Source organism: Lissotriton vulgaris, chromosome 5 (assembly GCF_964263255.1).
Source record: "Lissotriton vulgaris chromosome 5, aLisVul1.2, whole genome shotgun sequence".
Lineage (NCBI taxonomy): Eukaryota > Metazoa > Chordata > Amphibia > Caudata > Salamandridae > Lissotriton > Lissotriton vulgaris.
In genome coordinates this window covers 1428518748-1428807105 of record NC_141693.1, presented here as the reverse complement: position 1 = coordinate 1428807105, position 288358 = coordinate 1428518748, and positions in this window count along the sequence as shown.

Genomic DNA, 288358 nt, shown 5'->3' with positions numbered 1-288358 from the left:
AACCAGAGGGTGCCAGTGATGAACCAGAGGGTGGCAGTGGTGAACAAGAGGATCACAGTGATGAACCAGAGGGTGGCAGTGGTGAACCAGAGGGTGACAGTGATGAACCAGAGGGTGGCAGTGGTGAACGAGAGGGTGGCAGTGATGAACCAAAGTGTGGCAGTGATGAACCAGATGGTAGCAGGGGTGAACCAGAGCGTGGCAGAGATGAACCAGAGGGTGGCAGTGGTGAACCAGAGGGTGGCAGTGATGAACCAGAGGGTGACAGTGATGAACCAGAGGGTGGCAGTGTTGAACAAGAGGGTGGCAGTGGTGAACCAGAGGGAGCTGTGATGAACCAAAGGGTGGCAGTGATGAACCAGAGGCTGACAGTGGTGAACCAGAGGGTGGCAGTGGTGAACCAGAGGGTGGCAGTGATGAACCAGAGGGTGGCAGTGATGAACCAGAGGGTGGCAGTGGTGAACCAAAAGGTGGCAGTAATGAACTAGATGGTAGCAGGGGTGAACCAGAGGGTGACAGTGATGAACCAGAGGGTGGCAGTGGTGAACCAGAGGGTGGCAGTGATGAACCAGATGGTAGCAGGGGTGAACCAGAGGGTGGCAGTGATGAACCAGAGGGTGGCAGTGGTGAACCAGATGGTGGCAGTGATGAACCAGAGGGTGACAGTGATGAACCAGAGGGTGGCAGTGATGAACAAGAGGGTGACAGTGGTGAACCAGAGGGTGACAGTGATGAACCAGAGGGTGGCAGTGGTGAGCCAGAGAGTGATAGTGATGAACCAGAGGGTGGCAGTGGTGAACAAGAGGGTGGCAATGATGAACTAGAGGGTGGCAGTGATTAACCAGATGGTAGCAGGGGTGAACCAGAGGGTGGCAGTGATGACCAGAGAGTGACAGTGATGAACCAGTGGGTGGCATTGATGAACCAGAGGGTGGCAGTGGTGAACCAGAGGGAGCTGTAATGAACCAGAGGGTGGCAGTGATGAACCAGAGGGTGACAGTGGTGAACCAGAGGGTGGCAGTGGTGAACCAGAGGGTGGCAGTGATGAATCAGAGGGTGGCAGTGATGAACTAGAGGGTGTCAGGGGTGTACCAGAGGGTGGCAGGGGTGAGCCAGAGGGTGGCAGTGGTGAACCAGAGGGTGGCAGTGATGAACCAGAGGGTGACAGTGTTGAACCAGAGGGTGGCAGTGATGAACCAGAGGGTGGCAGTGGTATACCAGAGGGTGCTGTGATGAACCAGAGGGTGACAGCGGTGAACCAGAGGGTGGCAGTGGTGAACCCGAGGGTTGCAGTGAAGAACCAGAGGGTGGCAGTGATGAACCAGAGGGTGGCAGGGGTGAACCGGAGAGTGGCAGTGGTAAACCAGAGGGTGACAGTGGTAAATCAGAGGGTGCTGTGATGAACCAGAGAGTTGCAGTGACAAACCAGAGGTTGGCAGGGGTGAATCAGAGGGTGCTGTGATGAGCCAGAGGGTGACAGTGATGATCCAGAGGGTGGCAGTGGTGAACCAGAGGGTGGCAGTGATTAACCAGAGGGTGGCAGTGATGAACCAGAGGGTGGTAGTGATGAACCAGAGGGTGGCAGTGGTGAACCAGAGGGTGACAGTGGTAAATCAGAGGGTGCTGTGATGAACCAGAGAGTGGCAGTGATGAACCAGAGGGAGGCAGTGGTGAGCCAGAGAGTGATAGTGATGAACCAGAGGGTGGCAGTGGTGAACCAGAGGGTGGCAATGATGAACTAGAGGGTGGCAGTGATTAACCAGATGGTAGCAGGGGTGAACCAGAGGGTGGCAGTGATGACCAGAGAGTGACAGTGATGAACCAGTGGGTGGCATTGATGAACCAGAGGGTGGCAGTGGTGAACCAGAGGGAGCTGTAATGAACCAGAGGGTGGCAGTGATGAACCAGAGGGTGACAGTGGTGAACCAGAGGGTGGAAGTGGTGAACCAGAGGGTGGCAGTGATGAATCAGAGGGTGGCAGTGATGAACTAGAGGGTGTCAGGTGTGAACCAGAGGGTGGCAGGGGTGAGCCAGAGGGTGGCAGCGGTGAACCAGAGGGTGGCAGTGATGAACCAGAGGGTGACAGTGTTGAACCAGAGGGTGGCAGTGATGAACCAGAGGGTGGCAGTGGTATACCAGAGGGTGCTGTGATGAACCAGAGGGTGACAGCGGTGAACCAGAGGGTGGCAGTGGTGAACCCGAGGGTTGCAGTGAAGAACCAGAGGGTGGCAGTGATGAACCAGAGGGTGGCAGGGGTGAACCGGAGAGTGGCAGTGGTAAACCAGAGGGTGACAGCGGTAAATCAGAGGGTGCTGTGATGAACCAGAGAGTTGCAGTGACGAACCAGAGGTTGGCAGGGGTGAATCAGAGGGTGCTGTGATGAGCCAGAGGGTGACAGTGATGATCCAGAGGGTGGCAGTGGTGAACCAGAGGGTGGCAGTGATTAACCAGAGGGTGGCAGTGATGAACCAGAGGGTGGTAGTGATGAACCAGAGGGTGGCAGTGGTGAACCAGAGGGTGACAGTGGTAAATCAGAGGGTGCTGTGATGAACCAGAGAGTGGCAGTGATGAACCAGAGGTTGGCAGGGGTGAATCAGAGGGTGCTGTGATGAGCCAGAGGGTGACAGTGATGATCCAGAGGGTGGCAGTGGTGAACCAGAAGGTGGCAGTGATTAACCAGAGGGTGGCAGTGATGAACCAGAGGGTGGTAGTGATGAACCAGAGGGTGGCAGTGGTGAACCAGAGGGAGCAGTGATGAACCGGAGGGTGCTGTGATGAACCAGAGGGAGGCAGTGGTGAACCAGAGGGTGACAGTGATGAATCAGAGGGTGGCAGTGATGAACCAGAGGGTGGCAGTGATGAACCAAATGGTGGCAGGGGTGAACCGGAGAGTGGCAGTGGTGAACCAGAGTGTAGCAGTGATGTACCAGAGGGTGGCAGTGATTAACCAGAGGGTGGCAGTGGTGAACCAGAGGGTGGTAGTGATGAACCAGAGGGTGGCAGTGGTGAACCAGAGGGAGCTGTGATGAACTGGAGGGTGCTGTGATGAACCAGAGAGTGGCAGTGGTGAACCAGAGGGTGACAGTGATGAACCAGAGGTTGGCAGTGATAAACCAGAGGGTGGCAGTGATGAACCAGAGGTTGGCAGGGGTGAACCAGAGGGTGGTGTGATGAACCAGATGGTGGCAGGGGTGAACCAAAGGGTGGCAGTGGTGAACCAGAGGGTGGCAGTGGTGAACCAGAGGGTGCTGTGATGAACCAGAGGGTGGCAGTGGTGAACCAGAGGGTGGCAGTGGTGAACCAGAGGGTGGCAGTGATGAACCAGAGGGTGGCAGGGGTGAAACAGAGGGTGCTGTGATGAACCAGATAGTGGCAGTGATGAACCAGAGAGTGGCATTGGTGAACCAGAGGGTGGCAGTGATGAACCAGAGGGTGGCAGTGATAAACCAGAGAGTGGCAGTGGTGAACCAGAGGGTGACAGTGATGAACCAGAGGGAGACAGTGATGAACCAGAGGGTGGCAGTGATGAACCAGAGGGTGGCAGTGATGAACCAGAGGTTGGCAGGGGTGAACCAGAGGGTGGTGTGATGAACCAGATGGTGGCAGGGGTGAACCAAAGGGTGGCAGTGGTGAACCAGAGGGTGGCAGTGGTGAACCAGAGGGTGGCAGCGGTGAACCAGAGGGTGCTGTGATGAACCAGAGGGTGGCATTGGTGAACCAGAGGGTGCTGTGATGAACCTGCGGGTGGCAGTGGTGAACCAGAGGGTGGCAGTTGTAAACCTGAGGGTGGCAGTGGTGAACCAGAGGGTGGCAGTGATGAACCAGAGGATGGCATTGATGAACCAGAGGGTGGCAGGGGTGAACCAAAGGGTGCTGTGATGAACCAGAGGGTGGCAATGATAAACCAGATGGTGGCAGTAGTGAACCAGAGGGTGGCAGTGGTGAACCAGAGGGTGGCAGTGATGAACCAGAGGGTGGCAGTGATGAACCAGAGGTTGGCAGGGGTGAACCAGAGGGTGGTGTGATGAACCAGATGGTGGCAGGGGTGAACCAAAGGGTGACAGTGATGAACCAGAGGGTGGCAGTGGTGAACCAGAGGGTGCTGTGATGAACCAGAGGGTGGCAGTGGTGAACCAGAGGGTGGCAGTGGTGAACCAGAGGGTGGCAGTGATGAACCAGAGGGTGGCAGGGGTGAAACAGAGGGTGCTGTGATGAACCAGATAGTGGCAGTGATGAACCAGAGGGTGGCATTGGTGAACCAGAGGGTGGCAGTGATGAACCAGAGGGTGACAGTGATGATCCAGAGGGTGGCAGTGGTGAACCGGAGGGTGGCAGTGATTAACCAGAGGTTGGCAGCGATGTACCAGAGGGTGCAGTGTTGAAACAGAGGGTGGCACTGATGAACCAGAGGGTGGCAGTGGTGAACCAGAGGGAGCTATGATGAACCAGAGGGTGGCAGTGATGAACCAGATGGTGGCAGTGGTGAACCAGAGGGAGCTGTGATGAACCAGAGGGTGGCAGTGGTGAACCAGAGGGTGGCAATGATGAACCGGAGGGTGACAGTGATGAACCAGATGGTGGCAGTGATGAACCAGAGGGTGGCAGAGGTGAACCAGAGGGTGCTGTGATGAACCGGAGGGTCGCAGTGATGAACCAGATGGTGACAGTGATGAACCAGAGGGTGGCAGTGATGAACCAGAGGTTGGCAGGGGTGAACAAGAGGGTGGCAGTGATGAACCAGAGGGTGGCAATAAGGAACCAGAGGGTGGCAGTGTTGAACCAGAGGGTGACAGTGGTGAACCAGAGGGTGGCAGTGGTGAACCAGAGGGTGGCAGGGATGAACCAGAGGGTGGCAGGGATGAACCAGAGGGTGGCAGTGGCGAACCAGAGGGTGGCAGTGATGAACCAGAGGGAGACAGTGATGAACCAGAGGGTGGCAGTGATGAACCAGAGGGTGGCAGTGGTGAACCAGAGGGTGCTGTGATGAACCAGAGGGTGGCAGTATTGAGCCAGAGGGTGACAGTGATGAACCAGAGGGTGGCAGCGGTGAACCAGAGGGTGCTGTGATGAACCAGAGGGTGGCAGTGGTGAACCAGAGGGTGCTGTGATGAACCTGCAGGTGGCAGTGGTGAACCAGAGGGTGGCAGTTGTGAACCTGAGGGTGGCAGTGGTGAACCAGAGGGTGGCAGTGATGAACCAGAGGATGGCATTGATGAACCAGAGGGTGGCAGGGGTGAAACAGAGGGTGCTGTGATGAACCAGAGGGTGGCAATGATAAACCAGATGGTGGCAGTAGTGAACCAGAGGGTGGCAGTGGTGAACCAGAGGGTGGCAGTGATGAACCAGAGGGTGGCAGTGATGAACCAGAGGTTGGCAGGGGTGAACCAGAGGATGGTGTGATGAACCAGATGGTGGCAGGGGTGAACCAAAGGGTGGCAGTGATGAACCAGAGGGTGGCAGTGGTGAACCAGAGGGTGCTGTGATGAACCAGAGGGTGGCAGTGGTGAACAAGAGGGTGACAGTGATAAACCAGAGGGTGACAATGATGAACTAGAGGGTGGCAGTGTTGAACCAGAGGGTGTCAATGTTGAAGCAGAGGGTGGCAGTGGTGAACCAGCTGGTGTTAGTGGTGAACCAGAGGGTGGCAGTGATGAACCAGAGGGTGGCAGTGGTGAACCAGAGGGTGGCAGTGATGAACCAGAGGGTGCTGTGATGAACCAGAGGGTGGCAGTGGCTAACCAGAGGGTGACAGTGATGAGCCAGAGGGTGGCAGTGGTGAACCAGAGGGTGGCAGTGATGAACCAGAGGGTGATAGTGATGAACCAGAGGGTGGAAGTGGTGAACCAGAGGGTGGCAGTGATGATCCAGAGGGTGGCAGTGGTGAACAAGAGGGTCACAGTGATGAACCAGAGGGTGGCAGTGGTGAACCAGAGGGTGACAATGATGAACCAGAGGGTGGCAGTGGTGAACCAGAGGGTGGCAGTGATGAACCAAAGGGTGGCAGTGATGAACCAGATGGTAGCAGGGGTGAACCAGAGTGTGGCGGAGATGAACCAGAGCGTGGCAGTGGTGAACCAGAGGGTGGCAGTGATAAACCAGAGGGTGACAGTGATGAACCAGAGGGTGGCAGTGTTGAACAAGAGGGTGGCAGTGGTGAACCAGAGGGTGCTGTGATGAACCAAAGGGGGGCAGTGATGAACCAGAGGGTGGCAGTGATGAACCAGATGGTAGCAGGGGTGAACCAGAGTGTGGCGGAGATGAACCAGAGCGTGGCAGTGGTGAACCAGAGGGTGGCAGTGATAAACCAGAGGGTGACAGTGATGAACCAGAGGGTGGCAGTGTTGAACAAGAGGGTGGCAGTGGTGAACCAGAGGGTGCTGTGATGAACCAAAGGGGGGCAGTGATGAACCAGAGGGTGACAGTGGTGAACCAGAGGGGGGCAGTGGTGAACCAGAGGGTGGCATTGATGAACCAGAGGTTGGCAGTGATGAACCAGAGGGTGGCAGTGGTGAACCAGAGGGTGGCAGTTATGAACCAAAGGGTGGCAGTGATGAACCAGAGGGTGGCAGTGATGAACCAAAGGGTGGCAGTGATGAACCAGATGGTAGCAGGGGTGGACCAGAGGGTGACAGTGATGAACCAGAGGGTGGCAGTGGTGAACCAGAGGGTGGCAGTGATGAACCAAAGGGTGGCAGTGATGAACCAGATGGTAGCAGGGGTGAACCAGAGGGTGGCAGTGATGAACCAGAGGGTGGCAGTGGTGAACCAGAGGGTGGCAGTGATGAACCAGAGGGTGACAGTAATGAACAAGAGGGTGACAGTGGTGAACCAGAGGGTGACAGTGATGAACCAGAGGGTGGCAGTGGTGAACCAGAGAGTGATAGTGATGAACCAGAGGGTGGCAGTGGTGAACCAGAGGGTGGCAATGATGAAATAGATGGTGGCAGTGATGAACCAGATGGTAGCAGGGGTGAACCAGAGGGTGGCAGTGATGACCAGAGGGTGACAGTGATGAACCAGTGGGTGGCATTGATGAACCAGAGGGTGGCAGTGGTGAACCAGAGGGTGCTGTAATGAACCAGAGGGTGGCAGTGATGAACCAGAGGGTGACAGTGGTGAACCAGAGGGTGGCAGTGGTGAACCAGAGGGTGGCAGTGATGAATCAGAGGGTGGCAGTGATGAACTAGAGGGTGTCAGGGGTGAACCAGAGGGTGGCAGGGGTGAGCCAGAGGGTGGCAGTGGTGAACCAGAGGGTGGCAGTGGTGAACCAGAGGGTGGCAATAATGAACCAGAGGGTGACAGTGTTGAACCAGAGGGTGGCGGTCATGAACCAGAGGGTGGCAGTGGTGAACCGGAGGGTGCTGTGATGAACCAGAGGGTGACCGGTGTGAACCAGAGGGTGGCAGTGGTGAACAAGAGGGTGGCAGTGGTGAACCAGAGAGTGATAGTGATGAACCAGAGGGTGGCAGTGATGAACCAGAAGGTGGCAGTGGTGAACTAGAGGGTGACAGTGATGAACCAGATGTTGGCAGTGGTGAACCAGAGGGTGTCAGTGGTGAACCAGAGGGTGGCAGTGATGAACCGGAGGGTGCTGTGATGAACCAGAGGGTGGCAGTGGTGAACCAGAGGGTGCCAGTGATGAACCAGAGGGTGGCAGTGGTGAACAAGAGGATCACAGTGATGAACCAGAGGGTGGCAGTGGTGAACCAGAGGGTGACAGTGATGAACCAGAGGGTGGCAGTGGTGAACGAGAGGGTGGCAGTGATGAACCAAAGTGTGGCAGTGATGAACCAGATGGTAGCAGGGGTGAACCAGAGCGTGGCAGAGATGAACCAGAGGGTGGCAGTGGTGAACCAGAGGGTGGCAGTGATGAACCAGAGGGTGACAGTGATGAACCAGAGGGTGGCAGTGTTGAACAAGAGGGTGGCAGTGGTGAACCAGAGGGAGCTGTGATGAACCAAAGGGTGGCAGTGATGAACCAGAGGGTGACAGTGGTGAACCAGAGGGTGGCAGTGGTGAACCAGAGGGTGGCAGTGATGAACCAGAGGGTGGCAGTGATGAACCAGAGGGTGGCAGTGGTGAACCAAAAGGTGGCAGTAATGAACTAGATGGTAGCAGGGGTGAACCAGAGGGTGACAGTGATGAACCAGAGGGTGGCAGTGGTGAACCAGAGGGTGGCAGTGATGAACCAGATGGTAGCAGGGGTGAACCAGAGGGTGGCAGTGATGAACCAGAGGGTGGCAGTGGTGAACCAGATGGTGGCAGTGATGAACCAGAGGGTGACAGTGATGAACCAGAGGGTGGCAGTGATGAACAAGAGGGTGACAGTGGTGAACTAGAGGGTGACAGTGATGAACCAGAGGGTGGCAGTGGTGAGCCAGAGAGTGATAGTGATGAACCAGAGGGTGGCAGTGGTGAACAAGAGGGTGGCAATGATGAACTAGAGGGTGGCAGTGATTAACCAGATGGTAGCAGGGGTGAACCAGAGGGTGGCAGTGATGACCAGAGAGTGACAGTGATGAACCAGTGGGTGGCATTGATGAACCAGAGGGTGGCAGTGGTGAACCAGAGGGAGCTGTAATGAACCAGAGGGTGGCAGTGATGAACCAGAGGGTGACAGTGGTGAACCAGAGGGTGGCAGTGGTGAACCAGAGGGTGGCAGTGATGAATCAGAGGGTGGCAGTGATGAACTAGAGGGTGTCAGGGGTGAACCAGAGGGTGGCAGGGGTGAGCCAGAGGGTGGCAGTGGTGAACCAGAGGGTGGCAGTGATGAACCAGAGGGTGACAGTGTTGAACCAGAGGGTGGCAGTGATGAACCAGAGGGTGGCAGTGGTATACCAGAGGGTGCTGTGATGAACCAGAGGGTGACAGCGGTGAACCAGAGGGTGGCAGTGGTGAACCCGAGGGTTGCAGTGAAGAACCAGAGGGTGGCAGTGATGAACCAGAGGGTGGCAGGGGTGAACCGGAGAGTGGCAGTGGTAAACCAGAGGGTGACAGTGGTAAATCAGAGGGTGCTGTGATGAACCAGAGAGTTGCAGTGACAAACCAGAGGTTGGCAGGGGTGAATCAGAGGGTGGCAGTGATTAACCAGAGGGTGGCAGTGATGAACCAGAGGGTGGTAGTGATGAACCAGAGGGTGGCAGTGGTGAACCAGAGGGTGACAGTGGTAAATCAGAGGGTGCTGTGATGAACCAGAGAGTGGCAGTGATGAACCAGAGGGAGGCAGTGGTGAGCCAGAGAGTGATAGTGATGAACCAGAGGGTGGCAGTGGTGAACCAGAGGGTGGCAATGATGAACTAAAGGGTGGCAGTGATTAACCAGATGGTAGCAGGGGTGAACCAGAGGGTGGCAGTGATGACCAGAGAGTGACAGTGATGAACCAGTGGGTGGCATTGATGAACCAGAGGGTGACAGTGGTGAACCAGAGGGAGCTGTAATGAACCAGAGGGTGGCAGTGATGAACCAGAGGGTGACAGTGGTGAACCAGAGGGTGGCAGTGGTGAACCAGAGGGTGGCAGTGATGAATCAGAGGGTGGCAGTGATGAACTAGAGGGAGCTGTGATGAACTGGAGGGTGCTGTGATGAACCAGAGAGTGGCAGTGGTGAACCAGAGGGTGACAGTGATGAACCAGAGGTTGGCAGTGGTGAATCAGAGGGTGCTGTGATGAGCCAGAGGGTGACAGTGATGATCCAGAGGGTGGCAGTGGTGAACCAGAGGGTGGCAGTGATTAACCAGAGGGTGGCAGTGATGAACCAGAGGGTGGTAGTGATGAACCAGAGGGTGGCAGTGGTGAACCAGAGGGTGACAGTGGTAAATCAGAGGGTGCTGTGATGAACCAGAGAGTGGCAGTGATGAACCAGAGGTTGGCAGGGGTGAATCAGAGGGTGCTGTGATGAGCCAGAGGGTGACAGTGATGATCCAGAGGGTGGCAGTGGTGAACCAGAAGGTGGCAGTGATTAACCAGAGGGTGGCAGTGATGAACCAGAGGGTGGTAGTGATGAACCAGAGGGTGGCAGTGGTGAACCAGAGGGAGCAGTGATGAACCGGAGGGTGCTGTGATGAACCAGAGGGAGGCAGTGGTGAACCAGAGGGTGACAGTGATGAATCAGAGGGTGGCAGTGATGAACCAGAGGGTGGCAGTGATGAACCAAATGGTGGCAGGGGTGAACCGGAGAGTGGCAGTGGTGAACCAGAGTGTAGCAGTGATGTACCAGAGGGTGGCAGTGATTAACCAGAGGGTGGCAGTGGTGAACCAGAGGGTGGTAGTGATGAACCAGAGGGTGGCAGTGGTGAACCAGAGGGAGCTGTGATGAACTGGAGGGTGCTGTGATGAACCAGAGAGTGGCAGTGGTGAACCAGAGGGTGACAGTGATGAACCAGAGGTTGGCAGTGATAAACCAGAGGGTGGCAGTGATGAACCAGAGGTTGGCAGGGGTGAACCAGAGGGTGGTGTGATGAACCAGATGGTGGCAGGGGTGAACCAAAGGGTGGCAGTGGTGAACCAGAGGGTGGCAGTGGTGAACCAGAGGGTGCTGTGATGAACCAGAGGGTGGCAGTGGTGAACCAGAGTGTGCTGTGATGAACCAGAAGGTGCAGTTGTGAACCATAGAGTGCTGTGATGAACCAGAGGGTGGCAGTGTTGAACCAGAGGGTGGCAGTGGTGAACCAGAGGGTGACAGTGATAAACCAGAGGGTGACAATGATGAACTAGAGGGTGGCAGTGTTGAACCAGAGGGTGTCAATGTTGAAGCAGAGGGTGGCAGTGGTGAACCAGCTGGTGTTAGTGGTGAACCAGAGGGTGGCAGTGATGAACCAGAGGGTGGCAGTGGTGAACCAGAGGGTGGCAGTGATGAACCAGAGGGTGCTGTGATGAACCAGAGGGTGGCAGTGGCTAACCAGAGGGTGACAGTGATGAGCCAGAGGGTGGCAGTGGTGAACCAGAGGGTGGCAGTGATGAACCAGAGGGTGATAGTGATGAACCAGAGGGTGGAAGTGGTGAACCAGAGGGTGGCAGTGATGATCCAGAGGGTGGCAGTGGTGAACAAGAGGGTCACAGTGATGAACCAGAGGGTGGCAGTGGTGAACCAGAGAGTGACAATGATGAACCAGAGGGTGGCAGTGGTGAACCAGAGGGTGGCAGTGATGAACCAAAGGGTGGCAGTGATGAACCAGATGGTAGCAGGGGTGAACCAGAGTGTGGCGGAGATGAACCAGAGCGTGGCAGTGGTGAACCAGAGGGTGGCAGTGATAAACCAGAGGGTGACAGTGATGAACCAGAGGGTGGCAGTGTTGAACAAGAGGGTGGCAGTGGTGAACCAGAGGGTGATAGTGATGAACCAGAGGGTGGAAGTGGTGAACCAGAGGGTGGCAGTGATGATCCAGAGGGTGGCAGTGGTGAACAAGAGGGTCACAGTGATGAACCAGAGGGTGGCAGTGGTGAACCAGAGAGTGACAATGATGAACCAGAGGGTGGCAGTGGTGAACCAGAGGGTGGCAGTGATGAACCAAAGGGTGGCAGTGATGAACCAGATGGTAGCAGGGGTGAACCAGAGTGTGGCGGAGATGAACCAGAGCGTGGCAGTGGTGAACCAGAGGGTGGCAGTGATAAACCAGAGGGTGACAGTGATGAACCAGAGGGTGGCAGTGTTGAACCAGAGGGTGGCAGTGATGAACCAGATGGTAGCAGGGGTGAACCAGAGTGTGGCGGAGATGAACCAGAGCGTGGCAGTGGTGAACCAGAGGGTGGCAGTGATAAACCAGAGGGTGACAGTGATGAACCAGAGGGTGGCAGTGTTGAACAAGAGGGTGGCAGTGGTGAACCAGAGGGTGCTGTGATGAACCAAAGGGGGGCAGTGATGAACCAGAGGGTGACAGTGGTGAACCAGAGGGTGGCAGTGGTGAACCAGAGGGTGGCATTGATGAACCAGAGGTTGGCAGTGATGAACCAGAGGGTGGCAGTGGTGAACCAGAGGGTGGCAGTGATGAACCAAAGGGTGGCAGTGATGAACCAGAGGGTGGCAGTGATGAACCAAAGGGTGGCAGTGATGAACCAGATGGTAGCAGGGGTGGACCAGAGGGTGACAGTGATGAACCAGAGGGTGGCAGTGGTGAACCAGAGGGTGGCAGTGATGAACCAAAGGGTGGCAGTGATGAACCAGATGGTAGCAGGGGTGAACCAGAGGGTGGCAGTGATGAACCAGAGGGTGGCAGTGGTGAACCAGAGGGTGGCAGTGATGAACCAGAGGGTGACAGTGATGAACCAGAGGGTGGCAGTGATGAACAAGAGGGTGACAGTGGTGAACCAGAGGGTGACAGTGATGAACCAGAGGGTGGCAGTGGTGAACCAGAGAGTGATAGTGATGAACCAGAGGGTGGCAGTGGTGAACCAGAGGGTGGCAATGATGAAATAGATGGTGGCAGTGATGAACCAGATGGTAGCAGGGGTGAACCAGAGGGTGGCAGTGATGACCAGAGGGTGACAGTGATGAACCAGTGGGTGGCATTGATGAACCAGAGGGTGGCAGTGGTGAACCAGAGGGTGCTGTAATGAACCAGAGGGTGGCAGTGATGAACCAGAGGGTGACAGTGGTGAACCAGAGGGTGGCAGTGGTGAACCAGAGGGTGGCAGTGATGAATCAGAGGGTGGCAGTGATGAACTAGAGGGTGTCAGGGGTGAACCAGAGGGTGGCAGGGGTGAGCCAGAGGGTGGCAGTGGTGAACCAGAGGGTGGCAATAATGAACCAGAGGGTGACAGTGTTGAACCAGAGGGTGGCGGTCATGAACCAGAGGGTGGCAGTGGTGAACCGGAGGGTGCTGTGATGAACCAGAGGGTGACCGGTGTGAACCAGAGGGTGGCAGTGGTGAACAAGAGGGTGGCAGTGGTGAACCAGAGAGTGATAGTGATGAACCAGAGGGTGGCAGTGATGAACCAGAAGGTGGCAGTGGTGAACTAGAGGGTGACAGTGATGAACCAGATGTTGGCAGTGGTGAACCAGAGGGTGTCAGTGGTGAACCAGAGGGTGGCAGTGATGAACCGGAGGGTGCTGTGATGAACCAGAGGGTGGCAGTGGTGAACCAGAGGGTGCCAGTGATGAACCAGAGGGTGGCAGTGGTGAACAAGAGGATCACAGTGATGAACCAGAGGGTGGCAGTGGTGAACCAGAGGGTGACAGTGATGAACCAGAGGGTGGCAGTGGTGAACGAGAGGGTGGCAGTGATGAACCAAAGTGTGGCAGTGATGAACCAGATGGTAGCAGGGGTGAACCAGAGCGTGGCAGAGATGAACCAGAGGGTGGCAGTGGTGAACCAGAGGGTGGCAGTGATGAACCAGAGGGTGACAGTGATGAACCAGAGGGTGGCAGTGTTGAACAAGAGGGTGGCAGTGGTGAACCAGAGGGAGCTGTGATGAACCAAAGGGTGGCAGTGATGAACCAGAGGGTGACAGTGGTGAACCAGAGGGTGGCAGTGGTGAACCAGAGGGTGGCAGTGATGAACCAGAGGGTGGCAGTGATGAACCAGAGGGTGGCAGTGGTGAACCAAAAGGTGGCAGTAATGAACTAGATGGTAGCAGGGGTGAACCAGAGGGTGACAGTGATGAACCAGAGGGTGGCAGTGGTGAACCAGAGGGTGGCAGTGATGAACCAGATGGTAGCAGGGGTGAACCAGAGGGTGGCAGTGATGAACCAGAGGGTGGCAGTGGTGAACCAGATGGTGGCAGTGATGAACCAGAGGGTGACAGTGATGAACCAGAGGGTGGCAGTGATGAACAAGAGGGTGACAGTGGTGAACCAGAGGGTGACAGTGATGAACCAGAGGGTGGCAGTGGTGAGCCAGAGAGTGATAGTGATGAACCAGAGGGTGGCAGTGGTGAACAAGAGGGTGGCAATGATGAACTAGAGGGTGGCAGTGATTAACCAGATGGTAGCAGGGGTGAACCAGAGGGTGGCAGTGATGACCAGAGAGTGACAGTGATGAACCAGTGGGTGGCATTGATGAACCAGAGGGTGGCAGTGGTGAACCAGAGGGAGCTGTAATGAACCAGAGGGTGGCAGTGATGAACCAGAGGGTGACAGTGGTGAACCAGAGGGTGGCAGTGGTGAACCAGAGGGTGGCAGTGATGAATCAGAGGGTGGCAGTGATGAACTAGAGGGTGTCAGGGGTGAACCAGAGGGTGGCAGGGGTGAGCCAGAGGGTGGCAGTGGTGAACCAGAGGGTGGCAGTGATGAACCAGAGGGTGACAGTGTTGAACCAGAGGGTGGCAGTGATGAACCAGAGGGTGGCAGTGGTATACCAGAGGGTGCTGTGATGAACCAGAGGGTGACAGCGGTGAACCAGAGGGTGGCAGTGGTGAACCCGAGGGTTGCAGTGAAGAACCAGAGGGTGGCAGTGATGAACCAGAGGGTGGCAGGGGTGAACCGGAGAGTGGCAGTGGTAAACCAGAGGGTGACAGTGGTAAATCAGAGGGTGCTGTGATGAACCAGAGAGTTGCAGTGACAAACCAGAGGTTGGCAGGGGTGAATCAGAGGGTGCTGTGATGAGCCAGAGGGTGACAGTGATGATCCAGAGGGTGGCAGTGGTGAACCAGAGGGTGGCAGTGATTAACCAGAGGGTGGCAGTGATGAACCAGAGGGTGGTAGTGATGAACCAGAGGGTGGCAGTGGTGAACCAGAGGGTGACAGTGGTAAATCAGAGGGTGCTGTGATGAACCAGAGAGTGGCAGTGATGAACCAGAGGGAGGCAGTGGTGAGCCAGAGAGTGATAGTGATGAACCAGAGGGTGGCAGTGGTGAACCAGAGGGTGGCAATGATGAACTAGAGGGTGGCAGTGATTAACCAGATGGTAGCAGGGGTGAACCAGAGGGTGGCAGTGATGACCAGAGAGTGACAGTGATGAACCAGTGGGTGGCATTGATGAACCAGAGGGTGGCAGTGGTGAACCAGAGGGAGCTGTAATGAACCAGAGGGTGGCAGTGATGAACCAGAGGGTGACAGTGGTGAACCAGAGGGTGGCAGTGGTGAACCAGAGGGTGGCAGTGATGAATCAGAGGGTGGCAGTGATGAACTAGAGGGTGTCAGGTGTGAACCAGAGGGTGGCAGGGGTGAGCCAGAGGGTGGCAGCGGTGAACCAGAGGGTGGCAGTGATGAACCAGAGGGTGACAGTGTTGAACCAGAGGGTGGCAGTGATGAACCAGAGGGTGGCAGTGGTATACCAGAGGGTGCTGTGATGAACCAGAGGGTGACAGCGGTGAACCAGAGGGTGGCAGTGGTGAACCCGAGGGTTGCAGTGAAGAACCAGAGGGTGGCAGTGATGAACCAGAGGGTGGCAGGGGTGAACCGGAGAGTGGCAGTGGTAAACCAGAGGGTGACAGCGGTAAATCAGAGGGTGCTGTGATGAACCAGAGAGTTGCAGTGACGAACCAGAGGTTGGCAGGGGTGAATCAGAGGGTGCTGTGATGAGCCAGAGGGTGACAGTGATGATCCAGAGGGTGGCAGTGGTGAACCAGAGGGTGGCAGTGATTAACCAGAGGGTGGCAGTGATGAACCAGAGGGTGGTAGTGATGAACCAGAGGGTGGCAGTGGTGAACCAGAGGGTGACAGTGGTAAATCAGAGGGTGCTGTGATGAACCAGAGAGTGGCAGTGATGAACCAGAGGTTGGCAGGGGTGAATCAGAGGGTGCTGTGATGAGCCAGAGGGTGACAGTGATGATCCAGAGGGTGGCAGTGGTGAACCAGAAGGTGGCAGTGATTAACCAGAGGGTGGCAGTGATGAACCAGAGGGTGGTAGTGATGAACCAGAGGGTGGCAGTGGTGAACCAGAGGGAGCAGTGATGAACCGGAGGGTGCTGTGATGAACCAGAGGGAGGCAGTGGTGAACCAGAGGGTGACAGTGATGAATCAGAGGGTGGCAGTGATGAACCAGAGGGTGGCAGTGATGAACCAAATGGTGGCAGGGGTGAACCGGAGAGTGGCAGTGGTGAACCAGAGTGTAGCAGTGATGTACCAGAGGGTGGCAGTGATTAACCAGAGGGTGGCAGTGGTGAACCAGAGGGTGGTAGTGATGAACCAGAGGGTGGCAGTGGTGAACCAGAGGGAGCTGTGATGAACTGGAGGGTGCTGTGATGAACCAGAGAGTGGCAGTGGTGAACCAGAGGGTGACAGTGATGAACCAGAGGTTGGCAGTGATAAACCAGAGGGTGGCAGTGATGAACCATAGGTTGGCAGGGGTGAACCAGAGGGTGGTGTGATGAACCAGATGGTGGCAGGGGTGAACCAAAGGGTGGCAGTGGTGAACCAGAGGGTGGCAGTGGTGAACCAGAGGGTGCTGTGATGAACCAGAGGGTGGCAGTGGTGAACCAGAGGGTGGCAGTGGTGAACCAGAGGGTGGCAGTGATGAACCAGAGGGTGGCAGGGGTGAAACAGAGGGTGCTGTGATGAACCAGATAGTGGCAGTGATGAACCAGAGAGTGGCATTGGTGAACCAGAGGGTGGCAGTGATGAACCAGAGGGTGGCAGTGATAAACCAGAGAGTGGCAGTGGTGAACCAGAGGGTGACAGTGATGAACCAGAGGGAGACAGTGATGAACCAGAGGGTGGCAGTGATGAACCAGAGGGTGGCAGTGATGAACCAGAGGTTGGCAGGGGTGAACCAGAGGGTGGTGTGATGAACCAGATGGTGGCAGGGGTGAACCAAAGGGTGGCAGTGGTGAACCAGAGGGTGGCAGTGGTGAACCAGAGGGTGGCAGCGGTGAACCAGAGGGTGCTGTGATGAACCAGAGGGTGGCATTGGTGAACCAGAGGGTGCTGTGATGAACCTGCGGGTGGCAGTGGTGAACCAGAGGGTGGCAGTTGTGAACCTGAGGGTGGCAGTGGTGAACCAGAGGGTGGCAGTGATGAACCAGAGGATGGCATTGATGAACCAGAGGGTGGCAGGGGTGAACCAAAGGGTGCTGTGATGAACCAGAGGGTGGCAATGATAAACCAGATGGTGGCAGTAGTGAACCAGAGGGTGGCAGTGGTGAACCAGAGGGTGGCAGTGATGAACCAGAGGGTGGCAGTGATGAACCAGAGGTTGGCAGGGGTGAACCAGAGGGTGGTGTGATGAACCAGATGGTGGCAGGGGTGAACCAAAGGGTGACAGTGATGAACCAGAGGGTGGCAGTGGTGAACCAGAGGGTGCTGTGATGAACCAGAGGGTGGCAGTGGTGAACCAGAGGGTGGCAGTGGTGAACCAGAGGGTGGCAGTGATGAACCAGAGGGTGGCAGGGGTGAAACAGAGGGTGCTGTGATGAACCAGATAGTGGCAGTGATGAACCAGAGGGTGGCATTGGTGAACCAGAGGGTGGCAGTGATGAACCAGAGGGTGACAGTGATGATCCAGAGGGTGGCAGTGGTGAACCGGAGGGTGGCAGTGATTAACCAGAGGTTGGCAGCGATGTACCAGAGGGTGCAGTGTTGAAACAGAGGGTGGCACTGATGAACCAGAGGGTGGCAGTGGTGAACCAGAGGGAGCTATGATGAACCAGAGGGTGGCAGTGATGAACCAGATGGTGGCAGTGGTGAACCAGAGGGAGCTGTGATGAACCAGAGGGTGGCAGTGGTGAACCAGAGGGTGGCAATGATGAACCGGAGGGTGACAGTGATGAACCAGATGGTGGCAGTGATGAACCAGAGGGTGGCAGAGGTGAACCAGAGGGTGCTGTGATGAACCGGAGGGTCGCAGTGATGAACCAGATGGTGACAGTGATGAACCAGAGGGTGGCAGTGATGAACCAGAGGTTGGCAGGGGTGAACAAGAGGGTGGCAGTGATGAACCAGAGGGTGGCAATAAGGAACCAGAGGGTGGCAGTGTTGAACCAGAGGGTGACAGTGGTGAACCAGAGGGTGGCAGTGGTGAACCAGAGGGTGGCAGGGATGAACCAGAGGGTGGCAGGGATGAACCAGAGGGTGGCAGTGGTGAACCAGAGGGTGGCAGTGATGAACCAGAGGGAGACAGTGATGAACCAGAGGGTGGCAGTGATGAACCAGAGGGTGGCAGTGGTGAACCAGAGGGTGCTGTGATGAACCAGAGGGTGGCAGTATTGAGCCAGAGGGTGACAGTGATGAACCAGAGGGTGGCAGCGGTGAACCAGAGGGTGCTGTGATGAACCAGAGGGTGGCAGTGGTGAACCAGAGGGTGCTGTGATGAACCTGCGGGTGGCAGTGGTGAACCAGAGGGTGGCAGTTGTGAACCTGAGGGTGGCAGTGGTGAACCAGAGGGTGGCAGTGATGAACCAGAGGATGGCATTGATGAACCAGAGGGTGGCAGGGGTGAAACAGAGGGTGCTGTGATGAACCAGAGGGTGGCAATGATAAACCAGATGGTGGCAGTAGTGAACCAGAGGGTGGCAGTGGTGAACCAGAGGGTGGCAGTGATGAACCAGAGGGTGGCAGTGATGAACCAGAGGTTGGCAGGGGTGAACCAGAGGATGGTGTGATGAACCAGATGGTGGCAGGGGTGAACCAAAGGGTGGCAGTGATGAACCAGAGGGTGGCAGTGGTGAACCAGAGGGTGCTGTGATGAACCAGAGGGTGGCAGTGGTGAACAAGAGGGTGACAGTGATAAACCAGAGGGTGACAATGATGAACTAGAGGGTGGCAGTGTTGAACCAGAGGGTGTCAATGTTGAAGCAGAGGGTGGCAGTGGTGAACCAGCTGGTGTTAGTGGTGAACCAGAGGGTGGCAGTGATGAACCAGAGGGTGGCAGTGGTGAACCAGAGGGTGGCAGTGATGAACCAGAGGGTGCTGTGATGAACCAGAGGGTGGCAGTGGCTAACCAGAGGGTGACAGTGATGAGCCAGAGGGTGGCAGTGGTGAACCAGAGGGTGGCAGTGATGAACCAGAGGGTGATAGTGATGAACCAGAGGGTGGAAGTGGTGAACCAGAGGGTGGCAGTGATGATCCAGAGGGTGGCAGTGGTGAACAAGAGGGTCACAGTGATGAACCAGAGGGTGGCAGTGGTGAACCAGAGGGTGACAATGATGAACCAGAGGGTGGCAGTGGTGAACCAGAGGGTGGCAGTGATGAACCAAAGGGTGGCAGTGATGAACCAGATGGTAGCAGGGGTGAACCAGAGTGTGGCGGAGATGAACCAGAGCGTGGCAGTGGTGAACCAGAGGGTGGCAGTGATAAACCAGAGGGTGACAGTGATGAACCAGAGGGTGGCAGTGTTGAACAAGAGGGTGGCAGTGGTGAACCAGAGGGTGCTGTGATGAACCAAAGGGGGGCAGTGATGAACCAGAGGGTGGCAGTGATGAACCAGATGGTAGCAGGGGTGAACCAGAGTGTGGCGGAGATGAACCAGAGCGTGGCAGTGGTGAACCAGAGGGTGGCAGTGATAAACCAGAGGGTGACAGTGATGAACCAGAGGGTGGCAGTGTTGAACAAGAGGGTGGCAGTGGTGAACCAGAGGGTGCTGTGATGAACCAAAGGGGGGCAGTGATGAACCAGAGGGTGACAGTGGTGAACCAGAGGGTGGCAGTGGTGAACCAGAGGGTGGCATTGATGAACCAGAGGTTGGCAGTGATGAACCAGAGGGTGGCAGTGGTGAACCAGAGGGTGGCAGTGATGAACCAAAGGGTGGCAGTGATGAACCAGAGGGTGGCAGTGATGAACCAAAGGGTGGCAGTGATGAACCAGATGGTAGCAGGGGTGGACCAGAGGGTGACAGTGATGAACCAGAGGGTGGCAGTGGTGAACCAGAGGGTGGCAGTGATGAACCAAAGGGTGGCAGTGATGAACCAGATGGTAGCAGGGGTGAACCAGAGGGTGGCAGTGATGAACCAGAGGGTGGCAGTGGTGAACCAGAGGGTGGCAGTGATGAACCAGAGGGTGACAGTAATGAACAAGAGGGTGACAGTGGTGAACCAGAGGGTGACAGTGATGAACCAGAGGGTGGCAGTGGTGAACCAGAGAGTGATAGTGATGAACCAGAGGGTGGCAGTGATGAACCAGAGGGTGGCAGTGATGAACCAAAGGTGGCAGTAATGAACCAGATGGTAGCAGGGGTGAACCAGAGGGTGGCAGTGATGAACCAGAGGGTGGCAGTGGTGAACCAGAGGGTGGCAGTGATGAACCAGAGGGTGACAGTAATGAACAAGAGGGTGACAGTGGTGAACCAGAGGGTGACAGTGATGAACCAGAGGGTGGCAGTGGTGAACCAGAGAGTGATAGTGATGAACCAGAGGGTGGCAGTGGTGAACCAGAGGGTGGCAATGATGAAATAGATGGTGGCAGTGATGAACCAGATGGTAGCAGGGGTGAACCAGAGGGTGGCAGTGATGACCAGAGGGTGACAGTGATGAACCAGTGGGTGGCATTGATGAACCAGAGGGTGGCAGTGGTGAACCAGAGGGTGCTGTAATGAACCAGAGGGTGGCAGTGATGAACCAGAGGGTGACAGTGGTGAACCAGAGGGTGGCAGTGGTGAACCAGAGGGTGGCAGTGATGAATCAGAGGGTGGCAGTGATGAACTAGAGGGTGTCAGGGGTGAACCAGAGGGTGGCAGGGGTGAGCCAGAGGGTGGCAGTGGTGAACCAGAGGGTGGCAGTGGTGAACCAGAGGGTGGCAATAATGAACCAGAGGGTGACAGTGTTGAACCAGAGGGTGGCGGTCATGAACCAGAGGGTGGCAGTGGTGAACCGGAGGGTGCTGTGATGAACCAGAGGGTGACCGGTGTGAACCAGAGGGTGGCAGTGGTGAACAAGAGGGTGGCAGTGGTGAACCAGAGAGTGATAGTGATGAACCAGAGGGTGGCAGTGATGAACCAGAAGGTGGCAGTGGTGAACTAGAGGGTGACAGTGATGAACCAGATGTTGGCAGTGGTGAACCAGAGGGTGTCAGTGGTGAACCAGAGGGTGGCAGTGATGAACCGGAGGGTGCTGTGATGAACCAGAGGGTGGCAGTGGTGAACCAGAGGGTGCCAGTGATGAACCAGAGGGTGGCAGTGGTGAACAAGAGGATCACAGTGATGAACCAGAGGGTGGCAGTGGTGAACCAGAGGGTGACAGTGATGAACCAGAGGGTGGCAGTGGTGAACGAGAGGGTGGCAGTGATGAACCAAAGTGTGGCAGTGATGAACCAGATGGTAGCAGGGGTGAACCAGAGCGTGGCAGAGATGAACCAGAGGGTGGCAGTGGTGAACCAGAGGGTGGCAGTGATGAACCAGAGGGTGACAGTGATGAACCAGAGGGTGGCAGTGTTGAACAAGAGGGTGGCAGTGGTGAACCAGAGGGAGCTGTGATGAACCAAAGGGTGGCAGTGATGAACCAGAGGGTGACAGTGGTGAACCAGAGGGTGGCAGTGGTGAACCAGAGGGTGGCAGTGATGAACCAGAGGGTGGCAGTGATGAACCAGAGGGTGGCAGTGGTGAACCAAAAGGTGGCAGTAATGAACTAGATGGTAGCAGGGGTGAACCAGAGGGTGACAGTGATGAACCAGAGGGTGGCAGTGGTGAACCAGAGGGTGGCAGTGATGAACCAGATGGTAGCAGGGGTGAACCAGAGGGTGGCAGTGATGAACCAGAGGGTGGCAGTGGTGAACCAGATGGTGGCAGTGATGAACCAGAGGGTGACAGTGATGAACCAGAGGGTGGCAGTGATGAACAAGAGGGTGACAGTGGTGAACCAGAGGGTGACAGTGATGAACCAGAGGGTGGCAGTGGTGAGCCAGAGAGTGATAGTGATGAACCAGAGGGTGGCAGTGGTGAACAAGAGGGTGGCAATGATGAACTAGAGGGTGGCAGTGATTAACCAGATGGTAGCAGGGGTGAACCAGAGGGTGGCAGTGATGACCAGAGAGTGACAGTGATGAACCAGTGGGTGGCATTGATGAACCAGAGGGTGGCAGTGGTGAACCAGAGGGAGCTGTAATGAACCAGAGGGTGGCAGTGATGAACCAGAGGGTGACAGTGGTGAACCAGAGGGTGGCAGTGGTGAACCAGAGGGTGGCAGTGATGAATCAGAGGGTGGCAGTGATGAACTAGAGGGTGTCAGGGGTGAACCAGAGGGTGGCAGGGGTGAGCCAGAGGGTGGCAGTGGTGAACCAGAGGGTGGCAGTGATGAACCAGAGGGTGACAGTGTTGAACCAGAGGGTGGCAGTGATGAACCAGAGGGTGGCAGTGGTATACCAGAGGGTGCTGTGATGAACCAGAGGGTGACAGCGGTGAACCAGAGGGTGGCAGTGGTGAACCCGAGGGTTGCAGTGAAGAACCAGAGGGTGGCAGTGATGAACCAGAGGGTGGCAGGGATGAACCGGAGAGTGGCAGTGGTAAACCAGAGGGTGACAGTGGTAAATCAGAGGGTGCTGTGATGAACCAGAGAGTTGCAGTGACAAACCAGAGGTTGGCAGGGGTGAATCAGAGGGTGGCAGTGATTAACCAGAGGGTGGCAGTGATGAACCAGAGGGTGGTAGTGATGAACCAGAGGGTGGCAGTGGTGAACCAGAGGGTGACAGTGGTAAATCAGAGGGTGCTGTGATGAACCAGAGAGTGGCAGTGATGAACCAGAGGGAGGCAGTGGTGAGCCAGAGAGTGATAGTGATGAACCAGAGGGTGGCAGTGGTGAACCAGAGGGTGGCAATGATGAACTAGAGGGTGGCAGTGATTAACCAGATGGTAGCAGGGGTGAACCAGAGGGTGGCAGTGATGACCAGAGAGTGACAGTGATGAACCAGTGGGTGGCATTGATGAACCAGAGGGTGACAGTGGTGAACCAGAGGGAGCTGTAATGAACCAGAGGGTGGCAGTGATGAACCAGAGGGTGACAGTGGTGAACCAGAGGGTGGCAGTGGTGAACCAGAGGGTGGCAGTGATGAATCAGAGGGTGGCAGTGATGAACTAGAGGGTGTCAGGTGTGAACCAGAGGGTGGCAGGGGTGAGCCAGAGGGTGGCAGCAGTGAACCAGAGGGTGGCAGTGATGAACCAGAGGGTGACAGTGTTGAACCAGAGGGTGGCAGTGATGAACCAGAGGGTGGCAGTGGTATACCAGAGGGTGCTGTGATGAACCAGAGGGTGACAGCGGTGAACCAGAGGGTGGCAGTGGTGAACCCGAGGGTTGCAGTGAAGAACCAGAGGGTGGCAGTGATGAACCAGAGGGTGGCAGGGGTGAACCGGAGAGTGGCAGTGGTAAACCAGAGGGTGACAGCGGTAAATCAGAGGGTGCTGTGATGAACCAGAGAGTTGCAGTGACGAACCAGAGGTTGGCAGTGGTGAATCAGAGGGTGCTGTGATGAGCCAGAGGGTGACAGTGATGATCCAGAGGGTGGCAGTGGTGAACCAGAGGGTGGCAGTGATTAACCAGAGGGTGGCAGTGATGAACCAGAGGGTGGTAGTGATGAACCAGAGGGTGGCAGTGGTGAACCAGAGGGTGACAGTGGTAAATCAGAGGGTGCTGTGATGAACCAGAGAGTGGCAGTGATGAACCAGAGGTTGGCAGGGGTGAATCAGAGGGTGCTGTGATGAGCCAGAGGGTGACAGTGATGATCCAGAGGGTGGCAGTGGTGAACCAGAAGGTGGCAGTGATTAACCAGAGGGTGGCAGTGATGAACCAGAGGGTGGTAGTGATGAACCAGAGGGTGGCAGTGGTGAACCAGAGGGAGCAGTGATGAACCGGAGGGTGCTGTGATGAACCAGAGGGAGGCAGTGGTGAACCAGAGGGTGACAGTGATGAATCAGAGGGTGGCAGTGATGAACCAGAGGGTGGCAGTGATGAACCAAATGGTGGCAGGGGTGAACCGGAGAGTGGCAGTGGTGAACCAGAGTGTAGCAGTGATGTACCAGAGGGTGGCAGTGATTAACCAGAGGGTGGCAGTGGTGAACCAGAGGGTGGTAGTGATGAACCAGAGGGTGGCAGTGGTGAACCAGAGGGAGCTGTGATGAACTGGAGGGTGCTGTGATGAACCAGAGAGTGGCAGTGGTGAACCAGAGGGTGACAGTGATGAACCAGAGGTTGGCAGTGATAAACCAGAGGGTGGCAGTGATGAACCAGAGGTTGGCAGGGGTGAACCAGAGGGTGGTGTGATGAACCAGATGGTGGCAGGGGTGAACCAAAGGGTGGCAGTGGTGAACCAGAGGGTGGCAGTGGTGAACCAGAGGGTGCTGTGATGAACCAGAGGGTGGCAGTGGTGAACCAGAGGGTGGCAGTGGTGAACCAGAGGGTGGCAGTGATGAACCAGAGGGTGGCAGGGGTGAAACAGAGGGTGCTGTGATGAACCAGATAGTGGCAGTGATGAACCAGAGAGTGGCATTGGTGAACCAGAGGGTGGCAGTGATGAACCAGAGGGTGGCAGTGATAAACCAGAGTGTGGCAGTGGTGAACCAGAGGGTGACAGTGATGAACCAGAGGGAGACAGTGATGAACCAGAGGGTGGCAGTGATGAACCAGAGGGTGGCAGTGATGAACCAGAGGTTGGCAGGGGTGAACCAGAGGGTGGTGTGATGAACCAGATGGTGGCAGGGGTGAACCAAAGGGTGGCAGTGGTGAACCAGAGGGTGGCAGTGGTGAACCAGAGGGTGGCAGCGGTGAACCAGAGGGTGCTGTGATGAACCAGAGGGTGGCATTGGTGAACCAGAGGGTGCTGTGATGAACCTGCGGGTGGCAGTGGTGAACCAGAGGGTGGCAGTTGTGAACCTGAGGGTGGCAGTGGTGAACCAGAGGGTGGCAGTGATGAACCAGAGGATGGCATTGATGAACCAGAGGGTGGCAGGGGTGAACCAGAGGGTGCTGTGATGAACCAGAGGGTGGCAATGATAAACCAGATGGTGGCAGTAGTGAACCAGAGGGTGGCAGTGGTGAACCAGAGGGTGGCAGTGATGAACCAGAGGGTGGCAGTGATGAACCAGAGGTTGGCAGGGGTGAACCAGAGGGTGGTGTGATGAACCAGATGGTGGCAGGGGTGAACCAAAGGGTGACAGTGATGAACCAGAGGGTGGCAGTGGTGAACCAGAGGGTGCTGTGATGAACCAGAGGGTGGCAGTGGTGAACCAGAGGGTGGCAGTGGTGAACCAGAGGGTGGCAGTGATGAACCAGAGGGTGGCAGGGGTGAAACAGAGGGTGCTGTGATGAACCAGATAGTGGCAGTGATGAACCAGAGGGTGGCATTGGTGAACCAGAGGGTGGCAGTGATGAACCAGAGGGTGACAGTGATGATCCAGAGGGTGGCAGTGGTGAACCGGAGGGTGGCAGTGATTAACCAGAGGTTGGCAGCGATGTACCAGAGGGTGCAGTGTTGAAACAGAGGGTGGCACTGATGAACCAGAGGGTGGCAGTGGTGAACCAGAGGGAGCTATGATGAACCAGAGGGTGGCAGTGATGAACCAGATGGTGGCAGTGGTGAACCAGAGGGAGCTGTGATGAACCAGAGGGTGGCAGTGGTGAACCAGAGGGTGGCAATGATGAACCGGAGGGTGACAGTGATGAACCAGATGGTGGCAGTGATGAACCAGAGGGTGGCAGAGGTGAACCAGAGGGTGCTGTGATGAACCGGAGGGTCGCAGTGATGAACCAGATGGTGACAGTGATGAACCAGAGGGTGGCAGTGATGAACCAGAGGTTGGCAGGGGTGAACAAGAGGGTGGCAGTGATGAACCAGAGGGTGGCAATAAGGAACCAGAGGGTGGCAGTGTTGAACCAGAGGGTGACAGTGGTGAACCAGAGGGTGGCAGTGGTGAACCAGAGGGTGGCAGGGATGAACCAGAGGGTGGCAGGGATGAACCAGAGGGTGGCAGTGGTGAACCAGAGGGTGGCAGTGATGAACCAGAGGGAGACAGTGATGAACCAGAGGGTGGCAGTGATGAACCAGAGGGTGGCAGTGGTGAACCAGAGGGTGCTGTGATGAACCAGAGGGTGGCAGTATTGAGCCAGAGGGTGACAGTGATGAACCAGAGGGTGGCAGCGGTGAACCAGAGGGTGCTGTGATGAACCAGAGGGTGGCAGTGGTGAACCAGAGGGTGCTGTGATGAACCTGCGGGTGGCAGTGGTGAACCAGAGGGTGGCAGTTGTGAACCTGAGGGTGGCAGTGGTGAACCAGAGGGTGGCAGTGATGAACCAGAGGATGGCATTGATGAACCAGAGGGTGGCAGGGGTGAAACAGAGGGTGCTGTGATGAACCAGAGGGTGGCAATGATAAACCAGATGGTGGCAGTAGTGAACCAGAGGGTGGCAGTGGTGAACCAGAGGGTGGCAGTGATGAACCAGAGGGTGGCAGTGATGAACCAGAGGTTGGCAGGGGTGAACCAGAGGATGGTGTGATGAACCAGATGGTGGCAGGGGTGAACCAAAGGGTGGCAGTGATGAACCAGAGGGTGGCAGTGGTGAACCAGAGGGTGCTGTGATGAACCAGAGGGTGGCAGTGGTGAACAAGAGGGTGGCAGTGGTGAACCAGAGGGTGGCAGTGATGAACCAGAGGGTGGCAGGTGTGAAACAGAGGGTGCTGTGATGAACCAGATAGTGGCAGTGGTGAACAAGAGGGTGGCGGTGGTGAACCAGAGTGTGCTGTGATGAACCAGTAGGTGCAGTTGTGAACCATAAAGTGCTGTGATGAACCAGAGGGTGGCAGTGGTGAACCAGAGGGTGGCAGTGGTGAACCAGAGGGTGACAGTGATAAACCAGAGGGTGACAATGATGAACTAGAGGGTGGCAGTGTTGAACCAGAGGGTGTCAGTGTTGAAGCAGAGGGTGGCAGTGGTGAACCAGCAGGTGTTAGTGGTGAACCAGAGGGTGGCAGTGATGAACCAGAGGGTGGCAGTGGTGAACCAGAGGGTGGCAGTGATGAACCAGAGGGTGCTGTGATGAACCAGAGGGTGGCAGTGGCTAACCAGAGGGTGACAGTGATGAACCAGAGGGTGGCAGTGGTGAACTAGAGGGTGGCAGTGATGAACCAGAGGGTGATAGTGATGAACCAGAGGGTGGAAGTGGGGAACCAGAGGGTGGCAGTGATGATCCAGAGGGTGGCAGTGGTGAACAAGAGGGTCACAGTGATGAACCAGAGGGTGGCAGTGGTGAACCAGAGGGTGACAATGATGAACCAGAGGGTGGCAGTGGTGAACCAGAGGGTGGCAGTGATGAACCAAAGGGTGGCAGTGATGAACCAGATGGTAGCAGGGGTGAACCAGAGTGTGGCAGAGATGAACCAGAGCGTGGCAGTGGTGAACCAGAGGGTGGCAGTGATAAACCAGAGGGTGACAGTGATGAACCAGAGGGTGGCAGTGTTGAACAAGAGGGTGGCAGTGGTGAACCAGAGGGTGCTGTGATGAACCAAAGGGTGGCAGTGATGAACCAGAGGGTGACAGTGGTGAACCAGAGGGTGGCAGTGGTGAACCAGAGGGTGGCATTGATGAACCAGAGGTTGGCAGTGATGAACCAGAGGGTGGCAGTGGTGAACCAGAGGGTGGCAGTGATGAACCAAAGGGTGGCAGTGATGAACCAGAGGGTGGCAGTGATGAACCAAAGGGTGGCAGTGATGAACCAGATGGTAGCAGGGGTGGACCAGAGGGTGACAGTGATGAACCAGAGGGTGGCAGTGGTGAACCAGAGGGTGGCAGTGATGAACCAAAGGGTGGCAGTGATGAACCAGATGGTAGCAGGGGTGAACCAGAGGGTGGCAGTGATGAACCAGAGGGTGGCAGTGGTGAACCAGAGGGTGGCAGTGATGAACCAGAGGGTGACAGTGATGAACCAGAGGGTGGCAGTGATGAACAAGAGGGTGACAGTGGTGAACCAGAGGGTGACAGTGATGAACCAGAGGGTGGCAGTGGTGAACCAGAGAGTGATAGTGATGAACCAGAGGGTGGCAGTGGTGAACCAGAGGGTGGCAATGATGAAATAGATGGTGGCAGTGATGAACCAGATGGTAGCAGGGGTGAACCAGAGGGTGGCAGTGATGACCAGAGGGTGACAGTGATGAACCAGTGGGTGGCATTGATGAACCAGAGGGTGGCAGTGGTGAACCAGAGGGTGCTGTAATGAACCAGAGGGTGGCAGTGATGAACCAGAGGGTGACAGTGGTGAACCAGAGGGTGGCAGTGGTGAACCAGAGGGTGGCAGTGATGAATCAGAGGGTGGCAGTGATGAACTAGAGGGTGTCAGGGGTGAACCAGAGGGTGGCAGGGGTGAGCCAGAGGGTGGCAGTGGTGAACCAGAGGGTGGCAATAATGAACCAGAGGGTGGCAATGATAAACTAGATGGTGGCAGTAGTGAACCAGAGGGTGGCAGTGGTGAACCAGAGGGTGGCAGTGATGAACCAGAGGGTGGCAGTGATGAACCAGAGGTTGGCAGGGGTGAACCAGAGGATGGTGTGATGAACCAGATGGTGGCAGGGGTGAACCAAAGGGTGGCAGTGATGAACCAGAGGGTGGCAGTGGTGAACCAGAGGGTGCTGTGATGAACCAGAGGGTGGCAGTGGTGAACAAGAGGGTGGCAGTGGTGAACCAGAGGGTGGCAGTGATGAACCAGAGGGTGGCAGGGGTGAAACAGAGGGTGCTGTGATGAACCAGATAGTGGCAGTGGTGAACAAGAGGGTGGCAGTGGTGAACCAGAGTGTGCTGTGATGAACCAGAAGGTGCAGTTGTGAACCATAGAGTGCTGTGATGAACCAGAGGGTGGCAGTGGTGAACCAGAGGGTGGCAGTGGTGAACCAGAGGGTGACAGTGATAAACCAGAGGGTGACAATGATGAACTAGAGGGTGGCAGTGTTGAACCAGAGGGTGTCAGTGTTGAAGCAGAGGGTGGCAGTGGTGAACCAGCAGGTGTTAGTGGTGAACCAGAGGGTGGCAGTGATGAACCAGAGGGTGGCAGTGGTGAACCAGAGGGTGGCAGTGATGAACCAGAGGGTGCTGTGATGAACCAGAGGGTGGCAGTGGCTAACCAGAGGGTGACAGTGATGAACCAGAGGGTGGCAGTGGTGAACTAGAGGGTGGCAGTGATGAACCAGAGGGTGATAGTGATGAACCAGAGGGTGGAAGTGATGATCCAGAGGGTGGCAGTGGTGAACAAGAGGGTCACAGTGATGAACCAGAGGGTGGCAGTGGTGAACCAGAGGGTGACAATGATGAACCAGAGGGTGGCAGTGGTGAACCAGAGGGTGGCAGTGATGAACCAAAGGGTGGCAGTGATGAACCAGATGGTAGCAGGGGTGAACCAGAGTGTGGCAGAGATGAACCAGAGCGTGGCAGTGGTGAACCAGAGGGTGGCAGTGATAAACCAGAGGGTGACAGTGTTGAACAAGAGGGTGGCAGTGGTGAACCAGAGGGTGCTGTGATGAACCAAAGGGTGGCAGTGATGAACCAGAGGGTGACAGTGGTGAACCAGAGGGTGGCAGTGGTGAACCAGAGGGTGGCATTGATGAACCAGAGGTTGGCAGTGATGAACCAGAGGGTGGCAGTGGTGAACCAGAGGGTGGCAGTGATGAACCAAAGGGTGGCAGTGATGAACCAGAGGGTGCCAGTGATGAACCAAAGGGTGGCAGTGATGAACCAGATGGTAGCAGGGGTGGACCAGAGGGTGACAGTGATGAACCAGAGGGTGGCAGTGGTGAACCCGAGGGTGGCAGTGATGAACCAAAGGGTGGCAGTGATGAACCAGATGGTAGCAGGGGTGAACCAGAGGGTGGCAGTGATGAACCAGAGGGTGGCAGTGGTGAACCAGAGGGTGGCAGTGATGAACCAGAGGGTGACAGTGATGAACCAGAGGGTGGCAGTGATGAACAAGAGGGTGACAGTGGTGAACCAGAGGGTGACAGTGATGAACCAGAGGGTGGCAGTGGTGAACCAGAGAGTGATAGTGATGAACCAGAGGGTGGCAGTGGTTAACCAGAGGGTGGCAATGATGAAATAGATGGTGGCAGTGATGAACCAGATGGTAGCAGGGGTGAACCAGAGGGTGGCAGTGATGACCAGAGGGTGACAGTGATGAACCAGTGGGTGGCATTGATGAACCAGAGGGTGGCAGTGGTGAACCAGAGGGTGCTGTAATGAACCAGAGGGTGGCAGTGATGAACCAGAGGGTGACAGTGGTGAACCAGAGGGTGGCAGTGGTGAACCAGAGGGTGGCAGTGATGAATCAGAGGGTGGCAGTGATGAACTAGAGGGTGTCAGGGGTGAACCAGAGGGTGGCAGGGGTGAGCCAGAGGGTGGCAGTGGTGAACCAGAGGGTGGCAATAATGAACCAGAGGGTGACAGTGTTGAACCAGAGGGTGGCGGTCATGAACCAGAGGGTGGCAGTGGTGAACCGGAGGGTGCTGTGATGAACCAGAGGGTGACCGGTGTGAACCAGAGGGTGGCAGTGGTGAACAAGAGGGTGGCAGTGGTGAACCAGAGAGTGATAGTGATGAACCAGAGGGTGGCAGTGATGAACCAGAAGGTGGCACTGGTGATCTAGAGGGTGACAGTGATGAACCAGATGTTGGCAGTGGTGAACCAGAGGGTGTCAGTGGTGAACCAGAGGGTGGCAGTGATGAACCGGAGGGTGCTGTGATGAACCAGAGGGTGGCAGTGGTGAACCAGAGGGTGCCAGTGATGAACCAGAGGGTGGCAGTGGTGAACAAGAGGATCACAGTGATGAACCAGAGGGTGGCAGTGGTGAACCAGAGGGTGACAGTGATGAACCAGAGGGTGGCAGTGGTGAACCAGAGGGTGGCAGTGATGAACCAGAGGGTGACAGTGGTGAACCAGAGGGTGGCAGTGGTGAACCAGAGGGTGGCATTGATGAACCAGAGGTTGGCAGTGATGAACCAGAGGGTGGCAGTGGTGAACCAGAGGGTGGCAGTGATGAACCAAAGGGTGGCAGTGATGAACCAGAGGGTGGCAGTGATGAACCAAAGGGTGGCAGTGATGAACCAGATGGTAGCAGGGGTGGACCAGAGGGTGACAGTGATGAACCAGAGGGTGGCAGTGGTGAACCAGAGGGTGGCAGTGATGAACCAAAGGGTGGCAGTGATGAACCAGATGGTAGCAGGGGTGAACCAGAGGGTGGCAGTGATGAACCAGAGGGTGGCAGTGGTGAACCAGAGGGTGGCAGTGATGAACCAGAGGGTGACAGTGATGAACCAGAGGGTGGCAGTGATGAACAAGAGGGTGACAGTGGTGAACCAGAGGGTGACAGTGATGAACCAGAGGGTGGCAGTGGTGAACCAGAGAGTGATAGTGATGAACCAGAGGGTGGCAGTGGTGAACCAGAGGGTGGCAATGATGAAATAGATGGTGGCAGTGATGAACCAGATGGTAGCAGGGGTGAACCAGAGGGTGGCAGTGATGACCAGAGGGTGACAGTGATGAACCAGTGGGTGGCATTGATGAACCAGAGGGTGGCAGTGGTGAACCAGAGGGTGCTGTAATGAACCAGAGGGTGGCAGTGATGAACCAGAGGGTGACAGTGGTGAACCAGAGGGTGGCAGTGGTGAACCAGAGGGTGGCAGTGATGAATCAGAGGGTGGCAGTGATGAACTAGAGGGTGTCAGGGGTGAACCAGAGGGTGGCAGGGGTGAGCCAGAGGGTGGCAGTGGTGAACCAGAGGGTGGCAATAATGAACCAGAGGGTGGCAATGATAAACTAGATGGTGGCAGTAGTGAACCAGAGGGTGGCAGTGGTGAACCAGAGGGTGGCAGTGATGAACCAGAGGGTGGCAGTGATGAACCAGAGGTTGGCAGGGGTGAACCAGAGGATGGTGTGATGAACCAGATGGTGGCAGGGGTGAACCAAAGGGTGGCAGTGATGAACCAGAGGGTGGCAGTGGTGAACCAGAGGGTGCTGTGATGAACCAGAGGGTGGCAGTGGTGAACAAGAGGGTGGCAGTGGTGAACCAGAGGGTGGCAGTGATGAACCAGAGGGTGGCAGGGGTGAAACAGAGGGTGCTGTGATGAACCAGATAGTGGCAGTGGTGAACAAGAGGGTGGCAGTGGTGAACCAGAGTGTGCTGTGATGAACCAGAAGGTGCAGTTGTGAACCATAGAGTGCTGTGATGAACCAGAGGGTGGCAGTGGTGAACCAGAGGGTGGCAGTGGTGAACCAGAGGGTGACAGTGATAAACCAGAGGGTGACAATGATGAACTAGAGGGTGGCAGTGTTGAACCAGAGGGTGTCAGTGTTGAAGCAGAGGGTGGCAGTGGTGAACCAGCAGGTGTTAGTGGTGAACCAGAGGGTGGCAGTGATGAACCAGAGGGTGGCAGTGGTGAACCAGAGGGTGGCAGTGATGAACCAGAGGGTGCTGTGATGAACCAGAGGGTGGCAGTGGCTAACCAGAGGGTGACAGTGATGAACCAGAGGGTGGCAGTGGTGAACTAGAGGGTGGCAGTGATGAACCAGAGGGTGATAGTGATGAACCAGAGGGTGGAAGTGATGATCCAGAGGGTGGCAGTGGTGAACAAGAGGGTCACAGTGATGAACCAGAGGGTGGCAGTGGTGAACCAGAGGGTGACAATGATGAACCAGAGGGTGGCAGTGGTGAACCAGAGGGTGGCAGTGATGAACCAAAGGGTGGCAGTGATGAACCAGATGGTAGCAGGGGTGAACCAGAGTGTGGCAGAGATGAACCAGAGCGTGGCAGTGGTGAACCAGAGGGTGGCAGTGATAAACCAGAGGGTGACAGTGTTGAACAAGAGGGTGGCAGTGGTGAACCAGAGGGTGCTGTGATGAACCAAAGGGTGGCAGTGATGAACCAGAGGGTGACAGTGGTGAACCAGAGGGTGGCAGTGGTGAACCAGAGGGTGGCATTGATGAACCAGAGGTTGGCAGTGATGAACCAGAGGGTGGCAGTGGTGAACCAGAGGGTGGCAGTGATGAACCAAAGGGTGGCAGTGATGAACCAGAGGGTGCCAGTGATGAACCAAAGGGTGGCAGTGATGAACCAGATGGTAGCAGGGGTGGACCAGAGGGTGACAGTGATGAACCAGGGGGTGGCAGTGGTGAACCCGAGGGTGGCAGTGATGAACCAAAGGGTGGCAGTGATGAACCAGATGGTAGCAGGGGTGAACCAGAGGGTGGCAGTGATGAACCAGAGGGTGGCAGTGGTGAACCAGAGGGTGGCAGTGATGAACCAGAGGGTGACAGTGATGAACCAGAGGGTGGCAGTGATGAACAAGAGGGTGACAGTGGTGAACCAGAGGGTGACAGTGATGAACCAGAGGGTGGCAGTGGTGAACCAGAGAGTGATAGTGATGAACCAGAGGGTGGCAGTGGTGAACCAGAGGGTGGCAATGATGAAATAGATGGTGGCAGTGATGAACCAGATGGTAGCAGGGGTGAACCAGAGGGTGGCAGTGATGACCAGAGGGTGACAGTGATGAACCAGTGGGTGGCATTGATGAACCAGAGGGTGGCAGTGGTGAACCAGAGGGTGCTGTAATGAACCAGAGGGTGGCAGTGATGAACCAGAGGGTGACAGTGGTGAACCAGAGGGTGGCAGTGGTGAACCAGAGGGTGGCAGTGATGAATCAGAGGGTGGCAGTGATGAACTAGAGGGTGTCAGGGGTGAACCAGAGGGTGGCAGGGGTGAGCCAGAGGGTGGCAGTGGTGAACCAGAGGGTGGCAATAATGAACCAGAGGGTGACAGTGTTGAACCAGAGGGTGGCGGTCATGAACCAGAGGGTGGCAGTGGTGAACCGGAGGGTGCTGTGATGAACCAGAGGGTGACCGGTGTGAACCAGAGGGTGGCAGTGGTGAACAAGAGGGTGGCAGTGGTGAACCAGAGAGTGATAGTGATGAACAAGAGGGTGGCAGTGATGAACCAGAAGGTGGCAGTGGTGAACTAGAGGGTGACAGTGATGAACCAGATGTTGGCAGTGGTGAACCAGAGGGTGTCAGTGGTGAACCAGAGGGTGGCAGTGATGAACCGGAGGGTGCTGTGATGAACCAGAGGGTGGCAGTGGTGAACCAGAGGGTGCCAGTGATGAACCAGAGGGTGGCAGTGGTGAACAAGAGGATCACAGTGATGAACCAGAGGGTGGCAGTGGTGAACCAGAGGGTGACAGTGATGAACCAGAGGGTGGCAGTGGTGAACCAGAGGGTGGCAGTGATGAACCAGAGGGTGACAGTGATGAACCAGAGGGTGGCAGTGTTGAACAAGAGGGTGGCAGTGGTGAACCAGAGGGAGCTGTGATGAACCAAAGGGTGGCAGTGATGAACCAGAGGGTGACAGTGGTGAACCAGAGGGTGGCAGTGGTGAACCAGAGGGTGGCAGTGATGAACCAGAGGGTGGCATTGGTGAACCAGAGGGTGGCAGTGATGAACCAGAGGGTGACAGTGATGATCCAGAGGGTGGCAGTGGTGAACCGGAGGGTGGCAGTGATTAACCAGAGGTTGGCAGCGATGTACCAGAGGGTGCAGTGTTGAAACAGAGGGTGGCACTGATGAACCAGAGGGTGGCAGTGGTGAACCAGAGGGAGCTATGATGAACCAGAGGGTGGCAGTGATGAACCAGATGGTGGCAGTGGTGAACCAGAGGGAGCTGTGATGAACCAGAGGGTGGCAGTGGTGAACCAGAGGGTGGCAATGATGAACCGGAGGGTGACAGTGATGAACCAGATGGTGGCAGTGATGAACCAGAGGGTGGCAGAGGTGAACCAGAGGGTGCTGTGATGAACCGGAGGGTCGCAGTGATGAACCAGATGGTGACAGTGATGAACCAGAGGGTGGCAGGCATGAACCAGAGGTTGGCAGGGGTGAACAAGAGGGTGGCAGTGATGAACCAGAGGGTGGCAATAAGGAACCAGAGGGTGGCAGTGTTGAACCAGAGGGTGACAGTGGTGAACCAGAGGGTGGCAGTGGTGAACCAGAGGGTGGCAGGGATGAACCAGAGGGTGGCAGGGATGAACCAGAGGGTGGCAGTGGTGAACCAGAGGGTGGCAGTGATGAACCAGAGGGAGACAGTGATGAACCAGAGGGTGGCAGTGATGAACCAGAGGGTGGCAGTGGTGAACCAGAGGGTGCTGTGATGAACCAGAGGGTGGCAGTATTGAGCCAGAGGGTGACAGTGATGAACCAGAGGGTGGCAGCGGTGAACCAGAGGGTGCTGTGATGAACCAGAGGGTGGCAGTGGTGAACCAGAGGGTGCTGTGATGAACCTGCGGGTGGCAGTGGTGAACCAGAGGGTGGCAGTTGTGAACCTGAGGGTGGCAGTGGTGAACCAGAGGGTGGCAGTGATGAACCAGAGGATGGCATTGATGAACCAGAGGGTGGCAGGGGTGAAACAGAGGGTGCTGTGATGAACCAGAGGGTGGCAATGATAAACCAGATGGTGGCAGTAGTGAACCAGAGGGTGGCAGTGGTGAACCAGAGGGTGGCAGTGATGAACCAGAGGGTGGCAGTGATGAACCAGAGGTTGGCAGGGGTGAACCAGAGGATGGTGTGATGAACCAGATGGTGGCAGGGGTGAACCAAAGGGTGGCAGTGATGAACCAGAGGGTGGCAGTGGTGAACCAGAGGGTGCTGTGATGAACCAGAGGGTGGCAGTGGTGAACAAGAGGGTGGCAGTGGTGAACCAGAGGGTGGCAGTGATGAACCAGAGGGTGGCAGGTGTGAAACAGAGGGTGCTGTGATGAACCAGATAGTGGCAGTGGTGAACAAGAGGGTGGCGGTGGTGAACCAGAGTGTGCTGTGATGAACCAGTAGGTGCAGTTGTGAACCATAAAGTGCTGTGATGAACCAGAGGGTGGCAGTGGTGAACCAGAGGGTGGCAGTGGTGAACCAGAGGGTGACAGTGATAAACCAGAGGGTGACAATGATGAACTAGAGGGTGGCAGTGTTGAACCAGAGGGTGTCAGTGTTGAAGCAGAGGGTGGCAGTGGTGAACCAGCAGGTGTTAGTGGTGAACCAGAGGGTGGCAGTGATGAACCAGAGGGTGGCAGTGGTGAACCAGAGGGTGGCAGTGATGAACCAGAGGGTGCTGTGATGAACCAGAGGGTGGCAGTGGCTAACCAGAGGGTGACAGTGATGAACCAGAGGGTGGCAGTGGTGAACTAGAGGGTGGCAGTGATGAACCAGAGGGTGATAGTGATGAACCAGAGGGTGGAATTGGGGAACCAGAGGGTGGCAGTGATGATCCAGAGGGTGGCAGTGGTGAACAAGAGGGTCACAGTGATGAACCAGAGGGTGGCAGTGGTGAACCAGAGGGTGACAATGATGAACCAGAGGGTGGCAGTGGTGAACCAGAGGGTGGCAGTGATGAACCAAAGGGTGGCAGTGATGAACCAGATGGTAGCAGGGGTGAACCAGAGTGTGGCAGAGATGAACCAGAGCGTGGCAGTGGTGAACCAGAGGGTGGCAGTGATAAACCAGAGGGTGACAGTGATGAACCAGAGGGTGGCAGTGTTGAACAAGAGGGTGGCAGTGGTGAACCAGAGGGTGCTGTGATGAACCAAAGGGTGGCAGTGATGAACCAGAGGGTGACAGTGGTGAACCAGAGGGTGGCAGTGGTGAACCAGAGGGTGGCATTGATGAACCAGAGGTTGGCAGTGATGAACCAGAGGGTGGCAGTGGTGAACCAGAGGGTGGCAGTGATGAACCAAAGGGTGGCAGTGATGAACCAGAGGGTGGCAGTGATGAACCAAAGGGTGGCAGTGATGAACCAGATGGTAGCAGGGGTGGACCAGAGGGTGACAGTGATGAACCAGAGGGTGGCAGTGGTGAACCAGAGGGTGGCAGTGATGAACCAAAGGGTGGCAGTGATGAACCAGATGGTAGCAGGGGTGAACCAGAGGGTGGCAGTGATGAACCAGAGGGTGGCAGTGGTGAACCAGAGGGTGGCAGTGATGAACCAGAGGGTGACAGTGATGAACCAGAGGGTGGCAGTGATGAACAAGAGGGTGACAGTGGTGAACCAGAGGGTGACAGTGATGAACCAGAGGGTGGCAGTGGTGAACCAGAGAGTGATAGTGATGAACCAGAGGGTGGCAGTGGTGAACCAGAGGGTGGCAATGATGAAATAGATGGTGGCAGTGATGAACCAGATGGTAGCAGGGGTGAACCAGAGGGTGGCAGTGATGACCAGAGGGTGACAGTGATGAACCAGTGGGTGGCATTGATGAACCAGAGGGTGGCAGTGGTGAACCAGAGGGTGCTGTAATGAACCAGAGGGTGGCAGTGATGAACCAGAGGGTGACAGTGGTGAACCAGAGGGTGGCAGTGGTGAACCAGAGGGTGGCAGTGATGAATCAGAGGGTGGCAGTGATGAACTAGAGGGTGTCAGGGGTGAACCAGAGGGTGGCAGGGGTGAGCCAGAGGGTGGCAGTGGTGAACCAGAGGGTGGCAATAATGAACCAGAGGGTGGCAATGATAAACTAGATGGTGGCAGTAGTGAACCAGAGGGTGGCAGTGGTGAACCAGAGGGTGGCAGTGATGAACCAGAGGGTGGCAGTGATGAACCAGAGGTTGGCAGGGGTGAACCAGAGGATGGTGTGATGAACCAGATGGTGGCAGGGGTGAACCAAAGGGTGGCAGTGATGAACCAGAGGGTGGCAGTGGTGAACCAGAGGGTGCTGTGATGAACCAGAGGGTGGCAGTGGTGAACAAGAGGGTGGCAGTGGTGAACCAGAGGGTGGCAGTGATGAACCAGAGGGTGGCAGGGGTGAAACAGAGGGTGCTGTGATGAACCAGATAGTGGCAGTGGTGAACAAGAGGGTGGCAGTGGTGAACCAGAGTGTGCTGTGATGAACCAGAAGGTGCAGTTGTGAACCATAGAGTGCTGTGATGAACCAGAGGGTGGCAGTGGTGAACCAGAGGGTGGCAGTGGTGAACCAGAGGGTGACAGTGATAAACCAGAGGGTGACAATGATGAACTAGAGGGTGGCAGTGTTGAACCAGAGGGTGTCAGTGTTGAAGCAGAGGGTGGCAGTGGTGAACCAGCAGGTGTTAGTGGTGAACCAGAGGGTGGCAGTGATGAACCAGAGGGTGGCAGTGGTGAACCAGAGGGTGGCAGTGATGAACCAGAGGGTGCTGTGATGAACCAGAGGGTGGCAGTGGCTAACCAGAGGGTGACAGTGATGAACCAGAGGGTGGCAGTGGTGAACTAGAGGGTGGCAGTGATGAACCAGAGGGTGATAGTGATGAACCAGAGGGTGGAAGTGATGATCCAGAGGGTGGCAGTGGTGAACAAGAGGGTCACAGTGATGAACCAGAGGGTGGCAGTGGTGAACCAGAGGGTGACAATGATGAACCAGAGGGTGGCAGTGGTGAATCAGAGGGTGGCAGTGATGAACCAAAGGGTGGCAGTGATGAACCAGATGGTAGCAGGGGTGAACCAGAGTGTGGCAGAGATGAACCAGAGCGTGGCAGTGGTGAACCAGAGGGTGGCAGTGATAAACCAGAGGGTGACAGTGTTGAACAAGAGGGTGGCAGTGGTGAACCAGAGGGTGCTGTGATGAACCAAAGGGTGGCAGTGATGAACCAGAGGGTGACAGTGGTGAACCAGAGGGTGGCAGTGGTGAACCAGAGGGTGGCATTGATGAACCAGAGGTTGGCAGTGATGAACCAGAGGGTGGCAGTGGTGAACCAGAGGGTGGCAGTGATGAACCAAAGGGTGGCAGTGATGAACCAGAGGGTGCCAGTGATGAACCAAAGGGTGGCAGTGATGAACCAGATGGTAGCAGGGGTGGACCAGAGGGTGACAGTGATGAACCAGAGGGTGGCAGTGGTGAACCAGAGGGTGGCAGTGATGAACCAAAGGGTGGCAGTGATGAACCAGATGGTAGCAGGGGTGAACCAGAGGGTGGCAGTGATGAACCAGAGGGTGGCAGTGGTGAACCAGAGGGTGGCAGTGATGAACCAGAGGGTGACAGTGATGAACCAGAGGGTGGCAGTGATGAACAAGAGGGTGACAGTGGTGAACCAGAGGGTGACAGTGATGAACCAGAGGGTGGCAGTGGTGAACCAGAGAGTGATAGTGATGAACCAGAGGGTGGCAGTGGTGAACCAGAGGGTGGCAATGATGAAATAGATGGTGGCAGTGATGAACCAGATGGTAGCAGGGGTGAACCAGAGGGTGGCAGTGATGACCAGAGGGTGACAGTGATGAACCAGTGGGTGGCATTGATGAACCAGAGGGTGGCAGTGGTGAACCAGAGGGTGCTGTAATGAACCAGAGGGTGGCAGTGATGAACCAGAGGGTGACAGTGGTGAACCAGAGGGTGGCAGTGGTGAACCAGAGGGTGGCAGTGATGAATCAGAGGGTGGCAGTGATGAACTAGAGGGTGTCAGGGGTGAACCAGAGGGTGGCAGGGGTGAGCCAGAGGGTGGCAGTGGTGAACCAGAGGGTGGCAATAATGAACCAGAGGGTGACAGTGTTGAACCAGAGGGTGGCGGTCATGAACCAGAGGGTGGCAGTGGTGAACCGGAGGGTGCTGTGATGAACCAGAGGGTGACCGGTGTGAACCAGAGGGTGGCAGTGGTGAACAAGAGGGTGGCAGTGGTGAACCAGAGAGTGATAGTGATGAACCAGAGGGTGGCAGTGATGAACCAGAAGGTGGCAGTGGTGAACTAGAGGGTGACAGTGATGAACCAGATGTTGGCAGTGGTGAACCAGAGGGTGTCAGTGGTGAACCAGAGGGTGGCAGTGATGAACCGGAGGGTGCTGTGATGAACCAGAGGGTGGCAGTGGTGAACCAGAGGGTGCCAGTGATGAACCAGAGGGTGGCAGTGGTGAACAAGAGGATCACAGTGATGAACCAGAGGGTGGCAGTGGTGAACCAGAGGGTGACAGTGATGAACCAGAGGGTGGCAGTGGTGAACGAGAGGGTGGCAGTGATGAACCAAAGGGTGCCAGTGATAAACCAGATGGTAGCAGGGGTGAACCAGAGCGTGGCAGAGATGAACCAGAGGGTGGCAGTGGTGAACCAGAGGGTGGCAGTGATGAACCAGAGGGTGACAGTGATGAACCAGAGGGTGGCAGTGTTGAACAAGAGGGTGGCAGTGGTGAACCAGAGGGAGCTGTGATGAACCAAAGGGTGGCAGTGATGAACCAGAGGGTGACAGTGGTGAACCAGAGGGTGGCAGTGGTGAACCAGAGGGTGGCAGTGATGAACCAGAGGGTGGCAGTGATGAACCAGAGGGTGGCAGTGGTGAACCAAAAGGTGGCAGTAATGAACTAGATGGTAGCAGGGGTGAACCAGAGGGTGACAGTGATGAACCAGAGGGTGGCAGTGGTGAACCAGAGGGTGGCAGTGATGAACCAGATGGTAGCAGGGGTGAACCAGAGGGTGGCAGTGATGAACCAGAGGGTGGCAGTGGTGAACCAGATGGTGGCAGTGATGAACCAGAGGGTGACAGTGATGAACCAGAGGGTGGCAGTGATGAACAAGAGGGTGACAGTGGTGAACCAGAGGGTGACAGTGATGAACCAGAGGGTGGCAGTGGTGAGCCAGAGAGTGATAGTGATGAACCAGAGGGTGGCAGTGGTGAACCAGAGGGTGGCAATGATGAACTAGAGGGTGGCAGTGATTAACCAGATGGTAGCAGGGGTGAACCAGAGGGTGGCAGTGATAACCAGAGAGTGACAGTGATGAACCAGTGGGTGGCATTGATGAACCAGAGGGTGGCAGTGGTGAACCAGAGGGAGCTGTAATGAACCAGAGGGTGGCAGTGATGAACCAGAGGGTGACAGTGGTGAACCAGAGGGTGGCAGTGGTGAACCAGAGGGTGGCAGTGATGAATCAGAGGGTGGCAGTGATGAACTAGAGGGTGTCAGGGGTGAACCAGAGGGTGGCAGGGGTGAGCCAGAGGGTGGCAGTGGTGAACCAGAGGGTGGCAGTGATGAACCAGAGGGTGACAGTGTTGAACCAGAGGGTGGCAGTGATGAACCAGAGGGTGGCAGTGGTATACCAGAGGGTGCTGTGATGAACCAGAGGGTGACAGCGGTGAACCAGAGGGTGGCAGTGGTGAACCCGAGGGTTGCAGTGAAGAACCAGAGGGTGGCAGTGATGAACCAGAGGGTGACAGGGGTGAACCGGAGAGTGGCAGTGGTAAACCAGAGGGTGACAGTGGTAAATCAGAGGGTGCTGTGATGAACCAGAGAGTTGCAGTGACAAACCAGAGGTTGGCAGGGGTGAATCAGAGGGTGCTGTGATGAGCCAGAGGGTGACAGTGATGATCCAGAGGGTGGCAGTGGTGAACCAGAGGGTGGCAGTGATTAACCAGAGGGTGGCAGTGATGAACCAGAGGGTGGTAGTGATGAACCAGAGGGTGGCAGTGGTGAACCAGAGGGTGACAGTGGTAAATCAGAGGGTGCTGTGATGAACCAGAGAGTGGCAGTGATGAACCAGAGGTTGGCAGGGGTGAATCAGAGGGTGCTGTGATGAGCCAGAGGGTGACAGTGATGATCCAGAGGGTGGCAGTGGTGAACCAGAAGGTGGCAGTGATTAACCAGAGGGTGGCAGTGATGAACCAGAGGGTGGTAGTGATGAACCAGAGGGTGACAGTGGTGAAACAGAGGGAGCTGTGATGAACCGGAGGGTGCTGTGATGAACCAGAGGGTGGCAGTGGTGAACCAGAGGGTGACAGTGATGAATCAGAGGGTGGCAGTGATGAACCAGAGGGTGGCAGTGATGAACCAAATGGTGGCAGGGGTGAACCGGAGAGTGGCAGTGGTGAACCAGAGTGTAGCAGTGATGTACCAGAGGGTGGCAGTGATTAACCAGAGGGTGGCAGTGGTGAACCAGAGGGTGGTAGTGATGAACCAGAGGGTGGCAGTGGTGAACCAGAGGGAGCTGTGATGAACCGGAGGGTGCTGTGATGAACCAGAGAGTGGCAGTGGTGAACCAGAGGGTGACAGTGATGAACCAGAGGTTGGCAGTGATAAACCAGAGGGTGGCAGTGATGAACCAGAGGTTGGCAGGGGTGAACCAGAGGGTGGTGTGATGAACCAGATGGTGGCAGGGGTGAACCAAAGGGTGGCAGTGGTGAACCAGAGGGTGGCAGTGGTGAACCAGAGGGTGCTGTGATGAACCAGAGGGTGGCAGTGGTGAACCAGAGGGTGGCAGTGGTGAACCAGAGGGTGGCAGTGATGAACCAGAGGGTGGCAGGGGTGAAACAGAGGGTGCTGTGATGAACCAGATAGTGGCAGTGATGAACCAGAGAGTGGCATTGGTGAGCCAGAGGGTGGCAGTGATGAACCAGAGGGTGGCAGTGATGAACCAGAGGGAGACAGTGATGAACCAGAGGGTGGCAGTGATGAACCAGAGGGTGGCAGTGATGAACCAGAGGTTGGCAGGGGTGAACCAGAGGGTGGTGTGATGAACCAGATGGTGGCAGGGGTGAACCAAAGGGTGGCAGTGGTGAACCAGAGGGTGGCAGTGGTGAACCAGAGGGTGGCAGCGGTGAACCAGAGGGTGCTGTGATGAACCAGAGGGTGGCATTGGTGAACCAGAGGGTGCTGTGATGAACCTGCGGGTGGCAGTGGTGAACCAGAGGGTGGCAGTTGTGAACCTGAGGGTGGCAGTGGTGAACCAGAGGGTGGCAGTGATGAACCAGAGGATGGCATTGATGAACCAGAGGGTGGCAGGGGTGAACCAGAGGGTGCTGTGATGAACCAGAGGGTGGCAATGATAAACCAGATGGTGGCAGTAGTGAACCAGAGGGTGGCAGTGGTGAACCAGAGGGTGGCAGTGATGAACCAGAGGGTGGCAGTGATGAACCAGAGGTTGGCAGGGGTGAATCAGAGGGTGCTGTGATGAGCCAGAGGGTGACAGTGATGATCCAGAGGGTGGCAGTGGTGAACCAGAAGGTGGCAGTGATTAACCAGAGGGTGGCAGTGATGAACCAGAGGGTGGTAGTGATGAACCAGAGGGTGACAGTGGTGAACCAGAGGGAGCTGTGATGAACCGGAGGGTGCTGTGATGAACCAGAGGGTGGCAGTGGTGAACCAGAGGGTGACAGTGATGAATCAGAGGGTGGCAGTGATGAACCAGAGGGTGGCAGTGATGAACCAAATGGTGGCAGGGGTGAACCGGAGAGTGGCAGTGGTGAACCAGAGTGTAGCAGTGATGTACCAGAGGGTGGCAGTGATTAACCAGAGGGTGGCAGTGGTGAACCAGAGGGTGGTAGTGATGAACCAGAGGGTGGCAGTGGTGAACCAGAGGGAGCTGTGATGAACCAGAGGGTGCTGTGATGAACCAGAGAGTGGCAGTGGTGAACCAGAGGGTAACAGTGATGAACCAGAGGTTGGCAGTGATAAACCAGAGGGTGGCAGTGATGAACCAGAGGTTGGCAGGGGTGAACCAGAGGGTGGTGTGATGAACCAGATGGTGGCAGGGGTGAACCAAAGGGTGGCAGTGGTGAACCAGAGGGTGGCAGTGGTGAACCAGAGGGTGCTGTGATGAACCAGAGGGTGGCAGTGGTGAACCAGAGGGTGGCAGTGGTGAACCAGAGGGTGGCAGTGATGAACCAGAGGGTGGCAGGGGTGAAACAGAGGGTGCTGTGATGAACCAGATAGTGGCAGTGATGAACCAGAGAGTGGCATTGGTGAACCAGAGGGTGGCAGTGATGAACCAGAGGGTGGCAGTGATGAACCAGAGGGAGACAGTGATGAACCAGAGGGTGGCAGTGATGAACCAGAGGGTGGCAGTGATGAACCAGAGGTTGGCAGGGGTGAACCAGAGGGTGGTGTGATGAACCAGATGGTGGCAGGGGTGAACCAAAGGGTGGCAGTGGTGAACCAGAGGGTGGCAGTGGTGAACCAGAGGGTGGCAGCGGTGAACCAGAAGGTGCTGTGATGAACCAGAGGGTGGCATTGGTGAACCAGAGGGTGCTGTGATGAACCTGCGGGTGGCAGTGGTGAACCAGAGGGTGGCAGTTGTGAACCTGAGGGTGGCAGTGGTGAACCAGAGGGTGGCAGTGATGAACCAGAGGATGGCATTGATGAACCAGAGGGTGGCAGGGGTGAACCAGAGGGTGCTGTGATGAACCAGAGGGTGGCAATGATAAACCAGATGGTGGCAGTAGTGAACCAGAGGGTGGCAGTGGTGAACCAGAGGGTGGCAGTGATGAACCAGAGGGTGGCAGTGATGAACCAGAGGTTGGAAGGGGTGAACCAGAGGGTGGTGTGATGAACCAGATGGTGGCAGGGGTGAACCAAAGGGTGGCAGTGATGAACCAGAGGGTGGCAGTGGTGAACCAGAGGGTGCTGTGATGAACCAGAGGGTGGCAGTGGTGAACCAGAGGGTGGCAGTGGTGAACCAGAGGGTGGCAGTGATGAACCAGAGGGTGGCAGGGGTGAAACAGAGGGTGCTGTGATGAACCAGATAGTGGCAGTGATGAACCAGAGGGTGGCATTGGTGAACCAGAGGGTGGCAGTGATGAACCAGAGGGTGACAGTGATGATCCAGAGGGTGGCAGTGGTGAACCGGAGGGTGGCAGTGATTAACCAGAGGTTGGCAGTGATGTACCAGAGGGTGCAGTGTTGAAACAGAGGGTGGCAGTGATGAACCAGAGGGTGGCAGTGGTGAACCAGAGGGAGCTATGATGAACCAGAGGGTGGCAGTGATGAACCAGATGGTGGCAGTGGTGAACCAGAGGGAGCTGTGATGAACCAGAGGGTGGTAGTGGTGAACCAGAGGGTGGCAATCATGAACCGGAGGGTGACAGTGATGAACCAGATGGTGGCAGTGATGAACCAGAGGGTGGCAGAGGTGAACCAGAGGGTGCTGTGATGAACCAGAGGGTCGCAGTGATGAACCAGATGGTGACAGTGATGAACCAGAGGGTGGCAGTGATGAACCAGAGGTTGGCAGGGGTGAACAAGAGGGTGGCAGTTATGAACCAGAGGGTGGCAATAAGGAACCAGAGGGTGGCAGTGTTGAACCAGAGGGTGACAGTGGTGAACCAGAGGGTGCTGTAATGAACCAGGTGGTCGCAGTGATGAACCAGAGGGTGACAGTGAGGAACCAGAGGGTGACAGTGATGAACTAGAGGGTGGCAGTGGTGAACCAGAGGGTGGCAGTGGTGAACCAGAGGGTGGCAGTGATGAACCAGAGTGTGGCAGTGGTGAACCAGAGGGTGGCAGTGATGAACCAAAGGGTGGCAGTGATGAACCAGATGGTAGCAGGGGTGGACCAGAGGGTGGCAGTGATGAACCAGAGGGTGGCAGTGGTGAACCAGAGGGTGGCAGTGATGAACCAAAGGGTGGCAGTGATGAACCAGATGGTAGCAGGGGTGAACCAGAGGGTTGGCAGTGATGAACCAGAGGGTGGCAGTGGTGAACCAGAGGGTGGCAGTGATGAACCAGAGGGTGACAGTGATGAACCAGAGGGTGGCAATGATGAACAAGAGGGTGACAGTGGTGAACCAGAGGGTGACAGTGATGAACCAGAGGGTGGCAGTGGTGAACCAGAGAGTGATAGTGATAAACCAGAGGGTGGCAGTGGTGAACCAGAGGGTGGCAATGATGCAATAGAGGGTGGCAGTGATGAACCAGATAGTAGCAGGGGTGAACCACAGGGTGGCAGTGATGAACCAGAGGGTGGCAGTGATGAACCAGAGGGTGGCAGTGATGAACCAGAGGTTGGCAGGGGTGAACCAGAGGGTGGTGTGATGAACCAGATGGTGGCAGGGGTGAACCAAAGGGTGGCAGTGGTGAACCAGAGGGTGGCAGTGGTGAACCAGAGGTTGGCAGCGGTGAACCAGAGGGTGCTGTGATGAACCAGAGGGTGGCATTGGTGAACCAGAGGGTGCTGTGATGAACCTGCGGGTGGCAGTGGTGAACCAGAGGGTGGCAGTTGTGAACCTGAGGGTGGCAGTGGTGAACCAGAGGGTGGCAGTGATGAACCAGAGGGTGGCAGTGGTGAACAAGAGGATCACAGTGATGAACCAGAGGGTGGCAGTGGTGAACCAGAGGGTGACAGTGATGAACCAGAGGGTGGCAGTGGTGAACGAGTAGGTGGCAGTGATGAACCAAAGGGTGGCAGTGATGAACCAGATGGTAGCAGGGGTGAACCAGAGCGTGGCAGAGATGAACCAGAGGGTGGCAGTGGTGAACCAGAGGGTGGCAGTGATGAACCAGAGGGTGACAGTGATGAACCAGAGGGTGGCAGTGTTGAACAAGAGGGTGGCAGTGGTGAACCAGAGGGAGCTGTGATGAACCAAAGGGTGGCAGTGATGAACCAGAGGGTGACAGTGGTGAACCAGAGGGTGGCAGTGGTGAACCAGAGGGTGGCAGTGATGAACCAGAGGGTGGCAGTGATGAACCAGAGGGTGGCAGTGGTGAACCAAAAGGTGGCAGTAATGAACTAGATGGTAGCAGGGGTGAACCAGAGGGTGACAGTGATGAACCAGAGGGTGGCAGTGGTGAACCAGAGGGTGGCAGTGATGAACCAAAGGGTGGCAGTTATGAACCAGATGGTAGCAGGGGTGAACCAGAGGGTGGCAGTGATGAACCAGAGGGTGGCAGTGGTGAACCAGATGGTGGCAGTGATGAACCAGAGGGTGACAGTGATGAACCAGAGGGTGGCAGTGATGAACAAGAGGGTGACAGTGGTGAACCAGAGGGTGACAGTGATGAACCAGAGGGTGGCAGTGGTGAGCCAGAGAGTGATAGTGATGAACCAGAGGGTGGCAGTGGTGAACCAGAGGGTGGCAATGATGAACTAGAGGGTGGCAGTGATTAACCAGATGGTAGCAGGGGTGAACCAGAGGGTGGCAGTGATGACCAGAGAGTGACAGTGATGAACCAGTGGGTGGCATTGATGAACCAGAGGGTGGCAGTGGTGAACCAGAGGGAGCTGTAATGAACCAGAGGGTGGCAGTGATGAACCAGAGGGTGACAGTGGTGAACCAGAGGGTGGCAGTGGTGAACCAGAGGGTGGCAGTGATGAATCAGAGGGTGGCAGTGATGAACTAGAGGGTGTCAGGGGTGAACCAGAGGGTGGCAGGGGTGAGCCAGAGGGTGGCAGTGGTGAACCAGAGGGTGGCAGTGATGAACCAGAGGGTGACAGTGTTGAACCAGAGGGTGGCAGTGATGAACCAGAGGGTGGCAGTGGTATACCAGAGGGTGCTGTGATGAACCAGAGGGTGACAGCGGTGAACCAGAGGGTGGCAGTGGTGAACCCGAGGGTTGCAGTGAAGAACCAGAGGGTGGCAGTGATGAACCAGAGGGTGGCAGGGGTGAACCGGAGAGTGGCAGTGGTAAACCAGAGGGTGACAGTGGTAAATCAGAGGGTGCTGTGATGAACCAGAGAGTTGCAGTGACAAACCAGAGGTTGGCAGGGGTGAATCAGAGGGTGCTGTGATGAGCCAGAGGGTGACAGTGATGATCCAGAGGGTGGCAGTGGTGAACCAGAGGGTGGCAGTGATTAACCAGAGGGTGGCAGTGATGAACCAGAGGGTGGTAGTGATGAACCAGAGGGTGGCAGTGGTGAACCAGAGGGTGACAGTGGTAAATCAGAGGGTGCTGTGATGAACCAGAGAGTGGCAGTGATGAACCAGAGGTTGGCAGGGGTGAATCAGAGGGTGCTGTGATGAGCCAGAGGGTGACAGTGATGATCCAGAGGGTGGCAGTGGTGAACCAGAAGGTGGCAGTGATTAACCAGAGGGTGGCAGTGATGAACCAGAGGGTGGTAGTGATGAACCAGAGGGTGACAGTGGTGAACCAGAGGGTGCTGTGATGAACCAGAGGGTGGCAGTGGTGAACCAGAGGGTGACAGTGATGAATCAGAGGGTGGCAGTGATGAACCAGAGGGTGGCAGTGATGAACCAAATGGTGGCAGGGGTGAACCGGAGAGTGGCAGTGGTGAACCAGAGTGTAGCAGTGATGTACCAGAGGGTGGCAGTGATTAACCAGAGGGTGGCAGTGGTGAACCAGAGGGTGGTAGTGATGAACCAGAGGGTGGCAGTGTTGAACCAGAGGGAGCTGTGATGAACCGGAGGGTGCTGTGATGAACCAGAGAGTGGCAGTGGTGAACCAGAGGGTGACAGTGATGAACCAGAGGTTGGCAGTGATAAACCAGAGGGTGGCAGTGATGAACCAGAGGTTGGCAGGGGTGAACCAGAGGGTGGTGTGATGAACCAGATGGTGGCAGGGGTGAACCAAAGGGTGGCAGTGGTGAACCAGAGGGTGGCAGTGGTGAACCAGAGGGTGCTGTGATGAACCAGAGGGTGGCAGTGGTGAACCAGAGGGTGGCAGTGGTGAACCAGAGGGTGGCAGTGATGAACCAGAGGGTGGCAGGGGTGAAACAGAGGGTGCTGTGATGAACCAGATAGTGGCAGTGATGAACCAGAGAGTGGCATTGGTGAACCAGAGGGTGGCAGTGATGAACCAGAGGGTGGCAGTGATGAACCAGAGGGAGACAGTGATGAACCAGAGGGTGGCAGTGATGAACCAGAGGGTGGCAGTGATGAACCAGAGGTTGGCAGGGGTGAACCAGAGGGTGGTGTGATGAACCAGATGGTGGCAGGGGTGAACCAAAGGGTGGCAGTGGTGAACCAGAGGGTGGCAGTGGTGAACCAGAGGGTGGCAGCGGTGAACCAGAGGGTGCTGTGATGAACCAGAGGGTGGCATTGGTGAACCAGAGGGTGCTGTGATGAACCTGCGGGTGGCAGTGGTGAACCAGAGGGTGGCAGTTGTGAACCTGAGGGTGGCAGTGGTGAACCAGAGGGTGGCAGTGATGAACCAGAGGATGGCATTGATGAACCAGAGGGTGGCAGGGTTGAACCAGAGGGTGCTGTGATGAACCAGAGGGTGGCAATGATAAACCAGATGGTGGCAGTAGTGAACCAGAGGGTGGCAGTGGTGAACCAGAGGGTGGCAGTGATGAACCAGAGGGTGGCAGTGATGAACCAGAGGTTGGCAGGGGTGAATCAGAGGGTGCTGTGATGAGCCAGAGGGTGACAGTGATGATCCAGAGGGTGGCAGTGGTGAACCAGAAGGTGGCAGTGATTAACCAGAGGGTGGCAGTGATGAACCAGAGGGTGACAGTGGTGAACCAGAGGGAGCTGTGATGAACTGGAGGGTGCTGTGATGAACCAGAGGGTGGCAGTGGTGAACCAGAGGGTGACAGTGATGAATCAGAGGGTGGCAGTGATGAACCAGAGGGTGGCAGTGATGAACCAAATGGTGGCAGGGGTGAACCGGAGAGTGGCAGTGGTGAACCAGAGTGTAGCAGTGATGTACCAGAGGGTGGCAGTGATTAACCAGAGGGTGGCAGTGGTGAACCAGAGGGTGGTAGTGATGAACCAGAGGGTGGCAGTGGTGAACCAGAGGGAGCTGTGATGAACCAGAGGGTGCTGTGATGAACCAGAGAGTGGCAGTGGTGAACCAGAGGGTGACAGTGATGAACCAGAGGTTGGCAGTGATAAACCAGAGGGTGGCAGTGATGAACCAGAGGTTGGCAGGGGTGAACCAGAGGGTGGTGTGATGAACCAGATGGTGGCAGGGGTGAACCAAAGGGTGGCAGTGGTGAACCAGAGGGTGGCAGTGGTGAACCAGAGGGTGCTGTGATGAACCAGAGGGTGGCAGTGGTGAACCAGAGGGTGGCAGTGGTGAACCAGAGGGTGGCAGTGATGAACCAGAGGGTGGCAGGGGTGAAACAGAGGGTGCTGTGATGAACCAGATAGTGGCAGTGATGAACCAGAGAGTGGCATTGGTGAACCAGAGGGTGGCAGTGATGAACCAGAGGGTGGCAGTGATGAACCAGAGGGAGACAGTGATGAACCAGAGGGTGGCAGTGATGAACCAGAGGGTGGCAGTGATGAACCAGAGGTTGGCAGGGGTGAACCAGAGGGTGGTGTGATGAACCAGATGGTGGCAGGGGTGAACCAAAGGGTGGCAGTGGTGAACCAGAGGGTGGCAGTGGTGAACCAGAGGGTGGCAGCGGTGAACCAGAAGGTGCTGTGATGAACCAGAGGGTGGCATTGGTGAACCAGAGGGTGCTGTGATGAACCTGCGGGTGGCAGTGGTGAACCAGAGGGTGGCAGTTGTGAACCTGAGGGTGGCAGTGGTGAACCAGAGGGTGGCAGTGATGAACCAGAGGATGGCATTGATGAACCAGAGGGTGGCAGGGGTGAACCAGAGGGTGCTGTGATGAACCAGAGGGTGGCAATGATAAACCAGATGGTGGCAGTAGTGAACCAGAGGGTGGCAGTGGTGAACCAGAGGGTGGCAGTGATGAACCAGAGGGTGGCAGTGATGAACCAGAGGTTGGAAGGGGTGAACCAGAGGGTGGTGTGATGAACCAGATGGTGGCAGGGGTGAACCAAAGGGTGGCAGTGATGAACCAGAGGGTGGCAGTGGTGAACCAGAGGGTGCTGTGATGAACCAGAGGGTGGCAGTGGTGAACCAGAGGGTGGCAGTGGTGAACCAGAGGGTGGCAGTGATGAACCAGAGGGTGGCAGGGGTGAAACAGAGGGTGCTGTGATGAACCAGATAGTGGCAGTGATGAACCAGAGGGTGGCATTGGTGAACCAGAGGGTGGCAGTGATGAACCAGAGGGTGACAGTGATGATCCAGAGGGTGGCAGTGGTGAACCGGAGGGTGGCAGTGATTAACCAGAGGTTGGCAGTGATGTACCAGAGGGTGCAGTGTTGAAACAGAGGGTGGCAGTGATGAACCAGAGGGTGGCAGTGGTGAACCAGAGGGAGCTATGATGAACCAGAGGGTGGCAGTGATGAACCAGATGGTGGCAGTGGTGAACCAGAGGGAGCTGTGATGAACCAGAGGGTGGTAGTGGTGAACCAGAGGGTGGCAATCATGAACCGGAGGGTGACAGTGATGAACCAGATGGTGGCAGTGATGAACCAGAGGGTGGCAGAGGTGAACCAGAGGGTGCTGTGATGAACCAGAGGGTCGCAGTGATGCACCAGATGGTGACAGTGATGAACCAGATGGTGGCAGTGATGAACCAGAGGTTGGCAGGGGTGAACAAGAGGGTGGCAGTTATGAACCAGAGGGTGGCAATAAGGAACCAGAGGGTGGCAGTGTTGAACCAGAGGGTGACAGTGGTGAACCAGAGGGTGCTGTAATGAACCAGGTGGTGGCAGTGATGAACCAGAGGGTGACAGTGAGGAACCAGAGGGTGACAGTGATGAACTAGAGGGTGGCAGTGGTGAACCAGAGGGTGGCAGTGGTGAACCAGAGGGTGGCAGTGATGAACCAGAGTGTGGCAGTGGTGAACCAGAGGGTGGCAGTGATGAACCAAAGGGTGGCAGTGATGAACCAGATGGTAGCAGGGGTGGACCAGAGGGTGACAGTGATGAACCAGAGGGTGGCAGTGGTGAACCAGAGGGTGGCAGTGATGAACCAAAGGGTGGCAGTGATGAACCAGATGGTAGCAGGGGTGAACCAGAGGGTTGGCAGTGATGAACCAGAGGGTGGCAGTGGTGAACCAGAGGGTGGCAGTGATGAACCAGAGGGTGACAGTGATGAACCAGAGGGTGGCAATGATGAACAAGAGGGTGACAGTGGTGAACCAGAGGGTGACAGTGATGAACCAGAGGGTGGCAGTGGTGAACCAGAGAGTGATAGTGATAAACCAGAGGGTGGCAGTGGTGAACCAGAGGGTGGCAATGATGCAATAGAGGGTGGCAGTGATGAACCAGATAGTAGCAGGGGTGAACCAGAGGGTGGCAGTGATGAACCAGAGGGTGGCAGTGATGAACCAGAGGGTGGCAGTGATGAACCAGAGGTTGGCAGGGGTGAACCAGAGGGTGGTGTGATGAACCAGATGGTGGCGGGGTGAACCAAAGGGTGGCAGTGGTGAACCAGAGGGTGGCAGTGGTGAACCAGAGGGTGGCAGCGGTGAACCAGAGGGTGCTGTGATGAACCAGAGGGTGGCATTGGTGAACCAGAGGGTGCTGTGATGAACCTGCGGGTGGCAGTGGTGAACCAGAGGGTGGCAGTTGTGAACCTGAGGGTGGCAGTGGTGAACCAGAGGGTGGCAGTGATGAACCAGAGGATGGCATTGATGAACCAGAGGGTGGCAGGGGTGAACCAGAGGGTGCTGTGATGAACCAGAGGGTGGCAATGATAAACCAGATGGTGGCAGTAGTGAACCAGAGGGTGGCAGTGGTGAACCAGAGGGTGGCAGTGATGAACCAGAGGGTGGCAGTGATGAACCAGAGGTTGGCAGGGGTGAACCAGAGGGTGGTGTGATGAACCAGATGGTGGCAGGGGTGAACCAAAGGGTGGCAGTGATGAACCAGAGGGTGGCAGTGGTGAACCAGAGGGTGCTGTGATGAACCAGAGGGTGGCAGTGGTGAACCAGAGGGTGGCAGTGGTGAACCAGAGGGTGGCAGTGATGAACCAGAGGGTGGCAGGGGTGAAACAGAGGGTGCTGTGATGAACCAGATAGTGGCAGTGATGAACCAGAGGGTGGCATTGGTGAACCAGAGGGTGGCAGTGATGAACCAGAGGGTGACAGTGATGATCCAGAGGGTGGCAGTGGTGAACCGGAGGGTGAAAGTGATTAACCAGAGGTTGGCAGTGATGTACCAGAGGGTGCAGTGTTGAAACAGAGGGTGGCAGTGATGAACCAGAGGGTGGCAGTGGTGAACCAGAGGGAGCTATGATGAACCAGAGGGTGGCAGTGATGAACCAGATGGTGGCAGTGGTGAACCAGAGGGAGCTGTGATGAACCAGAGGGTGGCAGTGGTGAACCAGAGGGTGGCAATCATGAACCGGAGGGTGACAGTGATGAACCAGATGGTGGCAGTGAGGAACCAGAGGGTGGCAGAGGTGAACCAGAGGGTGCTGTGATGAACCAGAGGGTCGCAGTGATGAACCAGATGGTGACAGTGATGAACCAGAGGGTGGCAGTGATGAACCAGAGGTTGGCAGGGGTGAACAAGAGGGTGGCAGTGATGAACCAGAGGGTGGCAATAAGGAACCAGAGGGTGGCAGTGTTGAACCAGAGGGTGACAGTGGTGAACCAGAGGGTGCTGTGATGAACCAGGTGGTCGCAGTGATGAACCAGAGGGTGACAGTGAGGAACCAGAGGGTGACAGTGATGAACTAGAGGGTGGCAGTGGTGAACCAGAGGGTGGCAGTAGTGAACCAGAGGGTGGCAGTGATGAACCAGAGTGTGGCAGTGGTGAACCAGAGGGTGGCAGTGATGAACCAAAGGGTGGCAGTGATGAACCAGATGGTAGCAGGGGTGGACCAGAGGGTGACAGTGATGAACCAGAGGGTGGCATTGGTGAACCAGAGGGTGGCAGTGATGAACCAAAGGGTGGCAGTGATGAACCAGATGGTAGCAGGGGTGAACCAGAGGGTTGGCAGTGATGAACCAGAGGGTGGCAGTGGTGAACCAGAGGGTGGCAGTGATGAACCAGAGGGTGACAGTGATGAACCAGAGGGTGGCAATGATGAACAAGAGGGTGACAGTGGTGAACCAGAGGGTGACAGAGATGAACCAGAGGGTGGCAGTGGTGAACCAGAGAGTGATAGTGATAAACCAGAGGGTGGCAGTGGTGAACCAGAGGGTGGCAATGATGCAATAGAGGGTGGCAGTGATGAACCAGATAGTAGCAGGGGTGAACCAGAGGGTGGCAGTGATGACCAGAGGGTGACAGTGATGAACCAGTGGGTGGCATTGATGAACCAGAGGGTGGCAGTGGTGAACCAGAGGGTGCTGTAATGAACCAGAGGGTGGCAGTGATGAACCAGAGGGTGACAGTGGTGAACCAAAGGGTGGCAGTGGTGAACCAGAGGGTGGCAGTGATGAATCAGAGGGTGGCAGTGATGAACCAGAGGGTGTCAGGGGTGAACCAGAGGGTGGCAGAGGTGAGCCAGAGCGTGGCAGTGGTGAACCAGAGGGTGGCAGTGATGAACCAGAGGGTGACAGTGTTGAACCAGAGGGTGGCGGTGATGAACCAGAGGGTGGCAGTGGTGAACCAGAGGGTGCTGTGATGAACCAGAGGGTGACAGTGGTAAACCAGAGGGTGGCAGTGGTGAACCAGAGGGTGGCAGTGGTGAACCAGAGAGTGATAGTGATGAACCAGAGGGTGGCAGTGATGAACCAGAAGGTGGCAGTGGTGAACTGGAGGGTGACAGTGATGAACCAGATGTTGGCAGTGGTGAACCAGAGGGTGTCAGTGGTGAACCAGAGGGTGGCAGTGATGAACCGGAGGGTGCTGTGATGAACCAGAGGGTGGCAGTGGTGAACCAGAGGGTGCCAGTGATGAACCAGAGGGTGGCAGTGGTGAACAAGAGGGTCACAGTGATGAACCAGAGGGTGGCAGTGGTGAACCAGAGGGTGACAGTGATGAACCAGAGGGTGGCAGTGGTGAAAGAGAGGGTGGCAGTGATGAACCAAAGGGTGGCAGTGATGAACCAGATGGTAGCAGGGGTGAACCAGAGCATGGCAGAGATGAACCAGAGGGTGGCAGTGGTGAACCAGAGGGTGGCAGTGATGAACCAGAGGGTGACAGTAATGAACCAGAGGGTGGCAGTGTTGAACAAGAGGGTGGCAGTGGTGAACCAGACGGAGCTGTGATGAACCAAAGGATGGCAGTGATGAACCAGAGGGTGACCGTGGTGAACCAGAGGGTGGCAGTGGTGAACCAGAGGGTGGCAGTGATGAACCAGAGGGTGGCAGGGATGAACCAGAGGGTGGCAGTGGTGAACCAGAGGGTGGCAGTGATGAACCAAAGGGTGGCAGTGATGAACCAGAGGGTGGCAGTGATGAACCAAAAGGTGGCAGTGATGAACCAGATGGTAGCAGGGGTGAACCGGAGGGTGACAGTGATGAACCGGAGGGTGGCAGTGGTGAACCAGAGGGTGGCAGTGATGAACCAAAGGGTGGCAGTGATGAACCAGATGGTAGCAGGGGTGAACCAGAGGGTGGCAGTGATGAACCAGAGGGTGGTAGTGGTGAACCAGATGGTGGCAGTGATGAACCAGAGGGTGACAGTGATGAACCAGAGGGTGGCAGTGATGAACAAGAGGGTGACAGTGGTGAACCAGAGGGTGACAGTGATGAACCAGAGGGTGGCAGTGGTGAGCCAGAGAGTGATAGTGATGAACCAGAGGGTGGCAGTGATGAACCAGAGGGTGGCAATGATGAATTAGAGGGTGGCAGTGATGAACCGGATGGTAGAAGGGGTGAACCAGAGGGTGGCAGTGATGACCAGAGAGTGACAGTGATGAACCAGTGGGTGGCATTGATGAACCAGAGGGTGGCAATGGTGAACCAGAGGGAGCTGTACTGGACCAGAGGGTGGCAGTGATGAACCAGAGGGTGACAGTGGTGAACCAGAGGGTGGCAGTGGTGAACCAGAGGGTGGCAGTGATGAATCAGAGGTTGGCAGTGATGAACTAGAGGGTGTCAGGGGTGAACCAGCGGGTGGCGGGGGTGAGCCAGAGGGTGGCAGTGGTGAACCAGAGGGTGGCAGTGATGAACCAGAGGGTGACAGTGTTGAACCAGAGGGTGGCAGTGATGAACCAGAGGGTGGCAGTGGTGAACCAGAGGGTGCTGTGATGAACCAGAGGGTGACAGCGGTGAACCAGAGGATGGCAGTGGTGAACCCGAGGGTGGCAGTGAAGAACCAGAGGGTGGCAGTGATGAACCAGAGGGTGGCAGGGGTGAACCGGAGAGTGGCAGTGGTAAACCAGAGTGTGGCATTGGTGAACCAGAGGGTGGCATGTAATGAGCCAGAGGGTGACAGTGGTAAATCAGAGGGTGCTGTGATGAACCAGAGAGTGGCAGTGATGAACCAGAGGTTGGCAGGGGTGAATCAGAGGGTGCTGTGATGAGCCAGAGGGTGACAGTGATGATCCAGAGGGTGGCAGTGGTGAACCAGAGGGTGGCAGTGATTAACCAGAGGGTGGCAGTGATGAACCAGAGGGTGGTGGTGATGAACCAGAGGGTGGCAGTGGTGAACCAGAGGGTGACAGTGGTAAATCAGAAGGTGCTGTGATGAACCAGAGAGTGGCAGTGATGAACCAGAGGTTGGCAGGGGTGAATCAGAGGGAGCTGTGATGAACCGGAGGGTGCTGTGATGAACCAGAGGGTGGCAGTGGTGAACCAGAGGGTGACAGTGATGAATCAGAGGGTGGCAGTGATGAACCAGAGGGTGGCAGTGATGAACCAAATGGTGGCAGGGGTGAACCGGAGAGTGGCAGTGGTGAACCAGAGTGTAGCAGTGGTGTACCAGAGGGTGGCAGTGATTAACCAGAGGGTGGCAGTGGTGAACCAGAGGGTGGTAGTGATGAACCAGAGGGTGGCAGTGGTGAACCAGAGGGAGCTGTGATGAACCAGAGGGTGCTGTGATGAACCAGAGAGTGGCAGTGGTGAACCAGAGGGTGACAGTGATGAACCAGAGGGTGGCAGTGATGAACCAGAGGGTGGCAGTGATAAACCAGAGAGTGGCAGTGGTGAACCAGAGGGTGACAGTGATGAACCAGAGGGAGACAGTGATGAACCAGAGGGTGGCAGTGATGAACCAGAGGGTGGCAGTGGTGAACCAGAGGGTGCTGTGATGAACCAGAGGGTGGCAGTATTGAGCCAGAGGGTGATAGTGATGAACCAGAGGGTGGCAGCGGTGAACCAGAGGGTGCTGTGATGAACCTGCGGGTGGCAGTGGTGAACCAGAGGGTGGCAGTTGTGAACCTGAGGGTGGCAGTGGTGAACGAGAGGGTGGCAGTGATGAACCAGAGTATGGCATTGATGAACCAGAGGGTGGCAGTGGTGAACCAGAGGGTGCTGTGATGAACCAGAGGGTGACCGGTGTGAACCAGAGGGTGGCAGTGGTGAACCAGACGGTGGCAGTGGTGAACCAGAGAGTGATAGTGATGAACCAGAGGGTGGCAGTGATGAACCAGAAGGTGGCAGTGGTGAACTAGAGGGTGACAGTGATGAGCCAGATGTTGGCAGTGGTGAACCAGAGGGTGTCAGTGGTGAACCAGAGGGTGGCAGTGATGAACCGGAGGGTGCTGTGATGAACCAGAGGGTGGCAGTGGTGAACCAGAGGGTGCCAGTGATGAACCAGAGGGTGGCAGTGGTAAACAAGAGGATCACAGTGATGAACCAGAGGGTGGCAGTGGTGAACCAGAGGGTGACAGTGATGAACCAGAGGGTGGCAGTTTTGAACGAGAGGGTGGCAGTGATGAACCAAAGGGTGGCAGTGATGAACCAGATGGTAGCAGGGGTGAACCAGAGCGTGGCAGAGCTGAACCAGAGGGTGGCAGTGGTGAACCAGAGGGTGGCAGTGATGAACCAGAGGGTGACAGTGATGAACCAGAGGGTGGCAGTGTTGAACAAGAGGGTGGCAGTGGTGAACCAGAGGGAGCTGTGATGAACCAAAGGGTGGCAGTGATGAACCAGAGGGTGACAGTGGTGAACCAGAGGGTGGCAGTGGTGAACCAGAGGGTGGCAGTGATGAACCAGAGGGTGGCAGTGATGAACCAGAGGGTGGCAGTGGTGAACCAAAAGGTGGCAGTAATGAACCAGATGGTAGCAGGGGTGAACCAGAGGGTGACAGTGATGAACCAGAGGGTGGCAGTGGTGAACCAGAGGGTGGCAGTGATGAACCAAAGGGTGGCAGTTATGAACCAGATGGTAGCAGGGGTGAACCAGAGGGTGGCAGTGGTGAACCAGGTGGTCCAGTGATGAACCAGAGGGTGACAGTGATGAACCAGAGGGTGGCAGTGATGAACAAGAGGGTGACAGTGGTGAATCAGAGGGTGACAGTGATGAACCAGAGGGTGGCAGTGGTGAGCCAGAGAGTGATAGTGATGAACCAGAGGGTGGCAGTGGTGAACCAGAGGGTGGCAATGATGAACTAGAGGGTGGCAGTGATTAACCAGATGGTAGCAGGGGTGAACCAAAGGGTGGCAGTGATGATCAGAGAGTGACAGTGATGAACCAGTGGGTGGCATTGATGAACCAGAGGGTGGCAGTGGTGAACCAGAGGGAGCTGTAATGAACCAGAGGGTGGCAGTGATGAACTAGAGGGTGTCAGGGGTGAACCAGAGGGTGGCAGGGGTGAGCCAGAGGGTGGCAGTGGTGAACCAGAGGGTGGCAGTGATGAACCAGAGGGTGACAGTGTTGAACCAGAGGGTGGCAGTGATGAACCAGAGGGTGGCAGTGGTATACCAGAGGGTGCTGTGATGAACCAGAGGGTGACAGCGGTGAACCAGAGGGTGGCAGTGGTGAACCCGAGGGTTGCAGTGAAGAACCAGAGGTTGGCAGTGATGAACCAGAGGGTGGCAGGGGTGAACCAAAGGGTGGCAGTGGTGAACCAGAGGGTGGCAGTGGTGAACCAGAGGGTGCTGTGATGAACCAGAGGGTGGCAGTGGTGAACCAGAGGGTGGCAGTGGTGAACCAGAGGGTGGCAGTGATGAACCAGAGGGTGGCAGGGGTGAAACAGAGGGTGCTGTGATGAACCAGATAGTGGCAGTGATGAACCAGAGAGTGGCATTGGTGAACCAGAGGGTGGCAGTGATGAACCAGAGGGTGGCAGTGATGAACCAGAGGGAGACAGTGATGAACCAGAGGGTGGCAGTGATGAACCAGAGGGTGGCAGTGATGAACCAGAGGTTGGCAGGGGTGAACCAGAGGGTGGTGTGATGAACCAGATGGTGGCAGGGGTGAACCAAAGGGTGGCAGTGGTGAACCAGAGGGTGGCAGTGGTGAACCAGAGGGTGGCAGCGGTGAACCAGAAGGTGCTGTGATGAACCAGAGGGTGGCATAGGTGAACCAGAGGGTGCTGTGATGAACCTGCGGGTGGCAGTGGTGAACCAGAGGGTGGCAGTTGTGAACCTGAGGGTGGCAGTGGTGAACCAGAGGGTGGCAGTGATGAACCAGAGGATGGCATTGATGAACCAGAGGGTGGCAGGGGTGAACCAGAGGGTGCTGTGATGAACCAGAGGGTGGCAATGATAAACCAGATGGTGGCAGTAGTGAACCAGAGGGTGGCAGTGGTGAACCAGAGGGTGGCAGTGATGAACCAGAGGGTGGCAGTGATGAACCAGAGGTTGGAAGGGGTGAACCAGAGGGTGGTGTGATGAACCAGATGATGGCAGGGGTGAACCAAAGGGTGGCAGTGATGAACCAGAGGGTGGCAGTGGTGAACCAGAGGGTGCTGTGATGAACCAGAGGGTGGCAGTGGTGAACCAGAGGGTGGCAGTGGTGAACCAGAGGGTGGCAGTGATGAACCAGAGGGTGGCAGGGGTGAAACAGAGGGTGCTGTGATGAACCAGATAGTGGCAGTGATGAACCAGAGGGTGGCATTGGTGAACCAGAGGGTGGCAGTGATGAACCAGAGGGTGACAGTGATGATCCAGAGGGTGGCAGTGGTGAACCGGAGGGTGGCAGTGATTAACCAGAGGTTGGCAGTGATGTACCAGAGGGTGCAGTGTTGAAACAGAGGGTGGCAGTGATGAACCAGAGGGTGGCAGTGGTGAACCAGAGGGAGCTATGATGAACCAGAGGGTGGCAGTGATGAACCAGATGGTGGCAGTGGTGAACCAGAGGGAGCTGTGATGAACCAGAGGGTGGTAGTGGTGAACCAGAGGGTGGCAATCATGAACCAGAGGGTGACAGTGATGAACCAGATGGTGGCAGTGATGAACCAGAGGGTGGCAGAGGTGAACCAGAGGGTGCTGTGATGAACCAGAGGGTCGCAGTGATGAACCAGATGGTGACAGTGATGAACCAGAGGGTGGCAGTGATGAACCAGAGGTTGGCAGGGGTGAACAAGAGGGTGGCAGTTATGAACCAGAGGGTGGCAATAAGGAACCAGAGGGTGGCAGTGTTGAACCAGAGGGTGACAGTGGTGAACCAGAGGGTGCTGTAATGAACCAGGTGGTCGCAGTGATGAACCAGAGGGTGACAGTGAGGAACCAGAGGGTGACAGTGATGAACTAGAGGGTGGCAGTGGTGAACCAGAGGTCGGCAGTGGTGAACCAGAGGGTGGCAGTGATGAACCAGAGTGTGGCAGTGGTGAACCAGAGGGTGGCAGTGATGAACCAAAGGGTGGCAGTGATGAACCAGATGGTAGCAGGGGTGGACCAGAGGGTGGCAGTGATGAACCAGAGGGTGGCAGTGGTGAACCAGAGGGTGGCAGTGATGAACCAAAGGGTGGCAGTGATGAACCAGATGGTAGCAGGGGTGAACCAGAGGGTTGGCAGTGATGAACCAGAGGGTGGCAGTGGTGAACCAGAGGGTGGCAGTGATGAACCAGAGGGTGACAGTGATGAACCAGAGGGTGGCAATGATGAACAAGAGGGTGACAGTGGTGAACCAGAGGGTGACAGTGATGAACCAGAGGGTGGCAGTGGTGAACCAGAGAGTGATAGTGATAAACCAGAGGGTGGCAGTGGTGAACCAGAGGGTGGCAATGATGCAATAGAGGGTGGCAGTGATGAACCAGATAGTAGCAGGGGTGAACCACAGGGTGGCAGTGATGAACCAGAGGGTGGCAGTGATGAACCAGAGGGTGGCAGTGATGAACCAGAGGTTGGCAGGGGTGAACCAGAGGGTGGTGTGATGAACCAGATGGTGGCAGGGGTGAACCAAAGGGTGGCAGTGGTGAACCAGAGGGTGGCAGTGGTGAACCAGAGGTTGGCAGCGGTGAACCAGAGGGTGCTGTGATGAACCAGAGGGTGGCATTGGTGAACCAGAGGGTGCTGTGATGAACCTGCGGGTGGCAGTGGTGAACCAGAGGGTGGCAGTTGTGAACCTGAGGGTGGCAGTGGTGAACCAGAGGGTGGCAGTGATGAACCAGAGGGTGGCAGTGGTGAACAAGAGGATCACAGTGATGAACCAGAGGGTGGCAGTGGTGAACCAGAGGGTGACAGTGATGAACCAGAGGGTGGCAGTGGTGAACGAGAGGGTGGCAGTGATGAACCAAAGGGTGGCAGTGATGAACCAGATGGTAGCAGGGGTGAACCAGAGCGTGGCAGAGATGAACCAGAGGGTGGCAGTGGTGAACCAGAGGGTGGCAGTGATGAACCAGAGGGTGACAGTGATGAACCAGAGGGTGGCAGTGTTGAACAAGAGGGTGGCAGTGGTGAACCAGAGGGAGCTGTGATGAACCAAAGGGTGGCAGTGATGAACCAGAGGGTGACAGTGGTGAACCAGAGGGTGGCAGTGGTGAACCAGAGGGTGGCAGTGATGAACCAGAGGGTGGCAGTGATGAACCAGAGGGTGGCAGTGGTGAACCAAAAGGTGGCAGTAATGAACTAGATGGTAGCAGGGGTGAACCAGAGGGTGACAGTGATGAACCAGAGGGTGGCAGTGGTGAACCAGAGGGTGGCAGTGATGAACCAAAGGGTGGCAGTTATGAACCAGATGGTAGCAGGGGTGAACCAGAGGGTGGCAGTGATGAACCAGAGGGTGGCAGTGGTGAACCAGATGGTGGCAGTGATGAACCAGAGGGTGACAGTGATGAACCAGAGGGTGGCAGTGATGAACAAGAGGGTGACAGTGGTGAACCAGAGGGTGACAGTGTTGAACCAGAGGGTGGCGGTGATGAACCAGAGGGTGGCAGTGGTGAACCAGAGGGTGCTGTGATGAACCAGAGGGTGACAGTGGTAAACCAGAGGGTGGCAGTGGTGAACCAGAGGGTGGCAGTGGTGAACCAGAGAGTGATAGTGATGAACCAGAGGGTGGCAGTGATGAACCAGAAGGTGGCAGTGGTGAACTGGAGGGTGACAGTGATGAACCAGATGTTGGCAGTGGTGAACCAGAGGGTGTCAGTGGTGAACCAGAGGGTGGCAGTGATGAACCGGAGGGTGCTGTGATGAACCAGAGGGTGGCAGTGGTGAACCAGAGGGTGCCAGTGATGAACCAGAGGGTGGCAGTGGTGAACAAGAGGGTCACAGTGATGAACCAGAGGGTGCTGTGATGAACCTGCGGGTGGCAGTGGTGAACCAGAGGGTGGCAGTTGTGAACCTGAGGGTGGCAGTGGTGAACCAGAGGGTGGCAGTGATGAACCAGAGGATGGCATTGATGAACCAGAGGGTGGCAGGGGTGAACCAGAGGGTGCTGTGATGAACCAGAGGGTGGCAATGATAAACCAGATGGTGGCAGTAGTGAACCAGAGGGTGGCAGTGGTGAACCAGAGGGTGGCAGTGATGAACCAGAGGGTGGCAGTGATGAACCAGAGGTTGGCAGGGGTGAACCAGAGGGTGGTGTGATGAACCAGATGGTGGCAGGGGTGAACCAAAGGGTGGCAGTGATGAACCAGAGGGTGGCAGTGGTGAACCAGAGGGTGCTGTGATGAACCAGAGGGTGGCAGTGGTGAACCAGAGGGTGGCAGTGGTGAACCAGAGGGTGGCAGTGATGAACCAGAGGGTGGCAGGGGTGAAACAGAGGGTGCTGTGATGAACCAGATAGTGGCAGTGATGAACCAGAGGGTGGCATTGGTGAACCAGAGGGTGGCAGTGATGAACCAGAGGGTGACAGTGATGATCCAGAGGGTGGCAGTGGTGAACCGGAGGGTGAAAGTGATTAACCAGAGGTTGGCAGTGATGTACCAGAGGGTGCAGTGTTGAAACAGAGGGTGGCAGTGATGAACCAGAGGGTGGCAGTGGTGAACCAGAGGGAGCTATGATGAACCAGAGGGTGGCAGTGATGAACCAGATGGTGGCAGTGGTGAACCAGAGGGAGCTGTGATGAACCAGAGGGTGGCAGTGGTGAACCAGAGGGTGGCAATCATGAACCGGAGGGTGACAGTGATGAACCAGATGGTGGCAGTGAGGAACCAGAGGGTGGCAGAGGTGAACCAGAGGGTGCTGTGATGAACCAGAGGGTCGCAGTGATGAACCAGATGGTGACAGTGATGAACCAGAGGGTGGCAGTGATGAACCAGAGGTTGGCAGGGGTGAACAAGAGGGTGGCAGTGATGAACCAGAGGGTGGCAATAAGGAACCAGAGGGTGGCAGTGTTGAACCAGAGGGTGACAGTGGTGAACCAGAGGGTGCTGTGATGAACCAGGTGGTCGCAGTGATGAACCAGAGGGTGACAGTGAGGAACCAGAGGGTGACAGTGATGAACTAGAGGGTGGCAGTGGTGAACCAGAGGGTGGCAGTAGTGAACCAGAGGGTGGCAGTGATGAACCAGAGTGTGGCAGTGGTGAACCAGAGGGTGGCAGTGATGAACCAAAGGGTGGCAGTGATGAACCAGATGGTAGCAGGGGTGGACCAGAGGGTGACAGTGATGAACCAGAGGGTGGCATTGGTGAACCAGAGGGTGGCAGTGATGAACCAAAGGGTGGCAGTGATGAACCAGATGGTAGCAGGGGTGAACCAGAGGGTTGGCAGTGATGAACCAGAGGGTGGCAGTGGTGAACCAGAGGGTGGCAGTGATGAACCAGAGGGTGACAGTGATGAACCAGAGGGTGGCAATGATGAACAAGAGGGTGACAGTGGTGAACCAGAGGGTGACAGAGATGAACCAGAGGGTGGCAGTGGTGAACCAGAGAGTGATAGTGATAAACCAGAGGGTGGCAGTGGTGAACCAGAGGGTGGCAATGATGCAATAGAGGGTGGCAGTGATGAACCAGATAGTAGCAGGGGTGAACCAGAGGGTGGCAGTGATGACCAGAGGGTGACAGTGATGAACCAGTGGGTGGCATTGATGAACCAGAGGGTGGCAGTGGTGAACCAGAGGGTGCTGTAATGAACCAGAGGGTGGCAGTGATGAACCAGAGGGTGACAGTGGTGAACCAAAGGGTGGCAGTGGTGAACCAGAGGGTGGCAGTGATGAATCAGAGGGTGGCAGTGATGAACCAGAGGGTGTCAGGGGTGAACCAGAGGGTGGCAGAGGTGAGCCAGAGCGTGGCAGTGGTGAACCAGAGGGTGGCAGTGATGAACCAGAGGGTGACAGTGTTGAACCAGAGGGTGGCGGTGATGAACCAGAGGGTGGCAGTGGTGAACCAGAGGGTGCTGTGATGAACCAGAGGGTGACAGTGGTAAACCAGAGGGTGGCAGTGGTGAACCAGAGGGTGGCAGTGGTGAACCAGAGAGTGATAGTGATGAACCAGAGGGTGGCAGTGATGAACCAGAAGGTGGCAGTGGTGAACTGGAGGGTGACAGTGATGAACCAGATGTTGGCAGTGGTGAACCAGAGGGTGTCAGTGGTGAACCAGAGGGTGGCAGTGATGAACCGGAGGGTGCTGTGATGAACCAGAGGGTGGCAGTGGTGAACCAGAGGGTGCCAGTGATGAACCAGAGGGTGGCAGTGGTGAACAAGAGGGTCACAGTGATGAACCAGAGGGTGGCAGTGGTGAACCAGAGGGTGACAGTGATGAACCAGAGGGTGGCAGTGGTGAAAGAGAGGGTGGCAGTGATGAACCAAAGGGTGGCAGTGATGAACCAGATGGTAGCAGGGGTGAACCAGAGCATGGCAGAGATGAACCAGAGGGTGGCAGTGGTGAACCAGAGGGTGGCAGTGATGAACCAGAGGGTGACAGTAATGAACCAGAGGGTGGCAGTGTTGAACAAGAGGGTGGCAGTGGTGAACCAGACGGAGCTGTGATGAACCAAAGGATGGCAGTGATGAACCAGAGGGTGACCGTGGTGAACCAGAGGGTGGCAGTGGTGAACCAGAGGGTGGCAGTGATGAACCAGAGGGTGGCAGGGATGAACCAGAGGGTGGCAGTGGTGAGCCAGAGGGTGGCAGTGATGAACCAAAGGGTGGCAGTGATGAACCAGAGGGTGGCAGTGATGAACCAAAAGGTGGCAGTGATGAACCAGATGGTAGCAGGGGTGAACCGGAGGGTGACAGTGATGAACCGGAGGGTGGCAGTGGTGAACCAGAGGGTGGCAGTGATGAACCAAAGGGTGGCAGTGATGAACCAGATGGTAGCAGGGGTGAACCAGAGGGTGGCAGTGATGAACCAGAGGGTGGTAGTGGTGAACCAGATGGTGGCAGTGATGAACCAGAGGGTGACAGTGATGAACCAGAGGGTGGCAGTGATGAACAAGAGGGTGACAGTGGTGAACCAGAGGGTGACAGTGATGAACCAGAGGGTGGCAGTGGTGAGCCAGAGAGTGATAGTGATGAACCAGAGGGTGGCAGTGATGAACCAGAGGGTGGCAATGATGAATTAGAGGGTGGCAGTGATGAACCGGATGGTAGAAGGGGTGAACCAGAGGGTGGCAGTGATGACCAGAGAGTGACAGTGATGAACCAGTGGGTGGCATTGATGAACCAGAGGGTGGCAATGGTGAACCAGAGGGAGCTGTACTGGACCAGAGGGTGGCAGTGATGAACCAGAGGGTGACAGTGGTGAACCAGAGGGTGGCAGTGGTGAACCAGAGGGTGGCAGTGATGAATCAGAGGTTGGCAGTGATGAACTAGAGGGTGTCAGGGGTGAACCAGCGGGTGGCGGGGGTGAGCCAGAGGGTGGCAGTGGTGAACCAGAGGGTGGCAGTGATGAACCAGAGGGTGACAGTGTTGAACCAGAGGGTGGCAGTGATGAACCAGAGGGTGGCAGTGGTGAACCAGAGGGTGCTGTGATGAACCAGAGGGTGACAGCGGTGAACCAGAGGATGGCAGTGGTGAACCCGAGGGTGGCAGTGAAGAACCAGAGGGTGGCAGTGATGAACCAGAGGGTGGCAGGGGTGAACCGGAGAGTGGCAGTGGTAAACCAGAGTGTGGCATTGGTGAACCAGAGGGTGGCATGTAATGAGCCAGAGGGTGACAGTGGTAAATCAGAGGGTGCTGTGATGAACCAGAGAGTGGCAGTGATGAACCAGAGGTTGGCAGGGGTGAATCAGAGGGTGCTGTGATGAGCCAGAGGGTGACAGTGATGATCCAGAGGGTGGCAGTGGTGAACCAGAGGGTGGCAGTGATTAACCAGAGGGTGGCAGTGATGAACCAGAGGGTGGTGGTGATGAACCAGAGGGTGGCAGTGGTGAACCAGAGGGTGACAGTGGTAAATCAGAAGGTGCTGTGATGAACCAGAGAGTGGCAGTGATGAACCAGAGGTTGGCAGGGGTGAATCAGAGGGAGCTGTGATGAACCGGAGGGTGCTGTGATGAACCAGAGGGTGGCAGTGGTGAACCAGAGGGTGACAGTGATGAATCAGAGGGTGGCAGTGATGAACCAGAGGGTGGCAGTGATGAACCAAATGGTGGCAGGGGTGAACCGGAGAGTGGCAGTGGTGAACCAGAGTGTAGCAGTGGTGTACCAGAGGGTGGCAGTGATTAACCAGAGGGTGGCAGTGGTGAACCAGAGGGTGGTAGTGATGAACCAGAGGGTGGCAGTGGTGAACCAGAGGGAGCTGTGATGAACCAGAGGGTGCTGTGATGAACCAGAGAGTGGCAGTGGTGAACCAGAGGGTGACAGTGATGAACCAGAGGGTGGCAGTGATGAACCAGAGGGTGGCAGTGATAAACCAGAGAGTGGCAGTGGTGAACCAGAGGGTGACAGTGATGAACCAGAGGGAGACAGTGATGAACCAGAGGGTGGCAGTGATGAACCAGAGGGTGGCAGTGGTGAACCAGAGGGTGCTGTGATGAACCAGAGGGTGGCAGTATTGAGCCAGAGGGTGATAGTGATGAACCAGAGGGTGGCAGCGGTGAACCAGAGGGTGCTGTGATGAACCTGCGGGTGGCAGTGGTGAACCAGAGGGTGGCAGTTGTGAACCTGAGGGTGGCAGTGGTGAACGAGAGGGTGGCAGTGATGAACCAGAGTATGGCATTGATGAACCAGAGGGTGGCAGTGGTGAACCAGAGGGTGCTGTGATGAACCAGAGGGTGACCGGTGTGAACCAGAGGGTGGCAGTGGTGAACCAGACGGTGGCAGTGGTGAACCAGAGAGTGATAGTGATGAACCAGAGGGTGGCAGTGATGAACCAGAAGGTGGCAGTGGTGAACTAGAGGGTGACAGTGATGAGCCAGATGTTGGCAGTGGTGAACCAGAGGGTGTCAGTGGTGAACCAGAGGGTGGCAGTGATGAACCGGAGGGTGCTGTGATGAACCAGAGGGTGGCAGTGGTGAACCAGAGGGTGCCAGTGATGAACCAGAGGGTGGCAGTGGTAAACAAGAGGATCACAGTGATGAACCAGAGGGTGGCAGTGGTGAACCAGAGGGTGACAGTGATGAACCAGAGGGTGGCAGTTTTGAACGAGAGGGTGGCAGTGATGAACCAAAGGGTGGCAGTGATGAACCAGATGGTAGCAGGGGTGAACCAGAGCGTGGCAGAGCTGAACCAGAGGGTGGCAGTGGTGAACCAGAGGGTGGCAGTGATGAACCAGAGGGTGACAGTGATGAACCAGAGGGTGGCAGTGTTGAACAAGAGGGTGGCAGTGGTGAACCAGAGGGAGCTGTGATGAACCAAAGGGTGGCAGTGATGAACCAGAGGGTGACAGTGGTGAACCAGAGGGTGGCAGTGGTGAACCAGAGGGTGGCAGTGATGAACCAGAGGGTGGCAGTGATGAACCAGAGGGTGGCAGTGGTGAACCAAAAGGTGGCAGTAATGAACCAGATGGTAGCAGGGGTGAACCAGAGGGTGACAGTGATGAACCAGAGGGTGGCAGTGGTGAACCAGAGGGTGGCAGTGATGAACCAAAGGGTGGCAGTTATGAACCAGATGGTAGCAGGGGTGAACCAGAGGGTGGCAGTGGTGAACCAGGTGGTCCAGTGATGAACCAGAGGGTGACAGTGATGAACCAGAGGGTGGCAGTGATGAACAAGAGGGTGACAGTGGTGAATCAGAGGGTGACAGTGATGAACCAGAGGGTGGCAGTGGTGAGCCAGAGAGTGATAGTGATGAACCAGAGGGTGGCAGTGGTGAACCAGAGGGTGGCAATGATGAACTAGAGGGTGGCAGTGATTAACCAGATGGTAGCAGGGGTGAACCAAAGGGTGGCAGTGATGATCAGAGAGTGACAGTGATGAACCAGTGGGTGGCATTGATGAACCAGAGGGTGGCAGTGGTGAACCAGAGGGAGCTGTAATGAACCAGAGGGTGGCAGTGATGAACTAGAGGGTGTCAGGGGTGAACCAGAGGGTGGCAGGGGTGAGCCAGAGGGTGGCAGTGGTGAACCAGAGGGTGGCAGTGATGAACCAGAGGGTGACAGTGTTGAACCAGAGGGTGGCAGTGATGAACCAGAGGGTGGCAGTGGTATACCAGAGGGTGCTGTGATGAACCAGAGGGTGACAGCGGTGAACCAGAGGGTGGCAGTGGTGAACCCGAGGGTTGCAGTGAAGAACCAGAGGTTGGCAGTGATGAACCAGAGGGTGGCAGGGGTGAACCAAAGGGTGGCAGTGGTGAACCAGAGGGTGGCAGTGGTGAACCAGAGGGTGCTGTGATGAACCAGAGGGTGGCAGTGGTGAACCAGAGGGTGGCAGTGGTGAACCAGAGGGTGGCAGTGATGAACCAGAGGGTGGCAGGGGTGAAACAGAGGGTGCTGTGATGAACCAGATAGTGGCAGTGATGAACCAGAGAGTGGCATTGGTGAACCAGAGGGTGGCAGTGATGAACCAGAGGGTGGCAGTGATGAACCAGAGGGAGACAGTGATGAACCAGAGGGTGGCAGTGATGAACCAGAGGGTGGCAGTGATGAACCAGAGGTTGGCAGGGGTGAACCAGAGGGTGGTGTGATGAACCAGATGGTGGCAGGGGTGAACCAAAGGGTGGCAGTGGTGAACCAGAGGGTGGCAGTGGTGAACCAGAGGGTGGCAGCGGTGAACCAGAAGGTGCTGTGATGAACCAGAGGGTGGCATAGGTGAACCAGAGGGTGCTGTGATGAACCTGCGGGTGGCAGTGGTGAACCAGAGGGTGGCAGTTGTGAACCTGAGGGTGGCAGTGGTGAACCAGAGGGTGGCAGTGATGAACCAGAGGATGGCATTGATGAACCAGAGGGTGGCAGGGGTGAACCAGAGGGTGCTGTGATGAACCAGAGGGTGGCAATGATAAACCAGATGGTGGCAGTAGTGAACCAGAGGGTGGCAGTGGTGAACCAGAGGGTGGCAGTGATGAACCAGAGGGTGGCAGTGATGAACCAGAGGTTGGAAGGGGTGAACCAGAGGGTGGTGTGATGAACCAGATGATGGCAGGGGTGAACCAAAGGGTGGCAGTGATGAACCAGAGGGTGGCAGTGGTGAACCAGAGGGTGCTGTGATGAACCAGAGGGTGGCAGTGGTGAACCAGAGGGTGGCAGTGGTGAACCAGAGGGTGGCAGTGATGAACCAGAGGGTGGCAGGGGTGAAACAGAGGGTGCTGTGATGAACCAGATAGTGGCAGTGATGAACCAGAGGGTGGCATTGGTGAACCAGAGGGTGGCAGTGATGAACCAGAGGGTGACAGTGATGATCCAGAGGGTGGCAGTGGTGAACCGGAGGGTGGCAGTGATTAACCAGAGGTTGGCAGTGATGTACCAGAGGGTGCAGTGTTGAAACAGAGGGTGGCAGTGATGAACCAGAGGGTGGCAGTGGTGAACCAGAGGGAGCTATGATGAACCAGAGGGTGGCAGTGATGAACCAGATGGTGGCAGTGGTGAACCAGAGGGAGCTGTGATGAACCAGAGGGTGGTAGTGGTGAACCAGAGGGTGGCAATCATGAACCAGAGGGTGACAGTGATGAACCAGATGGTGGCAGTGATGAACCAGAGGGTGGCAGAGGTGAACCAGAGGGTGCTGTGATGAACCAGAGGGTCGCAGTGATGAACCAGATGGTGACAGTGATGAACCAGAGGGTGGCAGTGATGAACCAGAGGTTGGCAGGGGTGAACAAGAGGGTGGCAGTTATGAACCAGAGGGTGGCAATAAGGAACCAGAGGGTGGCAGTGTTGAACCAGAGGGTGACAGTGGTGAACCAGAGGGTGCTGTAATGAACCAGGTGGTCGCAGTGATGAACCAGAGGGTGACAGTGAGGAACCAGAGGGTGACAGTGATGAACTAGAGGGTGGCAGTGGTGAACCAGAGGTCGGCAGTGGTGAACCAGAGGGTGGCAGTGATGAACCAGAGTGTGGCAGTGGTGAACCAGAGGGTGGCAGTGATGAACCAAAGGGTGGCAGTGATGAACCAGATGGTAGCAGGGGTGGACCAGAGGGTGGCAGTGATGAACCAGAGGGTGGCAGTGGTGAACCAGAGGGTGGCAGTGATGAACCAAAGGGTGGCAGTGATGAACCAGATGGTAGCAGGGGTGAACCAGAGGGTTGGCAGTGATGAACCAGAGGGTGGCAGTGGTGAACCAGAGGGTGGCAGTGATGAACCAGAGGGTGACAGTGATGAACCAGAGGGTGGCAATGATGAACAAGAGGGTGACAGTGGTGAACCAGAGGGTGACAGTGATGAACCAGAGGGTGGCAGTGGTGAACCAGAGAGTGATAGTGATAAACCAGAGGGTGGCAGTGGTGAACCAGAGGGTGGCAATGATGCAATAGAGGGTGGCAGTGATGAACCAGATAGTAGCAGGGGTGAACCACAGGGTGGCAGTGATGAACCAGAGGGTGGCAGTGATGAACCAGAGGGTGGCAGTGATGAACCAGAGGTTGGCAGGGGTGAACCAGAGGGTGGTGTGATGAACCAGATGGTGGCAGGGGTGAACCAAAGGGTGGCAGTGGTGAACCAGAGGGTGGCAGTGGTGAACCAGAGGTTGGCAGCGGTGAACCAGAGGGTGCTGTGATGAACCAGAGGGTGGCATTGGTGAACCAGAGGGTGCTGTGATGAACCTGCGGGTGGCAGTGGTGAACCAGAGGGTGGCAGTTGTGAACCTGAGGGTGGCAGTGGTGAACCAGAGGGTGGCAGTGATGAACCAGAGGGTGGCAGTGGTGAACAAGAGGATCACAGTGATGAACCAGAGGGTGGCAGTGGTGAACCAGAGGGTGACAGTGATGAACCAGAGGGTGGCAGTGGTGAACGAGAGGGTGGCAGTGATGAACCAAAGGGTGGCAGTGATGAACCAGATGGTAGCAGGGGTGAACCAGAGCGTGGCAGAGATGAACCAGAGGGTGGCAGTGGTGAACCAGAGGGTGGCAGTGATGAACCAGAGGGTGACAGTGATGAACCAGAGGGTGGCAGTGTTGAACAAGAGGGTGGCAGTGGTGAACCAGAGGGAGCTGTGATGAACCAAAGGGTGGCAGTGATGAACCAGAGGGTGACAGTGGTGAACCAGAGGGTGGCAGTGGTGAACCAGAGGGTGGCAGTGATGAACCAGAGGGTGGCAGTGATGAACCAGAGGGTGGCAGTGGTGAACCAAAAGGTGGCAGTAATGAACTAGATGGTAGCAGGGGTGAACCAGAGGGTGACAGTGATGAACCAGAGGGTGGCAGTGGTGAACCAGAGGGTGGCAGTGATGAACCAAAGGGTGGCAGTTATGAACCAGATGGTAGCAGGGGTGAACCAGAGGGTGGCAGTGATGAACCAGAGGGTGGCAGTGGTGAACCAGATGGTGGCAGTGATGAACCAGAGGGTGACAGTGATGAACCAGAGGGTGGCAGTGATGAACAAGAGGGTGACAGTGGTGAACCAGAGGGTGACAGTGATGAACCAGAGGGTGGCAGTGGTGAGCCAGAGAGTGATAGTGATGAACCAGAGGGTGGCAGTGGTGAACCAGAGGGTGGCAATGATGAACTAGAGGGTGGCAGTGATTAACCAGATGGTAGCAGGGGTGAACCAGAGGGTGGCAGTGATGACCAGAGAGTGACAGTGATGAACCAGTGGGTGGCATTGATGAACCAGAGGGTGGCAGTGGTGAACCAGAGGGAGCTGTAATGAACCAGAGGGTGGCAGTGATGAACCAGAGGGTGACAGTGGTGAACCAGAGGGTGGCAGTGGTGAACCAGAGGGTGGCAGTGATGAATCAGAGGGTGGCAGTGATGAACTAGAGGGTGTCAGGGGTGAACCAGAGGGTGGCAGGGGTGAGCCAGAGGGTGGCAGTGGTGAACCAGAGGGTGGCAGTGATGAACCAGAGGGTGACAGTGTTGAACCAGAGGGTGGCAGTGATGAACCAGAGGGTGGCAGTGGTATACCAGAGGGTGCTGTGATGAACCAGAGGGTGACAGCGGTGAACCAGAGGGTGGCAGTGGTGAACCCGAGGGTTGCAGTGAAGAACCAGAGGGTGGCAGTGATGAACCAGAGGGTGGCAGGGGTGAACCGGAGAGTGGCAGTGGTAAACCAGAGGGTGACAGTGGTAAATCAGAGGGTGCTGTGATGAACCAGAGAGTTGCAGTGACAAACCAGAGGTTGGCAGGGGTGAATCAGAGGGTGCTGTGATGAGCCAGAGGGTGACAGTGATGATCCAGAGGGTGGCAGTGGTGAACCAGAGGGTGGCAGTGATTAACCAGAGGGTGGCAGTGATGAACCAGAGGGTGGTAGTGATGAACCAGAGGGTGGCAGTGGTGAACCAGAGGGTGACAGTGGTAAATCAGAGGGTGCTGTGATGAACCAGAGAGTGGCAGTGATGAACCAGAGGTTGGCAGGGGTGAATCAGAGGGTGCTGTGATGAGCCAGAGGGTGACAGTGATGATCCAGAGGGTGGCAGTGGTGAACCAGAAGGTGGCAGTGATTAACCAGAGGGTGGCAGTGATGAACCAGAGGGTGGTAGTGATGAACCAGAGGGTGACAGTGGTGAACCAGAGGGAGCTGTGATGAACCGGAGGGTGCTGTGATGAACCAGAGGGTGGCAGTGGTGAACCAGAGGGTGACAGTGATGAATCAGAGGGTGGCAGTGATGAACCAGAGGGTGGCAGTGATGAACCAAATGGTGGCAGGGGTGAACCGGAGAGTGGCAGTGGTGAACCAGAGTGTAGCAGTGATGTACCAGAGGGTGGCAGTGATTAACCAGAGGGTGGCAGTGGTGAACCAGAGGGTGGTAGTGATGAACCAGAGGGTGGCAGTGGTGAACCAGAGGGAGCTGTGATGAACCGGAGGGTGCTGTGATGAACCAGAGAGTGGCAGTGGTGAACCAGAGGGTGACAGTGATGAACCAGAGGTTGGCAGTGATAAACCAGAGGGTGGCAGTGATGAACCAGAGGTTGGCAGGGGTGAACCAGAGGGTGGTGTGATGAACCAGATGGTGGCAGGGGTGAACCAAAGGGTGGCAGTGGTGAACCAGAGGGTGGCAGTGGTGAACCAGAGGGTGCTGTGATGAACCAGAGGGTGGCAGTGGTGAACCAGAGGGTGGCAGTGGTGAACCAGAGGGTGGCAGTGATGAACCAGAGGGTGGCAGGGGTGAAACAGAGGGTGCTGTGATGAACCAGATAGTGGCAGTGATGAACCAGAGAGTGGCATTGGTGAACCAGAGGGTGGCAGTGATGAACCAGAGGGTGGCAGTGATGAACCAGAGGGAGACAGTGATGAACCAGAGGGTGGCAGTGATGAACCAGAGGGTGGCAGTGATGAACCAGAGGTTGGCAGGGGTGAACCAGAGGGTGGTGTGATGAACCAGATGGTGGCAGGGGTGAACCAAAGGGTGGCAGTGGTGAACCAGAGGGTGGCAGTGGTGAACCAGAGGGTGGCAGCGGTGAACCAGAGGGTGCTGTGATGAACCAGAGGGTGGCATTGGTGAACCAGAGGGTGCTGTGATGAACCTGCGGGTGGCAGTGGTGAACCAGAGGGTGGCAGTTGTGAACCTGAGGGTGGCAGTGGTGAACCAGAGGGTGGCAGTGATGAACCAGAGGATGGCATTGATGAACCAGAGGGTGGCAGGGTTGAACCAGAGGGTGCTGTGATGAACCAGAGGGTGGCAATGATAAACCAGATGGTGGCAGTAGTGAACCAGAGGGTGGCAGTGGTGAACCAGAGGGTGGCAGTGATGAACCAGAGGGTGGCAGTGATGAACCAGAGGTTGGCAGGGGTGAATCAGAGGGTGCTGTGATGAGCCAGAGGGTGACAGTGATGATCCAGAGGGTGACAGTGTTGAACCAGAGGGTGGCAGTGATGAACCAGAGGGTGGCAGTGGTATACCAGAGGGTGCTGTGATGAACCAGAGGGTGACAGCGGTGAACCAGAGGGTGGCAGTGGTGAACCCGAGGGTTGCAGTGAAGAACCAGAGGGTGGCAGTGATGAACCAGAGGGTGGCAGGGGTGAACCGGAGAGTGGCAGTGGTAAACCAGAGGGTGACAGTGGTAAATCAGAGGGTGCTGTGATGAACCAGAGAGTTGCAGTGACAAACCAGAGGTTGGCAGGGGTGAATCAGAGGGTGCTGTGATGAGCCAGAGGGTGACAGTGATGATCCAGAGGGTGGCAGTGGTGAACCAGAGGGTGGCAGTGATTAACCAGAGGGTGGCAGTGATGAACCAGAGGGTGGTAGTGATGAACCAGAGGGTGGCAGTGGTGAACCAGAGGGTGACAGTGGTAAATCAGAGGGTGCTGTGATGAACCAGAGAGTGGCAGTGATGAACCAGAGGTTGGCAGGGGTGAATCAGAGGGTGCTGTGATGAGCCAGAGGGTGACAGTGATGATCCAGAGGGTGGCAGTGGTGAACCAGAAGGTGGCAGTGATTAACCAGAGGGTGGCAGTGATGAACCAGAGGGTGGTAGTGATGAACCAGAGGGTGACAGTGGTGAACCAGAGGGAGCTGTGATGAACCGGAGGGTGCTGTGATGAACCAGAGGGTGGCAGTGGTGAACCAGAGGGTGACAGTGATGAATCAGAGGGTGGCAGTGATGAACCAGAGGGTGGCAGTGATGAACCAAATGGTGGCAGGGGTGAACCGGAGAGTGGCAGTGGTGAACCAGAGTGTAGCAGTGATGTACCAGAGGGTGGCAGTGTTTAACCAGAGGGTGGCAGTGGTGAACCAGAGGGTGGTAGTGATGAACCAGAGGGTGGCAGTGGTGAACCAGAGGGAGCTGTGATGAACCGGAGGGTGCTGTGATGAACCAGAGAGTGGCAGTGGTGAACCAGAGGGTGACAGTGATGAACCAGAGGTTGGCAGTGATAAACCAGAGGGTGGCAGTGATGAACCAGAGGTTGGCAGGGGTGAACCAGAGGGTGGTGTGATGAACCAGATGGTGGCAGGGGTGAACCAAAGGGTGGCAGTGGTGAACCAGAGGGTGGCAGTGGTGAACCAGAGGGTGCTGTGATGAACCAGAGGGTGGCAGTGGTGAACCAGAGGGTGGCAGTGGTGAACCAGAGGGTGGCAGTGATGAACCAGAGGGTGGCAGGGGTGAAACAGAGGGTGCTGTGATGAACCAGATAGTGGCAGTGATGAACCAGAGAGTGGCATTGGTGAACCAGAGGGTGGCAGTGATGAACCAGAGGGTGGCAGTGATGAACCAGAGGGAGACAGTGATGAACCAGAGGGTGGCAGTGATGAACCAGAGGGTGGCAGTGATGAACCAGAGGTTGGCAGGGGTGAACCAGAGGGTGGTGTGATGAACCAGATGGTGGCAGGGGTGAACCAAAGGGTGGCAGTGGTGAACCAGAGGGTGGCAGTGGTGAACCAGAGGGTGGCAGCGGTGAACCAGAGGGTGCTGTGATGAACCAGAGGGTGGCATTGGTGAACCAGAGGGTGCTGTGATGAACCTGCGGGTGGCAGTGGTGAACCAGAGGGTGGCAGTTGTGAACCTGAGGGTGGCAGTGGTGAACCAGAGGGTGGCAGTGATGAACCAGAGGATGGCATTGATGAACCAGAGGGTGGCAGGGTTGAACCAGAGGGTGCTGTGATGAACCAGAGGGTGGCAATGATAAACCAGATGGTGGCAGTAGTGAACCAGAGGGTGGCAGTGGTGAACCAGAGGGTGGCAGTGATGAACCAGAGGGTGGCAGTGATGAACCAGAGGTTGGCAGGGGTGAATCAGAGGGTGCTGTGATGAGCCAGAGGGTGACAGTGATGATCCAGAGGGTGGCAGTGGTGAACCAGAAGGTGGCAGTGATTAACCAGAGGGTGGCAGTGATGAACCAGAGGGTGACAGTGGTGAACCAGAGGGAGCTGTGATGAACTGGAGGGTGCTGTGATGAACCAGAGGGTGGCAGTGGTGAACCAGAGGGTGACAGTGATGAAGCAGAGGGTGGCAGTGATGAACCAGAGGGTGGCAGTGATGAACCAAATGGTGGCAGGGGTGAACCGGAGAGTGGCAGTGGTGAACCAGAGTGTAGCAGTGATGTACCAGAGGGTGGCAGTGATTAACCAGAGGGTGGCAGTGGTGAACCAGAGGGTGGTAGTGATGAACCAGAGGGTGGCAGTGGTGAACCAGAGGGAGCTGTGATGAACCAGAGGGTGCTGTGATGAACCAGAGAGTGGCAGTGGTGAACCAGAGGGTGACAGTGATGAACCAGAGGTTGGCAGTGATAAACCAGAGGGTGGCAGTGATGAACCAGAGGTTGGCAGGGGTGAACCAGAGGGTGGTGTGATGAACCAGATGGTGGCAGGGGTGAACCAAAGGGTGGCAGTGGTGAACCAGAGGGTGGCAGTGGTGAACCAGAGGGTGCTGTGATGAACCAGAGGGTGGCAGTGGTGAACCAGAGGGTGGCAGTGGTGAACCAGAGGGTGGCAGTGATGAACCAGAGGGTGGCAGGGGTGAAACAGAGGGTGCTGTGATGAACCAGATAGTGGCAGTGATGAACCAGAGAGTGGCATTGGTGAACCAGAGGGTGGCAGTGATGAACCAGAGGGTGGCAGTGATGAACCAGAGGGAGACAGTGATGAACCAGAGGGTGGCAGTGATGAACCAGAGGGTGGCAGTGATGAACCAGAGGTTGGCAGGGGTGAACCAGAGGGTGGTGTGATGAACCAGATGGTGGCAGGGGTGAACCAAAGGGTGGCAGTGGTGAACCAGAGGGTGGCAGTGGTGAACCAGAGGGTGGCAGCGGTGAACCAGAAGGTGCTGTGATGAACCAGAGGGTGGCATTGGTGAACCAGAGGGTGCTGTGATGAACCTGCGGGTGGCAGTGGTGAACCAGAGGGTGGCAGTTGTGAACCTGAGGGTGGCAGTGGTGAACCAGAGGGTGGCAGTGATGAACCAGAGGATGGCATTGATGAACCAGAGGGTGGCAGGGGTGAACCAGAGGGTGCTGTGATGAACCAGAGGGTGGCAATGATAAACCAGATGGTGGCAGTAGTGAACCAGAGGGTGGCAGTGGTGAACCAGAGGGTGGCAGTGATGAACCAGAGGGTGGCAGTGATGAACCAGAGGTTGGAAGGGGTGAACCAGAGGGTGGTGTGATGAACCAGATGGTGGCAGGGGTGAACCAAAGGGTGGCAGTGATGAACCAGAGGGTGGCAGTGGTGAACCAGAGGGTGCTGTGATGAACCAGAGGGTGGCAGTGGTGAACCAGAGGGTGGCAGTGGTGAACCAGAGGGTGGCAGTGATGAACCAGAGGGTGGCAGGGGTGAAACAGAGGGTGCTGTGATGAACCAGATAGTGGCAGTGATGAACCAGAGGGTGGCATTGGTGAACCAGAGGGTGGCAGTGATGAACCAGAGGGTGACAGTGATGATCCAGAGGGTGGCAGTGGTGAACCGGAGGGTGGCAGTGATTAACCAGAGGTTGGCAGTGATGTACCAGAGGGTGCAGTGTTGAAACAGAGGGTGGCAGTGATGAACCAGAGGGTGGCAGTGGTGAACCAGAGGGAGCTATGATGAACCAGAGGGTGGCAGTGATGAACCAGATGGTGGCAGTGGTGAACCAGAGGGAGCTGTGATGAACCAGAGGGTGGTAGTGGTGAACCAGAGGGTGGCAATCATGAACCGGAGGGTGACAGTGATGAACCAGATGGTGGCAGTGATGAACCAGAGGGTGGCAGAGGTGAACCAGAGGGTGCTGTGATGAACCAGAGGGTCGCAGTGATGCACCAGATGGTGACAGTGATGAACCAGATGGTGGCAGTGATGAACCAGAGGTTGGCAGGGGTGAACAAGAGGGTGGCAGTTATGAACCAGAGGGTGGCAATAAGGAACCAGAGGGTGGCAGTGTTGAACCAGAGGGTGACAGTGGTGAACCAGAGGGTGCTGTAATGAACCAGGTGGTGGCAGTGATGAACCAGAGGGTGACAGTGAGGAACCAGAGGGTGACAGTGATGAACTAGAGGGTGGCAGTGGTGAACCAGAGGGTGGCAGTGGTGAACCAGAGGGTGGCAGTGATGAACCAGAGTGTGGCAGTGGTGAACCAGAGGGTGGCAGTGATGAACCAAAGGGTGGCAGTGATGAACCAGATGGTAGCAGGGGTGGACCAGAGGGTGACAGTGATGAACCAGAGGGTGGCAGTGGTGAACCAGAGGGTGGCAGTGATGAACCAAAGGGTGGCAGTGATGAACCAGATGGTAGCAGGGGTGAACCAGAGGGTTGGCAGTGATGAACCAGAGGGTGGCAGTGGTGAACCAGAGGGTGGCAGTGATGAACCAGAGGGTGACAGTGATGAACCAGAGGGTGGCAATGATGAACAAGAGGGTGACAGTGGTGAACCAGAGGGTGACAGTGATGAACCAGAGGGTGGCAGTGGTGAACCAGAGAGTGATAGTGATAAACCAGAGGGTGGCAGTGGTGAACCAGAGGGTGGCAATGATGCAATAGAGGGTGGCAGTGATGAACCAGATAGTAGCAGGGGTGAACCAGAGGGTGGCAGTGATGAACCAGAGGGTGGCAGTGATGAACCAGAGGGTGGCAGTGATGAACCAGAGGTTGGCAGGGGTGAACCAGAGGGTGGTGTGATGAACCAGATGGTGGCAGGGGTGAACCAAAGGGTGGCAGTGGTGAACCAGAGGGTGGCAGTGGTGAACCAGAGGGTGGCAGCGGTGAACCAGAGGGTGCTGTGATGAACCAGAGGGTGGCATTGGTGAACCAGAGGGTGCTGTGATGAACCTGCGGGTGGCAGTGGTGAACCAGAGGGTGGCAGTTGTGAACCTGAGGGTGGCAGTGGTGAACCAGAGGGTGGCAGTGATGAACCAGAGGATGGCATTGATGAACCAGAGGGTGGCAGGGGTGAACCAGAGGGTGCTGTGATGAACCAGAGGGTGGCAATGATAAACCAGATGGTGGCAGTAGTGAACCAGAGGGTGGCAGTGGTGAACCAGAGGGTGGCAGTGATGAACCAGAGGGTGGCAGTGATGAACCAGAGGTTGGCAGGGGTGAACCAGAGGGTTGTGTGATGAACCAGATGGTGGCAGGGGTGAACCAAAGGGTGGCAGTGATGAACCAGAGGGTGGCAGTGGTGAACCAGAGGGTGCTGTGATGAACCAGAGGGTGGCAGTGGTGAACCAGAGGGTGGCAGTGGTGAACCAGAGGGTGGCAGTGATGAACCAGAGGGTGGCAGGGGTGAAACAGAGGGTGCTGTGATGAACCAGATAGTGGCAGTGATGAACCAGAGGGTGGCATTGGTGAACCAGAGGGTGGCAGTGATGAACCAGAGGGTGACAGTGATGATCCAGAGGGTGGCAGTGGTGAACCGGAGGGTGACAGTGATTAACCAGAGGTTGGCAGTGATGTACCAGAGGGTGCAGTGTTGAAACAGAGGGTGGCAGTGATGAACCAGAGGGTGGCAGTGGTGAACCAGAGGGAGCTATGATGAACCAGAGGGTGGCAGTGATGAACCAGATGGTGGCAGTGGTGAACCAGAGGGAGCTGTGATGAACCAGAGGGTGGCAGTGGTGAACCAGAGGGTGGCAATCATGAACCGGAGGGTGACAGTGATGAACCAGATGGTGGCAGTGAGGAACCAGAGGGTGGCAGAGGTGAACCAGAGGGTGCTGTGATGAACCAGAGGGTCGCAGTGATGAACCAGATGGTGACAGTGATGAACCAGAGGGTGGCAGTGATGAACCAGAGGTTGGCAGGGGTGAACAAGAGGGTGGCAGTGATGAACCAGAGGGTGGCAATAAGGAACCAGAGGGTGGCAGTGTTGAACCAGAGGGTGACAGTGGTGAACCAGAGGGTGCTGTGATGAACCAGGTGGTCGCAGTGATGAACCAGAGGGTGACAGTGAGGAACCAGAGGGTGACAGTGATGAACTAGAGGGTGGCAGTGGTGAACCAGAGGGTGGCAGTAGTGAACCAGAGGGTGGCAGTGATGAACCAGAGTGTGGCAGTGGTGAACCAGAGGGTGGCAGTGATGAACCAAAGGGTGGCAGTGATGAACCAGATGGTAGCAGGGGTGGACCAGAGGGTGACAGTGATGAACCAGAGGGTGGCATTGGTGAACCAGAGGGTGGCAGTGATGAACCAAAGGGTGGCAGTGATGAACCAGATGGTAGCAGGGGTGAACCAGAGGGTTGGCAGTGATGAACCAGAGGGTGGCAGTGGTGAACCAGAGGGTGGCAGTGATGAACCAGAGGGTGACAGTGATGAACCAGAGGGTGGCAATGATGAACAAGAGGGTGACAGTGGTGAACCAGAGGGTGACAGAGATGAACCAGAGGGTGGCAGTGGTGAACCAGAGAGTGATAGTGATAAACCAGAGGGTGGCAGTGGTGAACCAGAGGGTGGCAATGATGCAATAGAGGGTGGCAGTGATGAACCAGATAGTAGCAGGGGTGAACCAGAGGGTGGCAGTGATGACCAGAGGGTGACAGTGATGAACCAGTGGGTGGCATTGATGAACCAGAGGGTGGCAGTGGTGAACCAGAGGGTGCTGTAATGAACCAGAGGGTGGCAGTGATGAACCAGAGGGTGACAGTGGTGAACCAAAGGGTGGCAGTGGTGAACCAGAGGGTGGCAGTGATGAATCAGAGGGTGGCAGTGATGAACTAGAGGGTGTCAGGGGTGAACCAGAGGGTGGCAGAGGTGAGCCAGAGCGTGGCAGTGGTGAACCAGAGGGTGGCAGTGATGAACCAGAGGGTGACAGTGTTGAACCAGAGGGTGGCGGTGATGAACCAGAGGGTGGCAGTGGTGAACCAGAGGGTGCTGTGATGAACCAGAGGGTGACAGTGGTAAACCAGAGGGTGGCAGTGGTGAACCAGAGGGTGGCAGTGGTGAACCAGAGAGTGATAGTGATGAACCACAGGGTGGCAGTGATGAACCAGAAGGTGGCAGTGGTGAACTGGAGGGTGACAGTGATGAACCAGATGTTGGCAGTGGTGAACCAGAGGGTGTCAGTGGTGAACCAGAGGGTGGCAGTGATGAACCGGAGGGTGCTGTGATGAACCAGAGGGTGGCAGTGGTGAACCAGAGGGTGCCAGTGATGAACCAGAGGGTGGCAGTGGTGAACAAGAGGGTCACAGTGATGAACCAGAGGGTGGCAGTGGTGAACCAGAGGGTGACAGTGATGAACCAGAGGGTGGCAGTGGTGAAAGAGAGGGTGGCAGTGATGAACCAAAGGGTGGCAGTGATGAACCAGATGGTAGCAGGGGTGAACCAGAGCATGGCAGAGATGAACCAGAGGGTGGCAGTGGTGAACCAGAGGGTGGCAGTGATGAACCAGAGGGTGACAGTGATGAACCAGAGGGTGGCAGTGTTGAACAAGAGGGTGGCAGTGGTGAACCAGACGGAGCTGTGATGAACCAAAGGATGGCAGTGATGAACCAGAGGGTGACCGTGGTGAACCAGAGGGTGGCAGTGGTGAACCAGAGGGTGGCAGTGATGAACCAGAGGGTGGCAGGGATGAACCAGAGGGTGGCAGTGGTGAACCAGAGGGTGGCAGTGATGAACCAAAGGGTGGCAGTGATGAACCAGAGGGTGGCAGTGATGAACCAAAAGGTGGCAGTGATGAACCAGATGGTAGCAGGGGTGAACCGGAGGGTGACAGTGATGAACCAGAGGGTGGCAGTGGTGAACCAGAGGGTGGCAGTGATGAACCAAAGGGTGGCAGTGATGAACCAGATGGTAGCAGGGGTGAACCAGAGGGTGGCAGTGATGAACCAGAGGGTGGTAGTGGTGAACCAGATGGTGGCAGTGATGAACCAGAGGGTGACAGTGATGAACCAGAGGGTGGCAGTGATGAACAAGAGGGTGACAGTGGTGAACCAGAGGGTGACAGTGATGAACCAGAGGGTGGCAGTGGTGAGCCAGAGAGTGATAGTGATGAACCAGAGGGTGGCAGTGATGAACCAGAGGGTGGCAATGATGAACTAGAGGGTGGCAGTGATGAACCGGATGGTAGAAGGGGTGAACCAGAGGGTGGCAGTGATGACCAGAGAGTGACAGTGATGAACCAGTGGGTGGCATTGATGAACCAGAGGGTGGCAATGGTGAACCAGAGGGAGCTGTACTGGACCAGAGGGTGGCAGTGATGAACCAGAGGGTGACAGTGGTGAACCAGAGGGTGGCAGTGGTGAACCAGAGGGTGGCAGTGATGAATCAGAGGTTGGCAGTGATGAACTAGAGGGTGTCAGGGGTGAACCAGCGGGTGGCGGGGGTGAGCCAGAGGGTGGCAGTGGTGAACCAGAGGGTGGCAGTGATGAACCAGAGGGTGACAGTGTTGAACCAGAGGGTGGCAGTGATGAACCAGAGGGTGGCAGTGGTGAACCAGAGGGTGCTGTGATGAACCAGAGGGTGACAGCGGTGAACCAGAGGATGGCAGTGGTGAACCCGAGGGTGGCAGTGAAGAACCAGAGGGTGGCAGTGATGAACCAGAGGGTGGCAGGGGTGAACCGGAGAGTGGCAGTGGTAAACCAGAGTGTGGCATTGGTGAACCAGAGGGTGGCATGTAATGAGCCAGAGGGTGACAGTGGTAAATCAGAGGGTGCTGTGATGAACCAGAGAGTGGCAGTGATGAACCAGAGGTTGGCAGGGGTGAATCAGAGGGTGCTGTGATGAGCCAGAGGGTGACAGTGATGATCCAGAGGGTGGCAGTGGTGAACCAGAGGGTGGCAGTGATTAACCAGAGGGTGGCAGTGATGAACCAGAGGGTGGTGGTGATGAACCAGAGGGTGGCAGTGGTGAACCAGAGGGTGACAGTGGTAAATCAGAAGGTGCTGTGATGAACCAGAGAGTGGCAGTGATGAACCAGAGGTTGGCAGGGGTGAATCAGAGGGAGCTGTGATGAACCGGAGGGTGCTGTGATGAACCAGAGGGTGGCAGTGGTGAACCAGAGGGTGACAGTGATGAATCAGAGGGTGGCAGTGATGAACCAGAGGGTGGCAGTGATGAACCAAATGGTGGCAGGGGTGAACCGGAGAGTGGCAGTGGTGAACCAGAGTGTAGCAGTGGTGTACCAGAGGGTGGCAGTGATTAACCAGAGGGTGGCAGTGGTGAACCAGAGGGTGGTAGTGATGAACCAGAGGGTGGCAGTGGTGAACCAGAGGGAGCTGTGATGAACCAGAGGGTGCTGTGATGAACCAGAGAGTGGCAGTGGTGAACCAGAGGGTGACAGTGATGAACCAGAGGGTGGCAGTGATGAACCAGAGGGTGGCAGTGATAAACCAGAGAGTGGCAGTGGTGAACCAGAGGGTGACAGTGATGAACCAGAGGGAGACAGTGATGAACCAGAGGGTGGCAGTGATGAACCAGAGGGTGGCAGTGGTGAACCAGAGGGTGCTGTGATGAACCAGAGGGTGGCAGTATTGAGCCAGAGGGTGATAGTGATGAACCAGAGGGTGGCAGCGGTGAACCAGAGGGTGCTGTGATGAACCTGCGGGTGGCAGTGGTGAACCAGAGGGTGGCAGTTGTGAACCTGAGGGTGGCAGTGGTGAACGAGAGGGTGGCAGTGATGAACCAGAGTATGGCATTGATGAACCAGAGGGTGGCAGTGGTGAACCAGAGGGTGCTGTGATGAACCAGAGGGTGACCGGTGTGAACCAGAGGGTGGCAGTGGTGAACCAGACGATGGCAGTGGTGAACCAGAGAGTGATAGTGATGAACCAGAGGGTGGCAGTGATGAACCAGAAGGTGGCAGTGGTGAACTAGAGGGTGACAGTGATGAGCCAGATGTTGGCAGTGGTGAACCAGAGGGTGTCAGTGGTGAACCAGAGGGTGGCAGTGATGAACCGGAGGGTGCTGTGATGAACCAGAGGGTGGCAGTGGTGAACCAGAGGGTGCCAGTGATGAACCAGAGGGTGGCAGTGGTAAACAAGAGGATCACAGTGATGAACCAGAGGGTGGCAGTGGTGAACCAGAGGGTGACAGTGATGAACCAGAGGGTGGCAGTTTTGAACGAGAGGGTGGCAGTGATGAACCAAAGGGTGGCAGTGATGAACCAGATGGTAGCAGGGGTGAACCAGAGCATGGCAGAGCTGAACCAGAGGGTGGCAGTGGTGAACCAGAGGGTGGCAGTGATGAACCAGAGGGTGACAGTGATGAACCAGAGGGTGGCAGTGTTGAACAAGAGGGTGGCAGTGGTGAACCAGAGGGAGCTGTGATGAACCAAAGGGTGGCAGTGATGAACCAGAGGGTGACAGTGGTGAACCAGAGGGTGGCAGTGGTGAACCAGAGGGTGGCAGTGATGAACCAGAGGGTGACAGTGATGAACCAGAGGGTGGCAGTGGTGAACCAAAAGGTGGCAGTAATGAACCAGATGGTAGCAGGGGTGAACCAGAGGGTGACAGTGATGAACCAGAGGGTGGCAGTGGTGAACCAGAGGGTGGCAGTGATGAACCAAAGGGTGGCAGTTATGAACCAGATGGTAGCAGGGGTGAACCAGAGGGTGGCAGTGGTGAACCAGGTGGTCCAGTGATGAACCAGAGGGTGACAGTGATGAACCAGAGGGTGGCAGTGATGAACAAGAGGGTGACAGTGGTGAATCAGAGGGTGACAGTGATGAACCAGAGGGTGGCAGTGGTGAGCCAGAGAGTGATAGTGATGAACCAGAGGGTGGCAGTGGTGAACCAGAGGGTGGCAATGATGAACTGGAGGGTGGCAGTGATTAACCAGATGGTAGCAGGGGTGAACCAAAGGGTGGCAGTGATGATCAGAGAGTGACAGTGATGAACCAGTGGGTGGCATTGATGAACCAGAGGGTGGCAGTGGTGAACCAGAGGGAGCTGTAATGAACCAGAGGGTGGCAGTGATGAACCAGAGGGTGACAGTGGTGAACCAGAGGGTGGCAGTGGTGAACCAGAGGGTGGCAGTGATGAATCAGAGGGTGGCAGTGATGAACTAGAGGGTGTCAGGGGTGAACCAGAGGGTGGCAGGGGTGAGCCAGAGGGTGGCAGTGGTGAACCAGAGGGTGGCAGTGATGAACCAGAGGGTGACAGTGTTGAACCAGAGGGTGGCAGTGATGAACCAGAGGGTGGCAGTGGTATACCAGAGGGTGCTGTGATGAACCAGAGGGTGACAGCGGTGAACCAGAGGGTGGCAGTGGTGAACCCGAGGGTTGCAGTGAAGAACCAGAGGTTGGCAGTGATGAACCAGAGGGTGGCAGGGGTGAACCGGAGAGTGGCAGTGGTAAACCAGAGGGTGACAGTGGTAAATCAGAGGGTGCTGTGATGAACCAGAGAGTGGCATTGATGAACCAGAGGTTGGCAGGGGTGAATCAGAGGGTGCTGTGATGAGCCAGAGGGTGACAGTGATGATCCAGATGGTGGCAGTGGTGAACCAGAAGGTGGCAGTGATTAACCAGAGGGTGGCAGTGATGAACCAGAGGGTGGTAGTGATGAACCAGAGGGTGACAGTGGTGAACCAGAGGGAGCTGTGATGAACCGGAGGGTGCTGTGATGAACCAGAGGGTGGCAGTGGTGAACCAGAGGGTGACAGTGATGAATCAGAGGGTGGCAGTGATGAACCAGAGGGTGGCAGTGATGAACCAAATGGTGGCAGGGGTGAACCGGAGAGTGGCAGTGGTGAACCAGAGTGTAGCAGTGATGTACCAGAGGGTGGCAGTGATTAACCAGAGGGTGGCAGTGGTGAACCAGAGGGTGGTAGTGATGAACCAGAGGGTGGCAGTGGTGAACCAGAGGGAGCTGTGATGAACTGGAGGGTGCTGAGATGAACCAGAGAGTGGCAGTGGTGAACCAGAGGGTGACAGTGATGAACCAGAGGTTGGCAGTGATAAACCAGAGGGTGGCAGTGATGAACCAGAGGTTGGCAGGGGTGAACCAGAGGGTGGTGTGATGAACCAGATGGTGGCAGGGGTGAACCAAAGGGTGGCAGTGGTGAACCAGAGGGTGGCAGTGGTGAACCAGAGGGTGCTGTGATGAACCAGAGGGTGGCAGTGGTGAACCAGAGGGTGGCAGTGGTGAACCAGAGGCTGGCAGTGATGAACCAGAGGGTGGCAGTGGTTAACCAGAGGCTGGCAGTGATGAACCAGAGGGTGGCAGGGGTGAAACAGAGGGTGCTGTGATGAACCAGATAGTGGCAGTGATGAACCAGAGAGTGGCATTGGTGAACCAGAGGGTGGCAGTGATGAACCAGAGGGTGGCAGTGATAAACCAGAGAGTGTCAGTGGTGAACCAGAGGGTGACAGTGATGAACCAGAGGGAGACAGTGATGAACCAGAGGGTGGCAGTGATGAACCAGAGGGTGGCAGTGATGAACCAGAGGTTGGCAGGGGTGAACCAGAGGGTGGTGTGATGAACCAGATGGTGGCAGGGGTGAACCAAAGGGTGGCAGTGGTGAACCAGAGGGTGGCAGTGGTGAACCAGAGGGTGGCAGCGGTGAACCAGAGGGGGCTGTGATGAACCAGAGGATGGCATTGGTGAACCAGAGGGTGCTGTTATGAACCTGCGGGTGGCAGTGGTGAACCAAAGGGTGGCAGTTGTGAACCTGAGGGTGGCAGTGGTGAACCAGAGGGTGGCAGTGATGAACCAGAGGATGGCATTGATGAACCAGAGGGTGGCAGGGGTGAACCAGAGGGTGCTGTGATGAACCAGAGGGTGGCAATGATAAACCAGATGGAGGCAGTAGTGAACCAGAGGGTGGCAGTGGTGAACCAGAGGGTGGCAGTGATGAACCAGAGGGTGGCAGTGATGAACCAGAGGTTGGCAGGGGTGAACCAGAGGGTGGTGTGATGAACCAGATGGTGGCAGGGGTGAACCAAAGGGTGGCAGTGATGAACCAGAGGGTGGCAGTGGTGAACCAGAGGGTGGCAGTGGTTAACCAGAGGGTGGCAGTGATGAACCAGAGGGTGGCAGGGGTGAAACAGAGGGTGCTGTGATGAACCAGAGGGTGGCAGTGGTGAACCAGAGGGTGGCAGTGATTAACCAGAGGTTGGCAGCGATGTACCAGAGGGTGCAGTGTTGAAACAGAGGGTGGCAGTGATGAACCAGAGGGTGGCAGTGGTGAACCAGAGGGAGCTATGATGAACCAGAGGGTGGCAGTGATGAACCAGATGGTGGCAGTGGTGAACCAGAGGGAGCTGTGATGAACCAGAGGGTGGCAGTGGTGAACCAGAGGGTGGCAATGATGAACCGGAGGGTGACAGTGATGAACCAGATGGTGGCAGTGATGAACCAGAGGGTGGCAGAGGTGAACCAGAGGGTGCTGTGATGAACCAGAGGGTCGCAGTGATGAACCAGATGGTGACAGTGATGAACCAGAGGGTGGCAGTGATGAACCAGAGGTTGGCAGGGGTGAACAAGAGGGTGGCAGTGATGAACCAGAGGGTGGCAATAAGGAACCAGAGGGTGACAGTGAGGAACCAGAGGGTGACAGTGATGAACCAGAGGGTGGCAGTGGTGAACCAGAGGGTGGCAGTGGTGAACCAGAGGGTGGCAGTGATGAACCAGAGTGTGGCAGTGGTGAACCAGAGGGTGGCAGTGATGAACCAAAGGGTGGCAGTGATGAACCAGATGGTAGCAGGGGTGGACCAGAGGGTGACAGTGATGAACCAGAGGGTGGCAGTGATGAACCAAAGGGTGGCAGTGATGAACCAGATGGTAGCAGGGGTGGACCAGAGGGTGACAGTGATGAACCAGAGGGTGGCAGTGGTGAACCAGAGGGTGGCAGTGATGAACCAAAGGGTGGCAGTGATGAACCAGATGGTAGCAGGGGGGAACCAGAGGGTTGGCAGTGATGAACCAGAGGGTGGCAGTGGTGAACCAGAGGGTGGCAGTGATGAACCAGAGGGTGACAGTGATGAACCAGAGGGTGGCAATGATGAACAAGAGGGTGACAGTGGTGAACCAGAGGGTGACAGTGATGAACCAGAGGGTGGCAGTGGTGAACCAGAGAGTGATAGTGATGAACCAGAGGGTGGCAGTGGTGAACCAGAGGGTGGCAATGATGCAATAGAGGGTGGCAGTGATGAACCAGATAGTAGCAGGGGTGAACCAGAGGGTGGCAGTGATGACCAGAGGGTGACAGTGATGAACTAGTGGGTGGCATTGATGAACCAGAGGGTGGCAGTGGTGAACCAGAGGGTGCTGTAATGAACCAGAGGGTGGCAGTGATGAACCAGAGGGTGACAGTGGTGAACCAGAGGGTGGCAGTGGTGAACCAGAGGGTGGCAGTGATGAATCAGAGGGTGGCAGTGATGAACTAGAGGGTGTCAGGGGTGAACCAGAGGGTGGCAGAGGTGAGCCAGAGGGTGGCAGTGGTGAACCAGAGGGTGGCAGTGATGAACCAGAGGGTGACAGTGTTGAACCAGAGGGTGGCGGTGATGAACCAGAGGGTGGCAGTGGTGAACCAGAGGGTGCTGTGATGAACCAGAGGGTGACAGTGGTGAACCAGAAGGTGGCAGTGGTGAACCAGAGGGTGGCAGTGGTGAACCAGAGAGTGATAGTGATGAACCAGAGGGTGGCAGTGATGAATCAGAAGGTGGCAGTGGTGAACTAGAGGGTGACAGTGATGAACCAGATGTTGGCAGTGGTGAACCAGAGGGAGTCAGTGGTGAACCAGAGGGTGGCAGTGATGAACCGGAGGGTGCTGTGATGAACCAGAGGGTGGCAGTGGTGAACCAGAGGGTGCCAGTGATGAACCAGAGGGTGGCAGTGGTGAACAAGAGGGTCACAGTGATGAACCAGAGGGTGGCAGTGGTAAACCAGAGGGTGACAGTGATGAACCAGAGGGTGGCAGTGGTGAACGAGAGGGTGGCAGTGATGAACCAAAGAGTGGCAGTGATGAACCAGATGGTAGCAGGGGTGAACCAGAGCGTGGCAGAGATGAACCAGAGGCTGGCAGTGGTGAACCAGCGGGTGGCAGTGATGAACCAGAGGGTAACAGTGATGAACCAGAGGGTGGCAGTGTTGAACAAGAGGGTGGCAGTGGTGAACCAGAGGGAGCTGTGATGAACCAAAGGGTGGCAGTGATGAACCAGAGGGTGACCGTGGTGAACCAGAGGGTGGCAGTGGTGAACCAGAGGGTGGCAGTGATGAACCAGAGGGTGGCAGGGATGAACCAGAGGGTGGCAGTGGTGAACCAGAGGGTGGCAGTGATGAACCAGATGGTGGCAGTGATGAACCAGAGGGTGACAGTGATGAACCAAAAGGTGGCAGTGATGAACCAGATGGTAGCAGGGGTGAACCAGAGGGTGGCAGTGGTGAACCAGAGGGTGGCAGTGATGAATCAAAGGGTGGCAGTGATGAACCAGATGGTAGCAGGGGTGAACCAGAGGGTGGCAGTGATGAACCAGAGGGTGGTAGTGGTGAACCAGATGGTGGCAGTGATGAACCAGAGGGTGACAGTGATGAACCAGATGGTAGCAGGGTTGGACCAGAGGGTGACAGTGATGAACCAGAGGGTGGCAGTGGTGAACCAGAGGGTGGCAGTGATGAACCAAAGGGTGGCAGTGATGAACCAGATGGTAGCAGGGGTGAACCAGAGGGTTGGCAGTGATGAACCAGAGGGTGGCAGTGGTGAACCAGAGGGTGGCAGTGATGAACCAGAGGGTGACAGTGATGAACCAGAGGGTGGCAATGATGAACAAGAGGGTGACAGTGGTGAACCAGAGGGTGACAGTGATGAACCAGAGGGTGGCAGTGGTGAACCAGAGAGTGATAGTGATGAACCAGAGGGTGGCAGTGGTGAACCAGAGGGTGGCAATGATGCAATAGAGGGTGGCAATGATGAACCAGATAGTAGCAGGGGTGAACCAGAGGGTGGCAGTGATGACCAGAGGGTGACAGTGATGAACCAGTGGGTGGCATTGATGAACCAGAGGGTGGCAGTGGTGAACCAGAGGGTGCTGTAATGAACCAGAGGGTGGCAGTGATGAACCAGAGGGTGACAGTGGTGAACCAGAGGGTGGCAGTGGTGAACCAGAGGGTGGCAGTGATGAATCAGAGGGTGGCAGTGATGAACTAGAGGGTGTCAGGGGTGAACCAGAGGGTGGCAGAGGTGAGCCAGAGGGTGGCAGTGGTGAACCAGAGGGTGGCAGTGATGAACCAGAGGGTGACAGTGTTGAACCAGAGGGTGGCGGTGATGAACCAGAGGGTGGCAGTGGTGAACCAGAGGGTGCTGTGATGAACCAGAGGGTGACAGTGGTGAACCAGAGGGTGGCAGTGGTGAACCAGAGGGTGGCAGTGGTGAACCAGAGAGTGATAGTGATGAACCAGAGGGTGGCAGTGATGAACCAGAAGGTGGCAGTGGTGAACTAGAGGGTGACAGTGATGAACCAGATGTTGGCAGTGGTGAACCAGAGGGAGTCAGTGGTGAACCAGAGGGTGGCAATGATGAACCGGAGGGTGCTGTGATGAACCAGAGGGTGGCAGTGGTGAACCAGAGGGTGCCAGTGATGAACCAGAGGGTGGCAGTGGTGAACAAGAGGGTCACAGTGATGAACCAGAGGGTGGCAGTGGTAAACCAGAGGGTGACAGTGATGAACCAGAGGGTGGCAGTGGTGAACGAGAGGGTGGCAGTGATGAACCAAAGGGTGGCAGTGATGAACCAGATGGTAGCAGGGGTGAACCAGAGCGTGGCAGAGATGAACCAGAGGGTGGCAGTGGTGAACCAGCGGGTGGCAGTGATGAACCAGAGGGTGACAGTGATGAACCAGAGGGTGGCAGTGTTGAACAAGAGGGTGGCAGTGGTGAACCAGAGGGAGCTGTGATGAACCAAAGGGTGGCAGTGATGAACCAGAGGGTGACCGTGGTGAACCAGAGGGTGGCAGTGGTGAACCAGAGGGTGGCAGTGATGAACCAGAGGGTGGCAGGGATGAACCAGAGGGTGGCAGTGGTGAAACAGAGGGTGGCAGTGATGAACCAGATGGTGGCAGTGATGAACCAGAGGGTGACAGTGATGAACCAAAAGGTGGCAGTGATGAACCAGATGGTAGCAGGGGTGAACCAGAGGGTGGCAGTGGTGAACCAGAGGGTGGCAGTGATGAATCAAAGGGTGGCAGTGATGAACCAGATGGTAGCAGGGGTGAACCAGAGGGTGGCAGTGATGAACCAGAGGGTGGTAGTGGTGAACCAGATGGTGGCGGTGATGAACCAGAGGGTGACAGTGATGAACCAGAGGGTGGCAGTGATGAACAAGAGGGTGACAGTGGTGAACCAGAGGGTGACAGTGATGAACCAGAGGGTGGCATTGGTGAACCAGAGGGTGGCAGTGATGACCAGAGAGTGACAGTGATGAACCAGTGGGTGGCATTGATGAACCAGAGGGTGGCAGTGGTGAACCAGAGGGAGCTGTAATGAACCAGAGGGTGGCAGTGATGAACCAGAGGGTGACAGTGGTGAACCAGAGGGTGGCAGTGGTGAACCAGAGGGTGGCATTGATGAATCAGAGGTTGGCAGTGATGGACTAGAGGTGTCAGGGGTGAACCAGCGGGTGGCGGGGGTGAGCCAGAGGGTGGCAGTGGTGAACCAGAGGGTGGCAGTGATGAAACAGAGGGTGACAGTGTTGAGCCAGAGGGTGGCAGTGATGAACCAGAGGGTGGCAGTGGTGAACCAGAGGGTGCTGTGATGAACCAGAGGGTGACAGCGGTGAACCAGAGGATGGCAGTGGTGAACCCGAGGGTGGCAGTGAAGAACCAGAGGGTGGCAGTGATGAACCAGAGGGTGGCAGGGGTGAACCGGAGAGTGGCAGTGGTAAACCAGAGTGTGGCATTGGTGAACCAGAGGGTGGCATGTAATGAGCCAGAGGGTGACAGTGGTAAATCAGAGGGTGCTGTGATGAACCAGAGAGTGGCATTGATGAATCAGAGGTTGGCAGGGGTGAATCAGAGGGTGCTGTGATGAGCCAGAGGGTGACAGTGATGATCCAGAGGGTGGCAGTGGTGAACCAGAGGGTGGCAGTGATTAACCAGAGGGTGGCAGTGATGAACCAGAGGGTGGTGGTGATGAACCAGAGAGTGGCAGTGATGAACCAGAGGTTGGCAGGGGTGAATCAGAGGGTGCTGTGATGAGCCAGAGGGTGACAGTGATGATCCAGAGGGTGGCAGTGGTGAACCAGAGGGTGGCAGTGATTAACCAGAGGGTGGCAGTGATGAACCAGAGGGTGGTAGTGATGAACCAGAGGGTGGCAGTGGTGAACCAGAGGGAGCTGTGATGAACCGGAGGGTGCTGTGATGAACCAGAGGGTGGCAGTGGTGAACCAGAGGGTGACAGTGATGAATCAGAGGGTGGCAGTGATGAACCAGAGGGTGGCAGTGATGAACCAAATGGTGGCAGGGGTGAACCGGAGAGTGGCAGTGGTGAACCAGAGTGTAGCAGTGGTGTACCAGAGGGTGGCAGTGATTAACCAGAGGGTGGCAGTGGTGAACCAGAGGGTGGTAGTGATGAACCAGAGGGTGGCAGTGGTGAACCAGAGGGAGCTGTGATGAACCGGAGGGTGCTGTGATGAACCAGAGAGTGGCAGTGGTGAACCAGAGGGTGACAGTGATGAACCAGAGGGTGGCAGTGATGAACCAGAGGGTGACAGTGATAAACCAGAGAGTGGCAGTGGTGAACCAGAGGGTGACAGTGATGAACCAGAGGGAGACAGTGATGAACCAGAGGGTGGCAGTGATGAACCAGAGGGTGGCAGTGGTGAACCAGAGGGTGCTGTGATGAACCAGAGGGTGGCAGTATTGAGCCAGAGGGTGATAGTGATGAACCAGAGGGTGGCAGCGGTGAAACAGAGGGTGCTGTGATGAACCAGAGGGTGGCAGTGGTGAACCAGAGGGTGCTGTGATGAACCTGCGGGTGGCAGTGGTGAACCAGAGGGTGGCAGTTGTGAACCTGAGGGTGGCAGTGGTGAACCAGAGGGTGGCAGTGATGAACCAGAGTATGGCATTGATGAACCAGGGGGTGGCAGTGGTGAACCAGAGGGTGTTGTGATGAACCAGAGGGTGGCAATGATAAGCCAGATGGTAGCAGTAGTTAACCAGAGGGTGGCAGTGGTGAACCAGAGGGTGGCAGTGATGAACCAGAGGGTGGCAGTGATGAACCAGAGGTTGGCAGGGGTGAACCAGAGGGTGGTGTGATGAACCAGATGGTGGCAGGGGTGAACCAAAGGGTGGCAGTGGTGAACCAGAGGGTGGCAGTGGTGAACCAGAGGGTGCTGTGATGACCCAGAGGGTGGCAGTGGTGAACCAGAGGGTGGCAGTGGTGAACCAGAGGGTGGCAGTGATGAACCAGTGGGTGGCAGGGGTGAAACAGAGGGTGCTGTGATTAACCAGATAGTGGCAGTGATGAACCAGAGGGTGGCATTGGTGAACCAGAGGGTGGCAGTGATGAACCAGAGGGTGGCAGTGATATACCAGAGAGTGGCAGTGGTGAACCAGAGGGTGACAGTGATGAACCAGAGGGAGACAGTGATGAACCAGAGGGTGGCAGTGATGAACCAGAGGGTGGCATGGTGAACCAGAGGGTGCTGTGATGAACCAGAGGGTGGCAGTATTGAGCCAGAGGGTGACAGTGATGAACCAGAGGGTGACAGCTGTGAACCAGAGGGTGCTGTGATGAACCAGAGGGTGGCAGTGGTGAACCAGAGGGTGCTGTGATGAACCTGCGGGTGGCAGTGGTGAACCAGAGGGTGACAGTGATGAATCAGAGGGTGGCAGTGATGAACCAGAGGGTGGCAGTGATGAACCAAATGGTGGCAGGGGTGAACCGGAGAGTGGCAGTGGTGAACCAGAGGGTGCTGTGATGAACCAGAGGGTGGCAGTGGTGAACCAGAGGGTGCTGTGATGAACCTGCGGGTGGCAGTGGTGAAACAGAGGGTGCTGTGATGAACCAGAGGGTGGCAATGATAAACCAGATGGTGGCAGTAGTGAACCAGAGGGTGGCAGTGGTGAACCAGAGGGTGGCAGTGATGAACCAGAGGGTGGCAGTGATGAACCAGAGGTTGGCATGGGTGAACCAGAGGGTGGTGTGATGAACCAGATGGTGGCAGGGGTGAACCAAAGTGTGGCAGTGATGAACCAGAGGGTGGCAGTGGTGAACCAGAGGGTGTTGTGATGAACCAGAGGGTGGCAGTGTTGAACCAGAGGTTGGCAGTGGTGAACCAGAGGGTGGCAGTGATGAACCAGAGGGTGGCAGGGGTGAAACAGAGGGTGCTGTGATGAACCAGATAGTGGCAGTGATGAACCAGAGGGTGGCATTGGTGAACCAGAGGGTGGCAGTGATGAACCAGAGGGTGACAGTGATGATCCAGAGGGTGGCAGTGGTGAACCAGAGGGTGGCAGTGATTAACCAGACGTTGGCACTGATGTACCAGAGGGTGCAGTGTTGAAACAGAGGGTGGCAGTGATGAACCAGAGGGTGGCAGTGGTGAACCAGAGGGTGCTGTGATGAACCAGAGGGTGGCAGTGGTGAACAAGAGGGTGGCAGTGGTGAACCAGAGGGTGCTGTGATGAACCAGAAGGTGCAGTTGTGAACCATAGGGTGCTGTGATGAACCAGAGGGTGGCAGTGGTGAACCAGAGGGTGGCAGTGGTGAACAAGAGGGTGACAGTGATAAACCATAGGGTGACAATGATGAACTAGAGGGTGGCAGTGTTGAACCAGAGGGTGTCAGTGAGGAAGCAGAGGGTGGCAGTGGTGAACCAGCAGGTGTCAGTGGTGAACCAGAGGGTGGCAGTGATGAACCAGAGGGTGGCAGTGGTGAACCAGCGGGTGAAAGTGATGAACCAGAAGGTGGCAGTGGTGTACTAGAGGGTGACAGTGATGAACCAGAGGGTGACAGTGATGAACCAGAGGGTGGCAGTGGTGAACCAGAGGGTGAAAGTGATGAACCAGAAGGTGGCAGAGGTGAACTAGAGGGTGACAGTGATGAACCAGAGGTTGGCAGTGGTGAACCAGAGGGGGTCAGTGGTGAACCAGAGGGTGGCAGTGATGAACCAGAGGGTGCTGTGATGAACCAGAGGGTGGCAGTGGCTAACCAGAGGGTGACAGTGATGAACCAGAGGGTGGCAGTGGTGAACCAGAGGGTGGCAGTGATGAACCAGAGGGTGATAGTGATGAACCAGAGGGTGGCAGTGGTGAACCAGAGGGTGGCAGTGATGATCCAGAGGGTGGCAGTGGTGAATAAGAGGGTCACAGTGATGAACAAGAGGGTGGCAGTGGTGAACCAGAGGGTGACAGTGATGAACCAGAGGGTGGCAGTGGTGAACCAGAGGGTGGCTGTGATGAACCAAAGGGTGGCAGTGATGAACCAGATGGTAGCAGGGGTGAACCAGAGTGTGGCAGAGATGAACCAGAGCATGGCAGTGGTGAACTAGAGGGTGGCAGTGATGAACCAGAGGGTGACAGTGATGAACCAGAGGGTGGCAGTGTTGAACAAGAGGGTGGCAGTGGTGAACCAGAGGGTGCTGTGATGAACCAAAGGGTGGCAGTGATGAACCAGAGGGTGACAGTGGTGAACCAGAGGGTGGCAGTGGTGAACCAGAGGGTGGCATTGATGAACCAGAGGTTGGCAGTGATGAACCAGAGGGTGGCAGTGGTGAACGAGAGGGTGACAGTGATGAGCCAAAGGGTGGCAGTGATGAACCAGAGGGTGGCAGTGATGAACCAAAGTGTGGCAGTGATGAACCAGATGGTAGCAGGGGTGGACCAGAGGGTGATAGTGATGAACCAGAGGGTGACAGTGGTGAACCAGAGGGTGGCAGTGACGAACAAGAGGGTGACAGTGGTGAACCAGAGGGTGACAGTGATGAACCAGAGGGTGGCAGTGGTGAGCCAAAGAGTGATAGTGATGAACCAGAGGGTGGCAGTGGTGAACCAGAGGGTGGCAATGATGAACTAGAGGGTGGCAGTGATGAACCGGATGGTAGCAAGGGTGAACCAGAGGGTGGCAGTGATGACCAGAGAGTGACAGTGATGAACCAGTGGGTGGCATTGATGAACCAGAGGGTGGCAGTGGTGAACCAGAGGGAGCTGTAATGAACCAGAGGGTGGCAGTGATGAACCAGAGGGTGGCAGTGGTGAACCAGAGGGTGCTGTGATGAACCTGCGGGTGGCAGTGGTGAACCAGAGGGTGACAGTGATGAATCAGAGGGTGGCAGTGATGAACCAGAGGGTGGCAGTGATGAACCAAATGGTGGCAGGGGTGAACCGGAGAGTGGCAGTGGTGAACCAGAGGGTGCTGTGATGAACCAGAGGGTGGCAGTGGTGAACCAGAGGGTGCTGTGATGTACCTGCGGGTGGCAGTGGTGAAACAGAGGGTGCTGTGATGAACCAGAGGGTGGCAATGATAAACCAGATGGTGGCAGTAGTGAACCAGAGGGTGGCAGTGGTGAACCAGAGGGTGGCAGTGATGAACCAGAGGGTGGCAGTGATGAACCAGAGGTTGGCATGGGTGAACCAGAGGGTGGTGTGATGAACCAGATGGTGGCAGGGGTGAACCAAAGTGTGGCAGTGATGAACCAGAGGGTGGCAGTGGTGAACCAGAGGGTGCTGTGATGAACCAGAGGGTGGCAGTGTTGAACCAGAGGTTGGCAGTGGTGAACCAGAGGGTGGCAGTGATGAACCAGAGGGTGGCAGGGGTGAAACAGAGGGTGCTGTGATGAACCAGATAGTGGCAGTGATGAACCAGAGGGTGGCATTGGTGAACCAGAGGGTGGCAGTGATGAACCAGAGGGTGACAGTGATGATCCAGAGGGTGGCAGTGGTGAACCAGAGGGTGGCAGTGATTAACCAGACGTTGGCACTGATGTACCAGAGGGTGCAGTGTTGAAACAGAGGGTGGCAGTGATGAACCAGAGGGTGGCAGTGGTGAACCAGAGGGTGCTGTGATGAACCAGAGGGTGGCAGTGGTGAACAAGAGGGTGGCAGTGGTGAACCAGAGGGTGCTGTGATGAACCAGAAGGTGCAGTTGTGAACCATAGGGTGCTGTGATGAACCAGAGGGTGGCAGTGGTGAACCAGAGGGTGGCAGTGGTGAACAAGAGGGTGACAGTGATAAACCATAGGGTGACAATGATGAACTAGAGGGTGGCAGTGTTGAACCAGAGGGTGTCAGTGAGGAAGCAGAGGGTGGCAGTGGTGAACCAGCAGGTGTCAGTGGTGAACCAGAGGGTGGCAGTGATGAACCAGAGGGTGGCAGTGGTGAACCAGCGGGTGAAAGTGATGAACCAGAAGGTGGCAGTGGTGTACTAGAGGGTGACAGTGATGAACCAGAGGGTGACAGTGATGAACCAGAGGGTGGCAGTGGTGAACCAGAGGGTGAAAGTGATGAACCAGAAGGTGGCAGAGGTGAACTAGAGGGTGACAGTGATGAACCAGAGGTTGGCAGTGGTGAACCAGAGGGGGTCAGTGGTGAACCAGAGGGTGGCAGTGATGAACCAGAGGGTGCTGTGATGAACCAGAGGGTGGCAGTGGCTAACCAGAGGGTGACAGTGATGAACCAGAGGGTGGCAGTGGTGAACCAGAGGGTGGCAGTGATGAACCAGAGGGTGATAGTGATGAACCAGAGGGTGGCAGTGGTGAACCAGAGGGTGGCAGTGATGATCCAGAGGGTGGCAGTGGTGAATAAGAGGGTCACAGTGATGAACAAGAGGGTGGCAGTGGTGAACCAGAGGGTGACAGTGATGAACCAGAGGGTGGCAGTGGTGAACCAGAGGGTGGCTGTGATGAACCAAAGGGTGGCAGTGATGAACCAGATGGTAGCAGGGGTGAACCAGAGTGTGGCAGAGATGAACCAGAGCATGGCAGTGGTGAACTAGAGGGTGGCAGTGATGAACCAGAGGGTGACAGTGATGAACCAGAGGGTGGCAGTGTTGAACAAGAGGGTGGCAGTGGTGAACCAGAGGGTGCTGTGATGAACCAAAGGGTGGCAGTGATGAACCAGAGGGTGACAGTGGTGAACCAGAGGGTGGCAGTGGTGAACCAGAGGGTGGCATTGATGAACCAGAGGTTGGCAGTGATGAACCAGAGGGTGGCAGTGGTGAACGAGAGGGTGACAGTGATGAGCCAAAGGGTGGCAGTGATGAACCAGAGGGTGGCAGTGATGAACCAAAGGGTGGCAGTGATGAACCAGATGGTAGCAGGGGTGGACCAGAGGGTGATAGTGATGAACCAGAGGGTGACAGTGGTGAACCAGAGGGTGGCAGTGACGAACAAGAGGGTGACAGTGGTGAACCAGAGGGTGACAGTGATGAACCAGAGGGTGGCAGTGGTGAGCCAAAGAGTGATAGTGATGAACCAGAGGGTGGCAGTGGTGAACCAGAGGGTGGCAATGATGAACTAGAGGGTGGCAGTGATGAACCGGATGGTAGCAAGGGTGAACCAGAGGGTGGCAGTGATGACCAGAGAGTGACAGTGATGAACCAGTGGGTGGCATTGATGAACCAGAGGGTGGCAGTGGTGAACCAGAGGGAGCTGTAATGAACCAGAGGGTGGCAGTGATGAACCAGAGGGTGACAGTGGTGAACCAGAGGGTGGCAGTGGTGAACCAGAGGGTGGCAGTGATGAATCAGAGGGTGGCAGTGATGAACTAGAGGGTGTCAGGGGTGAACCAGAGGGTGGAAGGGGTGAGCCAGAGGGTGGCAGTGGTGAACAAGAGGGTGGCAGTGATGAACCAGAGGGTGGCAGGGGTGAACCGGAGAGTGGCAGTGGTAAACCAGAGTGTGGCATTGGTGAACCAGAGGGTGGCAGTAATGAGCCAGAGGGTGACAGTGGTAAATCAGAGGGTGCTGTGATGAACGAGAGAGTGGCAGTGATGAACCAGAGGTTGGCAGGGGTGAATCAGAGGGTGCTGTGGTGAGCCAGAGGGTGACAGTGATGATCCAGAGGGTGGCAGTGGTGAACCAGAGGGTGGCAGTGATTAACCAGAGGGTGGCAGTGATGAACCAGAGGGTGGTAGTGATGAACCAGAGGGTGGCAGTGGTGAACCAGAGGGTGACAGTGGTAAATCAGAGGGTGCTGTGATAAACCAGAGAGTGGCAGTGATGAACCAGAGGTTGGCAGGGGTGAATCAGAGGGTGCTGTGAGGAGCCAGAGGGTGACAGTGATGATCCAGAGGGTGGCAGTGGTGAACCAGAGGGTGGCAGTGATTAACCAGAGGGTGGCAGTGATGAACCAGAGGGTGGTAGTGATGAACCAGAGGGTGGCAGTGGTGAACCGGAGGGTGCTGTGATGAACCAGAGGGTGGCAGTGGTGAACCAGAGGGTGACAGTGATGAATCAGAGGGTGGCAGTGATGAACCAGAGGGTGGCAGTGATGAACCAAATGGTGGCAGGGGTGAACCGGAGAGTGGCAGTGATTAACCAGAGGGTGGCAGTGGTGAACCAGAGGGTGGTCGTGATGAACCAGAGGGTGGCAGTGGTGAATCGGAGGGAGCTGTGATGAACCGGAGGGTGCTGTGATGAACCAGAGAGTGGCAGTGGTGAACCAGAGGGTGACAGTGATGAACCAGAGGGTGGCAGTGATGAACCAGAGGGTGGCAGTGATGAACCAGAGGTTGGCAGGGGTGAACCAGAGGGTGGTGTGATGAACCAGATGGTGGCAGGGGTGAACCAAAGGGTGGCAGTGGTGAACCAGAGGGTGGCAGTGGTGAACCAGAGGGTGACAGTGATAAACCAGAGGGTGACAATGATGAACTAGAGGGTGGCAGTGTTGAACCAGAGGGTGTCAGTGAGGAAGCAGAGGGTGGCAGTGGTGAACCAGCAGGTGTCAGTGGTGAACCAGAGGGTGGCAGTGATGAACCAGAGGGTGGCAGTGGTGAACCAGAGGGTGAAAGTGATGAACCAGAAGGTGGCAGTGGTGTACTAAAGGGTGACAGTGATGAACCAGAGGGTGGCAGTGATGAACCAGAGGGTGGCAGTGGTGAACCAGAGGGTGAAAGTGATGAACCAGAAGGTGGCAGAGGTGAACTAGAGGGTGACAGTGATGAACCAGAGGTTGGCAGTGGTGAACCAGAGGGGGTCAGTGGTGAACCAGAGGGTGGCAGTGATGAACCAGAGGGTGCTGTGATGAACCAGAGGGTGGCAGTGGCTAACCAGAGGGTGACAGTGATGAACCAGAGGGTGGCAGTGGTGAACCAGAGGGTGGCAGTGATGAACCAGAGGGTGATAGTGATGAACCAGAGGGTGGCAGTGGTGAACCAGATGGTCACAGTGATGAACGAGAGGGTGGCAGTGGTGAACCAGAGGGTGACAGTGAGGAACCAGAGGGTGGCAGTGGTGAACCAGAGGGTGGCAGTGATGAACCAAAGGGTAGCAGTGATGAACCAGATGGTAGCAGGGGTGAACCAGAGTGTGGCAGAGATGAACCAGAGGGTGGCAGTGGTGAACCAGAGGGTGGCAGTGATGACCAGAGAGTGACAGTGATGAACCAGTGGGTGGCATTGATGAACCAGAGGGTGGCAATGGTGAACCAGAGGGAGCTGTACTGGACCAGAGGGTGGCAGTGATGAACCAGAGGGTGACAGTGGTGAACCAGAGGGTGGCAGTGGTGAACCAGAGGGTGGCAGTGATGAATCAGAGGTTGGCAGTGATGAACTAGAGGGTGTCAGGGGTGAACCAGCGGGTGGCGGGGGTGAGCCAGAGGGTGGCAGTGGTGAACCAGAGGGTGGCAGTGATGAACCAGAGGGTGACAGTGTTGAACCAGAGGGTGGCAGTGATGAACCAGAGGGTGGCAGTGGTGAACCAGAGGGTGCTGTGATGAACCAGAGGGTGACAGCGGTGAACCAGAGGATGGCAGTGGTGAACCCGAGGGTGGCAGTGAAGAACCAGAGGGTGGCAGTGATGAACCAGAGGGTGGCAGGGGTGAACCGGAGAGTGGCAGTGGTAAACCAGAGTGTGGCATTGGTGAACCAGAGGGTGGCATGTAATGAGCCAGAGGGTGACAGTGGTAAATCAGAGGGTGCTGTGATGAACCAGAGAGTGGCAGTGATGAACCAGAGGTTGGCAGGGGTGAATCAGAGGGTGCTGTGATGAGCCAGAGGGTGACAGTGATGATCCAGAGGGTGGCAGTGGTGAACCAGAGGGTGGCAGTGATTAACCAGAGGGTGGCAGTGATGAACCAGAGGGTGGTGGTGATGAACCAGAGGGTGGCAGTGGTGAACCAGAGGGTGACAGTGGTAAATCAGAAGGTGCTGTGATGAACCAGAGAGTGGCAGTGATGAACCAGAGGTTGGCAGGGGTGAATCAGAGGGAGCTGTGATGAACCGGAGGGTGCTGTGATGAACCAGAGGGTGGCAGTGGTGAACCAGAGGGTGACAGTGATGAATCAGAGGGTGGCAGTGATGAACCAGAGGGTGGCAGTGATGAACCAAATGGTGGCAGGGGTGAACCGGAGAGTGGCAGTGGTGAACCAGAGTGTAGCAGTGGTGTACCAGAGGGTGGCAGTGATTAACCAGAGGGTGGCAGTGGTGAACCAGAGGGTGGTAGTGATGAACCAGAGGGTGGCAGTGGTGAACCAGAGGGAGCTGTGATGAACCAGAGGGTGCTGTGATGAACCAGAGAGTGGCAGTGGTGAACCAGAGGGTGACAGTGATGAACCAGAGGGTGGCAGTGATGAACCAGAGGGTGGCAGTGATAAACCAGAGAGTGGCAGTGGTGAACCAGAGGGTGACAGTGATGAACCAGAGGGAGACAGTGATGAACCAGAGGGTGGCAGTGATGAACCAGAGGGTGGCAGTGGTGACCCAGAGGGTGCTGTGATGAACCAGAGGGTGGCAGTATTGAGCCAGAGGGTGATAGTGATGAACCAGAGGGTGGCAGCGGTGAACCAGAGGGTGCTGTGATGAACCTGCGGGTGGCAGTGGTGAACCAGAGGGTGGCAGTTGTGAACCTGAGGGTGGCAGTGGTGAACGAGAGGGTGGCAGTGATGAACCAGAGTATGGCATTGATGAACCAGAGGGTGGCAGTGGTGAACCAGAGGGTGCTGTGATGAACCAGAGGGTGACCGGTGTGAACCAGAGGGTGGCAGTGGTGAACCAGACGGTGGCAGTGGTGAACCAGAGAGTGATAGTGATGAACCAGAGGGTGGCAGTGATGAACCAGAAGGTGGCAGTGGTGAACTAGAGGGTGACAGTGATGAGCCAGATGTTGGCAGTGGTGAACCAGAGGGTGTCAGTGGTGAACCAGAGGGTGGCAGTGATGAACCGGAGGGTGCTGTGATGAACCAGAGGGTGGCAGTGGTGAACCAGAGGGTGCCAGTGATGAACCAGAGGGTGGCAGTGGTAAACAAGAGGATCACAGTGATGAACCAGAGGGTGGCAGTGGTGAACCAGAGGGTGACAGTGATGAACCAAAGGGTGGCAGTGATGAACCAGATGGTAGCAGGGGTGAACCAGAGCGTGGCAGAGCTGAACCAGAGGGTGGCAGTGGTGAACCAGAGGGTGGCAGTGATGAACCAGAGGGTGACAGTGATGAACCAGAGGGTGGCAGTGTTGAACAAGAGGGTGGCAGTGGTGAACCAGAGGGAGCTGTGATGAACCAAAGGGTGGCAGTGATGAACCAGAGGGTGACAGTGGTGAACCAGAGGGTGGCAGTGGTGAACCAGAGGGTGGCAGTGATGAACCAGAGGGTGGCAGTGATGAACCAGAGGGTGGCAGTGGTGAACCAAAAGGTGGCAGTAATGAACCAGATGGTAGCAGGGGTGAACCAGAGGGTGACAGTGATGAACCAGAGGGTGGCAGTGGTGAACCAGAGGGTGGCAGTGATGAACCAAAGGGTGGCAGTTATGAACCAGATGGTAGCAGGGGTGAACCAGAGGGTGGCAGTGGTGAACCAGGTGGTCCAGTGATGAACCAGAGGGTGACAGTGATGAACCAGAGGGTGGCAGTGATGAACAAGAGGGTGACAGTGGTGAATCAGAGGGTGACAGTGATGAACCAGAGGGTGGCAGTGGTGAGCCAGAGAGTGATAGTGATGAACCAGAGGGTGGCAGTGGTGAACCAGAGGGTGGCAATGATGAACTAGAGGGTGGCAGTGATTAACCAGATGGTAGCAGGGGTGAACCAAAGGGTGGCAGTGATGATCAGAGAGTGACAGTGATGAACCAGTGGGTGGCATTGATGAACCAGAGGGTGGCAGTGGTGAACCAGAGGGAGCTGTAATGAACCAGAGGGTGGCAGTGATGAACCAGAGGGTGACAGTGGTGAACCAGAGGGTGGCAGTGGTGAACCAGAGGGTGGCAGTGATGAATCAGAGGGTGGCAGTGATGAACTAGAGGGTGTCAGGGGTGAACCAGAGGGTGGCAGGGGTGAGCCAGAGGGTGGCAGTGGTGAACCAGAGGGTGGCAGTGATGAACCAGAGGGTGACAGTGTTGAACCAGAGGGCGGCAGTGATGAACCAGAGGGTGGCAGTGGTATACCAGAGGGTGCTGTGATGAACCAGAGGGTGACAGCGGTGAACCAGAGGGTGGCAGTGGTGAACCCGAGGGTTGCAGTGAAGAACCAGAGGTTGGCAGTGATGAACCAGAGGGTGGCAGGGGTGAACCGGAGAGTGGCAGTGGTAAACCAGAGGGTGACAGTGGTAAATCAGAGGGTGCTGTGATGAACCAGAGAGTGGCATTGATGAACCAGAGGTTGGCAGGGGTGAATCAGAGGGTGCTGTGATGAGCCAGAGGGTGACAGTGATGATCCAGATGGTGGCAGTGGTGAACCAGAAGGTGGCAGTGATTAACCAGAGGGTGGCAGTGATGAACCAGAGGGTGGTAGTGATGAACCAGAGGGTGACAGTGGTGAACCAGAGGGAGCTGTGATGAACCGGAGGGTGCTGTGATGAACCAGAGGGTGGCAGTGGTGAACCAGAGGGTGACAGTGATGAATCAGAGGGTGGCAGTGATGAACCAGAGGGTGGCAGTGATGAACCAAATGGTGGCAGGGGTGAACCGGAGAGTGGCAGTGGTGAACCAGAGTGTAGCAGTGATGTACCAGAGGGTGGCAGTGATTAACCAGAGGGTGGCAGTGGTGAACCAGAGGGTGGTAGTGATGAACCAGAGGGTGGCAGTGGTGAACCAGAGGGAGCTGTGATGAACTGGAGGGTGCTGAGATGAACCAGAGAGTGGCAGTGGTGAACCAGAGGGTGACAGTGATGAACCAGAGGTTGGCAGTGATAAACCAGAGGGTGGCAGTGATGAACCAGAGGTTGGCAGGGGTGAACCAGAGGGTGGTGTGATGAACCAGATGGTGGCAGGGGTGAACCAAAGGGTGGCAGTGGTGAACCAGAGGGTGGCAGTGGTGAACCAGAGGGTGCTGTGATGAACCAGAGGGTGGCAGTGGTGAACCAGAGGGTGGCAGTGGTGAACCAGAGGCTGGCAGTGATGAACCAGAGGGTGGCAGTGGTGAACCAGAGGCTGGCAGTGATGAACCAGAGGGTGGCAGGGGTGAAACAGAGGGTGCTGTGATGAACCAGATAGTGGCAGTGATGAACCAGAGAGTGGCATTGGTGAACCAGAGGGTGGCAGTGATGAACCAGAGGGTGGCAGTGATAAACCAGAGAGTGTCAGTGGTGAACCAGAGGGTGACAGTGATGAACCAGAGGGAGACAGTGATGAACCAGAGGGTGGCAGTGATGAACCAGAGGGTGGCAGTGATGAACCAGAGGTTGGCAGGGGTAAACCAGAGGGTGGTGTGATGAACCAGATGGTGGCAGGGGTGAACCAAAGGGTGGCAGTGGTGAACCAGAGGGTGGCAGTGGTGAACCAGAGGGTGGCAGCGGTGAACCAGAGGGGGCTGTGATGAACCAGAGGGTGGCATTGGTGAACCAGAGGGTGCTGTTATGAACCTGCGGGTGGCAGTGGTGAACCAAAGGGTGGCAGTTGTGAACCTGAGGGTGGCAGTGGTGAACCAGAGGGTGGCAGTGATGAACCAGAGGATGGCATTGATGAACCAGAGGGTGGCAGGGGTGAACCAGAGGGTGCTGTGATGAACCAGAGGGTGGCAATGATAAACCAGATGGAGGCAGTAGTGAACCAGAGGGTGGCAGTGGTGAACCAGAGGGTGGCAGTGATGAACCAGAGGGTGGCAGTGATGAACCAGAGGTTGGCAGGGGTGAACCAGAGGGTGGTGTGATGAACCAGATGGTGGCAGGGGTGAACCAAAGGGTGGCAGTGATGAACCAGAGGGTGGCAGTGGTGAACCAGAGGGTGGCAGTGGTTAACCAGAGGGTGGCAGTGATGAACCAGAGGGTGGCAGGGGTGAAACAGAGGGTGCTGTGATGAACCAGAGGGTGGCATTGGTGAACCAGAGGGTGGCAGTGATTAACCAGAGGTTGGCAGCGATGTACCAGAGGGTGCAGTGTTGAAACAGAGGGTGGCAGTGATGAACCAGAGGGTGGCAGTGGTGAACCAGAGGGAGCTATGATGAACCAGAGGGTGGCAGTGATGAACCAGATGGTGGCAGTGGTGAACCAGAGGGAGCTGTGATGAACCAGAGGGTGGCAGTGGTGAACCAGAGGGTGGCAATGATGAACCGGAGGGTGACAGTGATGAACCAGATGGTGGCAGTGATGAACCAGAGGGTGGCAGAGGTGAACCAGAGGGTGCTGTGATGAACCAGAGGGTCGCAGTGATGAACCAGATGGTGACAGTGATGAACCAGAGGGTGGCAGTGATGAACCAGAGGTTGGCAGGGGTGAACAAGAGGGTGGCAGTGATGAACCAGAGGGTGGCAATAAGGAACCAGAGGGTGACAGTGAGGAACCAGAGGGTGACAGTGATGAACCAGAGGGTGGCAGTGGTGAACCAGAGGGTGGCAGTGGTGAACCAGAGGGTGGCAGTGATGAACCAGAGTGTGGCAGTGGTGAACCAGAGGGTGGCAGTGATGAACCAAAGGGTGGCAGTGATGAACCAGATCGTAGCAGGGGTGGACCAGAGGGTGACAGTGATGAACCAGAGGGTGGCAGTGATGAACCAAAGGGTGGCAGTGATGAACCAGATGGTAGCAGGGGTGGACCAGAGGGTGACAGTGATGAACCAGAGGGTGGCAGTGGTGAACCAGAGGGTGGCAGTGATGAACCAAAGGGTGGCAGTGATGAACCAGATGGTAGCAGGGGGGAACCAGAGGGTTGGCAGTGATGAACCAGAGGGTGGCAGTGGTGAACCAGAGGGTGGCAGTGATGAACCAGAGGGTGACAGTGATGAACCAGAGGGTGGCAATGATGAACAAGAGGGTGACAGTGGTGAACCAGAGGGTGACAGTGATGAACCAGAGGGTGGCAGTGGTGAACCAGAGAGTGATAGTGATGAACCAGAGGGTGGCAGTGGTGAACCAGAGGGTGGCAATGATGCAATAGAGGGTGGCAGTGATGAACCAGATAGTAGCAGGGGTGAACCAGAGGGTGGCAGTGATGACCAGAGGGTGACAGTGATGAACCAGTGGGTGGCATTGATGAACCAGAGGGTGGCAGTGGTGAACCAGAGGGTGCTGTAATGAACCAGAGGGTGGCAGTGATGAACCAGAGGGTGACAGTGGTGAACCAGAGGGTGGCAGTGGTGAACCAGAGGGTGGCAGTGATGAATCAGAGGGTGGCAGTGATGAACTAGAGGGTGTCAGGGGTGAACCAGAGGGTGGCAGAGGTGAGCCAGAGGGTGGCAGTGGTGAACCAGAGGGTGGCAGTGATGAACCAGAGGGTGACAGTGTTGAACCAGAGGGTGGCGGTGATGAACCAGAGGGTGGCAGTGGTGAACCAGAGGGTGCTGTGATGAACCAGAGGGTGACAGTGGTGAACCAGAAGGTGGCAGTGGTGAACCAGAGGGTGGCAGTGGTGAACCAGAGAGTGATAGTGATGAACCAGAGGGTGGCAGTGATGAATCAGAAGGTGGCAGTGGTGAACTAGAGGGTGACAGTGATGAACCAGATGTTGGCAGTGGTGAACCAGAGGGAGTCAGTGGTGAACCAGAGGGTGGCAGTGATGAACCGGAGGGTGCTGTGATGAACCAGAGGGTGGCAGTGGTGAACCAGAGGGTGCCAGTGATGAACCAGAGGGTGGCAGTGGTGAACAAGAGGGTCACAGTGATGAACCAGAGGGTGGCAGTGGTAAACCAGAGGGTGACAGTGATGAACCAGAGGGTGGCAGTGGTGAACGAGAGGGTGGCAGTGATGAACCAAAGGGTGGCAGTGATGAACCAGATGGTAGCAGGGGTGAACCAGAGCGTGGCAGAGATGAACCAGAGGCTGGCAGTGGTGAACCAGCGGGTGGCAGTGATGAACCAGAGGGTGACAGTGATGAACCAGAGGGTGGCAGTGTTGAACAAGAGGGTGGCAGTGGTGAACCAGAGGGAGCTGTGATGAACCAAAGGGTGGCAGTGATGAACCAGAGGGTGACCGTGGTGAACCAGAGGGTGGCAGTGGTGAACCAGAGGGTGGCAGTGATGAACCAGAGGGTGGCAGGGATGAACCAGAGGGTGGCAGTGGTGAACCAGAGGGTGGCAGTGATGAACCAGATGGTGGCAGTGATGAACCAGAGGGTGACAGTGATGAACCAAAAGGTGGCAGTGATGAACCAGATGGTAGCAGGGGTGAACCAGAGGGTGGCAGTGGTGAACCAGAGGGTGGCAGTGATGAATCAAAGGGTGGCAGTGATGAACCAGATGGTAGCAGGGGTGAACCAGAGGGTGGCAGTGATGAACCAGAGGGTGGTAGTGGTGAACCAGATGGTGGCAGTGATGAACCAGAGGGTGACAGTGATGAACCAGATGGTAGCAGGGTTGGACCAGAGGGTGACAGTGATGAACCAGAGGGTGGCAGTGGTGAACCAGAGGGTGGCAGTGATGAACCAAAGGGTGGCAGTGATGAACCAGATGGTAGCAGGGGTGAACCAGAGGGTTGGCAGTGATGAACCAGAGGGTGGCAGTGGTGAACCAGAGGGTGGCAGTGATGAACCAGAGGGTGACAGTGATGAACCAGAGGGTGGCAATGATGAACAAGAGGGTGACAGTGGTGAACCAGAGGGTGACAGTGATGAACCAGAGGGTGGCAGTGGTGAACCAGAGAGTGATAGTGATGAACCAGAGGGTGGCAGTGGTGAACCAGAGGGTGGCAATGATGCAATAGAGGGTGGCAATGATGAACCAGATAGTAGCAGGGGTGAACCAGAGGGTGGCAGTGATGACCAGAGGGTGACAGTGATGAACCAGTGGGTGGCATTGATGAACCAGAGGGTGGCAGTGGTGAACCAGAGGGTGCTGTAATGAACCAGAGGGTGGCAGTGATGAACCAGAGGGTGACAGTGGTGAACCAGAGGGTGGCAGTGGTGAACCAGAGGGTGGCAGTGATGAATCAGAGGGTGGCAGTGATGAACTAGAGGGTGTCAGGGGTGAACCAGAGGGTGGCAGAGGTGAGCCAGAGGGTGGCAGTGGTGAACCAGAGGGTGGCAGTGATGAACCAGAGGGTGACAGTGTTGAACCAGAGGGTGGCGGTGATGAACCAGAGGGTGGCAGTGGTGAACCAGAGGGTGCTGTGATGAACCAGAGGGTGACAGTGGTGAACCAGAGGGTGGCAGTGGTGAACCAGAGAGTGATAGTGATGAACCAGAGGGTGGCAGTGATGAACCAGAAGGTGGCAGTGGTGAACTAGAGGGTGACAGTGATGAACCAGATGTTGGCAGTGGTGAACCAGAGGGAGTCAGTGGTGAACCAGAGGGTGGCAATGATGAACCGGAGGGTGCTGTGATGAACCAGAGGGTGGCAGTGGTGAACCAGAGGGTGCCAGTGATGAACCAGAGGGTGGCAGTGGTGAACAAGAGGGTCACAGTGATGAACCAGAGGGTGGCAGTGGTAAACCAGAGGGTGACAGTGATGAACCAGAGGGTGGCAGTGGTGAACGAGAGGGTGGCAGTGATGAACCAAAGGGTGGCAGTGATGAACCAGATGGTAGCAGGGGTGAACCAGAGCGTGGCAGAGATGAACCAGAGGGTGGCAGTGGTGAACCAGCGGGTGGCAGTGATGAACCAGAGGGTGACAGTGATGAACCAGAGGGTGGCAGTGTTGAACAAGAGGGTGGCAGTGGTGAACTAGAGGGAGCTGTGATGAACCAAAGGGTGGCAGTGATGAACCAGAGGGTGACCGTGGTGAACCAGAGGGTGGCAGTGGTGAACCAGAGGGTGGCAGTGATGAACCAGAGGGTGGCAGGGATGAACCAGAGGGTGGCAGTGGTGAACCAGAGGGTGGCAGTGATGAACCAGATGGTGGCAGTGATGAACCAGAGGGTGACAGTGATGAACCAAAAGGTGGCAGTGATGAACCAGATGGTGGCAGTGGTGAAACAGAGGGTGCTGTGATGAACCAGAGGGTGGCAATGATAAACCAGATGGTGGCAGTAGTGAACCAGAGGGTGGCAGTGGTGAACCAGAGGGTGGCAGTGATGAACCAGAGGGTGGCAGTGATGAACCAGAGGTTGGCATGGGTGAACCAGAGGGTGGTGTGATGAACCAGATGGTGGCAGGGGTGAACCAAAGTGTGGCAGTGATGAACCAGAGGGTGGCAGTGGTGAACCAGAGGGTGCTGTGATGAACCAGAGGGTGGCAGTGTTGAACCAGAGGTTGGCAGTGGTGAACCAGAGGGTGGCAGTGATGAACCAGAGGGTGGCAGGGGTGAAACAGAGGGTGCTGTGATGAACCAGATAGTGGCAGTGATGAACCAGAGGGTGGCATTGGTGAACCAGAGGGTGGCAGTGATGAACCAGAGGGTGACAGTGATGATCCAGAGGGTGGCAGTGGTGAACCAGAGGGTGGCAGTGATTAACCAGACGTTGGCACTGATGTACCAGAGGGTGCAGTGTTGAAACAGAGGGTGGCAGTGATGAACCAGAGGGTGGCAGTGGTGAACCAGAGGGTGCTGTGATGAACCAGAGGGTGGCAGTGGTGAACAAGAGGGTGGCAGTGGTGAACCAGAGGGTGCTGTGATGAACCAGAAGGTGCAGTTGTGAACCATAGGGTGCTGTGATGAACCAGAGGGTGGCAGTGGTGAACCAGAGGGTGGCAGTGGTGAACAAGAGGGTGACAGTGATAAACCATAGGGTGACAATGATGAACTAGAGGGTGGCAGTGTTGAACCAGAGGGTGTCAGTGAGGAAGCAGAGGGTGGCAGTGGTGAACCAGCAGGTGTCAGTGGTGAACCAGAGGGTGGCAGTGATGAACCAGAGGGTGGCAGTGGTGAACCAGCGGGTGAAAGTGATGAACCAGAAGGTGGCAGTGGTGTACTAGAGGGTGACAGTGATGAACCAGAGGGTGACAGTGATGAACCAGAGGGTGGCAGTGGTGAACCAGAGGGTGAAAGTGATGAACCAGAAGGTGGCAGAGGTGAACTAGAGGGTGACAGTGATGAACCAGAGGTTGGCAGTGGTGAACCAGAGGGGGTCAGTGGTGAACCAGAGGGTGGCAGTGATGAACCAGAGGGTGCTGTGATGAACCAGAGGGTGGCAGTGGCTAACCAGAGGGTGACAGTGATGAACCAGAGGGTGGCAGTGGTGAACCAGAGGGTGGCAGTGATGAACCAGAGGGTGATAGTGATGAACCAGAGGGTGGCAGTGGTGAACCAGAGGGTGGCAGTGATGATCCAGAGGGTGGCAGTGGTGAATAAGAGGGTCACAGTGATGAACAAGAGGGTGGCAGTGGTGAACCAGAGGGTGACAGTGATGAACCAGAGGGTGGCAGTGGTGAACCAGAGGGTGGCAGTGATGAACCAAAGGGTGGCAGTGATGAACCAGATGGTAGCAGGGGTGAACCAGAGTGTGGCAGAGATGAACCAGAGCATGGCAGTGGTGAACTAGAGGGTGGCAGTGATGAACCAGAGGGTGACAGTGATGAACCAGAGGGTGGCAGTGTTGAACAAGAGGGTGGCAGTGGTGAACCAGAGGGTGCTGTGATGAACCAAAGGGTGGCAGTGATGAACCAGAGGGTGACAGTGGTGAACCAGAGGGTGGCAGTGGTGAACCAGAGGGTGGCATTGATGAACCAGAGGTTGGCAGTGATGAACCAGAGGGTGGCAGTGGTGAACGAGAGGGTGGCAGTGATGAGCCAAAGGGTGGCAGTGATGAACCAGAGGGTGGCAGTGATGAACCAAAGGGTGGCAGTGATGAACCAGATGGTAGCAGGGGTGGACCAGAGGGTGATAGTGATGAACCAGAGGGTGACAGTGGTGAACCAGAGGGTGGCAGTGACGAACAAGAGGGTGACAGTGGTGAACCAGAGGGTGACAGTGATGAACCAGAGGGTGGCAGTGGTGAGCCAAAGAGTGATAGTGATGAACCAGAGGGTGGCAGTGGTGAACCAGAGGGTGGCAATGATGAACTAGAGGGTGGCAGTGATGAACCGGATGGTAGCAAGGGTGAACCAGAGGGTGGCAGTGATGACCAGAGAGTGACAGTGATGAACCAGTGGGTGGCATTGATGAACCAGAGGGTGGCAGTGGTGAACCAGAGGGAGCTGTAATGAACCAGAGGGTGGCAGTGATGAACCAGAGGGTGACAGTGGTGAACCAGAGGGTGGCAGTGGTGAACCAGAGGGTGGCAGTGATGAATCAGAGGGTGGCAGTGATGAACTAGAGGGTGTCAGGGGTGAACCAGAGGGTGGAGGGGTGAGCCAGAGGGTGGCAGTGGTGAACAAGAGGGTGGCAGTGATGAACCAGAGGGTGGCAGGGGTGAACCGGAGAGTGGCAGTGGTAAACCAGAGTGTGGCATTGGTGAACCAGAGGGTGGCAGTAATGAGCCAGAGGGTGACAGTGGTAAATCAGAGGGTGCTGTGATGAACCAGAGAGTGGCAGTGATGAACCAGAGGTTGGCAGGGGTGAATCAGAGGGTGCTGTGGTGAGCCAGAGGGTGACAGTGATGATCCAGAGGGTGGCAGTGGTGAACCAGAGGGTGGCAGTGATTAACCAGAGGGTGGCAGTGATGAACCAGAGGGTGGTAGTGATGAACCAGAGGGTGGCAGTGGTGAACCAGAGGGTGACAGTGGTAAATCAGAGGGTGCTGTGATAAACCAGAGAGTGGCAGTGATGAACCAGAGGTTGGCAGGGGTGAATCAGAGGGTGCTGTGAGGAGCCAGAGGGTGACAGTGATGATCCAGAGGGTGGCAGTGGTGAACCAGAGGGTGGCAGTGATTAACCAGAGGGTGGCAGTGATGAACCAGAGGGTGGTAGTGATGAACCAGAGGGTGGCAGTGGTGAACCGGAGGGTGCTGTGATGAACCAGAGGGTGGCAGTGGTGAACCAGAGGGTGACAGTGATGAATCAGAGGGTGGCAGTGATGAACCAGAGGGTGGCAGTGATGAACCAAATGGTGGCAGGGGTGAACCGGAGAGTGGCAGTGATTAACCAGAGGGTGGCAGTGGTGAACCAGAGGGTGGTCGTGATGAACCAGAGGGTGGCAGTGGTGAATCGGAGGGAGCTGTGATGAACCGGAGGGTGCTGTGATGAACCAGAGAGTGGCAGTGGTGAACCAGAGGGTGACAGTGATGAACCAGAGGGTGGCAGTGATGAACCAGAGGGTGGCAGTGATGAACCAGAGGTTGGCAGGGGTGAACCAGAGGGTGGTGTGATGAACCAGATGGTGGCAGGGGTGAACCAAAGGGTGGCAGTGGTGAACCAGAGGGTGGCAGTGGTGAACCAGAGGGTGACAGTGATAAACCAGAGGGTGACAATGATGAACTAGAGGGTGGCAGTGTTGAACCAGAGGGTGTCAGTGAGGAAGCAGAGGGTGGCAGTGGTGAACCAGCAGGTGTCAGTGGTGAACCAGAGGGTGGCAGTGATGAACCAGAGGGTGGCAGTGGTGAACCAGAGGGTGAAAGTGATGAACCAGAAGGTGGCAGTGGTGTACTAAAGGGTGACAGTGATGAACCAGAGGGTGGCAGTGATGAACCAGAGGGTGGCAGTGGTGAACCAGAGGGTGAAAGTGATGAACCAGAAGGTGGCAGAGGTGAACTAGAGGGTGACAGTGATGAACCAGAGGTTGGCAGTGGTGAACCAGAGGGGGTCAGTGGTGAACCAGAGGGTGGCAGTGATGAACCAGAGGGTGCTGTGATGAACCAGAGGGTGGCAGTGGCTAACCAGAGGGTGACAGTGATGAACCAGAGGGTGGCAGTGGTGAACCAGAGGGTGGCAGTGATGAACCAGAGGGTGATAGTGATGAACCAGAGGGTGGCAGTGGTGAACCAGAGGGTCACAGTGATGAACGAGAGGGTGGCAGTGGTGAACCAGAGGGTGACAGTGAGGAACCAGAGGGTGGCAGTGGTGAACCAGAGGGTGGCAGTGATGAACCAAAGGGTAGCAGTGATGAACCAGATGGTAGCAGGGGTGAACCAGAGTGTGGCAGAGATGAACCAGAGGGTGGCAGTGGTGAACCAGAGGGTGGCAGTGATGAACCAGAGGGTGACAGTGATGAACCAGAGGGTGGCAGTGTTGAACAAGAGGGTGGCAGTGGTGAACCAGAGGGTGCTGTGATGAACCAAAGGGTGGCAGTGATGAACCAGAGGGTGACAGTGGTGAACCAGAGGGTGGCAGTGGTGAACCAGAGAGTGGCATTGATGAACCAGAGGTTGGCAGTGATTAACCAGAGGGTGGCAGTGGTGAACGAGAGGGTGGCAGTGATGAACCAAAGGGTGGCATTGATGAACCAGAGGGTGGCAGTGATGAACCAAAGGGTGGCAGTGATGAACCAGATGGTAGCAGGGGTGGACCAGAGGGTGACAGTGATGAACCAGAGGGTGGCAGTGGTGAACCAGAGGGTGGCAGTGATGAACCAAAGGGTGGCAGTGATGAACCAGATGGTAGCAGGGGTGAACCAGAGGGTGGCAGTGATGAACCAGAGGGTGGCAGTGGTGAACCAGAGGGTGGCAGTGATGAACCAGAGGGTGACAGTGATGAACCAGAGGGTGGCAGAGATGAACAAGAGGGTGACAGTGGTGAACCAGAGGGTGACAGTGATGAACCAGAGGGTGGCAGTGGTGAACCAGAGAGTGATAGTGATGAACCAGAGGGTGGCAGTGGTGAACCAGAGGGTGGCAATGATGAAATAGAGGGTGTCAGTGATGAACCAGATGGTAGCAGGGGTGAACCAGAGGGTGGCAGTGATGACCAGAGGGTGACAGTGATGAACCAGTGGGTGGCATTGATGAACCAGAGGTTGGCAGTGGTGAACCAGAGGGTGCTGTAATGAACCAGAGGGTGGCAGTGATGAACCAGAGGGTGACAGTGGTGAACCAGAGGGTGGCAGTGGTGAACCAGAGGGTGGCAGTGATGAATCAGAGGGTGGCAGTGATGAACTAGAGGGTGTCAGGGGTGAACCAGAGGGTGGCAGGGGGGAGCCAGAGGGTGGCAGTGGTGAACCAGAGGGTGGCAGTGATGAACCAGAGGGTGACAGTGTTGAACCAGAGGGTGGCGGTGATGAACCAGAGGGTGGCAGTGGTGAACCAGAGGGTGCTGTGATGAACCAGAGGGTGACAGTGGTGAACCAGAGGGTGGCAGTGGTGAACCAGAGGGTGGCACTGGTGAACCAGAGAGTGATAGTGATGAACCAGAGGGTGGCAGTGATGAACCAGAAGGTGGCAGTGGTATACTAGAGGGTGACAGTGATGAACCAGATGTTGGCAGTGGTGAACCAGAGGGTGGCAGTGATGAACCGGAGGGTGCTGTGATGAACCAGAGGGTGGCAGTGGTGAACCAGAGGGTGCCAGTGATGAACCAGAGGGTGGCAGTGGTGAACAAGAGGGTCACAGTGATGAACCAGAGGGTGGCAGTGGTGAACCAGAGGGTGACAGTGATGAACCAGAGGGTGGCAGTGGTGAACGAGAGGGTGGCAGTGATGAACCAAAGGGTGGCAGTGATGAACCAGATGGTAGCAGGGGTGAACCAGAGCGTGGCAGAGATGAACCAGAGGGTGGCAGTGGTGAACCAAAGGGTGGCAGTGATGAACCAGATGGTAGCAGGGGTGGACCAGAGGGTGACAGTGATGAACCAGAGGGTGGCAGTGGTGAACCAGAGGGTGGCAGTGATGAACCAAAGGGTGGCAGTGATGAACCAGATGGTAGCAGGGGTGAACCAGAGGGTGGCAGTGATGAACCAGAGGGTGGCAGTGGTGAACCAGAGGGTGGCAGTGATGAACCAGAGGGTGATAGTGATGAACCAGAGGGTGGCAGTGATGAACAAGAGGGTGACAGTGGTGAACCAGAGGGTGACAGTGATGAACCAGAGGGTGGCAGTGGTGAACCAGAGAGTGATAGTGATGAACCAGAGGGTGGCAGTGGTGAACCAGAGGGTGGCAATGATGAAATAGAGGGTGGCAGTGATGAACCAGATGGTAGCAGGGGTAAACCAGAGGGTGGCAGTGATGACCAGAGGGTGGCAGTGGTGAACCAGAGGGTGGCAGTGATGAACCAGAGGGTGATAGTGATGAACCAGAGGGTGGCAGTGATGAACAAGAGGGTGACAGTGGTGAACCAGAGGGTGACAGTGATGAACCAGAGGGTGGCAGTGGTGAACCAGAGAGTGATAGTGATGAACCAGAGGGTGGCAGTGGTGAACCAGAGGGTGGCAGTGGTGAACTAGAGGGTGACAGTGATGAACCAGATGTTGGCAGTGGTGAACCAGAGGGTGGCAGTGATGAACCGGAGGGTGCTGTGATGAACCAGAGGGTGGCAGTGGTGAACCAGAGGGTGCCAGTGATGAACCAGAGGGTGGCAGTGGTGAACAAGAGGGTGGCAGTGATGAACCAAAGGTTGGCAGTGATGAACCAGAGGGTGGCAGTTATGAACCAAAGGGTGGCAGTGATGAACCAGATGGTAGCAGGGGTGGACCAGAGGGTGACAGTGATGAACCAGATGGTAGCAGGGGTGAACCAGAGCGTGGCAGAGATAAACCAGAGGGTGGCAGTGGTGAACCAGATGGTAGCAGGGGTGAACCAGAGGGTGGCAGTGATGAACCAGAGGGTGGCAGTGTTGAACAAGAGGGTGGCAGTGGTGAACCAGAGGGAGCTGTGATGAACTAAAGGGTGGCAGTGATGAACAAGAGGGTGACAGCGGTGAACCAGAGGGTGACAGTGATGAACCAGAGGGTGGCAGTGGTGAACCAGAGGGTGGCAGTGATGAACCAGAGGGTGGCAGTGATGAACCAGAGGGTGGCAGTGGTGAAATAGAGGGTGGCAGTGATGAACCAGATGGTAGCAGGGGTGAACCAGAGGGTGGCAGTGATGACCAGAGGGTGACAGTGATGAACCAGTGGGTGGCATTGATGAACCAGAGGTTGGCAGTGGTGAACCAGAGGGTGCTGTAATTAACCAGAGGGTGGCAGTGATGAACCAGAGGGTGACAGTGGTGAACCAGAGGGTGGCAGTGGTGAACCAGAGGGTGGCAGTGATGAATCAGAGGGTGGCAGTGATGAACTAGAGGGTGTCAGGGTGAACCAGAGGGTGGCAGGGGTGAGCCAGAGGGTGGCAGTGGTGAACCAGAGGGTGGCAGTGATGAACCAGAGGGTGACAGTGTTGAACCAGAGGGTGGCGGTGATGAACCAGAGGGTGGCAGTGGTGAACCAGAGGGTGCTGTGATGAACCAGAGGGTGACAGTGGTGAACCAGAGGGTGGCAGTGGTGAACCAGAGGGTGGCACTGGTGAACCATAGAGTGATAGTGATGAACCAGAGGGTGGCAGTGATGAACCAGAAGGTGGCAGTGGTGAACTAGAGGGTGACAGTGATGAACCAGATGTTGGCAGTGGTGAACCAGAGGGTGGCAGTGATGAACCGGAGGGTGCTGTGATGAACCAGAGGGTGGCAGTGGTGAACAAGAGGGTCACAGTGATGAACCAGAGGGTGGCAGTGGTGAACCAGAGGGTGACAGTGATAAACCAGAGGGTGGCAGTGGTGAACGAGAGGGTGGCAGTGATCAACCAAAGGGTGGCAGTGATGAACCAGATGGTAGCAGGGGTGAACCAGAGCGTGGCAGAGATGAACCAGAGGGTGGCAGTGGTGAACCAGAGGGTGGCAGTGATGAACCAGAGGGTGACAGTGATGAACCAGAGGTTGGCAGTGTTGAACAAGAGGGTGGCAGTGGTGAACCAGAGGGAGCTGTGATGAACTAAAGGGTGGCATTGATGAACCAGAGGGTGACAGTGGTGAACCAGAGGGTGGCAGTGGTGAACCAGAGGGTGGCAGTGGTGAACCAGAGGGTGGCAGTGATGAACCAGAGGGTGGCAGTGATGAACCAGAGGGTGGCAGTGGTGAACCAGAGGGTGGCAGTGATGAACCAAAGGGTGGCAGTGATGAACCAGAGGGTGGCAGTGATGAACCAAAAGGTGGCAGTAATGAACCAGATGGTAGCGGGGGTGAACCAGAGGGTGACAGTGATGAACCAGAGGGTGGCAGTGGTGAACCAGAGGGTGGCAGTGATGAACCAAAGGTTGGCAGTTATGAACCAGATGGTAGCAGGGGTGAACCAGAGGGTGGCAGTGATGAACCAGAGGGTGGCAGTGGTGAACCAGATGGTGGCAGTGATGAACCAGAGGGTCACAGTGATGAACCAGAGGGTGGCAGTGATGAACAAGAGGGTGACAGTGGTGAACCAGAGGGTGACAGTGATGAACCAGAGGGTGGCAGTGGTGAGCCAGAGAGTGATAGTGATGAACCAGAGGGTGGCAGTGGTGAACCAGAGGGTGACAATGATGAACTAGAGGGTGGCAGTGATGAACCAGATGGTAGCAGGGGTGAACCAGAGGGTGGCAGTGGTGAACCAGAGGGTGGCAATGATGAACCGAAGGGTGACAGTGATGAACCAGATGGTGGAAGTGATGAACCAGAGGGTGGCAGTGGTGAACCAGAGGGTGCTGTGATGAACCAGAGGGTCGCAGTGATGAACCAGATGGTGACAGTGATGAACCAGAGGGTGGCAGTGATGAACCAGAGGTTGGCAGGGGTGAACAAGAGGGTGGCAGTGATGAACCAGAAGGTGGCAGGGGTGAACCGGAGAGTGGCAGTGGTAAACCAGAGTGTGGCATTGGTGAACCAGAGGGTGGCAGTAATGAGCCAGAGGGTGACAGTGGTAAATCAGAGGGTGCTGTGATGAACCAGAGAGTGGCAGTGATGAACCAGAGGTTGGCAGGGGTGAATCAGAGGGTGCTGTGATGAGCCAGAGGGTGACAGTGATGATCAAGAGGGTGGCAGTGGTGAACCAGAGGGTGGCAGGGATTAACCAGAGGGTGGCAGTGATGAACCAGAGGGTGGTAGTGATGAACCAGAGGGTGGCAGTGGTGAACCAGAGGGTGACAGTGGTAAATCAGAGGGTGCTGTGATGAACCAGAGAGTGGCAGTGATGAACCAGAGGTTGGCAGGGGTGAATCAGAGGGTGCTGTGAGGAGCCAGAGGGTGACAGTGATGATCCAGAGGGTGGCAGTGGTGAACCAGAGGGTGGCAGTGATTAACCAGAGGGTGGCAGTGATGAACCAGAGGGTGGTAGTGATGAACCAGAGGGTGGCAGTGGTGAACCAGAGGGAGCTGTGATGAACCGGAGGGTGCTGTGATGAACCAGAGGGTGGCAGTGGTGAACCAGAGGGTGACAGTGATGAATCAGAGGGTGGCAGTGATGAACCAGAGGGTGGCAGTGATTAACCAAATGGTGGCAGGGGTGAACCGGAGAGTGGCAGTGGTGAACCAGAGTGTAGCAGTGGTGTACCAGAGGGTGGCAGTGATTAACCAGCGGGTGGCAGTGGTGAACCAGAGGGTGGTAGTGATGAACCAGAGGGTGGCAGTGGTGAACCAGAGGGAGCTGTGATGAACCGGAGGGTGCTGTGATGAACCAGAGAGTGGCAGTGGAGAACCAGAGGGTGACAGTGATGAACCAGAGGGTGGCAGTGATGAACCAGAGGGTGGCAGTGATGAACCAGAGGTTGGCAGGGGTGAACCAGAGGATGGTGTGATGAACCAGATGGTGGCAGGGGTGAACCAAAGGGTGGCAGTGGTGAACCAGAGGGTGGCAGTGGTGAACCAGAGGGTGCTGTGATGAACCAGAGGGTGGCAGTGGTGAACCAGAGGGTGGCAGTGGTGAACCAGAGGGTGACAGTGATGAACCAGAGGGTGGCAGGGGTGAAACAGAGGGTGCTGTGATGAACCAGATAGTGGCAGTGATGAACCAGAGGGTGGCATTGGTAAACCAGAGGGTGGCAGTGATGAACCAGAGTGTGGCAGTGATAAACCAGAGAGTGGCAGTGGTGAACCAGAGGGTGACAGTGATGAACCAGAGGGAGACAGTGATGAACCAGAGGGTGGCAGTGATGAACCAGAGGGAGGCAGTGGTGAACCAGAGGGTGCTGTGATGAACCAGAGGGTGGCAGTATTGAGCCAGAGGGTGACAGTGATGAACCAGAGGGTGGCAGCGGTGAACCAGAGGGTGCTGTAATGAACCAGAGGCTGGCAGTGGTGAAACAGAGGGTGCTGTGATGAACCTGCGGGTGGCAGTGGTGAACCAGAGGGTGGCAGTGATGAACCAGAGGGTGGCAGTGATGAACCAGAGGTTGGCAGGGGTGAACCAGAGGGTGGTGTGATGAACCAGATGGTGGCAGGGGTGAACCAAAAGGGTGGCAGTGATGAACCAGAGGGTGGCAGTGGTGAACCAGAGGGTGCTGTGATGAACCAGAGGGTGGCAGTGGTGAACCAGAGGGTGGCAGTGGTGAACCAGAGGGTGGCAGTGATGAACCAGAGGGTGGCAGGGGTGAAACAGAGGGTGCTGTGATGAACCAGATAGTGGCAGTGATGAACCAGAGGGTGGCATTGGTGAACCAGAGGGTGGCAGTGATGAACCAGAGGGTGACAGTGATGATCCAGAGGGTGGCAGTGGTGAACCAGAGGGTGGCAGTGATTAACCAGAGGTTGGCAGCGATGTACCAGAGGGTGCAGTGTTGAAACAGAGGGTGGCAGTGATGAACCAGAGGGTGGCAGTGGTGAACCAGAAGGAGCTATGATGAACCAGAGGGTGGCAGTGATGAACCAGATGGTGGCAGTGGTGAACCAGAGGGAGCTGTGATGAACCAGAGGGTGGCAGTGGTGAACCAGAGGGTGGCAATGATGAACCGGAGGGTGACAGTGATGAACCAGATGGTGGAAGTGATGAACCAGGGGGTGGCAGTGGTGAACCAGAGGGTGCTGTGATGAACCAGAGGGTCGCAGTGATGAACCAGATGGTGACAGTGATGAACCAGAGGGTGGCAGTGATGAACCAGAGGTTGGCAGGGGTGAACAAGAGGGTGGCAGTGATGAACCAGAAGGTGGCAGTAATGAACCAGGGGGTGGCAGTGTTGAACCAGAGGGTGACAGTGGTGAACCAGAGGGTGCTGTGATGAACCAGGTGGTCACAGTGATGAACCAGAGGGTGACAGTGATGAACCAGAGGGTGACAGTGATGAACCGGAGGGTGGCAGTGGTGAACCAGAGGGTGGCAGTGGTGAACCAGAGGGTGGCAGTGATGAACCAGAGTGTGGCAGTGGTGAACCAGAGGGTGGCAGTGATGAACCAAAGGGTGGCAGTGATGAACCAGATGGTAGCAGGGGTGAACCAGAGGGTGACAGTGATGAACCAGAGGGTGGCAGTGGTGAACCAGAGGGTGGCAGTGATGAACCAAAGGGTGGCAGTGATGAACCAGATGGTAGCAGCGGTGAACCAGAGGGTTGGCAGTGATGAACCAGAGGGTGGCAGTGGTGAACCATAGGGTAGCAGTGATGAACCAGAGGGTGACAGTGATGAACCAGAGGGTGGCAATGATGAACACGAGGGTGACAGTGGTGAACCAGAGGGTGACAGTGATGAACCAGAGGGTGGCAGTGGTGAACCAGAGAGTGATAGTGATGAACCAGAGGGTGGCAGTGGTGAACCAGAGGGTGGCAATGATGCAATAGAGGGTGGCAGTGATGAACCAGATAGTAGCAGGGGTGAACCAGAGGGTGGCAGTGATGACCAGAGATGACAGTGATGAACCAGTGGGTGGCATTGATGAACCAGAGGGTGGCAGTGGTGAACCAGAGGGTGCTGTAATGAACCAGAGGGTGGCAGTGATGAACCAGAGGGTGACAGTGGTGAACCAGAGGTTGGCAGTGGTGAACCAGAGGGTGGCAGTGATGAATCAGAGGGTGGCAGTGATGAACTAGAGGGTGTCAGGGGTGAACCAGAGGGTGGCAGAGGTGAGCCAGAGGGTGGCAGTGGTGAACCAGAGGGTGGCAGTGATGAACCAGAGGGTGACAGTGTTGAACCAGAGGGTGGCGGTGATGAACCAGAGGGTGGCAGTGGTGAACCAGAGGGTGCTGTGATGAACCAGAGGGTGACAGTGGTGAACCAGAGGGTGGCAGTGGTGAACCAGAGGGTGGCAGTGGTGAACCAGAGAGTGATAGTGATGAACCAGAGGGTGGCAGTGATGAACCAGAAGGTGGCAGTGGTGAACTAGAGGGTGACAGTGATGAACCAGATGTTGGCAGTGGTGAACCAGATGGTGTCAGTGGTGAACCAGAGGGTGGCAGTGATGAACCGGAGGGTGCTGTGATGAACCAGAGGGTGGCAGTGGTGAACCAGAGGGTGCCAGTGATGAAACAGAGGGTGGCAGTGGTGAACAAGAGGGTCACAGTGATGAACCAGAGGGTGGCAGTGGTGAACCAGAGGGTGACAGTGATGAACCAGAGGGTGGCAGTGGTGAACGAGAGGGTGGCAGTGATTAACCAAAGGGTGGCAGTGATGAACCAGAGCGTGGCAGAGATGAACCAGAGGGTGGCAGTGGTGAACCAGAGGGTGGCAGTGATGAACCAGAGGGTGACAGTGATGAACCAAAGGGTGGCAGTGTTGAACAAGAGGGTGGCAGTGGTGAACCAGAGGGAGCTGTGATGAACCAAAGGGTGGCAGTGATGAACAGAGGGTGACCGTGCTGAACCAGAGGGTGGCAGTGGTGAACCAGAGGGTGGCAGTGATGAACCAGAGGGTGGCAGGGATGAACCAGACGGTGGCAGTGGTGAACCAGAGGGTGGCAGTGATGAACCAAAGGGTGGCAGTGATGAACCAGAGGGTGGCAGTGATGAACCAAAAGGTGGCAGTGATGAACCAGATGGTAGCAGGGGTGAACCAGAGGGTGACAGTGATGAACCAGAGGGTGGCAGTGGTGAACCAGAGGGTGGCAGTGATGAACCAAAGGGTGGCAGTGATGAACCAGATGGTAGCAGGGGTGAACCAGAGGGTGGCAGTGATGAACCAGAGGGTGGTAGTGGTGAACCAGATGGTGGCAGTGATGAACCAGAGGGTGACAGTGATGAACCAGAGGGTGGAAGTGATGAACAAGAGGGTGACAGTGGTGAACCAGAGGGTGACAGTGATGAACCAGAGGGTGGCAGTGGTGAGCCAGAGAGTGATAGTGATGAACCAGAGGGTGGCAGTGATGAACCAGAGGGTTGCAATGATGAACTAGAGGGTGGCAGTGATGAACCGGATGGTAGAAGGGGTGAACCAGAGGGTGGCAGTGATGACCAGAGAGTGACAGTGATGAACCAGTGGGTGGCATTGATGAACCAGAGGGTGGCAGTGGTGAACCAGAGGGAGCTGTAATGAACCAGAAGGTGGCAGTGATGAACCAGAGGGTGACAGTGGTGAACCAGAGGGTGGCAGTGGTGAACCAGAGGGTGGCAGTGATGAATCAGAGGGTGGCAGTGATGAACTAGAGGGTGTCAGGGGTGAACCAGTGGGTGGCAGGGGTGAGCCAGAGGGTGGCAGTGATGAACCAGAGGGTGACAGTGTTGAACCAGAGGGTGGCAGTGATGAACCAGAGGGTGGCAGTGGTGAACCAGAGGGTGCTGTGATGAACCAGAGGGTGACAGCGGTGAACCAGAGGGTGGCAGTGGTGAACCCGAGGGTGGCAGTGAAGAACCAGAGGGTGGCAGTGATGAACCAGAGGGTGGCAGGGGTGAACCGGAGAGTGGCAGTGGTGAACCAGAGTGTGGCAGTGGTGAACCAGAGGGTGGCAGTAATGAACCAGAGGGTGATAGTGGTAAATCAGAGGGTGCTCTGATGAACCAGAGAGTGGCAGTGATGAACCAGAGGTTGGCAGGGGTGAATCAGAGGGTGCTGTGATGAGCCAGAGGGTGACAGTGATGATCCAGAGGGTGGCAGTGGTGAACCAGAGGGTGGCAGTGATTAACCAGAGGGTGGCAGTGATGAACCAGAGGGTGGTAGTGATGAACCAGAGGGTGGCAGTGGTGAACCAGAGGGTGACAGTGGTAAATCAGAGGGTGCTGTGATGAACCAGAGAGTGGCAGTGATGAACCAGAGGTTGGCAGGGGTGAAACAGAGGGTGCTGTGATGAGCCAGAGGGTGACAGTGATGATCCAGAGGGTGGCAGTGGTGAACCAGAGGGTGGCAGTGATTAACCAGAGGGTGGCAGTGATGAACCAGAGGGTGGTAGTGATGAACCAGAGGGTGGCAGTGGTGAACCAGACGGAGCTGTGATGAACCGGAGGGTGCTGTGATGAACCAGAGGGTGGCAGTGGTGAACCTGAGGGTGACAGTGATGAATCAGAGGGTGGCAGTGATGAACCAGAGGGTGGCAGTGATGAACCAAATGGTGGCAGGGGTGAACTGGAGAGTGGCAGTGGTGAACCAGAGTGTAGCAGTGGTGTACCAGAGGGTGGCAGTGATGAACCAGAGGGTGGCAGTGGTGAACCAGAGGATGGTAGTGATGAACCAGAGGGTGGCAGTGGTGAACCAGAGGGAGCTGTGATGAACCGGAGGGTGCTGTGATGAACCAGAGAGTGGCAGTGGTGAACCAGAGGGTGACAGTGATGAACCAGAGGGTGGCAGTGATGAACCAGAGGGTGGCAGTGATAAACCAGAGAGTGGCAGTGGTGATCCAGAGGGTGACAGTGATGAACCAGAGGGAGACAGTGATGAACCAGAGGGTGGCAGTGATGAACCAGAGGGTGGCAGTGGTGAACCAGAGGGTGCTGTGATGAACCAGAGGGTGGCAGTATTGAGCCAGAGGGCGACAGTGATGAACCAGAGGGTGGCAGCGGTGAACCAGAGGGTGCTGTGATGAACCAGAGGGTGGCAGTGGTGAACCAGAGGGTGCTGTGATGATCCTGCGGGTGGCAGTGGTGAACCAGAGGTTGGCAGTTGTGAACCTGAGGGTGGCAGTGGTGAACCAGAGGGTGGCAGTGATGATCCAGAGGATGGCATTGATGAACCAGAGGGTGCTGTGATGAACCAGAGGGTGGCAATGATAAACCAGATGGTGGCAGTAGTGAACCAGAGGGTGGCAGTGGTGAACCAGAGGGTGGCAGTGATGAACCAGAGGGTGGCAGTGATGAACCAGAGGTTGGCAGGGGTGAACCAGAGGGTGGGGTGATGAACCAGATGGTGGCAGGGGTGAACCAAAGGGTGGCAGTGGTGAACCAGAGGGTGGCAGTGGTGAACCAGAGGGTGCTGTGATGAACCAGAGGGTGGCAGTGGTGAACCAGAGGGTGGCAGTGGTGAACCAGAGGGCGGCGGTGATGAACCAGAGGGTGGCAGTGATGAACCAGAGGGTGGCAGGGGTGAAACAGAGGGTGCTGTGATTAACCAGATAGTGGCAGTGATGAACCAGATGGTGACATTGGTGAACCAGAGGGTGGCAGTGATGAACCAGAGGGTGACAGTGATGATCCAGAGGGTGGCAGTGGTGAACCAGAGGGTGGCACTGATTAACCAGAGGTTGGCAGCGATGAACCAGAGGGTGCAGTGTTGAAACAGAGGGTGGCAGTGATGAACCAGAGGGTGGCAGTGGTGAACCAGAGGGAGCTATGATGAACCAGAGGGTGGCAGTGATGAACCAGATGGTGGCAGTGGTGAACCAGAGGGAGCTGTGATGAACCGGAGGGTGGCAGTGGTGAACCAGAGGGTGGCTATGATGAACCAGAGGTTGGCAGTGGTGAACCAGAGGGTGCTGTGATGAACCAGAGGGTCGCAGTGATGAACCAGATGGTGACAGTGATGAACCAGAGGGTGACAGTGATGAACCAGAGGGTGGCAGTGATGAACCAGAGGTTGGCAGGGGTGAACAAGAGGGTGGCAGTGATGAACCAGAGGGTGGCAGTGATGAACCAGAGGGTGGCAGTGGTGAACCAGAGGGTGACAGTGGTGAACCAGAGGGTGCTGTGATGAACCAGGTGGTCGCAGTGATGAACCAGAGGGTGACAGTGATGAACCAGAGGGTGACAGTGATGAACCAGAGGGTGGCAGTGGTGAACCAGAGGGTGCCAGTGTTGAACCAGAGGGTGGCAGTGATGATCCAGAGGGTGGCAGTGGTGAACCAGAGGGTGGCAGTGATTAACCAGAGGGTGGCAGTGATGAACCAGAGGGTGGTAGTGATGAACCAGAGGGTGGCAGTGGTGAACCAGAGGGAGCTGTGATGAACCGGAGGGTGCTGTGATGAACCAGAGAGTGGCAGTGGTGAACCTGAGGGTGACAGTGATGAATCAGAGGGTGGCAGTGATGAACCAGAGGGTGGCAGTGGTGAACCAGAGGGAGCTATGATGAACCAGAGGGTGGCAGTGATGAACCAGAGGGTGCAGTGTTGAAACAGAGGGTGGCAGTGATGAACCAGAGGGTGGCAGTGGTGAACCAGAGGGAGCTATGATGAACCAGAGGGTGGCAGTGATGAACCAGATGGTGGCAGTGGTGAACCAGAGGGAGCTGTGATGAACCGGAGGGTGGCAGTGGTGAACCAGAGGGTGGCTATGATGAACCAGAGGTTGGCAGTGGTGAACCAGAGGGTGCTGTGATGAACCAGAGGGTCGCAGTGATGAACCAGATGGTGACAGTGATGAACCAGAGGGTGACAGTGATGAACCAGAGGGTGGCAGTGATGAACCAGAGGTTGGCAGGGGTGAACAAGAGGGTGGCAGTGATGAACCAGAGGGTGGCAGTGATGAACCAGAGGGTGGCAGTGGTGAACCAGAGGGTGACAGTGGTGAACCAGAGGGTGCTGTGATGAACCAGGTGGTCGCAGTGATGAACCAGAGGGTGACAGTGATGAACCAGAGGGTGACAGTGATGAACCAGAGGGTGGCAGTGGTGAACCAGAGGGTGCCAGTGTTGAACCAGAGGGTGGCAGTGATGATCCAGAGGGTGGCAGTGGTGAACCAGAGGGTGGCAGTGATTAACCAGAGGGTGGCAGTGATGAACCAGAGGGTGGTAGTGATGAACCAGAGGGTGGCAGTGGTGAACCAGAGGGAGCTGTGATGAACCGGAGGGTGCTGTGATGAACCAGAGAGTGGCAGTGGTGAACCTGAGGGTGACAGTGATGAATCAGAGGGTGGCAGTGATGAACCAGAGGGTGGCAGTGATGAACCAAATGGTGGCAGGGGTGAACTGGAGAGTGGCAGTGGTGAACCAGAGTGTAGCAGTGGTGTACCAGAGGGTGGCAGTGATTAACCAGAGGGTGGCAGTGGTGAACCAGAGGGTGGTAGTGATGAACCAGAGGGTGGCAGTGGTGAACCAGAGGGAGCTGTGATGAACGGGAGGGTGCTGTGATGAACTAGAGAGTGGCAGTGGTGAACCAGAGGGTGACAGTGATGAACCAGAGGGTGGCAGTGATGAACCAGAGGGTGGCAGTGATAAACCAGAGAGTGGCAGTGGTGAACCAGAGGGTGACAGTGATGAACCAGAGGGAGACAGTGATGAACCAGAGGGTGGCAGTTATGAACCAGAGGGTGGCAGTGGTGAACCAGAGGGAGCTGTGATGAACGGGAGGGTGCTGTGATGAACTAGAGAGTGGCAGTGGTGAACCAGAGGGTGGCAATGATAAACCAGATGGTGGCAGTAGTGAACCAGAGGGTGGCAGTGGTGAACCAGTGGGTGGCAGTGATGAACCAGAGGGTGGCAGTGATGAACCAGAGGTTGGCAGGGGTGAACCAGAGGTTGGGGTGATGAACCAGATGGTGGCAGGGGTGAACCAAAGGTTGGCAGTGGTGAACCAGAGGGTGGCGGTGGAGAACCAGAGGGTGCTGTGATGAACCAGAGGGTGGCAGTGGTGAACCAGAGGGTGGCAGTGGAGAACCAGAGGGCTGCGGTGATGAACCAGAGGGTGGCAGTGATGAACCAGAGGGTGACATTGGTGAACCAGAGGGTGGCAGTGATGAACCAGAGGGTGACAGTGATGATCCAGAGGGTGGCAGTGGTGAACCAGAGGGTGGCAGTGATTAACCAGAGGTTGGCAGCGATGAACCAGAGGGTGCAGTGTTGAAACAGAGGGTGGCAGTGATGAATTAGAGGGTGGCAGTGGTGAACCAGAGGGAGCTATGATGAACCAGAGGGTGGCAGTGATGAACCAGATGGTGGCAGTGGTGAACCAGAGGGAGCTGTGATGAACCAGAGGGTGGCAGTGGTGAACCAGAGGGTAGCAATGATGAACCGGAGGGTGACAGTGATGAACCAGATGGTGGCAGTGATGAACCAGAGGGTGGCAGTGGTGAACCAGAGGATGCTGTGAGGAACCAGAGGGTCGCAATGATGAACCAGATGGTGACAGTGATGAACCAGAGGGTGACAGTGATGAACCAGAGGGTGGCAGTGATGAACCAGAGGTTGGCAGGGGTGAACAAGAGGGTGGCAGTGATGAACCAGAGGGTGGCAGTGATGAACCAGAGGGTGGCAGTGGTGAACCAGAGGGTGACAGTGGTGAACCAGAGGGTGCTGTGATGAACTGGAGGGTGGCAGTGGTGAACCAGAGGGTGGCAGTGGTGAACCAGAGGGTGGCAGTGATGAACCAGAGTGTGGCAGTATTGAACCAGAGGGTGACAGTGGTAATCCAGAGGGTGGTGTGATGAACCAGATGGTGGCAGGGGGGAACCAGAGGGTGGCAGTGGTGAATCTGAGGGTGGCAGTGGTGAACCAGAGGGTGCTGTGATGAACCAGAGGGTGGCAGTGGTGAACCAGAGGGTGGCAGTGGTGAACCAGAGGGTGCCAGTGTTGAACCAGAGGGTGGCAGTGATGAACCAGAGGGTGGCAGGGGTGAAACAGAGGGTGCTGTGATGAAGCAGATGGTGGCAGTGATGAACCCGAGGGTGGCAGTGGTGAACCGGAGGGTGGCAGTGATGAACCAGAGGGTGACAGTGATGATCCAGAGGGTGGCAGTGGTGAACCAGAGGGTGGCAGGGATTAACCAGAGGGTGTAAGTGAAGAACCAGAGGGTGGCAGCGGTGAACCAGAGGGTGGCAGTGATGAACCAGAGGGGGGCAGTGGTGAACCAGAGGGAGCTGTGATGAACCAGAGGGTGGCAGTGATGAACCAGATGGTGGCAGTGGTGAACCAGAGGGTGCTGTGATGAACCAGAGGGTGGCAGTGGTGAACCAGAGGGTGGCAATGATGAACCAGAGGGTGACAGTGATGAGTCAGAGGGTGACAGTGATGAACCAGAGGGAGCTGTGATGAACCAGAGGGTAGCAGTGATGAACCAGATGGTGGCAGTGGTGAACCAGAGGGTGCTGTGATGAACCAGAGGGTGGCAGTGATGAACCAGAGGGTGGCAATGATGAACCAGAGGGTGACAGTGATGAACCAGATGGTGGCAGTGATGAACCAGAGGGTGGCAGTGGTGAACCAGGGGGTACTGTGATGAACTAGAGGGTTGCAGTGATGAACCATATGGTGACAGTGATGAACCAGAGGGTGACAATGATGAACCAGAGGGTGGAAGTGATAAACCAGAGGTTGGCGGGGGTGAACCAGAGGGTGACAGTGATGAACCAGAGGGTGGCAGTGGTGAACCAGAGGGTGCTGTGATGAATCAGAGGGTGGGAGTGATGAACCAGAGGGTTACATTGATGAACCAGAGGGTGACAGTGGTGAACCAGAGGGTGGCAGTGGTGAACCAGAGGGTGCTGTGATGAACCAGAGGGTGGCAGTTGTGAAACAGAGGGTGGCAGTGGTGAACCAGAGGGTGGCAGTGGTGAACCAGAGGGTGGCAGTGATGAACCTGAGGGTGGCAGTGATGAACCAAAGGGTGGCAGGGGTGAACCAGAGGGTGCTGCGATGAACAAGAGGGTGGCAGTGATGAACCAGAGGGTGGCAGTGATGAACCAGAGGGTGGCAGTGGTGAACCAGAGGGTGCTGTGATGAATCAGAGGGTGGCAGTGATGAACCAGAGGGTTACATTGATGAACCAGAGGGTGACAGTGGTGAACCAGAGGGTGGCAGTGGTAAACCAGAGGGTGCTGTGATGAACCAGAGGGTGGCAGTTGTGAAACAGAGGGTGGCAGTGATGAACCAGAGGGGGGCAGTGGTGAACCAGAGGGAGCTGTGATGAACCAGAGGGTGGCAGTGATGAACCAGATGGTGGCAGTGGTGAACCAGAGGGTGCTGTGATGAACCAGAGGGTGGCAGTGGTGAACCAGAGGGTGGCAATGATGAACCAGAGGGTGACAGTGATGAGCCAGAGGGTGACAGTGATGAACCAGAGGGAGCTGTGATGAACCAGAGGGTAGCAGTGATGAACCAGATGCTGGCAGTGGTGAACCAGAGGGTGCTGTGATGAACCAGAGGGTGGCAGTGATGAACCAGAGGGTGGCAATGATGAACCAGAGGGTGACAGTGATGAACCAGATGGTGGCAGTGATGAACCAGAGGGTGGCAGTGGTGAACCAGGGGGTACTGTGATGAACTAGAGGGTTGCAGTGATGAACCATATGGTGACAGTGATGAACCAGAGGGTGACAGTGATGAACCAGAGGGTGGCAGTGATAAACCAGAGGTTGGCGGGGGTGAACCAGAGGGTGACAGTGATGAACCAGAGGGTGGCAGTGGTGAACCAGAGGGTGCTGTGATGAATCAGAGGGTGGCAGTGATGAATCAGAGGGTTACATTGATGAACCAGAGGGTGACAGTGGTGAACCAGAGGGTGGCAGTGGTGAACCAGAGGGTGCTGTGATGAACCAGACGGTGGCAGTTGTGAAACAGAGGGTGGCAGTGGTGAACCAGAGGGTGGCAGTGATGAACCTGAGGGTGGCAGTGATGAACCAAAGGGTGGCAGGGGTGAACCAGAGGGTGCTGCGATGAACCAGAGGGTGGCAGTGATGAACCAGAGGGTGGCAGTGGTGAACCAGAGGATGGCAGTGATGAACTAGAGGTTGGCAGTGATGAACCAGAGGGTGGCACTGCTAAACTGCCGGGGAGCCCTGTGGGTGTGAACCCCCACGCTGCTGAGATGCCCAGGGGTTGTGAGCCCACGCACTGCTGATCTGCCCCGGAGCCCTCTCAGTATGAAAATCATTTGCGCTCAATTGCCTGAGAGCTCTCTGGATTTGAGCACACATTGTGCTAAGTGCCCCCCTGTCCCCAGTACATATAGACCTATACCGCACAGCACCATTATGCTCTTGCACCATGAAGTATGGTGCCTGGATGTACCACCATCTGGTGCAGTCAAAATGTAAAGTCATAACTTACTACACAGCACCAATAAACACGTGTCCCCCCTGGCACCGGTATGCGCATGTACCAGGCATGGAGCGCCTGCAAGCCCCTGCACCCTACTGCCCAGCGCCAGCATATGCCTGTACGGGGCAGTTTAATATGAGATGGGACATTATCCAGCAGCAGCAGCTGCATGCGCCTGAACCCATTGAGCAGGATCAGAATGGCTTTGTGCCAACACGCGCAGCAGGGCTATCTTGGACATCTGAAGAATTCTGGGGTCCTGTGCCAAACGTATTTTTGCAGCCATGAGTTTCCCGAGCGCCATCCCCTTGTAGCTCCTGTGACCAGGAGGCTGCTTTCTCCTCATCTGCTGCTCTGCTCGATCTCTGACCCTTTATAAATAAGATGCATGTGAACTCTCATGGAACGCATAGAAGCTCCGCCTGTTTGGCCCCGTCCACCACACACTAGCGGTATGAAACGTCTTCCTGCCCGTCCCCAATATAATGGCCAGCTCACTCAAGGGACCTCAGCGCCTTTTGGCACGCTGGCAAAGTTACAGGCACACGTGGTCACAAAAATCAGCGTGTTCGAGGGAAAATTCGCGAACTCACAGATTTTTTTTGCCATTTCGCACAAATTGGTGGACCGCGAATTTGCAAATTTCACCCATACTTAATATGCCTCACCATGACACACATTGAGTCTACCACCACCATCTACTTCTCAAAAGATGCCTGTCAGTGGCCCCTAAAAATAAGAAAATCTAGGCTACTAGTTTGGGTATGTTTAGGCAGGAGTGACCCTGTGAGTAGAACCACCCAACCACACATTTGTACAATGAGAAGCTGCCAGCAAATGTTAGCACTGGACCTCTTCCCTTTTTGTATTGGGGGCAGAGTGGTAATCTTAGCATTTGTGACAGCCATCTGCCTTAAGTGGAAGGTTTCAAGTTAGACTTATTTTGCCAGAGTTGCCGTTCTAGTACTGCATCACGATGTACTGCAGTTGATTGGACAAGCTTTGTAGCAAAGTGTATACAATCCACCTGACGACAGAAATGTCGACCAGTTGTCAGACAACTGATTACATGTGCATAACTGCACACTGCATCACTTTTGTGAGAGTATAGTAAAAGATATCTGCAGATCTTGGCCCTTAAGAAAGTTTAAAGGGCTTTTGGTGGTATGCATCAGTAGCCATGTTTACCATAAAGATGTAAACCTTTTGGACAAACTTAACAGCAAGGTGTATGAATGGCTGTGACTACTAGGTGTCAGAATTGGATTTGTTGCAACAGGACAATGGCAGTAACATAATCAAGCCCATGTCAGATGGAGGCTATTTCAGGGTCTTATTGTTGTCCCATTGCATCAGTCTAATGGTGCAAGACTTTCTCAAAAAAGTAGACATAGTCGGCAACATACTGACCACCAGCAGAATGATCTGCACTCTTTTCAGACATTCTTTAAAATCCAAGAAACAGCTGCAGATTATTCAGCATAATAAAAGAATACAAGTTAAGCCCTGATACAGGAGGTGCCAACACTATGTAACTCGACATATTAAACATTGGAACGTCTCTTTTAGCAGTACAAACAGATCAATGAATATGTCACTCTAAGAGGAGGGGATGCAGTAGAGAAAGCTATGACAATTGATGTGGAATAATGGGGCCTAGTCAAATGCCTGACACAGATGCTAATCACTTTTGAGGTTTTCACACAGGAAGTTAACAAGGAGGATAGTATGATGGATCAATATATTTCTTTGTTGCATCTGCTACAGGATCAGGTAAAGATGGTGTCTGAAAGTTTCCTCTCTGCAGGTGTGAATGAAAATACATAAGTGCATGCCTTGATTGGCATCTTAATCCTTTGCTTTGTTTGTAATACAAGGCTGCTGCAGGACATCATTATGTCCATAGAGTACATCTGTGCCACATTACTTGATCCATGGTACAAAACAATTCTGCCCACTTTCATTTCTTGTTCTGAAGAGGATGTTTCAAAGTACAATAGTTGGATTGCAGATTGTCGAGTTCCAACCTGTAGGTCTGGGGGGCCAGCTTTAACTTCGAGAGAGGACAGTCTTGTCTCAGAGCAGCCAACAACACCATTAACCAGAACACCGTCAAGAACAGAAACAAAAGGGCCAGAACCAACCTCTGCATTGTATTGGTTTCAGTCTGCAGGGCTTAAGTCCTGTGCAGAGGTGACGGAAAAGAGGTTGAGCAAGTGGCAGAATAAATGTCCATCCGCAGGATTTTAATGGAGTATCTGGATGATCCAAAAGATGTCTATGTGAATCAAAATCACTTGATGTATTGGTATGGGAATATGCGCCAATGGACCGAGATCAGCAGGCTGGTGATAACGTATCTGGCTCATCCTGTAGCCTGAGTGTCTGCTGAAAGTGTGTAAAGTACAGCTGGTGCGGTTCTTACAGTGAGAAGGACCAGTCTCTCACCTCAAAATCAGGTGAGCTTGATGATCAAAATTAACCATTTCATACCACACAATTACTCCATTCCTGAAACAGCACAGGAGAAGGAGGAAGATGATTGGTCAGATTATAGTATGTTAGCTGACCAACTTTTGGGTAAACTACCTCAGTTTGAGGAAAAACTCCACTTTCAGACTGAGTATGCTGGTGCCCTAATAGAACTTTTGAATTATTTCTTATTGAACTTCTACCTTTCCAACAAAAAAAGCAGCTTGTAGAACATTTTTTTTGTGTGTCAGCTTTATGCTGCCCCACAATTTTTTAGTCACATATATTGTAGGATTGCAGTTTGATCAGTGTGCATTGAGGAAGCCTTCATAATTCCTTCATGACATTGGAGACAATATCTGCCCCCATCTCCTGCCTATTGCTTATCACTTTTTGCATCACTTAGCACGAGCAGGTCTGCACCAGAAGAACATTGATTTACAAGTGTGTCAATACTAAATTCCAATGTGTTGCTTGGGTCAAGATGAATACCTAAACTACCCATGCTTGGATTGGAAGAGGTAACTACAACTATTGCAATGGTGAGTGAGTGATCATGATTCATGTGGTGGAAAACAGTGAGGGAGGGTGTTGAACTGTCTGAGAAATTTCTTGAGATTATTGATTTGCAAAATGTGGAGCCTAAGTGATGAGCATTTTTTCCCTGGAGGACAATGGCCTTCACAAACTTACTTTGCAATAATTCATTAACTTGTCTAATCCTATGATCCTTCGGTGTTTTTCATCATCAAGGATGGCTGCCCCAGACAATCATTTTGCTTACAAGACTGCCAAATTCCAATCTGCTGCTTGTATCAAAGGGGAGATGCTGTACCAACCACCATTCTTGTATTGGAACAGGTAACCATTGCACCAATGAGTTTTCTGATTATCAAGTGATTGTACGTGATGATTGATGATTCATGTGATTGCAGACAGCGAGGGAAGACGCTGAACTGTAATGTTGGAACTTGCTTGAGATGATTGATTTGCAATGTTTGGGGCCTGAGTGTTGACAATATTTTACTTGATGTTGATTTGCCCATTCAGACTTAGCCAGATTTACTTGCTCGGTTCTCTCCTTTTTTCCGGTTCTTCAGAGAATTTAGTTAACAAACAAAAAGATATGTAAAATACTGCAATTCTGTTTCGCCACTACTTTCTAAACAGCGGTGTACTACACGTCCATCTTGCTCAGGTCATGACTGATCGGGGATGGAGTTACTCAGAGTTAGGAGGATAATAGAAGAATTCAGGACTGCCTCATCAACAGCTAGAAGCTAGAAGTTATCAACCTCAAAGGTTAACCAAGAGTCTGAGGCCTAGTACTCAGCTATGTGGAATAGAGAGAAGTGTGTTTATTTGGGAAATGCTGCTGTGTTTGTGTGTCTGTTGCACTTGTAACTGAAGTGAAACTCTTGTCCCCTCTTGTTTTTTTTCTCTCTGCGCCTGGGACTTTTTGATACACTTCTCATAACGCTTACCTTCCTTCTTCCCTTCTCCTTGACTCTAAAATACAGTTTCTGTTTAAAATCTGCAGGCCTTCTAGTCTCTGGCATAAACAAAAGGAGAAAGCTGAGCTCAACACTCCTGCTTACCTACCGGACCAGTCCAGACAGGCACCCAGGAGTGATGGACATTCCAGGGGAGATTGCAGATGCACCACCTAATTTTGCAATGCAATATAATTTTTCTTTTAACAATCATATTTAGAGAATTGGGTGGGTTTTTTCGACCCCAACCTAGAATACAGAACATTAAGACATCTGATAAATAGGGTCTCGGGCCAGAAGGACTCTTTCAATGCATTTAACTGTACTCTGTCATACTCATTCCTTTGTTTCCTTCCACAACAGACTAAATGTTGTCCTTGTGTAGATTTTGCCATTCTCAAACCTTTCCCCAAATCTCCTTTCCCGTCCATTCATCAAACCCTTAACCCTCTTTCCCAAGTCTGTGCTATTTATTGAGGTGTAGCTTAATTTACACCATCAATGGATCACACACTTGGTGGGACGACTGTGGTGAAAACACCAAATCACTGCAGGATCTTCTAAGTAATAGTCCCACACTGGCCCAATGTATCCACCCACGCATAAAAAAAATTATCCATATTTTAGATATAGAACAAAGACCATCGGTCATCGGCATCATCATTTAGGCCTTGAAATTGCTAACCTAAGCGTGTGCTCTCCAGAATTTGATTCCATTTTTTATTACTCGCGGATTTTGTAAGTTATTAGTAGCTCTCCATTAGCCAAGTTACTATTTTTATATATTTTTTTTATTTTATCACTATCAGGTATTCTTGTTGTGTCATCATGTAGTAGTCTGGTGTCAATTCTTTGTAAAGCTTTCAATTAACCCACTTACTCAGTGGTTTTATTTCCATTTAGCTGCTTATAATGAATATTCCTACAGATGAATCATACAATTGGAGATCACCTGGGTGGAAGTGGGACCCTGCATGTGAAGTTGTGATGCATTCACTGTTATTGCTTCATCAATATTCAGGGCAGACCACTATGGAGTGAAGTGAACTGGTTATGTTAGTAAGTAAGCAACTAACTGCTAAATAATTAGTTATCTAGGTTTTGCAGACAATACACGTCATGGCAGCACCCCCCAATGGTCAAGATAGTTAGAGAAGTGTATCTCTATAACTAAGTGGTACACTATCTCTCACAAGTGAGTGCATAACAAATGAAGCTAGCAGTGCAAAGTAAAAGTCAAACAAAGTACTTCAGGCATACATCTTGATAAAATATAGTTTCAATTTTTATGTTTTTTTACAAAGAACCCCATCCTTTCTACCCACACAACATGCCTACCCCAATCCCCAAGCAAACTCACCCAAACCCCAATGTCACAAAATCTGAAATGTCCCAAAAAAACGGTCCTACCATTTTTACCACCCTCCTCACCCAGCCACAACAAGTCCCTCCCACCAAAACTAAACATTTAAAGAAGGACTAAAAGTGGGCATTCTGGATTTGGGTCCAGAGCTGATCTTGGCTCTGCATCATTGAGGTGAGTCAACACTCTATGCTGCCCAGCCACTGCAGTACAATGGCCTGTTGAAGTCATTTTGGGAGGGGTGGCAACTGTTGATGTCAGCTGACGGCAGGGCTGGTGATAGGATGGTTTAGAGGCCGATGGCAATTGGCTGCACTGGGGCCCAACTGAGAGTCATCATTTCATCTTCCTCCTCTTCCAGCACCACCAGCTCCTGGCAATCTTGTTGTATGCGTTCCAGTCTCTGCCGCCGCAGACGGGCCACTATCTCCTGCCTGTTGGGTCCTACAGGAGGACCAGCAGTAGTAGCTGTATTGAGAAAAACAAAAATAAAAAGGCAAATTGTAAATAATGCTCTGTGTGAACAATTGCTCTACATTAGTGAGTAACGCAGTAGCAGTACATTCCTGGTCCCTTAGGTCCACTGGAATGTGATGTGATTATGATTAGGAGAGTCACAAAGCCAATTTTGTTTCACTTAAACATGCCTTGGATAAACTGCACTGATTGTGTGTCAGAAAAGTATTAGGGCAGAATAACACCAGAATGTAAAAAAAAATGTGTTTTTTGTTTTCTTCTAAAGGCTTTCCAAGTAACTATACAGAGGTACTTTGTATGGAAATATACATTACCTCTCATTAATGTGTACCGCATTATGCATTATGAAGTACAATTTGGTGTTGTGCTAAAATAATGGAGCCATGCTCACTGCTAGCAAGTGCATCGGGTATTTTGCTACTGTCTGCTTCTGAGACAGCAGTAGTTGACAATTATCTTTTTTAATTTCAATGGTCCTGCTCTTCTCCAAATGCATTTCGCATTCTACCCTGACTCCAAAAAGGCAGATGATTTATAAATAAGATACTAAGTCACATGCCCCACAGATGAAACGCGGATATTATTCTGTGTACCATAAGTAGACATTGAGGAAAATAATGGACTGCACTACAGAAAGAAACAGGCTATATAGATTGTATCACAGTGTATACCATATGCCAAACTTAACATCAAATCATTCACTTACTGCCACTTTATTCACTGTCTTCGCCCACCACCACATATTATTTCCAACAAATTTGCCATCAGTAAGTAAGGATAGGAAACTTGACTTACTCTACTGCAGTGGTAGGGTGGTGGCATTAGGTGGGTAGGGTCGACCTTTTAATATAGAATAGAGGATCACTACACTGATCATCGATTCATAATTTTTAGCTTATTCAGTCACTGTAACAGTCGATGGAAGTTGAAGGCAAAAATTCTGAACAGGTTAAATAAATCTGTTATGGGAAACCATGAAATATATTCTCGAATCACTTCACATTCAATCAATCAATCAATCAGAGTACTTGTAAAGCGTGCTACTTATCTGTGAGGGTTTTCAGGTGCTGAGGGTAGGGGGTGCCGCTACTGCTCGAAAGTCAGGTCTTGAGGAGTCTTCTGAAGGCGAGTAGGTCTTGGGTCTGCCGTAGGTGGGCAGGGAGGGTGTTCCAGGTCTTGGCGGTGAGGTAGGAGAAGGATCTGCCACCAGAGGTCATTCATTGGATGCGGGGGACAGCGGCGAGGGTGAGGTTGGCGGGGCGGAGCTGGCGAGTGGGGGTGTAGAAGCTGAATCTGCTGTTCAGGTAGGCTGGTCTGGCGTTGTGGAGTGCTTTGTGTGCATGGGTGAGGAGCTTAAAGGTAATGTTCTTGTTGACAGGTAGCCAGTATAGGTCTCTCATGTGGGGGTGATGTGGCTGCAGTGGGGGACGTTGAGGATCAGTCGGACGGAGGCGTTTTGGATGAGATGTAGTTATCGTAGGTGTTTGGCTGGGATTCCTGCATAGAGTGCGTTGTCGTAGTCCAGTCTGCTGCTGACAAGGGTCTGTGTCACTTTTCTTCTTGTTTCGGTCAGGATCCACGTGTAGATCCTACGTAGCATGCGGAAGGTGTTGTAGCAGGAGGAGGAGATGGTGCTGACCTGTTTAGACATGGAGAGGGAGGAGTCGAGGATGAATCCTAGGTTGCGTGCCTGGTCGGTCGGTGTCGGTGCTGTTCCCAGTATGGTCGGCCACCAGGAGTCGTCCCAGGCTGAGGGGGTGGGTCCGAGGATGAGGACTTCCGTCTTGTCCAAGTTCAGCTTTCAGACAGCTGCTCCTCATGCAGTCGGCGAAGGCCTTCATTCCCTCGTAGAGGTTGGTTTTGGCGGTGTGTGGGTCCTTGGTGAGGGAGAGGATGAGCTGGGTGCCGTCGGCATAGGAGATGATGTTGAGGTCGTGATGGCGGGCTATTTGTGCGAGGGGGGCCATGTAGACGTTAAACAGCATCGGGCTGAGGGATGAACCCTGGGGGACGCCGCAGATGATGTCAGTGGCTACAGATCAGAAGGGTGGGAGGCGGACGCTCTGGGTTCTGCCGGAGAGGAAGGACGTGGTCCAGTCTAGGACCTTCTCTTGGATTCCAGCTTGTTGGAGGTGTGTCTTTAGGGTGCGATGGCAGAGCGTGTCGAAGGCACATTGTTATAAAATCTCCGGATGCAGCCATTCTATATATGGCAGCCTTTGAAGACAACAACATTCTTAATACTCACAACCCCTTCCAAGATCACTTAAATATTTGGGTTCGTTACATAGACGACATTTTAATAATTTGGAATGGTGATTCTACCACGCTCACTGAATTCCACAGCTGGCTGAACCAACAATCACCCCATTTACAATTCACCATCAAATCCGACAACCAAAGTATAGATTTCTTGGATATCACCATTTACCAACACCAAGGTCTACTTTTAACTACACTCTATAGAAAATCATCTGAGAGGAACTCCCTACTTCAATATAATAGTCACCACCCGCGTGCCTTAAGAGACAATCTCCCATTTGGTCAGTTCTTACGTTTTCGTAGAAATTGCTCCACGAAGGAACACTACTTCCAACAGTCGGAAGACCTGTCGGACCGTTTGAAAGCTCGCGGCTACCCCAGAAGACTGATTACCAAAGCCCGCAAAAGAGCCTGGTTTTATCCGCGAGAGGAACTCTTGCAGACTAAAGACTCCATCAGCACTCAAGAAGATCGCATTGTCTGCGTTACTACTTTCTCTACTAAGAGCAATCAGATCAAGAAGATTGTCAATCATCACTGGCAACTGGTTGCAGATGATATCCAACATCCAGGCAACCCTCTACATGCCTTCAGGAAATCCAAAAGTGTTAAGGACTATGTAGTGCACTCTCTACTTCTGACCAGGGAGGCCCCAACCATCAGGTCACTTTGGAATCTCCAACCGGTCATCGGCCACTTTAAATGCGGCCAATGTAAAGCCTGTAACAGCTCTATACAGACTAAGGAATTCCAACACAACCAGAACAAAATCCAATTGAAGTCTTTAACAAATTGCAATACTTCAACTGTGATATACGCGATTGTCTGCCCTTGCAACCTCATTTATATTGGCCAAACCCAGCAAAAAATTAAACAACGTGTCCTACAACACATGAGCCGAATTAGGTGTGAAGTGGTAGGTGCTCCATTAGTAGACCATTTCAGATCAGCGAAACACCCACCTGATAGCCTAAAATGGGTTGTTATTGAGAAAGCTAACTTAGGCCCAAGTGGAGGAAATATTTCTAATATACTTAACATCAGGGAACTGAAGTGGATGTTCTTTTTTGACTCCATTGACACAGGTCTGAATGAACGAGATAGTTCCTTCTCACAGCTTGCTACTTTATCATATTGATGTTAACCAACTTTCTAATTATGTCTACCAACTTTCTTTATCGATCATATGATGTATTTTCCCCTTTTGACCTTGGAATATATATATATATATATGCTTGGTATAGATTGACACTGCCTATACCGTCATGTGACAGGTACGCAGTACTTTTTTCGACCAAATACTATCTGAATGTTTTATGACAAACTGGTCGGTCAATTACCTTTATATGAACGTATATTATGATTACAAATGAATTACCTGTCTGGCAATAATGGAAACTGCCTTTACCATCATGAGATAGGTACGCAGTTATATCAAACTATGTACTTTTAATTTTACTGTAAATGCCCCATGCTTATGATATCTGCCTTTATCATCTCCTGATATGTAAGTTTTCCGCTTTACTAGTGGTCGGCTTTATCCATCGAAGCCTAATTTTTGTTTTACTTCTAATCCGTAATTCAACATGACGGTCGGATGCTAACATCCATTTACGGAGGTATCTACCCTGTGGTAATCCATTACTTCGATATTGTGAGTCTTGTCTCCAATAGTCACCCTAGCCAATCTAATTTCCCTGGTTACGAACGACTCTCCAAAGTCTTTCTTCCATTATGCCAACCCACGTGACCCCCTGTTGCCATGTCAACCTTGGCATCAGGAAGTTCCCCATTCGCCTCGAGGTTCCCGAGAGAAACGCCGTATCGTTCCTGACCGGTAAGCCCTGTTAGTGTACTGGCTCCCTCTACCTATCACCTAGATGGCTCTTTCATTCCGTCATATAAACAATAATGGCGCCCCGTTACTCTCTCCCCACTACAGGATACCGTTCCTGATTGAATCGGATATTTTCCTTCCACCTGTGGGTTTAGCGATAACCCGCACGCAACTCGGTAAGCCCTGCCTCCTTTGAACCATATTCCGAGCTTTTCCTCTCGTAATGGGCCAATTTTAAATGCTGTTCCCCCTTTTGTATAGATTCGGTTGAGTGGCTCTCCCATCCAGTACTCGGATCTTTTTCTGTGGAAACCAGACTTTAAGTAAGTCTGACGACAATCTCTCTACCCTTAATTTAAAAGATACAATTAGTCAGAATATATTTTTAATGAGTATATTAATGATTTTTCTCAGGATAGAATACTCGCCATCGACTTTTTCTCCTGATATTTCTACCACCTACACTGATTAATTCAGGTACGCGTTTCTGTATATTATGTGTCTACCCACGTCATACTCGAGATTTGCTCATTATTAAATATTATAATTAATCCAACTCTCTAATAACAGGTTGTCTGCCCCATCCCTACCCGTCCTGATGAAGACCCATGTGCAAGGAGTGCAACTATTCCTGCTCCTATAGGGTCGAAACGTCGACACACGTCCTTGTCTTCAAACACAGCCCCCTCCAACCCACAATACTTGTATAATATGGACATTGGGGCATGTGCATTTTGAAATTTCTGTGTTGATTCGTTACTTGTTTCACTTAATATTTGACACTGAACTTATACTATTGTTTGATCAATACTGTGTTTTTACTGTCACGAATTCCCCCCCACCTTACCCTCACAATTTCACGTCTCTCCTCCCCCAGGGGCACCTATACAACTACATTTTTTGTAATTTTTGTAATTGCTGATTACTGCCTTTTTTCCTATAATGTGAATTAAACATTATAGATGTATTTTCTGTTCACTTGATTTATTTAAATGGCTTTTAAATAATGTGTTCCTTTCTCTCACTGGGACCCCTTTATTCTTAACGATAAAATCAAATGTGGCACATGCCACAAATGGATTTTCCAAATTTTTGGTAGGCTGGGACAGAAGAACTTAGGGGGGAAAAAAGGAGTGAAGTACAAATAGGTGACAGAGTGGACAAAGGGAAAAACACCTTATGTGCTCAGTTTGCAATTCATTGAAAACTTTGTACTGAAGCAGATGCCCATTGCACAGCCAACACAGCAGTCATGTATTAAACCATACTACTTCCGTCTTGGGTGGCAAAATGCCATGAGTGGGAACAAATAACAAATACAGTGAGTCAGGGGAGCAGAAATAAAAATAGAAAAATCCCCCGTTTTGAATCACAGTTTTGATAAAGCTACATAAACAAAGTAAGAAAAGTAGGTGAGCATCAGTCCATGACAAGAGCTGCCTTGCGTATTCATCTAAATTATCAAATATTAATGTATCCTTTCATTCTAATTCACCCATAGCAACTATGATTAAGCTTTACATTCTCTCATCCAGTCTTTCACCAAAATATCTAATCCATTATCCATCCATTCAGTCTCCACACTTTCTTCCAACCATCCTTTCGCCCATCCATCCGTGTACCCACCCATGCACCCATTCACCCGCCTACCCTTTTACTCATATACATTTTTTTTTCTTTTAACCTTCTGTTCTTTCACATGCTCATGCTGTATTATCAGTTGAGTTGACAAGAGAGTGGCCATGGTCATGGACCCTCCCCAATGTTATGTGATTTGTCATGCAGTTGTCCATGACAGTGCAGCATGGCTTGAAAAAAAGTATGAGGTCCCCCCTCCTATTGCATTTGCCAAACCACCACCACATGATTGCATTGACCAATATTCTATCCCTGGCTTGTCTCACATTATGAATCAAACAGATGCCCAGAGGGATATTTTTGTTAGTCGATACTGCAATGATAATCAAACTGTAGTGATGAATTGTTTGCATTTTTTAATTGAAAAAATTAAGTGGTGGCATATCTGCCATCTAAAATATGTGTAACATACGCAGACCACCAGTGACACCAGCTCTAGTGCTGCTGCCGGAGAAGAGTCAGTTAGAGGAGGAGAAGCAGCAGCAAGGACGAGCACTGGTAAGTCACATAATTGCTTGCTTATTGACAAGTAGTTATTATGGCCTCTTCTATCTGCAACTCATCAAAACCTAGCATAATGAGTTTTGATGGCTTGAGGAAAATGTGAATACCGGATTTTTCCGTGTCTGCACACCTAGTATTTCCAGGGGCCAAAAATAGCACGATCCTATGGTGCTGTCGTCATAGGCTTAGCGGAGGGGGTACTCTTCACGCTACGGCCTTTTGCATGTAGCGACTCGCCACCATGAACCTGCTCAATTCACTGCCGCCGCCCGGACGGCGGCAGTGAATTGAGCAGGTTCATGGCGACAGCACCATAGGATCGTGCTATTTTTGGCCCCTGGAAATACTAGGTGTGCAGACACGGAAAAATCCGGTATTTTTTTACAATATATTTTTTCACACAATATATCCACTGGTATGGACATGCCTTAGCGAGCGTGGACCACCGGGGATATTCACTGTTTTGGTCCTGAAGAAAGCTGCAATAATAATTTCAAACAGCTGAAACATGTCGACCTAATTCTTACGGGATACAAGTGGTCAAGAATATTACCTCTAAAAGTATCCAATACACCGCACCAATAAAAATGCTACAGCATAAAAATTATTTTACAAAGCCTGATATTATTAGGGAACCTGGATCATCTTGACCATCGAGTTTTGAATGTCTGCTTTGCCTAAATGAAACATCAGGGCCTTTGTAATACTCCAAAGCAGGAGCATCCCTGATACTTCACATAGTGCTGTGCCCACCCGTTACACAACATATAATCTCTTTTGGCCTGAGCGAGAGGCTAGACAGCTAACACTGCCCTCAGCAGATAGTGCGATCAAGTTCTTTAGTCCAAAAAGTGCCCCCAGTAGAGTGGGCGACGTCATCCTACACAATTAGGCACAAGCGGATAGGATGTGCACTTAGCTATTTGCCACACCTTGTCCATGGTGCAAAGCAAATGGTGCTCATTGCAAATGCAACACAGAACCCCTTGAGTAACTAAGAATGTTTCAATACTAAACTTTCTGGTCCTTTTGCATCTTAGATGAAGGCAGGACATGTTAAGGAATTAAAACTATTTGTGTTAGTTTGTCAATCTGAAGCAAAGATTAGTTTGCTGCTGATACCAATGCTCCTGGAGATGATAGCTGTTAGAAAACGGATTTTTATTGGGGACCGGAGCACCTTAACTAACTTAATGAACACACCCTGGTCAGGTCTCAATGTAGGTCAAATCTAAACTCTGCTTAACCCCTGGCAGCTGAGACACACACAGTAGGCAATTGCTCAGAAAAATATGTGTTAAGTAAACCATCCCAAACAATATTAAATTTAAGAAGAATAGGGGGGAACAAGAAATATACATTTTTACATTTTAAATGCGATAAATGCAAAGAAAATACAACTAGACAAAGAAAAATGTCAATAGGTGTTTGATCCAGAGATAGGCACAATTTAAGGCACACGGATTAAGCAGATGTTGGGTAACACAAGAGCATTACAGTGGTTAACCTTTATGCTTCGGGACTTAGAGCCTGATTTAGAGTTTGGCAGCCAGATTACTTTATCACAAATGTTTTGCAGTACCATGTCTTCCAGACCCATTGAGAGTCAAGTGCCCCCTTTGAGCATGTTGATGGAAAGCTTAATCGGATGAATAGACAAAGTGTTGGATGTGGGTGTGAGGGCATCACACCGTCTGCCCTATTTAGAGCTCATAATCCTATGTCTTTTTTTCTGTCAGTATCTGCAATGAAAATCCAGGCATTGACAAGGAGAAAAAAATAAATGCCCCCCACACCCAGGGTAGGAATCTCCTAAGTTTTAGGGGTGGTCATAAGTTATTTGTTTTTCAATAAATGACTCTCACTTTTAGAACTATTTTTTTTTTATTTAAAAAGGTTTGGTGGACATCTGTCAAAACCAAAGGTGAGCATTCACCAAATGTAGGTGCCTTCAGAGGAACCTTCTGATTTTAGTGTCCCTGAAGGTACAGAGATCATCAATGGGCAATAATGATCTCCAAATGTGTTGTGCGGTTTTCCATCAGGTTGGCAGATGTTTATCCTTTATTACCCTGACTGAAGGTGGGCCACCGTCCAAACCCTAAATCATGTCCACAATTTGCAGTTTAAAATTGCCCTACATGTCATGAGCCAAAACTAGATTGAACAAGGGTCAATCGAAATCAGATATGTCATTGTCGCAATCCCACAGAATTCAGTGATTTTGGGTGTGACAAAGCTGGATGAATAGCAAGCACAGTTTCATAGCAAGCCCAGTCGCATTGCTGCTGTGATAGATTTGCCACAACACTCATATTAAAGGTTTTCATTTTTGCATTAGGAAACTTTTTGGGTTCAAAACGTTCATTAGTAAAGCAAAGCTGGGTGCTACACCTTTGCAAAGTACCACAATGCCAGATACCTTAACTGTAAGGTCCTGCCGAACCAGCTTTAAAAAAGACAAGAAACCCTAAGAAAGACAAATCTGTTATTCTTTCTAATCAAGGGCTCTCTCTCCCTGGAAAAGCATCAGCACCTTATCCAACTTTCCTCCAACTGCTAGAAAGTTTCCTCCTGTGACTCCTACAGCCCTCAGTTTCTCAGAGTAGGCTTCCAGGTACCACCTCTCTCAGGGCCACATCAGGGTCCAGTCCAGTCTTCAATGTTCAGCTGTGTCTTCTGTGCGTTAGGAGTCCTTCTGCTTTCGTGGCTTTGTAGAAGGTAACAGGGGGCCAACCACTTCCCTCTTGGAAATTAGTTTCAGTCATTTGATAGTAGGAGTTCAGAGTCCTATGGTTTACTTCTTCTATCAGTAAGGGAGAGTGTTATTTTTTCTAGATGTCTTCTTCACAGGCCAATCACTGTTTTGAGAAGGTGGTGATGAGATGTTAGCATTGAACTGTGCTTTAGCTAGAGATTGGAGAATCTGTTTGACCCAAAATTAACAATGTTCCTACTAAATATTGACTTTCTTTTGAAGCACTTCTCTTACTTTTATGTACATTTTCTTTTGAGTTCCTAAATACGATTGCTTCCATCATCCCCCAACTGGCGGAGATCTTCTCATTCCCCTAATAAATACCTATTGTCAGAGTTGTTTATCTCCTGCTGATGGTTGAGGTTTAGGTAGGCCCTGTGAATGAAAAGTAGCAATTTGTGGTAGCATTTCCAAGTCAAAGGGAGAACTGTGAAAGCTGCGTTTTGTTCTGGCAACTGTTCCTGCCAATGCTGTCTGACTGCTTGTTGACACCACTATCCTCCTGGGCTAGAAGCATAAGTGTCTGTCCTCCAGGAAAAGGGGTCATTAGCAGCCAACTGAGCATTTGCATTGAATCTATAGAGCAGGACTGAAAAGCAAATCAGTTCTGAACTGGTTTCTCACAGGCAGCATGTAGCATACATTCTTATACTAACCTTTCCACTAACATTATCAAAAATCCTGTTCTCCAAATGCTTGAAAAGCATAGTTTAATTATCATGCTAGTATTTTTACGGGCAGAGATAGAAAATTATGATTTTAATTAAATTTAGGCCTGTTACTCAAAAGTGCAGCATTAGCTATAGAATGAAACCAGCGTTTGTAAAATGGTCACTATTAAGTCACTATATAATCACTTTTAAGTATGTCACATTTGGTATTTTTTTTTTTTAGGCACTCTTCCCTGAGGGTTGAAAGATATACATTAGTGGTCACTTAAGTCATTTGTAAAATGGGATTTTTTTACATAGCACAGGCATTTCTCACCACCATATGCTACTGTAGTACTTTTAAAATGAGCCAAGCCGTGCACAATGGTGCTCCTTGAAAATATATATATTTTTAATAAGTGTGTAAGGTATAAATGCAGACTTAACCCCAATACCACGTATGGGTTTGTCTTTCAAGATTGAGGCAAATCAAAATTAAAAGGAATTGCAGAACTGAACTACTACACAGGTTCAAAGCCCATATTGGTTTCCCAAACTATGCATTTCTCTGATGTGTTTGTTTCAGTGCATCTGGTGTGAAGACATTTAGGGCAATATTATGATGTCAGGCGGAAGCAACCTTGTGGAAACGGAACCAACCAGCCTCCAGTCGGCATTATGTTATGTTATGTTATGTTATGTTATAGTAGGTTTACATAGCGCACGGCTACTCTAAAAGAGTGTCCCGGCGCTTTCCACAGGCAGCTCAATGTATAACAACATAACAAGGAGAAACAGATAGACGAGAAAGAGAAAAGGCCCACCAGAAAAAATTAGAGATTACCGACCTCCTAATTACATTGCAACCTCACATGGTGCGGTCATATTCTCTCATTTCTGTTACGGCTGTAAACTGGCTGTAACACAAGCTCCCATTTAGAAATGGTAGTCTGTGTTCAACCCTGCACCCCATGACAGGCACCTCAAGGTGCATGGAAAAAGGTACAGGGATCGACAGTGGGGCATCTTAAGTGTCCCGTCGGCCCCCAGTTGGAGGCCGAATGCAGAAGGGGGCCCAGCTAGGAGCCCCCAGACATGCTTTCTGACAGGGTTTCCATGTCAGAAATGCCGGCAGAGAAAGCATGCCAGAAACAGTGCATTGTAATCCAGAAGGTGTAAACACCGTCCTTTCGGATTATGGGCCAGTCTCATCTGAAGCCAACCTGAATGAATGACTGTTTATAATTTCGACCAGCTGTATCATAATCAGCCAGTCTGAGGATGTCAGTCGTAGGTCCTCCAACCTAAGGTTGGAGGCATTACAACTGACATCTTAATCTGGGGTCTAGGGGTGATTTATTTCAGCTGCTTGACTTGAAAAGTTCCTGAAGGTTCACGAGTTTTCTGTTCCTAACGTGAAGAGTTCACAAAGGTCAGGTTGGAAGACGTTGAACAAAGTTATTTTGGAGCTGGTAACGTTAATTGGAAAAATAGCTTTGAAAGTTTTGTTATATCTTTTGGATGGAATCAATTCAGGAGCATATCCTTTACGTTGAAGGTTATTTAAAAGCATGTCATTATTTGTTTGAAAGTTACTACAACCTGAGAAAAGTTTTTTTTTCCTGTATGTTTTCTTTTTGAATGCCTGGCAAGTCATTGCACCATATTTTGTTGTACTTATAAATCAGACTTTCATGAAAAAAGAGAGTTACTGGAAAGAGTATATGTGTTGTGAAGATATTTTTAAGAAACATAATGTATTTAAATATATACACAAATGTAGTAAGTAGCTATACTTGGTCGTCCTAGCTGTTTAAAGCAGCATTTCTTAGCAAGTCGTTTGACTAAAATGTGCTGAAGCATGCATGAAATATTTAATTTTGACTGTTCAATTATTATGTTCTATTAAATAAATGTTTCACATGACTACTAATAATCACACATAGAATGCAGCACATAAACAGTACTTGAGCTCTTTTTAAATACTTGTTTTTTTCCAAAGGATAAAGCCATGCAAATAATGTTTTCTCATTACTGCAGATGTTTCAATTTCTACATAGCCCATTGTTAGTTAACATACCATTTGCTTTATTTGGCTAGATAAGTTTTATTTTTTAATTTATTTATTTAAAGGTATATATAGTGCAAACATGACCCAAGAGGGTATCTGAGGATTTAAAAAAAAGACATAAACAAATGAGATGGAGACAAGTAAGGCCGAACAGCAACATGGCCTTGACAGATATATCAGAGCTGGTGGTGGAGGAACAGTATAAAATAAAGCTTATAAGGTCTATATACAATAGCATAATTAAGCAAAAAACATGGGTGATGAATGTAGCAAAATGTTCAGGAATGACAGCCAGGCTGACAAGACAATAGACAATGGCTACATTCTAGTTCAGAAAAGTAGTCATAAATAAAGCTTTCACTTCTTTTTTGAAGTATTATGGTGAGGGATTCAATCTGGTGTCCGGACGCAGGGAGTTCCAGGTTCTCAAGGCAATTCCAGAGAAAGCCACTGTTATATGTTTTCTTTCCATGCCATTTTTTGTGGTTTAGCAGCTGGGTGCTGGAGTTCCTAGAGGATTAGCAACCGCCACAAAATTCCAGTTTTTAAGCGACTTACAGAGGGGTATTGAAATGAATGGCTTTATGGGTCTTGCAGGCAATTTATACTTGTGTCTTGGCCTCATATGAGAGTCAATTTAGGGATGTCAAATCCGGGGACATGTGCTTTATTTTTCTGGAACCTGTGATGAGCCTTGCTACCGAGTTCAGAGAAGGCATAAGAGGAGCCAACTTGTAACTAGGTAAACCACATGTTTACCAAGTGTTTCACTGCCATACTACCAACCTTGAAATGACTAAGGCTTAAGCAGTGGACTTGGGGGATAAAAGGTTTATTTTTCTTAGGTTGCTCAGTTGGACGTTCGTTCCTTTGGTAGTTGAGCTGAAATATTCCTGCATATTCAAGTTCTTATCTATTATTACTCCCCGAGATCTCGTAGAGTCTATGAGGTGTGGTATGCAGTTGAGAGCCGCTAAATGTTTCTTATAGGCTTCAACAATGGGAGATTGCTTGGGTGTGGAAATGAGAAGTAATTCTGTTTTGAAGGAGTTTCGTTTGAAATGGTTGGAGGTCAGCCAGCTTTAGGTTTTGTGTAGGGTTGTGTTAAGTGACTTGATATCAGGGGAAGAGATTTTCAGATACAATTGTGTGTCATCAGCATGCATGTGATAGTGGATGTTAGATGCTTTGAAGATTTCAGTTAGAGGCTCCATGAACAAGTTGAAGAATATGGGTGAGGCGAGAGGACCCTTGAGGGACTCCTATTGTGAATGGACTGGAATTGGAAAGGTTCTTATTGACTTTCATTCTTTGTGTTCTGTTGTGGAGAAACAAGGCAAACCATGTTATCACTGAACCAGATAGTTCCAGCCTACATTCCAGTAGGTCCATGAGATTGTCAGATTGATTTCTTTTCTCATTTTTTTATAGCGTGAACTTTTAATACATTTTAATTTTTTTTAAGAGTTTTATATAGCATGAACTAGACCCGAAAATATTCGGTATCAGAGCGCTTTACATGAGCACCAGATTCGTCACACAAGGACACATTCATTTTTGTTAGGCATGGGGAGATTAAGTGATTTGCCCAGAATCAAAGAATGTTGAGTGTCGTTGCCGAGACTCAAACCCGGTTCAACAGATTTGAGGTTCACCACCCTAGCAGTTAGGCTACATGCTCTCCCGATAGTTCTGTTTCACAGTATCAAAAGCTGTCTAGGAAGATTAGAAGGCAGGATTAGTTCTGATCAAGCATTGTACGCGCGTCATCGACTATGTGAGTGAGGGCCATTTCATGACCCTGTCAGAAGCCATATTGGGATTTATCAAGTAGCTGGTATTCATCTATGTAGTTACATAGATGGACATGTACACTTTTCTCAAGGAATGTTAGTGATTGTTAGTGATTGGCCGAAAGTTATTAAGGTCCTCCAGATCTGCTGTGGGTTTTTTAAAGAACCTGCCATGACATAAGGCAGTCTGGTTCCCACCCAAGATCTCACAGAGAATTAAGTCTTAAGTCTGCAGGTAGTCCAGAATACGGCAGCAAGATTGGTCATGGGTGCACCTGCCAGGACTCCCTCTAAGCCCTTGCTGAAAGAACTGCATTGGCTTCCCATACGGCAGCGCATCAACTTTAAAATCTGCTGCACGGTTCATAAATGCCTGTATGGAGCAAGTCCTAAATACCTATCTCAATCCCTGGAATTGTATCAGCACAGCAGGTCTCTCCGCTCAAGCAACCAAGCCCTTTTAAAACCCCCTGCTACAAAGAAATCTAGACAAGGAGACCGAGCCTTCTCCTCTGTTGGCCCTGCCCTGTGGAACAAACTTCCCATCGACCTAAGAACAACTACCAATTACTTGTCCTTCAGAAAGACATTAAAAACCCTTCTCTACCAAGAAGCATTTCTGTCCATATAACTTCCCAGGATGCTCTACCTGATAACTCTATAGCTGGCAAAGCGCGGAGATACCCTTACGGGATTGATTCCTGCGCTATAGAAAAAATTAAAATAAATAAATAAAATAAATAAATAAATTCATGAGAAATGATATCCTGAATATGAAAAGCCTCATATGTAGATTAAACTAATAGAGCAAAATTGCACACTGGAAGATTATTGTCTGTGATACATTGTATTTGTATGAGAGGAAGAGAAGTGAACATATTCCCAGAAAAAGTCCTGAAAGATGTTTGGGCGCAAGAAGCAGAAGATGCAACATGAACTGCACCATCATTTTGAACTGTTTATAATACTAAGTGTTCCTAGACTAGGCTACGACCATTCAGTGCCGTCACATTCCACACTCCACTCATCTTTATGACTTTCCCAGACAAAAGCTTTATTAAAGACCTGTATTACAGATTGCTGTTTCCACTGCTTCGAGACCCTACTGAGGGGCATATTATCAAGGGGGTTTATCTCCACTTTTTTGGCTTTCAAAGCCAAGAAAACGGAGATAAAATGATCTCCCTATTACCTAGCTGTCGCTAACACCAGTTAGCAACAGCTAGTAGGAGATAGCGACCATCTTGGGCCCCACTTTGCATTTCAGTGATATTTATCACTAATGACATGCAAAGTGGGCGTGCCAAGATGTTAGCGACTGGAAACAGTCGCTAACATCGCTATCTCCTATTACCAACTTTTGGAGATATTCGCGCTAAGCGTGAATATCTCCAAAAGCTAACACCTGCCCTGAGCAGTTCTTAGCCATGTTATCCAATGGGAGGTCGATAACATGGCTAAGAGCATTAGCCCGATAATGCATGAATATCGCTGACTTTTCAGCGATATTCATGCATTGCGGCCAATTTTTATCGCATATCCGATAAACCTTGGTAATACCAATGTTTATTTCCGATAAAAATCGCCACAGCTCAGCGGTAAACTTTTGTCTCTAACCAAGCAATAGCGATAATTATCGCTATTGCTTGGTAATATGCCCCTGAGTTTCTTGAATCTCTCTGATTTGATCGATTTTTGATTTTTTGATATTTTGAGATTTTTGCTTGATCTCACTCTCTTTTGAACTTGAACTATTTATGATTTAAATTAGCCATTGCTTTTATGGATTTCTGTAAAGGATTGATTATTCAAACTAACATGAATAAAACTTATGATTCTGGATAAAGACAATGTACTAAATCTAAAACATAAAACTCTTAAAAACTTTAATTGACTTTCAATATTGACTGAAATTATTGTAAAAATTATAGTTGCTAATGATGTCATGATTTGTTCCTGATCTTCTCAAATACAATGTCCAAGTTCCATTGACCTTTTGGGCTGCAGTACAGTGGGTATCAGCTCAGTGTATGGTGATAAACTGAGTTTTATTTAAAGTGATTCCTGCTGCAGCACATTTTGGTAGCTGAGGGTGAGTTTACATTCTGGGAGGAAAAGCTATAAATACTTGCCCAAGTTAAAGTACTGCCCAAGCTCCAAAGACTAATGGCCATAACTTGAAGATTTACATTGTAAATTTTTCCAAAAGTCGTTGCCCATTAGGAATGAGGAGCATTTGAGGAATTCCTCGAGTTGCACCAGCTGGCCACAGAAGTTGCAGTAGTTATATGTGCAGCTAATGGAAGTAGCAATGGTTACATTGCAGTTGGAAACAGATATGCTGATGAAGTTACACGTTATTGTGCACTAGTGGCCTGCACATTCAATATAGCTTATACAAGTGAATCCGAAGAGATTATTGTTTTTTCAATGTTGTAGTCAGTAGCTGACACATGGGAAGAGCTCAAAACAATACTGAAAATGTTTTAAAAGTTGAACAGGAGGGTTGGGTCAGAGCAGGTTGTGTTAAAAATGCAAAATATATTTTGGATATCAGATGATGGAAGACTAGTGTTGCCCAACAGTTTGTTATTTGCTATGACACAACATTTCCATATCTAGGGAGAGATGCAATGGTGAGCCTATTCAGACCAAATGTGTTTAATCCCAGATTCAGAACGCTTGCAGAAGAATTGTGTCATCACTGTGTGACATGCCAAGAAATGAATGCAGGATAAGGAACACCCATCACACTGAGTGACATAGGGAGATGAAGTGGCAACTTCAATAGGCTGCAAATTGAATTCATCAAGAAGTCTGTTTGTATTGGGTTAAGATATGTCTTGGTTATAGGGTGCATTTTCTTCCATAGGATAGAAGCCTACGCAACTTGGAGAAACAACAGTCACACTGTAGCAAAATTGTTATTGGGAGAGTTAATTCCCAGGTATGGAATGCTGGTTTCTCTGGAGTCAGATCATGGGACTCCTTTTAATAATGAGGTCCTAAGGATGCTTTGCTCAGCATTATAAATTGAGTGGCGATTGCATTGTAGTTTTAGACCTGAAGCTTCTGTTATCATTCAACAACTCAATGTCACCATCAAATCTTGATTGGCAAAAGGCTGTGCTTCTGCATCACTGAAATGGGCTGAAAATTTACCTCTTGTGTTAATGAGTATCCAAAGTATTCCAGTCAGAAGGACCGGGTTATCTCCTCATGATATCTTGATGGACCGTGTAATGAGACTGCGTGTTATACCTGCAAATGCACTTGTGAGCATCACACATGACATGAAACTCAATTACTGCAATGGACTGACTGATGTGGTGCATTCAGTTTCTCATAAGATTGAAGCTGCCACACTAGATCTGCATCGAGAACAGTGCACATTCTCATTCCTAGAGATTAGTGAGTGATCATGAAGCACGTTCAGAAGTATTGTCTGGAACCGAGAGGGAAAGGCCCCTTTCAGGAGATTGTAATCAAAAACACTGCTGCCACCAGTGCTGGAGTAGGAGGTGCGGCCAAGATGCAGGCCAGCATCACAGCACAGAGAGCACTCGTTCTTTGTGAGTGTCACCCAAGGAGAGGCCTGCAGACTTGCCCTGGAGAGTATTCCCACCCTCAGGGGAACCCTACAACAATTTGGTGAGTGGCATGTCATGTGGAGTGGGCCGCCCTACTCTGAGGTTCCGCTGCTGTGAATACATTGAATGTGGGCCTACCGGCAGCATGGGGGCTCCTTGAGGGAATGCCGTTTTCAGCCTGGCACTATGAAGGCAGGGTGTCCCCAATGAACTTGGCACTAACTTGTCTTATGTGCACTGCACTATCAACAAATAGAAATCCTGGAGGGAGCAAGATCTCCAGTGAGGGCCCAGAGCAACAAAGGCCCAAGAGAATTGGGAAGTGACTGAACTGGCTGGATGACATGAGCTGCACCTGGAGGTAAACTAAAGCCCTGTGAACCATGCATTGCTCATTCCTAGTCCCCATGCTTCCCGGGACTGCTGGGGGGGCTGTTGGGGTTCGGCCAGCCACTACAGCGCTTGGGAGCTCTGGCACCGCCTGTGCCCCCATTGGTGAATGGAGACTCTGGGCACAGCTCCTTGATGAATGGGCTGAGCTTTCGGCCCCAACAACAGAGTTGGGAGCAGATGGATGATTGTTGTGCCATACAAGCTTTTCTTGTTACTGCACGAGTAAGTGGGGCATGGCCTGATTGCTGCAGTGGTCCTCTTGTGTGAGGCTGTGGCAGCCGTGCTGGCTAGTGGGTGCCCCTCTTCAGAGAACGAAAAGATGAGAATGTGCATTATGAACAGCCTGGTACCCCACCCCCTTGGAAGTGGTGCTTTAGACTCAAGCACCCTGCCTGATGCTGCAGCAGCTGTACTGATCAGCTGTGGGCCCGCTGAGAGCTTAGGGGGCTTGATCTCAGTGCTGTGCGAGGCCCAAAAAGCCCCCTTTTTGGAAGTGTTGACTTTTGACTTTATTGCAGGAGGAGGAACCTGCGAGTACAGAGAGATTACTTGGTGATCTGCGCTGGAGCTGACTGACTTGCAGTTATCTGCCATGCCTGGCAGAATTGTCTGCAACTGCGAGAGACACAGTGAGTAATCAGTGGGTGCCTCTGTTGGAGGGGCCTCACTCTGGCATGTCGTGGATGTGTTGGGCAGGTGTATTGATGCTGTGGCAATTACAAAAGACACACGCTATTGAGTTGTGATACCATTTGCATCATGACCTCAGGTGTGATTCACCCTTGCTTTTGGGGACTGGGCCACATTGAGAATCGAGTCTATGGAGAGTGTTGCCCAGAGGAGCAGGGATACATGCCCTATTGACTGGGGCAGGCTGAAACTGACGGGTATGGTTCATCCTAAGGTTGCCAGGCATCTCCCTCATAAGTTTATCAAGGTCATGTTGGAGGCCCTACCGACCCACAGAGACACAATCAAACATCTGGAGACCATGCTGGAGAAGCATACCAGCATGTTTGATAAAATCCTGCTGGTGATCCAGGAGTCCAAGGTGGCAATGGAAGCCCAGTTGGGAGCTATACAGGTTGAGACTGGATTGATGCAGGCAAACCATGCTAAGCTATTGGAAAGGGTGGATGAGGTCAAATCCTCACTGACTCCCTTACACTTTCAATGAGGACAATACGAGAACAGCTAAATGCTCTTCAGGCTGAGATGACGGTGCTCCAGGCCAGGGTTGAGGATGCGGAAGGTCACTCCACTTGTCAACTTTTCCAGAATGTTTTGAGGGATCAAATTCTGAGTTATTCCTCAAAGACTGGCTCATGAATACAGTGCTGGCCAATAAAGTCCCAAACTTCTTCTCCATCGAGAGCGCACACAGAATCCCTGCCTGCCCTCCCATGCCCAGGGTCTCTCTGAACCTGATTATAGCAAGATTACTTAATTTTCAGGACAGTTACCTACTCCTGCAATCATTCAGAGTAAAAGGCCCTTGGACTTTTGGAGCCAAGAATACTACCACGGCATACCCAGACTATACACTGACTACACTACAGAGGTCCAGAAGCTGTGTGGTACCTTTGCAGTGATTAAGTCCCAATTTCATACCATAAACCTCTGTATGACTTGTTGTGTCCCGCCTGCATATGTGTAGTGGATGCAGTACCATATACTTCTCATCATCGCAGGAGGCCTGGAGATGGCTTCCCAACACGGGGCTGCCTGAACCCCCGGAGCCCCATGAGGGTGACCAGCTGGGCTGGTACAAAAACAAATAAAAGCACCGATATTGGTACCCCCATATGTCGAGTTATCCCCCCACTGTATAACCAGCTGCCTTGGAGCAGGCAGTAGTGGAGATCCAAACACTGACCAAGATTTGGACATGAGACACTGCATCTGTTGGTTATATGGCTGGAAGTCCTATAAGAGATATCCCTTTGTCAAACTGATATCACCAAGATAGATACCCCCAGCTGGTATGTATTAAAAAGATATTTTATTTATTTTTAAACGTTTTATTCCGGTTAAAAATCAATATGTGCAAAAACCATGCAATTGCATTTTCGTGATTCCAGGTCATACAATTCTTGAAACACTCCTCCATAGAATGTTGACAGGAATGTCACTGATCTGTCCGTATTGTGGACATGCAGATGCTCCATTTATGCACATAATGTGGGACTGTCCTCCGTTGCTCCATGTGTAGACCCAGGGGATGGAATAGGTGTCAGTGCTGATTGATGTGCTGGTACCAGCAAACCCACTCCTGTGTCTATCCAGGATTCTCTCCTCCTCCTAACTGCCACCCACACATAAAAACATGTTGACATGTGTTGGCAAAGAACTCCTGATCAGTTTCCTGATGCTCCCTGACATGCTGCTTCTGAGCGGCATTAGCTGAATGTTTTTTTTGATAGTTTGTTTTCATTTTCTAACAGGTAATTTGAGTGCTTCTCTATTGGACTAATTGCATTTTGTCATCATGGGGTGTTATCCTAACAGTCTCGCAAGCCATATTTATCTCTTTTCATGATGTGCCAGCAGGATACTGTCTTTATATATGGGATGGGACATGTTTGAGTACTCATTCCTGGATGATACATTTTACTGCATTTTTTCTATGCTGTTTTATTCACAAATGGCAATAAAGATATATTTTTTTTTAATGAAACGCATACTTAAAGAGTCACAGAGTCACAGATCCATATAAAGAAGTAGTGCTCTTAGAGTCTGAAAAAAGAACATTGGTGAGTGCATCACAGCAATCTGAATGACTGCAAGGAGCAGTATCACAAGAATCACCACAACAAAGGGAAGAAAAGAATGAAGAGTTGCAGACAGTCTCACCGACAGTGCCAAAGATTTCGCAAAATGGTATTAAAATCTCTGATGAAGAAGAAGAGACCAAACCTCAACTTGAGAAAACAGTTGAGACAGCTTCAGAATAAACAGAGGATCCTGGTGTAGGAACAAACACTAAAACGAAAGGAGTCACCCGCAACATTAAGTGGCCACAAAACTATGGTCAAAGGAGCCTGGGAACAAGTGAGCCATATCATTGAATACCACATACTATCACTGAAGAGACAGAAACAAGTGGGGCGAGTGACATAGAGAAAGATCAACAAAGACTAAGGAGATCAAAAAGAGCAGGAGTGCCTGATTAAAGGTATTCTGCCCCTGAGTGAACTTATTATGTAAATCAAGTATTGAATGTGTCAATGGATGAACTCTGTGATGGGAAATCTACATTATCTGAAGCTCATGAAGTCCCTTTAAACAGAGGATGTGGATGAAGCTGTTTGAAAATATTTCTGAAATGAAAACAAAACTTGAAGGATATTCGAGACAATATTGATTGAGAAAGTGCAAAACAATACAATAAAATATCCTTTTTAATTTTGAGAAGATTTAACTAGGCCCAGGGCTGCAGTAGAAGAGTAGGGATAACGTTTTAGAAGAACACGTAGTAGGGTTAAGTTTGACTATATGAAGATTTCTGAAAATAAAGAGACTATGTAAAGGAGACTGCACAAAGAAAACCAACTGCTTAAGAACACTGTTTGAAGAAAAAAATTCTCTCTGAATTGCTGACATTGCTGTACACTTTACTTAAATGATCTGCTGGCATACAAGCATGTATTGCCTTAGAAAGGGATGCAAACTTATTATTGGTATTGTCTTTTCAGTGGCAGTGTAAGTACTTTATAATAGTATTAGTAGGGTTCTATTTTATCCCCTATAAAGAGATATAATCTACAAATGTATCAAAGACAGTTCTTCACACAACAGATCGAGATTGAGTCTGTAAGGTGAGTTCAGGGCAGATCCTCTGGGCTCTGGGGGCTGCTGGCTGCTGAACACACTGGGTGGGGTTTCTGCTGTCTGCAGATCAGAGTTGGGACAGGCCAGTAGAGCCAGGGACAAAGAAGATGGTATCCTCTTCACGCCGGGATCAGCATGGCTTTTCGGTCCTTCTTCTTTCTTCCTCAAATAGGAGGAGGCAAGGTTTGGGTTGCCCCTAAACACTAAATGTAGGGGCATTACAGGGGTGTGTAGGTCGGATCAATGTGTCCCTTACTTGGGGTGAGTACACCCCCTATTCTGCTGAACTTTAGTGGGGGGGGGCATGAGCCTCTTCCTAATTGGTTGGGTTTCCTCATCTCTAAGATGGTGGGGACTGAGATGTGCATTTCACCTCGCCTTCTCCTCCTACGGGGTGAGGTTGGCAAAGGTGGCAACCTCTCCAGTTTTCCCGCTGATTCTCCAACCCAAAATGGGGTCAGAACTGGTGGTAGTTACAGGGGACAACAAAACGCAGAGGTAGCTTACAAAGTTGGCGGGCTTTTGAAGCTTCCCCTCTCCTGAACCCAGCCCAACCCAGGATGGGCTTTGTTTCTAGACCCAGAGGGCGGAGACTCTCTACCCAGTGGTCAGGAATCCTGTCTGGTGGTGACAAATGGTGGACAGCTACTCGGGAACCACACCAGGGCTGTTTGTTTTTCAGGGGGCATCTGTAGGATGTGTGCATTTTACATTAAAACCACACTTGCATCAGTGTGGATTTAATGTGCTGAGACGTTTGCTACCAAACCTCCTAGTTTTCAGCAAAGCACCATGGAACTGTGGAGTTTGCAATGACCAACTCAGACCATATACTCTTTATGCTTTACAGCACTTACAATGTCTAGGAATGGACTTAGACACTCTAGGGGTAACCTCACCTGTGTTCTAGTGCATCCTGCTAGAGGGATGGCTTACCTAGGCCACAGGCAGTGAATTGTAGGTGTGGCACACAGGGATGTGTTCCATTTTCTCTGCACCAAAACATGCAGCCTGCAATGGCAGTGTGTGGCCCCCTAAGCATGCCACAATAGGTGATGCAGCCTAATAGCCTGTCTATGGTCACAGTGCTGTTGGTACCCATGGTACCTTTTAATAAGGTCTTACCTGTGGCCAGGGATGTGCCAATTGGGGGAACAAAGGTAGAACTTTGGGAAATAAAGCAGGCCCTGGGAACCTGATTGGCAGGGACCGAGGGCACACCAAGTCAAAGTGCATCATATGTCAGGAAAAAGGGGTGAGGTAACTATGCAAAAAGAGGCACTTCCCTACAGGATTTGAAGAAAAGTTTTAAGACAAAATGCAAAATATTTTTGTTGAAATATATGTGCCACATTAACGTTCAAACTTAAATGAACAAAATGCATTTTATGGTTCAAATCTCTTTATTCATTTATGTCAATATGTGCAGTTTAAATCCCATTGAATGTACAACACCTCATTTTGATTTACAAAGTGCAGCTTTGATTAATATTTAACAAAACAACACATTAACAAATACACTTCTTCACCACTGACCTGAGGCACTCACAAAAGATGGCAGCCCCCCACATGGGAAGGCAACTGAATGAAAAAGTAGGACTATCCCCTACCTGCATTTAACTCTGCCACTGTGGCCGTCATCTAGGACTGTCTACGCCTCAGTCTTTTTTTTCCTATTTATATATCATTTTCCCTTTCCTCATGCATAGCTGGGTTCATGCAAAATTATACATATTACTTTAATCCTATTTTGTATTAGCTCATCTGATTATATCGAAAAACAGCGCACCTCTGCATCCGCAGCATTTCTGCCATTAGATTGCTACTAATGTGTAACCATTCTCAAGGGGAGCTCTGTTTCTACCCATAACTCATTAATATGATCCTAATGTAGGCGCAATTTCATTTGTCACCCTATACCTCTTATCTCCACGCGACTTTGAACATTGACCAGTCCTGTTTCTATGTGGAGAATCAAAAGGTATTCCCTGACCCACTCTCATCCTTGATCTCCAAATATTTGACCAAATGTCACATTGAGGAATTGCTCCTTGATTCGTATGGACAGATCTTTGAAACACGGTGGAGGAATAGCTTGTATACACAGAAACACACTCTCAGGCTCATGATCAGAAACCCCTACTCTGACCTCCAGTGAATATCCATGCTTCACCATATCTAGCAAAGCCCACCCTGTTTGCAAATGACATACATTCTACCAGCCCCTGGAAATATCTTTCCTTCATTGAGCACTTAATGGAAATCATTTAATCCAATAACGACATTCTAGTACCCCCCAATCTTCCTGGGAGATTTCAACCTTCACTGGTGTAACCCAAATGATTACGTTGTGAATTGTCTTAAATCCTTCCTTTTGGATCAAGAACTGACACATTTCTTTGACAGCAAAACACACAACAAGGGTGAAATTCTGGATGTAATCATAGCAAAAGGTTACACCATGACTGCACTCCCTTATCCCATGCGATTGGTCTGACCAATACAGCATCCTCTTCTTTATTAACAGGGAGGTGTCTGTGAAGGGGGTCCATCCAAAGAAAACAAAGCAATGGATAATGAACCTCTGACATGTCAACACTGAAGAGTTTGCTGCCTGTTGTAAAAATGCCTTGTCTTCCCAAGCAGACATGAAGGATGTTCATATTCTCACTGCTTTTATATTTCCTCTATCTCTGGTATCATGGATGTTTTAGCCCCTTTACAACATTAAATTCCTCTTACAAAATCTCCAAACTTTGGTTCAACACCGACCTATCCTTGAAATGCCGTAAACTGAGGGTGGGGGGAAGATCCTGGAGATCCATACCTTCCTCCGAACATTTAAACCTTCTTAGAGCTACCAGGACATTTTACAGCAAAAAAATCAAATCTCCAATAGCAGACCTCTTCAGATCCAACTTAATCATGCCAGAATCATACCTAAGAAACTTTTCGAACTCATTAAACAACAATCAATCAAGGCACCCTACCGCCATAACATTGGTGAGAGCTCTCCTACATTTAAAGATTTGGCCACCTTCTTTGTTCAGAAAACAAAAAGCATCAATATCGACATTGAATCAAAGAGGGTTCTTCTTCCAATGTATGGGATCACTCCTTCACTCCTCCACTCACCCACCAGACGCCACTCTTTCCCCCTAGTGTAAGCCTCAAGATCAATGCATCTTGGCACACCTTTACTCACCTCAGTAAAAGCGACATCCACAACACCCTTCTTGAGATCAAGCCTTCTAACCACTTCAGCGACCCTCTACCACCTACTTGCTTCAAAGAAATGAAAGCCACCATTCTCTCCTTATGGTCATCAATGCTTCACTAGTGCAAGGTACGATCCACGTCTGTCTAAAAGCAGCGCAGTTATCCTCCATTTAAAAAAACCTAACACTGACAGCTCTGATCTGAATAACTTCCCATTTCCAACATCCCCACTCTGGAAAAACCTCTGGAAAAGTGTGAGCTAAAATAACTCTGCTTACACATTGAGAAATTCCAATTGTTGGATCATCATCCATCTGGTTTTCAGACAGTACACAGCACCAAATCTGCACTCACTCACATAATGGATGATTTTTCTAAATTTCAAGACCAAAATGAGTCTTGCTTCCTGATCCTCCTTGACCTATATTCTGCTTTCAACACTGTTACCCGTATCAAACTACTATCCACTCTTGAACTCAGAGTGGGCTTATCAGGGTCAATATTTAAATGGCTTACTTCCTTCCTCCAAAACAGATCCATAAGAATCAAGCTGAATCAATCCCTACCTCAGCCCCATACAGTATCTATGGAGGTTTCACAGGGGCCTTCCTGTTACCCACACTCTTCAATGTATTTTTAGAACCATTAGCAAATGCTTTGAACCCTAGTGAATATTATTTTTCACATGTATGCGAATCACACTCAACTTTATCTGAAAATCACCTCCCCTGAAGACTTTATCTCACTCAACTCCATCCCGATGAACACTCAAAACTGGCTCACTAACAACTAGCTCATGCTCAACACCTCCAAAACAGAATTCCTACTCATCTCTCCATTTAACCACATTCCCAAGATTGACCTTTGGATGAAACACCTTACAGCCTTCAACTGCTCCCCTCACATTATTGATTCAGCTAAATCCCATATCAGCAATGCAACCATGGGAGCTAACCATCAGTTGAGTATACTAAGGAATCTCAAACCTTTCCTTCCACAGGAAGACTTCAAATTGGGGGTTCAAACTCTAGTTTTGCCAAGACTAGCCTACAGTAGTTCCACGCTCTGTGGTCTCCCCAAAGAGAACTTGGCCCCACTAAGCGCTTCCATCTATGCTGCAGCTAGATTGATTACTGGGACGAAAGGAAATGAGCACATATCCACAGCCCTAAAATTCCTAAATAGGTTACCATATGCTGCAAGAATACAGTTAAAAATTGCTGCATGACTCACAAAGCCCTTCATTTCAAGACTCCCATTTATTATCTCAAAAACTAGAATTACTAGGGGTTGCAGAGCATTACGAAGTGCAATTTGAATGCTCCTGAAACCACAGATTCTCCACAAAAAGAGATTGAGTAACAGAGCCTTCTTAGGGATTGCCCATACAATTTGGAACTCTCTTCCTCTGGAAGTCTGTCGAATCTCCTCCACCGCTTCTTTCAAACAGGAAGTTAAAAAAATCCTAATGCCCAAGTCTCTGCCCTATAGGATTCGGCTCCTCGGCTTCATTACTGCCCTCTGTTCAGTTGTTTTGATTGACTTTTACAGGGTTATATACCGGGGAATAACATTGTTGCATGCTTTGTACATATATGTGTTCAAATGATCTTCTCCCATTTTCTGTATCCACCCGCTCCTTATGTGAAGTCTTCTGATACCTACAGGAGTCATGTATGCGCCATGCATATATATATGTCGTTAATGTTTTTCCCACTATTGTATCCTTCTTACCCAAAACTGTGAAGCGCCCTGATACCCGTATGGGTCATGTTCACGCTATATAAAACTTTATAGGTAAAATAAAAATAAAAAATAGGAAGAGAATCGGGGAAGTTGAGTGTCCAGGTGTCGGTCAATGTCATCGAGTATTTATGTTCAATATGTTAGAATCCAAGGGCACTCCCATGAGAGATGTGTCAGGGTCCCTGTTATCCCACAGCCCCTCCAGCAGTCCCCGCTTTTGTTTGAGTCAATCCTGTGTAGTCGTTCCGGGGTCAAGCACCAAAATTTACCTACCGTAGTAAATGTTTCGGGATGGGCTGTCTGTTGGGCAGTGTGGTGTGCCCTGTAATAAACATCCTCCCATTCCTTGGCAGTCAACTGTCTCCCAAGCTCTCTCTCCCAGCGTGTTTGATTAGGTTTGTATATGTGTCTTGCGAGCTGGATCAAGTGGGCATATAGGTCAGAGAATTGGGCCTGTCAGAAGATTTTGTGGTCATCCACTTTTCATAGGCAGTAAGGTGTCTTTGGGTGGCAGTCTTATTAAGAGGGTGGAGAAGCCAGTGACAGAGATGCAAGTGAGACATTGCTTCCATCTCTGAAAGAGCGAAGTTTATGTGTAGTTGTGTAAATGAAATCACCCCCTGTTCGTCTTTCATGTGTACTATGGAGTGGCATTTGGTCTGGTGCCACTTAGCGAATGTCACAGGGTTACTGTATGGTGTACAATCTGAATTGTCACCTTGGTGATCAGCGAGAGATATAAACTTGATGGCTTATGTGGTCTTCTCAGGAAGTGCATTTTTCGTAAAGAGGTGTCAGCCAATGCCCAATCCTGTAAGAGCCAGTGTTGCTCTGATTCCTCCTTGTTCTGTTCGACCAGATATCATAGCCGGGCTGCCGGGAAACATAGTTGAAGATTTGGGATGCCTAGTTTCCTGGAATTCGGGAAGAGGTAACTAATTTCTCTCCACATTCGAGGCCTCTTCCCAGCCCACACAAGTTGGTGGAATTCGGTTTGCAGCTTAGATATTATTCCTTTTGAAGCCATCAAGGGAAGTGTTTGAAATAAATTGAAAATCTTAAGTAGGATAGTCACCTTAAGGGCTGCAACTCTTCCAAGCTAAGAAATCGGGAAGTACCCCCACCTAGCTAGTTCAGTTCTGATGTGTTTATGCAGGGAATGCTAATAATTTACAGTTGCTCGTTGTAGGGAGGACACCAGTCAGAATCCTAAATAGGGGACTGCCTCCTTTGTCCATTGTATTGTGTACTGTGCTTCAAGTTGGGCTTCCAACTCAGGGGGTTGGGAGAGGCTCAAGGCCTTGGATTTAGCAACATTGACTCAGAAGCCTGAGGAGAGGCCAAATGACTCTAGCTGGGACAGGAAAGCTGGTAGGGCCAAGGTCTGTTTGTCCAGGGTCACCGACATGTCATCCACATTTAGGATAATCGTGTGTTGCTCCCCCCGAATGTGGTGCTGGTGATCCTAGGGCTATGTTGGACTCTCTTGGACAGGTGCTCCATATAAAGAGCAAACAGCAGTGTTGACAATGGGCACCCCTGCCACGTACCGCTGCCAATGGGGAAGGGAGTAGAGTTATGACTGCTCACCCTGACCGATGCTCAGGGGAGGTAGTAGCAGTTAAAAATCCAGGTGTGAAATCTCTTGGCAATCCCAAAGTGGGCCAGTATTTGATTTTAAAAGGGCCAATGAACCCTTATAAAAGGCATTATCTGCATTGGTTGCAAAAAGCATAAACTCGCCCGTCGTACGTGATGCCTTTTCTATGATGTGCAAAATGTGCTTTGTATGATCGATAGTCTGGTGCTGGGGATAAAGCCTGTCTGGTCCGGGTCTATAATGGATTACATGTGTGGGCCCAATCTGGTCCCTAAGATGCTAGCGAAGAACTTGAAGTCAACATTGAAGAGAAATATTGGGCGATATGAGGTGCACTTTTGTGTATCCCTGCCGGGCTTAGGAATGGCTGCCACTAATCCTTTAAGCATTGGAGGGGTCGCTCTGGGTCGAGAAGGAGTTGTACAGCTCAGTTAAAATCGAAGTGAGTGTAGGGCAAAATGTTTTATCGAAGACAGATGAAAACTTGTCCAGTCCCGGGGATTTTTAGAGCTTTTGTCAGGAAATCGCTACAATGACCTCCTTTACCTTACTGTTGTGTTCTAGGGCATCTGCTTGGTCTGAGTGAGCTGTGATGTGGGAGCCCTGCCAAGGTGGGACACGCTGGCTACAGCATCTAACTGTTGGCAAGTATGCAATTCAGCATAAAAATCTCAAAATATGTCAGTGATTGAGCCGTTATCTGTGATGCTTATACCAGTCGTGTCCCAGAGTGAGTGTACAGCAAGATTTTGCTGCTGAAGGCTGAGTTTGTTTCCTGGAGGGGACCCCACTTATCTTCCCCTATGTAAAAAACTTGTAGCAGATGAAGTGCCACGGACTCGTCTCTTTCAAGGTCAATGCATGCTAATTGTGTGTACGTAGCTGTCAATTGATACAAAATCCTTGACACTGCTGTGTGCTGGTAAATGGCCTCAAGCTCTTTCACCTGTCTGGATAGGTGGTCTTCCTGTCTGCTCCCGAGATATCAATGAGTTACCCATGGATAACTGCTGTCAGGACCTCCCACTTGGTAGCAACAGAGATTTGAGGGGTGTCATTCAGTGCTCGGTAGTCAGGAATAGTCTGTGTGACCTGACCACTTAAGGGTTCTTTAGCAATGTGTCCCTCAACTGCCAGATCTGTGTAGGACAACGCGTGATTGGGGTGTGTCTTTTGGAGCAGGTATGTATCTGCCCCTGTATTCTCCATGTATGACAAAACTGTCCTGCACTTGATTGGGCAATTAAGGCACTTCACATTGAGGGTAAGGACTGTAAGGGAGTGCTCCTTCATTACATGCCCATAAAAAGTGAAAACCTACCCCATGTAAGAGTCAATGTATTATCCGGGGGCTGGCCTGTCATCCCCAAGGACTCGCCACTAATGCATGCATGTTGTAATGTGATTGCTGTGAGCATGAGTGTATCCCCAACCAAACAGAAACCCCTTCAGAAAAACAGGCAAAAATGCAAATGGGAATAGAATACTCAATCGAGAAGAAATGAAAGTCCACAGTTCTGGGTGTCAAGTATAGGGGTGTAATCCATGGCCACTCTCCCCCGTCCCCCAGCCACAGCCCACCACCCAACCACCAGCAGTGCAGTCCGAGAAGTTACTTTGCCCATAAGAGGGATCAGCTTTTGCCAATCCCCCAGGCAGTGACTCGAGGGCCTCTTGCTTTCCCATCGTGATTGTGCCTTGGTTGGATCTGGTCATTTCTTTTCCCCCAGCCTGCAGATTCACCAGTGAGGGTGACCAGTTGGTGACGAAGACCGGGATGTTCGGGACAAAGAGCTGTCTACTACCGGTTTGATGCCCAGCACCTTGCATGTTTCCTCCAAGGAGCAAAGTTGTAAAAGCTTCCCATCTAGATGAAAAATCAAGCAGAGTTGATGTCCCCAGGAGTAGGGCAGCCCATGTTCTGGATGTGAGAAGTGGCCAGCCTGAAAGAGCACCTCTTTTGTAGGCTAGATGCTTCCAGAACTTGGTAGAGGATGAGTGTTTGATCTCTAACAGTGATAGGGTGTTTCTCTCAGGCCTAGTGCAGGATGTCCTTCTTCATCTGAAGACCAATATTACCACTGGAGGAGCAGTCTCCGCCCCGGGGGAGCCAACTCTATTTGTGTTATTTCCAGAGTTGGGGAGGCATCCAAGATTAAACAGAAAAGATCCATAATGAAGCTCCTGAGATCTGTGCCTTTTGTCTTGGACGATGCGCCTCTGATTTGGATATTGGTTCAGAGGCATGTATTTTCAAGTGCCTCGGCATAGGCTTGGAAGTCTAATTGCTGACTGTGAAGATGGAGAATTTCCTGCTGCAGGGCCTCAACATCTTCAACATGACCACTGCCCTGTTCCTCCAATGTGGCAATATAGTCCCCCAGAGAATCCATATCTCTTCTAAAAACCCAAATGTTGGCGGAGGGGTCATTTTTGACCTCTTGCAAATCCTCCATGAGAGCAGTGAACAAGGACTCAAGGAAAGATTGTGTAACCAGCTCTTCAGATCCCTCTTCATCTTGTATATCCTGCACAGCAGGTGCTGGGGGCTGGTCTCCAGAGGCACTCCAACCGGACTAGAGAACATATAATTCAAGTTGCGATTGTGTTTGGATCTTGCTGTGGCCATCCTGGGTGGACTGCAAGAGTATCCCTCAAGGCAGTGGCATGTGCAGACTTCAAGTGGTCTGGGCGCGAGGCAGGCCCCGGGCCACAGGTTGTCCATGGGTGGTACAGAGTATCAGAACTCTAGAAGTCCCCCCTTCTTCCAGGAGTTTTACTGCACATAGGGCTGAGTAGGTTTTAAACCGAGACCCCCACCAGGGCTCCAGCTCTGGTCTCAGCCTGCATTTCAAGTCCATTGTCCTCTATTAGTGGGGCCCTCCACGATCTGGCCCAGGTGGGGGACACCCAGTCAGTTTCATTGCTTTTTCTCATTGCTAAGAGGCATCCGTGTTAGCTACTCAGGGCTGTGGTGGTATAGGGCCTCTCCAGACCTTCCCACTTAATAAAAGTAGGCCTCCAAAGCCTCAACAATAGGTTCCCAGGGATTCCAGCCCACATCACCTGTTGATTTCCGGGGTATGTGGTATGAGGGCGTAGGGCTCAGTTATAGTTAGGTCCAAGTGCTCCAAAGTTCAATCTCCCTGGTAGCCCCGGCCTTGGCCGCCCTGGCCATCCACAGCACACGTGCAGCGCTGCAGAACTTCTCTCTGTCCCATCCAGGCTCACCTGAAGTGTCTGCATGCTGTCCTTCAGCTTCACAGCCTATCGCAGTTGGGATATAGAGGCATGTGATGAGTCTGCAGCTCTGAATAGGTGATCAGCTCCATGGGTCCGCCCAGCAGGCCTATGGGCTGGGCTGGACACGGTCCCTCTACCGCTGCTCCCAGGTCCTCCTCACTCGGCCTCACAGCTCCTCATTGCTCTCAGGCCACCCTATAGGCTCAGGTAAAGCTGTGGTCCAGGCTCTGGGCCGTGCCACAGGGCAAACTATCAGGGGTTGCAGGTGAGCGTGGACACAATGTACAGAGCTCTTTGGGGTTAGGCCTCTCCCATGGCACCGGCTCCTAGTCTTTGCCTCAGTCAGCGTCTGAGTACAGTGCACAGACAGAGACTCAGGGCATCAGGCCCCAATCCTTGGTGATTACGGGGAAAGCCTTGACACTGCAGCAGTGGGACGTGTGGTGGCAAAAATCGGCATGGGCACCCGGGAGACAGGGAAGGACATCTCACTTGGTCACCATTTTGGCTAAGCCCCCATGAAATACATTTTAAAACATACACAAATATAGTAGGTAACTATATTTACTCATACTAGGCATCCAAACTGTTTCAAGCAGCATTGCTTACAAGTAGTATGACTAACAAGGTGCTAAAGCATGCACCAAATGTTTAATTCTTGACCTTTCAATGATCATGTTTCATTAAATAAATGTTTGACATAACTCTGTAAAATGTTTCTCCTTATACCAAGATATGAATAAGTGTTTATTATAATCATACATAGAATGCAGCACATAAACTGAACTTGACCTGTTTTTTAAAACGTGTTCAATTTCCAAAGGTTGAAGTCATGCAAATAATGTTCTCTCATTATTGTAGATGTTTTATATACTACATAGACAATTGTTAGCTATTTAACATTTGCTTTATTTCGAAGGTTAAACATGCAGTATCATTCATGGAAAAAGATATCATGAACGTAAAAATTCTTATATGTAGTTTTGACTAATTTAACCAAGTTGCACACTTGAAGATTATTGTCAGTGAACCAGTGTATTTGTGTGAGAAAAGAAGTGAATCTCTTCCAAAGAAGAGCCCTGAAACATTATTGGACAAGATGAGGAGAAGATGCAACATGAACTAGAACATAATTTTCAACTGTTTAGAATAGTATGTGTTCCTATAGTGGGTTATCGCCCTTCACTGCCACCACATTCCCCGCTTGTCGTTCGGACTTTTCCACACCTAAGCTTTATTCCCAATTTTATTGCTGATTACGTTTGTTACTGTTAAAGCACATTTCTCCTGCCTTATTCCTTATTGCTTTGAGCCTCTACTGACTTTCTCAAACCTCTCTGTAAGGAAAGTTCTGCTTTGATCAATTATTTTTTTTAGATATTTTGAGCTTTATACTTGATCTGACTCTCTTTCAAGCTTGAACTCTTTATGGGTTCCTAATGGCACCTTTTTGCCGCATTCTTAATATAGGGATTTCTTCCTTTAGGGAACACAGTGCTTTTATGAATTTCTTTAAAAGGTTGATTATTGAACCGATATGAATAAAAAGTATGATTTTGAATAAAGATGATTTACCAAATCTGATTAAAACATTATTAACTCTCAATATTGACTGAACTTAAGATAGAAATGTTGTTTACAGTTGTATGGTGTTACAACGCATAGTTTTTCCCCGCAAGCCATTACAACTCAAGTTGTTACACCGACTTGCTATTGGGGTGCGCTGGAGTTTGGAATAGTATAATATACTATTCCAACTCCAGTCTGTTCAACAGTAGGGACAGTGTTGGAGTTAAATCCAACACCTTATACCCCCCTACAGCAAGCCATTATGTTTTAATGGCATGTGGGGAAAAATCAAGCATTGTAATGCCTGCGTTGTAATGATTGTTTCCCGTTAATCACTATTAATATGATGATTTGGTAATGGTTTTCTCAATTACAACACCCAAGGTCCATTGACAGCAGGTATCAGCCCTGTGCGTGATGGTAAGCTGAGTTTTAATTGAACTGCTTCTTTTTTTGTACTTTTAAATCAGACTTTCATGAAAAAAGAGAGTTACTGGAATATATATAGAGTTAAAGGCTGCAAATGAAAAACAAATGGTAAAATTATTTTTTACTTTTAGGGCATGTAAGGCATGTTATGTTATGTTATGTTATGAATATTTATTCAGCGCACAGCTGCTCCAGCGAAGGAGCGTCCTGGCGCTTGACAAGGTATCCAACACAACACAACAAAGAGACAATGTAAGAACAGCATAAACATGAGGCAAATTGATTTATCTGCACACCAAAAACCTTTTGTGATGGATAAGCACTTATCTTGCAAATCAGACTTTTGAATATATGCCCTAATTTGCCCATGCCCCTAATCTATATTGGAAGCACCATACATCAGGTGAAAAAGCGTGTTCTCGAACATAGAAGAGCTATTGTGAATGAGGATTGGCAAAATCCAATAGCGAGGCACTTCAAAGATGTTCATGGCAAAAATCTGGAACTGTTGAGATACTGTGCATTAGATAGAATTTCCAAGATGGAACTGGGAGGCAATCGCCTGAAGGAATTAAGGTGCCTAGACTCTAAAATGATTATAAAGTATGAGACAATGTATCCCCTTATGTTGAACAAGGATGAGGAATTGTCAGTTCATTTAGGATGATTTGATGCACTGTTTAATGAATTAAAGTAGCCTGTAAGTTGTTTGTACATATTTTAAAAGATATTAGATGAATATTGATCACTTGTATGTTTTTATCATAGGAGACGGAGACACCATCATCAAAATATGGGAAACTAGTGGAAAGCCAGTGTTGTACAAGTTATCCTAAAAATATTGCCCACATGAGCAGAATTGTGAATATTGTAAATATTGCTCTATGAAGAAAAATATGGAGTATATTGCAGAACTGTAGATATATGATTATTGTTTGCCCACTGGGGCGGAATTGTGGAATTTAACGTGATAAAAACATAATGAATGTTATTTTCACTGCATTCAGGTTGAAAAGAAGGAACTATACCTAAATGAGTTGCATCTAGGTTGTATATATGAAGTTCTGATCCATGCAATGGTTAATAGATCAATACCCATATGAACTTTGACCAACACTCTAAGATGGCTGCCACTCTCACTAAGCCTTAGATGTGGTGTAGTAGTCCTATTTTAATGTTTATGTTGTTGTGATGCTTTCACCCTTTCTTTCTGTGTGTGTTTATATACTTTATTGAAAACAAACTAAGCTGACCCGTAACAAAGGAGCTTGGCTCCAAAACGCGTCGGACAAAGATTTGCTGATGACTGAAATAAAATGAACTTTCCACCGTACTATATATATATATATTTATATATATATATATATATATATATATATATATATATATATATATATATATATATATATATATATATATATATATATATATATATATATATATATATATATATATATCCGCACTGTCCTTCTCACTACGCCAGTCTGCAATCACCGACCCCACACAGGAAAGAACAGGAAGACCCAGAGTGCAGGTGAGTTTAGTTTATTCGATAGCACACCACGGCAGCATAACGTTTCGGCCTGCACAGAGGCCTTGGTCACATGGCGCACTGAAAGAGGTGCAGGAAATTTAAAGGGGACATTCACAATAGGGGGGAACATTTGATTGGTGAATTTGAATGCAGTGGGAGTGTTTACAGACTGCAACAGAAAAGAATGACTGCAATTGCACTAATTAAAACGGGGAAATTCATGTCAAAAAAATATATATATGAGCAAGGGAGCGTGACTCCTGAAACGCGTCAATGTAATTTGTCATTTTAAACAAAATAAAAGGACTTTCTCAACCTACCTCGGAGTGCCGGATGATTTTCTACTTGATGTGGATAAATCTTATAACCAATATATATATATATATATATATATATATATATATATATATATATATAACCAAAGTGTGTCCCGAGCTTGTGGATGCACTCCATCACAGGCAGATTAATCAAAATCCTTGCATTCAGGGGAGCCAGCAGTTGCATTGCTGAGTTAGTTGTCGCCTAATATGTTTCAGAGCCCCCAGCTCCTTTCTCCAAGGCATTACCCAGCCCCACAACAAAACAAACAAAATGCACTCGCTTTTTTCCCTTTTCTTAAATCCCTTTTAGTAGGTTACAGCTGAGTCATTTTGCTGAGGATTCTGGTATCCGTGGTGCATTGTGAATTATTTTTAACCCTCCAGTCGGTGTTGTGTGGCTGAGGAGATTGTCAATAATTTCAAACCCTCCATTCGACCTCAGTTCCTCAACTGCGGACGCATTTCAAAGCGAAGTGATGTCGCAAACAAGTAACAGTTCAGTCTTCGCCTTGCGCCCCAGTCAATTTCTTGGGTGGTGCTGTCCCCACGGCCTGAACTGCTGTGTAATTACTTTAACCAAAGTGTGTCCTGAGCAAGGGGATGCACTCCATCACAGGCAGATTAATCAATATCCTTGTATTCAGGGGAGCCAGCAGTTGCATTGCTCAATGGAGGGCCGAGAACAATTGTCCATAATTAGCTGCAGCGAAGGTAACCCTCTAGAGGGCGTTAATTGGCAAAATGAGACCTCAAATCCCAGCGTGCATTTAAAAATGAACTGCTACCAAAGGAGGAGCACTGAAAGCCCCCTATTACTGAAACACGCAGGGGAGATGTGGAAGTCACTAATCACCTCCAGTGACACGGCTTCTGAGGAGATGAAACAGCGGCATCGAAACGCGTCAGGCCATGGACTTCAAAGGGATGTTAAGCTGCCAGCTTGGTTTAAATAGAGTGGTTACTCACCTGCAGTGGTGAGCGGCCTCAAGCTTCTGGGCCTTCTTTTTGGATACATGTTATGCGGCGGTTGCAGGCCGCAGAAGGATCACACTGCCCACAACCAATGGGCTTTAGGAGAGAAGAATCTTCCTCTTTCTGAAGCTGCAGGAAAACTTTAATGAAGCCGGCAGAGTCTCATCCAAGGCTCAATGGAGGGCCGAGAAAAATTATCCATAATTTGCTGCAACAGAGGTAACCCACTTGAGGGCGTTAAATGTCAAAATGAGACCTCAAATCCCAGCGTGCATTTAAAAATGAACTGCCACCAAAGGAGGAGCACTGAAAGCCACCTATTACTGAAACACACGGGGTAGATGCGGTAGCCACTAATCACCTCTGCAGACACGACCTCTGAGGAGATTCAAACAGCGGCATCAAAGCGCGTCAGGCCATAGACTTCAAAGGGATGTTAAGCCGCCTGCTTGGTTTAAATAGAGTTGTTACTCACCTGCAGTACTGTGCGGCCTCAAGCTTCTGGGCGTTTTTGGTTACATGGTATGCAGCGGTTCCAGGCCGCAGAGGGATCGCACTGCCCACAACCAATGGGCTTTAGGAGAGAGGAAGCTTCCTCTTTCTGAAGCTGCAGGGAACCTTTAATGAAGCCGGCAGAGTTTCATTCCAGACTCAATGGAGGGCCGAGAAAAATTGTCCATAATTAGCTGCAGCTGAGCTAACCCACTAGAGGGCGTTAATTGGCAAAATGAGACCCTAAATCCCAGCGTGCATTTAAAAATGTACTGCCACCAAAGGAGGAGCACTGAAATCCCCCTATTACGGAAACACGCTGGGGAGATGCGGTAGCCACTAATCACCTCCGCTGAAACGGCCTCTGAGGAGATGCAAACAGCGGTATGAAAAACGTCAGGCCATGGACTTCAAAGGGATGTTAAGCAACCTGCTTGGTTTAAATAGAGTTGTTACTCACCTGCAGAGGTGAGCGGCCTCAAGCTTCTGGGCCTTCTTTTCGGATACATGTTATGCGGCGGTTCCAGGCCGCAGAAGGATCGCACTGCCCACAACCAATGGGCTTTAGGAGAGAGGAAGCTTCCTCTTTCTGAAGCTGCAGGAAAACTTTAATTAAGCTGGCAGAGTCTCATCCAAAGCTCAATGGAGGGCCGAAAAAAATTGTCCATAATTAGCTGCAGCTGAGCTAACCCACTAGAGGGCATTATTTGGCAAAATGAGATCCCAAATCCCAGCGTGCATTTAAAAATGTACTGCCACCAAAGGAGGAGCACTGAAATCCCCCTATTACGTAAACACGCAGGGGAGAGGCGGTAGCCACTAATCACCTCCGCTGAAACGGCCTCTGAGGAGATGCAAACAGCGGCATTGAAACACGCCAGGCCATGCACTTTAAAGGGTTGTTAAGCAACCTGCTTGCTTTAAATAGAGTTGTTACTCACCTGCAGTGGTGAGCGGCCTCAAGCTTCTGGACCTTCTTTTTGGATGCATGTTATGCGGCGGTTCCAGGCCGCAGAAGGATTGCACTGTTCACAACCAATGGGCTTTAGGAGAGAGGACGCTTCCTCTTTCTGAAGCTGCAGGAAAACTTTTATGAAGCCGGCAGAGTCTCATCCAAGGCTCAATGGAGGGCCGAGAAAAATTATCCATAATTAGCTGCAACAGAGGTAACCCACTTGAGGGCGTTAACTGGCAAAATGAGACCTCAAATCCCAGCGTGCATTTAAAAATGAACTGCCACCAAAGGAGGAGCACTGAAAGCCACCTATTACGGAAACACGCAGGGGAGATGCGGTAGACACTAATCACCTCCGCTGACACCGCCTCTGAGGAGATTCAAACAGCGGCATCGAAACGCGTCAGGCCATAGACTTCAAAGGGATGTTAAGCTGCCTGCTTGGTTTAAATAGAGTTGTTACTCACCTGAAGTGCTGTGCGGCCTCAAGCATCTGGCCGTTTCTGGTTACATGTTATGCGGCGATTCCAGGCCGCAGAGGGATCGCACTGCCCACAACCAATGGGCTTTAGGAGAGAGGAAGCTTCCTCTTTCTGAAGCTGCAGGGAATCTTTAATGAAGCCGGCAGAGTCTCATTCCAGACTCAATGGAGGGCCGAGAAAAATTGTCCATAATTGGCTGCAGCTGAGCTAACCCACTAGAGGGCGTTAATTGGCAAAATGAGACCCCAAATCCTAGCGTGCATTTAAAAATGTACTGCCTCCAAAGAAGGAGCACTGAATCTCCCTATTACGGAAACAAACACGCAGGGGAGATGCGGTATCCACTAATCACCTCCGCTGAAACGGCCTCTGAGGAGATGCAAACAGCGGCATTGAAAGACGTCATGCCATGGACTTCACAGGGATGTTAAGCAACCTGCTTGGTTTAAATAGAGTTGTTACTCACCTGCAGTGCTGTGCGGCCTCAAGCTTCTGGGCGTTTTTGGTTACATATATATATATATATATATATGTAACCAGTTGAAGGCATCAGCCAAAAAGCGTTGACTGTCCTTTTGTATTGCACATGGTGTATGAGAAGACAAATAAAAAGTTACCTTGAAGGAAAATTGCCATGCTGTGGACACTCTCTGTGCTGTGGATACTCTGTGGGGTTCTGCTGAGTTATTCTTCTAAGATATATATATATATATATATATATATATATATATATATATATATATATATATATATATATATATATATATATATATATATATATATATATATATATACATACATATATACATACATACATACATACATACATACATACATACATATATATATATATATATATATATATATATATATATATATATATATATATATATATATATATATATATATATATATATATATATATATATATGTATATATATATATATATATATATATATATATATTACCTACTGGCGGTCGCCAGTAGGTATATATAGTTAGGATTTTTTCTCTATGGGATTTTTGAAAATTCTATGTCTAATAACTTTGGCGTTTGTGGACGGAATTGGCTGAAATTTTCAGGGAAATGGAACATTTTGTTTCTGAGCAGCCCCTGACAATTTGGGGGGGTTTCATCAAGAGGGGGCCGAGAAAAAAGGGGGGTCCCAAAACGCATTTTTCCCATGTTAATTTCCATAGGGCGGTTGGCCTCACTTTTAGCTCGAACGGCTGAATGGATTTGCACGAAACTTGGCAAAATTGTAGGGACTGTTAGCCTGATGTGCCTTTGCTAGGTCTCAATATATGTGCTCCAGTGGATTTTGAGTAATTTAGGTTCAAAAAAATATATATATCTGGGCGGAGCCTAACCACACATCTGATCTGATTGGCTGTCAGCACTTCATCCAAGAAGTGTTGGCAGCCATCTTGGGACCAATATACATGATAGCACCTCATTAAAAAGCATTGTAGTTAATAGAGGGTTTTAGGATTTTAGTTACATTATAAATCATTTGTTGATGGTACCATACTCGTTTTAGGAATTGTGGTGGGTTCTAAGGTGATTTTACCATGTGAAAAAAACCTTCTGCTGTGATATCATGAATATTGTTTGAAAGAAAACTAATATCTCATGATTTTCCCACAGTGGTTTGGAAGGGGATCTATAAGCTAAACTGAAAGCATATTTTCTGTAAATTCACATTATCTTTCTCAGTCATGTGAAAATGAAGTCTGACATTCTCAGTAAAACATGTACATCCAACAAGGACAGAGACTGTCAGTTGATTCCTTTGTGTTCTACTGCAGCCTCCTAGAGTGTTCTAAAGAACAACTAGAGCGCTAACAGTCCTACTTATTACAAAGGTATGGCACACCTGAAGCCATCTTGATTGGAATAAAGTGGTAACTCTTAAAACATTTAATTTAAAAAGAAACAACATGAGGGGGTATATTTTGCCATAGAAAGTATGATTAGTGCTGCAGAATGAAAAATTAGGGCACATTTTGAGTGACTTCTCAAATCCTTTTCTATTTCATTAAAACATTCTGACATGCAGTCTCCCAAAATGGCCACCAGAGACAAAAGAGCCCAAATGTAGCCCAAATATCACCCAGATGTAGCCCAAGTATAGCCCAATGACAGAATGTCCCAGAGTGTTCTAAAGAACAACTAGAGCGCTAACAGTCCTACTTATTACAAAGGTATGGCACACCTGAAGCCATCTTGATTGGAATAAAGTGGTAACTCTTAAAACATTTAATTTAAAAAGAAACAACATGAGGGGGTATATTTTGCCATAGAAAGTATGATTAGTGCTGCAGAATGAAAAATTAGGGCACATTTTGAGTGACTTCTCAAATCCTTTTCTATTTCATTAAAACATTCTGACATGCAGTCTCCCAAAATGGCCACCAGAGACAAAAGAGCCCAAATGTAGCCCAAATATCACCCAGATGTAGCCCAAGTATAGCCCAATGACAGAATGTCCCAGAGTGTTCTAAAGAACAACTAGAGCGCTAACAGTCCTACTTATTACAAAGGTATAGCACACCTGGAGCCATCGTGATGGGAATAAAGTGGTAACTCTTAAGACATTTAATTTAAAAAGGAACAAAATGAGGGGGTATATTATGCAATAGAAGGTATTATTAGTGCTGCAGAAAGAAAAATTAGGGCACATTTTGAGTGACTTTTCAAATCCTCTTCTATTTCATTAAAAAAATTCTGACATGCAGTCTCCCAAAATGGCCACCAGAGACAAAAGAGCCCAAATGTAGCCCAAATATCACCCAGATGTAGCCCAAGTATAGCCCAATGACAGAATGTCCCAGAGTGTTCTAAAGAACAACTAGAGCGCTAACAGTCCTACTTATTACAAAGGTATGGCACACCTGAAGCCATCTTGATTGGAATAAAGTGGTAACTCTTAAAACATTTAATTTAAAAAGGAACAAAATGAGGGGGTATATTTTGCCATATGAATTATGATTAGTGCTGCAGAAAGAAAAATTAGGGCACATTTTGAGTGACTTCTCAAATCCTCTTCAATTTCATTAAAAAATTCTGACATAGTCTCGCAAGATGGCCACCAGAGACAAAAGAGCCTAAATGTAGCCCAAATATCACCCAGATGTACCCCAAGTATAGCCCAATGACAGAATGTCCCAGAGTGTTCTAAAGAACAACTAGAGCGCTAACAGTCTTACTTATGACAAAAGTATGGCACACCAGAAGCCATCTTGATTGGAATGAAGTGGTAAGTCTGAAAACACTCAATTTAAAAAGGAACAACATGAGGGGGTTAATTTTGCCATAGAAAGTATGATTAGTGCTTCAGAAAGAAAAATTAGGGATCATTTTGAGTGACTTCTCAAATCCTCTTCTATTTCATTAAAAAAATTCTGACATGCAGACTGAAACATGCACTTTGAATACCAGCAGCAGACGTCCCTGGTGAGCAGTAGCTTTACTACAGTGATCTAATGTGCAACTAGAGTGCTAACATTCAGAATTTATGGCAAATGTGTGACACATCTGAATGCCTTCTTGATGGAACCAAAGTAAACAAGCATTGAAAATGCAATAGATCTCGCCCTCGTTTAAGTTAAAGCCATTCTGTTTGTAATGAGGTGGCTTTTTAGCTTTGCTTTTATTAGTGTTTTTTCAACTTTCATGTAAATAACGCACCGTTTTCACCAAATCGACTTTGCCCAAGCACACCCTTCCCTTCGGCCAACAAATCCCAAAAATTCGGCACACCTGCCGATCCACTCTCCCTACAGCTCACCCAAGCCCCGTCCCTCTAGCGCAACTGGAACACCCCAAATTCACCTTCTCCATGCGCACCAAAAACTCCCATTGAATAACATGACAATTCGCTACTCCGCACAAAAATTGCTCTTTAAAGCACTTCCACTGCTCCGATCCGCTTCAAACTTGGCTGGACACTAGTTCCAGCGATTCCCTAACATCTCACCAAAAATCAGCCCAATCCATCCACTGGAACGGGGACGAATTTCAACCCGAATACGCGCCCCCCGCAAACACAAAAAAAGCCATAAAACGGCCAAATCTCGACCAAAAACCGCCAAAATCCCTCAAAACCTTGCCAACACCAATACGCACGAAACTGAACCGGCCCCTCAGCCCTAGGCTCCGGGAACCCTACTTAATTGACCCAAAAGCCCTAAAAAAGCAACATAATACACACGAAAACGCCCTAACAACCCTAAAATGCATATAAGTATATGTATGCATGCATTTATGTTTGTATTTATATAGATATACAGATGATATATGTTTATATATGTATGTATATATATATATTCACTGAAAAAACCATAGGCTATAGACCATATATAGTTAGGAATTAGCATTTACAAAACCTTGAAAATTCACTGAAAAAACTATAGGTTATAGACCATATATAGTTAGGAATTAGCATTTACAAAACCTTGAAAATTCACTGAAAAAACCATAGGTTATAGACCATATATAGTTAGGAATTCGCATTTACAAAACCTTATTTTACTCACACAAAACCATTGAAATTCCATATATAGTTAGTTGCACTAACTATATATCGCGCACCCGCAATCCACTGCTGATGATGTCACATATTACATCATTCATGACATGGTCAGTGACATCACTGATGACATCACTGATGACATCTCAAATGACATCACTGATGACATCACTGATGACAACATCCAGTGACTGTATGTTTCTGTAAAGTTAAAATATGTCTTACATATTGAAGAATGAGTGGATGTATAAGTGTCTGGATGAAGGATTTAGTAGGTGCATGACTGACTGTATGAGTGAGTGATTAAATGTGTCTCACTGAGTGCATGGGTTAGTGACTAAACTGTCTTAATTTGTGCATCATTATGTCTGTTGTTCTGTAAACTGTTGCATGTGTTGATAAGTAGCTATATGAGTAACTATATGGGTTATTGATTGGTTGCCCAAGTATTTGTATGGGAGACTGAGTGTGTGTGTGGGTGGCTGGGAGGTGTATGACTCTGTGCATAGATGTGTGAGCAGTTGATTCACTAGATGTATGGTTTCAAAAGTGCATGTGGAAACAGCTGTATGGGCGGTTGACTGTGTGCATGAGTGTATTGGTGAGTGAATGGATATCTCAGTGCTACATGTCAAAGTAAGTACATATGTAAAACACAGTACATGTGAGAGTTGACATATATAAATAACTGTGCATAAGAGCCAGTGAATGTGTGAGTGGCTGTATGGATCATTGTGAACTTGTATCAGGGATTGTATAAGAGAGTTAATATGTGTTAGTATATGTTTGAATAAGTAAAGTTTGTATAACTGTATAGTTGAGGAAATGGAGGTGTGATTGATTCTTTGATTGACTGACTAGGTGTGTGAGTAACTCCATGGATGAGTGACAGTCTGTGAGTGTCTGTTTACACTGATTGTATCTAAGGTTATATTAGAGTCTGAAGAGGTTCATCGTATTATCACATGAATGATATCATCAGTGATGTGATCAGTAATGTCAAATGAGATGTCATCAGTGATGTCATCAGTGATGTCATTTGAGATGTCATCAGTGATGTCATTTGAGATGTCATCAGTGATGTCATCAGTGATGTCACTGACCATGTCATGAATGATGTAATATGTGACATCATCAGCAGTGGATTGCGGGTGCGCGATATATAGTTAGTGCAACTAACTATATATGGAATTTCAATGGTTTTGTGTGAGTAAAATAAGGTTTTGTAAATGCGAATTCCTAACTATATATGGTCTATAACCTATGGTTTTTTCAGTGAATATATATATATATATATATATATATATGCTCTTTTTGTTTCTGAAAGGGTTACAGTCATATTTCCTGCATTTTCCAGAGATGCATTACAGAGGCCCCCACTTCATAAGTGACACGGAGAACTCTGACTCTGTTTTGGTAGTTTTTTTCTTACCAAGGGAATGGTTTTGCTCGGGAGCCCGCCACGTTGTTGTGGAAGAGACAAAGCGGTTGCGAGGTATCTTACCTGGCCATGGGTGATGTGCACTGTCATATCTGCCCCCGCTGGAATTTGGACTGCATTCCGTAGGCTGAGGCGGTGTGGGGAACCGCGGGAGCACTTTGCCGACATTTCAAGGGATCACCTTTTGACTTTCATTACCGCAAATCCAATACTCGGCCCACCCCACTGGGTTTCTATTCCTATCACCACCTACCTGGTCTCCGGACTGTGCATTCTGGGTTTTGCAGTTTAGCGCTACACGGTAGGCTGCAACAGGTGGTGTACCATCATCATAGGGGGCAGAGCCGACCTTCTTCTACAAAGTGGGTGGCAGGATTGAACATTATGCGAACTTGGAAGCTGTTGTGAACATCTTGGGCGCTGAGGAAGGCAATACTCGCCGAAATGCATTCGCCATTTTAAATTCCATTAAAGCTGCTTACTTGCTGTTTCCCCCGATGTGGCCTCTGCTCTTTTTGGTGTGAAAGGGGTTACAGTCATATATATACATATATATATATGTATACATATATATATATATATATATATATATATATATATATATATATATATATATATATATATATATATATATAACACCACGAGTTGCCCCCAAAGGAGATGTCACACATCAACGAGTTACCGCACTCACATCCGTGGCGATGACAAAGCAGCTGCTCTCATTCCCTTCCCTCAAATCACCAACTCGTGGTGTTATATGTTATGCGGCCAGCCCGGCCGTGGAGATGTCCTGCCGTCAACTTTAAGCGGATCCTGGTGTTAGACATTACAAGCACCGAGCGGAATCAACGAGGCCTCATCCTTGGGAGTCCTTTGGGGGCAACTCGTGGTGTTATATATATATATATATATATATATATGTATATATATATATATATATATATATATATATATATATATATATATATATATATATCATCACACGATTCCTGACAATGATACCAGGAAAAAACGGCCAGCACACAGATGATGTGATCTTTTTCTTTATTCCGTTTCCGAACCCCCCTACACCCCCGACAGACGCGTTTCGCTCAAGGCTTCGTCAGTGAACAAACATTATCGCCATTTTAAACAGTCCGCCCTTTCTGGTTGGTAAACATAGAAGATGGTACACATAACTATTTTATGGCGGCCATTTCTTAGTGTGCAAATACATGGTTTCAATTCCTGTTTAAAGATGGCGACAGATAAAGTGCTCAGTGCAATTATGAGAAGAAAAGTTTGACATGTGACTAGATAATTATTCAGACTTTCACATATTTACAATTTTTACATTAATGATACCAAAAAAAAAAAAAAAAAAAAATATATATATATATATATATATATATATATATATATATATTTTTATTCTGATGGTTGTTTGCGTCTGCCTTTGGCGCCGGTGGACGAATCTTCGCGAATTTTTCCAAGAAAATGGCCTGCTCCGCTCCTTCCCTGAAAGATTGGGGGTGATTCGTCAAGTGGGGGCCGAGAAAAAAGAGGGTCCCAAAACGTGTTTTCCCCATGCAATTTTCCATAGGGACCTTTAGGCAGGGCTACAGGCCGAACGGCTGAACAGAATTACACCAAATTTGGCAGAGAAGTAGAGTTTGATTCGCAGATTGTGCTTTTTGTTAACACCTTCAGCGTGGCGCGAATGTTCGCGCTGTGCTGAAGGTTCTAATGAGCCAACGGGCTTATGACGGAACGGTTCCGTCATGAGCACAGGCCACCCGACGCTCATGACGGACCCGTTCCGTCACGAGCATCGAAGGGGTTAAATGGTGTAAATCCGTCCAGTAGTTCCTGAGAAAAACAAAAGTAAAATCATAGCGATATCTAGAGACGGAGTACGGCACAAGTACAGAAATCCGTACAATTACGAGCACAAGCTGCATGCTGATTGTATGTCAACTGTCTGTCAACACTCCAAACCAAGAGGTGTTTTGGGTGCCATCTTGTGCCTCAGTAGCACCGAGTCACAAGAAAACAGTAAAACAAAGTTTAAATATAAGGAAAGGGGGCAGGGTAGAAACATGTTGACCCTTTAGGCCTGCTCAGGGGGTCCCACATGGATCTTTAGGCACAATTTTTTTTTTTTTTTTAAATAAAAAAACGTGCGGAGCAGCGGAGAATAAAGAGGTCAACCCTTTGACATACAGTGTATGCGCATCATGCATTTGCGGGCGATGTAAACCTGTAGGGGGTGTGTACGCAAGTTCTTAGTGCCTAGCATCAACAGCCTTCGGATACTTGGGAGCGGTACCCTACCTTCATGAGTGTATGTTTCCTCTGTATGCCTGCCCGCCATCCAATGAGACAGCCATTGAAGCTTTGCTGCCAGGAAATAGGCCTCAAAGGATGGGGCCCCCAAGCCCCCTTGTGTGGTGGGCAAGTAGAGAGTGTAAAGGGCTACTCTGTGCCTAAAGCAACCCCATATCAAGGTGGTAAGCAGTGTTTCCAGTTCGCCATGTGGTTGACAACATTCCCCTAGGTGAACTATTGAGAATTAAGCGAATATGCAGTACAGAATCTGATTTGGTATCTTGTACCAATGAAGCTTTGGCTAGGTTTCGTGCTAGGGGGTATCGTGAATCTGTCCTTACAACGGCTTTGGCCAAGGCTAAAACGAGATCCCGTGCCTCCTTACTTGAAACGAACAACAGTGCTAATACATCCAGCACTTCTGATGAGGACAATACTAATCCGAGGTTCCTCACGCCATACAGCAGACAGGCAAGACAAATAAAAGCTATTCTCTCTAAAAGATGGCCAGTGCTTGCCACTGATCCTGTACTTAAACCTCAACTAGCAGATATTCCCACTGTCACCTTCAGGAAGGGTCCCTCTCTCAGATCCCATGTCTGCCATGATTTTCCTGAATTAAGAAAAAAACAGGAATGGTTGAAAACCAGATCTGGCTTCTTACGCTGCACCTCCTGCAGGGCTTGTAAATTTGGCAAAAGTACCCGGCAATACAATACGCCATTCAGTCCAGACCCAATACAAATCAGGGGCCAATATAATTGCAAGACTGAATTTGCCATATATGTCTTAACCTGCACATGTGGACTCAGGTATGTCGGCAGCACTCGACAACCTGTACACGTCAGGATCCTCCAGCATCTACGTGCAATTGTTAATAACGACCCAACTTACCCTGTAGCCAGGCACTTCAAGGCAATGCACAACAACAAACTGGAGTGCCTGTCCTATTTTGTCATCTCCGCAATTGATAAACCCAGGAGAGGCGGGGATAGGTTAAAGATGCTGAGAAGAATGGAATCTCATTTCATTCTTGAGCTAGACAGTAGATCCCCCAATGGTCTCAATAACACGGAAGACCTACATGTGTTTTTGTAATTCAGGCCCTGTTTCTGTCCACTATTCTGTACATTACCTTGGGTGGTGGGTTTTAGTCGGTTCATGCCCCCGCCCCCTTTTCCACATGTTTCATAATTTTTGTCTCCTTGTTGGGTTGTTGCACGTATCATTTTTATATTACTTTATGGTGATTTATCATTTAGGTGTTTATATTTATTTCTTTTTGCACACTTTACTGAGGACATAGACATTATTAGTTTGTTCTGTATTCCGTGTAAATACATGTCTCTATAACAGTCCCCCTTTTTTTGACCATGATATTCCCGTGATTAAATGCCTTTGTAGCCCATGCCCTACCACTTTGCTGCTACAGTCATATGTTTACATATCTTGCTGGTTTGCACATTGATAGTTACAGATGTAACAAAATATGGTTTACATTTTAGCATATTTTGCACATTACCAATATTATTAATACTGGCTTTTAATCGCATCTGTTATGATAAAAAACTTAACCTTTTTAATATGCACTATGCACTTTAACAAGCTATTTTTTACTATCAATATTATTGATTGGGAAGGCGAATGTATATATTTACTGTGGGCTATATACAATTGTCCAGCATTTGCATTCTATGCCTGGTATAGAAAAAAAGTTTTTCTAAACTTTTTTAACTTTTATATCATGGGTTTTATCTGTGTCAATTGAATATTTGGATTTTAACCTGTAAATGCAACATTCAAAACTGTTATTTTTTTCCATGCAATTTGGAAGACAGACTAGGCTACCATTTACTTGTAGTTTGTCCTCACTGTTTATTATCACATGGTGTACTAAGAAAAAAAGAGGAGAAAAAAATGCACTTTTTTTCACTGTTTAGTGAGCACTATTTAAAACGGATGCATTACCGGCACTGACTGTCTGTGAGCAAGGGCGGATGCCCGAAACGCGTCAGATTGCCTGGTTGGACTTCTAAATAAAGAACTGTGCTTATAATTATTGGATCCGCGTGGTTTCCTGGGTCGTTGAATTCGGAGCTCGGTGACTGCATTTGTCTATGTTTAATTCGGAAGGTGATTGCTTCCGAGGCGGATCCACTCTCCAGAAGTTGGCTGTTGTGTTCAATCAACAAAAAATCTTTTCTCGCCAGGAAATTTCTTCAACAACAGCCCCTGTGCCCACGGAGAAATTAGCTGCACGTTGGACAACATCGGCGGCGTCTTTTTGAAATTTTGAAAAAGGGCGCGTTGGCGCCAAAAAACGCCTACCAGCCGGAATCCAACGGTAACCGCTCCAGCATCTCAGCGACACGGTGAAGAGGAATATTGAGCACTTGCCCGTTACCCTGGGAGCAGGACTGTCGAGCTCGGGTAGGTCGAGGCAAACTACATTCTGAAGTGATCCTAACCAGGCGCCATGTCAGAGGAGACCCTCCGTGGCAGGGAAGCGGCGGCGGCCGCTCTATATTCCAACCTACCCAAGGTAACAGCGGGTGCGGGAGGAGGCAGTAACAAAGCCGATCAAACTGGTGGCTCTAATACTATTGAGACTCAAATACGTGCAGCATTAAAAAGACTCGAGAAATGCATGTACTCGGAAATGTCGAAATGGTGGGAGCACAAATCTTTGACTATGTATTTGGATGAAAATAGAGTTCCCAGGGGTTTGCGTATCTTACTGGCACCAAGTTACGACAGACCTAACCCCAATATGCTTAAAGAGTGGGGTCAAACCAATCTAGAGTCGTCTGCAAAACTGTTACAGATTTTGGTTAAATATGCAGTTATAGACCGCGAACAGCTTGTAAATGAAATAGCAGAAATTAATGAGGAGCTGGGTAAATGGGAACCAAACGATCTCATAACGAAATCAAGAAAGGAGATCGATGAGCGCATTGCCAAACAAGAAGAAAAAATCAAAGCCCGCAAGATTTACAAGTTTGCGCGTGATAAGGAAGACTACGCGCAGGGGAGAATATTCACATTCGCGCGCAAGTTTGATAACGTAAAACGCTCTAAATTTGCACAACAGGTACAGCAGGCCAAACAAAACAAACCGGATGGGATGACATCTACCACGGTTCAAGCACAGGGCACTGCACTACCTGGAACAAGCCAAATACACAGTGATAATGAGTCATTGACGAGTGCCCCCACTTCAGATGACGATGCCGGTAGCAGTTGGGAAGCAAGTTCAGTCATTCTCAATTTAGGGGAGGAAGTGGATTTTTTATCCAACGAGAGACTTCAGTCACTAAGACCCCGGAACAAACAGCAGACAAAGGGGCAGCAGCAGCAGCAAAGCGTGCCAGGAATAACAGACGACGGGGCCAGCGCCGGAAAAAACACAAAAGTGCCCAAAAAACCAAAGCGGCAATACTGGCGCAAAAACAAGTGAGTGACAATACTGTGATAAACCTTTCCTCCATTGACCTTTCCAAGGCTGAGCAACAACTTTTAAGCCTTGGTCTTTCATACTGCCCGACTACTGACTTTAACTATGCCAAGACCCGCATAGATGTTTACATGTACATTAGAAAATGGAAGCTTAAAAAATTCTTCGAAATTAAGGAGGGTTTAAATAATAATATAACACAAGGAAGTGGGACGACTATTAATGTCCTTCCTAATTTGCCTATGCTTCCAGCTAGTGACACTCGAACAGCACTTACTGTGCTTAATCTTTTGGGTAATGATGCTCTCACGGAAGAACTTGCATCCACACAGGATGAATTGAGGGCAGCTGACATTCCCCAAATTGGAGCCAATACCAGTCCCTTCAAACCAACGTCTAAATTTAATCCGACCATGCCCAGAGACTCTATAGATGTGTTTCAGGACGTGGTTGTAGAGGATCTAAAGCGACTACATCACCAGATAAAGCACAAAAAAAGATATAGAAGCAAACAGGAAACGGACTACTATACTTTGGTTAAGAAACTAAGTAATGACCACAATATTATAGTGACCATGGCTGATAAGGGGGGCAATGTGGTGATCTGGCCCCAAGAGGAATACATTAAGGAGGCTAAGAGACAGCTGGGTGACGATACTTGTTATTCCATCTCCAGTATGAAACACTTTGAAGCCTCGAGGGAATCACTCAAAAAACTACTATTCAAATACAAAAGGGATGGTATGATTTCCTCGCAAGAGTTCGAATTCCTCCATGTCGAGTTCCCTGTATTGCCAAAACTTTATCTACTCCCCAAGATACATAAACTGACAAGACCAGTGCCAGGCCGGCCCATCATTTCAGCCATTGCAGGAGTGGCTGAACACATCACTGAATATGTTGATTATTTTTTACAGAGCCTGGTTCGTGACTTACCCACATATGTCAGAGACACTGGCGATTTCCTGGCTAAAATCCAACACATCCAGTGGAATGAACAAATGCTTCTGATCACTTTGGACATAGAGTCGCTCTATACCAGTATAGAACATGCATGTGGTATTAAGGCTCTAGAATTTTTTCTCGGTAACAGACCTATCAACTGTTACCAACATAACAAAGTTTTGATCGAATTGATATCCTGGTGTCTCCACAATAATTTCTTTCTCTTTGGGAGTGACCTTTATCTGCAGAAGCGTGGAGTCGCTATGGGGGCATGTTTCTCTCCCAGCTACGCGTGCTTGCACGTGGGCTGGTGGGAGGAACATGTCCTCAGGCGGCAACATGCCCAAATATATTCGGAACATGTTTTACTTTGGCTCCGCTATATAGATGACGTTTTTTTGTTATGGCAGGGTGACAAACAGAGTGCACAATTGTTCATTGATTCTATCAATATGAACAATGAGAATCTGAAATTCACTAGTTCTATTAGTGAATGTGAGGCTGAATTCCTGGATGTCAAAATACAGATCCACAATGGCCAGATGACTACTAAATTACATCGCAAAAGTACTGCTGGCAATAGTATCTTGCACGCCAGCAGTGCACATCCCCGCCATGTGGTTGACAACATTCCCCTAGGTGAACTATTGAGAATTAAGCGAATATGCAGTACAGAATCTGATTTGGTATCTTGTACCAATGAAGCTTTGGCTAGGTTTCGTGCTAGGGGGTATCGTGAATCTGTCCTTACAACGGCTTTGGCCAAGGCTAAAACGAGATCCCGTGCCTCCTTACTTGAAACGAACAACAGTGCTAATACATCCAGCACTTCTGATGAGGACAATACTAATCCGAGGTTCCTCACGCCATACAGCAGACAGGCAAGACAAATAAAAGCTATTCTCTCTAAAAGATGGCCAGTGCTTGCCACTGATCCTGTACTTAAACCTCAACTAGCAGATATTCCCACTGTCACCTTCAGGAAGGGTCCCTCTCTCAGATCCCATGTCTGCCATGATTTTCCTGAATTAAGAAAAAAACAGGAATGGTTGAAAACCAGATCTGGCTTCTTACGCTGCACCTCCTGCAGGGCTTGTAAATTTGGCAAAAGTACCCGGCAATACAATACGCCATTCAGTCCAGACCCAATACAAATCAGGGGCCAATATAATTGCAAGACTGAATTTGCCATATATGTCTTAACCTGCACATGTGGACTCAGGTATGTCGGCAGCACTCGACAACCTGTACACGTCAGGATCCTCCAGCATCTACGTGCAATTGTTAATAACGACCCAACTTACCCTGTAGCCAGGCACTTCAAGGCAATGCACAACAACAAACTGGAGTGCCTGTCCTATTTTGTCATCTCCGCAATTGATAAACCCAGGAGAGGCGGGGATAGGTTAAAGATGCTGAGAAGAATGGAATCTCATTTCATTCTTGAGCTAGACAGTAGATCCCCCAATGGTCTCAATAACACGGAAGACCTACATGTGTTTTTGTAATTCAGGCCCTGTTTCTGTCCACTATTCTGTACATTACCTTGGGTGGTGGGTTTTAGTCGGTTCATGCCCCCGCCCCCTTTTCCACATGTTTCATAATTTTTGTCTCCTTGTTGGGTTGTTGCACGTATCATTTTTATATTACTTTATGGTGATTTATCATTTAGGTGTTTATATTTATTTCTTTTTGCACACTTTACTGAGGACATAGACATTATTAGTTTGTTCTGTATTCCGTGTAAATACATGTCTCTATAACAGTCCCCCTTTTTTTGACCATGATATTCCCGTGATTAAATGCCTTTGTAGCCCATGCCCTACCACTTTGCTGCTACAGTCATATGTTTACATATCTTGCTGGTTTGCACATTGATAGTTACAGATGTAACAAAATATGGTTTACATTTTAGCATATTTTGCACATTACCAATATTATTAATACTGGCTTTTAATCGCATCTGTTATGATAAAAAACTTAACCTTTTTAATATGCACTATGCACTTTAACAAGCTATTTTTTACTATCAATATTATTGATTGGGAAGGCGAATGTATATATTTACTGTGGGCTATATACAATTGTCCAGCATTTGCATTCTATGCCTGGTATAGAAAAAAAGTTTTTCTAAACTTTTTTAACTTTTATATCATGGGTTTTATCTGTGTCAATTGAATATTTGGATTTTAACCTGTAAATGCAACATTCAAAACTGTTATTTTTTTCCATGCAATTTGGAAGACAGACTAGGCTACCATTTACTTGTAGTTTGTCCTCACTGTTTATTATCACATGGTGTACTAAGAAAAAAAGAGGAGAAAAAAATGCACTTTTTTTCACTGTTTAGTGAGCACTATTTAAAACGGATGCATTACCGGCACTGACTGTCTGTGAGCAAGGGCGGATGCCCGAAACGCGTCAGATTGCCTGGTTGGACTTCTAAATAAAGAACTGTGCTTATAATTATTGGATCCGCGTGGTTTCCTGGGTCGTTGAATTCGGAGCTCGGTGACTGCATTTGTCTATATATATATATATATATATATATATATATTTTTATTCTGATGGTTGTTTGCGTCTGCCTTTGGCGCCGGTGGACGAATCTTCGCGAATTTTTCCAAGAAAATGGCCTGCTCCGCTCCTTCCCTGAAAGATTGGGGGTGATTCGTCAAGTGGGGGCCGAGAAAAAAGAGGGTCCCAAAACGTGTTTTCCCCATGCAATTTTCCATAGGGACCTTTAGGCAGGGCTACAGGCCGAACGGCTGAACAGAATTACACCAAATTTGGCAGAGAAGTAGAGTTTGATTCGCAGATTGTGCTTTTTGTTAACACCTTCAGCGTGGCGCGAATGTTCGCGCTGTGCTGAAGGTTCTAATGAGCCAACGGGCTTATGACGGAACGGTTCCGTCATGAGCACAGGCCACCCGACGCTCATGACGGACCCGTTCCGTCACGAGCATCGAAGGGGTTAAATGGTGTAAATCCGTCCAGTAGTTCCTGAGAAAAACAAAAGTAAAATCATAGCGATATCTAGAGACGGAGTACGGCACAAGTACAGAAATCCGTACAATTACGAGCACAAGCTGCATGCTGATTGTATGTCAACTGTCTGTCAACACTCCAAACCAAGAGGTGTTTTGGGTGCCATCTTGTGCCTCAGTAGCACCGAGTCACAAGAAAACAGTAAAACAAAGTTTAAATATAAGGAAAGGGGGCAGGGTAGAAACATGTTGACCCTTTAGGCCTGCTCAGGGGGTCCCACATGGATCTTTAGGCACAATTTTTTTTTTTTTTTAAATAAAAAAACGTGCGGAGCAGCGGAGAATAAAGAGGTCAACCCTTTGACATACAGTGTATGCGCATCATGCATTTGCGGGCGATGTAAACCTGTAGGGGGTGTGTACGCAAGTTCTTAGTGCCTAGCATCAACAGCCTTCGGATACTTGGGAGCGGTACCCTACCTTCATGAGTGTATGTTTCCTCTGTATGCCTGCCCGCCATCCAATGAGACAGCCATTGAAGCTTTGCTGCCAGGAAATAGGCCTCAAAGGATGGGGCCCCCAAGCCCCCTTGTGTGGTGGGCAAGTAGAGAGTGTAAAGGGCTACTCTGTGCCTAAAGCAACCCCATATCAAGGTGGTAAGCAGTGTTTCCAGTTCGCGAAAAAAGGAGTGATGCGGTTTCACTGGAAGATTAGCGAAGGAGTACAGCAGTCGGGGAACCATAATCATCTTCGCTAGGGCCACTCTTCCTATGAGGGCCACGGGTAAGGTCTTCCAGAAGGTAACTGTCGCTCGCAGCACCTCCAACGTTTTGCAGTGGTTTCCCTCGTACAGGTCCTCAGGTGAATGGTATAATCTTACTTTTAGATATCGAGGCGCTTCTGCGCTCCATCCAATCATTTGGGACCCATCCGTATCTCCAAAGGGGCCAAATGGGGAACCAGGGGAAATACAGTTGACTTTGCCAAGTTGACTTTTAGTCCAGAGACATCCTTAAAGTTTTCCCAGATTGCCGTTAGATCACTTGTAATGTCCTTCACAAATATCAGAAGGTCATCTGCATATAACAACACGCTGTGCACCGCATCTGCAATTGGAATTATCCCCCCCCCACCTCAACCAAATGGCCAATGGTTCCACCGCCAGGGCAAAGAGGAGGGGGGACAGGGGGCAACCCTGTCTCGTCCCGCGCTCCACTGGAATCGGATTGGAGAAGGATTTCCCCACTCTCACCCTGGTGGTGAGGCCCCTGTATAGAAGTTGCGTGTAGGCCAGTAGGGTCGGGCCAGGGCACACTTTACGGAGCACCACGAAGAGATATGGCCATAGCAATGTATCGAAGGCCTTTTTGAGGTCCAGGCTAAGGCATGCAGCTCAAGGGAAGTATTCCAGCGCGGCATCCTGTATGTGAAATAGCCTACGTATATTCTGTGACACGCTTCACCTTGGGAGGAGCCCGTTCTTGTCTGGGTGGATCAGTTGAGGCAGAACCTGTGTATACCGATCGGCCAGTATCTTCCCCAGGATCTTACAATCCGCGGTGAGTAACATTATAGGCCTATATGATGCTGGGATGGGTTCCTGTCTGGTTTCAGAAAGGTTTCTAAGCATGGGCTAATTTTGCGAATTTGCGAATTTGCAAATTTGTGATCCGCAAAATCCGCAAATCTGCGGATTCACGGATTTTGCGGATTGTGTGGGTAAAGGCCGGGCGGGAAAATGGTGCACATCGCTAGTGTGAGGGGAGGGCCAAACGGGCGAGGCTTATATGCGAGCTCACATGCCTCTTGTGTGCATAAAAGGACAGGCACGGATCAGAGAAGCTCGTGGTCACAGGAACTGCACAGGGATTGAGCTCGTGAAAGTAAATTATGCAAAGGCCTCCATCAAGCATCACAGTTAATTTTCGACGATAGATATGGGGAGAACGCACACCTACCCAGCCTCGACAAAACACACATTTTGGGGGGGCTGATTAACTTTGGCATCACCCCAAAGAGCGCGGGGGTCCCTCGAGTGAGCTGTCCATCAAGTGGGTAAAGGGTGCGAAGACGGTGCACACCACTAGTGTGTGGGGAGGGGCCAAACGGACGGGCTTATATGCAAGTTCACATGCCTCTTGTGTGCATAAAAGGACAGGCACGGATCAGAGAAGCTCATGGTCACAGGAACTGCACAGGGATTGAGCTTGTGAAAGTCAATTATGCAAAGGCCTCCATCAAGCATCAAAGCTACTTTTCGACGATAGATATGGGGAGAACGCACACCTACCCAGCCTCGACAAAACACACATTTTGGGGGGGGGGGCTGATTAACTTTGGCATCACACCAAAGAGCGCCGGGGTCCCTCGAGTGAGCTGCCTGCCAGTGCCCATCATCCTGTAAGAGGAAGCACTAATAGATAAAATAAAGCAGGTGCTCGAGCACCTGCTTTATTTAATCTATTAGTGCTTCCTGATAAAGCTAATTTACTTACTATTTCAGGATGGCGCTGGCAGCTTGCCGGCGCCATCCTAAAATAGTTACAAGTTCAACAGGCTTGAACTTTTGCCCCCCAAATCCGCCGCTCGCGGATTTCGCGGATTTCCGGTAAATTTGCGGGAGTTCGCGGATTGCGGATTTCCCGAAAATCCGCGAAATCCTCGAGCGGAACGGATTTTGTGCTCACCCTTAAAGGTTTCCAGGGTGGACTCCCTGAGTGATCCCGGGAGCTCCCCTCTGTGGAATGTATTCTCATATATGGCAATAAGTCTGGGGGTCAATTGTCTGGAAAATGTGACATAGTATTTGAGGGGAAAGCCATCTGTTCCCGGAGCCTTGCGTCGTGCCAGGGCCCGGATCGCGTGAGTGACTTCAGGGGGTTTTATCTTAGCTTCCAAAGCCTTTCTTTCCTCCGGTGGAATTTCGGGCAATGGCAGGGAGTGAAAATAATGGTCTAGTATCAGTGGGGAGATCTGTGGTCGGGCACGAGAGATTCCCGCATAATAGTCGCAAAAGATGTCCAGGATATCTGTTTGCGACTGCTTAAGGTTGCCCCTCTCATCCAGCAGTGCTGTAACGGGTTGCAATCTGTGTCTTGTTTCGCGAGCCAGGCTAAAAGTGTACCCGCCCTATTCCCTTTCCGATGTATCCGAGCTGCGTACATTCTGAAATTATACTTGCGCAAGTCCCGTTCCGTTTCCGCATATGCCGTTTTCGCTGCCTCCACCTGATCGGGAGTTGCATCCCCTCGATCCATGCTCTTTGTTAGGTCCGTTAGATGCCTCTCCGTGGCTTGCAATGCCTGCTCTAATACTTTTCTCACTCCCACTGTGTTGAATGCAGTGTCCCCTTGCCTCTACTTTCAACGCATCCCATTCCACCAAACGGGTACATGCTGTGCCAGCGTTCAGTGTAAAGTGTTCCTGGATGTGTTCACCATGTATTTGACAGAACGCCTGATCCATGAGGCAGTCTCTGGGGAGTTTCCACGTGGGTATCGTGGGGTGTGGTGCTCCCCATCTGAGGAGTACTGCATGTGCATCATGATCGGAGAGAACCCTACCGATATAATCAATATACTGTATCTGGGGTAGCATCACTGCCAAGCAGAGGAATCTGTCCAGTCTAACTCTCAAATTGTGCGGGCGGAGAAGAATGAGTATACCTTGGCGGTTGGGTTTAGCTCCCGTCACACATCGACCAGTGTCCAGCGGGTCACCCAGTTCTTGAAGTGATCTGTTTGTTTTAATGCGGGTGATTGTGCTGGTCGGGGGTGCGACCTATCTTGCTCTATGTTCAGGACACTATTATAGTCCCCTCCTAACAAACAAGGGACTGCTGCGTGTTGTGCTAACGTTCCAGTAAGGCAACACCAATATCGCTCTTGCTCTATATTGGGGGCATATATGCTTCCTATCAACAATTCTTTACCCTCAAGGTGGTCCACCAGCAGGGAGTACCTACCCTCCTCATCTACTAGCCTGGACTGTTCTCGAAAGGGGATCCCTGGTCTGATCCAGATTAGGGTCCCCCTGGCAAAGGCGGAGTAGGTCGTGGCACAAACAATACCCCGCCATTTTCTGTGTAGCCGTTTTACCTTTACTGCCGTTAGTTGTGTCTCCTGAAGGAGAACTATCTGCGCCTGCTGCTGCTTCACATAGGAGTAAATTGCATACCGTTTGCGTGCTGTGTGCATGCCTCTGACATTGAGTGTGATCACTTTTAGGTCGGTGTTACAGGTCCTACTCCTCATTGTACTGTGTATCGGGTCTCTCGGGGCACCCGCTGTGATGCCCTAGTGTCATACGCTCTGCACTCCCAGCCAAATGTCTATGCCTACCACCCAACCTTGTTGTCTGCCTGTAGCGCATGTCCGCCCCTGGGGGAGTGAGGTAACAAGGGAACGGGGGGTGTTAACTAGAAACAACGGGAAACTTTCCAAACTAACAGGACCTATCCTTCAAGGAGATACATCCAAACTGCACAGCATGTGCTAACTCTAGTTCGTTCCGTGAAGAGGAGGGGGTTGCCAGCCGCCTTTTGCCACCGTTGCCTTCGCGGGCCGCATATTGCCTACATGGAAATGGTTCTTGATTGCTTTCTGGATAGTCACTGCCTACCAGTGTGGTCTAGTTGCTAGTCCGGCCCTCGGGCCCACTGGTTCAGTAGTAGTCATCAGGGTGCCCCCGGAATATCCGATCACTGTCCTCTGTTTCAGAAGCCATGCGGGCTCCAAAGGATGTCTCTCTGATGTGCATACCATTGCAGCTGGGGAGCATCAAATCAAGGTGTCTGCCATCTGTGGAGTCACCACCGGCCGTGTCGCAGAACCGTCCCCCGTGGTGTTGGTATCGCTGCCCTCCTCCTCCGAGGTGAGATGTGTGGGCCCCTCTTACCATCCGAGCTGTCACCTGGGGCTCCCAGCTCCACCACCACCTGACGCGCCCTCAGATGCTCTGCTTTGATTTGCCTAAGGTCAGGAGAGTTTTTTTGGGAGGGGTCCGATCGTGAGCTAAGCTGAGTGAGTGTGATTTTCTTCTGTTGTCTGCGTCTGCGGCCCAGCGAACCCGAGGCCTGTGCACTCCTGCCGCTGTCCACACCTGATGGATGCTGCTCGATCCAGTCTCCAGCCTCCGCCGGGTCGGAGAAAGTGTTTGGTCCCATCATGTATGATTTTGAGGCATGCCGGGAACAGAAGAGCGTACTGGACATTTTTCTGGTGCAGAGTGCGCTTGACCGCCAACGTGGCTCGCTGTTGCTGGACCGCCCGTGAGTAATATGGGAACAGCATAGTTTGCTCGACATTGAGTCCTGGCTCATGGTCTCTTCTCCGTTCTGCTTGGGACATTGTTCCTGGGGTCAGAGCTGAGACTGTCACACGTTTTCGCCCCATGGTGAGCAAGGTTCGTGCTGGCCGTCATTAGGGGATCCTTTGGGTCTCTCTCCAGGCCGGTGGAACACCTGAGACTCGGTCAGGCTCCCGCCTCAACCAATAGTATCTTGCAATTCTACTTCGTAAGTGTATCTTCGGGGCTGTGCAGGATCCATCCGGTGATTTCCCCAGAGTCTTCCCGACCGCAACCCGGCAGGGCTGACAGGGAGCAGCCGGGCCACCCCTCACCTCCTCTGCTCCGCGGGCCCCCACTCAAGCGGCTCTAGGGAGGAGAGTCCTACCGACCTGCAAGAGGCACGCTAGTCACTGCAATTTGTTTTCGTGAACTCCCTTTGTGCACCTTACCAAGTCCACATCCCTCCGAGATTCAATGGGGATCAGAGTTATCACTAGCAGTGCAGGCCACCCACAGATCACGTGCCTCGTACTGTCCAGACCCCCGATGCGCTCCCCCAGACTCGGGGAGGTACCTGTTGTAGAGTGGTTTTAATCAATATGCCCCGTTGTGCTGAACCTGCCAGACCCTCTTCTGGTAGCCCGTCACCATGCCCAGACGACTCTCACATCCCTCCCAGGCGCGCCCGGAAGTCTAGCGCCGTGCCTGGGGAGGTGGCAGGAACCCACTGTGCACCTCCACTGGTGGTCGAGATCTCCCCTCACACGAAGATCCCAGTGTCGGGGGGCCCGCTGACCATCACCGCTGCACCCCCACCTCACCACCGCTCCTCACCATCTGTCTGGGGGCCACCATGGCCTCGTCTGGGCACTCCCCTGTGCCCCAGGAACTCCGCAGTCATCCCAGGGTGGACCACCCTTCCGTCTCCGCCAGCTGCTCACACAGGAGTCCTCTGAGCCCAGCGGGTCGCCGCAATTTTGTCAATGTGGCTTCGCCTCCGGCAGAGTCCCATGCACAGTCCTGTGGTCCTTGGAGGCAGTGTCCTCAGGCCCAACAAATGCCCCTCTCCGGCACTCGGGGCTTGGCCGCCGATGGGCAAGTGTAGCTACACAGGGTCCCCCCGTCTTCCTCTGCCGCACTGATTCAACTGTAGGAGCCCTCAGGACCCGCCGGGCGCCGCCATCTTGCCAACGCGGTCACAACCCGGATGGGGCTCTCGGCACCGGTGCACGGGCTCCCCCGACCGCACCCTCTCGTCTGCTGGAACTTCCCACCACCCGCCGAGGCTCGGCGGCTGTTCCTGGCAGGTAGGGATGTTATTATGGCATCTTTGGTCTGTAAATCGTGGGCCGCGGAGCTTTACAGAAGCACTGCCGCCATTTTGGCCTGCTTGGCCACGCTCCTCTTGATTTTTTATTTTTTAGCAGTTAAATGTGATAGTGAGGTTTCTTAATCCAAAATAGACACATATTAAATGGATCAGGTCAAAGCAGGGTATGAACACGCTTCTCCAATGAATACTGCAACAAAATGTCCTCATTTTATTGTTGTTGAGTGGGCGAACACAATGATTAGCTTGAGTAAAACATGGAATCAGTCATTTACATCCAGTGTAAATTATTCTAACTAAAGACAGACAACAATTTTTTTCTTGGGTTCCTGGTTCAATTAAGTGGCTATAGATTCAGAACTCCTACATGAGCAGATTCAGCCCAAAATCAGATGTAAAACGTACAGCAAAGTCAGTGCTTACTGGATGTTTGGAAGCTGCCTGCTCCAGGGCTTTCTGTGCAGCAAATATTTTGTGTGGACGGTCCTCCCAGAGGTGTACAAATGCCAGGCACAGGCAGCTTGTGTTCAAATCATGCATTTTTATATTTGGTGCTTTAAACTGTCCCTGCGGTAGAAACAGCATCTGGAGCAGTCATTCTAGCCCACCTAGAAAAAAGAGGCATTCAATATGGTTCTTTTGAAAGGACACTTGACCATCAGGAAGTTCTGGATCTAAGAGATGGGGACATGTTGGATGGGAACCTATTGCAATTGCAGTAAAATATACAGAACGTATTTGTAGAAGCTTAGATCAATACTTTGGTTTGGTTGACCTGAGAGGACAAAGTTGATACCAACTTTCCAAAGCAACAGAGCTCTCATGGTTTTCCTTGGTGGATATCAGCAATTTACACAGCCCTGCTGTTTATTCTTGACATTCTCTCATTTGTGGGTTTAATCTTCTCATTCTAAATGCAAGACTACTGTGAGAAAGTGTTTTATTAGTTGGCTGGATTGGTGCCCACCAAAAGTAACAAAGCACCATCCAGTAAATGATTTCAGTAATTTAATATTGAGCTCAGTGTCTGATACTTGTGGCAGAGCACAGACAGGCTTAACTTTAAAAAAGTGGGTAAAGCATTTGCAAGTAACAAAACCATTAAAAGATGAAAAATCAACACTACAAAAATTGCACTTCAAATTATAAAAATAAAATGTAATAAAAAAAGACTTTAAACCAACAAAAACATTATCTGCAGATATGAATATTTAAAGATGTAAGTGAAAATAACACCAAAATGCAAAACCAGGAAATGGTAGCCAATGATCATGAAATACTGGAACTTAGGCATGATTCTAATCTGTTGTGATGAGTCGTAGCCACCAAGTAGGTTAGACCAGCCAGTGCTTGTAAGCAGGGAAGTTACAAAACCTTAAAAAATTCCAATATGAAAAGGGACTTGGTTGTTTTTCTGAGGAAAAACTCTTCTCTGTGTAGGACAAACGTAACTTCCAATCTGACACTGTCGAGAGACAGTCTGCCACCTTTGCGGGTCGGTCCTCTCAAAGCTCTGGAGCAAAAGTGTTCAGAAACTTTCCAAAGTTCTTTGATACTCAAACAATCACTGGAGTCAAATTCCAAAGCTCTTGGAGACTCTCAAGTTGAAAGGCAGAAGGCAACCGCAAAGTCCAGTCCAGGTTCAGCTGGCCCTTGTCTTGTACCCATAATAAACCTAAAGACAGACTTCAGGTAAGAGAAAAGCAGGGTCCATAAGCAACCAGACAGGGAATACACAAGAATTATCTTGGCATTATCTTCTCCCCCTTTCAAGTGTTTCCAAAGTGTTACATGTGGCTCAACAAACCCATCAAATAGGATTTGAAAGTGTGGTGTCAACAGGATTATCACAAAACCCACTCTGAATATTCTGTTACATTCAGAGAAGCCCTCTCTACCCGCTATGGGTTGTCTCCTATTTCATCCTGGGTGGCATATCACATCTCTTTAACCCCTATTTTCATGCTCGAGCACAGCTTAGAAACTTGTAGAGACTTATACTAATCAGCTTTCCGATAGCTCAGGCAAGTAAAGGGTAACTATATAAAAGTTATTTTTTCTTGGTATCTATTAATAATTAAACATCACCATTAAATTCAATTTCTAAAAACTATTCAAAAAATAGTAATTTCATCGTTTTTATAGCTTGTGTCAATCATGAGATAGCAGTATTAGAATTGTAATCTGCACTCTGTTTTTCTACATAGGAAAGCTAAGCCCACCACAGTTAAAATATTTGTCATTGTGTTGTCACTTTAGGGAAATGATAAGATGAAATATCATGCTTCTACCTTGTAGCCTTAAAAGCTTACATAGGGCTGACTAACTACTATTTTAAAGAGAGGGTTTTACAACAGGTCATTTTAACAGGTAGCACTGTAGAATTTACATTGCAGCAGTAAGGCTACACTATAGACCTCAAGCCATGCTTTCCTTTGTCACAATAGTGAATAGCACAACAAGTGCTGCAGTCCACTGGTGAGATTAAGGTTTTCAAGTAATGGTTTCCCCACCATATACTATGACCTTGTAGAAAAGTTTAATAAACCAATCAATGCTTAGCCTATTTCTACATGTTTTAGGTCTCTGAGCATCTACACCCGATACTCGACAGCAATGCCCATGTGTGTACAGTCAAAATGTTAGCATTATTTTGATTCACACCCCCATCCCCCTCCCTTGGACCGACCATTAATTAATTCCTTTATTCTGGGAAACTGTGGCCGCCATTCCTTCTTAGAGCGCTACTCCGACATTGGAAAGGAAATGGTCTAATCTCTCTGTTAGACAATGGCCCAATCTCCTGGAGAATACCATACCGCCCACTAGCTCCGATCCAGAGAGGGCAAACAACAACTTCAATCTCAGGATCCAAAGCTCTTTGGATACACTACTCCCGAAAAGATCTTCCTACAAAAGAACCAATTTAAAAACAGAACCCTGGTTTTCCCCCAAATTAAGGGAGCTCAAACAAATCTGTAGGAAATTTGAAAGGAGCTGGAGACAGAACCCAATAGAAGAGAGGAAAACAGATTACAGGCAATTAAGAAATACAAGACAGAAATCAAAATCGCTCAGTCCTCCTTCTATGAGGAGAAGATTAATGCAGCTGCGAACTCTCCAAAACAGGTCTTTCGTATCACCAACTCCTTGGTCACCATACCACATAAAACCCTCAACTCAGAGGATGCACTAGCTCGATGTAACAACCTAGCAGAATATGTCCACCAAAAAATCCACCTGATTTGCCAATCCTATTCTTCCCGCCAGATTGATCCTATCACGTTCAGCACCGGGAGTTCTTCTACAAACCTGTTATGCTCTACTGGCGGAGTTCCCCTTTCTAGAAGCGGTTTCCCTGAATGCACTTATTCCTAGGGTGACTTTGAGTTCTCCCCTGGACCCTTCCCCCAGCGCTACCTCTCCTTAGTTACCAATGCCATTTGCCCAGTAATTTTGGATATCTTAAATGCCTCTATCTCCTGCACCCAGGTTAGGGCCCTCCTGAAAAAAACTAATTTAGATCACACTAACTTGGCCAACTATCATCCTATATCTCTCCATCCCTGGTTAAGCAAGCTGACTGAGAGACATATAAACTCGACACTTGTACAGTATCTGGAGTCCAACAACCTGCTACACGTCTCACAAACAGAATTCCACCCTTGACTAGGGACAGAGACGGCCCTTCTGGCAGCAACAGAAGAGGCACAGAGACTTTTGGATCAGGGCGGCTCAGCAGCCATTATTCTTTTAGATCTCAGTGCTGCTTTCCACACTGTTGATCATAACATCCTGTTGGAGTGACTAAAAAGTCTGGGAGTGACCCATTCGGCATTCACTCGGCTACAGTCCTTCCTTAAAGACCTTTTTTTTCAGGTCTTTGAGGGCAATGCCTCTTCCAACCGCTGCCCTCTCAGCTGTGGGGTTCCCCAGGGCTCTTCGCTGAGCCCCATACTCTTTAACACCGATATGGCACCTTTAGCAGAGATAGTCCTTCCACTCGGTATACAGACCATCACGTACGCAGATGACACCCAACTGGTGGTGGCACTTAACCACTCGCAGGGTTCATCTTGCTCTCAAGGCAGCTGCCTGGAGGCAGTACTTGAATGGATGAAACTATCTCACCTTAAGCTAAATGGTGACAAGACTGAGCTGATGTATTTGGGAAAATCTCCATCGCCCTCCTCAGCACTACTATGGCCAACTTGCCTCAGCCCGATGCCTGCTCCAAAGCAGCAGATTAATAGCCTCGGCTTGTGGCTGGACAGCTCTCTCTGCTTTAACTATCAAGCCGTCAAGCTCGCCGCTGCCTGCTTTGGCCTGCTGAGGATGTTAAGAAGAATTCTCCCCCTGCTTCCCATCAAGGCGAGAAGGATTATGGTGCAAGCTCTCATACTCTCTCACCTGGACTATGGGAATGCGTTGTACCAGGGCTCCCCGCAGGCAACCATGCAGAAACTCCAAGTGGTCCAGTACTGTGCGGCACAACAACTGCTCCAAATTCCTGGAAGACAATCAGCAAAATCTGCTTTGAGGAATCTACACTGGCTCCATATTCGGGCCAGGATACAGTTCAAGGCCATGTGCCTGGTTCACAGAACCATATGGAAATCTGGTACGGCCATCACCCATTCCCTGGTCGCCCCTTACCAACCTTCTAGAAAACTTCGCTCCAGCTCTGCCTTCCTCGCCACTACTAGGAAGGTTCATCGATCCAGGTGGGGTGGACATTCTTTCTCCTTGAATGCCTCAAACCTCTGGAATTTTTTTCCCCCTCTCAGTGTGGCGAACCAAACATACAGACCTTCCGCAACCTTCTTAAAACTCACCTGTTTAGCTCTGTGCCTTTAACTGGTGTGCTTCTCACTGTCCAGTCCACAAGCACTACGAGGCCGCACTATACAAATATAACTTCATTCATTCATTACAATTACGTAAAAGGTGGGGTTGGGGATGCAAAAGTGGGCACTAAGAGAGCTTGCATAGTACAACTTAATATCTCTGTTTAACTTTCCATGAGAATAGCATTAGCAAGGGGTCTTTATCCAGAGTGCTCTGAGGATTTAGCAGTGATCTGCAACAACTAGACTGTAGCCTATTCTTATCACCACCTTGCCTCAACTTCTCCAAATTGGCGAATGTACTCAGAAACTGACTAGCAGTTAAGTATATTTTATAAATTCACTTTGCAAGGTAAAGTTGTTCCATGTCAGAACTGACTTGCTTATTCAGTGTTGTTTTTTCCTGTACAGTCTATCAATTTCATGACTCAAATTTTATCTGTCATAAACCTAAGACTGCACATGCCAGAATTCAACGAAAAGAAAGAGGACTTCACAAACTAGTCACTATGTTTGCCTCTTAACCATTGTACTAATTTCACATTCACATGCACAAAATAACATACATGCCACATGGGAGTAGGCTCAAGAAAAGTTAAGTTATGCTAGCCTAATTCACTAAATTATGTGAATTTAGTATTACACTTTCTTGTTGTTTTTTATAACCTTTTTATTTTTATTTAGCCGAGGGTACAGAAAACAATAATTCATTGTATACATTTATCCAATACTCGTACAATACAATAAATACATGAAAAAGGTAAAACAAAAAGCATAAAGAAAGAAAAAGAGAGAAAAATAACTGAAGATATATCTCAAGGGAAGCACCCAATTCAGACAAAAAAATCCCATATGCAACAAAACCTTTGCAATGAATGTATAACTCTAGTTTTAACCAATGCTCGTTCTCTCTCTTGAATATCTTTCATAAGAGCCAACATTTCAAAAAAAGTAGGAGGGTTAGGCGAGATCCATAGTCTTGCGATACTAAGACGGGCAGTTACTAGTACAATAGATAAAAAGCTCCTCATAGCAAAAATATCACATATTTTAAACCCCAACATGATCTCTTTATTAGTAAGAGATAGATTACGTACCAAACATTGTAAGTATATTGAATAACCTTCTCCCAAAAATCACATAACATGGGAAAATTACAGAACATATGAAGAATATCAGCTGCCTTATGGCCACATTGGAGACAGCATGTTCTGTCTACTCCATCTCCCCTTATCCCCTGTATCTGTCATTTACTGATCTTTTCAGGGGTGTAGTATAACATAGAGATGGTCTGAAATTGTTGCAGCTTTGAGTTTATAGAGTGAATGGAGTTGTTTAGTGTATCTATAGCCAAAACAATCTCAGAAGCATCTGTAGTAGTACCTAATGTCTGGCTCCATTTAGCAGCTAAATGATATGTATCCTCACATCTAAACCGGCAAAGCGGTAAGTATATTGAACTGATTTTAGCTTTAAGCGGGAGATTCAGAAAGTATGTCAATAATTTGTGCGAATAGGAAATCTGCAACAAATGCTGTTTATGAAAGTAATCTCTAATATGTAGATATTTAATAAAGAATCTTTGTGTGAGACTAAAAGAAAGCTGTAGAGATGCAAAAGTAGAGAAACCATTGTGGTCATATAGATGGTCTAGTCTTTAAATCCCATAACTTGTCCAGCTGCAAGCAGTAGAATCATGAAATATATTCGGGAGAGCTGGATTGTTTCACAGTTTAAAATGGCATGCTGTATCAGATCTTAAGAATAAGGGAGCACTAATCTAGAATTTCGTGCCGTTTGTGAACCATATCCCAAATGGTCTTGAAGCAGACCCATTTGTAGTAATTAGGATCATTAATTCTATACAGAAACATTTTGCGATCTACACCTAATGCAAGGTTGAGGCCAGAATATGGTTGTTCATCCGTTAGTAAACTTTGCAGACGCCCAGTAAATACCACTAAAAAGTAAAGCTTAAAGTCAGGAAGTTAAAGTCCTCAAAACTTATAGGGGAGTTTGAGAAAGCATATCACTTGTCGTGCTTGTTTGTAAGCCCAAATAAAACTACTAATAGTACCCTCTAGTTTTTTTAAAGAAATAATTGGGGACCTGTATAGGGATAGCTCCAAACAAATAGAAAAACTTAGGTAGGATTGTCATCTTGTTTACATTGGACCTACCAATGATAGTTATTGGAAGTTCATTCCAACTCTTTAACTTTTGTATGACTGAGTGAAATAGTGGTTTGTAATTAAATTTCCATATTTGTTCAACGGTAGTAGAAATTCGTACCCCTAAGTAGCTTACTACAGCACAACCTCAATTTATAGGCGTAGGCAACTCTTAATTATGCAAGATTTGGGTTTTATGAGAATTTAATTTATACACTGAGATGTGTCCAAACTTTTTTGTTTCTTCCTGTATTGCACTCAATGCTGTTACTGGGTCGGATGTAAAATACGCTATATCTTCAGTGTAAGCAATAGCCTTAAGTTGACAAGTGCCATTACTAAGTGGTATATATATATATATATATATATTCACTGAAAAAACCATAAGTTTGACACATGTTATAGTTAGCTGGACATTTCACTCATATAAAACCAATGAAATTCCCCCGTTATAGTTACTTCAGCTAACTATAACTCGCGCGCCCGCAATGCACTGCTGATGATGTCACACATCACATCACTCATGACATCATCTATTAAATGGGTTAGTTTTGAAAATTACATATATTTTATATATGTAGATCTAAAAGTTGGTTGAACAAAAATGTAGTATATAAGTGTATAAACGGTTGCTTTTTTGGTGAAAAATAGATTCTATAACTGACTGATTAAATATATCTTAATGAGTGCATGGGTTACTGAGTAATATTTAAATATATACCTATCTGTGTCTGTCTATCACTTTCTATTTTAGTGGCTGAATGTGTTGATGAGTAGCTATATCACTGATACATTATATCTATATAGGTTATTGCTTCTTTATTATTTCCAAGAGTGTCTCAGTGTCTAAGTGTTAATATGCTACATTAGGAGATTTTACATATTGCATACATGCAAGAATCAGTGACATACTATTCCTATATGTTGTAGGCAGCATATGTCAGATATTAGATATTATCAGTGATGTCAAGAGTGATGTCACTAACCATGTGATGAGTGATGAAATATGTAACATCATCAGCAGTGCATTGCGGGCGCGCAAGTTATAGTTAGCTGAAGTAACTATAACGGGGGAATTTCATTGGTTTTATATGAGTGAAATGTCCAGCTAACTATAACATGTGTCAAACCTATGGTTTTTTCAGTGAATTTCATAGGTTTTTTAAATGTTACTTCCTAACTATAACGTGTGTAAAACCTATGGTTTTTTCAGTGAATTTCATAGGTTTTTTAAATGCTACTTCCTAACTATAACGTGTGTAAAACCTATGGTTCTTTCAGTGAATTTCATAGGTTTTTGGAATGCTACTTCCTAACTATAACGGATATACCTAAAATGGATATCGCCATACCAGGCTTACGTGCGCAACCGAGTGCGCGCACCCACCTATATATTTTGTGAAAGCTTTGCAATTTGAACTTATTGAATTTCTTCATAGACCAATCAAAGAACTTATAGTACGTTAAAGAGACTGAACCTAGGCTTCTTTTTTTTTTCTTATGAAGCTTTTCATTAAATGGAGCCGAATGTCTTTTTAAACTTTTCTGCGTGACTGGATGTACACACCTTGATATTTTTTAAAAAAATATAAAAGGTTTTATAGTTTAACAATTGTATACTTGAATCGAGCTCAGAAGATATGTAAAATCCGGATATGTTTGAATTTACTCCTTTTCACGTTGTGAAACTTCGCTGAAGGAGACCGCTACTTCCAAATGACGTACGTGACTAGATACTGTCACCGCGTACACGTCCTGAGATGCGCAAGTTAAGTCATGTGACTTGAAAATAACACTTCCAATTGGTTCTTAGTAGTTTCTATTCTGCAATTTACACGGAACACTCCACCCACTTCCCTCACTATCTTTTCTACTCTCAAGAGAGAACAACGTCCGACATCTTTCGGAAGACTTTGCTGAAATGGCTGCCGTTCCGCATTCATCTTCCGAATCTGAAGAAAATGAGCGACTACCTTCAAAAAGAAAAAAGGAATCTTTCATTTGGCAATTTTTCACTTATCCTGAAGAACAAAAGAAAGTGAATGCGCCAAAAGTAACCTGTACGATATGAAAATCGGAGCACTCAAGAGGAAATCCAACAAAAAAATATTCCTTTTCAATATATACCATGCAGCGGCATGTGAAACAAAGGCACCCTGTGGAGTTTGCAAAGTCATCGACAAGAGCCCTGGCCACGCTATTACCATCAGAGGTGGCCAGCACATCTTCTGAAGGACGACCTGTATCTCCATCGAGTGCTGAGATGGACTTGAGGCCATATCTTGCGAAGGTGCACATGAAATGCAACGACTGTGGAGAAATTCTTCTGTACGGAGAGCAGAGCCTCCTTCTTATTAAACTAAAAATTGAGAGTCATAAATGCCCCGAGAAAGGATAAATTTCTTCATTTCATTTTGATCGTATGTCATACTTAAAAATGTTGTTGCAAGTTAAAAAATCAAAAACAACATAACACTTGTTTCCAAAAAAAAAAAGTTATTTTCAAAACTAACTCTTTGTACCCAAAAAAGCTCCAGGAGCATATTATAAAGGGCGTTTTATCTCCGCTTTTTTGGCTTTGTTTTGTGCGCGACCGGATGCGCGCACCCGCCTATATATTTCGTGAAAACTTTGCAATTTGAACTTATTGAATTTCTTCTTAGACCCATCAAAGAACTTGTAGTACGTGAAAGAGACTAAACCTAGGCTTATTTTTTATTATTATCAATATTTTCATTAAATAGAGCCGAATGTCTTTTTAAACTTTCGTGCGTGACTGGATGTACACACCTTGATATTTTTTTTAAGAAATATAAAAGGTTTTATAGTTTAATAATTGTATGCTTGAATCGAGCTTAGAAGATATACAAAATCCGGATTTGTTTGGATTTACTCCTTTTCACGTTTTGTACCTTCGCTGAATTAGACTGCTACTTCAAAATAACATACGTGACTAGATAGTATCATCGCGTACACGTCCTCAGACGCGCATGTGACTTGAAAACAACACTTCCAATTGGTTCTTAGTAGTTTCTATTCCGGAATTTACACGGAACACTCCACCCACTTCCCTCACTATCTTTTCTACTCTCAAGAGAGAACAACGTCCAACATCTTTCGGAAGACTTTGCTGAAATGGCTGCCGTTCCGCATTCATCTTCCGAATCTGAAGAAAATGAGCGACTACCTTTGAAAGAAAAAAGGAATCTTTCATTTTTCACTTATCCTGAAGAACAAAAGAAAGTGAATGCGCCAAAAGTAACCTGCACGATATGCAAATCGGAGCTCTCAAGAGGAAATCCTACAAAAAAATATTCCTTTTCCATACATACCATGCAGCGGCATGTCAAACAAAGGCACCCTGAGCATTATCCAAAAGCATCGACAAGAGCCCTGGCCACGCTATTACCATCAGAAGTGGCCAGCACATCTTCTGGTGGATGACCTGTATCTCCATCGAGTGCTGAGATGGACTTGAGACCATATCTTGCGAAGGTGCACATGAAATGCAACGAGTGTGGAGAAATTCTTCTGTACGGAGAGCAGAGCCTCATTCTTATTAAACTCAAAATTGAGAGTCATAAATGCCCCAAGAAAAGATAAATTTCTTCATTTAATTTTGATCCTGTGTTACACTTGAAAATGTCGTTGCAAGTTTAAAAAATGAAAAACAACATAACACTTGTTTCCAAAAAAAAATAAAAGTTCTTTTCAGAACTAACTCTTTGTACCAAAAAGAGCTCCAGGAGCATATTATAAAGGGTATTTATCTCCGCTTTATTGACTTTGTTTCGTGCGCGACTGGGTGCGCGCACCCGCCTATATATTTCGAGAAAACTTTGCAATGTGAACTTATTGAATTTCTTCATAGACCCATCAAAGAACTTATAGTACGTGAAAGAGACTAAACCTAGGCTTCTTTTTTATTATTTTGAAAATTTTCATTAAATGGAGCCGAAAGTGTTTTTAAACTTTTGTGCGTGACCGAATGTACACACCTTGATATTTTTTTTTAAAAATCTAAAAGGTTTTATAGTTTAACAATTATATGCTTGAATCGAGCTCAGAAGATATGTAAAATCCGGATGTGTTTTGATTTACTTCTTGTTCACATTTTGTAACTTCGCTGAATTAGACAGCTACTAGCAAATGACGTACGTGACCAGATACTGTCACCGCGTACACGCCCTGAGACGCGCATGTGAAGTCATGTGACTTGAAAACAACACTTCCAATTGGTTCTTAGTAGTTTCTATTCTGCAATTTACATGGAACACTCCACCCACTTCCCTGGAGAAAAAGTTTATCGCAAAACTGTTAAAGCCTCCTCTTATCAAACATTCGACATCGTTAACATAACAGTGTAGTAAATAAAACTAAATCCACCCCGTCCCTTAATTACAGGGGACACATTACTGTGTGAAAACAACTTTTGTTTTCACGCGATAATGTGAAATACTGAGCCTGTTACAGAATTTTCTATCACATATGTGTTCCCATTGATGTTAAAGCACTAACACCGTGGAAAATACCACCGATAGCGGTGATATTTTTAACGCCGAGCACCGGCGATTTTTAGCGCTTAGAGGCGTTGCTATTATGAAGGTTTATCTCCTAAGTTTCTGATTCTCAAACTGTGCAACGCGGCTCCCCTGTGTGCCGTAATGAGGTGCTAGGGGCGCCGCGCACACTCTAGTGTGACTAAGCATCCATAAATTCCACCGACATCTCTACCCTGTTATCTGCAATTGTAAGCATCAAAAGGAGCTGCGCTGCGCCCCTCGGAGAGGCCTCACTCCCACTGCTACAGCGGCTTGGCAGTCGTCCAGATGCACAGGAACAGCCCCTCCGATCCATTGAACTTCTGTGTCGGTCTCAATGAAAATAAGCACTGAAGAATATTCAAGTATGTAGTACTCCTCCTGCTACAGCATACAGAATGCATTATGTTAGGTATAAAAAAGTGAAACACCCACGCAACAATCATACAGAACACTTCCTCTAAAGAAGCCTGTGATTAACTTTAAAACATCAGGTTAACCTTTTTTCACTCTCTCATCATTGTTAAAGATAAGTATTTATAATACTATATTGAACAATGCCATGGTTCTTGCTTTTTTATTTAAAGAATCTTGCAATCATTCACAAATCCAATACTCATGACTTCTTTTTCATGAGAAAAATCTTGCAATATTATATATCTACATAGAATAACAGAAAAAACATAACACTGCAAAGGCCGGACACTCTACCAAACGCAGATTTGTAACATATAGGGCAGATTTATGTTAACTACTTCATACCGAGATATGCACCAGTTAATGTGCACCACAGTATGCTAGTGCTCCGTCACCCATGCGTAACACATCTGTGCTGAAAAAGTAATACATTGCTAGAGCTGCATCACAAATGTAATGCAGCTCCAGCAAGGCTCACCAGTGCACTATATTCACAATGCTGCGTCAATACCTACGCCTGCTTCAAGCACATGCACAGTTTTGAAACAGCATGGGCCTGAAAGTCACTGAGTAAAATCTCATGGATTACAGTCAGCCACTTTCCAGACACATTCCTTCAGAGGAACACTTCCTTATGATACAGGGCTTTAGAGTGTGGCATATCTCCTAGATTCATTAATGTTGTAAATATGGTACATTATTTCCACTGTCATTGTATTAAATAAAGTGACGAAATTGTAGCGCAAAGAGACGCAACGTCAACATAAAGCTGCCACAATGTGTTTTAAAGTACCCTTTAAATTACAACCAACACTCTCTTTGAAGAGACCTCTCAGGTTTTTTTAACACCTGTTAAATCCTTCCATACTCATCACAGAGCCGCTCCATCACGAGCATCGCCTGAGCTGTCCTCAGGACGGACCACTTTTGTCATGGGCTTGCCGCTGTGCTTGAGCAGCACTAACATTGAGCCTCCATGCCACGTTCTATTGACTAAGCAGAACCATGACGGAACTGCTCTATCATGAACACACCTCAACCGTGGCTCGTGAAGGAGTAGCTCTATCATGACCATACAAGTACCACTCAGCCCCCCGGCCCCCTAATCCTGAGGCAGAATTGCCACTGCAACAAAGGACTTAAACTCCTGCAAAGAACACCATGTAACATTTAATATCATTTTGCACCAATGTTTTCATATATCAGTGTTGCTGAACTCACTCAGTGAAATGTCGCTCATTTCATTATATCACTTTTAAAGCATGCCTTATAACAATGCACCCAATCCTATGTGGAAGTGCTTATATTAAACATGACATTGCTTTAACCAGGATAGACAAAGAAATGACACAGTGATGTAAAAGTTTCTTTATTTTATATACTTACCTAAAAAATAATAAAATAGTAAAGTAAATTTCTTTTAAAAACGTAGTACCTGTGGAAGAAAAGTAAAAATAAGATTATAAAGTACATTTTATTTAAGAAAAAAAAATAGGAGTCAATAAGAGAGAGGCAGAGAAAACTCTTGGATATTATTAGTTGTACTTACCTTATAAATATAATATCTGTGGAGGACAGTAAAAAAAATCTGTTATAATACATATTTCTAAATGCAATGTAACAAAATAAGTCAAACAACATATTAAATGGTTTATTTTTGCTGTCCTCAGAATACATTGATTTTCACTATGAACAGTGATTTCAATATTAATCATCATATAACAGCGGGGGAAAAAAACACAATCAAAATGATTGTGTTTAAAAAACCCATACAAAATCTCCATACATATTATAAATACCTGAAAAAAACATGTCTTAAATGTTTTTCTCAAATTCGCAATTTCTTGAGTAAGCACACTACATCTTCCACAGTTACAAACTAATTAAACTATACGACCTATTTTTCAATATATCTCAACAAAGCCCCGTGCAAGTATCTCCTATAAAAAATCTATCTGAAGGACACATTTTCTTCTCTCATACCTTTCCGCGTGGCCAAATTGTATAAGCTAACTCATTATCTTTTAAATACCTCTCCCAAAAACTTGCGTCCATATAAGTTCTAAAATAATTATCTAAAGTATTCATTTTCTTCTCTCATATTTTTCCACGTGGCCAAATACTATGAGTTAAGAAGATTTTTTCTGAAATTACTTAATCTTAGTCTTATCTATTCTTTTCTGAACCTTTACAGTTAAAATTTGTAACATGTTTTATACCATCAAACATTAAGTAAATTTGTACCTGATGTTATCACTATGCCAAACACAAATTTCATTTATAGATTTGTACACCCTCAGTCACATGATATTTGCAAACTAGAAAGTTTCATATCTTTACAGTATTCATCTTCCGACAGCAAGTCATTCTACTGAAATTTGGGTTCCAAAAATAACAGATAGGAGTTAGTTAAGGCAAAAGGCAAACGTTTCTCAAAAGTCAATTGGCTATCATTGCAAAGCGTCCAGCCACTTCAACACTTCAAATAAGCTGTATAATGTCCTGATGATGTGGAAGGCCCTTCATGAAAAATAATGGCTACAGTTACAAATGTTCTTCTAGAAATAGATACTTGGAAAGGGGCGACCACTCGGTTCCCCCGAACGTATGGTAGGGTGCCCAGATCCCCCCGGGAAACCATTTTGGGCAGGGGGCGTGTCACGGCTGGTATGCCCGAAGCGGCGTAGCCGGGGCGCGCCTTTTCCCGCCCAAGAAGGGTTGTCCTAGACACCTACACCGTTGGCCACGCCCCGTAGGCGTACCGGAGGAGGGTACACGCCCTCCCGAAGAGGAATAAAAGGAGCAGCAATCCGAAGAAGCATCCTCTTGTTCCTGTGCTTGGAAGCTGCACCCTCTCGTTGCACGTGAGCCCTCGACGGAACAAGGAGCAATTTTTGACCCACCCACCAGCCCCTTATGGCAACGTTAGTACTGCAATAAAATGATTTGCTTTGATAATGTCTTCTCTCTCCTGGTTTAGTGTTTAATAAACTGTCAATGTTGGTACTGCAATAAAGTGATTGGCTTCATAACATTTTCTTCCTTGGTAGAGCGGAGTATAACAGTCTAGTCGAAGGATGTGTAGGATGTATAAGTAATAGGATAAATATTGCAATGTAAAGTTGATTTTCTCTCTTAGTAGGTAAACAAACGTCGTATTTATTTTTTGGTCGGGCGGTAAGGTCATGATCGGTGAGCAGTAATTCCAAGGTCCCTAGAGGGGGGGCGCCACCCATTATGGATGGGAGCGCCCGGGGGGAGGCGGCCATTGGCCCCTCACACGGGGAGGCGGCACCCACTAAGTATGGGGTCGCCTAAGGGAAGGCGGTCATAGGCCCCTTCCAGGGGAGGAGGCGGCTAGATGCCCCTCCTACGAATTTCCCGGGGCCCGGATATCCGCGACGGCGGATGTGATAAACAGTGTGGGGTGGGAGGGGGTTCCACGCTACCTTCTAGACACCTCACACGAGTCCTCGGACGACCATTAAGATGGCGTCGAGTTAAATAGGGGGCCCCCGCAAAGACAAGGGAAATTGGAGTTGGCACAGAGGTACAGTCCTCTGTGTGCCCGCCCCTCACACCGTGAGGGGGGAGTTCTGGTAGTAGGGATCTGACACCAGTTGCGACCTTGCCGTTGGCCCGTAATGCTAGGATGTACAATTTTAATTTAGAAAGTATGCATTTGCAGGATGTTAGACTCGGCTAGGAAAACCTTTGTACTAGAGATTTGTTAAGGTTAGCCAATGAACGTGTCTTCATCGTAATGTAATAAATGAAAATTGTACATGATATGAAACTGTTATTTTAATGTTTTAATTTTGTTTCATATTTTAATAAATACCGCCGAGAGGGTAACTCCCTCCCGCCTTCCAAAAGTTCAGAACTGCGTCCGTCTTCCCATCCTTGGGGATTGTGTTGGGAGGGGGTGACAGGCATCCCGGCCATATGAGAAGCCACAAAACTTTTAATTAAAGTTGACAATTTATTCCCATCAGCTCTGCATCGTTGAAACATTAAAATTACAAATTGTCCATATCTATGGATAAATAAAGTTGATAAAATGTCAGACTTACATTGAGAACAGACCATGTTCTGATGCGCATCTTTAACTAGTTTATTAAAAGACACTTCTTTGCAGTCTGGTAATGATAAAATATATAAATCTTTCACTGTGTATATCAGTACTACTTGAAAATGAGCAATTATCACAATTATGTTCCCATTTATAAGAAAGGCCAAAAAGACTATCAATATCTACACCTTCATCTTCCAAAACTGTAAACATATACATGATAAATTCCTGACAATCTTGCTGAATACTCTGAGAAAATTGATTTACTCCTGCACATATGTCTAAAACATTCCTTAGTTCTGAAACACTTGCTACTTCACTATCACCACTACTACATTTTTCAAATATAGAATTTAAAGAATAGCAAAATGTTTGCTCCTGATTTTCTATAATCTGTTCCTTAACATTTTTCAGAAAGAAAACAACATTAACTACTACATTTGCATAGCAGTTGACACCAGACCTGTTTTCAAACTTAAATCCAACAATCTCTTCAATACTAACAGTTTTCTTACGCCTACCAACAACAGCTACATCTTTTTTTCGTCGTTTCTCGACTACTTCAGCACATTTCTCCTCATTTTTCCTTTTCTGACCAACCATACACCTTTCAATTAAAGGATATTGAGGTAAACTTGGAGCATATTCTCTTCTTAACCTATTATACTCCTTCACACAATGTAAATCTGCACTAATCGTTGTCTCATCATAATCAATTAGATAAAGTCCACATAAAGTTCTAACTCGCGATAGAGCAACATATGCCATACCCTCTTTGAATACAGTGCTTCCAATATTTACCAAAGCACAATCTACACTTAAACCTTGAGATTTGTGAATAGTCACTGCATATGCCAAACAAATTGGAAATTGCTTACGACAGACATATACGTCTTTCACAAGCAAAAAACGAGTTGAACAGCGACTAATTTGTTGAACTTCCTCAATTCCATCAAATTTTATTCTTAAAAATTCAATCTCATCTCTATTTGTATAATTGACAAAACCAACAACATTACCCATTGCTCCATTTACCAATCCTCTTTCTACATGTAAATTTCTCCTTAAAATTATCCGACAATTTAAACATACATACAGATTTTTCTCTAAACCAGCAGTTTTAGATATATTTTTTCAAAGAGAATCCAATTTTAACTTCAATTTTTCAGACAAAACAATAGTACTAGCTTCATGCTCTATTCTATCTTTAGCTTCCAGTTTCTTAATTTCTTGATTTTCTAAATTCAACATTTTCTCATTAAAAACTGAACATTCTTTCAGAGTTGGCATCAAGCATATCACTGACTTATCTGCTACCTCTATACTATATATTTTCTCAGGTACATTATCTTCATTAGGAATCAGCTTGGAAAGTAATCGGGTTCGTAGAGTGTGTTTCGCATCTTCAATTAGTTTTTCAATCCTAATATCTTGAAGAATATTTCCATATTTAGTATCCTTTGCCTGTCGCATATTTTGAATCAGTTCAGTATATTTGAAATGTGACCATATATTAACATTTCCAATACTGCCCAGGCACTTTCTGGTCTCCTCATGCGTAACAGTTTCAAATACAGGTTGCCCTTTCACAGGAGTTAGCTGCAGTAGATGTCCAAAAACTATGACATGTTTTCCTCCAAATAACACATCATACTCTGTCTTAAGTATCTGTTGCATTCTTAAATGCACAAAAGCAAGCATTAAATTGGATACCATGCTTACTTCATCAATAATAAGAAGTTTCATTTTTTTAAGGACTCTAGAAACTTCAAAACAAGCTTCTCCAGATAGCTTGTGATATTGTAATTTATTTTCATGTTCAACTGGCAGCATCAGTAAACGATGTAAAGTAATACCTTTATTATTATGTGCTGCCAATCCAGTTGGAGCAGTAACAACACACGACAATGTTGACTGAGTTCTTTGCTGTAAATATGTAGTAATTCCTTTAATTAGGAAACTTTTACCAGTCCCAGCTTCTCCACTTACATATAGTCGAATAGGTTCAAATGACATACATGAGCAATCTTTTCTCTCATGACGAAAGCCATGCTCAATATGCTCTGTCACTTCATCATATATCTGTCTTTGCTCAACATTAAACGGCTTCTTTAATTCTAGTAGTTGATTACTTCGTCTTGACCTTGCTGCATTGCTCTTTCCACCTCATCCATGGCGGTGGCTGCTTCATTTTGGATAATTGGTTGTCCCAGTGGATCTTGACTTAATGAAGCCGAACTTTGACTACCTTGTGAACTATCTCTAGCAATCACCGCTGCAATTGTCGCTTCTTGCTCTATTTCATCATTCAACATTTGGAGATAATTACTAAAAACAGGACATTCAATACTACTTTTAGATGCGTTGAATGAATCTTCATAACTATCAAAGTCTCCAAGTAGTTCCTCTTCTCTACGCCATGGTTTAAAGAGTTGCAAAAGAGCAAAATAGTAAAATTCTCTTTTGTCAGGTGTTTCACAACTCAGTTTCCGATGATTAATCAAGTGTCCTTTTCTTTGTTTCACCAGACATCCTTCATGTCCAATTACAGCGTGTACACCTTTATCAATGTGCTCTGTAACATTCCTTTTAAAAGTGTAGTTTTAAAGTATTTCATACAGACAAGTGTTTTCAAGCAGAGTACTTCTATTTGGATAGTATGTATCCAACATATTTGTTTTCAGAATGACTGTACTGTTTGGTTCTTTCTGGGCTAAATATCCAATTTCTTGCACAGGTTTCAGAACACGGTTTCGTGTTTCTGCAAGGCCCAAACTCACCCAGAGAATAGTCCTTGATTTAGCATAAAGACTTGCTGATGATAATCGGTCACAACATTCATATGCTCCAATTTCTCGATGATACAACATCTTCAAACTGTACGTATACAATTTCTTGCTTAGGCTCTTTTCATGAGAAATGTCTTCCCACATCTCCTTCAGTTCCGTCTTTTCAGATTTCGTGATGTAAGACGTTACATATCGAGCCACAGCAATAGAATTGTCTGCAACATATTGTATGTCCATGTTAGCATTCCACATGGACAAAATGACTGGGTTATAGTCATTTATATATGTGGATTCTTCACCTCTTCTTAAATTGTACGTATTTTTAGGTGACCTTCTTCTGATATTATGTCGCAAACATGACATCAAATTGTTGACTCTTCCTTTTGAAAATACCGGTCGTGCAAATCCAAAATGACATTTGGTGTAGAATTTGCTCTTTGATTTGAATTTTCGCCGACAATATTTTCCACAACGATGACCTTGAAAACGTAACACTTTTCCTCTTAAGTCCTTATCAGTTGTACTATTAGGTATGTCAGAAGTGGCATACTGTTCAATAAAAGACAGTACAGTCTCATCCGAGTCTGTTCCAAATTTAGGAGCATCCTTGATCCATAACAGCATATGAATATGAGGAGCACCTCTTGCTTGATATTCTTTTCTCCAAAAGAAATCCAGTACTTCACCAAGAGGCGGATTTTTCTTGTTTGTAATGAAAGACATCATAGCTTCAAATCTATGATTAAAATATCTCCAAACATTAACTGGATCTAATGAACACAGTTCTCCAGGTGTCTTGTAGTTTATGTTTTCTATGTTTGCATTCGCCTCCCGAAGAATTTCAATTAAATCTTCCCAAGCATACTCTGCACAGCTTAGAGTTAAAAACCATGTTGGTGCTCCTAAGTTTCTAAGCATGCACTTCAAATCTCCATGACGACGGTACCAATACTCATTAGTACCACACTGACAAGCCATTAAATTAATTAGGTGTGAATCCAAAACACTATGGGGGCAGATGTATCAAGATACCATTTTGCACTTCTCAAATAGCGATTGTTAAGGAATCGCTATTTGAGAAGTGCAAAATGGTATGTATGGAGAATTTCGCTATTTATTAGCGATTCCTTAGAATTCCTTAATTGCGATTAGCAAATTGCTAATCGCAATTAAGGAATAATTTCCCATTCATTTCTATGGGCCAGGAGGCCCATAGAATTGAATGTAAAATTATACTCAATTTGCGATTAGCAATTAGCTAATCGCAAATTGAGAATAATTTCAAGGGTACAAGGGTGTCTAAAGGACACCCTGCTGCACCCCCGAATTTGATATGTGTACGCATATGGCGCACATACATGCCCTAAGGGCATATATGAGCGTCATATGGCACCTTTAGAATTTAAAAAAAGTGCTTTTTGAAAAGAATTCGCAAGTTACCACCAACTACAAGTTGATGGTAATTTGCGAATTCTTAGTCAAAAATCGCAACACTGAAATGCTTAATACATTTCAAATGAGTTATCGCAATTTGCGATTCCTTAACAGCCTCACAATATTAAGGAATCGCTAAATTTGCGATTCCTTAATATTGCGAGGCTTTTTGCTTGATACATTCCAAAACCCGTTTTTTTTTGTCGCAAACGCTGCTATTTTCCGAATCGCAGCGTTTGCGACAAAAAAAACGGATGATACATCTGCCCCTATCTTTCTGTTGCACTTTATCCATAAATTCCTTTGCTGAAATATTTTGCAGATGAACTCCACTTTTTAAGATATGGTTTACTGCATAAGACAGACCAGATAAGTCACTCTCAAACAGAAGATGAAACAAATATGGAATGCATTGGCGAAACCTCGGATCTTCTGCATATAATCTTGTTGTCCGGTATTCAGATGCAGGAATCTGCATAGGTCGATCATCATATCGTGTACTTTCACCTGTAGGGAATAACTGTGGAAAACAACGACCTTCCAAACTTTCTTCCCACACACTAATAGAATTTCATTTCGCCTTTTTCATCTGAAATAATTCAATAGCATTCCCTATTGCTTCTTTGGAATGCAGTGGATGAACACTGTAATGTTCATAAATTTCTTCACTTCTGGATACGTCAACTTTTTCAATTTGTCCACTAGACAAATCACTGTCCTCTTCTTCACTTACATCTTCTTGTTCTACGTATACATCTTTATAGTACTTATTGTTTTGGACTAAATACAACGTTGCCTTTTTGACTTTTCTAACATCCACTAAATCTTGCCAGATTTTCTTACTCTTTGTAGGTACACCATTAACTAGAATAACTAGAGGTTCCTCTTCTACATTTTCAACACCAATTGTTTCCATTTTTTTTTTTTAAATCAAGTGGCAAATATACAACTCTACCCTTTAATCCTCTTTGTAAATCTGAAGGATTTAATTTACCAGTCTTAGGCTCCATACGAACAATAGCCTGAAAAGTATGTACACATTGAATCAGAATAGTCTCATAAGTATTTAAATTTATCAATTCTGATGGAATATTTATCAACTCTAGATTATTATGAACAGCTCTAGCAGGCATTTTATTTTCATTTAATTTATTATAACAATATTTACAAATACGTTGCTCAAAACCCAAATCAAAATAGTTTTCCACCAACAAATAAGTTGCAAAATCTTTCCATTGACCATTACTTTCATCTTTGCTTTTTAAATATAAATCAACGAACCTAGTTTGACTTTTGTAATGAATGCGTCGACAACAAACACAAGAAAAATTTGGTTTCTCACCTGCAGTTACGTTAAACTTTATTATATCCTGTTCAAAATGTTCAATATTAACATGTCCAACATTTTCTAACACATTTCTTTCTATAATTATATCAGTTTCTGCATTGTCTTCCTCTGGACCAAAATAACTTACCTCAATTTCTGCACAAATCTTCTTAACATCTAATTCACATCCATGCAAAAGAGCACTATTTAACTGTTTAACCCTTTCGATGCTCATGACGAGCTCAGCTCGTCATGATGCACAGTTGAGCTGTGCTGATGACGAGCTAAGCTTGTCATGACACCAGCAAAATGGCAATTTTCAGCACAGGAGGGGGAAAACGCCTAGCAGCCAAGGTGTTAAGTTTAAGTGCTGGACTTTTTACATAATACAACTTTCTCACTAATTTTCTCATTTCAGTATGATGCACTGCTAACATCCTGAAGTGATAAAACACACTCTGGCATATTTTTTTAGAAAGACAAGCCAGTGAATGACCTTGCAGACCTATTTTTTCTCGCACTCTGCAATGATCTAATTCTTGCAACATTACAATATTTTTTTAGACTTTCTTTAGTGTACTTACGTAAGAAATTGCGAAAGAAATCAATTGAATCCTGTCGTACACTACAAATGCTACTACAATTCCAACTGTAAACAGGAACATTAGGACGTCCCTCTAAAGCTTCTCCAGCCATAACCTCTTCTACATTTCTAACCACAATTTTCTCTTTCTCAATTACACAACCATCCTTCACCTCAAATGCTCGACCACTAGTGTCAACTGCATGCAACAGATCGTTACTTTGAAAGTAACTCTCTTCATTGAAAAATGGCTCAGAAGTTGAAGTATGCATCCACTTCCCAGAAAACACTTTACAAAAATTACTCCTATTTATGTGTCTCTTCCATTTACTTTTACCTTTTAAAACTCGTATTGCCTTATTTAGAGTATTTATTCTATTAAGTACTAAAATAAATAATTTTCTTTTTGTCTCAAACGTGCGCTCAACAATACCCTCTATATATTGTTTCTTCTTAAGAAAAGCAGATCTTCTTTTAGAAACTTTCTCCTTTTGTAATAAATTCGAAACTACTCTGTTGTAAAACATATGCTTCCTGATTTGGCTAAATTGACTCGTCCAGGTTTTACTGTACTCTTTTTCCTGTCTCCTGATTCCAGAAACATTTTTATCTTTGGTTCCATATCTCCTTCTCGATACTGATATCCTTTTCTTCTTCTGGACTTCAATACTAACATTTTTCCTTCCCAAAATTGCTTTCAAAAACTTTTTGGTTTGCTTACCAGGAGCACTCTTCTTTTTATCCGTCCTTTCTTCGTTTGATAATTGTTCAATTCCTTTCTTCTTCAAATTGTAAGTTCGTTTATAGAGCTTTCTTTTTTCAATTCTGGTTGGCATCTTAATTTAAAATTTTGATGAAATTGTCAATCTGTAAAACACAAACATAACAAATATTATAGTTCACTACTAGCATATACCGTACAAATTAAAACCACAGATTCATTTCCTAATAGAATAAAGAAAATAACAGAAAGTCTTTGAACAGAGTAGGAAATCCTGTATTGAATGTTGGTTCTAAATTTATCACACTCCATATCTGTTTTAACATTATAGACAGTTTTTTATTCTAATTTTTAAAGCATACAAACAGTACACTTTTTTTCAAGAACTATCGGTCATCGTAGATGTTTTAATCTTTTTTACTACAATCTCTTTTACACTTCATGAGAACATGTCTTATCACTCTCATAAAGCAGATCATCGACGAATAGGTCAAGAAAACTGTCTTCACGAATGCTTTGCTATCAAATTTTTTTTATTTATTCAAAAGTTCATAATTTAGAAGAACTTCCAGCATTAGATCATAAGGGACTTCTTCAAGTCCAAAGTCCTCATCTCCTTCTACCATCTCTAAGTAAGCTGAGTCTAAAGACATGTCCATAAAATCATCATTTTCATCTATTTCCTCTCCAAAGACCGCGTCTAAAATTTCCTCCATCACTTCGTTAATGATTTCAAAATGAATTTGATTCTCTTCTGAGGAATTTTCCATAACTAGACTCAGTTTATTCTTCTGTATCCTTTTAAAAAAATATAGAGACTAAATTATATCTTTTTTTATAAATGTATAACTTAAAAGTACCTTTACTAATTTTAAAACTACATATATTTTTATAATTTCTAACTTATTAACTCTATATATTGTAAGATACCACATTCCTCTTGTTTTGAAAAGAAATTGGCAATATAACCCTAAACATTAACACTGATCTTTTTTTTCCATTAAATAATTACTGATGTTAAAAGACATTTTACTGTAAAATTTATTTTTAGATTTTGTAGATATCAGAAATATTAATTAACTGTACAATTAATTTTTAGAGACCCATTTTTTGAGTTCACCAGTACAAAGTGCAATATAAACTATATGCACTCTTAAGAGAAAGCTCACACTATACAAACCATAGCATTCACTTAACAGATTACTACTTCCCACAGAGACAGTTCCATTTATGTTTCAACAGCATACTCACCATGTAAATGTCATAGCATATACAAAATGTCATACTAACCATGAAGAACCACCTCATACTAAAGATCTGCATTAATATGTAAAACAGTACATATACATAGTATAATCACAGATATGCAGGAAAGATACCCATCAAAACCTAGAACCATAGCATAATACCTCTCTGTAAATAAAGGAGAAAGACTGCCAAACATAATGCAACAAGATTTCAAAAATAATGAGCACTTCACAAGAATTAAGTAATGGAAACCTGAAAGAATTATACTCCAATGATCCGTAAATCTGAACTTCTTCCAAAAGGAACACATGCACCAAGCCCATTAAAAGATAATTTCAACTGTCAGTGGAGAACATCTCAAAATACATATCTAGTATAAACAGATACAACCCATGTGAAAAATTCAAGATAAAATCATGTTCCAAAATGAAATTTTACAAACATTTTAAAAAATATTCTTTATTATTTTCATGAGCACCCAAAAAAATTGCCAAAGCAAAAATACCAACTCACCTGAAAAAAATAATATATTTCCTCAAATTGTATAATTCAGAAGGCAAGTTGTTGCTTTTCAGCACCAAACACTATAAAAAAGGAAATAATAAAATTTAATTAACTTATTACAGACTTATTTCTTATACAACATAGAACCATTATAGCAAAGAACAAGCATAACAGATAAATTCCCCAAAATCCTCTATCATTAAAATAAGATACAAAATGTCTCATTTATGAAAGCGTTGCGCCACACATATGTCACTTTTTCCCATGTTAAAACTGATGCACCAGCGACACTAGGCCTTCATAACAAAAAGCCCATGTGACAGAAAACAAGTGCATAGACAGAAAATACAAGGCCGGCCGTAGGCATATGCAAGCAGTACACCTGCACAGGACCTCCAAACCCCAGGAGCCACCATGTTAATATATATCCTTAATATAATAATCCTCTGAGGATGGATACATATTTGCGTGGCGGCCCATGCCTGAAATTTGACATCCTCTTGCTCTGTTCCACTTCCAAACACCCTGACCCCCCCCCCCCCCTCTTCACTGAACTCCGCACTCCACCCCGCCCGGACCCCCTGTTACAAGGCCCCTTACCTACGCTCCCTGCCCAGGGCCACCATGAGCCTAGAGCCGCCCCTGGAAAATTTATAAGACACAGCAGTAGTAAAAGTCAAAGAATAGGCAACAGGCTGATAAACTAAACAGTAGATAAAGAAACATATTTTTTAGATAACCCCATTGAAAAACATGTAGTGATTTTTTTAATCTACCATGCATCTGGCCCTCCAGGACCGCTTTGGAAACTCCTGCTTTAAACCTTTACATTTCATTTTGAAACCATACACACGTTTTTTTTCAAAGCTTCCTATGCAAAAAATACCAACTCACCTGAAAAAAGAATATAATTCCTCAAATTGTATAATTCAGAAGGCAGGTTGTTGCTTTTCAGCACCAAACACTATAAGAAAGGAAATAATACAATTTAATTAACTTATTACAGACTTATTTCTTACACAACATACAGCCATTATAGCAAAGAACAAGCATAACTGATAAAATCCCCAAAATCCTCTATCATTAAAATAAGGTACAAAATGTCTCATTTATGAAAGCGTTGCGCCACAGATATGTCACTTTTTCCCATGTTAAAACCGATGCACCTGCAACACTAGGCCTCCATAACTAAAAGCCCAAGTGACAAAAAAACAAGGGCCTTATTTATGAAGAGACTTGCGCCGCCGGTGCGTCACTTTTAACATGGGAAAAAGTGACGCACCGGTGGCACAAGGCCTTCATAAATAAGGCCCCAAGTGCATAGACAAAAAAATACAGGGCCGGCCTTAGGCATATGCAAGCAGTACACCTGCACAGGACCACCAAACCCCAGGGGCCACCATGTTAATATATATCCTTAATATAATAATCCTCTGAGGATGGATACATATTTGCGTGGCGGCCCACACCAGAAATTTGGCGTCCTCTGTCTCTGTTCCACTACTAAACACCCTGACCCCCCCTCTTCACTGTACTCCGCACTCCACCCCGCCCGGACCCCCTGTTACGAAGCCCCCTACCTACGCTCCCTGCCCAGGGCCACCATGAGCCTAGAGCCACCCCGGTAAATTTATAAGACACAGCAATAGTAAAAGTCAAAGAATAGGCAACAGGCTGAAAAACTAAATAGTAGATAAAGATGCATATTTTTTACATAATCCCATTGAAAAACATGTAGTGATTTTTTTAATCTACCATGCATCTGGCCCTCCAGGACCGCTTTGAAAACTCCTGCTTTAAACCTTTACATTTCATTTTTAAACCATACACACGCTTTTTTTCAAACCTGCATATTAAACGCCTAAACACTTTTCCCTTTTTAGAATCCGAAGCCACAACTGCAACATGACTAATGCACAAATTAATTAGTGTACCTTTTCTGTTTTTTTACTCTTTATATTCTATAAATTTCTACACATAAATGGATAGCAGCGGCTCACTACCTCCTACAGTCATAAAACTAAATCGGTCCCTTTCACTTACAAATGCCTTTGAGACGGCAAAAAAAGTCGGGCAGATTTACAATCCCTTTACGCCACTTTGCCATCACTGTTAACATATCACAAGTGAAGCAAAAGTGCCACACGGACCATGTTAATCTACCCCTAAATGTTTATACAAATAACTTTACTCAAATTTGTATTTAGTCTTCCACATGCAAACACTTTCAATTACATTTTTTATTTAATTACAATTCCTGTAATGTTGCACACCTTTTCAAAAATACACCAGTGCCTGTTATTATAACGTTTTTTTTTCATTCTTCATCAGTGATATTTTTTTTACATATAATGAAAATCACTATGACTATTTAAACGACAAAGCTAACGTGGTACAAATAACTCTGCATTTGCTTCCCTTTAAGAATGTAGTTTATCTACCCCACGCATGCGAACCTTCATGTTTCCATCTGGCAGCGAATACCGACCTTGAATCCGAAGACATGAACAACAGCCTTATTGTCACAAATAGAAGTTAGCGTAGCATCTGTTCACACACATATCTTTCACTTAGCTAATATTCACAGACAACAGCATTCGTAAAAAAAAGTGACCTTCGTTTACAATTTGCTAAAATGACTCCCTTATTTTTTAACGCATCTTCCACTTCAAGACAGGCTATTTTTTTTATAACTACTAAGCAATATTTAAGTGACTACTCTGCTAGAAATTTTATCAAGTCATTCTGCTACTCTTCACTCCATAGCCGGCGACCTATTTCTGTGGACTTCCTGTTGAACTGGCAGTGCTGCGACGTTTGTGTTACCATCTTGTTTATTTCAAAATGGATGTCCCTCCTGTCTTCGCAAACGAGCCGGAACACTTACAACTATTTCGCCAGAGGATGCTTGACTACTACGGCACCTTAGCACTCTCGACTTTGAATACTTCATATCGATTATCATTTCGATATTCCTATTTCACCTGTGTGCAGCCTGTATTTCATTGCCTGAGCTGTGATTTCATGTGGGCCCTGGACTTATGTCTCTGCAACTTGGTACCTCCTGAAGTGAATTACAATCACCTCATGAATCCGTTAATTGATCATGAACAGCTTTGTTACAACGGAGGGATATTGGCCTTTGCAGCGATACACGGAGTTCTGGGTCATTGGAATATATTCGCAGCGGCGCAAGATTTCCTGACAGAGAGCTACTTCGAAAACCCACAGAGCTGTCCTCTGATGGTAAAAGAGGCTCCGATAATAACAGATCATGAATGCTGCTTTCCTCTTTTCAATTGGATGGCTGACATGTTTTCAGATGATAATAGTGATTTCCTTTTAGAAGCAGTTGCTGCCTACTTTGCCTACACAATGGTAGGATGACTCTTGTGCAAGCCATTGTCGTCCACATTTCGTTTTGCCTCCCTATGTTCTTCACGTTCTTTTGGATATTTTCTTAACAAGAACAGACCTATTGGCTTTACTAACAGTGGACATTATGATTTCGTGCTGGTTAAATTTTGGTCTTTTATGTGGACTAAATTTTTTTCTTCAGCTACTCGATTTTCTACTTTATTTTTTATTAAACTCTAATATCAACAATTCTATTGCATTTCTTATCTTATGTTATTTCAAACGTACTCGAAGCAAAACTCGCTAATATATGCTACATGTGCCCTGATTAATGTGTAAATATAGAATGAGTTTTTTATAACTGTAAACGCCATTTCGCCTTTCAACTGCTTATTTCCGCCTCACACGCCTCTGCTCCTTTAATTTTCCATAAAATTAATTTTTTTTTAAATACATAAGAGAAAAATATATTCTTTCAATAATATTTCCATTGTTTTTCGTGCTGTATTTCAAATGCAATACTGCAACCTTCAAAAGATATCTCAATACAGTAGTTCTCCTCAACACTGATTTGCGAACGATCCAACAGATTACATACATGCACCTCTCGCCATTTTGTCGCTTTTGGCGCATTTTTTTTCCCTTACACAGTAACATAACACAAACTTGATAGTGCTTCGCATGTAGACAGCTGATTGATAAAGAGATGATGTATAACCACTAGCATTTTCATATATCGTTCCTAAACTGAAAGGCCAGAGACCTTCTTCCATTTATTAAAATATAATATACTTCCTTATAAAAGTGTACAATTCATTTTGCGAAACCATATTCATTTTTCATCAACTATAGCGTTTGTATTTAATGTACTACTGACTATACCGATTTTTTTTTTTTTGCAATGTCTGTACTCATATTAGATAAGGGACTTGCCTTGAAAACAGTGCATTTCTGAATAAACATTTCAAATATACACGTTCTCTCTTTTAATCCATAATCTCAACTGAAATGATTGTATATTGAAAGAGTATTCATGTGTTCCACGTAACCTCAACTGTACTAACTTAATGTTTTCTTTTGTCGACCTGACTTACTGATACTAGAACCCGCAAGCCTATAACGGCCCATGAACTCTTTCTTAGTAGGTCGCGCACCGTACAGACAGTTGTACCTCAGTTAAAAAAAAATGTATTACTGTTACCAAGCACCGCCGCAGTTCCGCTTGACTCAGAGTTAATCATTGCTCCCACGCTTCTACAGGCCATATGGCCGAGATACCCGCCACCCCCTCGCAACACAATCCCCAAGGATGGGAAACCGGAAACAGTTCTGAACTTTTGGAAGACGGGAGGGAGTGACCCTCCCGGCCGTATTTATTAAAATATGAAACAAAATTAAAAACATGAAAATAACAGTTTCATATTATGTACAATTTCATTTCCACATTTGCGATGTTTGGCTAACCTTAACATATGCTCTAATACAAAGGTTCTCCTAGCCGAACTAACATCCTACAAAATATTAACTTGTAATTTGAAATTGTACATCCTAACGTTTAAGGGCCAACGGCAAGGTCGTAACCGGTGTCAAGATCCCTAAACCAGAAATGACCCCCTCACTTGTGAGGGGCGACCGCACAGAGGCGTACCTCAAGTGCCACTACCAATTTCCCTTGACTTGACGGGGGCCCCATTAAACTCGACGCCACTTAAAGGTCGTTCGAGGACTCGTGTGAGGTATCTAGAAGGTAGCGTAGACCCCCCTCCCAAACCCCACACAACTTACCACATCTGCCGTCGCAGATGACCTGGCCCCGGGAAATTCTCCAGGAGGGGGCTGTAACCCCTCCTACCCAGGAAGGGGCCTTGACCGCCTTTCCTTTCCTTTCGGCGGCCCATCCTTAGAAGGAACCGCCTCCCCGTTGAGGGGCCAATGGCCACCTCCCTCGAGCGCTCCCATCCGTAATGGGTGACGCCCACTCATAGGGATCTACCAATTAGTGCTCACCGATCATGACCTTACCGCCCGACAATAAATACGACAAACTATCTAAAACTAACTTACTAAAGAATTATATATTATAAGCATGATTATTGATCAACACTAGTGCAAATACTTTATTTGAAAATATCCAATACATGACCATCTTTATTGCAGATTCAAAATATCACGACAGTCGTCACAACCTGAAAGAAAATAGAGTCACCACATCAAAACTTTACTCACAACAAGTAGCTGTCCTCAGGGGCTGGTGGGTGGGTCAAAATTGGCTCTTCGTTCCGTCTCGAGCTCACGTGCAGCGAGGAGGTGCAGCTTCAGAGCACAGGAACAAGAGGATGCTTTCTTGGCTTGTTGCTCCTTTTATCCGTCTTCAGGGCGGGCGTACACCCGCCCCTGCCTGCCCCAAAGGGCGTGGCCGGCCGCGTCAGTGTCTAGGCCAGCCCACTCCAGGGCGGGAAAAAGGCGCGCCCCGGCTACGCCGCTTCGGGCATACCAGCCGAGGCTCGCCTCCCGCCCAAGATGGCTTCCCGGGGGGATCGTGGTACTCAACCATACGTTCGGGGGGACCGAATGGTCGCCCCTTTCCATATGGCCGAGATACCCGCCACCCCCTCGCAACACAGTCCCCAAGGATGGGAAACCGGAAACAGTTCTGAACTTTTGGAAGACGGGAGGGAGTGACCCTCCCGGCCGTATTTATTAAAATATGAAACAAAATTAAAAACATGAAAATAACAGTTTCATATTATGTACAATTTCATTTCCACATTTGCGATGTTTGGCTAACCTTAACATATGCTCTAATACAAAGGTTCTCCTAGCCGAACTAACATCCTACAAAATATTAACTTGTAATTTGAAATTGTACATCCTAACGTTTAAGGGCCAACGGCAAGGTCGTAACCGGTGTCAAGATCCCTAAACCAGAAATGACCCCCTCACTTGTGAGGGGCGACCGCACAGAGGCGTACCTCAAGTGCCACTACCAATTTCCCTTGACTTGACGGGGGCCCCATTAAACTCGACGCCACTTAAAGGTCGTTCGAGGACTCGTGTGAGGTATCTAGAAGGTAGCGTAGACCCCCCTCCCAAACCCCACACAACTTACCACATCTGCCGTCGCAGATGACCTGGCCCCGGGAAATTCTCCAGGAGGGGGCTGTAACCCCTCCTACCCAGGAAGGGGCCTTGACCGCCTTTCCTTTCCTTTCGGCGGCCCATCCTTAGAAGGAACCGCCTCCCCGTTGAGGGGCCAATGGCCACCTCCCTCGAGCGCTCCCATCCGTAATGGGTGACGCCCACTCATAGGGATCTACCAATTAGTGCTCACCGATCATGACCTTACCGCCACAGGCCGGATAGTTGACCGGCTATCCGGACCCCCCACAAAACTCCTACCTAAAGGTCATGTCTTAAAGTCTTTAGCCAAGCTACCACGTCTCCTATGAGTAACTCGTTCCCCACCCGGGACAAGTGAACACCATCCCCCAAATACATACTGTCACCAGTAATACAACCATGCGAAATCGAATGCAGTGTATTGGAACGGAACAATCTACTCACTTTGTTATTGATTTTTCTTACTGAATGATTCAGAGCAGAAACAGAAATAGCCCCCCGCCATACTTTTCGTGGGATCATATGGGACCATGCAATCGTGCACCCTGGAACTCTCCTCGCCAACCAACTTACAGTGGAAAGCATCACCTCAAGAAGAAGTCGTCTACCAGTGGTGACCAAATCATTACCCCCAAGATGTACTATGACTATAGACGGCGGTGACCTCGTCCGCCCTAGCAAACCCTCGAAAAATGATTGAAACTGGTCAATACAGAGTCCGCCCCTTCCGTAGAAGGACACCCTGTACCCGTATTCCCCAGCCACGTGAATCATATCACCTGCTTTGAATACGTCCGCGGCACGCCTCACGTATGAGTGGCCCACGACCCACACCTCCTCTTTCACAGCCGGTGATGTCTGACCGCTGACCCGGTGTTGGGTCGACCGCATAGTCGGCCCCGCCTCGTAGGCTTGCGCAACTGAAACCAAACAAAAACAAGAAGCGTGAGTACATCATTACAGCTTCACAACATGTGCAACCGCACATACCTCTTATAACAATTGGAGGACCAACGCCCCACACGTTTAACTTGTTCGACATTCAGACCCCTGGCTGTAGCCTCTGTAGCAGCCCCCACCTGAAAGGAATGGGTCCCAAACTCGCCCGGGTTCAAGCCCGCAGCAGTAATCGACATCGCAAGCACCCGCTGAAACTGAAACCTCGTCAGTGGGGTGGTGTCAGCGTGTCTCAACAAGGTCCCCCCCCATGATGCCACTCTGTGTGCCAAATATTCCTCTACACAACTCACCGGGCACATGGAGGACCCAGGTATCCTTTGTATGATTATGCAATCACCCCTTGCACCCTGATCGGTCTTGGACCTGACGAACGAGAGAGTCATCGTCCCCCCTCCGATCTGAACGTGCTCTCGGCACAGTCCCCCCATCACATCCTGCTTGTTTCTCGCCACTAGTTCGCTTACTCGCATAGCCCCATGGAATGCCAGCGTAAAAGCGGCTCGAAATAACACCGTTTCATACTGGGATGAACATGTTGCAGGGAGTTTAGATAATAACAGGGCCAACCTATCCAAACCTATCGGGCGCCTTTCATCTACTCTGCGACCCTCAAGGCGTTGCCACAAACGTAGCGCTTTTTGTACAACGAAAGACGCTGTCGGGTCCTGGATCCCATGAGCCCTAGCCACAAAGGAAATGGCGGCCCGATGCCTCTGGGCCGTAGCCACTGATTTGCCTGCATGCCGTAACGACAGCAGGAATTTCACTACCAACTCCTCCTGACCCCAAAGCTCCCCTCTAGCCGCCCCCACAAAGGCCCAATAGGAACGGAACGCCCCTTCATATGCCTTCCTCGTCCTGGGTGCTAAACTCTCTCCCACGAGGTCCTGTAGTTCTGGGCACCGAGAGACCAGAGAGCTTCGGGAAAGGGTGCTGCCACCGGGTCCGCTGTGGGCAGAAAACCCCAGAAGGCCTGCATATGAAAACGAGAAAGCGCATCAGCCGCTTGGTTCATCACCCCCGGGACATGTCGTGCCCTAAATAGTACATTCAATTGCATACACAATAACACAATTTCTTTGAGCAATCTCAGAATCCATTTGCATCGTGCTGCCTGGCTATTGATACACTCAACAACGGTCATATTATCAGACCAGAATACCACCGAGTGATCTCTGAACCCCTCAGGCCAAGTTCTCAGGGCCACCAGTATGGGAAAAAGTTCTAGGAAAGCAATATTGCTCGTCAGACCACTATCATGCCACCATGACGGCCATTTTTGTGCCGACCACTGTGTGCCGAATATGGCACCAAAACCAATGCTCCCTGCCGAATCCGTCCACAGCCCTAGCTCCTCAGAGGACACGGCCGTTTTGTTCCAGACAATTCGACCATTGAAATCCGCCAGAAATGCCAGCCAAATATGCATGTCCGGGCGAACCACTGCCGAGAGCCTTGTGCTATGATGACCCTCCCTCAAGCCGACCATGGCTTGAGCGATCGAGCGAGAAAAGGGGCGGGCCATCGGTATAACTCTCAGGGCAAAATTCAACTGTCCCACCAATTGCTGTAACTGATGTAGCTTCACCTTAGACTCACTTATACACATCTGCAAGGATGCCCTGAATCTTAACACTTTGTCATCTGGTAAACGAAAACAACCTTCTTTGGAATCGAGCTCGATCCCCAGAAACTCAAGGCAAGTCGAGGGACCCACAGTCTTACCTGGTGCCAATGGCACGCCAAATTGATTCATCAAGACACTAAATGCAGTCAAAGCCTGTCCACATTCTGGATCACCGGCTGCCCCCAGAAACAAAAAGTCATCGAGATAATGCATCACATGTTTAAACCCCGTCTTCCTTGTGAAGACCCATTGCAGGAAGCAACTGAACTTTTCGAAATAGGCACACGATATAGAGCACCCCATCGGCATGCACCTATCCATGTAGTAGTGACCCTGAAACATGAAACCAAGGAGACGCTGATCGTCTGGATGTACCGGGAGCAACCGGAACGCTGACTCGATATCACATTTTGCCATCAGCGCTCCGGGCCCCAGGCGATTCAATATGGCTACGGCCTCATCGAAGGATGCGTACCGCACCGAACACACTTCCGGGTCTATTGCCTCGTTTACGGAAAGACCACGTGGGGCTGATAAGTTATGTATCAGCCGAAACTCACCCGGGTCCTTCTTGGGGACCACCCCTAAAGGGGAACAAACAAAGTTAGCAACTGGTGGCACATTAAATGGACCGGCGACTCGACCTCGAGCCACCTCTTTCCCGATCTTTTCCTGTACCACGGTCGTATGCTGTAAGACCGATATCTGGTTTTTACATTTTGCTATACCCCGGAACTCCCTCACTGGGATGCGGAAACCATACGAAAATCCGTCCCGTAACACCCCAGCGGAAGCGTGATCCGGGTATTCACTGAGCCAGGGAATCATTGCCATGGTATCAATCGGAGTAGGTAAAGGCGCCCCTCGGACTATGTCAGACCTGTTTGGCGCCTCCTCTACCCCCGTTATCACCCGTTTTGGCTCTGCACATGGACTCAGGATGGGATGATTGCCCGCACCCCCCACATTCGTGCCTAAATTTGCATGACCCCTGGGGCCTAGTACATTTCCCCCAGTTAAAGTTCCAACAAACCCCCCTTTTACCTGCGTTGCCGGTCGGCCTCGAGTGATTGTCGTTACTCGTACCCGATCGAAAGGGCGTCCCCGCATATTGGCGGGGGGATTCACCCACGTAACTCCCTACCAATGGCACCTTCAACATACCAGAATCCTCCATTTTGGACCAGGACACAGAATCATAACAATCCCAAGTTAAGTTTTTATCGTGCTCTTTTGCTTTTCTGAAAACATTGTCGTAACAAAACCAATGGTTGCCCTCATGAGACACTGAATACCCCATGATCCGTGACTGATAGATCGGCAATTCGGGCAGCAATTCGGGCCTACGTTCACCTAAGATGGATGTAAAAACCCCCCATGCTTTGCCCCAATTACCAATATTTTCCTTTACCTTAAAGGCGGCCATCTTTGCGCGCCAAACACTCGGATGCATGAGCTCCTTTTGACTCTTAACATGCTCCATCTCATAATGATCGGTAAGCAACGAGAAAATGTTTATATACTCCCCTGCCCATATCTTCTCCTTGATAGCCAAAGGGACATGTTGCCCCAACCTTTCCCTTCGAGAGGGTACCGACTCATCCCTCGCAATCGGCAATGGCCGCTTACCTGAACCGGAAGCTGTATCTGCGACTGGACCTGATCCAGATGGTTTCTCAACTGCCGCAGCCGGCGATGGTGCCTTCGTCGCTTCCCTTGTTTCCCGCAGCTGTTTCATCAACACCTGCGCGTCATCAGCCGTGGCGCCCTTGCTACCTTCACCCAACCACGCTGCTAATTGTGCCGCCAGCTCGGGCGGCATATCCTCCCCGGACACGGGGGTGACCACTACGGGAATCGGATTTCCTTCCCCCGGGACCGGAGTGGGTGCTTCGAGCGGAGTACAGGGAACTGGGACATCTCCCCCCGCTGTTCCCCTCCTGGGCCTCTTGCCTTTTCCCCCTGGAGCTGTTCCCGCCAGAGGACGTTTCGGCCCCCCTTCCTCGTCTTTCTCCGCCATACGCTTCTTTAGGTCGGTTACCTCTTTCATGAGAACTCGCAGCATCTGTTCGGTAGTCAATCGTTTTCCCACCTTCTTAGGCATTCTCCGACAGAGTATCTGCAAAACAAACAAGAAGATTATAACGCTCAAAATTGGCTCTTCGTTCCGTCTCGAGCTCACGTGCAGCGAGGAGGTGCAGCTTCAGAGCACAGGAACAAGAGGATGCTTTCTTGGCTTGTTGCTCCTTTTATCCGTCTTCAGGGCGGGCGTACACCCGCCCCTGCCTGCCCCAAAGGGCGTGGCCGGCCGCGTCAGTGTCTAGGCCAGCCCACTCCAGGGCGGGAAAAAGGCGCGCCCCGGCTACGCCGCTTCGGGCATACCAGCCGAGGCTCGCCTCCCGCCCAAGATGGCTTCCCGGGGGGATCGTGGTACTCAACCATACGTTCGGGGGGACCGAATGGTCGCCCCTTTCCAGATGCTATGTCGTATTTCACTCCTTATCACGCTTTCATCTCCACAATAACAAACACTTCTCCGCCAGCCACCAGAGAACAGAGTGCAGATGCAGAGGCACTAACTAGTGAAATACGACATACCCTCTGCTCTGTGAAAGCAACCAAGCGGTAATTGTGAAAGAAAACATTCACTAGCGCTTCAAACAAGCAATGCAATTATATAATTATTTTTTAGAAAACGTTCCAACTACTTTGATAGGACTATCCACAGCAAACTTCCTCAGCCCGGACTGAAGGCAGACACAGACAGACACACGCACAATAAGATAATACAGAGCAACGGAGACGGAAAGCAGAAGGGAGATTAAGATGCAATCAAACAGCAGGAGTCAGAGAGATATTTTTATACTCCGTTTGGTACCTCAATTTACGAACACATTTACTACACAAATCTGTGTACAACCTCATGGTCAAAACTTTTCATTTTATTTTACTCGACCACCTCCCCTTCTCACCCCACCAGTGCAAGCCGCGGCCAGAAACCGCACTATAATTTTGTCGTCTAACAGAAACTTTGTGAATACCTTGATCATTACCACTTTGGCCACCTTCCCCCTCCCTCTCGCCCCACCCCCACCAGTGCAGGCCACGGTCACCAACCACACTGTAATTTTGTCGTCAAACAGAAACTTTAAGAATTCATTAAGCATTACCACTTTTTCAAGACGGTATCACAAGTAATATACCAACTTTTCATTTTATTTCACTCAACCACCTGCCCCTCTCAAACTATGCCCACCAATGCAGGCCGCGTCCAGAAACCGCCCTGTAATTTTGTCGTCTGACAGAAAGTTTACGAATTCATTAACCATTAGCATTTTTTGACGACGGTATCACATGTAATTTACAATTTCTCTCTCTATCTGCATTATCTGTCTCTCTGCTAATATCATTTTTTCACTTCATGAACAACTTCTCTCATTATATATAAAGGCTTCAAAATCTCACAAATAATTACTCTCTATATTAAACATATTTTATACTGCATATTTCACATTTAAATGAAAAAATTAGTTTTAGAAATACAACACATTATGACAGCCAAAAATTAGTTTTCTTTCAGACTACTAGGAAAATCAATCAATGTTTGTGACTGAACCATATTTTACGGTACATGACAAAACAAACTGTTACAGACTTACCTTTACCAATGCTTTGTACGATGTACAACAGTGACAGTCACAAAACAGATATTCGTTTGACGGAACTCTCTATTAAGCTTCTATCACTGCAACCAAAATTCAATGGCACAGATATCCAGTCAATACAGACTCATATAAGTCTCTTCAGCCAATCATATTTCCTCCCGTCAAAATTTTAAAATCAAATTTACATTTCAATTGGTTGTCCCTCACAATATTTTTAATGTCACATAAAAGTCACCCATCACCCACTGCCATCTCTGGCTGTTTCCATGGTAACACCTCATTCTGCACCTGGCTGAAGGCACAGGTCAACAGTTCATATCTCAACGTTCTACAGAAAACTAACAAGACTGTTTTCCCTCCAGAAACACCTGCCAATCCACAGCTCTGTTACATGTCATTTTTTTCACACCCAATAGTACTTTTCCTTTAACATAAACATTAACATGCAACGTAGTCTTCAATCTTGAGGTATTACAATCAACCAATCATTTTTATTTTTTCAACCACACCCAGCCTCATCCTTTTTTTTATCCTGACTTTCACCTTCTAACTACCATTCCACTTCCAGAACTCATCGGAGGACGACTGCATATCCCTTGAAAATGAAGGTTTGGCTTTTAGGACACAGCTATATTCACTGGAGTGGAAAATATGCAGCAAGCAGACGAATTTCCAACCTTGATTTAGCAAATGTACACATAACGTGGATTGGCCAAAGAGGATTAAAATGTCACCATTTGATTCCATTGGTGAAAACTTTTATGCATCTCCCAGAACCAGACCTTATAATTGTGCACTGTGGTGGGAACGATCTAGGCACAATGACTGGGGTAGGTCTGGAAATGCTTCTAAAAGACACCTTTCGACAATTGATGACACTTTTTCCTCGAACTGCCTTGGTATATTCCAATATATGCCAAAGACAGACATGGAATTGGTCCAATCAACATTGTGCACAAATTGAGAAAGCAAGGAGACATGTAAATAAATCTGTTTCTGCTTTCCTCAGAGATTACAGCATGGGTTCTATTTACCACAACAACTTGCGTTACCACATGCAAGACGTCTATAGGAAAGACGGTGTTCATTTCATGGATGAGGGAAACAGAATCTTCCTCTGCAACATCAGGCTCTGCATCGGTACTTACTTATAAATGCAGAAAAACTCAATTAACACAAGGGCTCTTTTCAGAGCCACCTTATATCTAAGCACTCAAACTTCTGATTTATCTCCATTTTCACACTCTTGTAAATAGGTGTGCGCGACCGGGTGCGCGCACCCCGCAACTTTAAAAAAAAAATGTATATATATTTTCGCGTTCAAGGGCCTTACTACACACCCTGAGAAAACCTACGCCGCAAGACAATCTCTACCTTCTCCCGTTTCCATGTTCCAACGCTTTGAAATTAACAATATATTTACTCGCAGTGACAAAATGGCGGTCAACACTTCCTGATTTCCTTCGACTCGAACGTTAACAGACGTCACGCAGCAAAAAAAAATTCCGCTCACGCGCAGCCGCTTGAGTGCGCGCGTATAGATATATAATTGACTTTAACTTTAATTTTCTCAGCAACTACTGAACGGATTTACACCATTCCAAAAAAAGCGTAATCTGCGAACCGGATTCTACAGTTTTGCCAAATTTCTTATAAATCCATTCAGCCGTTCGACCTGTAGCCGCGTCTAAACGTCCTATGGAAAATAACATGGAGAAAACACGTTTTGGGACCCCCCTTTTATCTCAGCCCCCACTTGACCAATCCCCCCCAAACTTTCAGGGAAGGAGCGCAGCGGACTGAGCCATCTTCTTTGAGACATTCGCAAAGATTCATCCACCAGGGCCAAAGTTATTCCAAATAGAATGTTGAGGATTTCCTATGGAAACTAGGTCCTAACTATAACTACCTACTGGCGACCGCCAGTAGGTAATATATATATATATATATATATATATATATATATATATATATATATATATATATATATATATATATATATATATATATATATATATATATATATATATATATATATATATATATATATATATATATATATATATATATATATATATATATATATATATATATATATATATATATATATATATATATATATATATATATATATATATTCACTGAAAAAACCATAGGTTATAGACCATATATAGTTAGGAATTCGCATTTACAAAACCTTATTTTACTCACACAAAACCATTGAAATTCCATATATAGTTAGTTGCACTAACTATATATCGCGCACCCGCAATCCACTGCTGATGATGTCACATATTACATCATTCATGACATGGTCAGTGACATCACTGATGACATCACTGATGACATCTCAAATGACATCACTGATGACATCACTGATGACAACATCCAGTGACTGTATGTTTCTGTAAAGTTAAAATATGTCTTACATATTGAAGAATGAGTGGATGTATAAGTGTCTGGATGAAGGATTTAGTAGGTGCATGACTGACTGTATGAGTGAGTGATTAAATGTGTCTCACTGAGTGCATGGGTTAGTGACTAAACTGTCTTAATTTGTGCATCATTATGTCTGTTGTTCTGTAAACTGTTGCATGTGTTGATAAGTAGCTATATGAGTAGCTATATGGGTTATTGATTGGTTGCCCAAGTATTTGTATGGGAGAATGAGTGTGTGTGTGGGTGGCTGGGAGGTGTATGACTCTGTGCATAGATGCGTGAGCAGTTGATTCACTAGATGTATGGTTTCAAAAGTGCATGTGGAAACAGCTGTATGGGCGGTTGACTGTGTGCATGAGTGTATTGGTGAGTGAATGGATATCTCAGTGCTACATGTCAAAGTAAGTACATATGTAAAACACAGTACATGTGAGAGTTGACATATATAAATAACTGTGCATAAGAGCCAGTGAATGTGTGAGTGGCTGTATGGATCATTGTGAACTTGTATCAGGGATTGTATAAGAGAGTAAATATGTGTTAGTATATGTTTGAATAAGTAAAGTTTGTATAACTGTATAGTTGAGGAAATGGAGGTGTGATTGATTCTTTGCATGACTGACTAGGTGTGTGAGTAACTCCATGGATGAGTGACAGTCTGTGAGTGTCTGTTTACACTGATTGTATCTAAGGTTATATTAGAGTCTGAAGAGGTTCATCGTATTATCACATGAATGATATCATCAGTGATGTGATCAGTAATGTCAAATGAGATGTCATCAGTGATGTCATCAGTGATGTCATTTGAGATGTCATCAGTGATGTCATTTGAGATGTCATCAGTGATGTCATCAGTAATGTCACTGACCATGTCATGAATGATGTAATATGTGACATCATCAGCAGTGGATTGCGGGTGCGCGATATATAGTTAGTGCAACTAACTATATATGGAATTTCAATGGTTTTGTGTGAGTAAAATAAGGTTTTGTAAATGCGAATTCCTAACTATATATGGTCTATAACCTATGGTTTTTTCAGTGAATTTTCAAGGTTTTGTAAATGCTAATTCCTAACTATATATGGTCTATAACCTATGGTTTTTTCAGTGAATTTTCAAGGTTTTGTAAATGCTAATTCCTAACTATATATGGTCTATAGCCTATGGTTTTTTCAGTGAATATATATATATATATACATACATATATAAACATATATCATCTGTATATCTATATAAATACAAACATAAATGCATGCATACATATACTTATATGCATACAGATGCATGTTATTTACATGAAAGTTGAAAAAACACTAATAAAAGCAAAGCTAAAAAGCCACCTCATTACAAACAGAATGGCTTTAACTTAAACGAGGGCGAGATCTATTGCATTTTCAATGCTTGTTTACTTTGGTTCCATCAAGAAGGCATTCAGATGTGTCACACATTTGCCATAAATTCTGAATGTTAGCACTCTAGTTGCACATTAGATCACTGTAGTAAAGCTACTGCTCACCAGGGACGTGTGCTGCTGGTATTCAAAGTGCATGTTTCAGTCTGCATGTCAGAATTTTTTTAATGAAATAGAAGAGGATTTGAGAAGTCACTCAAAATGATCCCTAATTTTTCTTTCTGAAGCACTAATCATACTTTCTATGGCAAAATTAACCCCCTCATGTTGTTCCTTTTTAAATTGAGTGTTTTCAGACTTACCACTTCATTCCAATCAAGATGGCTTCTGGTGTGCCATCTTTTTGTCATAAGTAAGACTGTTAGCGCTCTAGTTGTTCTTTAGAACACTCTTGGACATTCTGTCATTGGGCTATACTTGGGGTACATCTGGGTGATATTTGGGCTACATTTAGGCTCTTTTGTCTCTGGTGGCCATCTTGGGAGACTGTATGTCAGAATTTTTTAATGAAATTGAAGAGGGTTTGAGAAGTCACTCAAAATGTGCCCTAATTTTTCTCTCTGCAGCACTAATCATAATTCATATGGCAAAATATACCCCCTCATTTTGTTCCTTTTTAAATTAAATGTTTTAAGAGTTACCACTTTATTCCAATCAAGATGGCTTCAGGTGTGCCATACCTTTGTAATAAGTAGGACTGTTAGCACTCTAGTTGTTCTTTAGAACACTCTGGGACATTCTGTCATTGGGCTATACTTGGGCTACATCTGGGTGATATTTGGGCTACATTTGGGCTCTTTTGTCTCTGGTGGCCATTTTGGGAGACTGCATGTCAGAATTTTTTAATGAAATAGAAGAGGATTTGAAAAGTCGCTCAAAATGTGCCCTAATTTTTCTTTCTGCAGCACTAATAATACCTTCTATTGCATAATATACCCCCTCATTTTGTTCCTTTTTAAATTAAATGTTTTAAGAGTTACCACTTTATTCCCATCACGATGGCTCCAGGTGTGCTATACCTTTGTAATAAGTAGGACTGTTAGCGCTCTAGTTGTTCTTTAGAACACTCTGGGACATTCTGTCATTGGGCTATACTTGGGCTACATCTGGGTGATATTTGGGCTACATTTGGGCTCTTTTGTCTCTGGTGGCCATTTTGGGAGACTGCATGTCAGAATGTTTTAATGAAATAGAAAAGGATTTGAGAAGTCACTCAAAATGTGCCCTAATTTTTCATTCTGCAGCACTAATCATACTTTCTATGGCAAAATATACCCCCTCATGTTGTTTCTTTTTAAATTAAATGTTTTAAGAGTTACCACTTTATTCCAATCAAGATGGCTTCAGGTGTGCCATACCTTTGTAATAAGTAGGACTGTTAGCGCTCTAGTTGTTCTTTAGAACACTCTGGGACATTCTGTCATTGGGCTATACTTGGGCTACATCTGGGTGATATTTGGGCTACATTTGGGCTCTTTTGTCTCTGGTGGCCATTTTGGGAGACTGCATGTCAGAATGTTTTAATGAAATAGAAAAGGATTTGAGAAGTCACTCAAAATGTGCCCTAATTTTTCATTCTGCAGCACTAATCATACTTTCTATGGCAAAATATACCCCCTCATGTTGTTTCTTTTTAAATTAAATGTTTTAAGAGTTACCACTTTATTCCAATCAAGATGGCTTCAGGTGTGCCATACCTTTGTAATAAGTAGGACTGTTAGCGCTCTAGTTGTTCTTTAGAACACTCTAGGAGGCTGCAGTAGAACACAAAGGAATCAACTGACAGTCTCTGTCCTTGTTGGATGTACATGTTTTACTGAGAATGTCAGACTTCATTTTCACATGACTGAGAAAGATAATGTGAATTTACAGAAAATATGCTTTCAGTTTAGCTTATAGATCCCCTTCCAAACCACTGTGGGAAAATCATGAGATATTACTTTTCTTTCAAACAATATTCATGATATCACAGCAGAAGGTTTTTTCACATGGTAAAATCACCTTAGAACCCACCACAATTCCTAAAACGAGTATGGTACCATCAACAAATGATTTATAATGTAACTAAAGTCCTAAAACCCACTATTAACTACAATGCTTTTTAATGAGGTGCTATCATGTATATTGGTCCCAAGATGGCTGCCAACACTTCTTGGATGAAGTGCTGACAGCCAATCAGATCAGATGTGTGGTTAGGCTCCGCCCAGATATATATCTTTTTTTGAACCTAAATTACTCAAAATCCACTGGAGCACATATATTGAGACCTAGCAAAGGCACATCGGGCTAACAGTCCCTACAATTTTGCCAAGTTTCGTGCAAATCCATTCAGCCGTTCGAGCTAAAAGTGAGGCCAACCGCCCTATGGAAATTAACATGGGAAAAACGCGTTTTGGGACCCCCCTTTTTTCTCGGCCCCCCCTTGATGAAACCCCCCCAAATTGTCAGGGGCTGCTCAGAAACAAAATGTTCCATTTTCCTGAAAATTTCAGCCAATTCTGTCCACAAACGCCAAAGTTATTAGACATAGAATTTTCAAAAATCCCATAGAGAAAAAATCCTAACTATATATACCTACTGGCGACCGCCAGTAGGTAAATATATATATATATATATATATCCAAAAACACAGGTTGCCTGTAAAGGAGGTGCTACTCGACAAACAGATATCAGCCAAGGTTTAATTATCGCTGGTTCAGGGAAAAAGATGCCGTGCAGCATGCAGAAAATCAATTCAGCGCCTGATGCGTTTCGTGAATAAACACTTTTTCAAAGGCTCTGTAGGTTCGCACAGCCGGTCCATTCAATTACACCATTTGTAGATAAGCGAAGTCCCGCCCCATTGGGCGTTGCCAAACCCCGTGGCCTCCTGGACATCGTAGTACATATTAACTCATGTGAGCTGGCATTGCTGTGTCCATAATAAAATATAGTTCATTCCCCAGTGGGTCGATGCTGCACAGACAGATCTTCTCTGACTCGTGGTTTCTGCCATAATCAGGCTGTTTGTCCCATCTGCAGTGGCGACTGTTAGCGTCACTGCTGGAGTGTTCCACGAACACCGAGGCTCCTCCGCGGCTCAGGCAGGCCGCCAAACATCCAAAAACACAGGTTGCCTGTAAAGGAGGTGCCACTCGACAAACAGATATCAGCCAAGGTTTAATTATCGCTGGTTCAGGGAAAAAGATGCCGTGCAGCATGCAGAAAATCAATTCAGCGCATGACGCGTTTCGTGAATAAACACTTTTTCAAAGGCTCTGTAGGTTCGCACAGCCGGTCCATTCAATTACACCATTTGTAGATAAGCGAAGTCCCGCCCCATTGGGCGTTGCCAAACCCCGTGGCCTCCTGGACATCGTAGTACATATTAACTCATGTGAGCTGGCATTGCTGTGTCCATAATAAAATATAGTTCATTCCCCAGTGGGTCGATGCTGCACAGACAGATCTTCTCTGACTCGTGGTTTCTGCAATAATCAGGCTGTTTGTCCCATCTGCAGTGGCGACTGTCAGCGTCACTGCTGGAGTGTTCCACGAACACCGAGGCTCCTCCGCGGCTCAGGCAGGCCGCCAAACATCCAAAAACACAGGTTGCCTGTAAAGGAGGTGCCACTCGACAAACAGATATCAGCCAAGGTTTAATTATCGCTGGTTCAGGGAAAAAGATGCCGTGCAGCATGCAGAAAATCAATTCAGCGCCTGACGCGTTTCGTGAATAAACACTTTTTCAAAGGCTCTGTAGGTTCGCACAGCCGGTCCATTCAATTACACCATTTGTAGATAAGCGAAGTCCCGCCACATTGGGCGTTGCCAAACCCCGTGGCCTCCTGGACATCGTAGTACATATTAACTCATGTGAGCTGGCATTGCTGTGTCCATAATAAAATATAGTTCATTCCCCAGTGGGTCGATGCTGCACAGACAGATCTTCTCTGACTCGTGGTTTCTGCAATAATCAGGCTGTTTGTCCCATCTGCAGTGGCGACTGTCAGCGTCACTGCTGGAGTGTTCCACGAACACTGAGGCTCCTCCGCGGCTCAGGCAGGCTGCCAAACATCCAAAAACACAGGTTGCCTGTAAAGGAGGTGCCACTCGACAAACAGATATCAGCCAAGGTTTAATTATCGCTGGTTCAGGGAAAAAGATGCCGTGCAGCATGCAGAAAATCAATTCAGCGCCTGACGCGTTTCGTGAATAAACACTTTTTCAAAGGCTCTGTAGGTTCGCACAGCCGGTCCATTCAATTACACCATTTGTAGATAAGCGAAGTCCCGCCCCATTGGGCGTTGCCAAACCCCGTGGCCTCCTGGACATCGTAGTACATATTAACTCATGTGAGCTGGCATTGCTGTGTCCATAATAAAATATAGTTCATTCCCCAGTGGGTCGATGCTGCACAGACAGATCTTCTCTGACTCGTGGTTTCTGCAATAATCAGGCTGTTTGTCCCATCTGCAGTGGCGACTGTCAGCGTCACTGCTGGAGTGTTCCACGAACACCGAGGCTCCTCCGCGGCTCAGGCAGGCCGCCAAACATCCAAAAACACAGGTTGCCTGTAAAGGAGGTGCCACTCGACAAACAGATATCAGCCAAGGTTTAATTATCGCTGGTTCAGGGAAAAAGATGCCGTGCAGCATGCAGAAAATCAATTCAGCGCCTGACGCGTTTCGTGAATAAACACTTTTTCAAAGGCTCTGTAGGTTCGCACAGCCGGTCCATTCAATTACACCATTTGTAGATTAGCAAAGTCCCGCCCCATTGGGCGTTGCCAAACCCCGTGGCCTTCTGGACATCGTAGTACATATTAACTCATGTGAGCTGGCATTGCTGTGTCCATAATAAAATATAGTTCATTCCCCAGTGGGTCGATGCTGCACAGACAGATCTTCTCTGACTCGTAGTTTCTGCAATAATCAGGCTGTTTGTCCCATCTGCAGTGGCGACTGTCAGCGTCACTGCTGGAGTGTTCCACGAACACCGAGGCTCCTCCGCGGCTCAGGCAGGCCGCCAAACATCCAAAAACACAGGTTGCCTGTAAAGGAGGTGCCACTCGACAAACAGATATCAGCCAAGGTTTAATTATCGCTGGTTCAGGGAAAAAGATGCCGTGCAGCATTCAGAAAATCAATTCAGCGCCTGACGCGTTTCGTGAATAAACACTTTTTCAAAGGCTCTGTAGGTTCGCACAGCCGGTCCATTCAATTACACCATTTGTAGATAAGCGAAGTCCCGCCCCATTGGGCGTTGCCAAACCCCGTGGCCTCCTGGACATCGTAGTACATATTAACTCATGTGAGCTGGCATTGCTGTGTCCATAATAAAATATAGGGGAATGAACTATATTTTATTATGGACACAGCAATGCCAGCTCACATGAGTTAATATGTACTACGATGTCCAGGAGGCCACGGGGTTTGGCAATGCCCAATGGGGCGGGACTTCGCTTATCTACAAATGGTGTAATTGAATGGACCGGCTGTGCGAACCTACAGAGCCTTTGAAAAAGTGTTTATTCACGAAACGCGTCAGGCGCTGAATTGATTTTCTGCATGCTGCACGGCATCTTTTTCCCTGAACCAGCGATAATTAAACCTTGGCTGATATCTGTTTGTCGAGTGGCACCTCCTTTACAGGCAACCTGTGTTTTTGGATATATATATATATATATATATATATATATATATATATATATATATATATATATATATATATATATATATATATATATATATATATATATATATATAAGCAAACAGCAGAGGGGATAGTGGGCACCCCTGCCGCATACCACGACATATAAGAAAAAGAGCGGAATGCAAGTTAGCATATAAAAGTTTAGCCTGTGAATTAATATATAAAACACAAGTCCATTCCATATAAGGACCTGGTAAACCATTATTAATCAATGCTTCCATAAAGTATTCAATACAACACAATCAAATGCTTTTTTAGCGTCTAATAGGACCATCCCCAAGTTGAGACATGTCCTATTAGACATATTGAATGCTGTTATGGCCGTATTAACATGAGCAGTGGTATCTCTACCGATTATGAATCCATTTTGATGATCAGACACCTGATCCGGCATATAGGGATATAGGGAGCCAACCTATTGGCCAGTATTTTGGTGAAAATATTATCATCAGAGTTAATGAGGGATATTCGGTGATAAGACCTTCAGCCATCCGCACCTTTCCCTTTCTTAAGAAAAAACCCCAATATTAGTCATGTCCCAAGACTTAGGAGCTTCCATACGTTCCCCAATCTGATGTATAACATCATGTAGTAATGGAAGAATAGAACTTTTAAAGATTTTATAAAATTCTATTAGTAACGTATCATTTCCAGCAGCCTTTCCAGAAGGCAAAGCAGCTATAGCAGACATAATTTATTCTTCAGTAATATATTGTTGAAGACAATAAACTGCCTCCAAGCTTAGAGAGTGGGAATCACCTGATTGTAAAAATTATTCAAATATAATTTCATCCACATCATTGCGCTGAGTGTAAAGCTCCGTATAAAAATGAGTAAATTGCTCTAAAATTAATTGACCATCTCTGCCTCCAATCAAATCTATCCGTGTTTTAGATTTTTTATCAGCAATCTTGTACGCTAAAATCCTCTCAACCTGACCCCCGTACTTATATTGGCAAGAGCGCTTTTTATTAAAAGCAGCTACCTCCTATTTTTAAACTTCTGGGTCTTATGCATCCGTGTTTGTATTATAGAAGAATATATAAGATCGCTATTTGAGCCACTGGATATAAGTTCCTCCATATGTTCTAATTCTAGCTTTATTAGTGTTTTACAAACTGCATTCTGATCTTTCAAATGAGTTTTGTTCAGTTGACAAATGTACTGCTGTATAGAGCCCCGTACAATAAAAGGAGAAGCAGTATCTATATTACATTGTAAAAACTCATTAAGAACGCCTTGGGTATGTGTTATAAATTCTGAGTCAGTCGACAAATATCTAGGGAATGAGAACGTTTGATTACTCTTATCTTCTGTCGTCAGCTGAAAGCTTATCAGAACTGGTTTACGGTCAGACTTGATCCGTGCGGTTGTAGAAATGCTACTGGTAACAAAAACCAGATCTATTCTTGATTATTGGTGACGAGGCGCAGAGTAATATGTATATCCCGGCACAGTGGGATAATTGTACACCATAAGTCTAAAGCCCATGTAGCTGAGCGAGCTCGTAAATTAACTCATGTACCCTCCGCATTCTTGGAAAAGCAAACTGGTTAGAACCAGTTTTGTATTATATATTTTGAGCTGCATAATAGCCCACCTACCACCTGCTTTGAGTTTTTTGCAAGCTATCCATTCATCCTTAAGGATCGCTACCCCTCTAATTGCTGCCCCTTCAGAAGTACATTCAATCATCTCAAAGTCAATCCTCTGTCCTTATAAGCCAAGTGTGTCTCTTCAAGAATTACAAAGTGTGGTTTATAGATCTTAAGCTTTTTTCTAGCCAGTTGACGTTTAGTTACTGAATTCAACCCAGCTACATTACAGCTAATTCATCTTATTATCCCCATTATTAAACATATCTCCAAACATTATCCCCTAGAGAATTAAAAAAAACATAAAAACATGAATATTGTGTTGAAACTCTTTATTTACTTTTGATTTGATCTGTACCCTCTGCATTATACACCCCCAGTGATGGTACTCTCCAGTATTCAACCAGCAGACAAGCTGGAAGTCTACCCCAGCCGCAAAGTCAAGAATAACCCCCACCACCCTCCCACCCCTCCCGCCCAGTGATCTAGAAAATGAATTACCCCCACTAACCTGCTGTCGTTCTGAGACAGCACAGAGGAGCAGCACCCCCTAGAGTCTCCCTACTCTAATTAATAGTACAATTAAAAAATGAAGTAAAGTCATAGTAGGCTGGAAAACGGGTAAATAAAGAGAGCGCCAACCACTCCAATATCGGAGAATCCAAAGGCGGGCTACCAAGTGTCAGTACGAGAGAATATTATCTGTTTGTATTTTTCTTGTTAGTCTTTAGAGTTCTGCTGCAATCTAGGCAGCATCAGCTTTGCCTCCTGATCTGATTGATAAATCTGTGAGTGACCGTCTTTTATCACCTTCAATCTGGAATGTTCCTGTAAGTAGAACAAAGCAGCGAGTGTCTTCCAAGAATCAATAAGCCTCTGCATCACTCATTTACGCAAAGGACTATCTTTATCTTTTGCTTGTGTTTGTGCTAACTGCTAACAAGTTAGCTTGCTGTTGATGTCTATTGCTTATAGATTCAGTAGATTTTCTGATAGATCTTACCTGTTTGTTACTTTTAAAATTGAGTTTTTTCTTCTTTGTAGCCAGCGACCTAATAGCTTCTTCAAATTAACAAACAGGTGATTCATCTGTGTTTGTCATTAATAGGGACGTAGATAGTATATCAGTTTTAATAGTATATTGCTCATTGTCCTGTTTATAATGTTTCAAAATAGATTAATCTGTTGCGGCCAAGGCTGAAGGCTGCTGAGTTTCCAATAGAAGTTCTTCACCTTGCTTAGCTCGTTCTGAGTCTGTAAACCCAGACACTGAGCTTCCCCACTCTGCAAATTGATTATCCCATCTTCAGTTAAATCATTAAGAGCAGAGGCTCCCATTTCCAGTAACTGATCAACTGTCTGTGTGAGTATAGGCGTTTTATCATTCATATGCATTTCATCTGTTGCACATAAACCAGGAAAATCAGCCAGGGTGGCAGCATCTTCCTCACCTCTGGTAAATATAAATGAGAGGGTCGGATATCTGCTAATATATATGGACACATCAAGGTCCCAGTAGAAAATGCCCGTTTAGGATGTGGCATGGTTGTTGGAGATTCAAATTCAGCAACCAAAACCGATTTGTTGGTTACATCCGATAAGCCCTCCAACCCGCTCGGTTCCGCCTACCTGAAAATCTCTGTCATGGCGGCTTCAGGGGTAGCAATGAAGAAATCTGTAGCCTTCCCAGAGTTAAGTAGTTTAATGACGGTTTGCCAACTCAAGATGCATTTTTCTTGTTCGCACCGCCGGTCAAATCCATTACTGAATTAAAAGCAGGTACCGCGGCTGAGTTTCGGCTTGAACGACCGCCTCGCGGCGTGCTGACCTTAGGAGGAGCCATGGACTGTGGGATAGATTGCCGAGGCAAGCAGGTAGGCATACCAGGCCTGTAGAGCACTGAACACCATTGACCAGCCCGACGGTGAGTACAGCTCCGGGTGTCAAAAGAAACAGGTATCAGACATATCGTCGTAGCATCAAAAGTTAATGTTATGGTAAAGCTTTTGTAGCTTTAAAGTAATTCTTAAGGTCTCTTTATGCTTTCCCTAAGAGTGGCATATAATCTCTCTACTTCAGTTAGCCACTGTAGACGAGGTAGCTTTCAATGTTGAAAAGCATTCAGGAGCAATCCCAGGTCCGGCTCCTAGCGGCGGGATCAATCTGCCATCTTCCCTTCAAGTATTACATTTTCATGCAATATTCTTAAAATTAGGTCAGTATGCAATGCTGGATAGTTGAAATGGCTTACACAGCAAAATTAGAGTGCAGGATTACAGGAACAATATGAACAAGCAGAATGCCAGAGGCTGTTGCTTGTAGCACTTGTGTTTTTTGTACTTTTTAAACACATAAAGTGTACATTTTCTCTGCACAAACAGGGAGGTGGAGTCTCTGCTGTATAGCTGCCCATTGTGTAATTTTCCAGCTTCTTACTCTTGAAATATTTTTCATCCAACAGTAATGAGTAGTAACTTGCCTTGGCTAATATTCTGGGTTGTGTGTATTTTGATTTATAGTGGTCCTAGCCTGGCAGTTCGCGTTGAACTGCTCCCATTAGATCAGGGTCAAGACTGAGTTGCATATGCCTAGGGCAAAGTGATGTGGTGTGGTGTGGAAAAGAATTATGGACTGTGAAGCAGCCTGTGTGACTACCAGTGGCTGAGATTAATTCAAGCACACTGTCTATCACTGTTTTTGTATAAATTAGTCTGTCAACCTAAGTGGGTTGTGTATTTCCAGACATGAGTCCTGTACACACTGTGTCACTGGAACCAAGGTGAACCTGGTTGATGGGCCCATCACGGGGGCAAAACCAGGTCTGGGTCGCTTTTTTCCTGGTTCAGGGAGGCCTGGCCTGGTATTTTGGACTGGACTGCCCCCATTGGAGCAGGATCAAGAATGATTTGCACATGGCTGGTTTGAAACTGAGGTGGCATGGTGTGCAAAATAACAATGGACTTAATGCAGCCTGAGTGACTACCAGTGACTGAGATTAATTCAAGCATTCCATCCATCACTATTTTGTATAGTTTTGTGTATCACCCAAAGTGATACACAAAATACTGACATAGAATCAATTGAATGCCTAGCAAGTAATAACAGCAATCCAGAATCCACATTAGTAACCTGGACAACACCTCCCTCTGCAGGGTCATGAGCTCGTCATGAGCATGGAAAGGGTTAAGAAGCAGAGATCCAATGGTGTCCCCCGCCCACATTGGGTTCCATCCGTCTTTTCATAAAGAGAAAGCATTATATTGGTCTAGCTATTTAACACAAGTATCAAGCACTGCAAACAAGGACCATTCCAGAATGCTGGAAGGGTGCTATAGTTTAATCTATCTATAAAAGTGGGGAGTGGTCACTTCCAACCAACTATAGATTATTACACTGCAAGACATTGAAGCTAAACTTTTTGCATCAATTCTTCAGTTAATAGCCTGGGCAACCAATAAGCACATAATCCCGCCAAATCAATCGGGTTTTGTACAAGGTCAAGAGATGGCAACAAATATTTTAATACTGGGAACAATAATGGAAAAATATAAAATGATAAAAAATAGAGACTATATCTATTTTTTGTGGATTTTAAATCTGCTTTTGACTGTGTGGATAGGCAAATTTTATGGAGAAAATTGGATCACTATGGTATTAGTCCCGGTCTTCTAAAAGCAATTCAATTATTATATACTGAGACCTGGACTTGGGTTTGACTAGGTAATGGCTCAAGGCTTTCTGGAAAAATTAATACATCCCATGGCTTAAAACAAAGTTTTGTTTTAGCACCCCATTTATTTAATTAATTTGCAGCCGACCTTACGGTAGCCTGGGACAATGAGTTAGCACATTCACTGAAACTGGCTGATAAATAAATATCAGATTTATTATAATCCGACGATGTCGTCCTGCTTAGTCAAACAAGGATGCTTGTGTTCCCGGACCACAGAGACGCCCTAACCTTTGCCAAAAAACTCAACAAATCATTGCGCTCTTCTCCATCTGGCTTTAAGCTTGTTGCTACTGGACACCTCAGTGATAATGATTGAAATGCTGGGACATGTAAACTATTTTTTCTCCTACAGGTTGTCTGATGTTCTTCAAGTTTGGTCACCCTGCTTCACTGCAGGGGTGTACGCTGAGCCCTGCTATGCCCTCACAGGATAATTACATCTCTTAATGTTTTTTCCTCTCCTCCAAGTTGTGGGTCCATGGGGTGGGTTGGGGTGGTATCCCAGTATGTTTGGGTGGTTGGGGTGGGTGCGGCGTTGGGGGTCCTTTTGACATTGTTATTTGGTTTGCTGGGGTGGGGTTGCAGGTGGTAGCTGTAATACTGGAAATCCTTCTGGGAATGTTTTTTTGGGTTGCGATTATGGGAGGGTTGGTTGGACGGGGGATCTTGTACTACAATTATCTGTACCTTGTCTATTTTTCCTCTGGTAGACTGGGGATACTTGTTCGCTGAAGGGTTGATGGAATGGGTGGGGATGGGGGGTACCGCGGGATTGCCTTGCGTTCAGTTGGGGTTGGGGTTTTGTTGTTATGACTTTATTCATTCAAAGTACTCAGATTGCATCCCTTTATCACTAGTACTGTTTTCTTCTGCAGCAGGATGGAGTACGAAATATTCCTCTGTCAGATTGGCACTGCTTCGCTCCACTTTTTTTATGTTCTCTCTGACATCTGCGCTTTGGAGCTCGCCCCTATGCCTGGGCCTTCTCAAACTGCTAGCCTCCAACTTGTCCAACTTTCTGCTAAGGGCACCCATCCTGCCTCCCTCTCGTTGGGAACCATTAGGTTGCTGCACACTAACGGTTCCATCGCGATGCCTGCATTTTTTGACCTGCACATCATTTCTCCTATGTACGGTGCACCATGACTGACACCATTTGTTGGACCTGACACATCTGTGGTCTTAACAATGACTGAAAAGCCAGGCTAATGCAATCTCACCTGCAGTGGCACAAGGTAGATATGCTCTAATTCTAGCTTTATTAGTGTTTTACAAACTGCATTCTGATCTTTCAAATGAGTTTTGTTCAGTTGACAAATGTACTGCTGTATAGAGCCCCGTACAATAAAAGGAGAAGCAGTATCTATATTACATTGTAAAAACTCATTAAGAACGCCTTGGGTATGTGTTATAAATTCTGAGTCAGTCGACAAATATCTAGGGAATGAGAACGTTTGATTACTCTTATCTTCTGTCGTCAGCTGAAAGCTTATCAGAACTGATTTACGGTCAGACTTGATCCGTGCGGTTGTAGAAATGCTACTGGTAACAAAAACCAGATCTATTCTTGATTATTGGTGACGAGGCGCAGAGTAATATGTATATCCCGGAACAGTGGGATACATTGTACACCATAAGTCTAAAGCCCATGTAGCTGAGCGAGCTCGTAAATTAACTCATGTACCCTCCGCATTCTTGGAAAAGCAAACTGGTTAGAACCCGTTTTGTATTATATATTTTGAGCTGCGTAATAGCCCACCTACCACCTGCTTTGAGTTTTTTGCAAGCTATCCATTCATCCTTAAGGATCGCTACCGCTCTAATTGCTGCCCCTTCAGAAGTACATTCAATCATCTCAAAGTCAATCCTCTGTCCTTATAAGCCAAGTGTGTCTCTTCAAGAATTACAAAGTGTGGTTTATAGATCTTAAGCTTTTCTCTAGCCAGTTGACGTTTAGTTACTGAATTCAACCCAGCTACATTACAGCTAATTCTTCTTATTATCCCCATTATTAAACATATCTCCAAACATTATCCCCTAGAGAATCAAAAAAAAAACATAAAAACATGAATATTGTGTTGAAACTCTTTATTTACTTTTGATTTGATCTGTACCCTCTGCATTATACACCCCCAGTGATGGTACTCTCCAGTATTCAACCAGCAGACAAGCTGGAAGTCTACCCCAGCCGCAAAGTCAAGAATAACCCCCACCACCCTCCCACCCCTCCCGCCCAGTGATCTAGAAAATGAATTACCCCCACTAACCTGCTGTCGTTCTGAGACAGCACAGAGGAGCAGCACCCCCTTGAGTCTCCCTACTCTAATTAATAGTACAATTAAAAAATGAAGTAAAGTCATAGTAGGCTGGAAAACGGGTAAATAAAGAGAGCGCCAACCACTCCAATATCGGAGAATCCAAAGGCGGGCTACCAAGTGTCAGTACGAGAGAATATTATCTGTTTGTATTTTTCTTGTTAGTCTTTAGAGTTCTGCTGCAATCTAGGCAGCATCAGCTTTGCCTCCTGATCTGATTGATAAATCTGTGAGTGACCGTCTTTTATCACCTTCAATCTGGAATGTTCCTGTAAGTAGAACAAAGCAGCGAGTGTCTTCCAAGAATCAATAAGCCTCTGCATCACTCATTTACGCAAAGGACTATCTTTATCTTTTGCTTGTGTTTGTGCTAACTGCTAACAAGTTAGCTTGCTGTTGATGTCTATTGCTTATAGATTCAGTAGATTTTCTGATAGATCTTACCTGTTTGTTACTTTTAAAATTGAGTTTTTTCTTCTTTGTAGCCAGCGACCTAATAGCTTCTTCAAATTAACAAACAGGTGATTCATCTGTGTTTGTCATTAATAGGGACGTAGATAGTATATCAGTTTTAATAGTATATTGCTCATTGTCCTGTTTATAATGTTTCAAAATAGATTAATCTGTTGCAGCCAAGGCTGAAGGCTGCTGAGTTTCCAATAGAAGTTCTTCACCTTGCTTAGCTCGTTCTGAGTCTGTAAACCCAGACACTGAGCTTCCCCACTCTGCAAATTGATTATCCCATCTTCAGTTAAATCATTAAGAGCAGAGGCTCCCATTTCCAGTAACTGATCAACTGTCGGTGTGAGTATAGGCGTTTTATCATTCATATGCATTTCATCTGTTGCACATAAACCAGGAAAATCAGCCAGGGTGGCAGCATCTTCCTCACCTCTGGTAAATATAAATGAGAGGGTCGGATATCTGCTAATATATATGGACACATCAAGGTCCCAGTAGAAAATGCCCGTTTAGGATGTGGCATGGTTGTTGGAGATTCAAATTCAGCAACCAAAACCGATGTGTTGGTTACATCCGATAAGCCCTCCAACCCGCTCGGTTCCGCCTACATGAAAATCTCTGTCATGGCGGCTTCAGGGGTAGCAATGAAGAAATCTGTAGCCTTCCCAGAGTTAAGTAGTTTAATGACGGTTTGCCAACTCAAGATGCATTTTTCTTGTTCGCACCGCCGGTCAAATCCATTACTGAATTAAAAGCAGGTACCGCGGCTGAGTTTCGGCTTGAACGACCGCCTCGCGGCGTGCTGACCTTAGGAGGAGCCATGGACTGTGGGATAGATTGCCGAGGCAAGCAGGTAGGCATACCAGGCCTGTAGAGCACTGAACACCATTGACCAGCCCGACGGTGAGTACAGCTCCGGGTGTCAAAAGAAACAGGTATCAGACATATCGTCGTAGCATCAAAAGTTAATGTTATGGTAAAGCTTTTGTAGCTTTAAAGTTATTCTTAAGGTCTCTTTATGCTTTCCCTAAGAGTGGCATATAATCTCTCTACTTCAGTTAGCCACTGTAGAAGAGGTAGCTTTCAATGTTGAAAAGCATTCAGGAGCAATCCCAGGTCCGGCTCCTAGCGGCGGGATCAATCTGCCATCTTCCCTTCAAGTATTACATTTTCATGCAATATTCTTAAAATTAGGTCAGTATGCAATGCTGGATACTTGAAATGGCTTACACAGCAAAATTAGAGTGCAGGATTACAGGAACAATATGAACAAGCAGAATGCCAGAGGCTGTTGCTTGTAGCACTTGTGTTTTTTGTACTTTTTAAACACATAAAGTGTACATTTTCTCTGCACAAACAGGGAGGTGGAGTCTCTGCTGTATAGCTGCCCATTGTGTAATTTTCCAGCTTCTTACTCTTGAAATATTTTTCATCCAACAGTAATGAGTAGTAACTTGCCTTGGCTAATATTCTGGGTTGTGTGTATTTTGACTTATAGTGGTCCTAGCCTGGCAGTTCGCGTTGAACTGCTCCCATTAGATCAGGGTCAAGACTGAGTTGCATATGCCTAGGGCAAAGTGATGTGGTGTGGTGTGGAAAAGAATTATGGACTGTGAAGCAGCCTGTGTGACTACCAGTGGCTGAGATTAATTCAAGCACACTGTCTATCACTGTTTTTGTATAAATTAGTCTGTCACCCTAAGTGGGTTGTGTATTTCCAGACATGAGTCCTGTACACACTGTGTCACTGGAACCAAGGTGAACCTGGTTGATGGGCCCATCACGGGGGCAAAACCAGGTCTGGGTCGCTTTTTTCCTGGTTCAGGGAGGCCTGGCCTGGTATTTTGGACTGGACTGCCCCCATTGGAGCAGGATCAAGAATGATTTGCACATGGCTGGTTTGAAACTGAGGTGGCATGGTGTACAAAATAACAATGGACTTAATGCAGCCTGAGTGACTACCAGTGACTGAGATTAATTCAAGCATTCCATCCATCACTATTTTGTATAGTTTTGTGTATCACCCAAAGTGATACACAAAATACTGACATAGAATCAATTGAATGCCTAGCAAGTAATAACACCAATCCAGAATCCACATTAGTAACCTGGACAACACCTCCCTCTGCAGGTCTATCATACAAGTACTTAATATTTTTCTGGACTGGGGAATAAAAGTACCAAACCCGACTCCAACGCTCCTACAATAGCCCATTTATCTCCCCAAAAATACAAAATAAGAAGCAAAAGAGATCAGACAATAACCAGATATACTCAATATTAAAAAATCCGATGGGCATGATAAATGTGCAAGCCCTGAGATCACCGGTGGAGAATAAGAGTTATGCATCTGATACTTTAAAGTTGGGCTGATTGACTGCAGCCCTACATAATGTCCGAGAGGATTGACGAATCGCAATTCAGGGGGTCAACAATCCCAATTGAGAAGATTAGAATATGATCCTGGAATATAAAAGGCGCACAATCAAAGATCCAGAATGAGCAATTACCCTCCCTTTCGGACCATTTTCAAATCATCTGCGTACAAGAGACCTGGGCAATTGTACCTTTCAGGTTAGAAGGTTACAAGTGCTTCTATTTGATGGCCAAGAAAGCAAGTAAATATGGCAGATCCTGTGGGGTTTTGGCTATTTTTATTTTACCAGAACTAAATATGGAGAGTGAGATGGATGCTCGAAGTTTAAAGGACTGTTTGATTGTCAAAATACGTTACAAAGAACAAAAGATAATTAAAACCCTTCAAATAATTAACGCATAGATTTACCCTGACACTGTCTCACGAAGAACAATGGATAGCTGCTTGATAACTAGGATATTGCAGCAATTAGATAATGACATCCAACCTGAGATTATCATTACGGGTGACTTTAACATGAACATGTTGTGGTGTTATGTTAGAGATGCCAAAGTTCGACAACAGAACCACCTATGGTCAATCCCCAGCCTCCCACTTACATTGGATATTAAGGGAAGAAAAAAAGACAAAACGGGTAACAGCTTTTTAAAAGATTTAGAAACTATAGGCTTAAGGGTGCTAAATGGGCGATTTCAGCAAGACTCGCCGCCCGCTTGGACATATTAAGCCGGAGGCAACAAGTCCAGCATAGATTATACAATAGCATCATTGGACTCATTTCACTTAATTTCCTCTTATCAGATGAATGGAACAGACAGGCGGGACCATAATCAACAAATTATAGAGTAAAACTTAAATGGTATAAGGCACGAAAAATATATGACACTTCCGGGAGAAACAACAACAGTAAATTATAAGAAACTTTATTGGTCGGAAAATATGAAAGATTCATTTATAGCCAGTGCACAAGCAACTCTTTGAAGGAGACTTTATAATGCTGTTGAAAAATGTTCTCTCTTTACAAAGGAATTAGTCCCCGGTCAGTTTCAAAGAAATGTTAATAAAGGGCAAGAGAAAAGAAAATCACTGGCATTGGTTAAATTATCGTTCAAATCTCATCTATTAAAAGCAGAGCGGAATAGAATCCTAAGATCGGTAAAAAAGCACCCGGGGAATCGAATCTATGGCGAAAAACTAAAAAGGATAAATGAAGAAGTAAGGGAATTGACCTGGAAGGACAAAATGCAAGAAAAACAAGCGCTTTGGGCAAAAGCTTTATATACTTGTAAAAGGAATAACATAAGAGAATTCTGGGTATTAGTCAATTACTTGAATAGAGCTAGTAGGAAATCTACTTCTTCAACAGTTATTGAAGCAGAATGGTTTATGTTGTTACCCTCATATCTGAATCAGGATCCAGGCACGGTCATGAATCACATCGCTGAGAGTATATGTAGGGCAGAGGACAATAAGAATACTGATATAATTATAATGGAAAGCCTGGTATGCAAACTTATTAACCACATCGCTGCTGTGCATTTTCCCCTCCTGTGCTGAGTTATGTTGAACTCCATTGTTCATGACGAGCTCAGCTCGTCATCAGCACAGCTCAACCGTGCATCATGACGAGCTCAGCTCGTCATGAGCATGGAAAGGGTTAAGAAGCAGAGATCCAATGGTGTCCCCCGCCCGCATTGGGTGTCATCCGTCTTTTCATAAAGAGAAAGCATTATATTGGTCTAGCTATTTAACACAAGTATCAAGCACTGCAAACAAGGACCATCCCAGAATGCTGGAAGGGTGCTATAGTTTAATCTATCTATAAAAGTGGGGAGTGGTCACTTCCAACCAACTATAGATTATTACACTGCAAGACATTGAAGCTAAACTTTTTGCATCAATTCTTCAGTTAATAGCCTGGGCAACCAATAAGCACATAATCCCGCCAAATCAATCGGGTTTTGTACAAGGTCAAGAGATGGCAACAAATATTTTAATACTGGGAACAATAATGGAAAAATATAAAATGATAAAAAATAGAGACTATATCTATTTTTTGTGGATTTTAAATCTGCTTTTGACTGTGTGGATAGGCAAATTTTATGGAGAAAATTGGATCACTATGGTATTAGTCCCGGTCTTCTAAAAGCAATTCAATTATTATATACTGAGACCTGGACTTGGGTTTGACTAGGTAATGGCTCAAGGCTTTCTGGAAAAAATAATACATCCCATGGCTTAAAACAAAGTTTTGTTTTAGCACCCCATTTATTTAATTAATTTGCAGCCGACCTTACGGTAGCCTGGGACAATGAGTTAGCACATTCACTGAAACTGGCTGATAAATAAATATCAGATTTATTATAATCCGACGATGTCGTCCTGCTTAGTCAAACAAGGATGCTTGTGTTCCCGGACCACAGAGACGCCCTAACCTTTGCCAAAAAACTCAACAAATCATTGCGCTCTTCTCCATCTGGCTTTAAGCTTGTTGCTACTGGACACCTCAGTGATAATGATTGAAATGCTGGGACATGTAAACTATTTTTTCTCCTACAGGTTGTCTGATGTTCTTCAAGTTTGGCCACCCTGCTTCACTGCAGGGGTGTACGCTGAGCCCTGCTATGCCCTCACAGGATAATTACATCTCTTAATGTTTTTTCCTCTCCTCCAAGTTGTGGGTCCATGGGGTGGGTTGGGGTGGTATCCCAGTATGTTTGGGTGGTTGGGGTGGGTGCGGCGTTGGGGGTCCTTTTGACATTGTTATTTGGTTTGCTGGGGTGGGGTTGCAGGTGGTAGCTGTAATACTGGAAATCCTTCTGGGAATGTTTTTTTGGGTTGCGATTATGGGAGGGTTGGTTGGACGGGGGATCTTGTACTACAATTATCTGTACCTTGTCTATTTTTCCTCTGGTAGACTGGGGATACTTGTTCGCTGAAGGGTTGATGGAATGGGTGGGGATGGGGGGTACCGCGGGATTGCCTTGCGTTCAGTTGGGGTTGGGGTTTTGTTGTTATGACTTTATTCATTCAAAGTACTCAGATTGCATCCCTTTATCACTAGTACTGTTTTCTTCTGCAGCAGGATGGAGTACGAAATATTCCTCTGTCAGATTGGCACTGCTTCGCTCCACTTTTTTTATGTTCTCTCTGACATCTGCGCTTTGGAGCACGCCCCTATGCCTGGGCCTTCTCAAACTGCTAGCCTCCAACTTGTCCAACTTTCTGCTAAGGGCACCCATCCTGCCTCCCTCTCGTTGGGAACCATTAGGTTGCTGCACACTAACGGTTCCATCGCGATGCCTGCATTTTTTGACCTGCACATCATTTCTCCTATGTACGGTGCACCATGACTGACCCCATTTGTTGGACCTGACACATCTGTGGTCTTAACAATGACTGAAAAGCCAGGCTAATGCAATCTCACCTGCAGTGGCACAAGGTAGACATTTGTCTCATGCGGGAGACCCACCTTCTGCCCAAGATCTCCTCCAGACTCCAGTTGCGTTATTGGGGTGAATCACATTCCTCGTACTATTCCTCTTACGCAAGGCGGTTTCTATTCTGATACGTAGGGGTCTCCCCTGGCATACTATTCAGGTACTCACGAATCCAGACGGCAGATACGTGATTTTACATGGTTCCTTGTTGTCCCAACCCATGACGATCACTGCAATGTACGGCCCTAGCTGGGACGATCCCAAAATGTTTACGCATATATGTCACCTCATTTCTTCCATGGGCCCTGCGGTTCTTCTATGGTGGGGGAATTTTAATGCTACCCTATTGGCAGCCTTGGACCGATCTGGCCCCATTTTTCCCATCCTCACGCTACTACTTTACTTCAGTCCATACTCTCAGACAACTCTTTATATGACACCTGGTGACATGTATGGCCTGAGGCCGCGAGGGCATCTGCGTCACGGGGGCTCGGGGCTGCTGGTCACGCTTTGATTTATGGATCATCTCCCTGGATGTCCTCACTTGGCTCACCTCTGCTACTCCTATGGCATGCACTTTCTCGAACCATGCTCCGGTTCAAATTTGTCTTTGTCTTCCTCACTCTCCACAGCAGGCATTCACGTGGCGGCTAGCTCCGAATGCACTCCGCGATACTGTATTTTGCGACGAAATCCACACTGAGATCACTAACTACTTTGATTTAAATGGTGGTTCAGTAGATTCCGCTTCCACCCTGTGGGAAGGCTTTAAAACAGTAATACCGGGCAAGTGCATATCCAAACAAGCCGGTGTCCTTCGTTCTATCCGTACCGCATTGGATAAGCTGGAAACTGAAATTAGGGCTCTGGATTCCGCTCAAACGGTCCACCCCAGGCCTGAGACACTTGCGCTTTTGAGACAAAAGCACACTGAATTTACTGAAGAGGCTAACAGAGAACTCGCCTTCCTGGGCAGGGAGGCCCATGCCCGCCGCTTTTTGGAAGGTGATCGGCCTGCAACCTTCTACACCCCCTTCGTGCAACGTCATACGTTACGGCCCTCCGAGATGGTGGAGCCACTAGAATCACCTCTCCTGCGGAAATCAAGGTTCGTTTCTCTGATTGTTACTCGCAACTTTACACGGCCGGCTCCCCCCCTTGGCTGTGGCCTTGAACAATATTTCGAAACCATTGAGCTGGTATGGTTGGTGGATTATCATCAGAAATTCGTAGAGGAACCCTTCACCAAAGAGGAGATACTTAGTGCCATAAACAGCTTACCTAGTGATAAGGCCGCCGGTCTGGATGGACTTCCAGCCTCTTTCTATAAAACTTTTGCATCGATCTTAGAACTACACCTGAATGCTATGTACAACGATTCTTTCGATAACGGCCTCTTCCCTCAGTCTCTCTGGGAGGCAATGATAACGCTACTACTCAACCAGACAAACTTGCTGACAGCAAAATTGGTGGCCTTCCGCCTTCTCCCCCTCATGCCCCTTATTGCTCTCCCTGACGAGTCTGGTTTTATCCCTGGCCGGGCCACCTCTCATAACCTCAGGACTATTTTTTCAGTTCTTCACCAAATCAACCACAGTCTTCCCGCTCTTCTCTACGCCACTAAGGCGTTTGATACGCTTGAATGGCCCTTTCTGTTTTTTTTTCTACCATGCCTTGGATTCAGCAATATATTCGAACAAAAGATTTCTCTTCTCTACACTTGCCCCTCTGCCCATCTTCGAATTAATGGGCAGGTCGGATCCCTTTTTGATTTAACGCGGCACTCGGCAGGGGTGCCCGCTATCACCCATGCACTTTCTTTGCCATTGCAATGGAGCCTCTCGTGGTCAGACTCCACAGCATCATAATCAGAGGGGTATAGGTTTTTTGGCCCGCTCCCTCCTGGTCTCCATGTATGCTTGCGTTATCACATTGTATGTGCGCCAACCCCAAGACAATCTTAGCCCTCTTGTGTGCGAGAAAATACATTTCGGTGGATTGTTGGGTATACAGGTGAACTGGAGCAAGTCAGTGCTGTTCCCTCTTACGGATGCAACCAAATCTTTTACGGTGGATTTTCCCTTTGTTTGGGCCTCTGGCTACCTAGGTATCTGGTTGAGTAGGGACTTGGACGACCTCTGGAGGGCCAACTTTGGGCATGCTGTGGATTGGCTGGAGTCTAAAATCCTGCATTGGAAGCGGCGCCCACTGTCCCTTGCTGGCAGTATAGCCATTGCCAAGATGGTGGTCCTCCCAAATTTCCATTAACTCTTTTTAAATATCCTCATTCTCTTTACCGCTCATTTCTTTCGTAAAATTCACTCCTTGATCGTCTCTCTTGTTTGGGTCGGCAAGCAGCCCAGGATTGCATACAATATCCTCCCTCTCCCCATGTCGATGGGGGTATGGGCACCCCTAACTTTAAGCTTTACGCCTTAAGTGCCCAGGCCATATTTCTACATTCCTTGAATGACCCCTCTCCTTATCAACCACACGTGGCCGTGGAGACAGACATCGTAACTCCCTAGCCACTTACTACAGCCCTGCTTGCCACAGCAAATAGCCTGCCTACAGAGGTGGGCATGGTTGAGACACTGCGCTGGGACTGGTCCGGACTGCGCCAACTTTTCAATGCCCGATGCTATTGGCTAACACCATGCCGATTGTACGGCATACTGCTTTTCCCCCTCTCCGGCCAACCGGTATGTCTAAACATGCCTCCCGCTTGGCTCTGATATAATTGACAGATCTTTGCCCCAGTGATACGTTCTATTCTCTTCCCACCTCTTCTGGCCCGTTGGACACCTTACTCTTTTATCAGTTGCGTGCTATATGTAGGGAGTTGTATTCAACGTTGCCCCAGCCTCCACCTTCGATGCCTGCCCTTGATTTCATATATATGTCCGCAACTCCTCATAAAATAGTCACTAAATTATACACCTTCACGTTATCAGCTACCTCCATCTCCACGGATTGCGCACGCGTGGCTTGGGGTGCGGACTTGGTCATGGATATCGCTCAGGCTGACTGGCTCTACTGTTGCAATCAGACGAAGAAACTGTCACCTTACTAACAGCTTTGGCTAATCCATTTCAAGTTTTTTAGTAGATTTTCCGCAATCCTACTCAGTTCTACAAACTGGGACTAATACCTAATGATAGGTGTATGTGCTGTGCTTCCCCTGCTGCAGATTTTGCTCATCTAGCATGGTTGTGCCCTAAGGTGTCGGATTTCTGGCTGACGGTATGTGCCGCCATCTCCGAGATTACCTCTGCACCAGTGTAGCCTAATCCTCCGCTGTATCTGCTAGGCTTTGTTAAATTTTGCCCGGGTGCTTCTCGCCGCCTGATCGCAATGCTGCTCGTTCTGGCTATGCGTAGGGTGGCCATGTGCTGGGTGCGCAAACTGGTGCCCCAGTTCACTCACTGGCTTGAAGACGACTCAAGATGTCAGACCTTGGTATCCAAATTCTGGGACTTACTTCCTGCATGATCTCACCCAATTGACATATAGTGGCCCTTAGTGACATATCTTCATTCCTGAAGTCATTTGAGCCGTGCTACCTCCCCTGTGCTCCCCGCCGGCACTCAGCCCTTGGCGGCTACCAGTGCTGGTCAGTAACTGCCTCCCTCTACCCCCCTGATTCCCCTTCTTGTCATGCTTGCCCCATCCCTACAGTGATGCTCCCTCCTCCTTTAGCAAATGGGTTCTCTATAGTGCCATAGTAGTGCCTCACGGAAGTTGACTCTTGCAAAATGGTATTGTCGTTACATCTATGATATTCGGTATTCGGCTAACAACCTACAGGGTACAATGCTTTGATCTAATGCAAAATGAATGTTGATTATATTAAATGTGTCAATAAAGGTTTTGAAAAATAAAAAAAATACATATATATTTGTTTCGACTTCCAGCCAATGCATCGCCTGCTCAGATCAGGCTGGAATTTGGCTCCTGCAACCAAAAATTGCAAGGATGGGTCAATATGTAAAGACGTGAAAAAAAAATTAAAACTAAGATCAATAATCCAATGAGCTGTCTTCTGTGGAAATAGATGCAGCAGAATCAAAAGTCGCTTTTTTATAAATATCTTCATATGGCTTTCCATGATTCTGAGAAGAACTGTTCTGATTCTAAGGGAAACAAAGTTGTCATGTTTATGCGGTTGAGAAACACTAATCCCTTCTTGTTCATTCGAGAAGTTTCTAGTGACATCTGAGCTAGCTGGCACACACAAGTAATTAAGTTTAATGTACTTGATAGAGACATACTGACCTCAGTTCTATGTCAAAACTATAGTGTATATTATTCCAATGCGCAGAGCCTGTAAGGGGTATTGGAACTACACTACACACCTTCTATGTGTACTGCGGATTACAGCACACATAGAAAGAAGAAGAAACAAGGAGAAATTTCCCCTCATTACGCCTTCCCTTTGCCTATATGGGTTATAGGAACTACACTACATGGCGTCCAACGGTTTGGTAAGGGACTAATTTAACGCTAGATACTGAAGTAGCTCAGGGGCATATTATCAACGGCCAGCGATAATTATCGCTGGCTGTGCTTAGTGATAACTATATTATCGCAGGCTATCTCTGGACTTTATCGCCCTGGTAGCGCGTTATTAACAACGCGTTTCTCCAGGGTGATGAAAATTCCAGAGATAGCAAGGTTATCCCGATTTTGCAGGGAACATCTCTGGTTTTCCAGCGATGTTCCCTGCAAAACGGTGATAACCTTGCTGATACGACCCACAGGGTCGTATCATCATAATCCACCCCAATGTTGGGGATAGGTAAATCTGCATTTTAGCAGACATTAGTTTTTGGAGAAAACAGCTGTTTTCTCCAAAAACTAATGTGTGCTAAAATGCTGCGGCAGCCTTGCAAATATTGTGCTGTGAACATCAGTGATATTTGCAAGGTTTTCCATCCGGGGTACACCCAGTGACACTCACTTTGCATCTCATTAGAGATGCAATGGGAGGCGTTTGGAAAAAGGGTGCTAACATGCAATTATGCATGTTAGCACCCCCTTATAAATAGGGTGATAGGTTTATCTCCGCTTTTTGGGCTTTTTGAGCCAAAAAAAGCTGAGATAAAGCCCTTGTAAATATGCCCCCAAGTCGTGCTTTTCACAGAGACCCTCTACTCATAATACTTCATAAGACGTTTGGAGTGGGTAGAGATAATATCCACCATAGATGAGTAGGACGAAAATCCTATGTATTAGCTGTTTGGTTTGTCCAACTTTGAAGGATACTGTGTTCCAAAAATATTGTGCACCTTATCTTTGTTCCCTTGAAACTTGCTCTGCAATTTTCATTCAGCAATGACCGAAAACCGCACAAACACCGGAACCGGTGGAGCTGTACGCGACGAAGTCGAAGCAGCTTTTGATTATACAGGTTTTATTGAAACCGATGAGAATGCTATAATCATTGCTCCCAACTTAAGGAGAGCCATCACTCTAAAACTTATAAAACATGGCCTAACACCAAGAGGTGGTAGAGCAGTTTTTGTGATAGAAGCACATGAATCTTATCAGACAGAGGTATCCTAATCATGGATAGTATTCCCAGAAACACATCCAGCAACATATTTGTTTCAGTTCTACAAAGAAGATGCTGTACCCGAGGAATATTTTCCTTTTGAGGATATTGAAATTTCACTAACATACCAAGAGCATGATCTCTGGTTAAAGGTGCCCTAAAACATTTATATCTCATTACCAGGCTCAGTCCCCTAGGTAAAACAGGAGCAACCTGGCTGATTTTAGCAGGTTACACACCTCATCCAGAAATCAATGGCATGACAGATGTAGAATTACTTGCTCAACTCAAAGAGTTAATTAAGATCTACAGACAATTGGTCCAATATGTCATGCGGACTTTCACAGTCCAAACACCAATAGCTATTCCAAAACACACATCTCACCAGGGGAATACACACTTAAAATCACTCCACAGACTTTACACGCAGTCATGGGTAAAATGCCCACAAAACGTGAACAAATTCCATTCTGGATAGCTCAAAAAATTATTTAAATTGAAGCAGTATGTCCTAATACTAGCCTTTATGAGAAACACAGAATTCTAAAAATCTGTTTAAGCAATGTAAATGTAAATGTATAGGCATTTATATAGCGCACTACTTACCCGTAGGGTCCCAAGGCGCTTCGACCGCTGCGAAACCCTTCCTGGCTTCCCTGAGAGATGGTCCCTTAATGGGTATCTCCAGGGTGAGACCAGGCATCCCCGGCGGTCTGGTGGGGCCGTTAGTGAAGATGAGGCAAGCTAATGCCCAGAGTTGCCGAGTGTGATCGCTGATCGGAGTGGGCACCGAGGCGAGAGAATTATCGAGTCCGCTGACCCTGGTCCAGAAACCTGCCGCGCCGGGAATCGAACCCTCGTCCCGGGCCGTCCTCTGCTCTCGGGTCTGCCGCCTCTAACCAGTGAGCCACACTACTTCACTATGGGGATCACACCACAACTGGAAGATTGCACCTCTTGGGGCACAGTCTTTGCTGCTATCTATACTAAAACACATGGTGTTTCGTCCATATGGGTAATACCTGATGTCCTGAAACAGATTCAAAACGAATACGGGCAGATCCTGCTTTGAATTTAGGTATGAAGTTACTGAAAAATTTTGATCAGATCACAACAATAATATTATCTAATAATAAAGGAGAAGCAGCATTAGTGGCAAGCCACCAGAAATTAAGGGAATGTGATGTAACAGAACAACAACAAGAACTAGCCAGAATAATTGAAAAATCCAATGAGGAATTAGGCAGAGACAGTTTGGGTGGGAAACCAGTTAAACCACAACTGTCTGAAGGTCGTGAGAAGGACTCTATTTAACATGATACTACCTCTTCCAAAAAGTAATGGGATAATAGTAAACAACATTCAAAAGAGAAACATTCTCAATTCCAAGGTAGGTCTCCTCAAAAGGAGCCCTCTGAAAGGAGGTATAACCTCAGGAATAGGGATAATTTGAGAAAACCTGATATGTATCAAGACACTGATACACGTTCCTCTCGTACCTTTCAGATATTGTCACAGACATCCGAAAGAAGAGGACAGTCAGATCAAAAAGAAGAACGCATGAAGTCCAAAGACGATCAACACGTTCAGAAAAACAAACCAAAACCTCAATTCTCCAGAAAGAAGGTAGCAGGTGTGTGTCATGGGCCCCTTGGCAATTGCAAACTAAATCCTCATGTTGTGTTTACATCCACGAAATATCAGGAGAGAACTGTGTTTCTTTAAATGTAACCTATTTGTTGTTAGCAATGCTTATTGGGGTTTTGTTAAGTGGTACACATTTTGGTATTGCTTAAGCCAATGATTGTTTGGAGTTGCTGGGCGTATTATAGTCACTGGAACTTTACTACTCTCACGTTAATAGCTGTCAAATCTTTACACGTGAGGAAAGACAGCCTACGCCCGAACCCAGGGTATAAATAGCTGACTCACAGTCTCAGAAACGCTTCGCTTGGTTTGATCGTTCACCGCGAGCGTTCCTGTTTGAGCCCAGCTGCCGAGTGAAGTTTTCTTCATTCTGCGAATTTCCTGTTATTTCCCGTACCCTCTGAAACCCTCCCCTGCCCGCATCTTACCTGAGGCTTCCAGCGATCCGGTCCAGTGATTCTGTCCTCCTCCTCCGTCTCGGACTTCCTCAGCGTCATCGGCTCACCACCCTGCAGTTTCCGGTGAAGTCCAGCAGTATAATTCTTCCTGCACTTCCTGCGGAGCCCCTTGAGTTTCGTTCCGGCTACAGGAATAATCGGATCAAGACATCAGGTAACCGGGCATCCGATCGGACAACAAAGCATTGGTAAATACAATTTTAAATTCACCTTCGTTCAAGGAAAGACTAAGGAAAGGCAATCAAGTTTTGCTGAACTTTACTTTTAGAGCCAAGAGCAGAACTTAGGTTTATTGTAAAAGACTCTAAACCAAAAAGCATTGGCAAAGACAATTAAACAGACAGTCCAGAAAGAGTTCTGGGATTATACCTAATAACTAAAATTGTTTATGTGGATAAGAGCTGATTGTTATTTGTTACGCTGAATCACTGAATCCTCTCTCGCTCCTCAGAGAGACTGGGCTAGAGCACTGTTGTTTAGAAACCCAAAATTTGCAGGAATTTTGTGTTTTTCTCTTCTTGTCCCTTATTTTTGCAGAAACCCCCTTTGAGGAATTTAGCAACTATTTGCCAGGTAGGCAAGTTTGACGTGTGATTTGACATTACTCACTAACCCTGTTGACTAAACAATTGAGTGTGTACTCATTTCGGTTAGCTCCTAGTATTGAAAATGTCGAGACTTAGAAAACTAATTTTATGTGTTACATTTTAAGGTTTGAATCCAGTCCAGGTCAAGTCAGGCAAATAGGAGTGTTAGAAAGGACTTCTATTGTTACTGGTATGTACAATAACATGGTATAGTTCAATAACTTCATTTTTTCAGAAGGTAGTTGAATAAAGCAACAGATAATGGTTATTGTTCTTGGTAAAGGTGCTACACAGAAGTCCTGAACACTCCAAGAGAAGCAGACGATTTCGTAGACACTAGAGGAAGACGTCCAGTGTTTCTTTCTCTTGTCTTGTTTCTCAATCCACTTCCTCTTTCCCTTGTGGTTTAATCAGCCACGCAAGAGTTTCTTTCCTTGCTGACTGGTTGGATCGTTTGGGAGTTGGGAGCGTGCATCGCCAAGAGGGAAACATCAGGAGCCTCCTGTGTGAACGCTGACAGTGTGAAGATCAGACATGCTGAGAATTCTGAGAACACAACTCAAGAACGGAGAATGGGCTCAGACAATGCTGGACAGTGCAGCAGAAGTATCAATAGCTCGGCAGAACCTGAAGGGACTTCTGGAGACCGTGGACTTGAATGAAGACATTCAATTTGAAACTGCAGACACCAAGGTTAGTTCTGGATGGATGGAGACTGTCAGGCCCCCGCAGACCGGACATGGCACTGGGTTGGTATGCAAAGTGGCTTTTTATTGGGATTCACAGAGTAGTGAAGCATTATGCAGTGGGTATGTACAGTCTTTACCTTGCTTCGTGGTCTTGGGGACGTCTGCTACCTCCACTGACTGCTGCCTCCGCCGCTTTTCTTCCTCCAGGGTCTGTCCCGCCGGGCATGCCCTCGGTAAAGAAAATAAACGATGGTCTGTGCCTCTGCACCTTCCTCAATTTTAAGGTGCTCTACTAAGTCCTTTTTTGAACACGCCCCAGCCACACAGGAAATAAACAGACAAAAGGAAAAAAAGGGGTGTTTGTGCTGTGGACCTCTGAAATATTGTACTTATACCGTCCCCAGGCCCTTTTGGTCAGGTGGTTCCCATTGGAAGTATTATTGGTGTCCCGATTCCCATCTCTGGCCCGCCCTGTCACAAGATTGCCTCCTACTTGGTTTACTATGCTGTCTGGTGAAAGGGGGGAGGGGTCTTTAGAGACTCAAGAAACTTGACTGAGCGTGCCACCACCCCACCACGGTGCCCCCAGTCTTCCCGATCACTTGCCTGAGGGGGGGGAACTGTTGACAGGGTCCCTCCGTGGATCCTCCCGCCATCGCCTCGACTTCCCTCCATCTCTGGCTCCTCGTTCCCCTTCTTCCGTGTGTCTTCACCTTCCTCTCACTGTGGTTCACCGTTCTTCACCTTGTTTCCTCGGTGTCCCTCCCTTTCTGAAGGTGCTTCCGGATTTTTAAATTCTGCCAAGCCCCGCCCTTCAGATGTGAGCAGAGTCAGCACAAGTCGAGTTGGCGTAGTGCCACCGGGGCACTCCTGTTGACCTTCCTGCTTCTTCCTTGTTCTCCCCGTCACAGTGCCTCCCCACCAGGCATGGCCGGTCGGGCCATGTGGAGACCGGGCTGCATGAGAGGTCATCCGCATTCGCCTGCAAAGTCCCTGGTTGATGGGTTACCTGAAAGGTAAAAGGTGGTAAAACTAAGAACCACCTGAGAATGCGGGCGTCGGTGTCTTTGTGTCTCGCCAGCCATACTAACGGAGCATGATCCATCAGGAGAGTAAATGGACGGCCTAGTAGATAATATTGTAGGGTGTAGACTGCCCAACAAATGGCCAAGCACTATTTTTCTATAGTGGAGTACCGTACCTCCTGGGCCATGAGTTTGTGACTAAGATAGACTACCGGGTGTAGCTCAGCGGAAGCTGTTGTCTGTGACAGGACCCCCCCTAGGCCTCTGTCAGATGCATCAGTTTGTAGCGTAAATGTGGATTTAAAATCAAGATATATTAGTACAGGGTTGTTGCACAGCTGTGTTTTGAGGTGTTCAAAGCTTTGGGTTTGCCTCGGGGTCCAAGATCCAATTGAATTAGGGTGTGTTTCCTTCAGCATATCCGTTAGTGAGGCAGCCTCTTCTGAAAAACGGGGAATGAACCGTCTGTAATAACTGACCAGTCCTAAAAAGCCCTAATGCCCTTTTTCGTGATGGCTCTTTCCAGTGCTGAAATTGCTTTTACTTTGTCTATCTGTGGCCTAATCAGTCCTTCTTGTATGTGGTACCCTAAGTATCGGATGTTGTTAATTGCTAGCAGGCATTTTTCCAGGTTGGCAGTTAGATCGCCCTCTCGTAGACTTGTTAAAACGGCCCAGAGGTGTGTGAGATGTTCTTCCTATGTGGTGCTGAAGATGACTATGTCATTCAAGTATGATGTCCATGAGTCTCTTGAAGGTGGCTGGGGCTCCATGCAACCCAAACGGAAGGACCCTGAAATGGTACAAGCCTGAGGGGGTGGCAAAGGCTCTTTTCTCCTGGGCTCTGGGTGTCAGCGATATCTGCCAGTACCCTTTTGTCAAGTCAAGCGTTGTCATGTGTCGAGCATTCCCTAATCTGTCAATCATTTTATCGACTCGGGCATGGGCTACGAGTTGAAGCGGGACACAGCGTTTAAACGCCTGAAGTCCACGCAGAAAACGTACAGTGCTGTTGAGTTTTGGTACCAACACGATAGGGGAACACCTGGGACTATGTGATGTCTCAATGATGCCCATACGAAGCATGTCCATCACTTACTGCTCCACTACCTGTCGTCTTGCCTATGGGATCCTATAGGGTCTCTGTTGGATAGGCCTGGCCCCGTCTGTTATTATGTTGTGTTGCATGAGGGTTTTTTTCCCTGTATTGCTAAAAAAACTTCAAGGTAATCGCTGATAAGTGAAGAGGGCGCTGTTCTGTTCTGGTGTTAACTGGGAACCCTTGAGTATGGCTTCAGCCGATTTTTTGATGTCCGTCTGGGGAAAGGGGATATCCAGGGTTCTACTATCGGTGACAAAAAGGTTTTTGGGAAGGCCTGCTGTGTCATCTGGGTCATCAATCCGACCCTTTTTACAGGTTGATATGGTATATCTGCCCCAACCTTCCGGTGTGGGGTACAGCAACTCTATGGGTGACGGGGGTAACCTGTGCAAGTATTACAAATGTTCCCTGCCAATGGGCCAAGAGCTTATTGTCGGAGGAAGGAAGAAGGATCAAGAACTTGTCCCCTACCGAGAACTGCTGCATGGTGGTGCGTCGGTCATATACGTTCTTTTGTTTTTGTTGGGCTGCATCTTGGTTTTGCCTAGCTCTATCCAAGAGGGTTAAAAGCCTGTCCTTTAGCTGGGTTGTATAGTCAAGCAACGTCTCGCTTTCATCTTCCTCCTCCCACCTCTCGGCTGCCATATCGACCAGTGTCCTGGGTTTTCTGTCAAATACCAATTCAAAAGGGCTGTATCGGGTCAAAGATTGGGTGTGGGTTCTAATCGCAAAAAAAGCCAGAGGTAATTGTCGATCCCAGTCCCAACCGGTTTCAGAAACAGTTTTCTTCAATATCGTTTTTATGGTTTGGTTATACCTCTCCACAAGGCCATCTGTTTGTGGGTGGTATACCGATGTATGGATCTGCCGTACTCCTAACAAAAAACAGATCTGGGCCATGAGTTTATACATGAAGGGTGTTCCCTGATCAGTGGGGAGCTCTTTGGGGAACCCTACCCTGCTAAAGAATGTTATTATGGCCTGGGCAACACTAGTCGGGGTCATGCTGGTGAGGGGGATAGCCTTGAGGTAGCCGGTCGCATAGTCGACTAGAACAAGCATATACTGATAACCTCGTGCTGAGGTGACTAGGGGCCCAATCAGGTCCATTCCCACCGGGAGAAGGGTACGTCAATTATAGGAAGGGGCTATAAAGGCGCTTGGGGTATGTGTGGTGGGTTAGTCAACTGGCATCTTGTGCAGGCAGAACAGTACTTTCTAATGTCAGAAAAGACACAGGGCTAGTAAAACCGCCTTAGGAGGTACTCCTCTGTTTTTTCTCTTCCGTAGTAACCCCCTCCTCCCTGGTTATGTGCTTAATAGAGGACCTGTGTGCGGAAAGCAAGTGGAACTAGAAGCTGAGGGATTATTTCATCTCGTTTTGTTACCTTTCTAGATAATAACCCCTTTGAGATGACAAAACAAGGTCCTACCTGGTCATCCTCGTCGGGTAAGGCTGGGCCCATTCGTGTCCTAATGCTGGATCTTCCTTTTGTTCGGCCCTAAAGCTTGATGTTGGTTTTGGATCCCCATCTGCAACTGAGGAGGAGGTGAAAGGTGTATTAGCTTGACCATTTAGTACATCTAATCTTTTCTGTTCTCTTCTTTCTCTGCGTGTCTTTTTTTCTTTATACCCACCCGGGGTTATGTCTGTGGTTGATAGCGGGGCATCCGTCAGCCATCTATGGGCCTCCCTTTCCTCTATTGCTCGAGAGAGAAGAGAGGGAAACCCCCTATAGTCAGTACCTATTATCATTTCCTTGACTAGACGTGGGATGGCACTTACTCAAATCAGGTCTATCTATCCCCTGTTTCATATGGTCACTATTGCCACGGGATAGTCCTTCTGGTCCCCATGAACACAGGTGATAGACACCCTTTCTCCCTCTTGCCAATGATGTGTTTGTACACGTTTCTTCTGAGATGACGGAATCGTCATCCTTAGTCAACAAGCACCTGTGTTGTGACATCATTAACCTTAAGAGTCAGGTGTATGCTTCCTTGCCTTCTCCTGCCCATTGGACCCTCCCTCTGGTCTATCCTATTTCCATGGGCTCAGCCGAAGGGGCCTTTTGAGGACAGTTGTTGGCTATATGGCCCCATTCGACACAGTTGAAGCACTGGGGACTCTGACTGCCTTCTTTCCCTCCTAGTCATGGTAGAAATGGGGGATCGATAATCGGATGCAGGGAAGGGTTTGTGGGTCCCGGAGCTGATGCTCTCCAGCGGTGAATAACAGAGGTAGGTATTCTGGGTGTAAACGGTCGAGCCTCAGGGTTTCTTTGATGAGCACATGCTAGCTCAATGGCGTTGGTTACAGTCAGGTTAGGGTGTTGTCTTACCCACGCCCAAGTTATTGAGGGGAGATCCTCTATGAACTGTTCCAGAAGAACCTTTTCTACTACCTCGTCTTTGCTTGAGGACTGGGGTTGTAGCCACCGTGTTCCTAGGTCCTGGATCCGGTAAAAGTATGCTTGGGAATAATCTTGCTGTTGCCATTTTTCTTTCCTGAATCTTGTACGGTATCGTTCCTGATCACACCCCAGACGTTCCGAGATAGTTTTCCTTATCGTTTCATAAGGGGTGGTACCAGATGGTTAGTGGTTTGATAAGCTGTTTGTAGCTCAATGGATAGTAAGGGTGCAATGTACTGGCCCCACCATTCCGTGGGCCATTGTGCTGTTCTTGCCAACCTTTCGGAGTTTGTAAAAAAGAAATACAGTTCTTCTACTGCCCAGAGGTTTTGTAGCACAGAACTAGGCACATTCGGGTGTACCTTTGTGCTGGCTATTGTGTCCACCAGTCTTTGGATGGCCATGTCTTGGATTGCTTGGTCTTGTATTCTAATCAAAGAGGGGGGAGGTGGAAGGCTGATCCGTTCAGTTTCCAGAATATTTATGCTAATCAAATGAGAAAGGATCACTTGTCCTGCACAACCATAAGTATGCAGGAAGAACGAGGGGTGTCCCAATTTAACCCCTTCGATGCTGATGACGAGCTCAGCTCGTCATCAGCCACGGGTGACTTGTGCCGATGACGAGCTGAGCTCGTCATGTAACGCGGTTATTGGAAAACAGCCGCACTGCACAAAAATAACCGCAGCAGCGATGCGGATAAAAGGCCTCATGCAAGTGATGGGTATGTTGGTATCTGAAGCGGTATATCTTGATTCTCCGCTCTCTAATCACATGTGTGCATAATCATCAGCCAGTGATAAGGAATATAAAAGGCCCGAAAAACCGGATATAGGAAAATTTTATTTGGTCTCCGTTCGGGTCTGGTAAACTCTGGATTAGTGCATCTTTTGAACTTGATTATGAGTGGTAGGTGCACTCAGAGTATTGAGATTATAAATAGTGGGGGGAAAAAGTAAAAATTAAAAAATGGTCGACATGTTTCTGTCTCAATCGCCTTGATTAGGACTTACGGGCATTCATCAGGACCGTTAAGTGAATAAAGTGAAAAAGAATTATAAATAACGTGCTCTTAAAAGGTGAGAAGAAATAGGGATGTTAACCTGTTACTCTGTATTGGAGGTCTCAATGTACCTGTAAAGAATAAACACAATTGTTTTGCAACACACAAGGGAGGGGGCACAGGGGGACACACACCAAGCAGGAATCTGCTTAACACATCTATACATTGATAGAATTCAAAACAACTCAAAAATGGCAATACTTAATTGACCGGCAGGTAAGTATGGCAATGTCAACTCTCTCTTCAACACTCCAAACTCATGCTGAGGGCTAGAGCATGCTAAGAGTTGGTGATGCATGCATGTATTCTCAACATACTTCTAGGTTCATAGTATTACCTAGAATCGGTTGTGTTTCTTTGTCATTCAGTGATTGTGCACAAAGGTTGATTCTGCTCGTATTGTGCATCATAATGAACATACAAGACCACACCGTCCCTTGTTCTGATGTGAAAGTCTTAAAGGCGACATAATGAGGTGTCTAATCACGCGTGTTATTTAGCAAGTATGGCACTGATAGACCATCGTCTGTTATAAACGCATTCGGGAAGTTGTTATTGGCCGAACTTCAGGCGGACTGGAGGAAAGAGAGAGCTTGATTAAGGTTACGCATTGCAAAATACTTGTGGTTTTCAGCGTTTTCATCCCTCCGCTCTCGTTACCTATTGCGTCCGATCCTGGCGTCCTCAGTGTACGCGCTGCTCTCGCCGAACCGGAAACAGTTCATTCTGTTTCCGGGTCGATATTAAAGGGAGATGATTACGTAGGGTAGTGATCCTATTGGTCTTTCTACGTGTTGTCATGGGAACCTAAGATGCGAACTCCTGCATCCTTAGTGAAGTAATTCGTCGTGTGGAATATGATAACCATATGTTATTGTGGCGCGGCAGGGCCAGGGAGGCCATGCTATAAGGATTTCACAATAGTCATCTTGTGACACTCGTTTTGAAAAAGGGGGGGGGCTGGCTGGTGTTGGGTTAAAGTCATACGGCATGCATTGCATAGTTCATAACCGGTGTAGGTGTTTGTTATATCTTGTTCACGCATTACAACGTTTAAGCTGGGGCTTATAAACCTCATTTTGTGTCTAGAGACAGTTTCAGTAAATGTGTGGTTTTAAGGCAAGGGACTGAGTTTTTAAGGGTGTGTTTTTTTTAAACTTCTCCGAAGGATATCAAATGGTCAGACTCAGTCCCTGACTTCATCTTCTCGTTAGGCTGAGCCAGGGTATGTCATCATTCAACCCTTCAATGTCAGTTCTGAGCCTATGTACCCACCTTTGCTCTTTATCAAAGAGTATTTTTTCGGCATTACTGTCTTTATTGGGTAAAGTCTCAAGGATGACCCAATGTAGATCTTGTATTGTGTGGCCCTTTTCTAGATAGTGATTGGCCATTTTCGTGGTGCTCTTTTTGCATTTAACATTGCTCCGATGTTCACATAGTCTTTGTTTGGCCTTCCTGCATGTCATGCCAATGTATTTGAGGTTACAAGGACAAGTGATCATATAGACCACGTGGCTGGTGTTGCAATTCGTGTGGTTTCTCAGGGTCCATTTAAAATTCAGTAGTAGCTGTAATTTTTTGGTAGGTTTTGTGAGGCTACATACAGAACATGAGCCACACGGATAGTGTCCTGTCACTTGGGGGTTGCCCCATAGGTTTGTGTGCTCTCTGGATATTCTTGGCGCAGGTCTTGTGTGGACTAGGATGTCTTTCAAATTCCTACTTCTCTTATTCGCAAACCTCGGTTTCGGCCAAGAAAGGTTGCCTGATGTCAATATTCGCCAATTCTTGTTGATGATCTTTTTTATGCTGTTAGTCATTGGGCTGTACGTAGTTACGCACGTCAGGACTTCTTCAGAAGGTGTTTTAGGTACATTTTCGAGGAGTGCCTCTCTGTTTTGGTTTCTGGCATGTTTTTTACATTTGTTAATGACCTTCTTTGGGTAATCCCGGGCTTCTCGTTTTTTGCAGAGATCGTTAGCTTGTGATTTGTACTCAGAAGTGTTACTACAATTCCGCCGTAGTCTGAGGAACTGGCTGTATGGTAGATTCTCTCTCAGAGGGCGCGGGTGGAAACATTTGTAAGAGAGAAGGCTATTCTTTGCAGTGGTCTTGAAGAAGGTTCGGGTATGGAGGGTACCAGCCTCGGCATAGATGGTTACATCTAGGAAATCAATGCTCTTATTGTCTGCACAGTAAGTAAATTTCAAACATTCATCTTTCTGATTGAGCCAACTGTTTCCGGTTTGGCGAGAGCAGCGCGTACACTGAGGACGCCAGGATCAGACGCAATAGGTAGCGAGAGCGGAAGGATAAAAACGCAGAAAAACGCCAGTATTTTGCAATGCGTAACCTTAATCAAGCTCTCTCTTTCCTCCAGTCCGCCTGAAACTCGGCCAATCAACTGGAGCGCGTTAGATATATGCGTGATGTAACAACTTCCCGAATGAGTTTATAACAGACGATGGTCTGTCAGTGCCATACTTTCTAAATAACAGGCGTGATTAGACACCTCGTTATGTCGCCTTGAACACTTTCACGTCAGAACAAGGGACGGTGTGGTCTTGTATGTTCATTATGATGCACAATACAAGCAGAAACAAACTTTGTGCACAATCACTGAATGACAAAGAGACCCAACCTATTCTAGGCATTACTATGCACCTAGAAGTATGTTGAGAATGCATGCATGCCTCACCAACTCTTAGCGTGCTATAGCCCTCTGCATGAGTTTGGAGTGTTGCAGAGGAAATTGACATTGCCATACTTACCTGCCGGTCAATGAAGTATTGTCAATTTTTAGTTGTTTTGAATTCTATCAATAGATAGATGTGTTAAGCAGATTCCTGCTTCGTGTGTGTCCCCCTTTACCCCCTCCCTTGTGTGTTGCAAAACAATTGTGTTTATTCTTCACAGGTACATTGAGACCTCCAATACAGAGAAACAGGTTAACATCCCTATTTCTTCTCACCTTTTCAGAGCACGTTATTTATATTCCTTTTTCACGTTATTCACTTAACGGTCCTGATGAATGCCCGTAAGTCCTAATCAAGGCGATTGAGGCAGAAACATGTCGACCATTTTTTAATGTTTACTTTTCCCCCCCACTATTTATAATCTCAATACTCTGAGTGCACCTACCACTCATGATCAAGTTCAAAAGATGCACTAATCCAGAGTTTACCAGATCCGAACCCAGACCAAATAAAATGTTCCTATATCTGGTTTTTTGGGCCTTTTATATTCATTATCACTACTGCATCTTCCTGGGTAAGAACCTCCTGGTGGAGGCTGCATAACCTGATCGACCTGATGATTATGCACACTCTTGATTAGAGAGCGGAGAATCAAGATATACCACTTCAGATATCAACATACCCATCACGTGCATGAGGGTCTTTTATATTGGGACACCCCTCGTTCTTCCTGCATACTTATGGTTGTGCAGGACAAGTGATCCTTTCTCATTTGATTAGCATATTGCTTGGTCTTGTGCCATGAGCCCCTCCTGGGCTTGCAAGGCTTCTTGGAGATGCTCTCTGCCTTTTTTTGCTTCCGTGGACTGAGCCTCCACCAACAACTGTAGATGACTCTTCAGCCAATTGTGTTAACATCTGGTCCAAACGGATGATTGGGACATCTTTGCGTGCTAAAAGGGGGTCTTGCAGGTGAAGGGCGGCTTGTCAATGTGTGGGCGTGGTGGTTCGGGAACCAATCCCACTTCTGACACCACTGTCATGCCCCCACACACCAAATGAGGTGATGCGTTGGTATGCAAAGTGGGTTTTTATTAGGGTTCACAGAGTAGGGATGCTTTAAGCAGCGGGTATGTGGAGTTTTTATCTTGCTTTATGGTCTTGGGAACGTCTGCTCGCTCCAATAACTGCCGCCTCTGCGGCTTTTCTTCCTCCAGGGGGTGTCCCGCCGGGCGTGCCCTCGGTAAAGAAAATGAAAGCTGGTCAGTGCCTCTGTCCCTTCCTCAATATTAAGGTGCTCTTCTCCTAAGTCCTTTTTATAGTATGCTCCAGCCATCCAGGAAATTAACAGACAAAAGGAAAAAAAGGGGGGAGGGTATGTGCTGTAGACCTCTGAAATATTGTACTTATACCGTCCCCGGGCCCATTTGATCAGGTGGTTCCCGTTGTAAGTATTATTGGTGTCCGATTCCTGTCTCCAGCCCGCCCCATCACAAGATTTCAATCTGCTTGGTTTACTATGCTGTCTGGTAAAAATGGGGGTAGAAAAGGGGTCGTTAGACACACCAGAGAAACTTGACTGAGCGTGCCACCACCCCACCATGGTGCGCCCGGTCTTCCTGATCACTTGCCTCAGGCCGGGACCGGCTGTTCTATCCGTAGGGCCTTACCCGGGACACAACCCGGTCCTTCCGTGGACCCTCCCGCCGTCGTCACGACTTCCCTCCATCTCTTGGTCCTCGTTCTCCTTCCTCCGTGTTTCTTCGCCTTCCTCTCGCTGTGGTTCTCTGTTCTTCACCTCGCTTCCTCGGCGTCCCTCCCTCTCTGTAGGTGCTTCCGGCTTTTTTACTTCTGCCAAACCCCGCCCTTCAGATTGAGCAGAGTCTTCACAAGTCGAGTCGGCGTAGTGCCCCGGGGCACTCCTGTTGACCTTCCTGGTTCTCCTGGTTCTCCCCGTCACAGTGACATACCAAGAAAAGTGAAATCACTCTTTTGGGAGTGACTTTCAAAGGGTTATGATATACTGCTAGCTGAACAGGACTGGCCACCAGAATTTTTCAGGGAGTGGCCACATGGCGAAGACATCATTATGCCATCCTTCTACAAACATGTTCCAGTACATTTAAAATACACTTATGACAGGAAATGGGCAGTTGCCCAAGCCCCATCATTATATAAAAATCATGTAGGATAGGATGAGGACTCGCCTCACCACAAATTCCAGTTAAAAAATCAACCAACTGCACAAAGGCAGTACCCAATTAGGCAGAAGCTAAAAAACAGGCCAGTGAGATCTTAGATCAACTTAAATTGATTGAAACATGCATGTTTCTTGTTTCCAAACCAGACAATAAATATTGTCTAGTTTTGGATTACAGACACCAGAACTCTTGTTCTAAAACATTTGTAGTGCAAAATCACACAGTACAGCATTAATGGCTAACATTGTGCGTAAAAAATATCAAACCACATTAGATATTGCTAACAGTTTCATTTGTCAAAACATAGCACCTGAAAGTAGGTATTTGACAGCTTTCTCAATATTGGGGACCCACCATCACTTTTGCCGACTCCCACAAGGGTTCAAGAACAGCCCAGGGTTATTCTCAGTAAGAGTAACATAGTCATATGTCGATGATATCTATCTGACAGACGATGACCTGGATGGGCACTTGAACAGAGTGAACACCATTTTACTGGGCTTCGCCTCTGAGTGTTAGAAATTCAATTTCAAGGAATCGAGAATTGCCCACCTCAATGTCCTTTTCCTAGGATATGAGCTTTCAAGTTAAGGCAAAAACCTGGCAGCCAACTTTTTTGAAAAGTGTGCGCTGCTCCAACCTCCAAAAACACTGAAAAACTTACAGTCGATTCTAGGTTTCCAGAGTTTTAGAAAAACTTACATTCTAAATTACACAGAAAGGGTTAAACCTCTCTACGAATTCATCAAACCTGATTTTAAAATCATACATTGGACACACGAACACACAGATATCCTGCGTTTATTTTAAGCTGATATGTTAGCAACAAATCACTTACAAACACGCGTAAACATACGCAACCTTGTGATCCGAATCATCCTGGGAAAATGCGTATTCACTTACTTAACTATTACCAAAGGTGAAAAAGTAACAATTGCATACAAATCACATTTGTACACAAGCAGAAATGAAATTTACATTGACAGAAAAAATTCTGACAGCAGTTCAAACCACTGTAACAAAAGAAAGAGCCCTAGCACAGGGGAAACGCAGTATGGTTGTAACCCCTGTACCAGCCTTCAAGGCAGTTACAATAGCGAGTAATCCGAATGCAAAAGCTTTACATACAAGACGGATACAATGGGTTAATTCTCTTGCTGCAACTGATGTTGAATATGTTTTTGATCCTTATTTGAAAACACAAGCACTCCTGCAATACAAACACAAATGTCCTCTGCCTACTGAAATTCTCCCTCTTGACCAGCATATAATTTATACTGACAGATTTCCACAACCCGTTACGGGGGGTAAACAAGCTTATAGTGCAGCATGCACGATCGTTAAAGGTCGTATGCGCGATGGCAAATTCAGACCAATGGTCAGAAAAATACAATCTTTAGGAGATTGTACAGCTCAGCGAGCTGAACTGCAAGCATTCAAAATGGCACTTTAAAATACGGATCGAGAATTCCCCACACTCATAGTGTGCAATTCCTTTTAGTGTGTTCAATCTTACAATTAATATTTACAGAATTGGCTTCAAAATGGTTTCAAAGATGCAAAAGGTGGCACAATTAAGTATAAAACGCTTTGGGAGCAAGTAGTTCAGTTGCGAAACGGACTAATAAACACTCATGTGAAACACACGCTGAGTCATCAACGTGATGGCCTTCACGTTGAAAGGTACTCATTGGCTGATGAAGCCACGATGTAGGCTGTGCAAACAGGTTCTACAGCTGCAAAAACTTGTTCAAAAATGAAAATAGACAGTGAAATAATACTGGCTGTCAATGCTTTAAGCAAAGGCAGCAGTCGAGGGATACCTAAAAAGTTTCCACTCAAATACTCATATAGGGTAATTCCAAACATGGAACGTAGGACAGCTTTGATATAAAAGCACATCTGGGAGAGGGTCTGATACATCAGGGTATCTCTGAAATAATATTACCTTTAAAAGAGATGTTCTGGTGGCCAGGAATGAATACACTGATTCACATCTTCATCAATAACAGCATAGACTGCAATAGAGATCGCAGTACAGAACGCCACCAGACACCTGACTACGATGTAGCCAGCCCAGTACAGACAACATTGTTAGATAGCATTAGACTGTCTAGGTGCAAGCGTCCTGTTGAACGAATGCAGTCTCATAAATACTAAGTCAAGGTTCCTATGGATGTGGCCTCAGCACTCCGCTGACGCTCAAACTGTTATAAAAGATTTGCAAGTCTTTATCTGCACATACGCAATATGCACACTACACTCTGACCAGGGCCCTGCATTTCTCTCTTGAGCTTACAAAGAAGCTAGGACCAGTTTGGGCGTAGCATTGTGGCGTTCTTCTCCATTCTACCCTCAGGGAAATTCTGTTGTGGAAAGAAAAAACTGGGACATATAGCAGTCTATAACAGCTACGATATTAGGTTTGGGTGATGGGTGGATCAAACATCTTTATGGGGTCCAACGCTCATTAAATAATTTGCCAAGAAGTTCTCTAGGGGGTGTCACTCCGTATGAGGTCCTATTTGGGACTAGAATAATTGTACCGGATCTCGACATGAAAGGCACAGTGGTGGAAAATAAACCATTTTATATCAATGTTCGTTTGGCTGTTTTACAGGACTTAAATGAACTAAGATCAAAACAAAACAACAAGTTCCGGAAGCCAACCACCACTGGGGAAAATCTGGCCTTTCCAGCAAGGCCTCTCTGAATCCCAAAACTTGGCGATCCAGTCAGAGAAAAGGTCAGACAAGAAGGAATTTGGGCCTTCTTACAGACCATCTGTCCTAGCAATCAACGAATCAAGACCAATACTTTTGCCGCCTCTTGCTGGTAAAAAGGAGAAAAGATTTGTGCCCTTCGACCTGATCAAATGACACTATGTGGACGATACTAAGCAGTAGGCCTTGTGGACTCCGATAATGTAATAGATACACTCCTCTAGCTACTATCCAAGAGGTTCAAACTGAGAGACTCATCACCTTTGAAGATTCTACAGTGAGAAATGAAGGACTAAGCAACAAAGCTATGGAACTCATTCCTCTTGAGACCCAAATAACAGTTTGTCCTGATACACCTGGCTACGATGAAGTAATAAGTGATCAACTAGTTCCAGCGATTTCAAGTAATCCGGATGCAATTCCAACCATTGACAGAAAGGCCACTGAAGAACCAGGTTTTAGAACCCAGCGGCGCCAGGGGCACGCCCAATGTCTTCGGGTTCACCTGTCTTAGAATACAGAGACACGGGATACTTCTCGGTGACGTCAAGGACCACATTTATTGGCTGCAACCAGGAACAGAAATGTACGAAGCACAACACGGGTGGTTTGTTAGAGACTGTACAATTGTAGCATTGCGAGACATCGTCTTTTATGCCAAAAATCACATTCCTGACTAGCATCAATTATTTACGAACTGTCCAATCACACAGTGACATTTCAAAAGATATCGCATTACGACAAGGCCACTTTCAGTTGTCCAGCCCACCATAAATGACGAGGCAAAATCCAACATTCTCGCTCGGACAGGCCGGACAAACCCATAATAAAAGGACCTCAACCCAAACCATAAATAGGCCATAGAAGGAACAGAAACAGATGACAAACAAGATAGAAGGGTGTGTGCATGTACCATAAACTCAACCATGTCCTGCTCTTTGATCTCTATCTGACCAGCTGCCTATCATGGAACTGGCTCAACGAGGTCAGCTTCGGGCAAGGGAGTCAGTTCGCTCAGGTCACACAGAATTCAACAAAAGGTGTACGTCTCCCAAAGACTCGCTCCGCCGTAGTCATCGGCCTATGTGAGGCTAACCACAAAATGGCTGCCGTACATAAAATGGAACCCGTAGGTTCAGAACGAAATCCCTGAATACACAGTGTATCCATCAATCGGTTATGACGAAAACACTCGTACATACCGGCTCGGAGGTGGGTATTTAGCCAAGGCTGAAATCTCTACCTCTGGGCCGGAAGCTCCACCTCTAAGCTGCAAGCTCCGCCTCCGGTCCAGAAACTCTGCCTCTGGGCCGTAAGCTCCGCCCCTAAGCCAGAAACTCCGCCTCCAGGCCGGAATTTACGGCCTGAGTGCGGACGTAAAGTTAGTAGTCCTAAATCTATTCTGTGAATACCGAAAGTAGTAAGTTCATTCTGTGAATCCCGAAAGTAGTACGTTCACTTTGTGAATCCCGAAAGTAGTAAGTGCATTCTGCGAACACCAAATAGTTGTAAGTTTAGGATTTAGTCTTAAGTTCATTCTTTGAATCGGGCCCGTGATGCCTGATCTAGAAATGTCTGCAGTATTCACAAATCATGAATATTTGGAGGGTTCATAAGACTATGAACGGCTATATTGTTATAACCACTATGGTCATCATTTCTTGCATAAAACTGCAACACCAAGAATTGTTTTTTAAGTATAACCAGTGGGAACATTGTCCTACACCTCCAAAGGGTAGCTCAAACAATTTTGCAAAAAAGGTTTCCATATTTTTCAGGGTTCAACTTGTCAAATCCAGAATTGTTATATTTTAAAAATGTTAACAAGACAGGAACAAACAAATATGTTAACCAATAAAAAAAAGATTTATTCGGCAGCCTTTATTGCTCAACTGTCTAGACAGGGTTTTGACTTTTGGAAAGACAACATTGACACAAAATCTGTCTGGTGTAAAAAACATTGGCAAGTGCAGGGGATAGAAGCTTTGTTTAGAGCCTGTATCATCCCCGAGTAAATAATGTTTTTCAATGACACTGTCCAACAAATGTCTTGCCTTGGGACATCCAAGATCAAATACATGAATACTTCATTCAAGTTCAAGTTCAAATAATCTTTATTCTGATAAAATATCCATAAAAGTACAAATCATCACCACCAATAGGACATAAAATACTCAATCAAAAGAACATATACAATATATTAAAAAACTGGATGAATAGGATTAGGCATGCCAAGTCTAACATCATTAATAGCATATAACCAAGATACGAAAAAATGGCACTATAATGCGAGTAAAGTGCTATATGTGCATTTAACGATCAGCAAAACTAGCAGCAACATCATGTAAAATCGCAAGTTATAAGCATTAAGTTAATGTGCAAAATAAGCAGTTGTCCATTGGTTGAATCCTCTAGAGGGCAGTATATGTGCAAAATAGCAGTAAACTGTGAATAAATTCTGAAGCGTGCAATATATCAATCGACAGTACACATCAACAGTACACATCAAGGTGTGGGGGTACACAAGCTGAAACATCATATGAGTTGTTACTAAATCCATTAGCCATCAGCAATAAAACTCTTTTAAAACCAAATGGTACATATATGCGCCATCTAGGCTGTTTAAAATGCGGTATGCAGGTACATTTTCATGTTTAAAGGGTATTCATGGAGGCTCGCGAGCTAATCACAGTTTGCAGAAATGAGCTTACTCGAAAAATCAACTCGTCACTTCCCAACCGCAATATTTCCTGGTATGCCAGGTTAAAATCAATAATGGCATGTACCCTAAAGTAAAATAAAAATAGTATTTGCAAAAGAATAGAAAATGTAACAGTGTTTGATTACTACCAAGGCCACATGGACAGCACAACTTCACTAGATTATTATTAAATCCAATCGGAAAAAAAAGAGAATATTTTATGCTGCCATCCCTGAGATGGAAAAGAAGGCTCCTCTTCCATCTCCTGATATTTTTCCTAAGATATTCCTGTGGCATGTGGTATTCATTGTTTGATGACACCAAAATAGGAATGTATCTAACAATCGATGGTTTACAATGCTAAGTAATTCCTCTTTCCTTACGATATAGGTCATATAGTGCCCCCCTCACTGTTTTTTTACTTATACCATCTGTGGCTGATGGGTAGGGAAAAGTGTGCTCTAAATTCACACTAGCTAAGCTATTTTTTACGGCTCTGAGCCAAGGCATGCTGCTACCTCTATCACACTTTAGACAATCCACAATTATCTCTTGGGTTAAAATCGCAGAGGTATTTCGCCATATCTTTAACCAGAATAATGCTGGCCGGGATTTGATATAATCATTTACAAAATATAGATTCAATTCTTTATGGCATATGTAGTATGGGGGTGAAATTTGTGCCCCGAGTACTTTTCTACAAAATCTATTTTCTTCAATTTGGATCCCACTGCAATTTACATACCCCCACAATTCGGCGCCGTACGTTGCCGTTGGTGCACATTGGGATTTATAAATCTGTAATCAAGATATCACCACCTCTACCTGCTTAGGCTGTCGCAGGCTAATAATAGAATTACCCGCCTTTCCAAGTTTGTTTCTGCTATGAACTACATGAGCTTGCCATGATTAAGCATGGGCGGAAAATCCGTTACGCTTGCGGATTTTGCCGATTTTCGGTAAATTCGCAATCCGCGAGATTCGCGAATTTCCCGCAAAATCCGCAAATTCGCACGCAGCGGATTTTTTTTCTTTGCGGTGTAAGTTCGCAATTGCGAACATGTAGGTGCGGCGGGCAGCAACAATCTCGCACTCGCGAAATTACAAAAATTGCAATTCTGCACAAGAAATCTACTAGCAAGCAGCATAGACCTTCTGAAAATGATTATTTTTATCAGAATAACTCCTCAGGTTGACATTTGCCTGCACTTTTTTAGATTTGAGGCCTTTTGATTTTCTTTGGATAACTTTTGGATTAGAAATCAACTTTCTCATATAAGCTTGGTGGGGCATTAAAGTTGCTGTAATGCTGCTCTGCAGAAAAACGAGTTTTGCAAAAGTGAAAGCAGGTTCAAATTTTCAAACTCATCATTAGTAACTGTTCCCTGTAGTGCTTCCTGACAAGGACCCCTCCAGAGTTCAGTTGCTAGTTGCAACAATTATATGACCCTGCTCTGACCCTCACAGCAGGCTCATAGAATAGCTACAAGTAGGCCACAAAGGTCCTGGAAAAAAAAAATTGCACTGCAACAGAAAGCAAATTACAGATAAGGAAGCAGGTGCCAGACTGGAATTTTAAAACAGTGACACATTAATAAATCAACCCCAAATTAATTCATGTCAGTTGAAGCAGGCAGGTGTGCTTGCTTTTTCCCCCATAATCTACAGTGATGATGAACCAGAGGGTGGCATAAGGCATTGATGTACCAGAGAGTGGCATGGATAAAACAGAGGGTGGCAGGGGTGAAACAGAGGGTGCTGGGAACCTATGATGATGAACCAGACGTAGAAACACTTAATCGTGGCCGTTGCGAGCCGACATGTAAGTTCGCAATTGCGAACTGTTACAAAACCCTCGCGAACTGTCAGAAATCCTTGCGAACTGGCAGAAATCCTTGCGAACACAAAAAAAAAAATCTGCAAATTTGCGAGAATTCGTGGATTTTGCGGATTGCGAGTTCGCAAATTCTCAAAATTCGCGAATGCCAGATTCGCAAAAATGGCCCATGGTTAGCCATGATCTGGAATCTGAAAAGACCAAGCCCAAGTACGGGAAAGTGCTAGTGCATTTTAGAGAATTATTTCCCGAGGTTATACAATTGATGCAGTGCTTTTTTGGCCAGCAGGACATTATGTATGATTTTTTAAATTCGTACAAAGGTCCAAATCTGCCATGAAAGATACAAAACCTGTAATTAATGTGCGAAGTGCTTTTGGTGTGCGGCCCATAAGGACCGCATCGTCCACATATAAAAGTACGGGAAACGGTTTACCATTAATTTTTACGTACATCACATGTCAGTTTGGACAAGGAGTTGTGAAGTTCATTTATGTAAAGAATAAAAAGTAGAGGGGCTAGAATAAAACCTTGTCTAATCCCTCTACCAATTAAAATGTCCCCGGAGACCTCCCCTTCATTGTTTATCCTCACTCGTGCTTTCAGGTCTATGTGCAAATATGACAAAAAATGAACAAGTGCCTCATCCAACCGTTAATTTAAAAGAATCTCCCATAAACATGATCTATTAACAAAATCAAAAGCAGAAGTTACATTCATAAAACCCAAATATAGTGGAACTTTTTGTGCAATAGTATATTTACCCAATATAAGGTGTAAGTTCAAACACTGTTCCACAGTTCCAACATTACTCCTAAAACCCAGCTGACAATGATTTAAAATGTGGTTGCCTTCTGCCCAATTCCTAATCTTATTGAAAACAACCCTACCCAAAATCTTCCAAGTGTTATCTATCAAAGATATTGGGCGATAACAGCTGGGGTTGGATCTGTCACCCTTCTTAAAAATGGACACCATGATACTAGTAGACCAAGTTTTTCGAATTGTAGTACTGGTCAAATTGTTAAAAACGTTGCATAAAAGAGGGGACCAGAAGTCAGGTTCCGATTTAATAAGATCAATTGATAGTCCATTAGTACCTGGGTCTTTATTCCCTGAACTTTGATGTATGGTATCTTCAACTTCAATTAATGATATGGCAACCTTTGCAACTGGGCGATGACTATTAACGGTCGTTATGGGGGTTGTATATATTCTTGAGAAATGCTCCTCCCAAAATTCGCTGGATATATTACAGCTTATGGAGGTGATGTTCATTCCCATAGACCTCATAGCTTTTACTTCTTTCCAAAACCCAGTTACGTCTTTGAGTGAGGCAGGACATGCCATTCCCTCTGTATCTCCTCAGTGCGTAGATCAGTTACTTTCTTATAATGCGCTCTCAACGCTCTAACCAAAATCAGGTCCCTGCGTTTCTCAGCTAATGCCTCGCAGAGTTCTTTATTAGCCCGGGAGCAAGTGCCATCGAACCATCTAGGGTTCTTACTCTGGTTCTTAACAGGTTTTGAGATTTCATGTTTAATACCAGTGCATAGCTCGGCAAAAGCCTGAATTATCTCTGTGCCTGGACAGCTACTAGACAGACAGGTCTCCACTAATAGGGGGTAAGATTTTATCGTACGTGCAAGTAGGGCTCTATTGTCTATGCCCTTCCAGATCTCTCTAAGTTTGTCGGTAGATGCCACTAGGTTCTGAGCCCCTATTTCCTTCCAGATTGTGAATTTATTTTAAAATCTCATTTTTGTCTGAATTGGGTTATGGTTGCTAAAACTAGTGCCTAAGATCTCAGTCTTGACTAAACAGTTCTCGAGCCATTTCCTCTGTAGGTAGGCAATGGGCCTTTGTCTGACTCACAACCAACAGTATCCATGACTTTAATTAAATCCCGAGTGGATAGGTGATTGTGCAGTTCTTCCCCTCTTTGCAAAAAGTTACCTGGACAGGTGTTATCGGTTCCGTTATACAAATGTGCATTGAAATCCCCCCACTAAACAGTTCCCATCCAATTTACCATACCTCTGTTCATCTACCAAAATGTCAATAAATTCAAACAGATTAATAAAATTCCTATTAGGTAGTTATGTAAAATCATTATCATAAAAATTGATTAGACATATTGTGATTCCATGTGAATAGATCGTGGCCTGGAAATGTGCATCGTTAGTCTCCAGGGGTTTTATACTGGTCCCAGCTGTAATCTTTATCCATGTGGATAAACCCCCACTAGGTCGACCAAGTTCAGGTCTGGGTACAATGTTATTGTAACATACAAAACCCTTAATAAACAAACCGCTAGTACACCATGTCTCCTGAAACATTAAAATGTCGTAATTTCTAACCAAATCCGTCCACTCCACTAAATTCGATTTTGCTTTCAGACCTGCGATGTTCCAGCTAAGTAATTTTAGATTTTGGTCTAAAGATACAAGTTCAGCAATGGCCAGGTAGATTGGTGACAGTTCTGCCGAGGGGACTTTTTGAATGGTATCTATGGACCTATGTTTGATGTCAACTGGTCTGGTTGTTAGTAATTCCGGTGACCCTACTAGAGTAGTCAATGAACTGTTCAGTAGTCAATCCTGTCTTTCCGGTCAGATAGAACAGTGAACAGTGAATTGGTTATGTGTGGTACATATCGGGGTAGCTAGGTTACACGCTCTCTGGGGAGGTTTGTAGAAAAAACCTAATGGCAATGAAGTTATGAGGGTTGGAGTACTATTGTACCTGGTTTGGCCTATCAGTAACCATTTCACCAAGGAAGGACACCTAAAGTTCACAACTATACAGTCGCCCGTGATGTTCTTAATTAAAGGTCCTATCCATCCCACCCGTCGCACCATCAATATTTAATTAGCAATCTCCCTCCCCGTCCCCTTATACTTAGACAACCAATCCAAACACTTATTTTCTTCAATGGGGGTACACCGGCTACAATTACGAAATAGGGGCATGATTCAGGGGGTAAGTGAAGAACAACCTCAGCAGGTTTTTTGACCTGCATATCAGGAATGGGGTCGCTATTTGAACCAGTTGCCAATTTCATAGGAACAGGGGCTGGCAATACAGGGGTGATTAGTGTGGGTTTGTATGATGGATTATTACTGAAGGGCTGTTCTCAACAGGTGCATTTGGCAAAGACAATGTGCTAATCATAGGATTAGACCTGGCATTAGATAATAAACAATTTTTATTGTTACCACACTTTCCACATTCATTATGAGTGCCGGTAGAAATACAGTTGCCATTTTCCCCGGCAGTGCCCTTACTAATTGCTTCAATGTTTTTTAAAAGCCGTTCGCCCCTGATTTGGTCAATGATAGTGACCCCCTTTCTTTTCGCATTCTCTTTCTTTACCAAGCTTTCTAATCTATCTAAACGTTTAAAAATAGCATTAAATTGTTTATCCACTATATTTTTCAAACGATCAAAAGTAGAGTCTACTATACGGACAATTACATTTCCATTTGATTTTCCTTGTACGCCATTTGCATATATTGTCTCAGTTTGGGTACAGACAGAGTTAAATATCGCTTCCGTTGTGGTAAAATCTACGCTACTGTCATTTATTGGTACAATAGGATTATCTAAAGCACCCCTTATTCCAGTCACTCCGCGTGACCACATGCTCAAGGGGGTAGGTTGAAATTTTTGTCGGGATGGTTGTTTCCTTTTACCATTGGTCATTTTTGATAGACCTCTCTTTTTTTCTCCCCCACGGTTTTTGTAGTTGAAGCTGGATTGGTAGCACTAGTATTAAATTGGGCCCCCTGTTGACAGTCTGAGATTTCTACTGCATTTTTGTCGGTCGCAGGGCCCGCAAATAGATTTTGCTGATGGATAGATTTATTAATTATTACAGTAGGGGGGAGGAGCTACGCAACGATTCAAGATGGCCGCGTAAGCTCCCGGCTCCGTCGACCTCCACCGGCGGTCGATATATCCTGCTGTTCATCCTGTTCCACCACCGGGCGCCTGGGTGTATGAAGTCTGCCTGACACCATTGGAGCAAACCCGGTCTTTCTAGCTGCTTGGGTGACAAAGTTCTGTCATGTTTCCTCCTGGGCCTATTTCGGGGCTGCCGCCGAGACCTCGATTTCCTGTCCACCCGGATTGCAATTGATCAACAGCGGCTGTGAGTCCGGGGTCCGGTCCTGCGACTTTGGATTTTGAGACTTTGCATCGTAATCCAGTCTTTAATAGGCGACGAAGATATATTATCGTGACGGACGGCGATCATCCTGAGCCGCTGTCTGGGGACGCCGCCCGGAGACCTTGCTGGGGGGACGAGGTCTGAGGGCTATCCCCCGTGGCTGAAGAAGGTGCAGTGTCTGCCGGTGATGAGAGCGCCCGCAGTCTACGTCTGCTTTATGTGTGCCTAGAGCCTTGGTAGTGATCCCGGGGCTCGAGTCCCGCTTTGTCCCTGTGGCCCGGGGGATGAAGCGGACGGATGGCGCACCATTGTTGAGGTCCATCATGGCCGCCATTGGGGCGCTCCGTACCCAGTTTACCATCACGTATGACC